General features: G+C 47.1%; 3 protein-coding genes across 5 annotated transcripts in view; 1 reads left to right on the top strand and 2 right to left on the bottom strand.

Annotated features, from left to right (window-relative positions):
- Positions 1–8,164: 8,164 nt before the first annotated feature.
- On the bottom strand, positions 8,165–211,987 carry Antxr1 (ANTXR cell adhesion molecule 1). Of its 3 annotated transcripts, XM_076567149.1 has the most exons (19): positions 211,854–211,987; positions 209,437–209,541; positions 176,148–176,219; positions 171,868–171,939; positions 152,868–152,949; positions 152,246–152,279; positions 151,000–151,079; positions 147,583–147,651; positions 146,087–146,167; positions 134,332–134,392; positions 126,583–126,681; positions 112,692–112,761; positions 111,176–111,254; positions 88,016–88,111; positions 74,467–74,508; positions 63,785–63,880; positions 63,163–63,330; positions 55,666–55,746; positions 8,165–11,707 (listed from the first exon to the last, which is right to left on the bottom strand). In XM_076567149.1, the coding sequence occupies exons 4-19, from the start codon at positions 171,924–171,926 to the stop codon at positions 11,447–11,449; spliced, it is 1,458 nt and encodes a 485-aa protein (XP_076423264.1). In that variant the 5' UTR covers positions 171,927–171,939; positions 176,148–176,219; positions 209,437–209,541; positions 211,854–211,987; the 3' UTR covers positions 8,165–11,446. The 3 variants fall into 3 exon arrangements, with proteins under 3 accessions (XP_076423264.1, XP_076423265.1, XP_076423263.1); XM_076567150.1 differs by lacking the exon at positions 209,437–209,541 and having other exon boundaries at positions 211,854–211,958; XM_076567148.1 differs by lacking the exons at positions 209,437–209,541; positions 211,854–211,987 and adding an exon at positions 204,341–204,873.
- A 6,950-nt stretch (positions 211,988–218,937) lies between these two features.
- Gkn1 (gastrokine 1) lies at positions 218,938–221,516 on the bottom strand. Its single transcript, XM_076566104.1, has 5 exons — positions 221,400–221,516; positions 221,174–221,311; positions 220,792–220,902; positions 219,750–219,891; positions 218,938–219,069 (listed from the first exon to the last, which is right to left on the bottom strand). Exons 1-5 carry the CDS (start codon positions 221,514–221,516, stop codon positions 218,972–218,974), a joined length of 606 nt encoding a protein of 201 aa, XP_076422219.1. The 3' UTR covers positions 218,938–218,971.
- Positions 221,517–241,175: 19,659 nt separating this feature from the next.
- Gkn2 (gastrokine 2) overlaps positions 241,176–243,793 on the top strand; it is a 6,454-nt gene continuing 3,836 nt past the window's right edge. The window contains exons 1-3 of the mRNA XM_006984572.3: positions 241,176–241,237; positions 243,310–243,363; positions 243,764–243,793. The exon at positions 243,764–243,793 is cut by the window's right edge and continues 108 nt beyond it. Coding sequence (XP_006984634.1) covers positions 241,226–241,237; positions 243,310–243,363; positions 243,764–243,793 — 96 coding nt within the window. The 5' untranslated portion in view covers positions 241,176–241,225. The remainder of the gene's footprint in view (positions 241,238–243,309; positions 243,364–243,763) is intronic.

Below are 243,793 nucleotides of genomic sequence, written 5' to 3'. Positions count from 1 at the left end.
ATCTACGATCTTTTTCTTTAATTTCTTTAATTTTATTTTATGTACATTGGCATGAAGGTGTCAGATCCCTTGGAACTGGAGTTACAGACAGTTGTGAGCTGCCATGTGGGTGCTAGGAATTGAACCCAGGTCCTCTGGAAGAGCAGTCAGTGCTCTTAACCACTGAGCCACCTCTCCAGTCCCCAGCTCTTAAGATCTTCAATGAGTGTTTGAAATCACAGGCTACTTCTCAATCATATTTGTGATGACAATGTTCATAAGTGTAGAAATTGTTATACTGGATAGTTTTATGTTGACTTGACACAAGCTAAAGTCATCTGAGAGGAGAGAACCTCAAATAAGAAATGTCTCCAAAGGATTGGGCTGTTAGGGCATTTTTTAAATTATCGATTGATGATGGTGTGCTCAACTCCATGTGGGTGATGCCATCCTTGGGCAGGTGGTCCTGGGTTCTATAAGAAAGCAGGCTGAACAAGCCATGAGGAGCAAGCCAGTAAGCAGCACCCCTCCGTGGTCTCTGTATCAGTTCCTGCCTCCAAGTTCCTGTCCTGCTTGAGTTCCTGTTCTGTTTAATAGTAAACAGTGCTCTGGAAGTGTAAGCCAAATAAGCCATTTTTCCCCAACTTGCTTTGGTTACAGTGTTTCATTACAGCAACAGTAACCCTAAATAGGGCAACCCAGGAGGTATTTGACACAGTCAAGATAATGAGAGAAGTCCTTACAAGTTTGGTTGAAATGCAGGCTGTCCCAATGTTGTTTACGCTTTCAACCATTTTTCAGTCATTTGGCTTCTGCAATATTTTCTCGATGTTTTTCTTTCCGCCTTTGCTTCCCTCCCTCCCCTATCCAGAGCTCAAAGGTTCTGAGTGAAGCCATGTTTTGTCTAGGGTGTGGATAACAGTATTCTCAAAGGCTTCCACCAAAGTGTAAATTAGTACAAAATCTGGAAAAAAATAGTCAGCATTGATTGATGTTGAAAAGTGTGTGTCTTATGACACTGTGTTGTGTAATGTGGTAGCTGCTGGCCACATGTGGTTCTGGAGTCTGTGAAATGCATCTAGCAGGCACTGAAACACTGTAAATATAAAACATCCAGTGGGCTGTGAGGATTTAATAGAAAATAATTACACTGTCTCTTTTAAATTTGTTTTAAAATATTGAGTATAACTGGGCGGTGGTGGCGCACGCCTTTAATCCCAGCACTCGGGAGGCAGAGCCAGGCGGATCTCTGTGAGTTCGAGGCCAGCCTGGGCTACCAAGTGAGTCCCAGGAAAGGCACAAAGCTACACAGAGAAACCCTGTCTCGAAAAACCAAAAAAAAAAAAAAAACAAACCAAAAAAAAATATTGAGTATATACTGAAATGATAAAGACTTGGCATATTCACTCAAATAAACAATTTTATTATATTTTCAGTTTTTAAAATATGGCTGGTATGTAATTTGTTAGGTTGTTGGGATGAACAAGCAGTGGGCAGTAGATGTATAATATAGGTACAAGAGGCCTTGGCTGATGCAGGGGAATTCCAGGGCTGGGAATCTTTCAGAACATTCTGAAGTTGAGGCAAGGGGGAGGTCTTTGTGGCACTCTACTGGCCAGTCTGTGGTTTTTGTCTGTCTTCCTGGATGGAATGTCACTAAGGAATTCTCTGTGGTGGGGAGGGAGTTGTCTCCGAAGGGACTCAGCTAGGAGTCATTAGCCCTGATATCCCCTGTAGCCTGGGAACAAGGTGCTGACCTTGCAGAGGGGTCCTGAGCAGATCACCCACCCGGCCACAGCTGCCTTTGGTGTCACACCTTCGAATCTGAGTATTCTATTTCTAGGTTCTAATTCGTCTCATTTCTGGGAACGTATGTGAGAAATCACTGGTGGAATGTACTCAACCATTGTGGCGGTAGCCGAAGCGGAAGCTGGTGTGGATCTTGGTCATCCTTGTCTTCGGCTAGCTTCTCACTTGAAGCTGACATCCTTGACTTGTCTAACAGCCTGATGGAGTGCTCAGATTCTTACCCCTGTAGGATCTGAGCTTTGTTCCTCAAGCCAGGGTGGCCTTTCTTGTGCATTTGCTATAGACCTGAAGCCACGAGTCTCCCTGTGTTGAAAGTGCTCCCTTTCCCCCTGGTACTCAGCAGGAGTACCCCACACTACTCAGCAGCAGTACCCCACAGGCGCCCCAGTGTTTGGACTGCAGGACTTATCACAGCCTCTCCAGGTTCTCAGACTTTTGACCTTGACCTGAGAGCTCTACCTTTGTCTTCCCTGGTTCTGAGGCCTCCACTGTGTCAGGCTCCAAAGCCTTCATGCTGATGGTGTGGTAGTTTGAATATAATTGACCCTCAAAAGCTCATAGGGAGTGTCATTATTAGGAAGTGTGGCTTTGTTGGAGTAGATAAGGCCTTGTTGGAGGAAGTGTGTGAGGCGGTTTTAAGGTTTCCTATGCTCAAGATGCCGTCCAGTGTCACGGTCCATTTCCAGTTGCCTGCCTATCAACATGTAGCAGCTCCTTCTCCAGCACCATGTCTGTCTGCATGCCATCATGCTCCCCACCATGATAATGACTGAACCTCTGAAACTGTAAGCTGCCACCACAGTGAGATGTTTCCTTTATAACAGTTTCCCTGCTCATGGTGTCCCTGAACAGCAATAGAAACCCTAAGACAGACGGATTTCTCAGTCATCATAGATCACACGAATGCAGTTCTTAAACTTCTGTCCAGAGGGAAGAAGACAATCCAGGATTTGGCATTAGGAAGGATTGTTTGTAGCAAACATATGCCTGTGGTGATATTTTATCTGTGGTGAAATGTGGTGATATTTTATTTGTATGTTAATAAATAAAGTTTGCCTGGAGATCAGCCATAAACAGAAGTCAGGTGGTGGTAGCACATGCCCTTCATCCAATCACATGGCAGGCAGAGTCTCTGTGTGTTCAAGGACACAGCCAAGTGTGGTGACACATGACTTTAATCCTAGTACCTACCATAGAGACCTGGAGGTCTGTATAGATAGGCAGTGACGAGGAAGTGAGGTGGCTGGGCTAAGAGCCAATGAGAAGACAGAACATCAAGGCAATAAAGGTGCAGGTTAGACAGGAAGAAGCTGGTTTGATTCTCTTGGGAAGCTATGGCAACGTGGTGAACTAAGGTTAGTTGGTGGCTATCACTCTCATCTCTACAGCTTTCACTCCTGTATTTGGCTGTGTTTCTTATTTAATAAAACTGTTTCGAAATTCGTCTACAATTGGCACCCAACATGGGGCTTGAACAAATTTGTCTACACATGCCTGTTTGAAATTTATCCCTGTCTGATCTCTATAGGATGCAGATTTGCATGCGTATGGATTCTGTCCCTTTGGAGAATTCTTGTACACAGGGATGAGGTTTGGAGGAGGGGAAGAAGTAAAAACAGGTGAAGCATGGGTACTGCTTAGGGCAATGCAACTATTCTATTTATCATCATATGGCTTCTGGTGGATGTGTATGCATCCCAGAGCACTCACGTGTTCCACAGAACTGTAGAAAGCAGGGCAAACTCTAACTGTGGACATTAGTATACAATAAGGCAGTGACACCAAGTCAAGGATAATAAACATACCAGGCTCGTGAAGGCTGTTGACAGTGGAGACAGTTGGGGTGATTGATGTCAGGTTCTCGATACCTCGGGCCCCAGCCTCCTCTAAATTCCCACTTTAGCACAAACAAGCCAACTCCTTTCTACCCTTTTCTTGCTCCTTCCTGGGAGGCAAGATGATGAGACTGCATCCATAGGATGGTTTGCTAATGGACACAGTTATTGCTAATTAGAAGAAATCTTCTTTTGCAGCAGCTTGAATGCAACTGGAGCTTTCGATGCAGCAGAGAGAGGGATTCTACCTTATCTCTAATCCCCATGTGATCACAGCACTGAGCCAGATGAGACGCTAGACATGGCTGAGGACTGTTCCTTGCACCAGCTCTTGTCTGGAGGGAAGAAGACAGCCCAGGGTTTGGCATTAGGAGGATTGTTTGCAGCAGACACGCCAGTTTGAAGTGAGAAAGAAAACCTCTCATGCTGGACAGAGAACTGCAGCCTGCGCTACTCCCCTGCCAGGCGATTCGTCCCCTGGGTGTCTGAGGTCTGCAGTCTTTGCAGTCGTTGGGAACCTGGGGAATGGAACACAGTGGAGCCCAGGCAGAAGCCAGTCTCCAAGGTGATGATGGATCATGGAGTGGTTTAGCTCTGTCTTCTAGATTTGGACCACTCAGGATTTGCTTGAAATCCTTATCTACATGAAAGCATGGCTGGAAACATAAGACTATCATTAATTCCTGTTCATCTTTTTTAAAAAGAGGAATTTTATTTCCAGTATATCTGTGTGTTTGACATGTGCCTGTGTGTGTGTGTGTGTGTGTGTGTGTGTGTGTGTGTGTGTGTTATGTACACGTGCATACACATGCCCAACGACTTCAGAAGCGGGTGTCAGATCCCCTGGCAGTTGTGAACTGCCTGACATGGATGCTGAGAACTAAACTCTGGTCCTCTGCAAGAGCAGGAAGCCATCATTCTAGCCCCCAGTCTTTTATAGCATTGATTGGTTCCTGTAAATAACATCAAGAATAAAGCTAAGCAAAAGCCCATAAACTGAGTCCTTCAGAGTTGGGGTGGCATCCAGAGATGGGGGTGTCAATATGTTTGCATCTAAAAGACTGTGAAGGGGGGCAGAATAGACTGTGGTTCTCTCAGGGTGAAAATTTTGGGCAGGCCTGAAGCATGAGTAATTGACAAGTCCCTCGTTTTATGACTTTCTCTATTAGAAGAAAGCACGTTTTCTGCCCTTGTGGCACACACAGCTAACAATTCCCATGCTTTTAAAATCTTTTGCAAAAATGCAAATGGGTATATGAGGGAAAACACCTTTTATGAGTCCCTCCTATTTTAATGTTTACAGTAAATTCCCCACTAAAGATGTGTTGGAAGTCCTGACTGCCTCGTTAACTGGGCAGCTTTCAAAGGAGCTTTGTTTGCCGTTCTCTACTGACAGCAAAGCCATGTGGACTGCTGCCACTGCTCTACCAGAATGCCATGGAGTGGCACTTGAGAAATGGTGAAAAATGTTGCAATTTTGACTTCCAAATATTAAAATAACATGTCCTACCAAGCAGAGAAGACAGCACCTCTAATTCTGTGGCCATATGAATGTTGAGGGGACAAGAGAGGAGTCAGGTCACATGGGATGGAAGCACACGGCTTCTTAGATGTGGTTAGCTTTGGCATGAGCTGTGGTGGTTCCAATGATCACAGTGCAATCGTCAAAATAAAAACCACATGTTTGGTGTATGCCAACCCTGCCTGTATGTCGCACGTGGTGGTTTGAGGGAGAAATGTCCATCATGGGCTCAGGGGTTTGAACACTTGTCCCCAGCTGGTGGTGCTGTCTGGGGGAGTTTTGGAACCTTTGGGAAGTGGAGCCTTGCTAGAGGAAGTGCACCACTGGGGGCAGGCTTTGAGGTTTTGTAGCCTGGCCCCCACTTCCTGTTCCGGTGTGCAGAGGAAGTGTGATCTCTCTGCTTCCTCACTTCTAGCTAGCCCATGCTTCTGCTGCCTTCCCCACCATGATGAACTGCATGGCCTCTGGAACTACAAGCCAAAATCAATTCTTTCTCTCCTACGTTGCTTTTTTATCTGGGTATTCTATCACAACAACATGAAGTATTTGTATATTTTACTTATATTATAATGTATATATTATAGTATTCTCATTGTTTTATACCTGAGCACAAATACTTCAAAAGACAGTGTGCTGGCTAATTTTTTTGTCAACTTGACACAAGCTAGAGGCAATCTCAACTGAGCGCATGCTTCCATGGTTTTGTCTGTAACAAGTCTATAGGGCATTTTCTTGATTAATGATTGATGTGAGAGGGCCCAGCATATAGGGTGCAGTGCCACCTCTGGGCAGGTAGGTATAAGCAAGCACTCTGTGCAAGCCAACTTCAGCAAGCCAGTAAGCAGTATCCCTCATGGCTTCTGCTTCAGTTCCTGCTCCCAGGTTCTTGTCCTAACTTCCTTTGATGATGGACTCTGATGAGGAAGGGTAAAATGAAATACCCTTTCCTCCCCAAGATGCTTTTGGCCATGGTGTTTAATCACAGCAAATGAAACCTTAACTAAGACAGGTTGAGATGGGATCTAGTGGTAAGCACCCATGGGACTCAGGCTCTTGTTCACAGTCAGCAGCTGGTCCACAGTCTCACTCCTGTCTTGATTCTTTGCTTGTTCAACTCGATGCATGGTGACACCACTCAGAGAATTAGAAGCGGTTTCAGGAGAAAGTTGACAGGTCATGCAAGAAGAATGTAAAATTTTAAAATTCTTTATGCCATACAGAAGACATTTTTTCCATTTAAAAAAGATTTACTTCATTGCCTTTATGTTTACACACACACACACACATACACACACACACACACACACACACACACACACATATCTGTGTATATGAGCATGTGAGTGCAGTTCTCTCAGAGGACAGAAGAGGGCATTAGATCCCACTAGAGCTGGAGTCATAGGGGCTTGTGGATCTCCTGACATGGGTGCTAAGAACTGAGCTCAGATCCTCTGGAAGAGATCTTAACTGCTGACCATCTCTCCTACCCCATTTTTCAGTATAAGACAATTAGAATCAACATTTGTGTAAGGAGTAAGATAGGACTCCAGCTTTTCTTTTTTCCTTTCAAATTTCTAGTTAATTATCTCAGATTTTGCATTAAGGATGTAATTAAAAATGCGTACATAACCCAAAACTTTAAAGTGAATATTAATGAAAACCTGGAAAAAATGGTGGCCTGGTTATGCTTACAGATGTTCTTATTCTGATTAAGATGAATTTAGGCCTACTGAAGTCATAAGAAATAAACCAAGGAACTAAGAAAGACTGTCTCCCTTAATGCAAGCAGCTACATTGGGAGGGTTGGGGGAACAGCACCAGTGGGATTGTGAGCAGAGACAGGGTAACAACCGTGACCTATTCTGTGACGGACATGGAGTCACGGCAGTGTTTCCCGGTCAGCTGCTCTGTGAGAACTCACTTCCTCTCTGCCTCAGCAAGCAAACCAGTCTTCACTGGTTACATTCATTACTTTCCCTCTGAGGCCAAGTGTCTGGCAGGAGCAAGGTGAGGGAGAGTGGGTGTAGTCATGGCGGGAGTGATCCAGCATGGCGAGGAAGGCATGTCCGAGGGAACCCACAGTGCTAGGAATGTGGTGGCTACTGCCCGAACCCTCAGTCCTTCTGGGTTCTGACTCATCTCTGCCCTTAGGCCCCACCTCCTGAAGGTCTGGGAGCCCCCCCCCAAACCTTGGAGTACTGGGTATTCAAATACAGAAGTCCAAGGGGATTATTTCAGACTCAACTCACAACACCAACACAGTATTTCTGTTTGTTTATTTTAGACAGGCGTTGACTATATAGCCCCGGCTAGTCATCAACTCACAGCAATCCTCCTGTCTCTGCCTCAGTATGTGTTTTTTGTCTGCATTTGTCTGTCTTCACTTTTTATTTTTCATTTACCAAGAATTCATTTTTTTTTTTTTTTTTTTTTTGGTTTTTCGAGACAGGGTTTCTCTGTGTAGCTTTGCGCCTTTCCTGGAGCTCACTTGGTAGCCCAGGCTGGCCTCGAACTCACAGAGATCCGCCTGACTCTGCCTCCCAAGTGCTGGGATTAAAGGCGTGCGCCACCAACGCCCGGCTTTCCCAAGAATTCATTTTTAAATTTGGAAATTATTACTAGAAATGAAGACCACTTTGAATCTTAGTGCTAAAGAAAGCAGTAAAGATTTTAGTGGATAGAAAATCATCTGAAGAAAAATGTATTTCAGTGTACAGAATGATAGCTGTCTTGTTCAAAGTATTTTACACTTATTTTGTGTCTGTGTGTGCATGCATGTGGGTGACTGTGTGCTTTAGTGTGCGTGTGGAGGTCCGAGGACAGCTTTTAGGAGTGAGTTCTCTCCTTTCACCACGTGGGGCCCGGGACTTGAACTCATGTTGTCAGGCTTGGCAGCAAGCCCCGTCACCAGCGGAGCCATCTCACGAGCCTGCTCGAGGTTTTCTTGTGACCCCAGGGTAAGCACTTGAAAAACGTGTACTTTCTTTTTACGACAAGCACACAAACAACAAGTTTGACAGCCGATTTTAGGTATTTATTATCATTATTTAAAAAAAAAAAAAAAGCAACTTCCAGGGTATACCATTGTACAGGTTCAGCCCAGTCTCCTACAGCGTGGTACAGTGATGACAGATCGTTCATAACAATGACTCAGAGATGCTGAACATCCATAACTAAATTATCATAGAAAAAGAGAAGAGTTTAATGTTACGCGCATTCAGAAATCATACTCTAATTCTTTTAAATTGGTTCTCCAAGCATGATAATGTAGCCAGACTCAGATAACTAAGACGACAGCTGACCAGAACGCTCCCTTCCCTTCCTCCTGGTGAGTATGAGCAGGCTTTATACGGCTAGGAAACAAATTCCACCCATTTTACACAGCATTAATTCCTTCTGCTCCTGAACTTACGGTCAGTATCTTACGGTTATTCTTTGATGGATTTTCCACCATCGCATTGTGTGCAGGTGGCAAGTGCAGATCATTTCTGCTCCTCCTAAGGGTTCTAGTGAGACCCCCCACCCCTGGCTAGAGAGCCAAGACTTTCCATTTGTTTATGGGTGGCTTTGTCCCTGGTGCTGGGGAAAGACAGCTCTTCTGTTTCACAGAAGTGTACACCAAGCTCCAGGCAGGACCTTGTTGCGAGCAAGCGAGCGTCAGCAGAGGGACTGACTGCAGTTCTCAGCAAGGCTGTCACTGATGTGTAAACAGGGCGTCGTCAGTTCAGTAACTATTTGTACAGTAAAGCAGTATGGTCATGGGGAACGAACAAGCACAGCTTGGTAGAGTGACCTGCCGTGAAATATCACTGGCTTTAATAATTTACTACAACTGTCCTTTTTATTCACACCTATAGGACGTGCTTCCATCTGTCACGTGGAATATGAATATATACAACACAATTTGGCTTTTATATAAAAAAAAAACTTCATAAGGACAATAACAAGGGGCCAAACAAATGACACCTGCAGTTTCCTAATTACAACCACCATCTCCTGTCGCTTACAGGGAATGACACAGGACCGATGGACTTTGGAAACCAGGTAGACTTCTCCTGCCCAGAGTAGCCTACTATGAAAGGTAGTAACCTTGTTCAGTTTCTAGAAACTTCTAACCATAATTCTGAATGACCAGGGAAGACATATTTGGGTCAATTCTAAGGTCAAACCTTGCAAATTCTTCTCAGAATCACCACGTATCAACATTCCTTATTCCTCAGACACTTCGCCACGACCTCTTGGAAAACTGCACAGGGCTCAGGGTGGCCTGCTCTTGGAGCCTGCCGCCTTCCCCGGAGCCCACTTTTGTTGAACAGCAACGCCAGCATCTTGGTTCGGACTTTCTTGTGGCCACACAACCGTGCGGCCGTGGTGGGGGGGTGGTGGCCTGTTTTGCACCGCCAGCGGTCAAAACAGTGGCCTTGGGGGCTCCTCGTCGGTCCGCACACTGTGAGTCTCAGGAGCCCATTCTCCTAGGAACGGTTTTCTGGGGCCCAGCAATGTCACCACAGGTGGCTGAGACATTCTGGCCCTTGTTAATGAGGGACTACACTAAAGAAGCTTTGTTCTAAAAGTCAACAGCGCAGGGCACAGTAGGAGGGAGGGAGGTCGCTTTCCTAAGTCCTGAAAAGCAGGGAATGGCAACCACAGGGAGGAGGTGAGGTCTGGGTACACTTGGGATATCGTGATCATGGACTTGGGCACTCCTAGGTCGATTTTCCCCAGACAGTACCTTTTATGCTGATGGCTTCCTCATTCTCCTCTGTTTTTCTAAGGTATTGGAAATAGTGTTTATCTCTGTCAATTCTAACTGATGACGGACAGGCCATTAGAGCTGTGGTTGGAAGTATTGTGGGAAAATATCATTGGGCTAAACTGAGAAGTAGTGCTGAGACTGATTAATAATGTCTGCCTTGGGAACAAGAATTGGTGCCTATGGAATGCACCACACCTGATGCCTCTGTACTAAACAAGCTGAAAGAATGAGGCTAACTTGAGTTCTTAAGGGATCTTTGTAGACCACAGCCCAATGTCCAAAGGCTTGTATTTATTTTATATCTTTTGTTCCAGGGAAGAGTTTAGAGTTTTAGGAGCCTGAGACAGGAATTTCAGGGCCCATGGAAAACCGAGGGTGGAAGCATGATTTTGGATGGGCTGTACACTGCCTTTGACAATGACCTCTGTTTTCACGGTTGGGTGACAATGTCCAGGGTTCACGTGAGGCTGTTAAAGGCAGCTTCAGAATGATGTGGAGGAATGGGGTGGGAGTTTCAGGTAGAGCTTTTCTGTGTTACACACAGGGTGTTTTTCCCCTTGCTTAACAACTGGTAATATTTGTGTGTAGATTGAAGGGCCACGGAGAAATACCTGCCTCTGTACAAAATGGCCTGTTTCAGAGGGAATCAACTGGGGATAGTTTTCCTATCAAGTCAGGACTACTGTCTCTCAGGTGGACTTGGAAATCTCTGGTGTACTGATGATGAAGGACCTTGTGATCTCATGTGGAAGGGACCATGTGATCAGCTCTGATCTATGCCAAAGCCAAACCTTGATGTTCAAGGTGAATCATTAGCAGGCTGCCTTTGACATGATAAGGCTTGGTGGTTTAGGGACTGTGCCTGGCTGAAGGCAGCCACCTCTAGAGTAACAGCTGGATGCTCCCATCGACACTCCATCAGTGCTAAGGACCGACTCCGCTAACTTCTCAGCATAGCAACACACCTTTCCCGTTGCAAATGCTGCTTCCCTCCTTCCTGGGAAATGGGGAGGTTTGGGAAGGAGAACAGAGCATGCGTTCTTTTTTAAGACAACCTGCAGATCCTGCTGGATACCTGTTTGATGTACCCTAGGGAAGCCACACCTTTCAGAGTTGCTGGGCGGTGCCCAGGTATAAGGATGGCCTGGTTCCCAGTTCAAGGGTCAGGAGTCAAGTCATGGAGGAAGGTGGCATTTAGAATCTCAGCCAGGTTAGTTCTTATCCAATGCTGCATTCCATTCTCAGAAATTACTTTCTTCCTGGTCTCCATGGGGCATGATCTGGTTGAGAGCATCTTGGCAGTGTAGCCATCTGTGGAACCTTCTTCTAGAGGTGAGAGGTCACAGGCTAGAAATGTGACTGCAATTGTCTCATTGTTTGCCTTCAGGCGGTCCAAATTTCCATTTCATTCTGTCCACCACGATTTGCTTTTAAATCGTGCCAAGCCAGTCACCGCTCACCACCTTGGGCTGGGAAGATCTTTCTGAGAGCAGAGGAGCCTCCTCCTGGAGTTTCTCAGGCAGCCCAGAGCATAGACTTTGGGTTCTAGACAGAAGGCCTTGGAGGAGGTCGGGAGGGAGGTGGTGCCCTGTTAGGGGGTGGGGCCTGAGGAGGAGGGGGGAGAGTGGATGGTGGGGAGGGGATTGGAGGAGTGGGGGCACTGGGGGCTGGGGGAGGGCAGTGGGGAGCAGGGGGTGGGGGCGTGTAGATAGGAGCAGGAGGTGGGGAGCTGGGGTGGTAGGTGTTGTTAAGGGGGTACTTGGCTGCCTGAGTATTTTTCACCCTGGTGAAGTTGATGCAGCGCCCCTGGAAGAGAATCAGAGGAGGAAAATGAATGGACACCTTAAGACAGCAGGTGCTGAATCTGTGAGGGACAAAAGACACACTGACGGGCTGCTGGGGACCCGGGGACCTGATACCATATTAGCCACTGGTCTCTTTGAATCCATTACACTTCCTGGGATGGCTGGGTCAGATTGTCACAATCTGTTTGCCTTACACAACCCATTTCACCTTCTTGGGTAGGGAGAGGGAAGATGGCTGACACTAGCTGGACCATAACATTATGGAGGGCGCCACATTTACTCTTAGCCTGGCCTGTAGAGTGTGACCAGCATTCCCTTCCCTGGAAAGATGCTGAGGTTGAGAAATAAGTCCCTTCACACCAGGCTGCCTCTCCCCTGCCACCCCACCCCCGGTCTGGTCACAGGTCTTTCTCTACACCTGTGCTTGTAAGGAATTCAACAGAGATATTTCATTGCTAAGCGGGTATGTCTCTCAAATTTGGCTTTTTTTTTTTTTTAAATGTGTGGCTTCCTAGGTACTTAATAGGACGATGCTGAGAGACCCCTGTGTCCTCTCCCCAGACTCTGGAGAGGACAGAGCCTGAAGCCAGCCTAAGTAGCTCTGCTATGCCCTCTGTCTTCTGTCACCAGGCGACCGGCCCCACACCTGCCCTGTGGCAGCCTCTTATGCATGTCACCAGCTGTGTGAACCCCTTCATGCTCCTGATGAGCTCCTCCCATGACCCCAGCAGGCCAGGCCATGGCTACCCTGGGTGCTCCTGGCCTCCCTTAGCTTCTCAGGCCATGGAGCCTCTGTGGCTGTCTACCACACGTCACAGAATCTTCTTCCCTCCAAGGAAGGCCTTGGTGGGGGTCACCTCTGAGCATGCCCTTCTTTTTCTCCTCCTGTTCATTCATCCACTGCTGGGACAGAGCACAGCCTCGATGTCTCTCCACACTGAGGCAGAGCCTGTAATTCTAGCTCGGTGGAGGCATGTCTAGAGAGGCCCCGGCTCCCCACGTCAGACCCAAGGAAGGGCCAGAAGGGGAATACAGAGGGTCAGGCTGTAGAATTTAAGGAACAAGGTGTGTGTGTGTGTGTGTGTGTGTGTGTGTGTGTGTGTGTGTGTGTGTGTGTGTGAGAGAGAGAGAGAGAGAGAGAGAGAGAGAGAGAGAGAGAGAGAGAGAGAGAGAATCCTGAGACTTGGCCTGTGATGATCCAGCAAGCCGCAAGCTTGTGGGGATGGGAGATGAGGCCAAGAGAAGCTCTTCTCTTCTGTGTGCCCCATCTTTCAGATCATATGTCCATCTTCCCAGGTGACTCTGGCCTCCACTCTTTATGTGCTTTCTTGGGTATTTTTCTACTTACTGTCTTTAGCACACATCATAACCTACACACTGCAGGTGTTTTCTCTGTAAATGCTTAACCTCTCATGACAAGAGGAGACACTGCTTGCTGGGCAGTGGTGGCACATACCTTTAATCCCAGCACTCAGGAGGCAGAGGCAGGCAGATCTCTGTGAGTTCGAGGCAGCCTGGACTACAGAGTGAGTTCCAGGAAAGCCGCAAAGCTACACAGAGAAACCCTGTCTCGAAAAACAAAACAAAACAAAACCAAAAAAAAAAAAAAAAAAAAGAAAGAAAGAAAAAAGAAAAAAGAAAAAGAGGAGACACTGCTTTTCTACAAGAAGAAACCTCCCAGGATGCTTTGAGTGGAAGGTCAGGAGAGTCACAGTCAGGATGGAGTTGTCTGAAGCCTCTTGGGAAAAGCAGAGGCTTTGGGAGCATTAGCAATGGTCTGTAAATTCCTTTCCAAGACATCATGTTTGCCAGAGTGTCTGGGTCAGAAAGGACCAGACCTGACCAGACTGTATCTGTTTGGGAACTGTGATGTCCCACACCTGAGTCAGCACCCGAGTCCTTGGTGTGGGCATGTCACAAGATGAAGCCAGGGCCAAGCTTTACTGGGTCTCCACTAACTACAGCAACTACCTGGTATCTTCTCACTTTCCCTCCCAGAGCTCCCAGCTCTGGCCAGCTTTAAGGATGAACACCACAATGATAAAGTCTTCACTGGCCAGGTAGCTCTTTTTTACAGTTGAGGGGAGCTAAGCCCTACTACAATTTTCTTAATGACGTTGTATAGGACTCTTTCCTTCCAGACGTTGTGGCTGTTTGTGATAAATTCCCACGATGACAACTCAGAGTCGGATCTCCTGAGCTACCTACTCTGCCTTCCTTCCTAGACACCTAATGTGCACTAACGGCTTCGGGAACCTTGGTCCCTTTAAAGACGGAGATTCTGGACTGCTGGAGCTGAGGTGAGGTCGCCTCTGTCTTCAGCTCTGAGAGTTGCCTCTGGACCAATTCTGAAACTGACACACAGCTTTCCCTAGAGCTTCTTCTGGCCACAGGCTCAGGAGCTCCTGGTCCTCCACAGTGTCTGCTCAGAGCCCATGCTGGGGGTGCAAATCTGTGATGTGGACTGGGGCTCTTGAGAACACCGGCCGCTTACAGGCACCTTGAGAGTCCTTTTGTCACCCTCAGGGAAGGGTCTGGAACAGTGGTGGTCTATCTACCACATTTGGGAAACAGCTGAATTTAGTGCTGCCCTCTACTGAGGGGAAAACAGATGTTGGAGGCAAGATGGCCTCGGCTGTGCTAATATGCAGCTGGAGGTGCTAGATATGCTAGATATGCACCTAGATATGCATCAGGTCTGACTCCAATAATTAGTAAACGGAATACGTGAAGCACAGAGGTGATACAGGCAGCCGCCGTGGCTCCTCCTGCCTTCCCGTTGCTACGTAACCGCCGTCACTCATTTCTTACAGGACCTCCCACAGGGCTTTGCTCATGCAGCTGACAGATGATGTATTTGTACTTATCTTACCGAGGAAATGTGCAACGCAGCACAAACGTACCCTCGGGCAATGTACAGTAAGACCGGCTCTTCAGAGAGTGGCGTGGCTCCTGAGAGTTCTAAAAAGCTGGGCCACGGGCGCCAGCACAAACCTGAGACTCTCGGGGGCATAGCTGGCCTAAAGATTACTTCACAGGGCATTTTCTTTCCCATTTCACTCTTATTTTTTGCTTGTGAGGGGATAATAGAAAGGCCAGATGTCGTTAGTGTTGTACACGCCAGCAGATCTCCAGTGTTTGGTTAAAAAGGTTGCTATGGTGACCAAAGCTTTCTCTCATGATACTGGCCCTTGCAGCTCAGTTTAATTCTCTGCAGCACTGTTTCTGGGTGGTTTGAGTCATATCCAAGGCTGGCCTTGACCTTAGTTTACCTTGCCTTCTTCATTAACAAAAGAAGAATGTCATTTTTTTCCTACACACTAGTAGCACATGCTCAGATAGAATTTTATTTTTTAACTTTATTTGTGTGCACGGGTGTTTAGCCTGCACGCATGTCTGTGCACCGTGTGTGTGCCTGGAGGTTTAGAAGTTATTAGATCTCCTAGAACTGGAGTCACAGATGGTTGTGAGCTACCATATGAGTCCTAGGAATTAAACTGAGGTCCTCTGCAAGAGCACCCATTGCTCTTAACCACTGAGCCACCTCTCCAGCCCCTTTGGTAGAATTTTAAGAAGGCCTGGGAATATACCTGAGTGGTAGAGCACTTGCCAAGCATGCATGAGATCTTGGGTTCAGTCCTCAGTACCATACACACAAAAAAGTTCAAGAGGAACTATCTTGTAAAACAATGGTATAGTTATCAGAAATCCCCCTCCCCCCACATCATCTTCATCTCTGAAGCATCCACGAGCACGTTAAAACGCCGTGAGCTAGGCATTATTACCTCCATTGAAGAGAAATGGGGGGGGGGTCTCAGGCCTATTTAAATAATTTGTTCAAAACCACCCAGGCAGCAAGGCCAGGTGGGAATAAAGCCTAGTTCTGCGTGGCTCAGGAATGCATTCTTTTTACTATTATCCTGAATATGAATAATAAGTGCAAAAAGATTCCCGAAGGACCAATGGCTAGCTTTACACAGTGCAGCGCTTGGACACAATCCACTAACTCGCTACACAGATGTGCGAGGTTGATTCAGAATGTAAGTCTGTCTGCTCAGTTCACTCTCTAGTGCCCAGTTCTTCAATGGCTCTATTTACAGTAGAATCCACAGCCTCCGATGTCATAAGGTCCTATGATGCTGGCTTCACTCGCTCTGCAGGACGTCCATCCAGTCTTGTCCTAAGCTCTGTGGATACGCTTCAATGAAACGAACAGCACAGTACTTGATGCTATTTTCAAACAGCTCCCAGGCAGCCTCAGGGTCTCTCCTTGAAGCCCGGGCTCCTACTAAGATCTCAAGGTCCAAGTTGCCACTTGACATTCCTTATATAGCTGTGGGTCTTTGAGCAGGAGGTCCTTAAAAGCTCATATAGTCCTCCTAAGTTCGTTTTTTAGAAGTTCAGGGTATGATAACAGGGCTACCTAGCCATCCTTAAGTTATCTTACTGTGGCTCTCCTCAGTTCCTGGGGAGACATCCTATGAGGATGAGGATCCTGTGTGTTCACTTTGGTCTTTCCCAGCCTCTTTCAGCATGGTTTCATGTAGCCCAGGCTAGCCTTGATCTTGCTATATTGCCAAGGATGACTCTGTTTCTATTCCCAACTGTTGGGCTTTCAAGCACGGACAGCCACATATAGTTTTTATGTCATTCTGGGAATGGAACCCAGGCCTTAATTTTTTTTTTAAAGATAATTGTCATCCCAGTAAATGCCTTTGCCCAATTATGGGATAGTTGGGATGCAAGGTCTTGTTGACCACATTCAGGTTTCCCCTTGGATTGTAGAGGGTATAGAGACAGGGAGCTAGCAGTGTAGGACTGTGGTTTTCCAGGGGCTTCGTTTGGTCCCTAACACACTCTTGCTGTGAAAGCTGGGAAAAGTCACCATCTCTGAGGCCCTCACTTCCTTGGTTTTCTGTACTGGCTAGATGTGTCCAAGGGCCTCAGCCCTGAGCTCTGTGATCCACCAGATCTGGGTGGCTGCAGAACCCTCTGCCTGCAATGTAATTGGATTCTTTCGGGCAGCCAGTTTGCACATCTTTGCATGTTGCTTAGTTTGGCTAGCTCCAGTCCTTTGTACTGCATATCTTCCAGCTGTTGGTTAGGTTTCTGAAATAATAGGAAACTGGAAATTTCAGCATTGGAGGCTTCACCTTCTGTTCTTAGGCAACTCTGTTGAGGATTCAAGCTGCGCCCCCCTGAATTTGAGCTGTGGGATGTTGGGGAGATGGGAGAAGAGCTTTGGGGGTGACTGTGTGCAAAGAATGTGCCAGGGGTGAGCTCATGTATGCTGAGTGTTAGGAAACATCTGGCTATCAGGCACGCTCAGCAGAGATGGAGTTGGCCTTCGGAGATGGTTAAAAATATGCCATGGCTCCCACAAATTAAACCAAATAGTTTCCTATGAACAGAGGTCATTCAAGGAAATTGGATTTCACAGAGAGAATACTAAAGTAATCATGGAAAAAGTGTAACATACAAGCCAAGTTTCTACAAATACCTTTTCTCTGGCCTAGTTCTCACATGCACTGTCTTGTTGGGAGGGCTATAGGTATTCCTCAAGTTACAAAAGGATTAGCCTTCCAAAGTTTGTTTGGAGCTGGCTGTTTGGGATGGGGGTTGGGAAAACAAATCTTGTAAAGAAAGTCTGGTTCTCAGGCTAGTTCACAAAGCTCACTGGCTCACTGATGTCCACTGATGTAACTTGAAGTTGGTGCTCTAGTGATGCCTCAGGAGAGATGACATCAGAGCGACATCTTCTCACCTATGCCTCTCTTCACTCTCTGTCACCGCATCCTTTCCCAAGTGGTCATATCATCTATCAATCAAAGGGGGCTTCAGAAAGCACTGAGCAAGCATCAAGATCTGGCCCTCATGAGGATACAGTCTAGAGGTGGAAACAGAGTCAATGACACGATCTATAATGTCACCACCATTGATTGGACCAGAGGTAGGCACCTAACCTGGGCTGTGTCAGTAGGATTCTCTCTCCTGGTAATCAGAACATCCAGGTAGTGAAAGGCAGGCAGATAGAACCAACCCTGAGATTAGAGGGAGTGGAAGTGAGAACTGGGGTAAGGAGGGCACCGTCTTCTGTGCATCACAGAGAAGCAGAGAGGCCATTTCAAACCCCCGACTGTCCCCCATTCTCAGTACTGCCCATCAAAACTGGGGTCAGGTAGTAGATAGGTCTCCCAGGCCCACCTTCCCTTTGATGTACTGGTTTCCACATAAATCTCCATATAGAAATACACATACATGTGTATGCACACACATATGTAGAAGCATATAAACTGTGCATGTAACAAGTGTCCACACTCGTTCCGTTTTCTTCCTGCTTAAACCCTTTAGTGTCTTCTCCCCACAGGATACCCAGGCTCTTAGCACGAGCTATGCCTGGCTCCTCTGTAGCTCTCTGGCCTACTTTCTATTCTGTCTTTGAACCCTATACTTCAGTGTTGATCCAACATCTCAAAAGAAGACACTGGCTTTTCTCGTGACAACATTCACATCACAGGTCCAGTTCCGTGACAGAGATAAACAGTACGGGTATTGCGTCAGCCCTGGGCAAGAGAAAGCGTGCTGTCGGGGGCGGGTGGGGTGGGGTGGTGGGGAGCAGGCAGTCGGCTCCCCACTCCTCCTCAGGCTCGGCTAGTCTGTGATACATTTCCTCTCCTAGCCTGCTTTTTATGTGCTGTCCGGGAAAAGCATCCAAGGTCAACTCTCTTGGTTATTTGATTCATTCTGCTGACACACGAGCTGGCGTGCTCTCTGTAATCAGGTCTTTTGATGCCAGAACTAAGGGTGAGATGAAAGCATGAAGGAAATATTTGGTAACACGAGGAAGCTAGAAAAATGAAGGGGAGGGTGGAAATACGATGGCACATCTTTAGCAAGACACATACGCTTTGTCAGTAATTACTACCGAGATAGGATTTATTTCATACGAATCCTCCTTTCACCCGGCTACAAAGTTCTGTATGTGTTCTATATTTGTTGAGAACTTGGAAAATACATGCAGGAAAGAGGAAAAAGAGGAATGGAGAAGAAACATGGGTAACAGGATTCAAAACCATCTCTGTGCTTTTCCTTTTTAGAGAGCACCAACACCCATAGAGTGCACGTATTTACGACAGCCGAATCAGGCTGTGTAAAAAATGAAATAATACGCTATGGTTCTCGCTCCCTTTATTCTGCCTCTTGCACCCAGGGCCTTGTGCATGCTTGGCAAGGGCTCCACCACTGAACTAGGTGCCAAGCCCTTCACTTCCCTCCTATTTTCTTGCTTTATAGCATAGATGCCCACCACTTACCCTAACCATATCTGCCCCTTCCTCCCCTCCTCTCCCTCATCTTTCCCCAATGTCTCTCCTTTCTTGCCCCCATCCATTGAGTCCAATTAGTACTGCCCGTGTGCATGTGGCTGTGGGGTATTCACTGGGGTATGGGGAATCGCCCAGTAGTCACCTCTCCCTCCATAGCCAATAGCTCCTCAGTGGTGGGCGTGGCTCCGGAGGCCCCACCTCCACGCTAGGATTTTTTTTTTACTCATCCTGCACAGGTCCTATGCTTCTCTGACATTTTCAACCTTCTCTCGCAGAGAAGCAACAGGTGCAGCTGTTGATGTCTTTACTGCGAGGCAGTAGGAATCCAACTCTCTGTACTACAAATGACGCTGTGCTTAAGTGACAGGTGTGTTTGCATTTACCCATCAGTCAGGAAAGCAGAGTCACCGGGTTAGCTAACGCGCATTAGAACAGGTTTTGACGCTATTATTGTCAACTTTTCGTCTAGAAACACGGATAATCACTTGCAGCCTCAGTGCTATTTTATGATGATTTCAATTACAGTTTTATGAGGGGAAGGTTTTCAGTGTAATAGTCAGAGGGGACAGAATTGTTTCTCTGGTGGTTGTTTCATACATGCAAGGTTATGTTTATATCCATCGTTAGTGACGAGCCGGTTCACGGGCTCTGCTCACTTCTCTACCGGGTTGTTGTTCCCTTACAATTTTGTAAATAACTCACTGAATCCAGCTAGTGCTGCCCACATGTGCACAGGTGTATGGTCATCTGCTGGAGCCTGGTCAGCCCAGCAGGGTTGAAGAAGACAATGCTCCTGCCCAGGAGCTGGGGGTGTAGGCTGTGTGCCCCCTCCACCTGTACTGGAATACTCACTGGCCTGATCGTATGCGGGCAACCACAGCTGCTGTGAGTTTATGAAAAGTGTCTTTTAAATCCTAGTTGGCTGAGTCTGAAAGTGTAAAAATAAAGATTATATACAAGATAATCAGATTTATAGGTATTTTTAGTCACATTAAATAATTTTCTATCCAATTGATAGTTTTAAAAGGAATCTTTAAGCCTGGTATACTGGCACATGCCTTTAATCCCAGCACTTGGGAGGCAGAGGCAGGCGGATCTCTGTGAGTTCAAGGCCAGCCTGGTCTACAGAGTGAGTTCCAGGACAGCCAGAGCTATATAGTGAGACCCTATCTTGAAACAAACAAACAACAGAGTAATATTTAAAGATTTAAACAAATATTTTTGTGATGACTCAAGTTCATATTTTTCTTTATTTTGATCTGCTAACACAATACATTTTATAATTTTTCTAATGAAAATTATCTGAATATTGAAGTAAACTGGAAGTTCTAGAATTAACCTTTGATTTTGTGTGTGTGTGTTATTTTATACACAGGAAATCTAAAAGCCTCCGTATCTGAGTTGAGACTTCTTTTGTTACTCTTAATAAAATACGGTCACGCATTGACTGTTTGTGATGTAAAGATCAGTCAATGATATTCACATTTCCAGAGAACTTACACAGAACCCTTTTTCAGTTCTACGGATCTTGTTTTGCTTTCCACTAATTTGTTCTTACACTAATCGGCTCCTGGCTTCTGATTTCTGTGGGTTTCTCATCTTCCTCCCTGAGTTTTAACCCATCTGGGTTAACTTTTTTTCTCAGCCAACATCGGAGGACTTCAAAGCTTGTAAACCATGAAGGTTTTCCCTGTGGTGCTCTGGTATCCGTTGTAGGTCCAACGGTAATTTGTGAGCGTTTTAAACTTGTAAATGTTTTCTACGAAGTAGAGTTTACTCCATCACTACTAAAATTCAGTGTGTGTGTGTGTGTGTGTGTGTGTGTGTGTGTGTGTGTGTGAATGTGTGTGTGTTATGGTGGGAAAATGTGGCTTATAAAAATTCTATTTTTCAGATTTTTTGTGTGGCTTATGCTATAGTTGATTTTAAACAGTAATGTGGATTCTCTATGTGAGAGGCACTGGCAAATGGTTCTCCCCTGGGAAACCCTCCCCACTCTGTCAGCTTGGTCTTGGCAGCCCAGGGGTGGGGAGGACTCAGTAACTTTCTCCCCTAATATTTTACACAATTACACTTGCTCAAACTTGACTTTGTCGTTCCAGTCACTGGGCCACCCAAGAACAGCAGGGAGGGACCCCTCTCAGAGCCAACTGGGCAGAGAATTCCTTTTGCTCTCTGTGGTTTCGGCTTGTCCAAGAAGACACTACCCTTAGTTTTCCCTTCCTATCCCCTGCCACTCCCTCAAGGACAGATATCACCTGTACCTCTGTCCCTCAGATCCTGATGGCCTTGGCAAACCTGAACAACAGCATGGAATGGAAAGGGTGTGCTAGCCTTGAGCCTAGAAGTTTCTTTTCCTGGTTTCAGCGCCCTGGGTTTTAGCTCTGGGCTATTACACTCCAAGGAGCCATATGAGGCCCATGGAGGCACAGAAAAGTGAAGGAAGAAACCCTGTGGGATTCCTAGAACAGGTAGTTCTGGGAACTTCAGCCCAGCCACTGTCTGGCCACAGCTTCACAAGAAATCTCAGATGACAGCTATCTAATGTTGGAACTGCTCACACCAGAGAACTGGAAGGCAAAACTGTAAGCTTCAGTTACGTCAGTACATTTTAGAATAATGAATCGTGAGCAATACTGAAGGGACAGGCCCTTATCTTTGCCTAGCAGGTGCAGGTACAGCTCAGGGAAGCTGGTGTCAGAGCTGTGGTCGGCTTCTCCTTCCCTCTGGAGTCTGAACTCAACACTTCGCAAGGCACCGCTGCCTGACTGGGTAGGACTTACACCCCTGACCACCGGGAGGAAGGCAAGGTTGTCAAACGACAGAAGGATGCAACCTTGATGGTAACCAGAAGAGGGGACTCCAGTGGTAACCAGAAAACACAATCCCAACAGTACCAGAAAATACAGCCCCAGTGGTAACCATGATGTACAACCCTGACAGAAAACAGAGCATGCACACCCGACAGCAGCAGAAGATGGGACACTGACAATACTCAGAAGGTGTGACCCGGCAGCAGCAGAGATGCAACACTGACAGTACCCAGAAGATGTGATCTGACAGCAACACTGATGGTCTCCAGAAGATGCAAATCCAATGATGAATAGAGATACAATCCTGACCATACTTGGAAGCCCCAACCAGACAGTAATCATGTTAAATTCCTCCTGCTCCCTTGATGCCACCTGTAGTACATATTTGGAAACTGAGGCTGCTGTGGCACAGAGAATGCTGACCCCAGAGAGGGCTGGGAAAGAAGCTGTAATGTTGAAATCTGCCAGTGGAAGGTCACTCTTCTAACCTGGGCCTGTGATACTCGACCACTTACTTCTGTGTCTCCTGTAGCTAGAGTTTTCCTGCCTGGCCCACAGTCAGGACAAATCTTTGTCACCCACCCGTCCCACAGTTGCTCAGACCCAACCAAGTAAACACAGAGACTTATATTGCTTACAAACTGTATGGCCATGGCAGGCTTCTTGCTAACTGTTCTTATAGCTTAAATTAATCCAGTTCCATAAATCTATACCTTGCCACGTTGCTTGTGGCTTACCGGCATCTTCACATGCTGCTTGTCATGGCAGTGGCTGGCAGTGGCTCCTTCTGCCTTCCTGTTCTTTCTTTTTTCCCTCTCTGTTAGTCCTGCCTATACTTCCTGCCTAGCCACTGGCCAATCAGTGTTTTATTTATTGACCAATCAGAGCAATTTGACATATAGACCATCCCACAGCACTTTGTATATAGTTTTGTATTAGGTTAAAACCTTCTCATTTAGACAAAAAGGGGGAGATGTAGTGGGTAGCCATTCCAGCTTTGATCTGGAAATTCCAAGCCCCATTGAGGCTTCGGCAACTGTCACGCCTACAAGGTGGGGCCAAGGGAGGCGCCAAGGAGACCTGAGATCTGGATGGGCTAATGCTCTCTGTGCCTGGACCCTAGACAGTGGAGGTTGACCGAGCAGAGCTCCAGAAAACACCGCTGGACTGCGATACACCTTCCCCAGACCCTGCGACCTACCTATCCCTTCATTTGTAAGTTACCCACTAAATAAATCTTTCTTTTAACTACATGGAGTGGCCTTAATAATTTCACCAATAGTCTCCAGTACGGCAGCTCAGGGTCAGGCTCTCAATACTTCAGTCATGTGATCTCAGGGGCTCAAAGTGCCAGTGTGACTGAAGTGGTCTTTAACTACAGTTTAACAAGTACTACAACAGAAGGGAAGGGCAGTAAGACAGGGTCATCTGCACCTCAAAGATGGTGAGTGAGCTGTCTCATGGATCTGTGAAAAGCTGGCGTATCCATGTCTGACCTATGCATAAGTTACACTAAATCACTTCTCATGTAAATCAAAGTTTTTATATGCCCAAGTTGAGAAGGACGGTGATGGACAGTCAGAACACCATTGTAAACAAGAAAGAGAAAAATGTATCAGGTGACATACAGTGGTTTTATACTCTCCAAATCTCATCAATATGCAAAACTGTGACATGTTCTGTTGTATTCTGCCCCTGCCACCGAGCCATGCGCCTTTTTAAAAAAAAATCATTTATTTAACGTCTGAACTGCAGCCTCCCATCCCTCCTCTCCTCTCACTCCTGCGGTCCCCTCCACCACCCAGTCCATCCCTTCTCCGTATTCGCCCAGGCAGGCCTCCCGTGGTCTTCAACAAAGCATGGCATATCAAGCTGCAGTAAGACCAAGCACCTCCCCCTGTATTCGGGCCGGGCAAGGCAATCCAGCATGAGGAATAGGTTCCCAAGAGCCAGTCAAAGCACTCAGTACAGCCCTGCTCCCATTGCCAGGAGTCCCACATATAGACCAAGCAACACACTGTCACATATATGCAGAGGGCCTAGGTCGGTCCCATGCGGACCTCCTGGTTGTTGGGTTCAGATTCTGTGAGTTCCCATGAGCCAGGCTGTGTACATTTTTACGTATTTATTTACTTGAGAAGTGGCCCAGAACTCGACTTGTAGGCTAGGCTGGCTGACTAGTGAGGCTTAAGGATCTGCTTGTCTCTACCCCCCTAGCCCTGGGACTTCAAGTGTGCACCAGCAGGTCTGTTTAAAAAGTTGTTTGTTTTATGTGTATAGGTGTTTTACCTACATGGATTTCTGTGCACCACTTGTGGGATTGGGTGCAGAGGTCAGAAGAGGGAACTAGATCTCCTGGAACTGGACTTAACAGACAGTTGTGAGCCACATATGTGGGTTTGGGGATTCAAATCCAGGTCCACTGGAAGAGCAGCCAGTGCTCTTAACCAATGAGTCGTCTCTTCAGCCTCTCAGACTTTTTTTTAAATGGGTATTCTGGGAACTGGACTCAAGTCTCATGCTTGCAAGGTAAATGCTCTATTAATTGAGCTATCTCTCTAGCCCTATTTATAGAACTCAGTTCTGAAAAAGTGTGTGTGTGTGTGTGTGTGAGTGCCATCAGAGAGAGGGCATCAAGGGATTGTGACCAAGAGACCAAAGTGAGACCCACTAAATAGGGATTAGGTCTAAAAATTCAGACCTTTTGGGATGAGAAGACAAGGGCTCAGGCAGATTTGTGGGCAGTATTTTGGAGGAGGGTTAGGTTGGCAACATTTGTTGGAGGAAGGAACTTGTAATGAATGGTGACCCAGCATGGTGCACCCTAAACACTGCTTAATTTTGATCTTGTAAACCCCAGGGGCTGGCACTGAACCATCATCTATTCATTGGAGACATGAAGTTCAATGTGCACTCCACGGCTCCTGCCAAGTTGCGTAGGGGTGACTTTGCCAAAGAGTCTGGTTTCAATCGTCCTTCTGGATGGGTCTCAGCAATGCCATTGCTCTAATGCACTTTTCTACGATTTAAGAAAACACCGTGGCACAGTAGACGGAGGGGAATCTGAGCCAGGGGGAATGGACTTTGCTCTGTCTTCCTGCTCTCATTTTCTGTCCTTCGCCATCAAGTTTCTCCTCTTCCTCTATGGTCCAGTTGAGGGCCTCTAAGTACAAAACCTATCATTAGTGGAGTATTTCTATGTATTATTTTATTTATGTTGTGGTATTTGCCTAAAAATGTTGGTGCCAGAGATAAACTAAGATTGCTCAGCCAAGAGCATTATTTAGCTTGGATATGAAAATGTAAAATTATAAGATTGTGATTCATTGGGTACATAGCTCAGATTGATTCCCACTCTCATGTCTGAAGGGAGTCGAGTTCTTCCTCTTCCTCCTCTTCTTCCTCCTCTTTCTTTTTCTCTTTCTTCTTCATCTTCCTCTTCTTCTTCATCATCATGAGCTCCTCCTCCTCCTCTTCTCCTCCTCCTCTTCTTCCTTCTCTTCTTCTTCCTCCTCCTCCTTTCCCTCCCTCTCCCCCTCTTCTCACAGGGTGAGCAATGGCATCTTTAGGATAGCTTCTTTCCCAATGCATGTAGGTATTTAGAATGTTTCCCCCAAAGCAGAGATAATACTGATTTAAAAAGAAAAAGAACACTTTTGCGTTTGTGGTTGCCATACTGTTGCCAGTGAATGGCTTCAGTATAGACCGTGTTTGTTCCCCTCAAATTTGCACAATGAAATCCCTAACAGGATGGCATTTGGAGACAGGGTTCCTGGGAGTCAACTAGAGTTTCACGAGGTCATGAAGGTGGGGCCCCAGGATAGATCAGTGCTCTGATAAGCAGAGGCAACAGGAAGCCTATTCTTTCTCCACATGTGACACCGTGGAAAGACCATGTCACAGCCTGCAGGGAAGCCCTCCCCAGAATCTGAGCATGCCAGCATCCTGATTGCCAGCCTCTGGAAATGGGAAGAGATAAACGTGTGTTGCTTGAGCCACCCAGCTCACAACCTTTTGTTATTGTGGACTGAGCAGGTGAGATGGGCACCTTCAGTGACTGTGTTCTGGCTAGGGTCTCAGCACGTCTCACATGTACCATTGTCCAGTCCCACACAGGGACCAGTAGCCTGGAGTGAGATCCAAAGTCACAGTCTCACTGAACCCTCCATTCACTAAGTCCTGACACTGGACCAGGCTTGGTACTCATCTCTGACTGTTGGTAAATACTGCTACCCTGACTTGAAGGGCAGGAATGTCTCCGAAGGCCTAAATAATGTGTAAGGGAGTCACACACTGAGGGGAGGAATCCAGCTCTGTCTCTCTTTTGGACTGGAATTAGGGGACAGCACAGCCTCCCTCAGCCCTCCACCGAGATTTGCTCTTGGCCCCAGTCCTCTTCGCTCCCTCTCTCCCCTTTTCATGGCACTGTTCTTCCTTAAGAACTTCAGTGCACTCCAGATACTTTTCCTGGAGCAGAGCCCTGGGCACATCCCCCATGCCTCTCCCTCACAGTCCTCTGTGCTTCCATCGCGACAAGTCTCTAAACTGGTCCCCGAGACTGATGGTGGTGGCTTCTTCATAGGTTTAATCTTTTGTTTTTTTAAGGTTTAATTTTTCTGTGGACACAAAAGATTACAAGGGCAGAGCTGGACAATTGTCTACTGTTTCTTTTCCCTTCTTTAACAGCAGAGACTGAGCTGCACTGGGCATGGGACCATGTTTCCCAGCTTGCTTTGTACAAGGTGGTTAAGAGGAAGTAAGTGATGCCAGGGAACCGACCTAGTTGGTGGTGATGGGTGTGGCCTCCTTCACAACAATGTGGATGAAAGCAGAAGAGATATATACAACTCTAGGCTATGGCTTAAAAATAAGGGGCAAAGCCTTTCCTTCCATTCTTGGGATTAGGACCACCCCTAGAGGCTGGTGGGATAGCAAGGCAGAAGGCCTCTGGGCCCCTACCCACATGGAGACACCATATTGACCATCTTGTTTGGATTTGTTAATTTGAGCTTTTGCTGGATCAGCTGACTATCAAAAATTATATAATTCAAGAAAGACACTCCTAAAGAAAATGTTCCATTGCAAATGCAAGGCCAGAGCACTAGGCATCTGGGGGCAATGGCAGTCTCTCACAGTGACATCCTGGGGCTAGGCAGAGCTTGGGGGGGGCTTCCTAATTTTGACGAGGTAGCTGGCTGTCCAGCAGGAGCCCTTGACTAGTCCATGGCTTCATCTGTTCTCAGGTGAGCTTGCTGTGATCCTGCATGCCTCCTACACTGAACGCAAAGACACAGCTCTCCGGAGCCCCGTGGGCTCACAGATGACATCTGCAATTGCATGGTCAGGGACATGGAAAATTTATAGCACCAAGAATCTGGGATTCATCTAGGAGCATTAATTTAAATTATCCAACCTCAAAATTGTTTTCAGACCTCAACTAGGTTCCAATATTCTTCTCATTATGAAACCATGTAAAGCTGGGCCTGGAGTGAACCTGCGCCCTGGTGCCGACCAGCCTCATTCTGTGGTTTGGGAGACACTTCACCAGTTCAGCATCTGTGATGACCAGGCCGAGCTGATGTTCTCCAGAAATCACTCGTTACACTCGCAGTTAGAGTCCACAAAGACTCGTTAAAAGGAAGACCTGCTTTAAACCCGTTAGAAAGGGGCAGGTTGTAAAGGACAGTAAAGTGAGTTTAAACCTGAAAAATCAAGTCTTGATAATTACTAAACAAAGCCAATTTGGGTGGTGGTGGCTGAGTGGACGGGTAGCGGAGCTTAGGGCTGCAGGCATGCTAGGTAAGGGCTCTGTTGCTGAGCTGGGTGCCCAGTCCTAATTCATCTCAGGAAGGGACTCTGCTGGTGTTTCCTGTACCACCCAAGTGACGGTTGTCTGCACTACCATACAGGCTCACTGCAGGCCCTGGCTTTACACAGCTTCATAATGAGGGAGAACACTGGAGCCCAGTGGGGGCCTGAAAACAATTTTAAGGTTGGATAATTTAAATGAATACGCCTAAATGAGTGGTATCGCCTGGTCTCTGCTGGCTGCACAAGGCCTTATGAGGAGGGCAGAAGCCAGTCCAGGTGCCTGTGTTGTGGCTCCTCCCTCTCTTACTCCAGTTTACAACATCTTCTGGTCACTGCTTTGGCTCCCACATTCTCCTCTTCCAATGAGCTGAGACATTTGGGACAGGCGTGACCTGTGTGTCCTCCCTGTCTTTATGTCCAGCTCCATGGCCTTCTTCAAATGACTGGCCATTCACTGGGCTCTGACTCACAAAGGACAGAGAGGGAGCTGGGCCTTGCAAGGCCTTCCAGAAACTAGCTGGGGAGTGAATTCAGCCAGTGAACCCAAATAACCCCGAGACTCCTGGGAGAGGAACGGTGACCTCATGCTTAGTAAGACCAAGGCTGCTCAGCCTCTGGAGACCCCACTGCGAGTGGGAGTGGTTTGGCCCACTGTCCCTGCTGAGGCTGTGGTCACTGATGACTTCCCATCTAACAAAGAAGGAAGTTCCTGAGGCCGACAGATGTGGCTGGGAAGGGAGGTCAAGGAATGAGCGCAGCTGGGGGACAGTGTGGGAAGGGCATGATGGTCCTGAACTGCTCACTGGTTCTCTGGAAGCTTTTGCTGTGAAGTAGTGAAATTCTGAATGAACAAAACAGCAGAGCTGTGGAGCTGCAGAGGGACCCCTGGGGTTCCCATCCTATCCCGTCTCTTCACGTCTCCCTGCTTAGGAGCTGTACAGCTGCCCCTGTCACATGCCCCAAAGGCCATAGTGTTCTACCCAGGCAGTGGAGCCAGCCAAATTGAGACCGAAACTTCTGAAACAGTGAGCCAACCCCAACGCTTCCTCCTGAAGATATTTTTCTCAGGTATTCTGCTGTGACAACAAAAACAGACACAGCCTCAGGTCTCTTGTCCTGAGACATCCTCTTCCCATCCCTACATGTATGATGAGTTCAGAACACCCCCGGGTTTGATAATTACAAATCGAGGAGTCCTTTGGGGACATCTAATGGAGATGCCTCTTAAGACGCCAGATGTTAGCAAGAGAAAGTCCCTAGATATAGGCATCAGGCAGTGAGGGGATTATCAGAGTAATTATCTACACCGTTGAGGCCATGCCATGGGCTTCAAGGACTATCAAATCTAGTGATGGTAGAGGTCTGTGAAAAGGGACATGGGGATGGGGCAGGCAAAGAGATCAAAGTATACAGAGAGCTGAAGGCGGGCTCAGTGGTTAGCACAGGGGCTGAGTCATCTTGCTGGCCTGAAAAGTGATGATTTCAAAGGTACCAGAAGCCCCAGGCAGACGCTTTGGAGGATGAAGAAGCAGTGTGTGGGATCTGAACTAGGTACTGCATGAGTCTAAGCACTGCCCCGTAACCGTCCAGCACATCCTGTAATCCCGCAGGCTTGTGCAGAGCGCCTGAGTGAGTGGCGGGGCCAGGGGCCCCTGGATGCAGAACAAGCCAGGGTTGCAGTCCCAGGGTCCAGCTGTCAGGGAGGAGAGTCATCAACTGTGCTTCCTCAGTAGTCAGACACAACCTGACTCCTGACGGGGGCGATACCTGTATGCACCGGGGGAAGGGGGGGGGGCAGAGGTCAGGCTCCTGACTTCCGACACCGTTCTCCGCCTTGCTTTTTGAGACAGCTTCTCACTGAACCTGGAGTTTGCCGGCTCAGCGAGGCTGACTGGCCAGTCAGCCTCAGGCGTCCGCCTGCTTCCACATCCCCAGTGCTGGGATTACAGCAGTGACAAGGTGGGGGTGACCACACTCGCTCTTCACGTGCCAGGGTTGAAAGCTCACAGGAGCACAGAGCATGGGTTTTGTTCTCTCAGTACTAACAGCTGCGAGTCTGAGCACACCTGCGTGCTCCCAGGCTGAACAAATCGGCTGTGATCTTCAGTTCCTTCCTCTGGGGCCAAGTTGTTGCTTTCTAGATGGTTTTTACTCAGCATGTCAATTTGGTTATTCCTATTTTTAAAATGCAACATGTAAAATGAAGATGAACACTTTCCACTTTAGAAAATCTTAAACATGAAGGCTATTTTTCTTTGTCATGTGCTCATTGTGATGTTTCACGAGGCCCTTGTCTAAACTGGCTTGGACAGTGACCTCCTCTCTGGAGCAGCCTAGCAGGAGGCGATCTTGAGTTATGAGTGGTGTCTTCCCTGTGTGGCTTTGCTGGCGTCTCTGTCTGTGTCGTGCTGAAGTAGCAAAAGGCAGAGCTTTGGTCTCTCTAGGTTGGTAAATTAGTAGGAAGGAAACTTCCCAGATGAAAGAGGAAAGATGTAGGGGTGTGTGGAGGGGTGCAGGGCAGAAAGGGGAGCAGCACCTTCCCCAGAGGAACCTAACGTTACTTGAATAAGAGGACCTGGCCCTGAGGAAGACATGGTGTCTCCTCTGGTTGGTTAATGTCCACATTGCTGGTCACGTAATACTGTGAACGTCTTTCCCTGATAATCCTTGCACCCTTGAAGTGACTCAGTCCTGGACCACGTCCTACTCAAGTTCTACAGGGACCAAGTGCCAGTTCACAGTGACCCTAAGTGGAAGACAGCTTTCCTCTTCTCTCTCCTGCCCCTCTCCCTCCCAGACATGCTCTTCTGCAGCTGGCCTTGAACTCATTATGTAGCTGAGGATGACCTTGAACCTCAGAACCTCCTGCCTCTACCTCTTGAGTGCTGAGATCACAGGTGTGTGCTACAAACTTTGCTTTCTGCAGTTGGTATGTAAAATGAATAGAAAATTTCTTAATAAAAATTTTATTTTAAAAAAGTGACTATAACATTGTAAGTTAAACAAAATACAACCTTATGGAAGGTGCCAGACCATGCAAAAGTGGTCCATGTCCCACTATTCTGGAGCTCAGTCTGTCCTCCTGAACAAGGATCCTGTGTCTGTGCAGGGCACTCACCCTGTTCTGAGCCCAGGGCCTGTTTCTCTTTAACCCCTTCCTCACTGCAGTGAACTCCAAGGTTATTCGTCACCGCTCCTGCTTTTGGGCATTCTGCTGGATCCAATAATCTCTGGGGGAAAAATGTGTCCTAGGGTCGTCTCTTTGTAACTGAAAAACTGTCACCATTCTTTTAGAGAACAAGAAGCCATAGACCTTGCAGTAGGGACACTTGAGGACAGTGATGGCCTGTCACACAGGAGCTAGCATCTGGGAGAACATCACCATCTATTCAAGACCACTGAAGGAATAGTGAACATGGATTCTGGCCCATCTGCCAAAAGCATTATGTCATGATGCTCTGTCACTGGGTGAGAGCAAGATCATAAACCAAATGAAGATTGAATATCACACCAAACGTCTGAGTCCCACTCCTAGGAAGCCATTCAGCAAGGAGAGTGGCCAGAGCCCAAAGAAGATGTGATTGCGTCTATGAGAACTAGCTGCAGAAGCAAGGGCAGAGGCAGATGTGGTCACTACAGAGAACTCTGTGTGTCCCCATGTGACCAGTGCCCCCATCCCCTCATTTGGTCTGGATTCTTCCATCCACCAGAGTCTAACTGAGATATCAGCTCATGGATCTAAAACCACATCTCTAAGCCTGTTTCCTCTCCCTCTGTCTCTTTAAATTACCACTTCTTTCCTCAAAGAAAAGCAATTAAGGGCATCAAACATTTATGGAAGAAAGACAAAAGAAAGCCCTGTGTTCACTACTCAGCCGTGGATAAAGCTTAGAAACCCTGTATCTTTCCTAACGTTTCTCTGGGCCCCTCATTTCCAGGTGATGGACTGGGAATAGGGATTTTCCCCGGGAGGAATTTCATTGACTGAGGATGTCTCTCTTTGGTGAGTTGATGCATAATCAGAACCAAGGACTCACTTTCATTTTAGCTGTAGATTCTTCTTTTGCTCTTACATTGAAAGTTGAATTGTGAGGGCTGGAGAGATGGCTCAGTTAAGATCACTGGCTGCTCCTCCAGAGGACACAAGGTTGATTCTCAGCACCCATGTGGTTGCTCACAACTGTCTGTAATTTCATTTCCAGGGCATCCAATGCCCTCTTTTGGCCTCTGTGGGTACCAGGCATGTACATGGTACACAGACATACATGCAGGCAATATCATAGTATATGATATTGCAATATTAATAGTCATCAGGAGGAGATGACTGCTTCACTTAGCTCTGGTCCTCTACTCAGAGGGACCCTGAACAGTCCTTGGTCCACAGGCTGTTGTTATGAGCAGGTCTAAGAGCCCACACTCTTACAAAGCATGTCTCCCCACAGGTTCCCATTTTTTGGTGACTACGTATTGCCCAAGTCTTTTCTGTGACATTCATTTATTTCTGCTCTTTTTGTGGGTACGTGTTAAGTACATGTGCATACGTGTGCATGTGGGGGCCAGAGGTCAATGTGAGGTACCTTCCCCTTTTCCTGTCCACCTTAGTTTTTGAGACAGGGTCTCTCACTGTCTCTGGAGCTTGCCAGTGCAGCTAGATTGTCGGCCCCAAAGCCCCAGATCCTCTAGCTGCCTCCACAGCACTGTATTCACACTGTGGCCATGCTTTGACATGGGCTCTGGGGTTCAGGGCCTCACGCTTGGGCAGCAGGCACTTTCCTGACCAGGCACCTCGCAGCGACATTTTATTTACTAGGCCTTCCTTTTATCAAGGCTGTGCTTATGAACCGTGCTTAGCATACAGCAAATAAAACCACACTCTACATTTGCAGGTACAGAGGTCTCCCTGTGTGGTGCAGGGGAGGAATCGTTGGTACACAGGGATCCTCAGGGGTCACCTGCTTCTTTCTTTAGTCTCACAGTTAGTTGGGACACTCCCAATAGTCCCTATTGGGAAGACAATAGAACAATGCGCTCTGACACAGCCGTACACCAGGAGAGCGACTGTGCTGCATGCATCCATTCTAAGGTGTATATTTAACTTAAGCCAAGGCGTGGAATGCACAGTTTGAAAAATCATTTTAAAGAGGTAAAGAATAAAGCATCCATGCTTGTTTCAAGAACAATGACTCTGGGCCTTTGGGATGTCTCAGTGGGTGAAGGCCCTTGCTACCAAGGCTGGTGACTAGAATCCCATCCCTGGAATCTCTGTAGTGGATGAGAAGAACTAACTTCTGCAAGCTGTCCTCTGACCTCCACAGGCTGCTATGTATTGCATGTGTGCTAGTGAACACACACACACACACACACACACACACACACACACACACACACACTAATATATGAGTGTTGAAAAAGAACAATGACCCAATATGTCATTAGCATGTACTACAAAGCGGCCTTTCATGTTCTATTTACAGCCTGCCATTTTGCTAGCGCCAGAGATTTCAAAGCAATAGTTTTCATTGAACTCACCACTCACAGGAAGACAGTTTTGTCGTCTACACCCTGCTAATCCATCACTCCACCAGGTACTGGTGGTAGTGTCTGGTTTTTGAGAAAAGACTTCCATAGGATGATGATGATGCTACAGGAGCAACTGCTTTTTTCCCCCTGGGAAACTCGAGGTCCGGCATAGCCTTGTCTCGAGACCCTCCTTTATCTATGAGTTGAGCCACTAAGAAGATAGTTTAGGCACAGCATGCAGTTTCTCTAAGGCTATAACACTACTGGGGGTTCCCGTATGAATATCTGTTAAATTTGGGTGCTTGTTTAATAGGCAAAACAAGAGCACACACATGAACCAAGAGATCTCGCATTAGTTGGCTGCACACATTTATGAGCCAAAGCTCCAACTCTAGGTTTAATAAATGCAAACAGATACTTTCTATAGTTTGAGACAACTTATCAGTAAAAATTTCCTTCTAGTGTCTGGCTTTTGTTTTTAACAAAAAGCCTATTTAGAAAAACACTCAGGGTTGGGCTGGCGAGATGGCTCAGTGGGTCAGGGCACTGGTTACAGAACACAGTGACCTGAATTGGATCCCCATGGTAGAAGCAGAGAACCAACTCCCACAAGGTGTCCTCTGGCCTCCACGCTTGCTCTGTGGCACGTGCACACCCAACTCCCAAATAAATAGCGCACACACCAGGATGCTTGTTGAGGGTCTCAAGATAGTAACCCCAGGAAAGCCTGTGGAGGAGTCTGCTGAGCTTCTGCCTGACGTGGCAGGCCTGCCTCTGCTGGACTGTAGGGCTAGCTTTAAATTCCCACGCCCATGACGTATAGCTAGAGGCACCTGCCACATGGGAGCATGGGCGAGGGCGGGACAAGAGGCTTCATTAACACAACCGTAGTTATGAACAAAAGCCAGGTCTGGCATGTAAGTAGAGAATCAGTTGAAGAAGTACCCGAGTCAACATGGGGAACCCATGCCCTGCCATGGCCTGTACTAAGAGCAGCTGTGTGATGTGAATACCCACAGAGACTCAGTGCCTTCTCTGGACACCCTGGGGGGAATCAGTGCCTCTCCCCAGGTTGGGTACCACAGTCAGGAGAGCTTTGCACAGACTATGAAGTCTCTCAGAACAGTGACCGGAGCACAAGTGACCTGGACTGCTTGCTAAAGGAACATGCCAAAGCACCTTGGTCAGGGTGAGCAAGAGAACCTGACCCTTAGAATTAGGAAAGGTGTCGAACAAGAGGCTGTCACTACGTTGGGCTCATGGTGAAGGGCCAGTGACCATACCAGAATGCTGGGACAGGAAGTCCTGCTGAGGAAAGATCTACTCTCAGCCAGCTGGCTAAGGGAACGAGATGTTTTAGTTTCTTTCCTGTGTGGGTGTTTGTGAATGAGTGTGTGCACACACTATGTGAGTGTGTGCATATGCTTGTATGGATATGTGTTATTTTCTTTAAAAAATGTATCTCTGTGTGTCTGGGTTTTGTATGTGCACCATGTGCGTGCAGTGCCATCAGAGGTCAGAAGAGTGCCGTGGTTCCCTGGAACTGGAGTTACAGGCAGTTGTGAGACACCAAGTAAGTGCCGGGAACGGAATCTGGGTCTTCTGCAAGAACAGCAAGAGCTTTTAACTGCTGAGCCATCTTGGAGAGTGCATCTTAATTGCTGAGCCATCTCCCCAATCCCTCGTCATTTTCTTTCTGGTAGATAATGGTGGATAATGGGTAGATAATGGTAGCCAGCTAGGTCCCAGGGCCTATTTTCCCTCTTAAGAGGCTACATATGTACAAAGAAGTCCTTCTAGTCATGACAAGAGCTCATGACCCATCATTATTCATGCATGTTCTGAATGAACACAGAATCGATGAGAGGATCATCAGGACCTGGTAAGAATCAGGTTCCTTCCCATTAAAAGCTGGTGGGGGAAGGTACCTGCAGTGGCCAGTGAGGAGGCTGTGCTGTTGGGTCTTACTGTGTTCTGAGTGCATGCGTATGAATGTATTTGTATTTATGTGTACAATCTCTGTACCACAGCATGAGCATACCTAAGAACAGCTTTCTGATGTCAAAACAGAGTGGCTATTAAGACTCCTGGCTTGTTTTAACTGGACTGGGGCCTTCCAGCCCCGACACCATTTATTACACACTCCTGCCTTGAGGGCCCCGGCTCCAATTAGAAGTTGAGTGTAGGTGGGGTGGGAGAGCTAACAGGCTGTGGGTTTCTGTAAGTCTTTATTAACAGTGTGTGTTACAGAGGCCAGATGCATTGGGTGGATTTCACCTCTGAGCCGGCTTCCTGGATGTTGGGGTTTTGTTTTCAGTGTGACTCCAGACTCCTGCTGGAAGTCAGTCAGGGTTAGGGCAGGGAGTGGCGCCTTTTCTAGGTCAGGCCAGGTCATCTAGCCAGGAGTAGGTACTTTAGGAAAAAGCAACCTAGTCACACCCACCCAGGTCACTGCCCAGCATTTAGCCAGGAGAGCTGAGTTCTCCAGAGTTCTCTGATGGTCTGAGACCATGGCACTCTGGGATGGTTGCTTCCAGATGACAGCGGCATTCACTTCCCTGCTGACAAATCTTTAACATGAGAATATGAGGATTCCCAACTTCCGTATATATATTAGAACTAAAAAATAAAAGAACTCCCAGGCATTCCCTCCTTCAAGAACTTTAAAAACAAATTGGCTCTGGAAATTGGCCTAGAATACTTGAAGCCCACTGCAGCTGAAATGCCTGGGATGATATTTCTGCACTTTTCACACAAGGAGCAGCTGAAGCGCCTGGGGTGATGATATTTCTGCACTTTTCACACAAGGACTATCTTTTCCACAGTCTCCTCACACCTGTTCCTTTCTCTCTGAGACAAGAGACCTCAGGGAATATGAGTTTCCTAAGGGCTAGGGACAGCCTGGAAGCCTCTGCCCATGAGACACCGGGGTGTACCTCTAGGAACCAGCAGGGGCTGCCTGCCCTCTATGACTTGTATCTGAGCCGGGGCTGCAGAGTCACAGTCCTGAAGGCTAAAGGGGGCAGATAACCTCTCAGGATTTCTCTTCCATGAGAACAGAAGCCGTCTGTCTAAGGAATAGTCTTTTCTGAATGCTTCCCAGGACTTAGAAAAGTAACCCAGTTGTGCACCCACGAGTGTCCCCCATACACGTGGGCCTCCATGCCTGCTCTGCCTTCCCCAGCTCTGGCTTCCAGGAGTGGATGGATGAGGTCACTTCCTTACAGTAACAGCCATGCGGATATGCACTAGCCACCACGTGAGTGCTTCCTGTACAGAACTGTGTCAGCTCCTTGAAGCTCTCCCATGAGCTCATCTCTCAGGATCAGAGAGGTAATTGGGGAATGGTACACAGTGAGGGGGTCGGTTTGATTGTGAAGTCTGTGCTTACACTCTTGACTGAGCCATCCTGAGCTCTGATTGGGTGTTGCCGACACAGAAATAATTACGCGGAACTGAACTCTCTGTGGAGGACTATCTCATCCCTCTGATACAACCAGAGAGGGGCAGAGATGAAGAAGCCATGTCTGGGACCTGGACACGGCCCAGCAGCAAGAGCAGGAGGTCCTGAAACCTTAAGCAATTTTGGTGGGAACTGCTGATGCAAGGCCTTGGCAAGCGCCTAGACACATTATTAAACAGATGGCTGCTAAGTCCCAAAGACAGGAAGCAGTGGTCACCCTGCGAGCAAAGGTTTGCAGAGGACGCACTGTGCCAAGCCTCATTTTCTCCTGCGGGTCTTACCGGATTCCCAGATGGGCTGACAGATGTAGTTTATCTGGACCTCAGCAAATCATTCCACACTGTTGCAAAGCACGCAGAGGAAGGACCCGGATGGGGCTGCACAATTAGCTACAACTTACAGGGCCCTGAGGAGGTCAAGGAGAAGCGCTGCCTGAGTGTTGGCTAATGTAAGGGTGGCTGATGACAGCGGGCATTTGTTCTGTGAGCTGGGTAAACAGTTGTTGGGGGCATTAAATCTACAGGGAGGCATTTAGTGGCCCTGTGAAAGGGCTCTTTCTTTGACTCAGCAAATGCTTCTAGAGTAGAGGACCTTTGGGAAGGGGAAGGCCCATCTACTCTGTGACCAAGGGGGACATTGCATTTACTGCTCTTTTTCTCCTGGGTCATGAGGATGGTGGAGGACACTCGAGACCTTCGACTTACTGTGTCTGGACAGAATATTTCCTGAGCACTCAGGGACCCTGTGAGAAAACTGTGTGTCTATATTTGTTGGTATGTACATTTGTATGTGTGGATACGTATATATGAATGTTTGTATGTATGTCTGTATATACATATGTGCCTAAGTGTGTAAGTATGCATTTGCATAGATGATATGTATATGTGTTTGTATGTGTGTTTATTATCTGCTTAGAACCAGATCAACATCATTTATCTGCTTTTCTTCCTGGCTGCCTGGTAAAGATTCATTTAAATAAGCATCTTTCTCTTTGGCTCGGATTTGTTTGAAAACCACAGAATCTGATAATATTTATGATTCCTTCTAGCTCTAAAAATCAACTGATTCTTCAGGTCATGTGTGAGGATGAAGTGCTAGCAGGAAGCTCTTAAGACATACTGACCTTACCTTGCATTTCTCTTTACCTTCTGGCCAACCTCTTAGAGTGCCCACTCTCTGCCCACTGCCTCCTTGCTTGGACCTTGCAGACCCTTAATGCCAGCCTTCTTGTCCCTTTCTTGTGCCCAGGGCAGTGGCTGATGGGTGTCTTGTACCCATCAGAGAGAGAGAGAGAGAACTCATTGTCAAGAGAAACCCATCTAGCAGAGAGGATCTGTGATTGGCAGTTTGAAACAATGTGGCCATTGAAGGTTCAGAGGAAGGACAGGAGAGATACTACCGTGTTATGGATCCTGCCTAGACTTGGGCTGGAGGCATGGCTTGATTGATAGAGTGCTTGCTTAGCATGCACAAAGCCTGGGGTTCATGCTCCAGCCTCTCATAAAACATTGACTCTGGAGGCAGAGAATCAGAAGGCCATTCTGGGTTACATGAGATCACACACACACACACACACACACACTGGCCCTTGCCTAGCCTCATTATTTTATTTACAGCCATTTTGAAAAGTACTTATTGTGGCCAGTACTCTACCACATTCCAGAGGTGCGGCAAATGTTGAATAAAAATTGTTTTGGAGATTCGGCTCAGGGGTAGAGTGCTAGCCTAGCAGTGCACGGCCCTGGGTTCCTTTCTCAGGTCTAGGGGTGGGGCTAGGGTTCATTTCCGTTCCCATGTCTAATGCTTGTAGTTTGAGGACACGGGACTTCTCTAGTTACGGTTGATTCACTAATTCAGTGATTATGCAGTGAGTGCCTACTGTATGCTGGAATGTGGAATAAATAGGTTGAAGCTAAGCCCCCACGGAGCTTATGTTTAAATGTGAATAACTAAAATCTGCGATGGGTGTCATGAATGCTAAGATGGACGTTTTGACTGATGTAAGAGGCATTAGGGAAATGCTGAACCAAGCAACTGGCCCCATAATGCGCAGCCTCTCAGGCTGTGTGAAGGCTAGAAAAGTGGGCAGGGAAGGTCGGCAGGGGCAGCAACACCAGGCTGTGCATCTCCAAGGGTTCTTCCTTCAGGGGTACAGAGGAGAGCCCTCCACGGCTTCACCTGAACTCCTGGACCCAGAGGCTATGGAAGGGGTCACATGCAACACTAGGGGGAGCCTGCGCATGCCCAGGGAACTACATGCGGAAGGATCTCAAGGCCCTACAGAGCACAGGAAAAGAGGCAGTGTGAACTGTGGCCGGCCCACAGTTCAGCTAGCTGGCCAGGGCCTTCCACCTGCCTGCCTGTCTGGAAGCAGGAGGAGCTGGGCTCACAGATCAGACAGTGTTGAGGCCGAGGACAGTACAGACAAGCCAGGAGAGCCAGCCTGCCTTCTTCATGTGGGTGTCTGGCCCAGCTAGCAGAGGAGTGAAGATTTAACACTGGGTCAAGGTTGAGGTTTTGTTTTTCTAGCGACCGAATACAGACTGTTTTTAACAGTGGTCCTCCAAGTAGGTGGTGTCTCGTCTGAGCTGATCCTGCTTATAACTAGGGGAAAAGTCTGTCTCAGTGAATTAAGTATATAAGGCACAAACAAAACTAAGTTTATATTTTTGTCTGTCCCACAAATTAACATTTTGTGTGTGTGTGTGTGTGTGTGTGTGCCTATGGTTGTAAGTGTACATGTGTATGCATATGGTTGTAAGTATACATGTGTATGCATATGGTTGTAAGTGTATGCACACAGCTGTAAGTATACGTGTGTGCACACGGCTGTAAGTGTATATGTGTGTGCATATGGCTGTAAATATACATATATGTGCATACCTGTAAAGACAGGAGATCCTCTATGCTTTTCACCTTATTTTTTGAGACAGTTTTTCACCAAATTTGGCTACTTTGACTGGCTACTGGGTTCTGGGGAACCCCCAATCTCCATGCCCTCCAGTGCTACAGTTACAGACATGTGTCACCTGGTGTGGCTTCTTCTGTGAGTGCTGGGGATATAAACTCGGGTCCCACGCTTGCACAGCAGGCCCTTTACCCATCCAGCCATCTCCCCAGGCTCTGGCCAAGCGCACACGATTGCGGGCCACTCTAGAGATGAGCAAGGAGAGTTGGAATTGAGTTGGCCTTTCTTCATGCCCTGGCCCAGCATTCAGTGCTGCTGTTCACTGCTGGCACCTGAGCTGTGGCCACTGGAGTGTTGCTTGTAAAAGTTATAGGGGATGTGGAACCAGCCCTTGACACCCAGGCCCTAGCTCTTTCCATGAACCAAATTTGGAAGACGGACTTTGGTGTTGCTCTGACACCCTGAAATGGAATTTATGCATAGGCATGAAAGAAATACATCTGGGCACTTAAGGGACTGCTGGAGCAAGGAGTCAGGGACCCACCCAGCATGTGCTTCTATAGGACCAGCTTTTCCAGGGTGGAACCCTGGCAGGGGTTCTGGCCTGTGCAGAAGGTAACCACGTCAACAGAAGTCCACTGACCTTCTACAAAGAAGAGTTCCTCTAGGGATGTCTGTTTAGTCTTGTTGACAACATGCTTTTTGTTTGTATTTTTAAAAATAAATAAACAGGAATAAAAGTCTGGCCCCTTGAGGAAACCAGGTTTGTTAGAAGGGAGGGCCATTTGTGTGTGCCTTAGAAGCATGAAGCTGGTGTGGGAACACTTCTTGTGTCTCCATTTCAGGCTGCTAGCCATCTGGCTGAGAAGGAGGCTGTAGACTGCCCAGCCAGCCCCAAGCAGCAGAGATCCAGGCAGCCACGTAGGCGCACTCTGGCCCAAATTGCTTTGGGCCTCGGCTCTGAGAAAGGCAGACCCAGGCTTTAGACTTTTGTAGTAGACGCTCTTAGTTGATTTCTTTGTATTCCTTAGGTAATTAGTTTTCACACTTAATACCACTATAAACTGCATTATTATACTGATATAAACCCACAGAAAGCCATACTTGGGCTATCCTCCTAATAGTATAAATATATATATATTTATTTAAAAGCTCTGATTATCATAAGGGTCATGGTCTTAGCATACCCAGCCCTTAGAGCTGGTGCCCTGCAAATTTGCCTGGCCCATGAGCAGAGCATGGCACAAGGCCAGCTCCATTCTGGGCAGTGGAACTGGCTGGTTCTATGAGGAGAACCTCCTGGGCCTTTTCTCTCACAAAGCCGTGGGGCCTGCTTTCCCTGGGCTCTGCCTCCCAGCTACACTCGGCAGAAGTCTGCTGTCTAAGATCCTGCCAATTCTCTTTCCTCTTGTCAGACTCGTTTCTTCTCCTCTCCCTCCTTCCTACCTCTCCCAGCTCCTTCCTTCCTCACGGCCCTCCTGCTTCTCTGCCTCACCAAGAACTTCCGGGATGATGCCATATTCCAGGTGTCCGAGTCGGAAAGGATAGAAGCCTCATCCCACCCTGGACAGGTGTGGCCATCCTGGTGCTTCAGCACCATGAGGATGGTTCGGAGGCACAAACATCTCCAGCTCCTGGACCAGGCCGGCCAAGCTCTTGAGGGCAGAGGGGACCCCAGCCAGTGTCAGCAGTAGTGGCACACAGCAGTCCAGAGTCGGGAGTACACAGGTCTGTAGGCTGAAGCAGGGCCACCGGGGACAGCCTCCCCAGAGCCAAGCTGACGGACTACCTATGGAGCCCAGCGACTGTCAGAGTGCCTTCCACAGGGCATCAGTCCCAAGTGATGCTCTGTGAGGACAGAGATGTTCCTGCTTAGGAAACACTGCCTAACTGATTTTCCTCGAAGATTCCGATGCCACATCAGCTTATAGTATTTTGGAAGGAAAGATGGGGGAGGGGGGAGAGAGAGAGAAACTATTATCCTATTAAGTGCAGCATTCCCCAAATTTATTTGACACCTGTGAGCAACTGTAAAACAGGTGTTCAAGAAAAGACCTTGCGTGGGCAGACAATGGGAGCCAGAGACAGACTCAGAGGGAGTAAGTGAAGATCGCTAATTTGAGGAGTAGAGGTTCCCTAGGGTCCACGAGAGGAGGGTGTGGAGTGGACGCAGATGTGCCTCGCACCTGCAGCCACGGCTCATCCCTTTCTTTCTTCTGGGAAGGAATGGGCCGTGTTGGCTACATGCAGAAGGGTGAGTCCTCATTCCTTAACCCTGAGCACATCGACAGCCCATTGGGTATTACCGAAGCTTAGCGCACATGCCAAGGAGCTGTTTGAGCTGGCTCAAGGAGGCCTGCAAACGCATATGCAGCACACACAGCCTCCGAAGCCTGCCTGGCAGCCTTGCGAGTGGACCCACCCTGCGTCCTTTGTTTAGCCAAAGCCTGAGCACATGCCTGCAAGGGCAAGCTTGAGCCACACCTCCCTTCAGGAACTCCTACAGCTAGGCCTTGGGCTGACCTTAGTTTTTCCTCCACCCATGGGTATCTCTGTCCTCATCTTTATGAAAAATGATTTATTTTATGTGTATGAGTGTTTGCCTGGTGTATGTATGTGCACCATGTCTGGTGCCCGTGGAGGCCAGAAGACAGCATCAGATCCCCTCGAACTGGAGTGATAGAGGGCCGTGAGCTGCCAGGTGGGTGCTGGGAACTGATCCAGGGAACTAGGCAAGAGCATCAAGTGCTTTTAACCACTGAGCCATCTCTCCAGCCCCTCTGTCCTCATCTTACTGTCAGGGCTGAGCAACCACTTTATGATTACAACATCCGGTTCTTAAATACAATTCTCTTCCATTTCGTCTGCTCAAGAGTCATAACTCAGGGTGCACTGTGCACTCTGATAACCAGCCTATGTGACACCATGATTTTGGTTTTCAAATGGGAGCTGGGTAAGTGGGCAACTGGACAGACAAACAGCCCAGCTTCCTGCCAGCAAAACTGAGGACCGAAGAACAGAACACCTTTGTTTTAACCTCTATGAAGGTGATTTTGGGTACCAGAGTACCAGGGTTCATCACAGACATCTTTCTCAAGGTCGATTAAGAAGTCATCGGCTCCAGGACAATGAGTTAACAAAACACAAGCCTTCAGCCTGGCTCCAGGCTCCTGCTTTTCAGGTGTTACTGTGGTGGACTCACTAGATGACCCTTTGTCAATATCCAGGGAAGTCTTTGCAGAACTAGAGTTAAGTTACATTTCTGCTAGCCTTCCACTCCAGACGCTTTCATGTGCCGTAGAGGAAAAACCACACAGCTGTCCCTGCCCTGCCCACCCTGGCCCCTGCACTGCCCACACTGGCCCCTGCCCTGCCCACCCTGGCCCCTGCCCTGCCCACCCTGGCCCCTGCACTGCCCACCCTGGCCCCTGCACTGCCCACCCTGGCCCCTGCACTGCCCAACCTGGCCCCTGCACTGCCCACCCTGGCCCCTGCACTGCCCACCCTGGCCCCTGCACTGCCCACACTGGCCCCTGCCCTGCCCACCCTGGCCCCTGCCCTGCCCACCCTGGCCCCTGCCTTGCCCACCCTGGCCCCTGCACTGCCCAACCTGGCCCCTGCACTGCCCACCCTGGCCCCTGCACTGCCCACCCTGGCCCCTGCCCTGCCCACCCTGGCCCCTGCACTGCCCACCCTGGCCCCTGCACTGCCCACCCTGGCCCCTGCACTGCCCACACTGGCCCCTGCCCTGCCCACCCTGGCCCCTGCCCTGCCCACCCTGGCCCCTGCCTTCACCTCTCTACCCCCTGCCTACCTTGCTCCACCACCCTTGCATTCCCTGGTAAGCCATGCTCTTTCCAGCCGCACAAGTTTTGCCCAGCCGTCCTGCTCTTGACATGGTCAGTGCCTTTCTGTCACCCGGGGCTCATCCTCAATGTTCCCTCCTTCGTGAAGTTTCCTTTGACCACATGGCTTAGACATCCACTCTCTTCCTTCCCCTCACACTATCCCAATTCTTAGTGCAGCACTTAGCAGTCGGGGGCTGAGAACCTAGGGTTGAACTTCATGGAAGATCACATGGCTCACTAATGCTGAGTGCTCTCATAAATGCACAGTGAATGAGTGAACTCTAGCGCTCTCTCTCTCTCTCTCTCTCTCTCTCTCTCTCTCTCTCTCTCTCTTTTATGGTTTTCAGAGACAGGGTTCCCCTGTATAGCCCTATCTATCCTGGAACTCACTCTGTAGCCCAGGCTGGCCTTGAACTCAGAGATCCATCTGCCTCTGCCTCCTGAGTGCCGGGATTAAAGGAGTGCACCACCACCGCCTGGCTAATTCTTCCTTTGCTTAGCCATAGGCAAAAGTTCTGGAACCTTCTATAGAGTGAGTTCCCCTCCCTGTAAGATGGGAATGAGAATACCTACATCACAGATAAAGAGAAACCGAGTTCCTGGAGAACCGTGATCTATGGCCCCCTACAAACACAGCTTTCCTGACTATTCAAGTCTTATGGATTTCCTTTTGGTGAACCTGAGATACTTGCTTTCTAGGAAAAAATTTGAAGACAAAATAGAGGACCGGCTCTGGTAGCTGTGCGGATGGGAAAAGAACAATTTTAGCATGCTACAGGCGCTTCTTGCTCTGTCACGATGGTGCAGAAGGGCTTCTGGCTGGGACCAAGGATCAGGGAGGAACTGACCAGAAAAGCAAAGTCACGGCTGACTCAGCAGAAATCTGGGAAGGGAAGATGGAACTTCTGGAATTCTCATTGTGTCCACAAAGCATAAACAGTGGAGAATTAAAATCCTGTCGTGTCACCTAGGCTGTCTGGACCCGTGTCATCCAGTGGGGACATAACGTGGGCCACTGGGTTGGCTTCCAGTACGGTCGTAGGTAACATTTGTAAAACATACAGAGAACAGGCAAAATTTGTTCACACGATATCGCACCAAACCTAATACACGCGCCCAACATATCTACCGTTGACGAGCCAGAGCGCGTTTGCATGCACGGCACGTGCCGCCTCTGACCCAACAGCCGGGATTAGGTGCTCCCAAGTGACAGGACAGTCGGACCGGTCTCTTGATGCATTCAGCCATCTCTTGTAATTTTTATATTTAGAAAACTCTGAATATGTGTATATGTGTGTATGTTTGTATGTGTTTGTGTGTGTACACGTGTGCAGTGTCTGTGAGCCGCTGAGCCATTGTTCTAGCCCCACAAGCGATTGTTCAAACATGAATCTATCTCCTTACCTACCTATGGGCCCATCTTCTGGAAGCGATGACTAGAAAGGTTGTTCACGGAAACCCAAACACTGTTTTCTTCCTGCAGCCTCAGTATTTCTGGAGAGAATTATTAAAAGTTGTTTCCCCACGGAGAAACCATTTTCTTGCCAATGGTCTACAGAGCTCAAGGATTTTAACAGTCAAACTGTTACCACTGAAACAAAGTCAGACTTGGAAATGGATGAGAAGGGAACATGCTGTCAAAGGCATGGGTTGTAGAGAGCAGGAGCATTGTCACAGAATCAAGTCCGAAGACGCTGGTCCTCCTTTGACTCATCAATCTATCGGCCGTCTGCTCCCGGACTCAGACTGGGCGAGATTTCTGAGGACAGGGCTCTCGGCCTGGTGGTGGCAACCCTCTGATGGCCAAAGCATTTGCTTCATCTCTGGTGGCCATGTTTCTGGTGAAACCACACAGCCAGTCTAGCTTATTAATGGCCCATATGGGATGCTGTGTGTGTGCTGGTTTTGGGTGTGTTGTGCTTTTGTCTGAAAGCATTGAAGGTAGCCTTGGTTCTGAAGCTGTCTTGGGCTGGGTAAGGCCCACAGCATGATGGGTACTGGGCTGCTAGACCCCTTAAGCCTTGGGGTCAGTTGTTCCTTTCCATTTCTCCCCACTCCCACACCTGAGAACCCCAACCTAGGTTGGCCAGAACTGCTTCCCAGACAGGAGGAGAAAAGAGAGCCACGGTCCGGCAGAGGAATACGCGCCCTGTGGACTGTGGACTTGCTGTACGGCCCATGTGCTTGGGGACGCCACTGAGGTTGTTTTTCCAGACTGACATTTAGAATTTCCCAGTGGGATTATGGCATATGGCAACGTTCCCACAAGAGTCACCAAGCTGCGTGCAGGTTGGAGCCCAGAGTCAGGGGCTAAAGACAGTGGCTGGTGTAGCTGGTAGAGCCACACCACCCGGCGTGGGAGGGGGGTATGGGGGGGGGAGGGCAGCTCAGCCCAGATGCTGGGTGAAACTCAGATGAAGCGCTGAAGTCTAGAGGGTGGGTGAGCACTCCCAAGGCTCACTCTCATCACTGGTGGGCTTTGGATGTGACTTTGTTCTTTGAAGTATGGGCCAAAAAAGGAAGAACACTAGATATTACAAATTCATTCTTATGATTTAAAGTGAGAACAAACTTAGATAATCCATATTAATAATGGACACTAACAAAAACGCCAGTAGTGGTTATAATGAACATTCTGTGTTTTAATAGCCTCATACCCAGACCTACTTGCCCCAGGGGACCTTGTGAGAATCTCTCCTTGGCTTGCTACAAAAATGCAGGATCCTATAAAAGGGGGTGTTACAAAAGCCTTCCCCAGAATGGGAAACAGTGTGAGTTATTTCCTCAGGGCAGTGTGGGGGAAGTGAAAAGGAAAATGAGTTGCGATCTCTTCCATCAAAAGGCGTTCAGCTATTTCAGGGAAGGACAAGTTGAGAAAACAGGCCTCTGGCCTATGCTGGAAGTACAGGAGGCAAGACAAGCCATCCAGGGCAGAGAGCAGGATGGGATCTTAGAGGTGGGGGAATTCTATGCAGTGCCGGGAAGGTCTCACGGGATGAAGGGCAGACAGCAGCGTCTGGGGTAGAGTGTGGCTGCTCTTCCTTCGCCCTGAGCGCTGTCTCTTTCAACTCCACTCCAACTCCCCACCCCCAACGCTGTTCTCCCTAGACAGAAGGCCATCCCCTCCCTCACTGTAAGTTCATCCTTTACGTCCCAGCCAGAAGGCCCTTCTCTTTGAAACTCTTTCCTGAGCCCCTGGCTTGGGTGGTTAAATTTCCTTATTCTATGGTCTCAGAGAACCCCAAACTCCCGCATACACTATTTGCCTTTTGGAACTGTGAGTCTGTGAGCTTCTCCAACTGTTCCACTGCATGCTGCACGAGGCAGGGGCTCTCCTGGCTCCTGCTACTGCATCTGCGTTGGCCTGAAGCCTGTCAGGGAGGAGGGATCCAAGAGCTGTTGTTACCTGAGAGGATATGCTCTGTCCTAGACAGTGCTGGTGGTGAGCAGAGAGGCCGGGAAGAGTGGGAACCAGGGAGAGAAAGATGGAGGGAAGCCTAGAAGCACAGCGAATGAGAACAGGTCCAAGTCTGGGGCATCAGCAGGAAGGGAGCATTAGACAGGGTATAAAGATAAGAAGGTACCAGAAGGAAGGAGGACGGGAAGGACTTCCCTCTGTCTTCCAAAATGGGTCCAGGTTTTTTCTTCTGAACATATGAACACCGATCTCCAAGCCCTTTCCTTCCCTCAGTCTGAGGGGAAGATTCCAGAAAGACTGGGCAGTGTAGGGTGGCTGGGTTCTGTTTACACCACTTTTACTAAAGCCCTCAGTGATGTGAACAGTCGCAGGGGCCTTCAGCCCCATCTAGTCTGCACGAGGCCAGAGTAAGGCAGTGCTGGGACTGTGTGAGATGCTGTACCTGAGTGACTGGGAGTCTCCCAGCACCTCTCTAGCTCTCAACATCCTCACTCCAAAATGAAGGGACTGGGACACAAGGCTTGACAGCCAGCCCCTCCTTGAGACTGTGAGGATCAGGTTGAGGTGACACATGGTCTTGAAGACAAGACAAAATGGGCTGTGTTAGCCATCCATAGCAGCCTGGCTCGCTCCATAGGGAGTTCTGGAAATTCAACTCCCAAGTTAGGGGTTGCCATCTATGATCCAACTTTTAGGCCGGAGCAGAGCTTCCTGACAGTGATTCCTGACTAAGACCCATCACAGAGGCCAGCATGTCCCTAGACAGGACTTTCAGTGACATCAGCTAAAGATACCATGAGAGCTAAGTTGCTAGAAACAAGTATGTTTGGACCAAGCATGGAACTTCCAGAATGACTATGCACTGGGGTGAAATTCTGACCCTAGAGTCAAGGCCCATTTCCCTCAAGCATGATTTGGATTGGAAGGAAAACAAACAAACAAACAAACAAACAAACAAACAAACAAACAGAAAACACATGAGGTCTGAGAACTTGAAGGTGTTTTCTGACTCAGTCTCCCATTTGCCTCTACCATTTGCTCCCTCCTCTGTTTGCTATTTGCATCCTGAAGCTAGAAATCAACCTTGTGAGGCTGCAGCTGATGGGAAGATTAAGTCCTGGGAGGAGCTGGGAGGAGGAGAGGAGGAAGAGGGTGTGAGCATCCATGTACATGCTTGTGGGAGAGGGGAGTTTTAGTAAGGGGGCTGGAAGAGAAGGAGAAGGGAGGGCCGCAGAGAGCACTCAGTGTGCAGTAGCCCTCACATTCAGAGATACTCGCTACTGTGGAAGGAAGCTGGCACAGAAAAATCCGAAGACGGAATACGTTATAGTCAACTCTGGGTTTGACTTCTCTGAAGAAAGTTAACTGCGCAGATTTTGTGCGCAGTCTGGTTTTTGCTGTGTGGAGAGAATGTTTTGATCTTGTTCTTTCTAAACTCAGGAAAGCAAGCCAAGAATTCCAAGTACTTGTCTCCCCCTCCAGTGAGACAGAAGGAAAGATTTCCAAGGGTGAGAACCCAAGCCATCCTCCTGAGAATTCAGCTTCCAGAGGACATCCCACGCCAAAGTAAATCACACCCTCTAGGAACAGTTCCCATAATTTGCATTTTTCTTTCTTTTTTCCTAAATGACCTACTTCTCACAAAAGTTTGTAAGAGTCAAGAGCCAGCCACCAACAAATTGGATTTTTGTTTCAGATCCTCGGACACCCACCGAAAATCTCAAGACGCCTGTTTAGTCATAAGCCGGTGTACACACGTTGTCTATTGGGCAAGAAAAACTTGACTTTGACATAGATAACAGATTCTTTTTGCTGTTGTTGTTTTTTGAGACAGGGTGTCACCATGTAACTCTGGCTGTCTTGGAACTCACTATAAAGACCAGGCTGGCCTCAAACTCACAGAGATCCTCCTGTCTCTGCTTCCCGAGTGCTGGGATTAAAGGTGTGCACCACGACACCTAATTTAGACAACACAATTCTTCTCATCATTATTGATTTGAAAGTAGGAAAATAATTCTCAGGAAAAGTTTTTAAATTAGTTATTTGAGAGAGAGACAGAGAGAGAGAGAAAGAGAGACATAGACAGAGAGAGAGAGAGAGAGAGAGAAAGAGAGAGAGAGAGAGAGAGAGAGAGAGAGAGAGAGAGAGAGAGAGAGGAGAGATACATGCCACCGCTTCTCCTCTGGTTCTCTCCGTGCTAGTTTCCACGACCCCTTCTCTTTCCTTTCTCCACCCCACTTAAAGGATATGTGACTGACCCTGGGGATTCCAGCTTTTACCTGTTTCTTCCCGAATCTCCCTGGCTTACCTAGTCCCTGCCCCCTACCCAGACACTAGCACCCACCTCTGCCCTCCCAACTTCCTGTCACTGGCAGCAGAGGCAGCTCTGCCACTTGGGCTGGCACCTGGAGTCCTGGCACTGGTCCTCTGTTTCCCACACAGGGTTGGTACCACACCAGTAACTCCGCCTTGGTGTCTCCTGCATCCAGAATCGGTCCTCCTCACTGTCACCCTTCTCTGCCACTGCATACATACCACAGCAGTGTGCCCTTCCTTAAACACAGTTATGAGCATAACTTGCTTACATTGGCAGGGAATCGCCACTGTCCCTGGCCGGGGCCCTGTGACCATCACCCCACATGCCTTACTGTTCTCCACGCCACTTGGCATGTCCTTGAAGTCCTACTTGAAGCTCTTTGCCTAAGTATCTCTCCCACAGCCCTTCTGAGCTCAGATGGCACCCGAAGCAGCCACTTTTGACTCCACAGCAGCCAAGATGCTTTCCTGGGAGTTTCAGCCACATCCCAGAGCCATTCACACCAGGCTGTGCTTGGGGACCTGCCTGCTTGTTCCCACTTCCTACTCAGTGCTTGTCACGGGACACTCAGCACTACCCAGGGCTCAGGTCACAGAAGGGAGGGGCTTAACTGCTGAACGAGGGGAGGAATGCAGAGGACCCAGTGTGGGGTTAAATCTAGAAGCCCTCAATTCATTCTTCCGATCCTCTTTCCAGCTGTGCCTGCAGAGAGACGACCCCCCCCTTCCCCCGCCCCCGGCCTGAGCTTGAGCTTCTGCCCTGTGAATGGCTGTCACAGGTGCTCCACATCACCACGAATGGCTTTGTGCTCCTGTGACCATTTACAGATAGAGCAGTGACCATACCCGGGACTCCAATGCCAGAATGAAGTGCTACTCCACAGGGCATCACCACTGCCCATCCCAGCAGTGGATCCTTTGTGGGAGTACAGCAGATGTTTGACTGATTTTTAGTGGAAGCATTAGAAAGTGGAAGTTAAAGAAATAATATTAAAAAGAACACGGGAAGATGAAAAAGAGGGAATGCAGGTCTCATGAAGAAGAAGAAACAGGAAGATGGAGGCAGGTAAGCTTGCCCAATGTCCGTGCACGATACTGGAGGCTTGCCTGTTTTGAAGGTAGCAGGCTGAGGAGACCCTGGGAGACAACCTACTCAGCCCATTCTATTCCCTGTGACAGCGCAGACACAGTGCCCACATGACCAACCTTGGTCCCTTGTTAAAAAACAGTTGTGCGGAAGCCAGCCCTGGAGTTGGAGCTCAGATTGCTCAACCTCCAGGGCTGGCTGTGTGCTTCAGAGGAGCGGCAGACATTGTTTACAAATGCATTTACATGTGCGTTTCCTCGGATCTATTCTGACTGCGAGGAGTTCCCAGTCTTCAAAACAAGCTCAGAGCGTGTTGTGTGCAGGGAGTAATGGAATGTACCAGCCCTCCCCTCCCCCCCAGCCCCATGCCAGATCTGAGAGCAACCAAGGAGCTGAAAACAAAACAAAGGTCTCACTCCATGGGTCATCCCGGAGCACGTGAGGAACTGGAGTTCATGCCGGGGCAGAAAGAAGGGGAGGACTTAGGCTCTGGAAAGATGCACCGACTTCCATCCAGAGAGACTTAAGGTGGGGTTGTCCTCCTTACCCAAACAACCACGACATCAGCAGCCAGAATCTAGACTTGCCATCCCTTCCTGGGAGGAAAGGGGCTGTGAGATGGACAGAGATTGTGACTCGTCCACTTCCTGGATACCTACGGCACTCTTAGAGTTTCAGAATGTGGAGACCTGCCTTAGGAAAGGATGACACCTATGGGGAACCAGTTCACTTGTTCTCAGCCCAGGATGTCTATTAGAACCGCCCAGAGAGCCCAAATCACAGCCAGAGCAAATCAACGAAATCACTGGGGTGGGACCCATGTGCCTTGGACCAGCCAGGAAATTCCCAGAACCAGAAACCCTGATCTACATGTCACCCAACCTTTCTTACCTAACAATGTGTCTGAAATTAGTGATCTAGGTACAGGACTCCCAGCTAGGGAGACTTCTGGCAGCAGATCAGGGTTTACTATTTCTTTCTTTCTCCTTTCTTTCTTTCTTTCTTTTTCTTTCTTTCTTTCTTTCTTTCTTTCTTTCTTTCTTTCTTTCTTTCTTTCTTTCTTTCTTTCTTTCTTTCCTTCCTTCCTTCCTTCCTTCCTTCCTTCCTTCCTTCCTTCCTTCCTTCCTTCCTTTCTTTCTTTCTTTCTTTCTTTCTTTCTTTCTGGTTTTTACGAGACAGGGTTTCTCTGTGTAGTTTTGGTGCCTATCCTGGATCTCCCTCTGTAGACCAGGCTGGCCTTGAACTCACAGAGATCCGCCTGCCTCTGCCTCCCGAGTGCTGGAATTAAAGGCATGCACCACCACCACCCGGCAAGCTTACTATTTCTTATTAAGCTAGATAAGGTATTTTGCAACTGGGGAAATACAGGAAGCAATGACTTGGCAGTCAGGTACATATAGAAATCTTGTTAAAATCCAAGCTCTCAGGGTTGCGGGGGCCGGGTCAGGGGTGTCTGATGGTACTGAGTTCAGTTCTTTCTCTGGCGCTAAGTGTGAACCCCAGCCTTGCAGCATTAGTGTCATCTGGGGTCACTTAGAAATGCTAATTCCCAGTCTTGCCCACAGTGACTGAGTAGGAATCTCTGAGATGGGGCCCAGCAACCTGTTAAGCTTTCAAAGTGATTCTGAAGCCCAGCTTTGAGAACCACTGGTCTGCTATAGAAACCCCCAGTTCTACTATAGGAACCCCCAGCTCTGTGGGATCTTGGCCTGCTGATGGACCTACCTTGCCTTATTCCTGTGTGCTAACCTTAGTTAACCTTACTCAAGAGAGTGTCTTTGGAAAAGTCAGCCTTGAAATACTCAGTAGGAAAGTGGGTCAATAGGGCTGAAGAGATAGCTCAATGGGTAAGAACATTCGTGCTTGCTGAGGACCCGGGTTCAGTTCCCAGCATCCATGTCCTGAGGACCCGGGTTCACTTCCCAGCATCCATGTCCTGAGGACCCGGGTTCGGTTCCCAGCATCCATGTCAGGCAGCTCACAACTTTCTGTAACTCCAGCTCTGGGAGATCTGATGCTCCTCTGTGCCCCACCCCCACATACAGATGTCCCCCATAATGCATTAATTAAAAAATAAAATGAACCTTAAAGGTGGATCAAAAAGCACGCACGATAACCGAAGAAAGAGACAATTAACATCTGCAAACTGGTCCCAGCAAATGAGCTCCTGTCAAAGAGCTGACTTTCCCGGGTCCCACGAATTCGCTGAAGATGCCGACAGGAAGGTAAATTCATGGAAACTTTTGGGGCTGTGACTTGGGAATGCCTATGACAGCTTCAGTACTCTGCATGTGACTGCTCTTGTCCAGAGCTGGACACTTAACCCAGAGGAACATTTCCCAGTTTTAGTATAATAATAATCACCTGGGAATAAATATCCTCCAAAGAAAAAAATACACCACGAAATAAGGCACAGTCTCTTTAAGATAATCTTAGGACAAACACTTAATAGTATGGAAAGCCACCCCTTGGACATAGTAAGGGGAATAAAAGCAGGTTTATAAAGTGGGAGGAAGAACACAATGACTAAGAAAATGGCCACTGAAAAGCTTTCAGGAGCCTTCCGAGTTTTTCTTTTGAGGCTAAACCTTCTGAATTCCTTCAACCATTTGTCCTTGAAAGATGAGTAAAATCCCTGAAGTTCGAGCTGCTCAGGTGTGTAGGAAGCCTTAGGGCCAATCTACAAGATGTGCGAAGGATGCTTGGTTTCATCATGCGCCACATGGGCTCTGCTTAGGTACTGCCATGTTGGAAGCATTGGCCTAGCTTTCTGTGTCGACAGGGTCACCATGGAGATGGTGAGCGGTGATGCCAAGCCAACAGAAGTTTGCTAAGTGGAGGGGCATGGAAGGTCCAGCAGGCAGAGAAACAGGACCACTGTTCAGGGCTCAGAGTGCCATGCGGCTGGAGTCTGGAGTTGGCCAGGGAATGAGAGTGAACAGCAGATGAATTAGAAAGATAGGTCAATCCAAGATGCTGGAGCTTTCTCTCTCTCTCTCCTCTCTCTCTGTCTCTCTGTCTCTCTGTCTCTCTCTCTGTCTCTCTGTCTCTGTCTCTCTCTCTCTCTCTCTCTCTCTCTCTCTCTCCTTCTCACAAGTCAGAAGTCAAGAAGAACACACTGAAAGCTTTGTTTTAGAAAGGGCACCCCAGTGCCTGTTTACTGGAAGCAGGGATTGGTGTAAGCAAGGGACCCCTGCATAGTAAACTTTTAAAATGCTAGGATCCTTTGGGTCACTGGCTTGCTATTAAAAGTCCCGTCACTTTCTCTTTTACACTAACCTAGGGATTCCCTGGTGGGATTCAAGGAACCGTGGACTGTGAGCCTCCCCAGGGCTGAAAGAGGATGTCAGGTGGGGAAGCCCTCACATCTGTCCTGTGGGGCGTGGTCAGCTCTGAGGTGATGGGCTCAAGCTTCTAAAGTGCCTGCAGTGGTGGGCTGGGCCTACATCTGTCTGTCCTTCCAGGTGTGTTGACTGGAGAAGGACCAGACAGGAGCCACGGGGAGGAGCAGCCAGGCTTAGGGAGTTTCAACACTCTGATGCAGCTCAGTGTGGCTGGGACTTTTGTTTTTGTTTTGCTTTAGAGGAAAATTCAGAACCTGTGACTCTTGTTCACAGGCACATGGCTGGTGGGAGTGACTTCGAGTTGATGGAAACTGTGGTCAGCCCCATAAATCTCTGCAGTCATCACCGCAGGTCTCTAGTGAGTGTCCTGAGGTTATGCAAAACAGAGGGAGGGAGGAGGCTGGCCACGCCACAGTGGTCTTCTCCCTTCTAGAACTCTCTTAGGTACACTGTGAGGGGTTCTTAGCCTCAGGCACACCCGTGGGGGGGTGTCTCAGCCTCAGGCACACCTGTGGGGGGTTCTCAGCCTCAGGCACCCTGTGGGGGGTGTCTCAGCCTCAGGCACACCTATGGGGGGTGTCTCAGCCTCAGGCACACCTATGGGGGGTGTCTCAGCCTCAGGCACACCTATGGGGGGTGTGTCTCAGCCTCAGGCACACCTGTGGGGGGGTCTTAGCCTCAGGCACTGTGAGGACTATGTTGAGTAGGTTAACTGAGGTTGGAGACCCACACTATAGGTGGGCAGCCCAGTTCCCTGGGTCCTGCGCAAGGAGAGGTGAGCTGAGCACCAGCATTCAGTCCTTCCCGCTTTTGGACTGTGGGAGCCATGTGACGGGCTGCTGTGATTTCTTCCGCCATGATGGACTTTAATCTCAAACTGTGAGTTAGAACACATCCTTCCCCTCCTAAGGTGCTATTCATTTATTTATTTCCGTATGTGGGGGTGTTTTGCCTGCATGTATGTATATGTACACCACATATGCGCCTGGTGTCCACAAAGGCTGGAAGAGGGCCTCCGTGTGTACAGGTGCTGTGAGCCATGCAGATTCCCTGTAAGAGCAGCCAGGGCTCGAACTGCTGAGCTTTCTCTTCAGCCCCCACACTAAGTTCCTTTTCTCGAGGTATTTTATCATAGCAACAGGAAATGCAACTCAGACAAGGGATTACCATTACCTGCCAGCTGTACCACGACATGGTTACCATTATCAAATTTATGAAGATGAAAACACTGAGGCTGGGGTTCGCCTGACATTTTTCTTCCCAGGCAGAAAGTGACTTCAAGCTCAAGTCTGCCTGACTCAAAGAAGTCCTTAATTCGACACCTTTATTCGTGTTTGGGTAAATGGGCCAGCTTCCAAGGCAGATGCAGGTGGCTGGAGCTAAGAGAGAATTTTGCTCTGAGCCTGGATGCGAAAACCCTCCTAAGAAGGAGCATTACTCACCTTTTGTCTCCATTTACAAAGAGAAGCCACTGGCTGCCTGGTTTCTAGGGTGGCTCTACCTGTGAAACTCCCCCTAGGGAGAGTCTTCATGGCCTCTGGTAGATCCTGGTCAAAGCCCAGAGCAGAAGCCCCCCAGAGTCCTGGACAGCTGGCCAACGCCCATGGACAGAGGGCTGGAGCTCTCTGCAGCCTCCACGCCCCTCCTGGAGTGCTGGCCTGTGTAGATGAGGACCACAGACCTCCTCCCTCTGGAGGCTGCCTGCAGCCTGAGCCTACCTGGAACTGTCACTCACTTCACTCTAGACCGGAAATCTCAAGTTCTAGGAAGCTAAACCCAGTGAACTGCTGTCAAAGTCCTTTTCAGAAAAGCAAATCCAAACGCAAGGTCTGCTAACAACTAGGACTTAAGAAATTAGCATCTGATTTGTCAGCACAGGAAACAATAGCTAGTGTTATACATGAGCAGTTATTCCGGCACTGCTAAAACAGAGGGAAAGAGAAGAAGGAAGTGTGTGTGTGTGTGTGTGTGTGTGTGTGTGTGTGTGTGTGTGTGTGTGAGAGAGAGAGAGAGAGAGAGAGAGAGAGAGAGAGAGAGAGAGAGAGAGAGAGAGAGAGAGAAAGAGAGAGAGAGAGAGAGAGAGGAGAGCGCATTAGCGTATCTTACTGTGTCTCCTGGCTGGGGCCTCATCACGGACACTCGGTCATATCCTTTCCTTAGCAGAACCCACAAGGCATCGAGTTTTCCCTGAAACAAAACAGATGCAAGAAGGTTACACACAAAACCAGCCTGGTGGACAGCCGCTGCAGATCCGGAGAACTCTCGGGGTTCTCCCATCGAGTCAGAAGCAGAGCTCAGGCGACACTGTGAACAGGGCTAGGGACTCTCCACTCTCAGTGCAAGGGTACACTCTAAGGGCTGAGAACAGGGCTGGAAGATGCCTTGGAGGAGACGGTGCCTGCCACGCAAGCCTGAGGACCGAAATGCAGCTGCCTCCCACAGGTAAGCCATCCCAGTGCACAGGAGGGCAAGCTGGCCAGCCCGACCAGCTGATCGGTGAGTTCTGGGTTCAGCAAGAGACTGCCTTGATAATAAGGTGGGGAGTGATTGAGGAAGACACTCAGTGTCAATGTCTGCTTACACACTCACACACACACATACACTCACACAGACACAGACACACAGACACAGACACACAGACACACACACACACACACACACGCTCTCACACACACACGCTCACACACATGCTCACACAGACACACACACGCTCACACACACACACACACTCACACACACACGCACGCATACATGCACACACGCGTGCTCACACGTGCTCACACACACACATACACGCACGCGCGTGCGTGCGTGTGCGCACACACACACACTCACACAGACACACATGCACACACACACACACACACACACACATACATACAGCCCTGCCCCCCCCACCCCCCCCCACCCCCGGAGGTGGGGCAAAGGCCAGTTTAGTTCTAAATCTTCCACAGTGAGGCTCACTCAGTCTCTTGGATTTTGCCCTCACGGCCTCCCTCCTGGGGCCATATCTCACACCACAACGGAGTCCTCTCAGTTTTCACTTGGTGGTCAGTTAAAGAAGACAATGGTGACAGCTATAGGGCAATTCCTTGTCCTCCCCACAAGGAAAAACAACCACCAGGGGCCCCTACATGGAGGTCACGGCCAGGCCCTCAGTAGCTGTAGAGTGCTCGGTTGATGATAAGAGCGCACCTCAAAGAGAACTCCCTGGAACCTCCGACTGGTACTTTATAGGACAAAAGGGGCTTCGTTGACCAACTCAAAGATGGGGATGAGAAACCAGCCTGGACCACCCAGGGTGGGCCCAAGGAGGCCACACAGGTCCTTCACCACGGGAGACAGGAGGGAGGGTCAGAGCTGGGTCTCAGGGTGACTCACTTAGAGGACTCTAACCAGGGGTACTGGCCTGAGGGAGGGAAGGAGCCCAAGCCTATTAAGTTCTGGAAGCCTTAGATCTGCACAAGGAAACAGATTTTCTTCTGGAGCCTCTGAAAGGAGAAGAGCCTGGTCCCGACTTAGGCTTTTAGCCCGGTAAGACTCGTGGGCTTCTCACCTTCAGAACTGTGAGCTAAGAAATCTGTGCTGTATGTATGTAACCTCTTGGAGTCTATCATGTATGATAACAGTGACAGGAAACCAGGCCAGCCCTGGCCACCCACTGCCGTATTCTGTGGTCACCAGCTTACCCTTTACCTCTGCCCACTGGAACACCAACTTGACCAAAGCAGAGTGTTTGGTTCTGTTCACGGCTATGTGACTGTTGCTGGGTGCCGAACCACACCACAGCCTCTCATTTATTTCTCTCATCAGTCTCCAGAGCAGTCTGGAGAAAGTGGAGACTCCGAGGGATCATATGACTCTCCCACAAACAGACACCTTGTCACCAGGAGTTGTAATCGGAGCTCGCGTATGTCTGACTCCAGAGCTCACGCACCGCGGGTCCTGCTCGTGAAGGTCTGGCTGAAGAGCTTTACCTCACAGCATGGACAGCAGGGCTGCAACCCTTTAGGCTCCCATGGGATCGATTTTAGGTGTTAGGACTAGACATTTAGAGAAATATAATGGGAAATGTTAGGGCGAAGAGCACGTGATGAGGAGAGTGTTATTTTGTGACGGCTGTGTTTTGGTTGTGTGCATACGTATCTTAGAACCCTTAGCTCTGATAGGTTGACCTTCTGAACTCTAGTTGTCACCTGCTGTATACTCCCGCGGTCTTTTGCTACCAGCAGCTCTCGGTACATGTGCTTCACTCGGGTGAACTGCTCTCTCTGGCTTAGACCACCTCACTCCACTGTCTCTTCAGTGTTCTGAACTCTGACTGCCCCACGAGCGAACCCAAAGCCCTCCATTTGTGGCGCAGGAAGGAAGGCAGATAACCACGCAGCCTCCGCCTCTTTCTGTGCCTACAGCAGGTGGCTTCCAAGGCAAGAGTTGAAGGAAGCGTTAGGGAAGAGAGCGGGCCGGTCACAGCCGGCCAAGCCAATGAAATAACTCAGCAGGTAACTGAGCTTGCAAGGCTAGCTGGTCACCTGAGTTTGATTCCCAGAACCCACGTAAAGGTGGAAGGAGAGAGCAGACTGACTCCACAAAGTTGTCCTGACCTCCACAGGTGAGCTGAGGCACAAGCTCCTCTCCCATCATGCACTCTCTCTCACACAACAATACATTTTTAAAATTAAATAATCAAAAAAGCTTTAAAGTCAGCCAAGTTTCTGACGAAGGTTCTCAGCGCCCACATTTTCTGACCACGGCAGAAGTGCCACTTGAAAGCCACAGTGCCAGGCTTATTCATGACTCCCTTTTCAAACCACAAGTGTCCCAGAGGACCAGAGGATCCCTTCCCTAAGGCCCAAGGCGGGTGGGGTGGGCACTTTCTCTGTCACATTTGGGTGTCCCATCAGGCTCAGCTTGTACACACCATAAACTTTAGACTCTGGTCTTCATTCCCTGGGCAGAATGGCAGCTGCTTCTGTGAAACTATTACGAAGACTCCACCCCAAACCTCAGAGCCCCAGCCAGGGTTTAGCTGACATTTAAAATAGCTTCTTCCATAGGAAGCTGACACAGCTTGACGATAATATGGGAAATTTACCAGGACCAGGCTCCACAACCACACCTCACTCTGCCTCAGAGGATAAGTTAAATGCATGGAGAGAGGCGAAGGCCTATGCAGCTTGGCCTGGGCTACGGTGAGACCCAGCGGACCACCATCTAAGCCCCCTGCTTGCATTACTGTTTTCTCTTTCAGTTTGTTGTCCTTGAGGGCTGTCTTAGCCAGTGGATTCGGCTGAGATGGAAACTTGAACATAGCTCCGTTTATAGCGCTGCTCTGAATAGAAAGCTAAATTTCTATACTTTGAAATACACAATAGTTTAATCCACAACCCTGTCACTCACAGTCTGCCTGTCCTGTGGGGAGCAGCCCGTCTGTCTTTCAAGGCAGGCTCTGGCTTGGCCCTTATCTGTCATTTCTCTCACTTCCTGACATGTGGAGAAGCTACTGGAAAAAAAGAGATGGATAGTTCCTCTGAAGTCTGCAGTCAGTCCTCGTTCTCATCCATCTGGTGGCCATGTATCTGGGCATGACTTAACTTGTCTGAAATGACCAGTTCTGTTTAATGAGAAGCATGGGGTGCCGTAAACCAAGGAAGCAGAAACCAAGCAAAGGAAAATGCAGTTAAATACCAGGGGAAATTGCCCCATCCTGAGCCTGGAACCAGGATGGGGAGAGTGTGGTTGGTGTGGTCAGTGTCTTAATATAGCACGGGGCACGATGGGGGGGGGCAAGAGGAGGAGCCCCCCGTAACCCTTTCCCCTCAGCTCCTGCGGGGCTGCTTGGCGAGCAGGCCCACCTGCTGCTCCGTGCTCGGGATGAAGGGAGGAGGTGGGTCCGTTGTGACCCATTTTACCCAGCAGATGATTCCAGCCACTTTTGCTGGAGAGCGAGACCTGGTCCCAGGATCTGAGAGTTTTGTGCTGGGCGCAGGGTTCTCCCTGCTCACAGTGGGAATGGAAGGTGGACTCGGGGTGGACCGGCCATTCTTCAGGAGCTGCCTGTCCTCACCTACTGTCTGCACATCTTTGCATGCTGCCTCTGCCCCAGCTAGCTTCTTCTGCTGAGGGTGAGCGGGGGTGTTCATTTCTTCTGCCCCTGTCCACTTCCCTGTCTCCCTGCGGTAACTGTATTCTTATAGGGCACAGGTCTACACACACCTTCTAGAAGGGGCCAAAGAACAAAGACTAGGCTTCAGGAAGAGGAAAACGGAGGAGGGTATGTAAGGACTTATACAATCAGTTAAAACCGTCCAAGCTGCAGTCTCTGGGGGCTCAGATGTGCACCAGACACACCAGGGCTACGACTCATACGCGCTGGCCGCACTGTGACAGCACACAGAGGACCCGCACAAGTTCAAGCCGGACAGAATTCCAGCATGGAGGACGGGAAGTGGCCACAGAGTCCCATCCCTAGCCAAGAAGCTATTTGCGGTTGATAGCCACTGGGAAAGAGAAAAATCAGAAAATTTCTCCAGTGAATGTCACTGGGTCTATCGACCACACGCCAGGGCAGGCCCCGTGTCCAGGATTGGCCAACACAAAACACACTGCATGCTTTTGGTGTGCTTTTTTTTTTTTGTTTGTCTTTTTTTGCTTATTGTTTGTTTTTAATTGAGAGAGACAGAGAGAGAGAGAGAGAGAGAAGTTGGGTGGAGGGAAGAGAAAATTATGATCAAAATAGATCTTATAACACTTTTTAAAATAAAACAAATGTCAAAGTCATCTTTAGCTCGTGGGCCATGAGAAAACAGGTGGTGGGGTAGATAAAGGTTCTGACCTCTGGTCCTCAGCCACAGCTACGGGGGGCCGTGCTCTCCTCACTGGGCCCCCCAGGCCTAGGGGTGTAATGATTCCTCTTGCTCCTGGTGGCCTCACTGTGGGGCCCCTGAGCCTGGCTCACCTTCTCTCAGCCCCGCCCTCTGCAGTGTGCCTTCTGTGTCAGGGCAGAACCATGACCAACACCACGAGGGGGTACCTACCACGCTCACGGGACTGTCTAGTTGAGGAGGTCCTGTTGATGCCCACAGGCATCTTCACTAGAAAAGGCTCAGCACGAAGTGCGCGTGTTAAACACATGAGGAAACTCTGGACTGCTGGGAGAAAACCTGCTCACCCTCTGGACTTCTCAGGTCCTTCCTGTCCTTCTGCCCTCCTTCACAAATCTTTCATCAAATGTCCTCTTCCTGGACAGAGCATGCCGATGGAACCGTGCAGTCGGATGGTATGCTAGGGAGTGGCTTCTTGGCCATGCCCCATGTGTCAGCTCTTCAGTGGGAGCTGGTGGAGTGGCTGCCTGCTCTGTGTCGGGTTCCACGCTGTTTACTGGGGCTTCAAAGCAGAGTCGGTGCCCGCAGGGGGTGAGATTCAGTGAGAAGGCTCATAAAACCCGAGATAATCTCCTTAATTGCCACCCACCCACCTCCTACCTAGCAGAGGGCATGTGTGACTGCTGGCATTAGCTGTTTCGCCAGGCAGGAGGAGCCTGTAAGCTTGCTCGTGACCAGAGTCGTGCCCAGGCTTCCTCCATCTGTCCTGTGAGGTGTCTCCAAGACTTGCATTCCAAGTCACTTAACATCAATGCAGTGGGTGTTAAAAGGGCCCTGATGTGAAATGGAGCCTGGGTTTCCTTGCTGAGGCTCCTGACATATCACAGAGAAATGGCCAAGCTCTTTGCTCTTTGCAATCACCGGGGCGCCCAGTTCCTATCCTCTGAGATCCAGCCCTGCCTCAGGCAATGCTGTCCCTGACCTCTGGTGACAACTTGTCTACTGAGCTTATTAAAACCCAGATTCTGGGCCCTTCGTTGGAGTTTCTGATGCAGCCAGTCTTAGAGGGGACCCCTCAATGTGTTTTCTGACAGGTTCATGGGCTGATGGTTTGGGGACCTCACTGTGAGAATGTGTGGTTTAATATAATGACCAAGGAAGGTCAGGAGTCAGGATCCTAGCGTGGTGACATATGCCTGTGATCCTTCTGCCGTGAGTTCCAGGCCATCCTGTGTAACTTAGGAAGACTTCTTCTCAAAGAGGAAGGGGCGAGGGGAGCACCAGCCAGCCAGAAGTCCTTGGGACAACAGAAGAGTGTTGGATTGGAAGTTTGGGTGTGGAATCTTAAGAACTGGCAGGTGGAGTAGTTTTGAGCTGGCAGCTGAAATAGGCAAGGCTTGAGGGCATCTTGGAGGCCTTTTGTGAGATTGGACCTCCAAGCCCGGGATCCCCATTCTGGCTTCCTCTCCCCACCATTACCTAGCGCAAACAGGGCTGAGAAGTCCCTCCACTCAGTACCCGTGCCCAGCACAGCAGGGACCTGACAGGACTCACTGAGCAGATGCGGACTACAGGAGGGTGCTGGCAACATTTTCAGATTTCTAAATGTATTTGTCCACATCCTGATTCATTCAGCAAAACCCAGTCTGAGGCCACTGGTTAAGAAAGGAACAACATGCCCTTCTAACCTCGACGATTCCAGATGTGAAAATTCAGCTATAACCAAGGATGCGGTGTTAGTCACAAGGTGGATTCCTGAAAATGGCAGGACAGAAAATCCCCTTTCTTCTCATCTCTGAGGATCCTCTCGGCTCCTTCCTGTCTGCACATGTCTGCACGCCACTGCACGTTCCTCACTGAGAAGAAATAGCAGCAACAGCTGCTCCTCTAGGCAGCCGGGCTTCAACAGCTCAGAGTTCAACCCTTTGCCTCGGGGAATTATCCTAAAAAAAGAATCTGAAGGCTTTAAACAAGCCCGAACGGAACCTGCATCAAAGTTCCCGGGAGCCTGAGCTCACTCTGCTGAGAAACAGCAGCTTCCAGTCCAGTCACATTCTACCCAGAAGTGTGCGCATGTGCGTGTGGAGGCCAGAGATTGACTTGTGTGTCTGTTTCAGTCACCCTCTGCTTTACTTTTTGAGATGTAGTCTCTGAACCCAGAGTGCACTGATTTGGCTAGAGTTCCAGAGGTCTTTGTTTACTGTTTGCATAGTAATCACCTTACAGACTCAACCATCTCCCCAACCCTGGCATTTCTTTTGATTTGTGTAAGGGCTGTTCTAAAGCTAAGAAATACTCAGAGAAGGGGGGAAAAATTGTCGGTGCAGCTCCCAGAAGAGGGGCAAGGCTGTGGGCACGTGTGTGGGTGGGAAAGGGACTAACTGGCTCTCACACGTTCACTAGAGGCTCAGGAGTGGGTCCAGCTGAAACCTTGGGTTGCAAACCTTGGAGAAAAGACTTTGTGGGAGTTGGGATGGCTTTTGTCCAGAGTCCTCAGCTCTAAGTTTCTAGGCTTCTGATGGTTGTCACAGTGCAGGTGTGCAGGGGCAAGGACGCAGAGAAGAGTGCTGACCCCACCCACCGATTTAAAGCCCTCTGTTCCCATGGTGACCAAAGGCCCTTGGAAGCATTCCTCACCTCCCAGGACTTAACCTCCCAAGAAGCCAGAGTCAGGGCCTGGAGCTGATGGTGGAAGGCAGGGAGAAAGATAATAGAGAAGAAAAGACCGGCTCACAGCTGGGAAGAGGGAATGTCGGAGGGACTCTGGGCAGAGACATACCTTGATGGGCGAGTACCACTTCCGGGGGGAAGAAGGCCGGCGCATGTTGTTGTTGAGATTTCGGGGCTCCGGGAACTCATACTCTTGCTCCGGCATCTTGACTCTCGCATTCTTTGCCTTTTCCAACTTAGCACCTTCTTCTGTGGAGCCCTTTTCTCCCCAGCGGACCTAACGGAAGTGAAACCCCATAAAACAAAGTCACAGGATTGCACAGTCTGCCCCTCGAGAACCAGAGTGACGGGGTGATGTGCACGCTACCGGGTCCTCTATTCCTTGAGGATCATGAGCCAGAGAAGTAGGGTGTGTGGAAAAAGGGGAAGCGGAGAGCATGAAGGTTGGCAAAAGTGGGGAGCCATGGGCTGGAAGAAGTGGGGTTTTAGTCCAATACAAACAGAAACCACTGTGGGGGGGGGGTGAGGTTTGGCAAACGAGTGACCTCTGCTGACTCATGACGGGCAAGATGCAGGCATGCAGTTAAAAGGCTGTACCATTCCACCACCCCATCTTTGTGTCTCATAAGCCACCTCTCCCCAACCCCAAGGATGGACTACCAGCATTCGCTCTGGGGTTCTATCCCCAGGCGGTTGGCACACAGACAGTTGTGTGACGGCTGAGCTCTTACCTCCATCCTCTTAATGCCTCCAACACCTCGTCCACCGTAGTAAGAGGCGTCTACCGTGGGCCATTTCTTCTTTGGCAGACCGTCATCGTCTTCTTCCTGCCGAGAGATTGTGACACATAAAGACAAAGTCCCCTAAGACTGTGTGTGTCTACTATGGTGAGGTGGACAGGAGCAAGCTGGTACAGTCAAGCCACACAGTTTCAGGGCACAGTTGAGTCGCCATGCTCACTGACTCTGGAGGTCATGCAGGCTCTCTAAGTACATTGTCCTGATCCATGAACTGGGTGTTAAACAGTCTGTGGACAGCCCCAGGAGCAGGGTGCTGTTTGAACGTGCCACGGGACTTCATGCGGTGGGAGAATAATCCCTGATACAACAGTGTTAGGAGATGATGCCTGACAAGAGCTGAGCAGGTCTCAGGGCTGCGTCTTGTCGTAAGTGAGCAGCAATGGCCGCCATTGCTAAACTTTCTTGCCCTTCTACTTCTGCTCTGGATGATGCATGAAAAGGTCTCACTAGACGCAGGCCCCTTGCCCCTGGACTTCCCGGAACTGTAAGAAATTAGTTCCTTTTCTTGGTAAATCATCCAGCCTTGGGCACTGTGTTACAGAAAGTCAGCATTAGGAGGAGATGGTTTTATGAGTGTCATCATTTGTTAATTACAGAAGTGTAAACACTGGACATCATCTACCCCAGCTGTTCTGTGAGACACAAGAGGCTGTCACATCCAGAGCAGTGGAGGTGAAGTTCTGATTTGGTGTCGTGACACCCTGTGCAGTGGATGCCCCACCCCTTAGTGGATGCCCCACCCCTTAGTGGATACCCCACCTCTTAGTGAAAGAACTTGCTTCACATCTGTGTTTGTTTTTTTCTCCCCAGATTTGGAGACACTCTGAATGCTTATGTATAGAAAACACAAAAATCCATCTTTATCTTTTTCTTGATTCCTGGCACACTCCAGGCACCCCTTTCTCGACTTCTCCACTCCCATGTGGGGGACCCTGGGAAAGGAGGGCGGGTCATCCAGAGACAGGCGCACTCCACCCCCCCCCCACCCCCCCCACCCCCGCAACGTGTAGAGTCACAACAGGAAATACTTAGACATACGCTCAGCTCCACCAAGATTCTCTTTAGTCCCTGACCTGAGCTTCCCCTCCAAACTCAAACAACAGCCACGAAAGTCAACACGGAGCCCAAGGTCTGAGCAAAGGGAGAGTCAGCCTTTCCCTGCAGTTAGCACAGCTCTGTTTATGCACCAGAGTCTGCAGAGTTGCGCAATCCCGGGAGCGGGAGAACCTTTGATGTGTCTTTTCACTTGGCCAAACGTTGATGGAGTAAACTCACGGGGCTCAGCGCATACCCTCTGACAGCCGGCAGTATTGGAGGGTGCGGAGGGTGCAGTTCTACATCTAGTTAAAGATTAAAGGCTTCTGGAAAGTGTCTTCCCCCAGTCACCTTCAGGGATATATCCAGGAGAAGGAATCATTAGCACAGATTTTTTTTTTTTTTTTTTTTTGGTAAATAAACTTTGGTGACCTCCATGGTTGCTGGAGGTAAGGATTGGCTGAACCAAACTGTTTCATAGTATCAAGTAGCAGGAGCCAGGGCCTTGCGGGAAATCAGCAGGGGGTGGTCAGAAAAGAATGGCCTGAGCCCCCATACTCTGTGAGGGTACCCACAGGAGATGGCAGGGAGAACGGATGGCAGGGTGGGAGAGGAGAGCCAGCCACACCCACAGCCGCACAGTGCTGCCCTCCAGTCCCTTACATGGGCCGTCGGACCTTCAAGGAGGAAGCCTAGCTGGGGAGAGGGGTGGGAGTGGAGACGCAGAGGTACCCAGCAAATTCAGGGGACGAAATGACATGGACACTGAGAGCTGCCAGCCGTGTGAGGAGGTGACAGCTGGGGCAGGAGTCCGCTCTCTCCTCAGGGGAAGTCATGCTTAAATCTTAGAGGATGTGGTGGCCCCAGACGTCGCTAGACTGACATCTGGGCAACATCATGGCAGCACATCGCTCAGATGGCAGAGGCCCATTCTGACGTGTTTGTCTCTAGGAAGACCGAGACCCTGTGCTGTTTTAATTCTCCCTGCTGTGCCAGGCTTTGGTACAATCCCACAATGCAATGTGCAGGGGTCTGTGTGCCGCCTCCATGTCTCCTACCCATTCTTCCAGACATTTCATGAATTACCTAACCTGTGTAGAGTCCCGGTTCCCCAGAGAATTCAAAGCTCCTTATGCTAACCTCTACTGACTCAACAAATATTTAATTATTAGTTATTAAGGAAAACTGTGGGTAGAAGGGTTGAGGTTCCAGATTTTGGGGCTCCCTGTGTTTTGAACGTATGCAGGGTGCCACTACCGGTTCAGGATGAAGGATGCCCCTGGGGCTGGGCATCGGCTGGTCTTCAAAGCACTGTGCTGTTCTTGCTTTTCTGATATCCACACACTGGAAGAGCCAGATGAACAGTGTGGACCAAGGGGAACTTCGTCCCCTAGCTCCCTGTGAGGACCCCTGGGAAACCATGGTGGAAGCAGAGTCCAGCCCATGCTTTCCAACTAACTTTAAGTATGGTGGAACCCTAGCACATCTTGAACCCATATGATAAACCCTGTCTGACCCGAACAAGAACCGCTTGAACGTCCTTTCCTCCATTCCCTCCAGCAACCGTAGCGGAGCCCCCATGCCAGCGCGGCATTAGAGGCAGACAGAGAGTAGGCAGCGGCTAGCGTTTATAGAGGAGGAAGCTTTGTGAACCTGACAAGAAGGAAGCCCAAGGCAGCAGAAATGCCCAGGCTGGAGGGCTGAGGAAGGCAGACCAGACTGCCATGTCTCCTGTGGCCTTTGGGGTAAGCATCAAAGACCCTCTCATCGGTTTGGGAGGTGGATTCATAGGCCCGAACAGTTCAGCAAGACTTCCATTTGTAAATACAAAACAACAACAACAACAGCAACAACAACAACAGAGTCCCCCCCGCCACTAGAGAAAAAAAAGAAAGAAAGAAACAAACAAACAAAAAAACCAAACGAACGAACAAACAAACACCCACAAAAGAATGAAAACTTCTGCTTTTCTGAGTTGCATTTAGCATGCCATGGCATGATCACCTCTGTCTACACACTGATGAAGGTCAGTCAACACAACGATTCTCTGTGTTCTTCGGTAATCAACAGTGTGTTTATTTTCTCAGGAGTTCCTTTTTAAAACGGCATTGAAATGTAGAGTACTGCACTCTGGTCCGTGCCGGAACTTCCGTCTGGGGTGCACATGTGTGTGAACACGGGCATGAGGCCACTAGTAAGACGTTTCCTGGTGGGAGGTTGGCCCTGACTCTGCACGTGGTGAGGTGCAGCTGGAGATGCTGCCTGCTGCAGTGGGGATCTGACTTGCTCAGGCTCCCGACAAGTTCACCCACTCTTCACGGCCTGGTTTTCCTATCTAACAAGTTCTCGCACGGTAGTGAACCTGGAAACACACTCACCATCGAAAGCCGCGTGCTGTTCACAGAGCTTGCCCACTACTAAAGCCTTTGGCAGGCTACTCTGCCTTTGGATAAGAACCACCAGCCCACAGACAGCTCCATTCTCAGTCCTCTCGGGCTCTTGCACCCCACCCCACACACATCCTGACGAGGCAGTGGTTTCTAAGGTCTCAGGGTGGGATGCGATAGAGTGGAAGTAGGAAAGAAGGGAGGCCGGTGGACTCGGGGCTGGAGACAGCAAAGGAGAACAGACGTACAAGGGGACCCAGGACAGGGCAGAGCTAGGTGGCCATCTTCACGCCAGTCTTAAGAGAGCCTGTTGTGCTGATTTCCCATGGGAGGCCTTACCTTGTCAGAGGAGGGAATGGGGAAGGGGGATGAATTGCAGTGTAGGGGGAAGGCTGGGGGGCGGGAGGAGGGAAGAGGGGGGGGAATCTGTGGTTGGTGTGTAAAATGAATAAAAAAAATTCTTAATAAAGGAGAGAGAGAGAGAGAGAGAGAGAGAGAGAGAGAGAGAGAGAGAGAGAGAGAGAGAGAGAGAGAGAGAGAGAAAGACTGTTGTGGGCCTTGTTGAAGCCTCCTGGGTCTGGGTGGGGTGACGCAGCCATTCAGGAACAGGAGCTCCCCAAGGACTGGAGGATCCAGTGTTACCAAGGGGTCACCAAACTCCTCAGGATTGGTCAAGAAAGGACTGCACTGTGCATCCCTCTCAGCTTCAAGCTCAGACCTTCGTCCTATCTTGGGTGAAATACTGCTAATAATTTGATTTGGTAAGTGCCCAAAGGCCCGTGCGTTAAAGCTGTGGTTTCCAGCCCACGGCGTGGTTAAGCGGAGGCAAATCTTTAAGACGTGAAGCCTACTGGGAGGAAGTTAGGTCATTTAGGGTGTATCCATGGAGGTGTATTGTGACCCTGATCCTTCCCTATCACTCTGCTTCCTGGCCACCTCCTTTGTGGGGAGCCTCTGAGTGTGGTGTGCCGTCAGCTCCACAGTGAAGAGCCACGGAACCACCGACCGAAACCTCGGACGCTAAACACACTTCTCTTTTTAGATTGCCTGTCTCGGGTGTCTAGTTACAGGGATGGAAATTTGGTTGACATAGCTATCTTTCCCTTACTATACCTCAGTTTTCCACTTATAAAATGGGGTTATAACAGTGCAGCTTGATTCTCAGGCTGTTGATCGACTAAATGAAACAGTACAGAAAAGGTTATTTCTGTGTACAGCTGCCTGGATAGTCCTAAAACCCTAGCAAATATTCTCTCTCCATAACTACTCTTCTGACAAATTTTAATGGGCTCAGATACACTATATACTCGGAGCCTCTTCCTTTTTTCTTGACTGGGGCCAACCTTAGGCTGCCTATCACAGTGCACCACAGTGCTTATTATGGAGTTGTTGAATGGGTAAAAATGCAAAAAGAAATTATTATTATTGTGTGTGTGTGAGCAGTGAGCACACATGTGATGCGTGTGTGTGGGTGCCCAGCTGGTATACAAAGGTCAGAGGACAATCTTGTGGAGTCACTTCTGTCCTTCAACCTTTACATGGGTTCTGGGGGTCAAACTCAGGTCACCAGGCTTGCAGGGCAAATGTCTTTACCTGCTTAGCCACCTTCCTGATCCAGAGGTTTTTTTTTTAAGATTTTTAATTAACGAATTAATTAATTAACTTATTTGTTTTATGTGTATAAGTGTTTGTTTGTATGCATATGCACCACATGTATGCCTGATACAGAGGCCAGAAGAGGGTGTTGGATCTTCTGGAACTAGAGTTACAGATGATTGTGAGCTACCATGTAAGTTCTAGGAACTGAACCCAGAACCTCTGCCAGAGCAGCCTGTGCTCTTAACCCCTGAGCCATCTCTCCAGGCCCTGACACAGAGTTTTCAGTATCTAGAAAATATGGTGGCTGTTCCCAGGTAGTTTTCCTGTATCCTGTTTGACCTTTACAATGTCCTCAAAGCAGAGCCTAATGTTTTAATTAGTTGCATGCTAAAAAGTGCAACATTTAACCTTTCACTAGTCGAAGTGTTTGGGTAGCTCCTTGGCTTATTTCTGATAGGGCATTTGATTGAGGAAGTCAGATGTTTCCCATGAAACAGGGCGAGGAGCTCCAGGCTTCAGGAGGAGCTGCTTGGTCTTCCCTTGGCAAATGAAATGGACTGCTACCCTGGGGTCTAGTCAAGGCAGCACTGAGTAGGAAAACTTCATGTGCTCGGTGATGAGCAAGAGATTCATAAACTAGGAGTCTGCCTTTTTTCCTGACTAGGGCAGATCTTGGGAGGAATGCCCGAATTTTCAGAATATTGACATGCTTGTATATCTGCATGTATCTAAGATGCGATTTCTTCCAGCTAAGCCACATCCAACCTTCCTCTCAGTCATAGGCTTTCTTGATATGGGCTGCCTTTCAAATGTGGCAGGGTCTTTGGGAACCTATATGAAAGGCAGGTGGGAAAAGAATATGATGTGTATTCCTGGTTTTGGCTTATACTTAGGTACTCAATTAGACTGAAGTATAGCTTATTATAGCACACTGTGATCTACTTCTTCAAGAGAAATTATCATCTCCATGCTCAAGGGTGCTAATTTGGTAGAGAGACAGTGCTGATTGGACCAGGAAGGGGCACCTGACCCAAGTTCATCCAGGCCATTGGCTGGCTGTGACCTGTGATTTATGATCAAGAGATGCATGCATTGGGTTAAGGACTGTCCCCTGCTGGGAACTGAGAGCTAGAGACCAAAGGACTGAGGTTGTATTTATTGGGGCAGAAGCTGAAATGAAGGCCCAGGCCATGCCATCATCTGGGGTCAAAGCAGAAAGGGTCCCCACAGACTCGAGTTATGAGATCATGGAGGAGGCCCGTGAGGAGAGAGCAGAGGGAAGCAGAGTCCTGGAGAGAAACAGAATGCAAGGAGAGAGAGGCGAGGAAGGAGGTGGATGCCTGGGGTTGCTTGCCTTGTGTATTTTGCCAACCACACTCTCCCTGGGTCCACCCATCTCCGTCTAAACAGTCAATAGTGATATGAAGTCAAACCCTTTCTCTGCCATGTATACACGATCCAGGTAAGCATTAGTTACTGAATCCTTCATGGTTGAATAACATAATGTCTTGAGGGAGCCATGTCTCCACAAGTGAACGGCACGACTCTAACTCAAATGTAGTCATGGCATCATGGAGGTGATTATACCCAGATGAGCCTCCAGACAGAGAGCACCGCTAACATACTCTCCCTGAAACTGCCAACTCTTTGGGACAGAGTCAGTGAAGATCGAGTCTCATTGTGGTGCCAGTGGGAGAAGACCTCATCCCCAGTTCCCCTCTTAGGTGTTACCCTGAGCTTCCTTCCTTTTGCTGAGGTCTGAGAAGCTCGGGTGACCTTTCTTTATGCTGGCTTAGTGATTTCACTTCCAGTGACAGGGAACCCCAGAAAGGCATACCTTTTGCCCTTTGCATTTTGTGCTTCCTATTAAAGAGGATTCTACATGAAAGAGGATCACTATACAGAGTCATTAGACTGCCTTCCTCCTAAGTTTAGTTGTTTTACACAGTGATGCTCCTCGTGCTGGATGCTTTTATGTCAACTTGACACAAGCTGGAGTCATCAGAGAGGAGGGAGCCTCAGGTGAGACAATGTCTCCATAAGATTGGGCTGTGGGCAGGCCTGTAGGGTATTTTCTTAATTAGTGATTAATGGGGGAGGGAGGGCCCAGTCCATTGCGGGTGATGCCACCCCTGGGTTGGTGGTCCTGGGCCCTATAAGAAAGCAGGCTGAGCAAGCCATGGGGCACAAGTCAGTGAGCAGCACCCTGTATTAGCTCCTGCCTGTTGTGAGATGGTCTGTATGTTAAATTGCTCTGATTGGTCAATAAATAAAACACTGATTGGCCAGTGGCCAGGCAGGAAGTATAGGCAGGACTAACAGAGAGGAGAATTGAGGGAACAGGAAGGCAGGGAGAGACACTGCTAGCTGCCACCATGACCAGCAGCATGTGAAGATACCGGTAAGCCACGAGCCACGTGGCAAGGTATAGATTTATGGAAATGGATTAATTTAAGCTATAAGAACAGTTAGCAAGAAGCCTGCCACGGCCATACAGTTTGTGAGCAATATAAGTCTCTGTGTTTACTTGGTTGGGTCTGAGCGGCTGTGGGACTGGCGGGTGACAGAGATTTGTCCTGACTGTGGGCAAGGCAGGAAAACTCTAGCTACACCTGCCCCCAGGTTCCTGCCCTCACTGCATTAGATGATGAACTGTTAAATAGAACTTTGAGTGAAATCAACCCTTTCTATCTGAAGCTGCTTTTGGTCGTGGTGTTCATCACAGCAGCAGGAACCTTGACTAGGACAGCCTTAGGATGTGATGGTTAGAGACCTGATGAAGGTCCATTAGTATTTAGCTTGTCCATATGTACAGCAGGCAAGGGGTTGCCTCCCCCCTTCTCCTCTCTTGCTTCCCCCATCACCCTCTCTCTCTCTCCTCTCTCCTTCCTTCTCCCCCGACCAGGCTCACCTCAAGCTCCTGGTCCTCTTGCTTCAGCCCCCCAGTGCTGGGATCGCTAGCACGGACCATTACTCCCAGCTTGTGTTAAGATTAACTAGAGAGTTCCCCACCTCTGAGTATCTAATGGTCTTGAGCTTTGATGCAGAGGGAGGATTTAATGGAATACCCAGAGGCCACCAAGAAGGAGACAGGAGGCATCCAGTTGAGGGCATCCAAGGAGGACGCTCAGGGCACTCTTTGAAGACAGAGAACACAAGCTGTGCTTGAGGCCTCGGTGGGATCTTCACAGGGGCCTGGACTGGAGAAGCAGTCTAGACTCCAGCTGTGATTTTTCAGAGCATTGGATAAAATACTTAGCATGGTCTAAGTGACGTTATTTCTTTCTGTGGGATTTCTCTCTTTCTTTTCTTCCTATTAGAGCGCATTAGGAAGGGGACTAGGGCCCCAGGGAGCCCCAGGGCCAATACATATGCTGAAGTAATCTTCATGGCAGAAGGAAGTTGCCTTAAGCCTCCCACAAGCCTTCAGGTCCTAAGTGTCTATGGTCATCATTATATTTCAGGAACTTTGTTTGCCTTTTTCAGTCAAAGTACGGTCTCCACAAAAAAATATGAATGAGGCTGAAAAACTCAGTTTCTTCCTTTCCCTTGCTTTTATCTATTCTTTCTTGTTTGGGCTCCTGCCTTGCATCCAACCCACATCTGTGCACCCTAGTGTCTGTGGACCTCGTACTAGGTGCTACATGTAGAGTACATCAGACCCCGCAGTACCCCCGTACCTAACATCTCCAGCATTTCACCTTCTAAAGGCCAATCCAGAGCAAGCACCAGAAAGAGCCACTCGGAACAACACTGAAGGAGGGAACATTCTCACCCCAGAGTGGACACAGTGGTCCACCAGGGAGCTTCACTCTCTTTGTTCTGGATTCCCAGACACAGATGTACCCAACACAGGCAAAGCCAGGCAGAACTGTGGGACTAGCTGTGGTTCCTGCTCTTGGAGGGTTAAGAACAGACTTGACATGGAGAGAGGAGGTTCTCCTCTCCCTCCTCTCTGCACAGTGATGCAATTTCCTCCCTTGATTTCTGGGCAGAGAGTTAACATTCCTGCAAGATGTGCTTTAATTGATGGCAGCTATTAACTCTCTTGGCGTTCCCGCAGCATTCAGCACACGAAAGACACATGGAATTTTAAACGTAGTCATCTTTCTTTCTGTGCAGGGAGGCTGAGCTGGGACAGAGGCTGAGCTGGGACAGGGAGGCTGAGCTGGGACAGGGAGGCTGAGCTGAGACAGAGGCTGAGCTGGGACAGGGAGGCTGAGCTGGGACAGGGAGGCTGAGCTGGGATAGGGAGGCTGAGCTGGGACAGGGAGGCTGAGCTGGGACAGAGGCTGAGCTGGGACAGGGAGGCTGAGCTGGGACAGGGAGGCTGAGCTGGGACAGAGGCTGAGCTGGGACAGGGAGGCTGAGCTGGGACAGAGGCTGAGCTGGGACAGGGAGGCTGAGCTGGGACAGAGGCTGAGCTGGGACAGGGACAGCTGAGAGGTGGTGTCTGAGGTGTATAACCAAACCAAACCAAACCAAACCAAACCAAACCAAACCAAACCAAACCAAACCAAACCAAACCAAACCAAACCAAACCAAACCAAACCAAACCAAACCAAACCCTATAGGGACCCAGTTAAGAACTTGAAACCTCATCTTGGTACCTCTTGGTCCCAGGAAGGTTTCAGACCTAGGGCTCCTATACTGGTAGTGTCACTCCTAAGGACCAGGGCTGCCCCAGGCTGGGAAAGCCGCTTGCCGTGAACTCCGCCCACCAGCAGCTGTTGACACCCCTGCCGGTTTATTAGAGCCCCCCCTGCACCACAGCGGCTTCCTGGCCCAGTGCATGGGAGAGTCTGGGAGTTTGTCCGAAGACCGTGAGGATTTGAGAGCGAGGCCAGGATATTAGTGTATCCTGCTCCAGCCTGGATTCATGACCACCTGGCAGGTTTGATGTAATACTGTTTTAAATTAAAGGAAAACAGGATACTTGGCTTCAGTCTTCGCGGCACTGATGATTTGCAGAGCGTGGAAAATTTGCCATAACCTGTACACGTGAAGTGTATATCTGCAGCGAGACCAGAATCCTAGTACGTTTCAGAGGAAAAATTAGACTCTTAAAACTCCAAATTATTCATTATACTGATGAAAACATCTATACGGAGTGTGTGAGACATGTCTGTGATCCCAGCATGGGGGAGGCTGAGGCAGGCACAACATGAGTTCAAGGCCAACCTGTGCTACAAGAGACCCTGTCTCAAAATAAAAAGGGGGTGGGGGGGGGCTAGGGCTGTAGCTCAGATGGAGAGCTTGGTAGCATGTGGTGTGACAGACATCCTGGATCCAAGCACAGAAAAAAGCCAACAACCAAAACACACCCCCTCGACAGAAAAATCTTCCAAAATCCTTGAAAACAAAAACAACAGGCAAATGTACGCACTTTTAAATGTGTCTTTGTGGAAAGAAACCAGCTGGCTTCTGGCTGCCTGTGGTGCTCAGTTCTTGTTCACCCTGGGTAGGAAAGGCCCAAGGGCTCCCCTTCACATGCAGCGGGCCCAGCCCTGCTCAGCCAGGGGTGGTGTACCTGGCCAATGCCGCCTCACCCTGCCACCTTCCCACCCCCTGGACCCTGCTGTGCCCACTTACCTCACTCTCCTCAACAGGGGGTGGAGGAACCTCCTTGATGATCTGTAAATGAAAAGGAGAACAGGTCAGTCTATGGAGATCCCTAGCATCCTGCTCCCTAAGATGTCTGCCACAATCACCATAGGAACAGTCCCAAGCATGGGGACTTCAGTCTGTGCCATGACCTGGCTGGACAGAGTAGCCCAATGTGCAGGAACTGGGGTGAGGCTCCATCCTCATGTTGTAGTCCTGGGTAAAAAAAATGTGTCCCACAGCTGTTTGGTCTCAGCGGGGCAGCCAGGCTCATCGCATCTGTTCACGTGATCGCTCATGACTGAAGCCACCCCTCCTTCCAACTAACTAGCTACACATTAACAAGGGATGGTGATACAGGCGAGTTAACGGTGCCGATACCAGCGAGGTTCAGACCAGGCCTGTGTGGCTGGAGGTCCTCTATCACTGACCTCAGTGGGGCGTCAGGCTGAGCAGCCCCTGAAAGAAGGCAGCAGAGGAGCAGGGCCCAGGGATCTCTCCCAGCTACAGACAATTCAGAAGCAAACCTATTTCAGTAACTATTTATAAGACTATTCCTCCACTGCCCTGTCCACTGTGTGGAGACAGACAAACAGACACAGTTCCAGTAAGCTGCTGGAAGTCCCTTCCCCAACATGGTGGCCCGATAACTACTCATAAAAGAGCAGTCTGGCAAATTAACTGGACTTGAGGTACTTTCCATGGCACTTTGGCTGTGAACTACTGTGATCCCTTACATTCCTTAGGAAACTGCTACCCTCACCCAAGCTTGCTGTTAGAATTTTGGGACCCCACATGGAACACTTCCTTTAGGTGACTTCTGGCAAATACAAAGCTTGTCCTGGAACCCTTGCTGTCTCAGCACCAGGGCTGCAGGTGGGTGTTCAGGCATCTTTTAATCTCCCCTTGGAGCACTGAGCATCCCTCATCCTCTCCTAAGTGCATGCCCCCTCTAATTTAATAATAGTACCAAACTATTATTATTATTATTATTTAATATAGTACCAAACTAGGGCTCTGGTCCCGCCTCTGTCTCCACCCTACCATAATCTGTAGACAGGCTACCAGCAGCGGCCAGGGCACCGAGGAGACTCTGAGCATCCAAGGACAGTATTCACTAACTGAAGAGGCCGGGATGAAGGCCCCCTGGGGCTTAGAACTGCTACCTCATCTGCTTTTACTTCCTGTTGCTGTGGGAAGCTGTACTTTTGCTCACCCGCTCAACTCCCTTCTGCGATTCCCTCAGAGGAACCTCTGGGAAGACTGTTACTGCCTGATGCTGGCTTGCCGTCATCCCAGAGACAGCGGATTATTTTAAAACAGGAAATGGCTGGAAGCCGGAGGAGGGGATAAGGCGGCGGGGCAACGACCTGCACGGGAGAATTCGGGGCATGGCGGGATGTTTGCAAAATTGGCAGATGCAGGGGATAAGGGACAACATCCTCAGCCCTGAAGAGGCTCAAGGCTGCTGCTCCTTGACTGCATGGAAGCTTAGCACAGTCGGCAGATGGAAATCCCAGACCTGCCTTGTCACGACTGCGAGGATTTGAGAAGCCCCTGGGTCTCCTGGAGCCTCATCAATTAAGTAGAGCAAAAACATAAACCTTGTAGGAGTTGAGTCATCCTGAGCAATTGTGTGTGCAGTGCACAGATCAGAGCGTCCTCCCCCGTCTGCTTTTTCCTTTATTGCATCTTTAATAACCCCCTGCATAAGCCAGGTGATGTATGGCTGGCTCCACAACACACGTGAGATAGGAGCCTGGTATCTGGACAGTGGCCATGGGATTCGGGGATGTCTGCGGTCTCATACAAGTCAGCACACGACAAGGCTGAGGAGATGGCTCTGCTCGTAAGCTACTTGCTGTGTAAGCAAGCAAGAATGGATGAGTTCAATCTCAACTACCAACGTAAAAGCCAGATGTGGAGTTTCGTGGCTGTAGTCCCAGTACTAGGGAGGCAGAGAGAGGACAATCCTCGGAGCTTGCTGGCCAGTCAACCCTGACTAATCCATGAGTTTCAGGTTTGTCTCAAAAATAAAGTGGGAAGCCATTGAGGAAGACACTCAAGATGTAACTTTGGTTTACACACACACACACACACACACACACACACACACACACACACACACCACTCAACACATGACAATGGCTGGGACACACAGCACAGGTAGCCTACCACTCAGAATGACTCTGATTTAGTTCACTCCACACTTATTGAATATCTACTCCACAGCCTACAGCGGGCCGGGTCTGAACGGAGCCCCAAAGACAATGCCATCATACACGATTTACCAATATTAGTTACAAGGAGCTAGGCTGTAATCTAGACTCCACATGAATGCACGATCGATACATTTGGCACCTCAGTTTCTGAAAACCAAGGCACCATGTTCAGTTAAACAGAAAGTGGTCCTCTAACCTGGCCTCCCCTGTTGAGTGGCGGGCGGGACAATGAAGGTCCTCTAGTGACTTTGAGCTGGTGAGCCCAGCCTGGCCTGGGACATGACAGCCAGAGACCATTGTCCCCATGCTAAGAGCAGCTCGGGGGCCACCCTGAGCCCTGCTCTGAGCACAGGGAAATGCCCATTCTTTTTACTCCCTACAGTGGGAGCCTCTATTCCCCCGAGAAGCTGTTATTCATAGCCTTCAGGAAAACACAACCCTTACTGCGCAATGAAAAGTTATTCAACTTTAGAGAAAAATGAAGTAATAAAATCTGGAGAAAAGTAGATGGATCTTGAAAGAATTATATTATACGAGGTGATCCAGACTCAGAAAGACAAGTAGCACATGTTCCGTCTCAGGGTGGCTCATAGCTTTTCATGTTTTTATACCCATATTAACATATATATGTAAGTGAGGGTGATTGTGGGTATTGGTTATGAAACTAAAACGGGTCTGTTAGAGGGGACAGAGGTTGAGGAAGGGGCAACAGGGCTCATGTGACATAAAATCAGAAGGAGGTCACTGAGGGTGCAGGGCACAGGGCGGGATGGAGATGGGAGAGAGGCAGGGAGGAGAATCCATGGAAACCAACTCTGTACTGCTGGGGAATCAAACCCAGGCACAGCATGCGTAGGAAGGTGCTCTACCAGTGACTCACACTCAAGCCAAGTTCTTGTGAGCACCCAAGTGGTTGCGAGGGATACAGTGAAGGTAGGCCGGACGAGACATGGTGCATGACAAGTTTGGGCTGGTTTGAGACCTGCAGTTCAGCCATTGTGGCCCATAGTTGCGTTCAGCGGCTAGGTCTCCGGAAAGCCCTCTTCCCACGGTCAAGTGAGGCGGTGTGCTGCTGGTTTTACTCTGTGCTTCCTCTTAAGCGCTCGTGGGAAGTTTTATCGCTTGCAGCTCTGCTTGGTCTTGCTGACCCAGCTGCTGGGATCCTGTGCTTTGGAATCGACACATGTGCTCGGCGGGCCACGAGTGAATGCTGGAGCCACCTTTCCTGACCCGAGAGTGTCCCCACTCACAGGACAGTGCATTTAAAGTGGAAGTCAGGTCTCCACACACATGAAGGGCAGGAGGTCCCAGGACTGGCTGTCGTCCACTACAACGTCCCACATGTTTTTAAAGCTGTATTTTATTTTTATATTTTATGTGTATAAATGTTTTGCCTACATGCATATTAAGTTAACGGAAATGCCTGGTATCCTTGGAGGCCAGAAGAGGATGTCTGGTTCCCTGGAACTGGGCTTCACAGAAGGTTGTAAGCCTTTGTGAGTTCTAGGAATCCCTATCCTCTGCAAGAACAGACAGTGCTCTTAACCTCTGAGCCATCTCCCCAGACTCCTGACTTTACATCCCCCTCCTCGACTGTCTTCTCTCCGTGACAGGAGTTGGCAGTCGGCTAAATCCCACAAGCTCCTGGGGGCCAGAAGCTTATCTCATGGTACAGGACATGGCACTAAGAGAAATACTTTTCTGGCTGCTTTCTCCACAGTCTGTGTTTACATCCCCACGTTGTTTGTGTATGAGCTGCCCTCTTAGCGCTCTGCCTGCCTCCTCTGCATCACACACCTGGCCTCTCACTGCTGAGGAATTGCTTTGCCAACACATGGGCCTCTCTACACAGGTCCAGGGCAACAGCTGAAGCTCGTGAGTTTGTTAAAATTATGAACCTGCCCTCTAATTTTAATGAGCTCGGCAGTTGCCAGTATTTTCCAGTATTAGAGTCATGTAGAGGGCTTCTTGCTACCCAGAACTCCGGGTGCACTGTGTCCTCAGCAGACTGGGGCCAGACACTTGCCTTTCTAGCAGGTTCCCAAATAATACTGACCCTGGAGGTCTGTGGACCACGTCCTGAGAACCACGCATTAGATGATTTCTAACCAGTCTGTCTGTATCAATCCGCTCTGGGCAGAGGTATGTTTTGTCTTAGGTCAGACACTCCCGCAGCTGGGCTGTGGATTTCTATGGCTGAACGGAAACATTAGTTCTAAGTCCTGTGTGGCACGGGTTTGTAATTCCAGTGCTTGGAGGACAAGGGAAGGGGATTTCAGGTTTGAGGTCAGCGTGCGTTACACTGTGACATCCAATCTCAAAACCAACTGTAATTGTTCCCTTTCTGATGCTGTAATAAAACACTGACCAAAAGCAACTTAGAGGACAGGGTGGATTTGGCTTGTACTGTCAAGTCCCAGTCCATCACCGTGGGAAGTTAGGGCCGAAACTCAATCGGGAACTTGGAGCAGAAACCGTGGACAAGCTTGGCTGGCTGGCTGTGCTCCCAGGGTTAGTGAGCATTCTTAAACAATACAGGATCACCTGTCCAAGGACTGGTGACATCCACAGTGGGCTGGGCCCTCCCACATCAACTAACCATCAAGACCAACCCACAGGCCGTCTGATGGGGCACTCCCTCAGTCCAGGCTGTCCTCTCAGACGGCCCTAGGCTGTGTCAAGTTGACAACCAAAGCTAACTAGGAGCAGGAACTAACAAATACATAAACCCAAACCCAGCAGCCTTGAAACACTTGTTTTTAACGATGACAGTGTCCTTGCCCGGCTCTCTGGTCCCTTAAGTGCCTCTACTGGCCAGGGGTGAGGACACAAGACCCTTGGCTCTGTTCCAAGGCATGCCTTTGCCTCCTCTCTTGGGCTCATCTGCATACTGAACCGTCTTAGCCTGAGACAAGCCAGCTACGTGACTTCCTGGGACTCAAGCACTGATCTTATCGTTTGTGGTCCACACTGTTGGCAGTGAACTCTGAGCTGCATTCACAACTCTTTTTGACACAGTGGACTCTGATCTTAGGAGACACAAGCACACATGGGCAGCTTTTGTCTCTGACCCGCAGCTTGGAGCATGTTGCTCAATTGCTATTTCTGGAAATCGTGAGAGTGTGCTCCCCTAAAGAAGGTTCAGGAAGCTTTTCCTCTTGCTCTCAACATTCCTGCTCTCAAGTAAACACTTGACACTTAATGCTGCAAGACTGACTTCTGGTCTCTCAATCCTCCGGCGTAATTTTCTGTGTGTGTGTGTGTGATAAAGATATTTAAAGTCTTTCCTTATACCAGAGCAGCTGGGACACTGATGTGTGGTGGGAAATCTCATAGCATCTGTGGTGGACTGAGGGCTATCTCATCCTTTTCTAGACACCACTAAGACCCATTCTGTTTCTATACTCCAGCTTCCAAGTCCATTCACTGTCCTGTGGGTTGGTATTTTGATTCTCAGCTTTGGGTCCCAAAATGATTTTCTGGACAGTGATCTGACAAACTGAACATTGCATATACAATCTGTGTTGTGACAACACAGGTCCATCACATGTGTGTTTGTTCATGTATGGTAGGCATAACAGTTCTTTAAAAATAAAAACATATCTCAAAACCGAGAAATTGTACTAGCTTGAAAGAGATAATTTCCAGAAGCCAAAGAGAAAGGAACAATTATTTTCATTGTGTGTGTAATACTGGTGGCAGAATTCATGGGATGTTCGCTATCAGATGCAGAGAAATGTGTTGCAATTCTCTTTAGTGTCACTGAGGGGATGTGATTGACTGGCCGGTGATGAGCTGGGCAGGCAACACAAAATCCACACAGGAACACACTCCTCATCTGCTTCCTGCTTCCATCTACACGTGTGCAGCCAAGCAGGGACAGCGGTTCTGAGAGTGCGCTCTTTCCTTTATGGGGAATCGCATACAACAACGTGGGATGGGGGCGCGTCCTGACAGTATGAACCAGACAGGGACTGAATGAAGAAGAAAACCTTCACCACGTGGGAAGGGAGCTTAGACAGAGGCGAAAGAAGTGGGATGCTGGGAGAGCCACAGGAGCAAAGAAGCCCCATGGGCTTCATGGGGGACCTTGCCAGGGAGAGGACAGTGGGGCTCCAGGGAGAGGACAGTGGGGCTCTGGAGCTCTTTTTGCTCTCTGTGGGCCACGGGCACGTGAGGGCACAATGCTGAGAGCAGCGTGGCTCCTGGGCCTCATGGGAACCACAAAGATTTTTTCCCCCTGAGACAGAGTTTCTCTGTGTAACAGTTCTGGCTGTCCTGGAACTCACTCTGCAGACCAGTCTGGCCTTGAACTCATAGAGATCTACCTGCCTCTGCCTCCTGAGTGCTGGGATTAAAGATATGCACTACCACACCTGGTGATTTATTTTTTTAATGGAGAGTGCAGCCAGGCAATATAACAGCAGATTTTCCATCTCAGATAGCACTGAGCCAATACCGAACAGTGAGCCGCAGCCATTAGGTCCTTCTTCCTGCCCAGTCTCTGTCTAAGGAGCCCTGCTGTGTCACCTTCACGCTCACAGCCACATGTGTGCCCACTCTTTGTTCACCAGATCAAAGATATTTTCCGTAGTATTGTTATTAGTGATTATCTAGGGCCAGCAAGATGGCTCAGTGGATGAAGGTGTTTGGTGCCAAGCCTGGTGGACTTGAATTTGGTCTCCAGGACCCATACGGTGGAAAGAGAACGGACTCTTGCAAGTTGTTAGTTAATTTACACGCACACACACTAAAAATGTAATAAAAAATTAAAAAGTTCAAGATATTGAAAAGAATGAAAATTTTATTGAGTGTAGCTTTGTTTCAGTGCGTTGTTTCCCTAAGACTGTGTGTTTAATTTTTAAGATTTATGTGTATGTATGTGTGCCTGCTTGTCTGTATGTACATTACATGTGTGCAGTACCTGAAGAGACCAGAAGAGGGTGACAGCTCTCTTTAATTGGCACTAGAAATGCACCCCTAAGGACTTTAACATTACAGAGGGGAGGGGTACTTGCTTGCCTTTTACATTCTAGGCTTCTATTTTTATCCCTAAGCCTTCAGATAAGTATTCCCACAAAAGTCAGGAACCATATAAAGATGGGGAAGTGAAAGACCTAGACAGACAGATCAACGATCCTTCCCACAATACAGACTGGCTGAGTTTAATACAAACCTCGCATCTGTGGAGTGATTACTGCTGGCCCAGCACATCCTCAGTCTACAACTTTCACATCACACAAGCTGAGCAAAGGCTAGTGCTGAGGCGTTTGGAAGGAAGTACAATAAATTTTCAAAGAGATGAGATCTTCATAGGAAATGAGACCTTCTGTGTTTCTTTCTCCATTTGGAACTCCAACCGGAAGCACTTTTGTGCCTCTTACCTGCCTGAGGCCGGGATTGTTTAAGAGGCCAATTTATCAGTATCTAAAGTGACAGCCACGGTAGGAATGCTAACGTGAGTGGATAAGGCCTAAGTGACTGACGTGGTGACTGAACAGAGTGTTTGGGCACAGTGGCCACAGCATGATGTCAGGGTCACTGCAGAACTCTGGGAAGTGGCACCGTAAAATGACCCCGTGAACTCAGAAGCCCTGGCTTGGAGGAGGAGCGTCTTTGGCCTCTGCCTGGGCTATGGGCCAGCTGTTTCCAGCTGCCAGCAGGGTCAGTGGAGTCTGAGCAAGGCCACGGAGGTCAGTGGGTTGCTGCTGCTGCAGTATTTTTAAGCTGGGAGACCCTGAGGCAGCCTCCGAGAGGGAGGGCAGAGGCCACCCTCACAGTCCTGGATTCTGCATTTTGAGCTGCTTCGGCCTTCTCTGGGACTGTATTTCTTCACTATTTCTGGTAGAATACCAGTGTCCTTGGTGTGAGCATGCCAAGGTATTGTAGATTGTGGACAGAAGGGCCAAAGGAGCGTCCCAGGGCCGGCACGTGTGGGGATTCACCACACCCATCACTCTAATAAGGCCCTGAGGGACCTGCCATGAAGACATTCTCCAGCCTAGTTGGATGGCATCTTTCAAGCTATTGCCTCAACTCCTCCTGCTTTGAGGTGTGTGTTTTCACCCGGAGGGGCATTGCTGTGTAGTGGATGCAGTTTGGAAGAGCTGTCCCTGATCACCTAATCCTCAGGTAGTTTCAGTAATGCAGCCTGATCTGAGAGCCACAAACCAGGGACTCTCCAGAGGGACTCAGGAGGCAGAATGTGAGGAGGTCAGCAGGAAACAGCACATTCCCCGTTCCTGGATATTTACATGGGGACCTGAGGTTAAAGGCTTTTCCCAGTCCTTTGACTGATGGGGAAGATGAGGCTTTGGCAGTGTGTCAGGATGGGGGAGACGAGGCTTTGGCAGTGTGTCAGGACGGGGGAGACGAGGCTTTGGCAGTGTGTCATCTCCAGTGACGGCCAGCCTCTGTCCACTTACCTGTGGCACAGGAGAAGGGTGTGTGGGTGGATTTCACGGTGAGCAATGGGGCTGGCTCAGGTGAAGGGAAGCTGGCAGAGGGTGGAGATGCAGAGGGGAGGGCAGGGGTGCAGAGGGGAGGGCAGGGGTGCAGAGGGGAGGGCAGGGGTGCAGAGGGGAGGGCAGGGGTGCAGAGGGGAGGGCAGGGGTGCAGAGGGGAGGGCAGGGGTGCAGAGGGGAGGGCAGGGGTGCAGAAGGCAGGGCAGGGATGCAGAGGAGAGAGCAGGGATACAGAGATGCAGAGGAGAATCGGGATGCAGAGGGAGAGCAGGCCCCTGCATAGTGAAAACCACTTTCCTAAGTGGCAGAGTGAGAAGACCCAGATGGGAGGTGTAGGCTAGAGAATGATCAGGGGACACACCTGCCCGGGCCCCCAGTGCTGCATGAGTCGCTGTCTGTTGCACTAGGTTGTAATCACACAGATCACTAGCAAGGTCCTTGGTGATGCTGGGAGTGGGTGTCTGGCCCTACATTTCAGTATTGTGAGAGGGATGGAGAGCAGTATCTGAAGACTTTATTCTTGTTTCAATTCAATGTATATCAAGTTCTAATTGGTCACTAGAGATGTCCAACCGGCTATTTGTTAAACTGTCCCTGAATTCAAAAAAATGAATTAAATGTGACCTTTTACAAAATTGCTCACAGGGTCCCTTGGGAACCAAAGAGAACAGATTTTTCACAGAGCACATGATGAATGAACATGCCCAACCCTGTTCTAAAAAACCACATACAGTCTTTATTCTTACCTGGACCCAAAAGTAACGATTTGCTCTGACCTCAAGGGCATGCTGGTGTAATTAGTGGGACAGCATAACAGCTGCAATTGTACGAGGGATTGTTTGTCTCTTTAAACGTGGTAAGTACCGCAAGACGTAAGATTCTCGGTTTCCCTATTTTTATGAGCGCAGTTCAGTGATTTATATACTTGTACCATTGTGCAACTCATTTCAGAATTTCTTTTTTAAAAACTGTGTGTGTGTGTGTGTGTGTGTGTGTGTGTGTGTGTGTGTGTGTGTGTGTATAGAGGTCAGAGGATAACTTGTGGGGTCAGTTCCTTCCTTTTACCACATGAGTCTTGGGGGTGGAACCCAGGTAGTCAGGCTTGGTAGTAAGTACCTTTTCTAAACGAGCCATCTCACCAGCCTGAGTTTATCTTGCAGAATACAGCAAGATCTCTCTACTTAGATTCCTGATACACCACTGACCCACCACTGTCTATTGAGTGGATTTAGAATCACCTAGGAGACACACTTCTGGGTGTGTTTCCAAAGGAGTTTAACTTAGGAGGGAAGATCTATGTGGATGTGGGCAACACCATCCCATGGGCTGGGACTGAGTAGAGTGGGTAAAGGGAGAAGTTGAGTTGAGGGCTAGTGTTCATCTCTCTCTGCTTCCTGACAGGGAACGCCATATGACGTCTCTCACGTCAGGCAGCCAAGGGCCATGGTTGACTGAGTCCTCACACTATGAGCCAAGATAAACCTGATAAACCTTTCCTCCTGTAAGCTGCTTCCTGTCGGGTATTTTGTTACAGTATCAGGAAAGTTACTATGAAAGGAACTCCCCATAAAATAAAAATTATGTCTAGGGCTTAAAGAAATGGATGCATCTTTTGTTATGACATTTGGTATATATAAATTGCCTATTACATATAGGTAAGTTATGATAATACAAACACTCAAGAAGTCACCATCTAATACAGTTCCTTTGGACTTTGAGTGGGCTCCTTCCCCCAAGATGAGTCAGCTTTTTATAGTGCGGTTTTGAAAATAGACTAATTATGTCCTGGGCACCGCTCTCCAGTTTGGAGTTGCTCTCTGTGGCTGCTTTTCTCTTCGCCCTGGTTGGATTCAGTGGGAGAGATGTGCTGAGTAAGCCCTGGCGGGACAGACACTGCAGCCCTGACATGAGAGAAGAATGGAGATGTCGCTGCAGGAACTGAACTGCAGCAGGAAATGGGTGCTTGCAACGGAGCGAACGTCACTGACCTATGTTTCCAAGACAGAGGAGCTGATGACAGCAGAGAAAGAAAATCTAAAAACCAAAATGAAAAATCTCAGCAAGAGGCGACAGGATGGTCATAGTGGTCATGGTAGGGAGGAACACCGGGGCTGGACAATGGCTCAGTCTGTAAAGCACCTGCCTTGAGGGCACAAGGACTTGAGTTCAATCCCCAGAGCCTGTGTTTAAAAAACAAATGAGGTGTTTACTTATGATTCCAGTGCTGGGGAGGCAGGGACAGGAGGAACTCACTGGCCAGTCAGCCTAGCCTAATTGCTGCATTCTGGGCCAATGAGAGACCCTGTCTCAAAGGAGAGAGATGATGTTACTGATGATGATGACACCCGAGGTTGACTTTGGTCTCCACATGCACGAGTACACATATGCACAAGTACCTGCACACTCATGTGCATGCGGACTCATACAAACACGGCAGGTAGACAATCCATCCAGATATTCTCAGGATAGGGTGTGCCTGGAGATGGCCCTCATCCACTTAGATGCTCCAGGAATTTTGAGGTTTAGCTGAGTAATGTGTTACGTTCTGGAGACCCACAGGCTCAGCTTTCAGCAGCTGCAGCTTAACAGGCAAAGGCAAATAAAAAGAAAATCATAACGGCGGCGGCGGCGTTATTAGTTCCCTGAGGAAGCTGTGCTACCTCCATACCCGGGAGGTAAGGGTGGGAGTTGAGGCTGGAGGAGAGCTGGCTTAGGAAAGGCCACCTTGGGGAAGGGACGGAATAGCTGTGAGAATCTGGGGTGGCCAGGTTATGGTGATGATCTGGGTGCTTTTTGGAGACAGGCTGTATTACTTACTTTTCTTATTATTGTGACCAAATACTTGACAAGTGGTGACATGTATGCGTGTGTGTGTGTGTGTGTGTGTGTGTGTGTGTGTGTGTGTGTGTGTGTATTTTGGCTCACAGAAGGAATACAGTCCATTATAGTGAGGAAGACTTGGCAGCAGGAATGTGGGGCTGCTGGTCACATTGGGTTGGCAGTCAGCAATCAGGAAGCAGAAAGTGGAAAGGAGGATGGGCCAGATGAGCAAACTTCAAAGCGCATTCCCAGTACCCACGTCCTCCAGCAGGGCTCCACCTCCTAAAGATTCCATGACTTTTCAAAACCAGGGCCACCAGCTGGAAACCAAATGTTCAGACACATGAGCCGACAGGGGACATGAGGGGCCCGGGCAGGCTTCAGTTTGGGCAGTTGGAGGTCATGGGCACAGTCCCTGGGGACAAGCAGGTCCAAAGATAATGTGTTGGATGAGTTTAGTTTGGACATTCTGAGCGAGAGGCCTGCAAGTGTGATGCCCAGTGGTTCCCTGGAATGGGGCCTGGCCTGGTCTTTCGCAGCTACACCAGGAATGGGTGATCACATGAAGTAGTCAGTCACTGAATTTAGTGACATTGTAGTGATATCATAGTGGATAAGATGTGGAGAGGAGGGTTGGAGGTAACCTGGAGAAAATGACACAGGATACAGGCGAGAGTGAGCAGAGACAGTGGAGGAGTGAACAGAAACCCGGGAACACAGCACTGACTCAGCAAGGTACACGCGGGAGCTGTGGGCAGGGGCTGGGACCGCAAATTCACCGGACACTGGCCAGCAGGGATGGAGGTCAGGTATGGATGAGCACATTATTTGTGTTTTCAGAAAGAGAATTTAAGGGTCTGATGTTGGTCCCACCTTGTATCCCTCCCTTGGGTATGCAGTGATTAAAAGGTTAAGATTGGCCTGTCGGGGTGGAGACCTTGCAGGCTGTTGGGCACTGTGACTCTGACTCCTAGAGAGAGGGCTGCCGTGGGGAGAGAGAGGCCTCGTGCCCACACTGTGTAAGTCCTCCGTGGCTCTAGCTGTTTCCTTAACATGGACACGCAGCAGCTCAGGAACTGGGTCAAGTGACATTTCCCACACTTGGGAGGAGGGCCAGGGAGAATGATGGAGGGAGGCTTGGGGACCATGGCTCACAAAGACAGCTTCTGTTAGTTAGAGGACTCTGGGGTGCAGACTCTCAGGGTGGAGGAACTTTCCAGAGCGCTCTGAATGGGTTTCTGTGGGGAGGCCCTCTTTCCTGCACACCACACTCCCATTCCGGAAACATATGACCTCATCCAGCCCCAGTCAGGATCCCTGAAGTGAGTGGTCGACACAGAGTTTGGAGGGCTCTTGAATGTTCAGGTCAATGTTCAGCAACAAGGGGCGAGGCAGCCAACAGCATCGCAAACAGGAGATGCTGTCTGTCTCCAGGATCTTTCCTCACACAGGAATCCTCAGACTTACAAAGCGAGACCGCATGAAGACACGCTGGCTGCCTTCCCAGGCAACAGGGACTTAAACCAGATAAATTCATTTAAAATTATTTTGAAGATTGCAAAACAATCCTGCCTTGGGTGATGCTGCTTCCTGTCATGAAAAAGTTTATTTTGGGAAACATTTCCCACCGATATAAGCCTAGCATCATACGATGTATCAATAGATCCCAACTCTAGCGAAGTGCTTTTGGATAAGGACGACATCCAGCACTGTCTGTGTGATTTTCAAATACCAAATACACGTGCTTTAATCTCTGCCTTCTACATGGTTGTACCCAAAGGCTTTGCCATTGGTGGTCTTACCCTAGCCCATGCTGACTTCTCATGCTCTTAGGTCCAAGTGACCATGCCTGTTTTATGCTGATTTTATATAATTTGTAAATAATAATAATAATAATAATAATAATAATAATAATAATAATACAAGATTGATCTACTGTTACAGTTCCCGGTCCCCACCTCGCCCCCACACTGATGTACCTGGGGTCTTCATGTGACCCTTGCCTGTGTGGCCTGAGGCTGGCCCACTTACCACTGTGCAGCAGAGGGGCCAGAACCACCAGAGCAGGGCCAGGGCCAGCAGCAGGAACAGGATCAGCAGGGCGATTGCCAGGATGGAGCCGTCTGACTGTGGGTGAAGAGAGGGCGGTCAGTGACAGGTGGAACGCTTGAGGGTATCCCCCCAACAATGGTAGATTTGAGGCCTAGATGAGATCACAGTGCAATACACATTGGAGTCAGACTCTGCCCATCATTCAAGGTCAAGGCCCCATAACATAGTCTCTTTGGCTGCTTTTCAAGAGAAATGGATTTAATGTTTCAGGGATCTTTATTTCGGGATCATTCTGAATGATCCATCTTCCGGGTGTAAAGGTGGCTAAAGACTGCCCCTTGTCTCTGAGCCCTGGCTCCGCCTTGGGGGAGAGATTTCAGCCCCCAAGGCCTGGGGTTCAGGTCACCACCTGGGATGATTCAGAGCAATCCTATTTAGGATTCAGCCCCACATCCTACACAGAAGTGTGTGCCACAGCCTCCTAGGCTGTGGGGTGAAAGTCTAGGACCGCTGATGAGAGGCCGCATAGGAAAGGGGACAGGGCCACTACGTGAACCTGCAGGTGAGGGTGGCTGAGAGACAGGCGGTCAGTGCGTGGGGCTGTGTATGGTGAGGGGGCCAGGCAGCGGAGGTCAGGTTTAACCCCTTCTGCAGGTTCCCAGACCAGGCCTGCAGATGAGCACAGCTGCATGGCCTGCGTGTAGCAAACCTAAGTCCCACTTGTCCTCAGCTGTCATGTTCCGGTCAGCTGATTCAGAAAGCACCTGGGATTATGAGTCTAAGTCTTTCCCTACCGGCTACACAGTGCCACAGCTTCCTGGGGACGTGGGACACCGCTGTGCACATCAGAAGCCGCCTGAGCGACAGCCCCAGCTTTGGTCTAAGAAAACCATCTGGGATATTTGCATAGATAATAATACAATTGAAAAGGACAGCCAGGCGATGGTGGTGCACACCTTTAATCTCAGCACTCGGGAGGCAGAGCCAGGCAGATCTCTGTGAGTTCGAGGCCAGCCTGGTCTACAGAGTGAACTCCAGAATAGGCACCAAAACTACACGGAGAAACCTTGTCTCGGGAAAAAAAAAAAAAAAAAGGATAGCTGCACAAAGTCTTATCAAGCTATAGGCTACTAATGCTGGAATGTGCTATCAAGTAACATTTAAACAAGAGAAACAATTGCTGGTACAGAGAGATTTCTGTACACTGAGTCAAGAGTGAGCAGCAGAAAGACTGTCTCTGCTATTTACTAACAATTTCACCAGTAGCTTTTTGTTTGTTTTGAGACAGGGTCTCATGTGGCTCAGCCTGGCCTTGAACTCAGTATTGGGCTGAGGCTGGTCTTGAACTCCTGCTCCTTTCATCTCCATCTCCTAAATGCTAGAGTGCTAAGGTTATAGGTGTCTGCTCCACACTGGGCATTTTCACTGACAGTTTATTGGTATGTACTGAAATGATAAAGTGTCTTCACTGGTAGGGCAATTTGCTTCTTTTTAAAACCTGTATTTTCTCTTTCCTTTAAAATTTTTTTCATAACGAGAAATATCCCAAGAGGCTTCTTTAGAATATCCATGTGGGTGTCTCCTCTGGGACACGAGAGTGTGAGCACGTGGAAGGTTATTCAGTCAGTGATCTGTGGGACCCACAGATAGGCTCAGGAGGATGGAGGCTTGCAACCCAACTGTATCACCACCATGATCTTTAGGGAGACTGTTCACAGCTCTACCAGGCTCTCAAGGCTGTCCCCCCCCCCCCCCGCCCCCACAGTTACGCTGGAGGGAGGCTGGGTGGCCTGTCCAGGGCGACCCCACAAACTAATGGCAGAGCCAGGATATGAGTCACTCCCACTTCGAGAGCTCAGTAGGGCTCTGGAAGAGGTTTAAAGGCAACTCTCAGTCCCTGGAACTCTCTGGAATGTCTTTGACCAGAAAGCCAGGGAACTAAACACCCTTGGCTTCAGCCAAGAAGCCAAGGTTTGGGAATGTGGGATTGCCCTCAAGGGAGCCAGGCCTCAGGCTCAGGTGCAAGGCTGGGCAGCCAGAGCGTGGGGTGGGGAAAGCGAGGGTCCAACAGCAGACAAGGCCATGGCAGGAGGACCCACTGGACCTGCATACAGAAGTCTGGAACAGAGCATACAGTTAGTGGTATCTGCGAGAAGTCACGTGTTAGTGAAGGGCGAGTCTCGTGGCTTGTCTGTCTGTATTCTAGGCAACAGAGAGAGTAAGAAGGCCTCTGTGTCACCAGACAACAGAAGGACGTGGGATGGGAGTGGAGAGGAGAGAGCCAGGCTATCCCATATAAGCGATCCCTTTTAACTCAGAGCTGGAACCTTCCTCTGTTTCCCCATAGTAACCAACACAGTGAATATTTCAGATCGTAAACCTGTCTGCACTTGGAATAATAAGTGCTTTGGTCACCAAGAGGCTTGCAAAACTGCAGCCTTCCATAAAGACTGCAGGCTACAGCTATTCACATTATACACAACAGCCTTCCATAAAGACTGCAGGCTACAGCTATTCACATTATACACAACAGTCTTCCATAAAGACTGCAGGCTACAGCTATTCACATTATACACGGCAGCCTTCCATAAAGACTGCAGGCTACAGCTATTCCCATTATACACGACAGCCTCCTTCGTTATTGTTTCTGCCTCAGATCAACTGAAGCAGAGGCTGAGATCCTGAAGCATGCTTCTGTATGCCCATGGAAGATGGGGGCAGTTTCTGTGGGCAGCAAGGGTGAAGGACTGGCTTATGGTGGGGGAGAATCTTCTAAGACATCGGAGTGGACATTGATGGCTGGTTCTGTAATACCTGGCTGTAGTGGAGGAAGAAGAGGGGGTCCAGCAAGATGCCCTCTCCACATGCTAAGGCGCAGGGTGGAGCATTAAAACATTTTCTTGTGCCTGGGTCTCAAGTGCTTCCTGAAGTCATCGATGTCACATTCATAAATGTCACTCTCAAATAAGAAAGTACTCACTTTGTTTTCTAGAAACAGACATGGAGCTAATAGTTCATCAGGAACTAACATGCACAGCAAGTGTGTATTGTGCCTCTACTTAATGCTTAGTAGGCGGAGCTGAGGGTCACGGGACCAACCAACTAGTCAGGCCCAAAGTGCTCACAGTGTGTGATCTAAACCACAGTCAGGAGGACACGGCTACTCGGTGCCTGCACACCGGGCACCGAACAAAACACTTTTTCTCTTTTTACATTCTGATGGGAGGTTGAGGATGATAACGGTGATAAAATAATTACTAACATAGCTAATATTTATTGAGCACTTATGTGCAGGGATTATCTTTATTCTTTCCATGTACGAGGCTACCACATTTCATTCTTATCAATAATTTGATGAACTCTAAACTTTAATTTTTATTTCCCCCACCTTATAGTTAAACATTCTGAGGCAAGGAGATCCAGAGAAACTTTGAAGGCTTACAGAAAGACCAGGGTTTTGCTTGTTTTATTTTGTTTTTAAATAGAGTCTCCGAGTCTCTCTGTAGCTCAGGCTGACCTAAGTATCCTAAGTATCCACTTTTCGCACCTCAGAATTAGAGCAGTCAGAATTCAAGTGTGGGCAGCCTGGCTCCCAGCTGGAAGCAGCAGGCTCTTGCCCTTAGCAAGCTGCCCTGTGCCGGGGAAGAGTGCCTGGGAACCAGCTCTTCACACAGGTGATTCTTGGGTGGGTAGCCACCATGCAAGGGGAGACCGGCACTCCTGCTCAGCGGCAAACACGGAGTTTGGCTCAGGAGGGTGTGAGTGGGGATCCACACAGTGGAAACTGAGTGTGAGTGGAGTCATGACACACAACCTGACTCTGGACCAGCGTGTTCTGGGCCTCTTCCCTGCCTGTCCACCAGGCCTACGAGGATGAAGCCTGGGGTCCAGCGGGGCCATTTGGTAACTGTGTCTGCCGGGTCCCATCCTGGCTGTCTGTTAAGGCAGGTTATGCCTTACTGTAAGTTATCATATATTGCATGGAACTGTACTTGTCAAAAGGCTGCGCACTAGTCTAGAAGACTCCATTTTACAAGTATCTTCTGACGCCATCTTGAGGAAGAAGGGGGAATGCACCCCCTGGGTGGACCAGGAGCTGCCCCATCAGTCAGGCACCACCACCCCACCCAGCACAAACTGGTGCAGGACCTCTTCCTGGGATGGAGCCACCCTGTAGGTTCACTGGGAGTGAAATGCAACTGCAGGGGCACATGGACATATTAAATCATACCACAGAAACCAGGCCCAGGAAGTTGTTAGATACATCAGACCCAGGAAAGGATGTAACTCCTTCACTTGTACCCATAAAGTGATGAACACATGATACTTCAATGGTACATCAGACCCAGGAAAGGGTGTAACTCCTTCACTTGTACCCATAAAGTGATGCACACATGATACTTCAATGGTACATCAGACCCAGGAAAGGGTGTAACTCCTTCATCTGGACCCCATAAAGTGACATAATACTTGGACGGTACGGCTCCACACCAACCTATTATCTAATACCTGTTGAGTGCATCACAGGCCGGCAAGTGAAGAAACCCCTGACTGTCCCTGGAGCGTCAGCTTGTTTGGGTTCCCTGTTGTTGACGTGTCTACGTGACTGCCTGTCCATCCACCTGTTCACCCATCTGGTCCTGGACCTAAACCCACTATTTCCAGCTCTGGACGCGTACTCAGTCTTCCACTCACAACGGCAACACTGTTGCGCCCACACCCTGATGCCAGCAGCAACCCCTTCCTGGCTGGCACTAACCCAGTTCTTCAACAGACTCTCTTGGCCCACTCCTGACACCTCCTCAACTCTGTGCAGGCTCTTTAACTTGTATTTATTCTGTAAACCACATATATACGTGTAGATAAGTGGATTGTGTGCTATGTGATATGAGAGTTAATATTAATCATTAAAATTGGCATAAAAGAACCCGCGTTTATCTCAGCCAGGCTACCGGGGTAGGCGGATGAGAAGACAAATTGTGAAACCGCTAAAGCGTGTGAATTATTGTTATTCCACAAACGCTGACATTGTGGCAAGACACAAAGCTGTTTGCCCAGGTTTCTGGCACAGTGTGCTCAGGACGCCAGTGCCAAAGCGCAGCAGGTGTGAAGGCCCCAGCCCGTGGGGGGTACCTTCCAGCTGGGGAGGGCTGAGGCTTTTCAATGGGCAACTTCAAGCCTGTCCCCACCTCACACTCACAGAGCTGCCACCGAACATGCAGACAGGTGGCATTAAATCGGAAGGGGAGAGGTGCTGGACCCTGCTCCCTTCTCCGAGGAGCTCAGTGACTGAGGTGGCATTCTCTGAACATCAGATTCACCTGGCTTCTCCAGGCTCACAAACAAAATAAGGGCATCCTCTCTCTTTAAGACAAGGGGGGCTTTGTACTCAAAGGTAAAGATTTGCAAACACACACACACACACACACACACACACACACACACACACACACACACACACACACACACACACCAACCCTGAAACCTTGTCTCGGTGGATGGAGTCTAGGTTTTTTTTCGGATTTCTTATACACAGCATGGCGTGGGGGAGGGGTGTGGGATCATGCCTGGGCTTGTTTGCTGTAGGAGACAGAGGCCTCTGGATGATACAAAACCCAACACCAAGGCCCTTTACTGTTTTGTTTTGGGGGTTGCCATAGTGAAGGGAGGAGGAATTAGCAGGAGGCTGGGTTTGTTCAATGTAAAGAAAGCTGGGCTTGTGCCGGGAATCTGCCTGGTCTGGGGTGCAGCCCAGAAAGCATCTTCTTGCAGGGCCTGGGGCTATGCCAGCTAAGGCGGGACCTGTTCCTTCCCTACTCCTGAGGGTTCCTCCTGTGTTGGGGCAGAAAGTGTGAGCGACTCCAGGTCTGTCCTCGCTTCCTCTCACTCACTCAGCAAATAGGCAAGAGCACAGGGCACACGGGGACCTGCCCTGCCTTGCTTGTCTCTTGGGTGTGTGCTGCCCCAGGGTGGATTGCCCTCAGTGTCCTACTCCAGCAGGTTTGGCGAGGCCCCACGCCTCCACGATTGAGGAGGGGCTCTCTAGAACAAGGGAAGGAAAGTCTTCCCGGGCCTTAGAAAGCAAGGGGCTCCCAATTCTAACTAAACAGTTTCGGGTAACCCTGAGTAATGTCTTCTCTGGCCAGGCCCATGTCCAGCATAGGTGGATAAACCTGCTCAACACAGTTCCAGCCCATTTTTGGCCACATCCATCTAGGTTTTGTCCCACAGTCCTAAAGACAACATTGAGATTCTCCTATGTCAGTTCACTCACAATTGAGGCAGGGGGAAGGCATGCTTTATTGTCCCAACTGTGTAGCCCCTAACATCTTTTTTTAAAGAGTTTTAATTTATTTATTTATTTATTTTATGTGAATTGGTGTTTTGCCTGCATGTATGTCTGTGTGAGGGTTTTGGAGTTATAGCAGTTGTAAGCTGCCATGTGGGTGTTGGGAATTGAACCGGGGTTGCCTGGGTCCTCTGGAAGATCAGCCAGTGCTTTTAACCCCCGAGCCATCTCTCCAGCCCCCGGCCCTAATATCTTTAACCCTAGCATCAGTCCTGGGGATTGCAGCAATGGTGTCTGGAGAAGCATGTGCTCTAGGAGAGCTGAGGTAACAGGAGCCTGCACTCGTGGGCAGAGGTTTGCAGCCGCTCCGTGGTCTCTGCTAAGTCTCAATGCTCAGAATTACTGAAGTCACTTGTGTTTCCAGAGGGCTGGGCTGTCTGGCAGACACTTAGCATTTAACAATCGATAAGATTCTTATCAGTCTCTGCTGGTGACCCCCGAGTGTTTGACTGATTAAAGGATATCCAGCTGATCTCCCGGCTCTCCACAGGGCACCTGGGGACAGGCTGATGACATGGGACCCCGATGTTCCTCTCTTCTCTTCCTTCCCATAGCCCCCCTTTCTCTGCTACCAAGCTGGTGGTCTCTGAAACACACTGGCAGGGAAAGAGACCTCCCCTCCCCTGCCCCCCCCCCCCCAGCCAAGGGTAGCTCTGGCCACCCACCTGTGATGTCACAGCTGGTGAGAGGAGCATGCTCAGTCAGGGACTATGGGCATGTCAGCTTATCCCTGCTTCAAGGGGAGGGCCGCAGGGTAGAGGGGTGCAGGAGGGCTCTATCCTGATCTCCTCTCCCTCTGGCTAGGGCCTTGCTCTGGCAGTCACATTCCAGGGCTCTGAGGAGTGTAGATCCTTTCTAGCTGGCTGCTCAGAGCCTGTTTCCTGCCCAGACAGAACCAGTGAAGCATGGGCAAGTTTGATTTTGAAAGATGGAATTTAAGTCATTTTATTGCTGCTGAGAAGTTCTGGATGGGCAAGGCTGGAGAGCAAAATCCTCTCTCCTAGAGCTTGTGTCTTCTCATGTTATTTCTGGCTGATCTGCCATACCTGTCTCTTCACTTCACTGAAACTCTATTCCCCTGCACCGGTGTCCGGTGGCCCCGCCCCTTCTCCCATCTCTGACCATTCCTTCCCAGCCTCTTCACAGGCTTCTGCTGGCATGTTGCTTTGGAAAAGCCAGAACACCCCATGGAGCCATCCTTCCCACCCTCCCCACCATTAAAACAAACAAACAAACAAACAAACAAACAAACAACTCTTTAATTTCCTTAACTATTAGCTTAACCATTCTCACGTCTTCATTCGGTGGCGTTAGGTTGACATGAGTCTGGTTATAGTGTCGTGTGACTCATGGACCCAGCCTTGGTCTGTTGCTTTCTTTCTCGCCCTCTCCAGAAGTGGCTCATTTGATTTCCTGGTTCAAACTCTCACCTACATAGAGACACACACGTCTTTGTCTTGAGCCCGGACTGGCCCCCTGTTCTTCCCACTGACATCTTAGTCACAGTGGTCCAGGCTGAGTTTGCATTTCCCCTTAAACTTGCTTGCTCTCCTCCTGCAAAGCCAGCTGGGAACCTGACATTGAGTGAATCTTCTTTTTCTACCCTTTTCTCTTCCCACGATCATAGCCTCTGCCAGTGTATCCTGTCTCTCTGCCCCACACCCTAGTTCAGTCTGCCTCTGCCCCTTCACCGCCAGGTGAGGTTCAGAATCTCCAAGTGCCCTTCCTTACAGGCACAGCATCCACCCCAGGCTTTCGGCATTCTGCTCTTTACTCAGCACCCTGACACCTAACCTGTCCTCTTCAGGCTCTTGTCAATGCTTACAAATGTTCGTAACGTTGGAGAATTTAGAGAAAATGGCACATCCCTTTCTTCAGAAAAGGACAGCAACATGTACATACAAGCTCACAAGTTTCTTATTAAAGTTTCAGGGAATCCATCAAATCCTTAGGACCCAGCCCTGGACGTTCTGGGTGCACGGTTCTGACTACTTGTCACCAGCCCTTTGTCATTTCTCTGCTGTCCCCCAGCTCCCTCCTTACTTGGTGCTTTGACAGTGCTCAGTGGCACGTGGCACGTGGCACGTGGTACTGTGTCCACTTTGCTTTTCTCCCAGTTTCTTCCTGAAATACCCTTTCTAACCTTCATTGCTTGGGTAACTGATTTCCGGTGCCAGCTGAGACATGAATCTTTTATACCCAACACATATGAAGCACCTACTGTGTGCCTGGCTTTCTCCAGGTACTCTAAAGACACAAAGGTGGATATAGTTGCAACCACAAACCATTTGCTGGGCGGGGAAGACAGAGCTGTGGGTGTCTGTGCTTACCTTAACTCTATGTGAACACTTCCTGTGTCTCACAGGGATTCTCTCCAGTCTTCCCTCACCCACTGGCTTTAAGCTCCCAGAGCACACATCTGATTTAGTCACTCTTCTACTTTGAAGCATACATAGTACAGTGTTTCAAATGGAAGGACTCATCAAAAGGAAAGACTCAAGATGGTCACTTAACTATTGGTTCGCTAGGAGAAAATGAGAACTCAGCAGGTTAACATCTGCTACAGCATCTCCTGAAGCCGCGCCCCTGCTGCAGACCCTCTCCGGGAACAGCTGTACCAGCCTCACCATCCTGCTATCCCCTCAAATGAGTATGGGGGGTTTGGCAGGCCACCCAGCCCCTTCTACCTCCTCTGCAAACATAAAACCGAGACAACCACTCCTTCCCAGGCCTGACTGATGACCTGAGACAAGTCTGTAAGTGCCCGCAGCTGACCTTTAGGCCCCTTGACTCGCCTTCCTGTTCTCTCCTCGCTTCCACGCCCCAGTGGGTTTCCAGTGCTGTGCCCGGGCTTGGCTCAGGAGGATGAGTTTGATTCCTGTGAACAACCTCATGCTAACTATGACTAGAACTACAATGGGCGTGCGCCCGTGTGTGTGTGTGTGTGTGTGTGTGTGTGTGTGTGTGTGTGTTTGCGCGTGCGCGTGTGCATGTGTATGTGGGGGCAGGCAGTCCTCAGTTACATCTTTGAGAAACCCAAATCCCTAGCTTGCCACCCTAGTGTCCATGAAAACACAACCCAAGGGGATTTCTAATGGTAAACCTCAGGGCTCCCACCGAGGCTGACCGAACACCAGTGAGGGCGACATAACTGAACACGAAGATTCCTTCTTGCCACCTGAGAGGCAATGATGACTGTGAGGTTGACAGCACCGGAGACATTACAGCCCTCAACTGGAAAAGTGGGCAAGATGGAAACCCTCTGGATGTGAGTCACCTCAGCCTTTGTGGGGTTCCTTCAAAAATAGGTCTGGGAAACAGGAGGCTGATCCTGTGGGGAATGTAAGAGAACACCCACATCTGGACGAATTGAATGCCCTGCAAGCTAGCCGCTTTGGAAGCAGAGACTCCCTCTAGGATACAGCCACAGCGTCTCTGAAGCCCACCGACACGTCTCTCCTCCTGTGCTTTCCACCAGGCAATTCCGGCTTGAAAGCCCACCATCTGTTTTCCCAACTGACCGAGTTTAAAACATTGAACGTTGATGACATCTCTGCTGTCCTTACTGAGGATATGCAAATACTGTGCCTTTAAATTCCAGCAGTTTCTAAGCGAAGCACAGGAACCAGTTGGATATATAGTGACAATATTTTGGAGAAGTCTGTGCCTTTCTAAGTACTCAGAAATCGTGCAGATGTGTGTAGATATTCCAGTCCTGAAATGAATCCTAGCCCCCTAGGAAGGCAGGCCAGAGGCAAAGGGCTGGCTCAGAGAGAAACACAGGTTACAGGCAGTTCAGTTCTAGAGGATGAGGTAACACACAGAGCCAGAGCTCACAGCACAGTGCGGATAAGACACGAGCCGAGGCCAGGGCACAGTCTGTGGCTCATCCAGACAGCCCTTGGCTGGCCTCGGGGGCACAGCAAAACTGGGTGGGTGGACAGAGAGGAGGGCATTGCAGAAGGAAGACGAACCATAATCGACGGTCCAGGTAGGACAGTGGGGGTGGGGATGCAGGAGCTCACCACACACAGTATCCGTGGAAACTGCACTCGCTGTAAAGTTTTAAGGGCCACCGCGTCTTCTACTTGAGGACGCACTGATGTGTGCTTAGGTTGGGGTTGGACTTCTGTGAATGACCTTAAGAACTTCAAGGGTTACGGGTGCCTTTCCTAAGTCCATGAGTTTGGGCGGTACAGGCAAAACGACACTGCTTTCATGCTTTCCTGGTGTTGGGTGGTGTTTAAAAGAATCCTAGGAAATATTTTGGTTGTCACTCACTCAAGTGCTTTTTAATCTTGGCAGAAACTGAACAGAGCATTAAGCTCACTGCTCTGGGCACCGAGTAAATGAACATCTGCTTTAGCAGCCACGGGGTAGGCGAAGGAATGCTGGCTGGGGTCCTGCCACTGTGGCACTGGGTTTGGGGAGAAATAAACTCTCAGTTTCTGAGTCTCCTTGGTGTTATAGTAAATATGGTGAGACAATTGTTCCTTGAACGGTGTTCATTTACCCTGTGAGACCTGGCTATTCTATAGGGAGAGGGGAGAGTTCACTCGCTTTGGAGGAATAGGATGATGTGACTAGTGTCAGTCCCAAATAAGATCATTTTTACAATTAAAAAATTACACTCATTTGTGTGTGTGTGTGTATGTGTGTGTGTGTGTGTGTAGTGTGTGTAGTGTGGTGTGTGTGTAGTGTGATGTGTATAGTGGGGTGTGTGTGTGTGTGTGGTGTGTATAGTGTGGTGTGTATAATGTGGTGTGTGTATGTGTGGTGTGTGTATGTGTGGTGTGTGTATGTGTGGTGTGTGTGGTATGTATAATGTAGTATGTATGTGTGTGTATGTGTGTGTAGTGTGACTGTGGTATGTGTAGTGTGGTGTGTGTGTGTAGTGTGATATGTGTGTGGTATATATAATGTAGTGTGTGTGTGTGTGTGTGTGTGTGCAGTGTGCAGTGTGGTGTGCATGTGTGCATGCACACATGCATGTGTTTATGTGTATAGAGGTCAAGAGCAATTTTGAGGAGCTGGATCTTTCCTTCTACCATGATGGCTCTTGGGATGGAACTCTGGGCATCAGGCTCGGTGGCAAGCACCTTTACCACCGAGTCACCTCACCAGCCTCTGAATGAGATCACTTTTACTGCAGTGTGACTGTAAATTGCCAATATGGTGTGAGTTGGGCTTGGCTCCTTCCATTCTGTCATGGCCTAGTCTACCGACTGTGTGTTTAAATGCTAGTCAGTTAGCTTAGTGTTGGGGGAGGAGATCTCAGGCTCCCTCCACTTCTGATCCCATTTCCCACACTGTTAATCTCTCCTCTCTCCCCTTCTCCTGCTTTCTTTTGATGTTTCTTCCCACTGATCCAGCTTTTGAACCCTCTATAAATTGTACATCCCATGTAACCAACTCTCTTTTGCAGCTGGCCACTGATCCAGCATGCTCAACCTAAGACTCAATCCCCTGGCTTAGCCTGGGCCACCCAGGAGCAGGTATGAATGGACACACTGGTCACTCACGAAGGCCTGTGTACTTGCGGCATGCACACTCCCCTCAGGCTCTTCCTCAGAGACTGGGCTTATCAAATACACAACTTAAACAAGCTTGGTTATCTGATATTGGGACACCTAAAAGCTTATATGCCAAAGTAGAAAAGGGAAGAGACCAAGAAACAAAACACTAGGAAAACTGAAGCTAAAGTAGAGCAGAGGCTAAGGCTTAGCAGGAAAGCCCAGGCCTAGCGTGCAGAAGGCCCTGGCTTGGGACCCTCCAACGCTAAGGCAAGCAAATCCTAACAAAACACAGTGGCCAGAAACTGCCTTAGGATTCTATAGCCTCACCACTCCAGGGACTCAGAGCAATGTGACAAATTTTAGCTGGGGATGAAAACAGGAGATGAAATGTAAACTACGATATTTCATAACATACCCTGTGAGAAAGGAGGAAACTGAGAGGGGGAGGGGTGATCCCAGTGTGCATTGCTCTCTCAGTCCGCTGTGTTAGTGACCTCATCCCAGCCCAGCCTGTGACAGCACTAGGTTTGGCTCATCTTCCCACTGAACCTCTGCTGCAAGAACACAGTTCTGAGGATACATGCCTGTTTCTCTTTTCCTATCTGCTATGCTCAGCTAATAGCTACCTTGTTCTCTCCACCATTCTTGTCTTTTTATTTTTGCCTTGCTTCTTTTAAAGACTTATTTTGTTATTTATTTATGTGCATACATGTGTGTGTGTGTGTGTGTGCACATGCTTTTGGGTGCCCATGGAGGACAAAAGAGGGTATCAGATTTCCTGGTGCTGGAGTTATAAGTGGTTGTGAGCTGCCTGACATGGGTGACGGGAACTGAACTCTGGGCCTCAGAAAGAGCAGCAGCTGCTCTCAACAGCTGGGCTATCTTCCTAGCTCCTGCCCTTTAAAAAATGTCATTTCTAGGTTTTTACTATTTTGCTCTTTGATCTCTCATGTTCTACATGGAGATGACCTATAACTATTTTTTTGTTTCTTATACAAACACATAAGACTATGAATTTCCCTCTGAGAGCCTCTTTGGCTACACTCTAAGTTTTGGTATGTGGTGTCTCTGTAATTGTTCAGTTCCAAGTTTCTTAACTCACACTGGCTCATAAATTACTCAGATGTGGGTTTTGAATTTTGAAGCACACAAGATTTAAAAAATTTGTTGGTAACTTCATTAGGTATTGATATTTACTTTTTTTTCATTCTAGAACATGAATGTATTCTGTATGATGTCAGTTCTCAGGTGGGTGGCAGAGAGGAAGTGACTGAGCAGAATTTTTTTAAAGTATAATTCATTTTTTAAACTTTTGCTTTTACAATACAGATGAATGGAAAATATTCTACCAGATTCCAGTCATTCACTCTAGAATGCCTCATTACTTTATGGACCACTAAAGAAAACATTTGCCCATTAATTAATGATGCTTTATTGATTAACAGAATCATCTTAATTTCAGAGATGTTAAAATATGGGGAAAATAGTGTGTGGGAATCTCCTAACCAAAGCAAGACATTTCTAACTATTTAACTTCTCATATTATACAGCCCTAAAATTCTAATCACTATTTAGGACTTTGTTCTGGATCCATAATCTGCCCAGCAGCTATTTTTTACTGCATTATTTAAATCATTTATATTTTACTAATTTTTTGATGGCTGGCCCATTAATTACTGAGAGATGCATATAAATCTCCTCTGAATAGAAGGTGGTGGGTCCATAAACTTCTCTTTGCCATTTTCTCAGATTTACTTTCTACGTGGCATGGGTGTGTCATTACATGAAGACCAGAATCATGGGAACTTCCTGGTGAACCACTACATCATGTGTGGTCATCATAACAGTAATAGGTTATCACGGTCTTCTCCTTCTTTTTGCTATACAGTTTAATCTGCCATTCATTAGATAGCCACACTAGTTTTCTTTTTCTTTTTGCTTAATATAACTGTTCTCATATTTTCATTTCAACCTTTATCTTTGTTTTATGGAATGTGGTCTTACTGCAAACAGCAGAGAGCTGGGTGGTTTGACCATACAAGCCATCATTCTGTGTTTACTAATGGCTGAGTCTGTCCCACCACATCCATTTTGTTTATAGACTATTGGATTTAACTTGTATTTCTACCATTCACTATGTGGGTATCTCAGAGTTTTCCAAAGCATAGTTTCAGAAAAACATTTTTTTTCCCCTCTCTCATCAACTCTCAAAACAAGGCAAACATTCTTTAAAATACGTAGAGATAAAATATTGAAGAGTCAATCACTCAAGTGTCCAAGAAAAACAAATCAACTTGAGTCTTCCCAAACATCTGAAAATATATTTCTATGCATCTGAGGGTTATCAAAACAGAGGTACTGGCAAACTCCTTCTATTTCAGTTTGTAAGCAGTATTTGAGACCTGAGCTTGGCACTCTTGTATTCCTGCGGTCCTCTGCCCTCTCTTGATGATGATGCAGCGGACCACAGGTATATTATTAAAGTGGCTTAAAAAAAAAACCAGGACATCGCTTAACCAAACAAAGCTTTGAGTTTTGGGTGGCTCTCAGGAGACTGCTGAGTAAACAGGAGCGCTGCCTTGCGGGTGGCATATCTTGAAAACAAGGAGGTGTGCTTGGCGCACTGTGCCTGAAACACGACCTCACTCGTGCGAGGTGCAGGCTGGCTGACCTGCATCTCACAGGGGAACCCTCTCCAACAGCAACAGCAAAGGTCTCTCAAATTTATTTCCTAAACGTAAAAGCCAGGCTCATCGGTTACACTCTGGAGGGCTGTGTTTACCCTTCTCGGCTCACGTGCGCTTAGATCCACAATCGCAGACTCGCGGCCATGGCAGGCATCTGTTGGTTTTGCCAGCCCAGTCACTGATCTGATGCCAAATGGCCTTTACAGAACTCTGCCAAGCTGCCAGTTACCTGCGCTTGGAGAGAACCATGACAGAGAGCTCACTCCCACCTGAGACAGACATCTCCACATCTGCTTTAGAATGGTCTTTTCTCTCTGTGGCAGATGTGTTTCCAGATCAAGCTCCAATTCCATATTCTGCACAATATAATAGATTCTGTGATGTTTCTCTCCCATCCAGTTTCTCTGGGCTCATTCTGAAGAGCACTCTTGACACTGAACACCAGACTCAAATGGAGAGTTCACTTTTGTCAGGTTCTAGAGGCCCATCACCTCCTTCATTTTAGGAAGGCAACAGATTCATCTGGTCCAAGGCTGCTCTTAATTTTATTGTCCTCTCCAAGCAAGTCTTTCCCCTGTTTTCTCAACTCACACCACCTATAATAGAGTGATCCAAAGTGTGTAACTGGCCATCCTTTGTCAAGGCTGAGGATGAAGGTCTAGGATCCACACATTCGTGCCTCAGGGCTGCAGACCGGTCACCCTTGGCACTGAGCTCCTTAGGCTAAATAATGGAAAGTAAACGAGGGCTTACTTTGGCTGACCAAGTGCACGAAGCCATGGTCTCCACATTAACACCCCCTGGTTACAGTCGGCACGTCTGCAGCATGCAAGGTTAGGGCAAGCTTCCACAGCAATGCCTTGGGCTCCTTTTCTGTGGCTTCACTTTGCCTAAACTCTACATTCTGTCACAGAGTCCCTCTCAAGGCCCCTTTCTACCTCTCCTCCTGTGCAGAATTCTCTTACTCTTCCAGGTGATGTGACGTTTAAGGAAGTTGGAGCTTGAGTCTTGGTCCCGCCTCTCTTTGGCATTTAGAAGGGCCCCCATCTTCCAGAGGTATCGATTTGGGAGAACCTCTTATTGAGGTGAAAGGCACTCATAGGCAAGCTGCATATGTGTTCTGGCACATTCTCCCAGTGTTTCTGAAAGAGCTGTTGGCTTTGTTTTGCAGGGAGGCCACTGAGAGGCCGACTGGAAAGTAACCCCAGATGTGGTGTGTCTGTGCTAATTCATCATTCCTCTAAAGACACACAGACGTGGAAGGGTCTAGTCTCTAGAACTAGTGGGGGAATTTTGCGGGCCCTATGTCTTACTGCACCCCAGACTGCACAATGTGTACCTCTAGGATGTCTTCCCACCAGAGCATTTGTGTCATAGCTTCTGGAGGTCAGGGGCTGGCTGCTGTTCCCAGACTCTCTTTCCCTCAATCCACAGTACTGGTTGTACACACACTGGCCCTAATAGGCTATCTCTTCCCTGGACTCGGTTCCTTCACGGGGAGGCCCCTGTGCTGCTAGCTGCAGTGTGGATGATCCATCACAAAGGCAGACTTTGATGGATGTTTTGATGGATGGACTGTTTACTTGACCTTGGAAAACAGAAGGGAAAATGCCTTCTCTCATTTATTCTCTAAAGAGTGCACAGTCTTTTTTTATTATGTTGGAAGATGAGCTTGCCACTCAGTCCAGGCTACTGGACTCCATCCCTACCCGGCTGGTGAAACTGAAGAAGCTTTGGAATGGTGGCTATGCCAGGCATCTGTTTACCTAGAGAGCTGACCATAAAACCAAGCTGAATCTGTGTCTGCCCAAGTCTTTTTAAAGCTATTGGTCACAGATCTGAATTAACATGGGAAATGGGCCTGCCTGGTTGCCTTGGACAGAACTCTTCAGACAGTGCTGGGTGGTGGACCCTGTCCTTTCTGTAGTCACACCTGCAGCCACGGTGGCCTCTGTCTGGTGGTGGACCCTGTCCTTTCTGTAGTCACACCTGCAGCCACGGTGGCCTTTGTCTGGTGGTGGACCCTGTCCTTTCTGTAGTCACACCTGCAGCCACGGTGGCCTCTGTCTGGTGGTAGACCCTGTCCTTTCTGTAGTCACACCTGCAGCCACGGTGGTTTCTGTCTGGCACATCCCTTTCTGATCAGCCTCAGCAAGGCAGATTGTCCTCGTGGGCAAATACCTATATTTATATCAGATAGAGGACTCTAAAAGGAACATACAGAATAGGCTTTGAATGGAAGGCCATGGGACTCATACATGAATGGAAGGCCGTGGGACTCTTACGTGAATGGAAGGCCATGAAACTCTTACATGAATGGAAGGCCGGGGGACTCATACATGAATGGACTAGGCTTGAGTCAAGAGAAGAACTACTATTTCTTAAATGGATTTTAGTGGCTTTTCTTTTTTTAAACTTTGGATGACAAAGTAAGAATTAGGTGGATATGAAGGTAGAGTCTTGTTGACTGGCTTGTTAAAAATGTAGACTCCTGGGCTAATTCTGATTCTTAGAGTTTTCTAACCATTGTACTATGGACACTTTGAGCCAGACTATTCTTTATAGTGGAGGAGGCATTGAAGATCTCTTTCTCAGTCTCTGTTGTATACACACACACACACACACATACACACACACACACACACACACTCGGATATATATTTATAGAAAAATACCACCCATTGTGAAGAATCAGATCCTGTTATAGGTGGTTGTGAACCACCATGTGGGTGCTGGGAATTGAACTCAGGACCTCTGCAAGAGCAGTCAGTATTCTTAACCACTGAGCCATCTCTATGAGCTCCAGCATGTTATTTTTTTATATTTATTTATTTATTTATTTATTTATTTATTTATTTATTTATTTATTTATTTATTTATTTTGAGTCTGGGTTGCTCCCTGGGCCTGGAGTTGGTTGTGAAGATCTTCACAGTCTGGATTCAGGATAAAATGATTAAAATTGGGGTGGGGGTGGGGATGCCAGCAGAATGTCTCTGCTGGTTAAGGGCCTTGTCACCAAGCCTAGATGCATGAGTTCGATCTTGGGACTGACATGGTGGAAGGAGAGAAGCGTCTCTTAAAAGCCATCATCATATGCCCCTCACATTAATAAGTGACTCTAATACAAATTAATGAATAAGTCTCTTAGGGAACAAGCTGGAAGCTGGAGCGTATCCACAGAAAGGGAAGAGTGGCAGGGATTTCCGAGGTGAGGGAAGCAGGGCTGCCCTAGTGAACACGGCTTCTCCTGCTTCCAGCGGCTTGACTGTTGCCCTAAGGCTACTGCTTACTTTATTCCTGCACCGAGGAAACATTTTTAGACCAAAGTAGCAAAAGGAAGACTGCAGCCCTGCCTTGTTTGACTTATCAGTAAACCGGATTTATTGGTTTCCTGCCCCTAGTTATCTTGTAAACAACATCTTCAAAGGTTTTTCCTCCGGATCCTAAAATCCAGGCTCATTATACCCTAAGAGAGGGAGCGTGCCTCTTTATCAGGGAGGGAAAAGGCTGCCATGGGGCACGTGCCCCAGATCTTGCAAGGGGGTAGGGAGACATGTCAACGGACTAATGAAGGCATCATTCTTTCCAGTCCCTTAAACAGGTTGCCATTATCCCAATCACAGCCATGCAATATGGGGTCTGAGAACAGTTAGATCGCCTGCCATGATCACGCTCCAGAGTGGTGGGGCTGGGTTTTTTGCTTTGTTTTACCTTAAACACGTTTTCATATAGCTCAGAATGGTCTTGAATGCACTATGTAGCTGAGGTTGATCTTGAACTCCTGATCCTCCTGCCTCAGTCTCATCAGGGCTGGGCTGACAGGTGTGTATCACCACGCCCGACTTTGGAGATGGGGGGTGGAGCTTCTGATCAATAGTGTGAATGAATCCCTTCCTTATTCTGTAAGCACAGTACATCATGCTATACCCACAACACCCAGGGTTTCTTGCTTTGATGTCTGAAGCTGGAGATCATTGTATTTTTATCTTCATTTGAAAAAAAAGGCGGGGGGGCTTATCTGACCAGTGACACCACATGGGGTTTCCTGAATTATTAATTACTGTTTTTAGCTAGGTTCTTTTTCAGATAAACTAGGGAGAGAATGGAAGAGTATTCTCCGTTTATTTAGTGGTTAATCAGACTTAGAGCCTTAGGTATAGTTTTATGTTTCCCACTTTTCCTTGGAGATTGTGACTTTTACAACCCTGGCAAGAAATGCAAAGAAACCCTCACAGTGAGCCAGCAGTGAGTCTGACCTTGTGTCACTTACTAGGTGACAAGACCAAGGGTGGGCACGTGTCCTGGGAAAGGGGCAGCTGTAAAGCTGAGAAATGGCCCCAGTGAAAAGGCAGCGGTCATGGAAACAAGTCAGGGGGGACAAACACAGTCACAGCTCTGCCAGGGGCCCTGGCCCTTGCAAAGGCCATCTTTCCCCGGGGCAGAGCCTCTGCCCAGGCTTCCCCTGTAATCATCATTCCTAAGATCACCACTTGGCATCACCTCCTCCAGGGACATTCCATGACTCTTTTCGGTCCCCTTCTTTCGTCCTTTCAGAAATCCTACAGCATTTACACCTGACTCATGCAACCCTGTCCTCTCTGTGTATACGTATGTGTGCGGGTATGTACACACACATGTGTGGGTATGTAGAGAGCCCAGAGGACACCCCCTGGGGCCGTTTCTCAGGTGCTGTCCACTGCATTCTTTTTGAAAGTGCCTCTCATTGACCCGGAACTTGCAAAGGAGGCCAAGCTGACTGGTGAGTAATCCTGAGGGGTCCGCCTGTGTCCACCTCACCAAGCTGGGATCACAAGTGTGCACTATTATACCTAGCTTTTTAAAGGTGGATGTAGGGATCCAACGCAAGCACTGACCATTGAGCTGTCTTCCAGTCCCCCCACTTCCTTTCTTCATGACACACAAGTCTGGTGGACTCCTTCCTCCAAGAGTAACTTTGTGGACTGGTCTCGGGATACCGGATATTCAGTAGCCATTTAAGATGCTGGTCGAACAGCATCCTGAATTCTGTCCTCTTTGGGTAAAACATGATGGACTTGCAAAATATTTATTGAAAAGGAGATAATCTTCAAGGAAAGCTCCTTGAAGTCCCAAAACTTGCTTTGTACTGTACCAAATCAGTGATTTTTTTTTCTCAGCCTCAGGCTACAGTTTGGGGAGGAAAGAGTATCTGGCTAGACCACTCAATTGAGGTGTGCTGGAAATGTGGGGAAGGGGACCGAATGCTGACGCTTTCTACAGCCGGGCAACTCTGCCAAGTTTACCCTGAGTGGAGAATCTTCTAGTGTTTAAGTGGAAAAAAATCTCTAGCCTGTAAAACTGCATGGAATTTCTGCTTCTAGCCAGGGCACTAGTTATTCACGGTGGCTCTTGAAATGCTGGGACACACTTGTCCAAATGGGCACCAAATAAAGCGAGACAAATCTTAGCTTCATATTTTAAAATGAGTTTTGCCTCCAGGTGATGGGCTGGGCAGGCTGTGACGGGCATGGGCAGGGCTAACCCTTTGCTCAGGCCCCAGGGATCATTCTGATCTAAAAACCATGTCCTCTAGACAAACACTAGCCTGACTTTGTCACCCCTGGATGACCACGTCTTCCACCTTGGGCAGTTTTAGTGTTTACTCTGAGCTTCTGCTTAGGCCTGGTGGGGACTGGAGCTCCATGTTTGAACTGGGAGAGTTCTGCCATCTTGTCTGCCTCCTTCACATCACTTTGGTGTAGGTGAGTGTCAAGTGTGTACATCATCATGGACATGTCATCTCCAAAGAGTCCCTCTGTTACCATGGGACCCAGGATAGGGGAACCATTTCTCTAGAGAGAATCAGTTAGTCAGACTGCATGTGTGGCTTCGGTTGACTCTGAACTCAAGATCCTCCTGACTAAGTCTCAGGAGAGCTGGGGTTACAGGCATGTACCACCCCACCCAGCTAGCTCAGTTTTGTTTAAGCTTCCATGACAAAACACTGAGTGCTGACTAACTGGCTGCCCTCTGCACGTCACAGAGACCTTTTATGTAACACTAGCAACAGCGTCAGTGTGTAAACTCTTACCATCTTCTTTCTCTTGGTTAGGAAACAGAAGTACCAGAGGCATAAACAGCCTAGTCAAGGCTACACAATGAGTCACCAGCAAAAATGGACGTCCCGATTTCCCCTCACCCTCAGGTCTCCTGCTCTGCTTTCTGCCTGCCTGCCAGTGGTCACGCCATCCTTTTAGATACAAGGTCTGGCTCTTGGGGACATCCTGGTCCTTCTTTTCTAAAGTTCCACATTTGATATTTCAGGAAACCCATCATCTTCCCTCCCATGCCACTGACTCAATACAGAACCATCCTCAACAGCCATGCTGCTCCTACCGGTCCCAGTCTGCCCGCGGGCTCGCTCCACAGAGTGAGCTTTCAAATGCAAGTCATTTCTGGCAGCTCCTCTCCTCCAAAGCCCAAGTTCTCACAAGGCCCCACATCCTATGTCCCCGGTCACCTCACTGACTGTTGCTGCCTTCATCTAATCCCTTGCAGAGAACTACTGCTCGCCTTCTCACTTGGCCTCAGATGCCAGAGGTCTCTGGCCTCAGGGTCTTGACATTAGGCCTCTTGGTTTGAAGCTTTGCACCCTCCTGAAGCCTCCTGTGGCCTCATAGTTAGCTTCCTCACTATCCGGGGCTCTCCTCAAGTGCCATCTTCTCAGTATGCCCCTCTAGTGTTTGCACTGGAGCCCACTCAACGAGGCAGTACCCAGCCCTCTTATTTAGTTTTTCCCTGTCACGTATATTATGTTATATATATGTTTAGCATGGGATCATTTCTTCTCTTTACTGTTTATTGTGTATCTCCCACTCTCTGTCTACTGATGTATTCTAAGTACCTAGGAGGGAGCATCTTATAACCAATGACTGTTTGTTGATTAGTCAACGAATGGACTTGTATCTCAAGTACTAGGGTGGTGATAATTTTCTTATAGGCTAACAGAACAATCTGAAGGAGAAGGAAATGATGCACAATATATTGGAACGTGATTTTTTAATCAAAAGTCCATTGAACAGGAAACTTGGTGATGTAATGGAGAAAGGCATTTGAGATGTAGACGGAGGTTGGAGTGAATTGAGACCATGCGGTGGACCTTGCCTGGGGATTATTTAAACTTTTCAACCCACTGGTAAGGCTGCCCTTTCTTCTTCAGAGGCTCAAATTTAAATTAGCAGTCTTGTATTTTCATACCACAAGCTAGGCCAGGCCTAAGGCTTTCGCTTTCCAATTTCCCTTGTCCTTGTGGTCTCAACTATCTGTCTGTGGTGTGGTCAGACATAATAAATAATTATTAGCTCCACAGGGTGGAGAATGCTTCTAAGCAAGAATTGGGAAGGACCGTCATGTCCATCCTGAAACTCGGCTTCCTGTGCATTTACAAGGTAAATCATTTTTGCCTCATTTGGCTTCATGGCTCAGCTGTCACCACTAAGGACACAACACCAATTACTAAAGCGTTCCATCGACATGTTTTCCAATGGTTAACCAGGCATGACCTTTGTAAATATCCTCACTGACTTCCTTCATTGCTAGAAAGATCAAATGGCGAGCATGTACTTAGTGAAAGAACGGATATTTAAATGGAAGTGGTGCTAGAAACATTCCCATTAGGAGGTGGCTTCTTAAGATGAGTGAACTGAGTCCCAACTGCCCAGGTAGGCTGAGCTTTGAGACAGTGACCCTGGTCAGAAGGGACTTCATAGGCCCAAGTGTTCTCTGTCAAGTGCCCCCTCCCCACATTACCTCCTTAGAGGACCTTGGGATCACTAACACCAGGGTGCATGCTCAGTCAGTGTAGCATGAGGTGAAGGTGTCACACACACTGTCCCTCTCTTTTAAACACATATTTTTGATTTATTGGGTATCACATTAAAAAAAAAAACAGTTCCTCTGGTGATTTTAGGGGTAGCCAGAATGAAAACGGCCAGACAAGAGGGATCTGTGCTGTAGGAGCCAACAGCCAATACTTTGTGTCCCTAATGCAAGACCCAGTCAGTCTCTCTCCCTGGCTTCATCACTTTTCCATTTCCCCCTAGATTATCCCCACAACCACATAAACAAGTCCCCGTTTTTCCCATCCTTAAATAACAGGTCCTCTATAAATTCTATACCTTTCTTTAGCTGGTACCCATTTCCTGCTCCTTAAAATGAAAGAAAATAAAACACCCAAATTCTTTAAGATACATTTTCTGTGTTGCCCAGTTCCTTCCTATCGCCCCGGTCACAAGTGTGTCTGACCCAGGGGCCCACCCTCACTATGGCCAATCGTGTCGCCTGTGCAGGCCGGTACACCTGTGCAGGCTGGTACAACCAGGGCTCCTCCTCAGTCCCAGAGACAGAGAACCCGAGGGACGGACACTTGCATCACTGATCCACAGTAAACCACACCCTGACCCAGCTGGCATCAGGGCTCGTCGGACAGAACAAGACTCAGAAAACGTTTCATGTTTGATGTTGGGGAAGGCTGGGCTTTGGGAAGAGCAGTTCTCAAACTGAGAGAGAGAAAAGATAATGGCAATGAGGTGGGAGGTTCTGACTTACGCAGTGTGTGGTGGTGATGATGACGGAACTGGAGATGAAGGACAGGCCATCATTCATGCTGACCTGCAGGGCCGCTTTCCTGCAAGGACGAGAGAACCAGATGCACTTAGGACAGCGTGCTGTGGAGCAGCAGCTCCAGAGCCAGACAGAGCTCAGTTCCTTCCCTGTGGGGCCTGAGAGTCTTCCTTGTAGCATGCAGCGGACAGTCTCTCAGGGCCACACACCTGTGACATCCAAAGGATGCTGGGATGGGCTCAGCTGATGTGTCAAGGCGGGATGGTAACTTTGCGTTGCAGTAAACTGCAATGGACAAGGAAAGGCTGTCTATTCGATCTGTTTGCTATAGTTCTTCCTTCCTTCTTGTCTTTCTTTCTCTGAGACAAGGTTCCTCCACAAAGCCCTGGTTGTCCTGGAACGCAGCACTGGAGACCAGGCTAACCTTGAACTTAGAGATCCACTTGCCTCTGCCTCCTGAGTGCTGGTATTAAAGTTGTGTGCTACCACATCCTGCTAGATAAAACATTCTTAAGAGCCACCCAGGTCAATAGGGATAATCGGACAAACTGTAGGCTGCATGCTCAGCTCTTGTTAATGTGGACTCAGTGGTCTTATGGGGCAGTTTTGTGGATCCCTGTAAGACTCATGGAATTACAGCTGTGGACAGATTGGTTTGTCTTCTCCAGGCTTCTATCCATAAAGTCTCACCGAGATAAGAAACCAGGTCATGCTATGTGATTGTGGGCTGGGTAGCAGGGCCCCAGTGTCACAGGCTGACTGCAGACACTCAGTCGGAGGTCTCAGTTGAAACAAATGATGAAAGGAGAATGTAATGTTTTCCTTGGAAGCCATCTCCAGACTGGTAGGCATGGTTTGGAGAGGCTCTTTTCTGGTCTCTGAAATGGTCTGGGCTCTCTGCTGGGCTCCATAGTCCTATTCTAGCTCAGGGTGTTGAGTCTCTTGTATGGACATCTCACCAGCACTTGTTTTAATGGCACCATGCGATGTTTGCTGTATGTGAGTTCAGGGAGTGTAGGTGAACACCTGAGCCTCTGTGGAGGATGGAGAGCAGTGATCATGAACCAGCCAGGATACACTTACTCGCCTTTCTGAGCTTCCTTGTCTTGAGGGGACAGAGAACAGCCACTTTTCAGGGCACACATGATGACAGAGTGAGGTAATGCATGTGAGGACTTTCTAGAAATGTGGTTGGGCTTGAGTCAGCAGACCCAGGCTTGAGCCCAGACTCTTCCACCGGTTGCTGTGGGACCCTGAGCAAGTTATTCAAACCCTTCTAGCTAGCCTGAATGGGAGTGTGTCATTGTTGTGAACTACAGAGGATGAAGGAGATACTCAATCACCCTCCTGCTGGCTGGTTTGCCATAACTTTGGCACCATCCTCATTGGAAGAATCTAGAGAAAGATTCCACTATGACAGTGACAAAAGAGATCGCTGTCCCTCTATCCCCTCTGCCTCCTCTTCCCTGGCTGTAGAACTCTGTGGCCGATGGAAACTTACATGCCAACTTCTTTTAAGATGGGTGCTGGGCACAGCAAGTAAGTGTCTTCCACAGCAAAGGGCTTCTCATCTGCAAAAGGAAATCGCAAGGTCATGTTTTCCAACTCGGTGTCTTTGGAGGTCACCAACCAAGTCCAGAGGGACCTGGTGAAAACAGAGAACTGTGTGAAATAAAAACTCCTCTTGCACTGAGTTATGGTTGGAATATAAAATGTCCCCCGGGGGGCTTACTGTTGAAACCAAGTACCACGCTGGTGGGGAGTGGAGCCTAGCTGGTAGCTCTCTCTCTCTCTCTCTCTCTCTCTCTCTCTCTCTCTCTCTCTCTCTCTCTCTCTCTCTCTCCTCTTTCTGGCAGTGTACTCTCTGTCTCTGTATATCTATCTATCATCTATCTATCTATCTATCTATCTATCTATCTATCTATCTATCTATCTATCTATCTATCTATCTATCATCTATACCAATCTATAGATGATATAGATATAGATGTAGATGCCATGAGGTGAGGAACTTTCTTCCTTCACTCCCTTCCAACTCAATGGACTGAAACTTCTAAGAATTGGTTTCTCTTCTTGTTTACCTTGGGTATTTGTCAGAGCAGCAGAAAGCTGACATATGTGCTAGACCCCCCCCCACACACACAGTAGCACCCCAACATGTGTGGTAGCATCCACTAGATGAGAACTCAAGGCCTCCTTCCTGATGCTGGTCTCCTGGCTCCATGTCCAGCTGAGATAGCTCTCTTACAACATAGTTTGAGTTTCCTTTTCTCTTAGGGATAGCTGAGGGGTTCTAAGGAGATTCACATCTCCGACCAGTTTGAGGGAGGCCATCTTCATGGAGAAGATGCGCTGGCAAACACAAGCGGGTACACCAAAGTATCCCTGAGTTTTAGAAGGCGGGCAGCTTCCATGAGTCTATGGTCAGGTTTCAGGAAAACCCAAATAGGAGTTGTGTTTAATTGGGGAACCGGGAAGAGATGGGGTTTGGCATGAGCTAGGGCTCAGCCCTAGGGTAGTGTGTCCTCAGGTCGAAGGTCAGTGTGAATTGCAGAGCCTGTAGGGGAAAGTCATTCAATGCACTCATCTTTAATACAAAGTATAGCCTTTGCGGAGACAGCTAGCTGATAAAGTACTTTTGTGCATGAGGTCCCAAGTTCAGATCCTGAGCATCCATATAAAAGCCAGGCAGGGCGGCAGGCACTTGAAATCCCAGCACTGAGGAGGCAGAGACAGGCAGATCCCTGGAGTCTGCTGACTCACCCGGCTAGCTGAATCACTGCTTCTTCTCAGATGGCTTGCGGGCAGACGGCTGCAAGGTCTGGATGCCTAGCCCATAAGCGGCTTGCCGCCTTGATAGCACTCAGCTCCTAACAGCCTTGGGAGCTAAGGCAAGAAGGGGTCTTAGGTTTTCTCCCCCACCTCGAGTGTGTGTGTGTGTGTGTGTGTGTGTGTGTGCTTCCTCTATGGCTCTCCATCTTAGTTTTTGAGATGGGTTTTCTCAGCGAACCTGGGTCTTCCTGATTCAGTAAGGCCATCCGGTCAGCAAGCCCTGGTTATCCTCCTGGCTCTACCTCCCCAGTGTTGGGATTGACGATAGGCACACATTGCTGTGCCCGGCTATTTATTTCTTTTTCATATGCAGGTGTTTAGGGATTCAAACTCGGGTCCTTGTGCTTCTGCGGAGCACCGTACCAACTGAGCCACCTCCCCATCCCGGGATCGTTTTTCAGATGCAGAAATGGAGGTTCAGAAAGACAGGGGACCATCTTGGCTGCATGGCGATAAGAAGCAAAGCCAAGCTCAGACCTCAAACTCTGCAGCACCCTGTCCTCACGGAGAGACTTCTGGCTCCCGGGAAGTCTGTATGAAGGACTAAGCCAAACTACCAGACATGGCTGACTAGAACTTGTCCTTACTTCCCTGGGGCTGTGGTTTATCCACAGCTTTCGCACACAGTACCTGTGGTGCACCCCCCCCCCCACACACACACAGAGAGCAGCCACAGGGGAGCCCCAGAAGGCCTTGTGACTCTTGGCTGCATGCTGTGGTTAGATCTGGAGGGCTACTGAGGCAGTCAGGGCCCTGCAAGGCTACACGCACGAGTCCTGTGAGCTCCTGCCCTAGCTAATGAGGGGCGGGAGGCCGACAGTGGCCTTGGCAGCAGGACGGTTCTAATTCTCCTCCTCTTTTCATCTTCCTTTCCTGTTTGGGAGACCAAATATTTCTGGGGCTAAGCAGACGGGGGCGGGGGGGGGGCATGGAGGGCTGTGGCTGCTTGGGGTACAGCTCCGATGTCCCTGAGGTTGAACCCAGTCTGGGAGGCTTGTGGGCTAGCTCCGTAGAGCTGGCATTTTCTGCTCTAAGAGGGACTGTTTGGTTTGGAGCCTGTTTTCACTTTACCACAAAAATGAGTGGCTTTTTTTCCCTCTCTCTCTAAACAAAGGAGGGCCATTTGGTTTCCATAACTCAAGTCATCTGACTCCTTCCTGGAATGGCCACTTGGGGAGCAGGGCATAGACTTCCTCCTCTGCCACAGAGGGGCCCGTGCCTGGTTTGGGGGTAGTGCCAGCCCCACGGCAGCCTCTGCCAACGCCAGTGTGTTGTGCTGTTTATGGGGCCATAATCCATTCCGAGGACAATGCAGGCCCTGCTTCTCCGCACACTGGGTGGCCATTTCGCTTCACCGCTCACTGGCACCAAGTAAAAAACAGTAATGGAGACCAGGAGCCTGGGGCACTCTGCATGGTTTTGTTTGCAACCAGGGAGAAAATTAGAGAGGGGTGGGAGTTGGAGACTAGAGGTTTTATTTGATGAATTTGAAGTACAGGTATTTCAGAATTCTAAACATACCTATGACATAGTAGCCTAAATCTTCTGTTGCAGGAGTCTGATCTCAGGCAGAAGTTTAACTTAAATCAGGATTTAAGAATCAATGAATGTCATTACACTGAACTGCTGAATGCAATCTGGGAGGCGTGCATCCCGGAAGCTGGGCACGGGTGTGAAGAGAACAGAAGAGATGCTGGCCTGACAGATTCAGGTTCAAAGCCCAGGTTTTCCTTTGGCTAGTGTGTAACTAGGGTCAGGTTCATCTATGGATGGTGACTATGACATCATTGTGCTGTTGTGTGCAAATAAATAAGAATGAATTAAAGCACAAAGTATGGTACTTGAGACTCAATAAGGACTCGAGAAGCTTCCCTCCACCTTATTACATGGTACCCAAGCCTTGAAAATCCACTGCAAATGTGAAGACCACAACTTTCAAAATGCCGAACTGCTTATTCACATTGTCCAACCATACTAACGTCATTTAGATGTTAGTTTTGGAGAAATTGTGTGTGTGTGTGTGTGTGTGTGTGTGTGTGTGTGTGTGTGTGTGTGTGTAGCTAAATAAATATGCATAAGGGTTCACCCACCCTTGTATACACACAAACCAATTTATGATGATTTTGCTCAACACTGAACAGCTGAAGTCTTACGTTTCCACACTCATCCAGAAGGCAGATACTAGTACTACAGTTTGGGGCTCACAAATGCTAACTATCCCAAATGCTATTTAATTGAGTTAGTGCTACAATTCTAGAAGGGTCAGAGCTGGAATTCAAATTTCTGTTTTGTTGAAATGATTAAGACCTTGAATAGGCAGAGCTGGCTCCCAGCAGTGAGCACACCTTTCAGGGCAGAGGACGAGGTGTCTCAGAGCTACAGGGAGCCTCAGGAGTCTCCCTGGAGGTCCCAATTTAACAGCAGTGAACTAAGAATCTGGATCCACCCAGAAATGAGCCTAGTTCCAGGGTCTCATTTAACAATCTAACATTCTTCAGGTTGGGGGAGAAGGTCTCAGTATTCTTCCCTACAATTTGGTGACTATCTATGGATTTGGGATAAAACCAAGATTAAAATTCATTAGCCAATCCAAACACCAATCAGTGGGTTCTTTTTAAGGTTGATAAAATAATTCAAATACTTCCCAAGTCCTGGCAACCTTTTCTTGCTATAAATATGTATTCTGGCAAAAATAAACAGAAAAATAGTCCCTAGTCTTATCTAACCCTCTGAGAATTGATGTAAGCGCCCAAAGGAGTCTACATTCCCGCTGTGCTATTTGCATGAGGTAGGAGGGCTGTCTGGGCCGCCAGCTGTTGCTGCCAGGGCCCCCGGGGTCTAGGGTGCATTTTCAGTTTCTCGGAGCCAATGTAAAGGTTCAGGACCAAATTATCAGCTGGTTTGTCAACACCGGTCCAAATGAAGGGAGAGCAGAAGCTAGAGTCTGGCTGAATACCCCCTTGTTCCCCGCCTTCATGAGCTAACAGCTTTGAGGAAAAGTAGAGTCAGGGGCGCCCTAAGGTGGTGAAATTCAAAGCATCTGGGTGGAGCTTTATGGAGCCACAGGCTGGAAGGAGGTGGCCAAGTGTCTTGCTTCCTCAGTTGTCATTTATGAACTCAGTGGGACCCACTGCTGAGAAGAGAGAGAGGTCCACTACTGGGCAGTGGTGAGTGTGGGGCCCTATGCTGAAAGCTTTTCATAGATGGGGGGATAACATCTCAGGATTCCAACAGAAGACATCAGTCCTGCTTTATGGGACAAAGCAGGGACTGTGAAAGCAGAACATGACTTCTACTAAGAAAGGCTGAGCAGTAGTGGTGAAGTCAAGGGGAAGAGGAAGAGGAGTCAAAATCTAATGTGGAGAGACAGTAACTGCATGTGGGTGAAGACTTCAGAAGCTGCTATGTGTGCCTCAATGTCCTGTGCTCAGCAGGAACGGGGAGATGCCTTCTAAGTGGTAGAGCTGGGGGCCAACCTGGTGCTTACACATGACCCAGAGCTATCTAATCCTCCTGGCCTGGAGCTGGAGGGTTTCATGGAGCCCTCAATAGCCAGAAGCTGTAAGACCAGAAGACGAGTTTGGCCACAGGTTTGAGGCAAGTGTCCTGGGTCAGTGCACTGGTAAGTCAGTCATTCTGGCACATGGGTCGCCAGGGTATGGCTGTGCGCTCTTTCTCCCCATCCTGTTCCGTGGGGCAGGCTGGAGCAGGATAGAGTCATAAGCACATGAAGAGCTGAGTTGCAGAGGTCTATCACAGCTCTGCCACTCATGGAGATATAACCCTGGGCAATGTCTTTTACTCTGCTCACAACTTAAAGTTCTCATCTAGAAGATGGCAGCAATACTCAGCTCTTGTTTTATAAATCTGAATGAGGATCATTATTAAAAGTTTACCATTTGATAAACACTCAACACATTATCTGCAGTAATAAGGTGGACTGCTGCCAGGTCCACCATCTGGGAAGCCCAGATGCTTCTAAACTGAGGGGCTCTTGCAACTTGCCCACCAAGTTCTATCAGGATTATAGTGTGTGTGTGTGTGTGTGTGTGTGTGTGTGTGTGTGTGTGTGTGTGTGTGTACACATATATGAGACCCACATGTCCAAATAGGATAATTAGAACACACATATATGGTACAGTAGTTCTCAAATGTGTGTGTGGGGAGGTTGCCCCATAAGGGGACAGTTGGTAACATTCGAGACAAGATGAGAAATGGCATGGACATCTCCACAAGAATTATCAGCTTCAAACCTCAGTACTGCCCTTAAATTCACGATGTAGCCTAGACTGGCCTTCCTGTGTTAGCCTCCTGAGTGCTAGGATTATTAAGGTTGTGAACCACCACACCCAGCTGATAAACATCATGGAAGCCTTTGGGCATAATATTTCATTCTCTATGTAGTATTTTTATAGAATTAAGATCATACTACACATAACTTTGTGGGATTTGGCACACACCTCTCTCTGAAGTTATTAGAGCAGCTTTGGGTATTGCAAGAAAACTAAATGAAGGGATGGACCCAGTGTTCTCACAAAGCATTTTCTCCTCTCTATAAATCCACACCAAAAAATTCTTGACTGTTGACATTTGTAAAACATACAAATTATCTTCTCAGCAAAGAATCAGCCTTTTAAAATGTTGTAATCCGAGGTCAGGATCATTGCTGCACTCATGACAGCTGTAATTTGCTAAGAATAAATATACTTTAAAAACCTTGTTTTTCCCCCATAAAGGACAATTGAGGATTCACACACAAGGCATGTGCCTTGTGACACACAAACTCTTCTGGCTGCGCACAATTAGATTTGGAAAATGTTTACCTTTGGAGATTAAGAGGCAAGCCCACCCCAAAGGCCTGAAGCCACGACCACAGGTCACAGCAAGAGTTTGAAGGATGAAATCTTCACCGAAACCCAGGGCAGAGGAGGGAAGGAGGGCCCTGGTCCACACCTGAGCTGTGTGGCACGTGCATGGCATGTGCTGTCGTGGTACACAAGTTGTTGCCCAAACTGAAATACACAGGGAGTGAGCCACGAGCATACTTGCCACCTTCTCCTCAGCAGAGCCAGCCCAACCTCTCCAAATGAGTGCTGAATAAACACTTAACACAGACGAACAGCCTGCCTGGGCTCCCAGGATCTAGCTGTTTCTGTGCTCAGGATCTTCTCATGGATCATTCTATGGAAATGACAAAGAGCAGGGCTGCACCGAGTCCCCATGCATCACTGTGACATATGGACCGTGTCCATGATGGTTCAGCCACCTGGTGCAGAAGTGGAGGAGGATGCCAACTTCTCACATTGAGCAGGAGGGTAAGGGCAAAGGCAGGTTTCAAGGGAACTCATAAACAAAGTTTGCCTCAACAATGCCTACAAATAGTGTTTTGTGCCTGAGTCCACGCAGGGCTTACCATTTTCTGTTGCGGCCACTGAGCACTTGGTAGCCCCACATCAAGTCTGACTGCAGGAAGGCACTTGTGGGCGTCTCGGTCACCCTGCCTCTGTGAAAGTCTCTGTGGTGGCAAACCTCACAGATCCTCATTCCCATGGTAGATTGCAACCTGTCTACTGTGTGTCTGGGTTTGAATGATGTGAACATGTAGTGACATACTGTCTCAGGAACCACTTCAAAGCTAGGATAAAAGCCAAGCTCCATCTGAAAGCAGGGGTGATGGAGATGAACAAGCCATAAAGGGGAGGCTTCCCTGAAGCAACAGGGAAGCAGTGTGACCTTGCCATGGTCACACTGCCAGCTACGGAAAATGATGCTCTACACCCCGGGATCTGCCTTCTCTGGATTGAGGTTCAAATCTCAGCTCTCCTATGCGTGATATCAGATAAGCAATTTAATCCCTCTGAGTCACTTGAGCATTGGAGTTGGGGCTTTGGGATTTGGGGGACTCTGTGTTTCATGGCAAAGCAGAGAAGTGGTCCAGAGCCTTGGAGTGAGATGGCCCATGTTGAAGTTGTTAGCCTGGCCATCTAGTGGCCTCTGGCACTTCATTTATCTGACGTTGTTTCCACAGCAGCAAACATGAGGCCCCAGATAACTCTTCCCTCCCAGCATGGCTGTGATATTGAAAATGAGATGACGTGGGGAAGAGAGTCACAGAGGGCATGTGGACAGCACAGAGACCTGCTAGGTGGACAGCACAGAGACCTGCTAGGTGGACAGCACAGGGACCTGCTAGGTGGACAGCACAGAGACCTGCTAGGTGGACAGCACAGAGACCTGCTAGGCTCTCAGCAGTCAGTTTTTTAGATGAAGCTTCCTGGGGGAAGAATCAAGACCCCAGAGGGTCCTTATGTCTCTGAGTGACAGAGGGACGTTCTCATGGGACATCAGCTCCTCAGGAACTCACCCAAATTGCATGCGGTGCCTTTGACCGGCACATGCAATGCTCTGACACACAGCGAAGGCTTTTGTTGGGAAGTTTAAGGGTTTTTCTTCCTCTTCCTCTCCCTTTCCCTCTGTCTGCTGTCACAGAAACACTGATGATTGCCTCTGAGTGTCTGCAACAGCCCTGGCTCCCAGATGTCTTCTGAGATGAAATATAGTTTCTGGATAGTAAGACGAAGGTTAAAAAGCGTCTACATTCAAATAAGGGTCTTTTTCTTTGGGGGAGCTGAGCCTCTTTAGAGGAACTTACAAATTGCCTGTTTGAGAAAGTATCTTCAAAGGGACAGAGCCCTGTTCTTGGGGAGTGTACAAAAAGTAAGCCACGGCTAGGCCTGTTAAATAAAATATCAAGCTGAGAAGTAACATTTTATATAAAAAATAAAGCATGGCTGTGAAGCCATACAGCGAGCCTTGTAAACTGCAGCGAGTCTGTAAAATGCCAATGTCTTTGTTTCTAGCCGCTGCCACACAGCACAAGGACAGGCTAGCAGGCGTTTTATTATTGCATTAGTAAGCTGTCCATTTTTTATTTACCATGCATAAAATGGGTTGTTTCTCAGCTTATACCCCAGTGTCTCCATTTCAGCATTTTAATCTCTATGCAAGTGGGTTTCCAATTGGAAGCAGAACTTCTCTGGGCACAGCACACTAAATACTGAAGTAGGAGAATGTGCAGCCAGGGTAAACTGATAACATTTGTGGTCTTTCCGAGGTATGCTCTTGGCCAGGAGGGACTTTAGCCTGGTGACTGGAAAGCCAACAAAATGCTAAGTTTAACATGTATGCTATGCCTAAATAATTATTTAAAAAAAATTAAATTAGCCTTAAAAATAACCTTAATGAGTTCTTTTCAAATTGCAGAGGGAGTGTGGTTGTGTAGCAATCTTAGAAAACAGACAGGGGGAAGAAAATATAAATTTACTATAGTCCTATTCAGGGGTGGCTGCTGCTAACATTTCAAGGTGTATCTTCCAAGTTTGCACGTGAATGTGTGTGAAGAAAAACAGATCCAAGCCTAGCTTCTATGCATGGCTTGTAACTTGGTTTTAACATAGGATGTAACATTCCCGGGGCATTAGTCACTCCCCTACAGGATTAGCTAATTAGGAAGGGTGATTTGTAATTTACACACAGCTCATCTACCACAAAACACTTACGCTGATATTTAAGTGTTCCCTTCCCCATTTCCTCTCTTCCTTTGCTCTCATGAGCAGGAGCAGGACAAAGAGCCACGTCACCCATGTCTCTGTAGACCAGTGCTTTTCAACCTTCCTAAGGCTCCGACCCTTTGACCCAGTTCCTCATGGTGGGGTGACCCCACACAACATTATTATTTTTTTTTTTTTGCTACTTCATTGTCATTGCTACTTCATAACTGTAATTTTGCTACTGTTGTGAACTGTAATGTAAATACCTGTGTTTTCCAATGGTCTTAGGCGACCCCTGTGAAAGGGTCGTTGGACCCTAAAGGGGTTGTGACTCATAGGTGGAGGACCTGCTGCCACAGGCATCCCCAACCATTTCCTTTGAAGGACGTGGGGATTAAAATGTGGGTCAAGAATGTATAGAAGGCAACTCTCTCATAAGGAGCCCATCCACACCCACACTTGGGTGGGTCTCGCTTTCTGAGACTCTCCTTTGAGAAGCCCACCTCCACACTTGCGGGTGCAGCTTACTTTCCTCTTAGCACCCCTCTTTCTCTTAACCCTCCTGCTTATGTATGTACGAAGATGTTTTTGTTAAATCTCAACTCTGCTTCATAAAAACAAGTGTGTAAAAATTCTCATTTTAAGAATTGCCTGCTAAGATTTCTGTTGGTGTTTCACTGACCATGCGTGAAAGCCCCGTTCATTTGCATCTCGGCCAGTTCTGGGCACTGAGTTTTGTTACTCTTCTGGGTTCTCTAGAGCAGCATCAACGATTGAAGCTGGATGTGGTGGCATGTGCCTGTAATCCCAGTACTTGGGAGGCTGAATGATTAAGAGTTCAAGGCACTCCTCGGCTACATGGTATGCTGAAGGCCAGCTTGAGCTTCATGGGAACTTGTGTCAAGAACAAAACCAAAGGAAAATCCAAGATAGCCTCCTCTTGCACGCCCATGCTCACACTGAGCACTCTCCATGTGATTATGGACCACAGCTTTTCACATAGTTCACCTGTTTTTATTTTTTTCTTTGATTTTTGTAAACAATTTTATTATTTGTGTGCACATGTGTGGAAGTCAGAGGAGATCTCCGAGGAGCAGTTTTCTGTCTCTCCATGTGGAATCCAGGGACTGAACTTGGGTATCAGGCTTGCAATTTTACCTGCTGAGACATCACAGCGGCCCCATTTCTTTACCTTTCCCACCCTACATGCCTGACTTCAGTAGATATCTTTATACTAAGCTTTTTGGCCCTGTATTATATGTATTATAAATAATTTTCCTTTATTTCCTTTTCCTTTTGATTTTTGTTGGCGCTGGTAACAGAATTTAAAAACAAGTGCTTACACTATCAAATTTTCCCTTTGAGCTCAGTCCCTTTCTGCTCAACATCTTTATACCCTGGGTAATTATGCAAACATTGACTTTTCTAGAAATTTTATATGTTCATGTTCACATTAAGGTTTTCAGGTCATCTGGAATTTGTTTAACTGTAAAGTGCAAGATAAAAATCAAACTCCACCGTGCCTCAACTGGCGGTCAGCCAGTTGTCCCAGCACCATGATCTGCACGGCCGTTTAACTTAACACTAAGTTCATACCGGAGCGTGGCTGTGTGCGGCTCCATTTCATTACTGTTTGGCGGTCACACCAGCCACACACTGTTTGAACGATCATGGCGTTTTTGTTCATCCCAGAGTCAGCTCAGGCAGTTTCTGCATTTTACTTGGCTAGTCTTATAGTTTATTCTTCCATAGAAAGTTTAAAATTATTTTGTTAACTTAAAAAGCTCCATGGGAATTTTCACTGGGATTGTACTAAAAGTAAATGTTAAATTTAAACCGAGTGGTATCTTTACAATGCTCATTAACTTCTCTGTTTAGTAGCGGTGACGGGGTCACTGGTAATAATGAAGGAGCACCAGTAGCCGAGACTGGGCAGCTGTCCATGGCCGTGTCTGTTATGAGTCCCACCTGCCACACTAAGCCTCTTAACCACCTGTGACATAGGTGCTATTGTCACAAGCATTTCACAGAGGAAACCAAGGCACAGAGTGTTGAATAACCGGTTACAGTAACAGCTGGGGGTGACTGAGCCAGGACTCTTCCCTGGTGTCTGTCTCCAGATACCGCACTGTGCTTGGAGTCTAGACCACATCTCTATTCTCATTTTCTTTATATTCCTCACGAAGTTTTCTTACATGTCTCTCATATGTCGTTGTATATGTCTGTACAAATTACTCTCAATAGATTCTGTCTTGTACCTTTTCCCTGAATATTTTTATTTTAAAAAAGGTTTTATTTACTTATTTTTACATGTGTATGTGCCTGTGTGTGTGGAATGGGGTGGGGGTTGGTGTCCTGGAGCTGGAGTTACAGATGGTTGTGAGCCACCTGGTATGGGTGCTGGGGACAACACTCAGGTCCTCTGGAAGAGCAGACAGTGCTCTTAACTGCTGAGCCATCCCCCAACTCCCTGGAATAGTTTCTAATGGCTGCCCTTGGACTCTGGACAGAGGTATCAGTAAAAGTAAAGGTGGCCGGGCGGTGGTGGCGCACGCCTTTAATCCCAGCACTCGGGAGGCAGAGCCAGGCGGATCTCTGTGAGTTCGAGGCCAGCCTGGTCTACCAAGTGAGTTCCAGGAAAGGCGCAAAGCTACGCAGAGAAACCCTGTCTCGAAAAACCAAAAAAAAAAAAAAAAAAAAAAAAAAAAAAAAAAAAAAAAAAAAAAAAGTAAAGGTGTTTTTAGCTGGGGACAGTGGTAGGGGTGAACACAAGCAGTGAACAATGATAAACAGGTATGAAAATGTCACAAAAACTCATTATTTTGTATGTTAACTAACCAAACTAATTGAAAATTAGAAAAAAATAAGGGAGGTGCTAATTCCGAAACATTCAGTTTAATAACCCCCTTATTGCCTAGCAATACTGTCTAGCAATGAACTAACACTCTAGTTTCTTAGGAATGCAAGACCATTTCAAAGTATGATGCTGTCATTAGTTCCCCTGAGTCTTTAATGACGTCATGGCATCGTCTAATGTGGCAGAGACTGGCCATGTGCAGCTATGAACACTTAAACAAAACCAAGTGAAATTAAAATCAAATTTCTCAACCCCACTAGCCAGGATTCAAGTACCAACAGCCACCTTCTGCATGTGGGAACCGCGTGGGCTAGCTCTCTAGAACATTCCCATTACAGAGGACCGAGATGGGATGGCCTACTATTTCCTTTCCAACTTTACAGTGAATACCTCTTCAGAGTGATTTAGTATTACAGTGATGTCACTGTGTCATGGAGATGTGTCAAAGAAGTCCTATCCATTGTGTCAAAGAAGTCCTATCCGGCTTTTTGCTTTCTAGGTAAATTTAAACATTTGAATTGAGAGTGAATTCAACACCTTCCGCATCCAGTGTTGCTATGTAACAGGCAAAGCCTCTCTCCAGGGCTCAATTCTCTGCCTTCCGCAGCCCCCAAGTGCTGGAGTGGGATGAAGTTTGCAGTTCAAGCTGCTTCCCGACTCCAATGGCCTGTATTTGTCTGTGAGCGAGTGGACGGCAGGACACAGGTGGTGAGTGCTTACCGGGAAAGGAGAGAATAAAGGGATGAGAAGCCAGAGGTCAGGGATCAACTGGCAAGTGTTGGCTACAGGGTGGGTCTGACCCATGTGTTGTCTGCCCCCTCTGCCCACCACGGTTTGCCCCCATAGAGTCCAGTTCAAAAGCTCCGAAAGTCAAATCTTCAGGGCTTTTGACTTTGTGGGGGTTGGAGCTCCGGAGGGAAAGTGGGATTTATGGCAGCTTGGGAAGTAGCTTCCACATTGTGCCTGCTCAGGGACACTGAAAAATGGTTTCAAACAGCACACACATTTTAGACCTAGGAGAGCATTCCAAATTTTTTAATAAAACTAACTGAATGTTTTCAATGTTTGATATTATCCCAAGCCAGAAATTCCAGATGTCTGTACGGAAGCCACCGCTTGTGTTTAAACTATCAGGAGGGCTTTAAGGTGTCAAGGAGAGAAAAAGAGGTGTGTTCTTCAGTTTTCCTAATTTAAAAACAGGTTCAGACCCCCTCTCTTCTGGGGCTATAAGGAGAAAACCCAGAGTGAGCAGTGAGCGGGTGGGGGTCTGTCTGCTTCCTCCCCTCCTAATTCTCTGGGCTTCAGAGCAGAAAGGATGAAGCCTGGAATCGCACAGCGTGATGGAAAATGTAGCACAGTGTGGCTGTTGTTTATCACTGCAGACAAGGAGCCAGTAATTGTCCGTGTGATGGACGCCAGATGCAAATAATAACCAGGCTCCCTGCATCTGCCTTTCTGGAACCAGACCTCCCATCTCTCCTGGACAGCCACTGAGTCACACGTCTTTAAATTCAGATCTTGCCTGCTGCAAATGTCTCCCGGAGGTTCCACTGTTATGACAGTTCATTTTCCCTCATGAAACACACTTAGTTTTTTACTTCCACTGTCCTGATTTCATGTAAAATATTCACCACAATGAGGGTTTCTTGGCTTCTCTAATCAAGAACCTTCCAGACCGAAAAAAGTCCCAGAATCCACACATGCAAGTCCAGTATTCTGGTTTTTGCTTTATTCAGGATTAATCAATTTAGACCATCTTGTTTTCATTCTTACTCTAGAATCTCCAGTGCTTTGCTGCGAAGCCTTAAGTTCCACAGGCCCTCATGAAGCAGGGCCTGCTCGGCCAATGGGGAGTGAGGGGCTTGGTAGACCATAGGAAGGACACAGGCACTCCTCCCTGCCTCCTTAGGGCTGGTTCTCTTCTGTGGGGGGCACGGAAAGCTCTTGTCCAGCTTTGTCCTGATTCCCAAGCTGGGTACCCCTGGTCTGTTCCTACCTAGTGGGGTCTAGACTCTACTCAGAACCAAGAGCATCAACGGGACCAATTGTTCCTCACTGGAGGCCTCATTAGCACTGAACAGTTCTCTGAAGGCCACTTTACGAGTGGCTGTGCTGGCAATGTCTCCCCCACCCCCAGCGTCACCAAGACTTACTGAGTGTGACCGAGTCATTGATCTTGAAGCTGCAGAGGACCCTGTCCACATTGCGGGCATGTCGGAAGCCGTTTCCTCGTACGACCACTTGAAAGGACTCTGAAATGAGGAACAACAGCACTCATTACTTGACCATCTCCTGTGAGCTTGCTTTCTGTCCACCACAGAGCCTCTGGCTGCCATTTCCACAGGCTTCAGAACCCCAGGGATCAGGTCAGGTAGGGAACAAGAGCAACAGGAGAACTCCTTTCCACTCACTGACCCCTGCTCTCCCATGTTCTCAAGGATGACGAGGCTTCCTGCTCAGAAGGGCCAGTCCGCACATCAGCTCCTGCCTGCAATGCCTTCCTGCCCCCTCTATTCAAACCGCTTTTCAAGTCTAGACAGTTCCAAAACAAGCAGGGGGGACCCAGGGAAGGGTCCTCCATTTCCTCCCAACATCCCTCCTTGAGTCTGATTTACATTTTGGAATCTCCTGAAAGGTTTCTTCGGAGCCAAGATACCTCATAAGCTTTAGGAGCCCTGGTCCACGGCACTCCAAGCCTATGGTGGGGCACTGCTGGGCATGCAGCTGTGCAGTGTGTGGTAGTGTCCTTCTGTCTCTTCCTCCCCCACCTAGGAAAGTATTCCTGTAGTTCAGCAGCAGTGCGACATTTTTGCAGCTTCCTCTCTCCCGGGTGCAAGGCTGTAACGTGGCGCACACATCACTGTACTCAGCTACGAACTCCGTGGAGGTCAAATGTCAAGCATGACCTGCTTGAACTGACCCTGGGCCTCCAGTGAAGGGCCATTTCTCTATGACTAGAAGAGACCTCATGGGCTTGCATATCAGTTGCACACCGGTAGAATGTATGTCCAATTATAAGTATGTATGACTGGCATTGTTATAGGCTTAAAAATTCTTTATAGCATTGTCCTACCAAGGAAAAAAGCCAGGTAGCGAAATGCGTAAGAACACCTGCTTGTGTCTGATGATATCAATAGATCCATTCTGTTTCTTCATTTACTTATTTATTTCTGCGAGCCTGTGCACCTGCAGGGAGCAACCAGAGGACAACCTTAGTGGTTGGTTCTCAGGAGCTCTCTACTTTGATTTTCGAAGCAGGGTCTCCTCTGACTATAGGCTTGCTGAGTAGGCTAGGCTGGCCAGCGAGCCCCACCTGCCTCTGCCTTCCTAATGCTAAAATTAAAAGCGTCTGCCACCATACTGGCTTGAAAGGTTCTTCTTTTCTTCAACCTGTGCCCTGGGGACTGAACTCTAATCCGGAAGAAAAATGGCAGGGTTTGTGAAAGTGGATCTAAAGTAAATTGCGACCCAAATAGAGACTTTGTTTGAGGAAGAATGGAGTCAAGGAGCTAGCATATGGGACTCTTTGAAAGTTAAATAAATGTCATGAGTTGATGTCACTTTCATTCCCATGGAATTCAGAGATCTTGTTTGCCAAGGCAATAACTGATAGTTAATGGCCCCTCGCTGTGCCAGCCCAGTGGTGAGCGCTGTGTGGATCTGATGTAATTTCCATCTCTCTGCAGGCCAGGGAGTGTGGCTGAGAAAGTGATCTCAGAGAGGTTATGTAATTGCTCAAGATCACACCGATAAAACCCCCAGACACGATCTGGAGCCCAGGGAAGTCAGGCACCAGGATCACTAGCTTAGCTGCCGCACACTGTCCTCTTCTGACCAGCTGGCTGAAAGCGAAATCGGATGCTCCTGTGTTGGGACCTTGGAGTAATTTAGGAGTTGGGCTGTGATTTCTTTAAAGCTCATCATATCCTAATTTTGGACAGGTGTGCTCACTTGTCAGTCGTGTTGGGCTGAACTACACATGAAACAAAAACTAGCTGTGAAACCACAGCGGCCTTGTGGGTTGAGAGTACAAATAAGAAGGAAGGCTTTCAGAAGAACTGGGACCCGAAGAGAAAGGGAATCAAGATTCTGACCTTCTGATGACTTGCCCAGAACCAGCAAAGCTGGACTCATATCCTCAGAGTCAGAACCTTGGTTGGGAACTTTATTAATCAATGTGGTTTTTCAGGGCTGCAGTCACGAGCAGTGAGGGTTTATATATGCATGCTGATACTTGCACACAATTGCTAAGTTTAGAAACGTGGATTAAAAACTTAGCTGCTTCCCACCCTGGCACATCTGGGATCACCAGCTGGTTCAATGGATGGAAGGCTCTAACTGCATCATCTTTCTTTCCTCAATGAAGCTTGGGGAAACCTATCTCGTGTTTCTAGTTTGAATGCCAGACATATAGACATCTGGTTGACACTTCTGCCGATCCCACATGTTCCCTGCCTTGCCTTTGGCCTCCCTCTTGTTTCCTCACGGATCAGCAAAGGGAGAGGAGATGCTGGAAACAGGCTGCACTCCAAGCTCTCTTCACTAACACCATGTTCAGCACTGGCAGTCCAGCTGTCGAACCCTCTATATAAGCAGCACCCCACATGTCTGGTTGGCCCAGCCTCGGGGAGTTGAGGAAGGAAGACAGCAGGGACCCATGATGGGAACCAAACCATGCAACCACTTAGGCCTGGGGAGAAGATGCTGGAGTGAGAGGCAGGCTCCTACCCTGCCTGGCACAATTTCCATGTCAGCATACACATTTGGTTTCCAGAACAGCTCAAACATCTGACCCAGCAGCCTCACTGGAATACCAGAGCCTTGTACAAAGAAGTTATGTAACAGTGCTGTGTAATGAATCTGTAGCACGGAGGAACCAGGCGACACCCCATTCAGTACACCCCACTCTAATGTTCTTTATCCCCAGAACAATCTACCCTTCACAGTCTACACAGTTCAGTGCTTAAAGAAAATGTGAGCACAGGATCTTCTGTAGGATCCCAGCTCCTTTGGGAAGGTTTGGGATGGACTGTGAGCCTTCAGGGAAAACTGTCCATGTGCAGTGGTCTTTGATTTAATCTTTTGTGATATTTATCTTTTAAGGTATGTATCCTCAAGACATGAGTTCATTAGGACCCTTGTGTGATTCTTGTCCTTGATGATAATCTTGGTGGCAGGAGTTAGCATTTCTATTTCTTCTAAATGCTTGCCTGTGCTAACCTGGGGAGGGCTTATCTCCATGGAAGCTCACTGGATGGATGAAAGAACAAAATGGGGAAAGGCAAGGTGTTCATGTGTTCAGGTCCCAGCCAGTCTAACCTGGGGACCTTCTGAGGTCAACAAATGAAAATATGTTCAGTATCATTAGTCATTACGGAAATGCAAATAAAAACTGCAATACTATTTCATAGCTGATATGACAGCTATACTGAAAGAGACGGGCAGGAAGGAATTGGTGAAGAAACAAAAATCCATGTGCATTGTTAGTGGGATTGTAAAAAGGTGTAACCTCTTTGGCAATAGTCTGGCAGTTCCTGAAATTTTAAATATAATTAATCCATGAACCAAACTTTCTGCTCCTGGATATATGTCCGAGAGAAATGAATACTGCCTGTCCACACAAAACTTGCACAAATACTCACCATAGCACTGTTCTAAGAGCCTACAATAGGAACAACTGATGCCCATTAACTGACGAATAAGATTTCCCTACGTAACAGAATATTACCTAAGCATAAGCACAGACCAAGTTCTGATGCATGCTGTGACACAGGAGCCTTAGAAACACTGTGCTAAATGAAAGAAGTCAGACTGAAAAGGCTGCTCAGGGCAGGATTCCATCCTTGTGAACCGCCCAAGTTAGCAAAGCGGAGACAGGAAGCAGATTAGCGGCGGCCGGCCGTGGTGGGGGTGGAAGCGGCCGCTCACTAGGTAGGTACCCTTTCTTTCTGGACGAGGAAGCACTGTGGAATCAGGTGGCTGCTGTGATCACACAACACTAAGATAAATAAAAAACTGTGCTTTACAAGGACGAATTCTATAGTTTGTGAATTAAAAAGAGCAAAAAATAAGGGGGTTGGCAAACCTACTCTATTCTCTACGCTTTCCTTTTCTTCAGTTTTCTTTCTTTCTTTCTTTCTTTCTTTCTTTCTTTCTTTCTTTCTTTCTTTCTTTCTTTCTTTCTTTCTTCCTTCCTTCCTTCCTTCCTTCCTTCCTTCCCCTCTCTCTCTCTCTCTCTCTCTCTCTCTCTCTCTCTCTCTCTCTCTCTCTCTCTCTCCCTCCCTCCCTCCCTTCCTCCCCCTCCCTCTCTTAAAACACATAGTTTTGGGATGGTTTCCTATCATTCATTGGACTGGAAATAGAGACATTTGCATGTTTTTCCCTTGCTACGCTGTCAGTTTGGATTTTCCTTCCTAATAAATGCTTATTGCTCCATCTAAGAGACCTCAGACCATTCTGATTTTGTAACAAGGTCTGATGTAACTGGCGTTCGCTAGCGTGGTCGGGAAGGGTGGGACTGAATGTGAGATTCACACATGAGAGCAGACAGGATGGCGACCTCTTTACCACCATCAACGCTCTGCTCTGTTGCACATAACATGTCTTGCTGTTCCTCCTTCTGTCTCAGGAACCACTGCTCCGTTTTCTAAGAAAGCAGCAGTTCGAATTTTCTAGAAATTCATGCGAATGGAGTCACACAACAAGCTCTTTTGCTTGGTTCTTCCATCAGTGTGATTAAGACTCACCTGTAATTACTTTGGGGTTTACACAGGGTTTGTTTCAGGGATGAGTAATATTCCAACATAAAGAAAAATTAATTTTTTTGTCCATTCACTTGCTCATGAATATGTGCGTGGTTTACAGCGCTGGGTCTATTAAAAATAGAGCTAGTATGAGCCAACAGTCTATTAATTTTGGCTGGTCATAGATTTCATTTTCCCTTTTATTTTGGGCAAATGTCTAGGGATGGCAAGGCTGGGTCATTCAGTTAGTGTACATTTAATTTTTTAAGAAACTGTTTTTCACTGTGGCTTCCCATTTTGCATTTTCTTCGACAGTATGAGAGTTCTTCTTCCAATCAGAAATATCTTAAATTAAGGTGTGTGTGTGTGTGTGTGTGTGTGTGTGTGTGTGTGTGTGTGTGTCTAGAAGACCAGGAACCATTCCATTCAGAAGAGGGTCTAGCATCAGGCACAAGTGCTTTGCAAAACAACTGAGAAGATCAAGAAATGAAAACACTGCCTGACTTTGCCTGAATGAGTCTATTTCAAGCACCTGAATTTCAACAGCGAATGTGAAGGTGAAAATGATTTGCTTTTGTATGGACCTTCCCTAACCCATCAGAAGCAATGGTAAACAGTGCGCTATCTCAACTGCCTCTGAAACGTCGGGTGAGGGACTGAGTCTTGTAAGTCCTTGTAAGGACTTTAAATGGCCGACCAGATGTGATCCCAGTCAGTGCTTGCCCGGAGTCCTTGCTTATGGAGTACATGGTGAACTCTGAGCCCGGGGCCCGCTGAGCTCAGCACAGTGTGTGTTTCCTAAACAGGAGTTCAGTTAGGTGGAGCCAGCCTATGGATGGGCCAACTTTCCTATGACACAGAGCCTGCCTGACATGCAAGAATGTTTAATAAGAACATTTAAAGGCATCTGTGTTGGAAGGGGGCAAAGTGATTTAAGCGAGGGTGGCGTCAAAGCTGCCACACAGCAGGGGACTACTGTGTGCCTTGGAACAGGGACTGAGTCAGGACAAAGCAGCATGCTGAATGGCCACCGTATATCGGTCTGAGTGGGGGCGATAACAGAGAATGAAGAAGGACTACTGAATGGGAGGAATGCGTGCACCTCTTACGGAAGTCACTCATTCCCAACCACGGTTATCCTGAGCAAATACAGCTCCACTGTCACTAGATGTGATTTTCCAAGATAGTGTGAACATTGGAATCTTTAAGTGTTTCAGCATATTAACAATGACTGTATTTTAAAAACTGCAGTGTGGATAAAAGAGAGCATGTAACTGTCACTCCAAGCCTGCGACTGGCAGCTTTCATCCTCGGAGCCTGCAGGCATTCTGCAAAGGCTCTGCTCCCTAGGTGCTTTGACTAGTGGCACATCCTTTAGTGACATGTCCTTTTATCCCCCTGCATCAATGAAATCAGGTTTTCCCTAACCCTGCTTGTATATGCAGCTGGCTATTTGAGGCCACATTCTACCATTAATACTTACCCTGTAAGGACCTTATTCTTCTCTGTACCCTGCTGCCTCACACAGTACTTGACACTGGACAACCCACCTAGAGAATCTGGCAGATCTCGTGGGCCCTACTACTTCTGTACCATATGCATTAAGTTTATGTATACAATTTCTAAAATTGTCTCAAACACCTTGATAGTGTGTGAGGGAGACTTGGAATAATTTGTGGAATCTAGAATTATTGAGGAGGGCCTTTTTTCTATTGTATAAATGGCTATTGATTTTTAATTGTGTTTCATTCTAACTAAAAAGAACCTTTTATGGTTGTACGGAAGGAGTTAAAAAGGATCAAATAGAGAAAAGTCAATGGTATTGTGTTTTGGTGTTTTGAAGGAACACATAAATGAAGATACTCATCAAATTTTATTGATGGCCTATTTAGTGCCAGGTACTTTGCTAGGCAGGGGACCATGGAGAGAAATAAGATGCTTAGGGGAAGGAGCTAATGATTCTTGAGAATTAGAAACTGCCATCTGATGTATCACAAGGTTGTCACACATCCAAGATTGCAAAGCTAAAGCCTGGGTTTTCCTCATGCAGAAGATAATTGCACAATCAAGGGAATTCCTTGTCTTCTAATTAATTAAGTTCAGAATTATGAAAAACATATTGTATTCACACACAATGCACCAAGTTCAAGTACTCTGAATAGCCCACTCCTTTATGGGAAGCTCACAAAGCTCAGCGGTGACTGGCCTTGAAGTCAATGCAGTCTGATCCAGTTCAGGCTCTGCCCTGCACAGGCCCTTTACAAGGCCCCGGCATGAGTTCATGTGGTCATATCTCGACAAATTTCCTTCCCCTGTGCTTTTGATTTATTCATTTTATGTGTGTGTGTTTTGCCTGCATGTATGTGTGTGCACCATCTGTGTGTTGAGAGAGGCTAGAGACTCACAGTAGTGAATGACAAAAGATTCAGGGGGACAGCGACCCAAAGAGTCTGTCCTTGGATCTCTAGCACCCAGCAATGTGCCTGGTCTGAAGCACGTTAAAAAGACTATTAATGAATGAAACAAGACTGATGCCTATGTATGTGAGGAGTGCATTCTTGAAGCTGTAGGCAGCCCATTACAATACAAATCTGGGCAAAGCCCCAATTTTCATCACTGGGAGATGATACTGTGACTCAAAGAAAAGGCTGCTCTCTAGAGATTTCCTCCATTGATGATAAACTGTAACAGACTTTACAGTGATGTCTGGAGTTCTAGACCACCATTTTATAAGTCCCGGCAGATGAAACAATTAAGACAAATAAATATATCAAGTACACAGAATACTTAAGAGCAACATGTCAGGGGAGGCCCAGGGTTCACTGTGGCCCTCTGGTGTGATCTGTAGGGCTGTCACAGGCAGAGTGACATTGGGATCAGCCTTGCATCAAGGTGAGAATCCAGCATCTCTATACTTTCCTTGTGCTCATGTCCCAAGAGAAGGGGATTCTGACAGCTGATCTCAGGCTCTCCAGCAACTGACATGTTTCTCCTTTCTTTTCCTTTCTTTTTTTTTCCCCACAGCAGATTTAATGAGCAATTTCTGATTGTTTTAAACACATCTGCACTTGTCCCACTTCTACCCCTTTACCCAATATAGATTGGAGCTGAAAATACCACCAATTCAATGAAAGCGATTAGCACTTAATTTCAATTTACCTCCTGCGCATATGGTAGACGGTTCAGCCGCTAGAATTTCGATGCAGGATTTCTTTAAAATCTAGGTGGAGAGGAAACAAAACAATCAATGATGGGCTTGTTTTACTAAAAGAATTAAGACAGTGCTCTCAGGTACGAGAAAGAGAAGTTCAAGGGCATTGGAGTACAGGAGAAACCGTGGGTGACACATCACTGTCAATGCCACACATTGATGAGCCCAGCTGTGCCAGGTGCTGCTGAGTGTCCAAACTGACACAAGACCCCTTCATTCACTTGATCCTTCAGTATTTGTTTTAGTTTTTTTTATTGAACCTATTAGACAGGAGTCCTGTTTTGAACCAAGAGATCCAACATGGCATTACAAATGTTATCTCTACAATTCCTTCCCTGGGGGAGATGTGAACATGTCAACAGTTGGTAGCCCACCCCCCCCCACACACACAAGAGGAAATCTCGAAAGAGGCCTAGCTGACGTTGGGAAGATGGCAGCAGTTGGGCTTGCAGGACAGTGCCTCCCAACAAAATGTGACTTTTATGTGACAGCGGCAGCTGGCGGGGGCTAAGCCAGAGGGTTTGTGGGGAGCCAGCTGTGGGGAGCTATGCTAAGGGCTCCCTAGGAAAGGCAGCTGCGAATGGGACTGTAGCAGAGCACTGGGTCACCTGGGGTACAGCTGGGAAAGGAGGGGGCACAGTGGACGTGCAGGGCACAGGAAGGGTGAACGGCAGAGAGGAGGTTCGAGCACGCGTATGGCTGGAGAGAGATGGAGTGGCCCCCTCACCACGGCCTTGGTGGTCGCACTGCTCAGAGTTCTTTCATGGACAAAGTCTGGAAAATTGCCCTGGTGTGCTTCGCAGGTTACACGCTTGCCTCACTCTTCAGGCGGACTCCTTGCCCTTGTTCAGATGGAGGGAACGTGTCCTCTAGCTGAGGTATGCTTCTCTCCACCATCTATGCATTCTACCCCTTGTTGAGTACTGACTAACATTTCAACCAAGCATTTTAAACAAGTAGGGGGCACTGAACTAATCTGCTAACCACACGTGGTTGGGGCTTACTTACTATGAAATTTGAGAAGGCTCGGAGAGCTGAAATGCACATTTCTGAACTTGTCAAAGGGTATTTGTTAAATCAGCTAATGATGTAATTAATAGAATTCAGCTTATAAAAGATGGACGTGTCTTTTAGAACTGGGAAATGCCCATTCATCTGCATGGATGCTTACTTAGGTAAACTTCTTGTTCCAGCTCACACTTAGACAATCCACCCGTCCCAATGTATGATCAAATGAAAAGGGCAATAAATTACAGTTCAGAGAATGGATTCAAGGGAAAATGGAAGAAAGATGGGGTGAGGAGTGAGTCAGGAAAGATGGCCAGGGAGGGACTTATCTCCTGTGAGCAGTGGAGGTAGCGCCAAGCCTGCCGGTAGTTAAGTGCAGAAGAAGTACTGAAGAACATCTCAATCCATGGAATGAAAGCACATGAGTTTCTCAAGAAAGACAATATTTACCATTCCAGAGAGAACTCTGGGCGTCCTCAGAGAGCAGCAGGGTAAAAGGAAATGAACAGACAAGCTTAAGAAAAAATTGTTATCTGGAGAGCAGATGATGAAACAGCATAAGTTACTTAAATGTGTTAGCAGTCACCAGTGTGACTTTTAACAGTAAAAGTCACTTAGACGTGTTAGTAGTTACCAGTGTGACTTTTAACAGCAAAAGTTACTTAGATCAGTTAGTAGTTACCAGTGTGACTTTTAGGAAACCCTAAAAGTTATGAAAAACAGCATTCTTTCTTTGTCAATTTTATTTTCATTCATTCATTCATTCATTCATTCATTCATTCATTCATTCATTTTCTCTTGTGTGTGTGTGTTCATGTGTGCACATTGGAGTTGTGAAGGGCCACGGGACAACACTGGGGTTGTTCCTTGGGCTCTGTCCACCTTCCTTTTGAGAGTCCCTCCTTTAGGCTGGCTAGCCAGTGACCTGCTTGTCTCTGCCCCTCCCGCCCCCCACACCTAGGGCTGAGATTATTTACTTCTTTTTTTAAACTTGTGTTCTCAGGCTGGAACACAGGTCTTCAGGATGCAGAGCAGGCAAGCACTTTACCAAATGAGCCCTCTCCCAGCCCCTCAGCTTTAAAAATGCACATTTTCTAGGCTCTTCTCCTAGTGCACCTTCGCAGAATTTTGGTAATTTGCCTTCCCATGACCTTATTTGTTTTCAGCTTCCTCTTGATTCTGCACCTGGGGGGTGGTCCCCTCAGCTTTAGCTTAATCAGATCCCTTCCCACCCCACACTGGTGTGGCCTCAGTGTCTCCCTCCTGCTAACCTGTCCCCACTACAACGACCACGGAATGTTCTGGATGTCACATCTCTCTCTTGTGCATCTCTGTTGGAGTTGAAGTCCCTACGTCCATGGCTCTGGACACTTTGTCTCAATGCTGAGTTCTGAATTCCCCTTTGTCCTCAGTCTGACTTGACATCAGGGACAACCCCAGTGACACATCTGGGGAACAGGCATGTGGCTTCTCCAAGTTTCCCCAGCCTATGGTCCCTCTATCTTAGGCCTTTAGTAGTATCCTAGAACAAAACACTGTCTTCCTCAGGTGGCACCCTACCTGAATGTGATGACTACCCCACTGTAGACTGCTTGTAGGCTCTCCTGCCTCCTGGGTCACTTTACAAGTCCCCAGGGACAGATCTCCAAAGAGACCACATTTAAGGAAATGGACCGAACTCATACGGAGTGCCTCAGTCAACAGTGGCATCAGAACAGCAGAGCTGTGTTTCCATGTTTTGCAAAAATTCCTCAGATTTCCTCTAGAAAGTCGAATAAATCATTTAATCATTCACAACTGAAGATTTCAAAACAGTGTAAGAATAAAGCCGAGCTATTGGGTCTGTCTTTTTTTCCATTTCCCAAAACAAGCACATGACATGTCTGCTCATGTAAGTTCCTGAGTTTCCATTGATATTTCTGAATCAATCCTAACATGTGACCAGGATTTGGTAAAAGAAATTTCCATGAATCTTTGACTATAGACACACTAACAGGGTCTGTCATAATATACACATGCTGTATTATTTTCTCGAAGTGTCTGCAATTAGCTGATAACTCTGAGGAGTGTATTAAAGGCCAAAAAATGTCAGCCAAGTGCTGTGATTCAATCACGTAAAAACACAGCTTTCCCAACCTTAATTTAAAACATCTGGAAGGGACCATAACAGCCAGCAGAGTAAAATTCATCAGTGGGGATGGGTAGGGTTTGTCCAGGACCCTAGTTCCTGCTAGCTTGAACTCTCTGGCTTCAAAAGGTAGGAAAATCTTAATGGTACCGGTGGGTCTTGGGGGTGGGGTGGCCCCTTGATTACAAGCAGCCCAGACTATATTGTCATCAGTCTGCCTGAACTGAAGCCAACCGCAGCTCAGTTCAGAGACTGGGGACTCGGAAGGTGAGCAGCCAGAGGGCTCCCCTCCTGCACAGGCAGTGGTAGCCATGAAGGATGTATGGATATATGGTTAGGTCGAAACTCCCCAAAATGGCAGTGTCGCTAACTATGACCATCTGGGTTCAGCTCAGGCTGGACACAGGGGGATTGTTGGAGGATAGATAGAAGTTCACATGCAGCATTCTTCAGAAACCAGTCAAACGGTTTGTGCCAAGAAGACCCACTTCCTTTATCCCTTCTGACCTGGACAAATGGGGCATCTGGGCCCCTATTTACAAGTACCCATTATGCATACCAAAGGCGCCTAGCTAGCTTCCTGGCTCTTCTTTCCTCCCCGACTCCTCCACTATGCTAGCTCCCAGGCCGTTGCAGTTTATGGGCTTCCCAAATGCTTTCCTTTATAACCTGCAAGGCTTTTCCCTGATTTGTTTTTTTCTCTGTTCCTGGGAGACAGGCACGGCAGCTATAGGCTCCTCTAGATGCTCCTGGCTACTCTCTCTCTACCGCCAGGCCGATAGCCATGCAGCTATCATATTTACAATAAACCTTTCTTTCTTTCTCCCATGGAGCCGTCCAGTTTGGTGGATCTGCAGCAGGGTAACTTCCCATTGGCTAGCTGAATCTGTCCAGTTCTCTAACACCAAAACTTAGCAATTTTCCTTAAGCTGTTTGCCTGGCTACTCTCCAGAAACAGTAGAATCCCTGCCAGCGAGTCCGGGTGACCGGAGCATGAAGAAATCTGTGTCTACCCACAATTCAGATCAGCTGCTCTCCTTCAAGGACTATCACACTTTATAAGTACGCTGGTTTCTAACGGGCCGCTGCCCTTCCGACTGTATGCTCTACATGAGTGAAGACTGGATCTGTTCTTACCCACCACTGTATTCACAAAGACTAACCTGACACACAGTAGGGACTAAGTATTTATTAGACTGAAAAAGTGAATTCAAGAAACACTTTCTGTGTGCCCTGAATACAGCACCCTAGTCCTGTGCTCTGCTTTCTTTATCTGTATAATTCCTGGGCCTTCTGAATACAAGGCCATTGTCTACACCATGGCTTACTAAGCACCTCCCAGTCTGGGACTGCCTTCCCAGGAGGACTGCTTTGCCATCTCCATCTCTTTAATGGATAATCTTCAAATCATAATGTTGTAGGTGGTTCAATCTAGGGTAGCTTGCTTTTGAAAGACCTTGCCGTCTTTGCTTGGGAAAACCCACAGAGGTCTATGTTTAGAGGGTGGGACTCCGGCTTCCCTAGAAGGGCCATACAATGTCACAGCTGATGGCAGAAGGCATGTTGGATAAGCCTGGGACCCTTTGCTTTTAGAAAGATCCCGACAGCCTGGGCCATGCAACTGGTTCACTCATGTTTTCTAGATCATCCTGTGAGCTCAGACGATTCAATCTGTAATTTACAGTTAAATAGTAACAAAGTCAGACACTATTCCTTGCCAAATTCCGCCTCACACTTTAAACCAATGGCCACACATCTGTTAACAACAGAAAGGGGACGGGCGGTGGTGGCACACGTCTTTAATCCCAGCACTCGGGAGGCAGAGCCAGGTGGATCTCCGTGAGTTCGAGGCCAGCCTGGGCTACAGAGAGTTCCAGGAAAGGCACAAAGCTACACAGAGAAACACCCTGTCTTGAAAAAGAAAGAGAGAGAGAGAGAGAGAGAGAGAGAGAGAGAGAGAGAGAGAGAGAGAGAGAGAGAAAGAAACAACAACAACCCCTCCAAATGGAAATGGGCCAAGGTCCATGTCAGCCTTTAAAATAAATGCTGAGTATTTCACATGCATCTTTCTGGGACACAGTGATTTTATTTGCTCTGATACTATATTCCAAATAAAGAAAGCATAAACTTTGACATGTGAAAGTTTTGGGACATATCCCCAGCCTGCATAAGCATGTCATTCTTTATAATTTGCATGGCCGGTGGTTGTCTGGTCTGAAGGCAGACAGGGCAAGCTTGGGAAACTGAGGACACTGCTTTCCCACTAAACCATGTTCCCACCATGTTTTCAGGAGGAAAGCGCAGAGAGCTGTGACCACTGGATTCTGGTTTGCTCAGTAGGAGAACATTTTTACCCCCCACCCGCGCCCCTTGGAGCACCACACTAGTATAACAAGCTTGCTTTTCAGAAGCCATTTTTCTATGAAATCACAGCTGCTGTTTCCTAGAGAGAGGGAACTGCAGGGCCAGGGAGGGAGCTGCAACTTTTTGAGAAGGCTCCGGTAGCCTCTGCAGCTGTGGGAATCTGTGACTTGGGGCTTTTTAATAAGCAGAATCAGAACAATAGCAGGAGTAATGCCTGGCCCCAAAGTCCACAGAGCCTCACTGTAATTAGTGACTGCTGAGGCACGTGATTTTTTTTAAAAAGACTTTCTGCTCTACTCCAGCAACTACAGTTTGACTCTATTTTTACTTCGTATTCCAGCCTGCCAGTATGAACAGAGCCGAGAATGCTCTTGTCTCTTGTCTCTTGTCTCTTACAGCTGCAGTATTGGAAGTGAGGGTAGGGGAAGGGCTGAGGGTATTTTGCTCAGCTACAAAATGTCCATCTGTGGGTCAGTGTGGGTCTCCCATGGGTCACGAATGCCGCGCAGTCCTCTGGGCAGCTTTATAATGGGTAAATATGTAAGACCAGAAAGATGGGCAGCCTCTGGGCCCCACAATTCCGCATCTGTGGAGGGAGGGGCTGCTTTATGGTAGGGAAAAGATCCAAGAGAGGCTCTCAGAATGGCTGCTACTGGGGTTCCGGGAGGGGCGATCTCAGGCTGCAGGAGACACCTGGACAGTCTCCAGGAAGGGACTCCACAGTGCCTTGGGGTTGAGACGGGAGCTGGATGGGGCCCCACAAGGGAGGTGGTTCTGAAGATGAGAAACGAGCTGGCTTAAGGAAAGGCTACTGCTGTGGAGATGCTTGCTCTGGAAAGTGGTCTGAGCTCTGTGAAGCAGGACATGGGGACTGCAGGGCTGCACTGTGGACTCTGAGAGAAACCCTTAGTTCCTGGTCAGGGCTTGGAAGGCAAACTCTTCCTCTTGTCATGGTTTGCTAGGCTCCAGGCCAGAACTTGGGGGGTGCGGGGCGGGGGGGAGTTAACATCTCTTCTGCCTTCCTATGAACAGAAGGGAGAAATCAGCACAGGGTCTGGTTGCCATAAATAAAAATAAGTTTAAATATACTTATGGGGCAGATGTGTCCCCGGTTTGCTGATCCTACAGATTTCCCAAGAGGAGGTTCCTGCCAACATTTGCTCAACACTCGTTTACTGTTGATCAAACACACACAGGCCATATGCGCTGACTCAAGTGCCCATTAATAGGAAGTCAGGCACACTCTTAAACATCGATTGGAGGGGAACCTCTGGGGTGCAGATGGCAAGGAACCAGTGGCTGGGCTCCCATTCCCATAACCAGACACTGCCCTCAACCGCAGTAAGTGGGGACAGCTGGGGACAAGAGAGCACGGTAATTGGGCCAAGCGTCAGGAATCAAAGCTGCCAGCCCATTTCAGTGTTATCTGAATCCAGCCCTCACGCACCTTCCGGTGTCACTGCCCACAGAATTTCTGCAAAGGCAAACTGAGCATGGTCAGATCATTGCATCACAGTTTCATTGGAAAGTCAGGATAAATTCAAGCGGTGGTCAGTGGAAATTCCCCAACGAACCACAGCGAGAGAAGAGCATGGAGTGGGCGCTTCCTTTAGAATGTACCGTCATCTTCTGAAATAGCAAGCGGGAACAGTGTGAAGGTGGGTCTTGCCTAGGCGTGAGGCTTCCTCTCCACCTGAACGGCCCCGCTCTGCCATCTTCAGGACATGGGAATCTTATTACTTTGGGACTTTTAAACACACTGAATAGAAGTAATAGCTCATGTCTTTAGCCGTGTCATCCAAATGTGCCTGACCTCAGAAGCTACGCAGAGTTGCGGCTGTCTAAAACCCACGGAAGAAATAATAGCTTCGGAGGAATGCCTGCCTGAAGGACCCCAAAGTCTAATTGTCAAACTGTCCCCTTCTCATGAGCCACCGAATACCAGTTGACCTTATGGAGGTACTTCTAACCCAGTGGTACAAGGCAAAGGACTCCCCACCCAACCAGTGTGCTCCAAGATTGGGACACGTGGATTTTGTTACCTTTGTGTAACCATGTGAGTTGTGTTGAGACATTTCCTGTGTTTGGTCTTCAAAGTCTCCCTCTCTGAAATGGAGCTGTTTCTGGCTTACACAGCTCAGCAGAGCTGGGGGATCATTCTCCTGAGTAGACACCAGCAGCATCTCCTGAATTGCTCCTCACTTGCTGATATGTGTGGTCCTGGTCAATTTACCAAACCTTTTCAACCACACAACATCCAATTTATTGAATGGTTCCAGTGAGGGTCGAATGACATGATCAGCCCGGTGACTGCACAGAGTGGCTTTTATTTTTACTTTCTTAAAGTCACAGAGAGAGGAAGAGCTGTGTGCTCCCCCTGCCCACGAGCTCTGTCACTGTGGGAATATTACCTGGGCATCAGCTTCCTCATCTGCAAATGGCAACCAAGCTTGTTCTGTATGGCAATGGTAGGATTTTAAAATGGAGTAAGTGGGGAAAAGAGGCATTTGTTAAAGTATGTTTACTCCAACTGCTGACCTCCACCTGCCCTTTCTCTCCCCCAGACGGACCCAACAGAGTCTGCAACTTGGGCAGGTAAGTACTTCCTGTAAGTATTAGGAAGCTTGAAGGGTGTTGAAATGACCAAATTGGGCATCAGAGGACCTGGGGATGACTGTCACCTGGGCAAAGAGCTCCTGGGCATCCAGTGTCTACTCTGCTTCCCTAGATGGGGAAGGCGGGGCTTCTGGAGACACCGCTGGGTTCAAGTTCCCTGGCCCGCTATATGAGCACCAGGTATGGCAGTTTGTCCAATCTGCCTGTGGATCCCTGGCCTGGCCTGTAACTCAGGATAAGAGGTGATTCTCCAGAGAGAATAAAGGCCCCCGGGGAGCTCAACAGCCAGTGACATCTCTTCTTCCTCATCCAGGCACAGACCTTGTCGTCTGAGTAGTCATCTCCCAGGGGATTGTGGGTAAGATGCCACCATGACTTCCTTTCCTGAGCCTTGGGAAATGGCTGCTCTATTTCCAGCCTCTGCACATGGCTATCTTAGAGCAAGCATCATGGCCTTCAAGGCTGCCTGCTGCTTCATCTCATCCGACAACCTCTACCTTACACATCGCCCGGGCCCCATCTCAGGACCGTGTGCTTGGCAGTTCCAAGCCTGCACGTCAAGAACAGCTACATTTCACCTTCCAGGTTACCTTCTTAAAGGAGCCTGGATCACTGCCGCCCACTTCAATCTTCACCTGAGGCATATGCTATTTCTTCATTACCATTTGTTACAACTTAGCTTCATATATTATTTGTTTTTTATGGGTCTCTCCCATCAATTTCCTGCCTTGTTGGGACAGGGTCACTTTCTGCTTCATGTATAACTAAATGGTCAATATCTACAATAAGAGGTTTCCAAGCAGCATTTTCTTTTCTTTTTTTGGTAGGGGACAATGCTCCAGGGCTTCACAAATGCCAGGCTGGCACTTGTGAGCCCCCCCCTCCCCCCGCCTCCGTGGCCTCTCAGTGAGCATTTGATTGATGAATCAGTATTAGCCCTTGCACCTTTATTTGGGGCTCAAAAATGCAGAAACCTTTGTGACCTGTTTGAGCCATCAGAAGCTTCTCTGAAATCTTATTTTAGATAATTAAGTCCAGTCAGTCCTATTTTATTACAAGAAGAGATCTAGCCACAGGCTGGCAATGGGAATGAGCGGGAGTGGATGCCTCGGGTCGGGGAAATGATGGCTTTTGTTTCTGATACTGGCAAAGGAACAGAACCCACCTCTTAAAAGCAGGCAGCCAGCTCTTAGGCCGTAATTATTTCTGTCTGACTTGAGAAGGATGAGCCCCGCCATACTTGTCTCTTTCTCTGTCTAAGCAAACCAGTTCACAACAGCCATAAACATGGGTTTCCAGTCCTGGCAAGATCAAAACTGACTTAACTCCCAGATAAAAGCGTCTAAGAACGCCGCCATGCAGTTCAAGTTCATGGAGACTGAGGTCTGCAATGGGGACACTGTCCTGCTAGAACTTGTAACACACTCTTGGAACTATTTCAGTTTGGGGCTGGGGGCAGTTTTACAAACACCCTGGCTCACATTGTGTTCGGGTGAGCTGTTAATGCTGAAATATTCAAGGACAAGACTGATTCACACAGATAAAAGTACCAATTATTTGTGTAAGAACTGACTCTTGAAGGACCCTGGGCATGGGTCTTTCTCAAAGCCTCCTGAGAGGTTTAACAGGGAAAGGAATGCCGCCCTGTCCAGAAGCTGTCCTGGTGTGGGTCTCTGATTGGGCCACTGTCTCTGGTGTCTCCATGCTCCTACGTACATGCATGGACAGAGAGGAGCTCAAAGACCCCAACACGAAGAACTGATGTGGTAACGGGGATGCTAATTACCTGTTTGATCAGTGCACATTGTGTGTCTGTACTGAGACATCACGTGTCTACAGTTGTGTGTCTGTACTGAGACATCACGTGTCTACAGTTGTGTGTCTGTACTGAGACATCACATGTCTACAGTTGTGTGTCTGTACTGAGACATCCCGTGTCTACAGTTGTGTGTCTGTACTGAGATATCACATGTCTACAGTTGTGTGTCTGTACTGAGACACCGCATCTCTGTGGCCATCCCACACGGAGTGTGCCTGGTCTCCTGTGATATCAGAAACCAAGCAGGGCTGGGCTTGGTTAGAACTCAGCAAATAGATCGGGCCATCTTACCTTAGACCCCAGAAATGTACAATTATTACATGCTAATTTAAACTAAAATAAAAAGTGTTTCGGTGACCCCACCCACTGCCTACAAGTGCAGTTAAAACCCTTTGAGGCTTTCGCAGATTTGGTCCAGGCCAATGTGCTGGCGTATCATCCATCACCCTGGAAACTACCCACAGTCAGCTCTGTCATCAACACCCCCTGGATATCTCCCCTCTTCTCCAGCCTCTGGGAAAGAGGTTGAAATCAAGCTACTTCTCTTCTGTGTCACCCACCTCCTTCAGGGTTTTTCAGCAATCCAGGCCAACCCACCTCCTCAAGAACCGCCCCCTCCCGCACAGCTCCCACAGCATCCAGCTCAACCCGAATTCTGCTGCTAATGTCTTGTGGTGCTAGGCTGCTGTTTGATGTGGTGCTTTAGCTCTGGTCTTATATTACCAAGCGTGCCACAGTGACCCCAGAAATGTTTACACACATGCACAGAGTTGACAGGACAGTTAGAAGGAACTGGTTCTGCTTCCACCATGTGAGTTCTCTGGGGATTGAACTCAGGTAGTCAGGTTTGGCAGCAACCACCTTTACCTACTGAGCCATCCTGCTGGCCCATCCCGACATGCAGGAAGTCCCTCCCTCGTGGATTAATAGCTGTGTCCGACATCCCTTCATTTTCCTAATTCTTCCTACTTTTTCAGTAGAGTAGATCTACACATATTTAAGACAGGCATTCCCAGCCTGTTTTTATAATTTTTTATAATTCTCAAAACTTCTGCTTATAGACATCAATGTTCTGAAAGCATTCCTGGTGCACAGGGTTTGGGATCCACCTTGGCTGACTATAGTGGAGTGTTTGGGAATGATCTCAGAGCTGACTGGAACCTCAAGTGGAACTCTTACCTGACTTTTGCTTTGTAAGTGTTTAATCTGTAATTTATGAGTTAGATGCTTTTTACAAAACAGGGTGTCATGTCTCTGGGAGCCGTTCTGTTTAGTCATGGCTGGGTAGGCTGGGAATCAGCCAAGTGCAGACTCTGAGAGCAGAGACTGCCTGTGGTTTGGCTTGCTACCAGGGCAGGGTCCTCTTCAACTTGTAGGATGGAGTTGGCAAAAGAGAAAGAAAAGAAATGTATTTGAAAGGCTGCAGGCAGACCTAGGACATAGCAGACAAAAAGATATGTGAAGGAATGTTCTTTCAAGCAGAGAAACAACAGACCCTGCGTGGCGGGGGAGGGCAGAAGGTTCAGGGAGAGAGAGGAGGGGGAGGAGAGGGGAGGGGGGGAGGAGAGGGGAGAGCGGGGAGGAGAGGGGAGAGGAGGGAGGGAGAGGGAGAGAGGGAAGGAGAGGGAGAGGGAGAGAGGGAAGGAGAGGGAGAGGGAGAGAGAGAGAGAGAGAGAGAGAGAGAGAGAGAGAGAGAGAGAGAGAGAGAGAGAGAGAGAGAGATCATTCTTAACTGCAGATTGGCCTTTCAGAAGAAGCCTGTACTCACTGAGTGGATGATGCCTTGAAGGGCCTGGAAGCCATCATTCACAGGAAACACATGGTCCTTACTGTCTGCAATCCGAGCCAGCTGAGAACAGACAGACACACAAACACGTACAGAGATGTGTCAGGCATGGACGTGGGAGACTCAGGGAAGTCACTATTGTACTGCATGGGGCTGGGGTACCTCTGTCAGAACCCAGAGGAATCTGGAGCCTTCACCAGGCTCAGGGCCTCCTCACTGACGGCCCTCAGCAGTGACAGGCTGGCCAGGGACCCCCTGCAGCAGGCTGAGGGTGGCAGCAGCACAGCATTTGTTTGAATTTTTTCATTCTTGGGAGCAGAGGCAAGACTGTTCAGCTGGATGAACACTCGGATTGTGGGGGGTGATGTATTTGTAGATTTGGGGGCCACCGGCTTGTTTCCCACCCAAATATCTGCTGGTGATTTTATCTAAATCAAACAGACTTGAATCCTCTCAAAGCAACTTCAGAACCAAATTCAGACATTCTTGTGGCAGCAGGCTGGTGAAAGGGGTCCCACCTTTCACCCCAAATGCCACAAGGGATGGGCCCATTGCTTTCTCTGCTTCAGGAAGCAGGAGACGGAAGACAAGGAGCACTGACCAGGGACCCTCAACATTCACAGTTCTGGGACTGCCACAGAGGCCATGCCAGTGTTAAAATAGTTTTTCATTGTTTTTAGTGACTGCAAAAGTAACATACTCATTATAAAAAACTTAGGAAAAATATAAAAGTTAAAATGAACGAAAAACAAGGTCTGTTCATGAGAGATCTCGACCTATGTATCTGTAGTTTGTTCTTATTGACAATTGGGTATGCATAGACTGTTGGGTGTGTGTAGACTGTTGGGTATGTGTAGACTGTTGGGTGTGTATAGACTGTTGTACTTTTTCAATGCAAATACTTGTGCATTTGTTCTAAAAGTGGGCAGGTACTGTTCTCACTGCTTTGCAATCCTATTTTATTCACTCAGTAACTTATTAAGAATACTGTGCCACTGTAACAAAAGCAACAATGAGCCACATGGATGAAGTCTTATTTAGGATGTTAGCAGGTTTCTACTTCTGGACACACTTCTCCAACTATTCCTACATTTTTATACTGAAAAGACGTATTACATTTTTAATAAGCAAAAAAGAACATCTGTCACTTGAAAAAGAAGATTGTACTTGTCAAATTAAAAATTTTAGAAAGTTTTCTAAATGAATTGAGACCCGTGTTGACACCTTGGTGACTTACTGTTACCTAGAAAGTTAAACAAAAGAGATGTGTCCTGGATGGTCTATGCTAGGACCCCAGAAACCTCAAAAGATGATGTCAAATTCTCCATACAGCTCAGTTTCTTCTTGCTTAGCTTCCCAGAGAAACATCCTATTGAGGAGTATGCATTCCACAGATGCCCCTCTACGCTGAATGAACTTCTTGTCCATCACTCCTGAGCTCAGCACATTTCCAAACAGGAGGAGATCCAGGCTCATACCTGAGTTTCATTGAAATCTTTCACACCAACACAGTAAACAATGGCACCAAGGTCTCGGGATCTGTTAGCCTGTGTGAGGAGACAAAGGAGATTAAAGAGAGAGGGAGAAGCAAGTATCTCCCTCTTGATTTCAAGACTGCTGTCAACCATGAAGTGTTTCCTGAGCACCTGCTTTGTGGCAGATGACATGGTGAAGGAGCAGTCTCGAGCCCAAACCCTAGTGACCCTCAAAGGCTTATGTAAAGTGTGTGGACCAGAGGGCAGTGGTTAGCTTAGGGGACACCCACCAAAGCAGACTTCAGTGACAGACAGCTCTGGAAGGATGTGGGAGGAAGGAGAATGACAGGGGCAGATAAACCTCATGACACACCCAGAAAAAAAATGTCCACCTTTGCTATAAGTAGGATTTATCGGCATACTTTCTTTTGGGGTGGGTGACAACACAGTATGACAAAAGCATGTGGCCTTTGGCATCAGATATCCCTGGGTGGATGCTTGGCTTCACTGTAAAGTGTCTGGGGAATTAACTATGGTCATCTGTGCAGAGCTCACTGGTACTGTGATGCTCCTATACTCAGCATCTTTATGAATCAGACCTTTCTACTGCCATGGAGCAAAGCAGCTTGATGGTGGGTAAGTCCATATTTGAATAGGTTGCCAGGATCTTTTCTACACTGAGAAGGCAACATACAGAGAAATACCCAGGTTTGGGCTTAATGTTACATTTGACTTATTAAAGGTATTTTGATTTGCTTTGGTATTTGTTTTCCAGATTTCCTGTGTTTCAGGCTAGAACACAGGAACTCCTCGGCACATGGAGCAGGCGCTCAACAAATAACAAACAATACGAACAAAGTGCCCAATATAGGCATCCTGATTTGAGTTGTAATTCCTCCCTTTAGGAGAAGTCAAACCTACTTGTTGCCCACACTGACTTGAGAAGGGACAGCACAGATCTTTTCCTCTTTGTGTTGGAAATATTTCCTGCTGCGTTCAGAATACAATGAACCTAGAGACACAGTTGTGGTGGTAATCTAATTGTACTGAATTATTATTTTGATTGTATGTTAATAAATAAAGTTGTCTGGGGGTCAGAGCTATTAGAGCCATAGCAAGAGTGTGGCGGTGGTGGCACATGCCTTTAATCCCATAAGATCTCTGTGTGTTCAGGGATATAGCCAGCATTGGAGACATATGCCTTTAAGACCTAGGGGGCTGTACATTCAGACAGTGACGAGGCAGTCATGTGTTTGGGTTTACAACCAATGAGAAGGCAGAACAACATACTATAAAAAAACGAACCGACAGGAAGTAGGTCTCTTTTTCGCGAAGCTGGGACAGCAGGAGGAAGGGTGAGATTTTAGCTCTGAGCTCTGACTTCTCGGCTCTCTCTTTTACATTGTTTCTGTGTTTCTTATTTAATAAGACGGTTGGTTACATCTACACACAGTCTAGCCCTCACCTCATCTCCATCAACTCCAGGATGCCTCTCCTCCAGCAGGGCCTTCTGGGGAGTCATGGAGAAGGGAGGGTTCATGGTCTTTGTATCTTCTCTGGGAATGCTTTCTTCTGTTGGCATCGGGGCGCTGAGCGCTTTCCAAGTCTGTATGTGCCATACCTAAAATTGCTTCCAGCTAACGTCTGCTCTAAGCTCCTCATGCTCATCATTCGTTTTATTTCAATTCTTTCCTTATTAGGGCTTTTACTTTATTTGACAGTTATTCTGTGCCTAAATAAGCCGCTTCACATTCCATCACATAGTGTTAACTTTAGATACAGAAACGTATCCCTCCCCAGATTCTCAGGGCCGCTGTCATGTTAGCTTGCGTTTCCCATGCCAAGCCTGCGCTCATGGGAGAAGCGAGAAAGGAAAGCGTTTCATGGAAGAGCCCAGCAACTGTGCCGCGTCTCTCGTGTGTCTCTAGAGCGTAGCCAAGTCCAAGCTCAGAATGAGCAAACACACTACTTCACACTTGTGGATGGAGTTCAATTTAAACTAAACAGTGGTCAAAAGATCCAGGGAATTGCCATGCTGCCATTTATGTCTCCAGCTTCTGCCCCACCCCCACTTTGTATCTCTGTCCTTCCTTGTGAATTTCTGCCTCGGCCTGAGCGAGCCTGTGTCTGTAGTAAGACTTCAGTCTATCTGTGGGCTCATCCACCAGGACCTAGGCCACCTACCAGTGACCACACCTCTGAAGAAAAATAACTTCCTCTCCAAACAGCCATCAACCACCAATGGCTCCTGAGCTAGGGGGTGAGGCCTTGGGAGTCCCTCCTCTTGGGGAATGATTTTTGAAAGCATAAAGAAATGGAAAGGAAGTTTGGAAAGATGGCTCACCAGTTAAGAGTGTGCTATGCTCTTCCAGAGGATCCCGATCTGATTCCCAACACCCACATCAGACAGCTCACAACCAGTTGGGACTCCAGCTCCAAGGGCATTCAATGTCTTTGGCCTCTGAGGGCACCCACACTCACATGGTGGTTCACAACCTTTCTAACTCCAGTTCCAGAGGATCTGGCATCCTGTTTGGATTTCCACAGGCACCAGGCACAAACACAGTGCATATACATACATGCAGACAAAATACTCATCCACAGAAAATAAATGTTTTTTAAAATCCTTTTAAAGATACAGTAAAGACAAACCTTAGAAAAGGGAAGGGAAGGAGAACTAAAGGAGACTAGAAAGAGTGCTCCCCGCCTCTGCACAGCTCCGTTTCCTGGACCGAGAATCTGTTTTGTTTTGCTTTTGTTGTTGTTGTTGCTTGTTTGTTTGTTTGTTTGTTTGTTTGTTTGTTTGTTTGTTTTTCAAGACAGGGTTTCTCTTTGTAGCACTGGCTGTCCAGAATCTCACTCTGTAGACCAGGCTGGCCTCGAACTCACAGAGAACTGCCTGCCTCTGCCTCCCAACTGCTAGGATTAAAGGCGTGCACCACCACTGCTCGGCTCGACTGAGAATCTGAATGTCACCCTGGTTGACTGGCTCTTATGTACCTCAAGAAGCCCTTTCTCCTCTATTATTTTAGTAGGACATATGAAGGAAAAAGGAAGAAAATTGGTACCAAAGACCATGATCTTGTTTAAAACTGATATATGACACTTTTTAAGCTGCTAAAGTAATACAGTACCTTCAATAAAGGCACAGTAGATGTTTTTTGAAAGGAGGAAAACATTTGCCATGTGTGAGACATGAAAATTCACTTTAAAATGAATTATTATGATTATTTTTACATATGAAACACTCCCATTCAGGTTTTACCAAGAATGACTATTGTTTTGCCTGAATACAGAGCGGGGTCAGGTCAGAGAAAGGCCCTGGCCTCCTCGCACATGTCAGGTACACACTACACACTCTAGCTCTGAGCTGCATGCCCGGTTCCCTTTCCACACCGAGACACAGTGGCTGCTGCTCACCTCCCTCTCTGAGTAGAAGAAGAGATCTTCATGCAGTTCTCCATCCGTCAGTGCTATGATGACACTCGCTGTCCTGTATCCTGTTCAAAAACAGCAGAGACCCCTCACTTGTACTGTACCCCAGGGCATCCCCACAGAGACCTCCTCACTTGTCCTGTACCCCAGGACACCCCCACTCATCCCTAAGATTTTATTTTTTATAAGTTCGATCACTGAACATGAACACAGTGAGAATTGCCGATCTTGTTTTGGGATGTGGAAGTGACTCCAGCATGAGTTTTGTGGGGTCAGACTTCAGGATTTCTCAGCCTCATCTCAACACATAGGCCGACCTAGTGCCATGGCTGCTGAACCAGTCAGTCACGGCAAACAGCTCCAATGACCAACAGTCACCAGGCCTGGGGCAAATTCCGCACTTGGACTGCACTGGTCCTTCTTGAATGCCATAGCTGACCACATACACCACACTTGGAAGACAGTTTGCCAAAACATAATATTTATCAGAATTTACTAGCTGCCCAGAAGTGTTACAGCTGTTGGCAAAATCGTTTGGAATTCTTCCAATGTTATTTAGATTTCCAGTAATAGCACTTATAATTGATTTTGCTCGGCAAGTTTGGGCCTACCCTATTTGTAGCGGTTTAATTACAATCAAACAGGAAGTGGTTATTAGGAGGAAAGTCCCTACAGTTATAGGGAATCTCATCGAAGAGACAAGTGTGACATACTGGAATGCTCTCCATGAAGGAGACAAATAGTAACCAGAATATGATAATTATTATATTTCTCTTTCTGAGGACTTTATTAAGCATATTTCATGCATTTATAGTTAAGTGAAGGGACATTTAAGTCACACTTGATCTAAATATCAGATTCAACCACAGGAGCTCAGAGAGAGACAGGACAATTAAATCTGACACAAAAATCCAAGACTTTACTAGTCCATCCAAGTATTTATAAATTTAATGAATTCATCATGCAAAACTATTCATGTAAATTATAGATTGCAGCCATAATGGGATCTTAATTGTTTTTATATAATGTTTCCTGGCACAGCATGGTAGAATTTGACTTGATATAAGCCACTTTTCTAGGCTCGCCTCCATATTCCTTCTTTGTGATAAAATGAATGTACAGGATTTATGGACCATGTCACACATGTACTTTGAAGTATAAAAAGTCTCTTTCAGAAACAAACATGGAGAGATGAGACCCTTCATAGTGTGGCTTTATGTGACAATCTTACCTTGACTGTTTTCATAGTAAATCTGCTCACTGGCCTGAAAAACACACGGAGAAGTCATTAGACCATTAGCCACACAGCACCGCTTGCCAGTCTAGCAGCATGCATGGAGGTCTGAGGAGCTGCGGCTCGTCCCCAGCCAGGGCTGTCTCTAGTCTTCATGTGACTTGCCCAGGGCTCACTCAAAATGCCAGTGCTGATATTCAGGTAAAGTGATTCTCACGCTTGAGTCAGCTAACTGTTGACATGGGTGGAGATCTTCTCAGAGTCTTGGAAAGATTTCCCTTAAAGCCAAAGGTACTGAAATTCCATCTCGGCCATTGCGGCTGCCAGCCACGAAGGACATTTTAGGAACTGAGGGGACTTGTGTGTGTGGCACAGTTCCCGAGTAACATCTAAGTACCGGCTAACATACCCTTTGGGGGTATCAGTTAAGGAGGAAAATGCATTCCCTTAGTGCATTTGAAGGTAGTTATCAGTGAGCTTATGGGGGGAAACTGTGCTCTCTTATCACTGGGCATTATTAGTCCCCTTAACACACACGCTTCATCTCACCAGCCATCTCTACGCTGATATTCCAATGCGATGCTTTACACTAGAGAGTTTAAAACTGTCTTGAAATTACCCTTTCAAATCCTTCATGCATGTAAGTGTCTCCTCCTGGCAGAACTTTCTGGAGTTCTTCTAGGCCTTGCCGGATCTGTTCCCTGAAACACAAAAGTATCTTGTTAGCCTCATGAGAATATTTTCACCTTGCTGGTAACAGTTATACGCACCAGTTTGCTTTCCATGTGTGTGCTGTGTTGCTCCAATAGCTCCCCAAATCCACAGTGGGCAAGTCTTTGTGTTACATTATCCACCCGGGGTCATCCACAGCTAGAGTAGGATCTCCACTTGCTTTTAAGATTTCCCTCTTTGGTAATGTGGACAAAGCTTTCTTTCTACATTGGAAACGAGCCTTAAAACGTTCCTGCTCCTAATGGGACACACAGCCACACAGGTGAAGACGCAAATGGCTTATGTGAGCCAGAGAGTGATGAGCACCAAGGAACCGGTAGAAAGCAGGGAAAGGCCACCCTAGGGATGAAGCTGGGAGGAATCCAAGCAAACGATGCCAAAGGAAACCGTGCCAAAGGAAACAGCGCAGTCAGCTTCGAAAGCAAAAAAACACATGGGATCCATACTTTCCATACAAGCAGGATCCGTTGGTGGCTGACGCCTGTGTGCTGTTCCTCTGTTTGGGCAAGGAGAAGGTGGGGCCAGGAAGAGGAAGTGGGACAGAGGATGGGAGAGAGCTGGAGTGGCATCTGGAGCCATGTGGACTCTTGCAGACTACTCTCTCTGGAGGGTGAGATGCCCACATATATGTTCCTAGCTCTGCAGTAGCACTATGCAGGAGAAAGAGCCTTCAAGTCGGAAGAGACTAACATTCCTGGGGAACATGGTACACCAAGCCCATCTCAAAGATGCTGATTTTGCCTCCCGATAACCTCTCAATGTGGGTGCTCTTGTCCCTGTATCAGAGAGATAAAACTTGGGCAAGAGAGAGAGATGCTGCCTCTGCACACACCGGCTAGGAGCTCTCCACAGACAGGCTCTGCTGAGTCCTGAAGACATGATGTCCCCAGGCACTCAAGCCTTGTGATGGCCCTTCAGTTCCACAGCTAAGGACACTGAATCCACAAAAGCCCCAGCCCCGGGAACCTGTCCAAGGTCTCCTAACTAGCCAGTGGCAGGGATGAGACTGGATCCTAGAGGTCCTATTGTTAGCCGCGCTGACAAGCTGTTTCTTGAAAGGCTGAGCCAATGAATGAAACACCACCTGTTTATCCCAGCAGCTGTTTGGGTCGAAATTCTAATGAAAAACACTAATCCTGCATGAAAATCGGTGTGACAGGAGGCCTGGTTGGGATTGGGCGGGGGACACCAGGCTGTTGGAACACTTTGATGGCATGGGTCCCCGCTCTTACCGCTTTCAGGTGGACTACTCAACACCATGTCACTTACACACTGGGAAAGGTGCAGACTTTTGATAGTTGCCCCATCAGAACCCAGCAGCCCACGGTGGCCTCAAGAACTGGAGGCCTCCCTGGATCACTGCCTGCCTCATCGGCCAACTGTGCTGGTTTACCTCCCCAAATATCTGGAAACGGATCCACACCCAACCCAGAGAGCAGCAGAGGCTGCACCACCATCTGACCTCGCAAAGTCCTCTGGGATAGCACCTGCCCCTCAACCTCCACTTCCACTCACTCTGGGGGAGGCTGCCAGAGTCTTAAACTAAGATCAAATCATACCATTCTTGCCTCTGCTCAAGATCCTCCCATAACAAGTCACTGTACACGAGGTACCTCCCCGTGGCTTTGAGACAGCTTCAGGGATGGCCACTGCCTCCCTGGCCAACCTCACCTTTCACTGTCTGCCCCCACTGGCCCAGTCTTAGCTGCACTGGTCTTCTCGGGCTCCTGGCTTTGAGAGCTCCTCGGCGTCAACAACCCCTATAGTCTGACCCTTTCATGGGCTAGGTCTCTTTGAGTCCCTGCTCTGTCTTCTAGGATCTTGTGACTGGAACTGAAGAGACTTTCAGGAGACTCTTGTGAAGTGCGTGAGGAACAGGCACCACCTCCTTCAGTCATCCCAGGAAGACAGGAGCCTCACTTGGCCATGTGGAGGAAGGCCAGGCTGAGGTGGGCCCGGTCACCGGCCCTAGGACAGGTCTGGGCCCTTGCAGTGGATGGAAGCCGTTCTGAAGCTGCGGTTCTTCCACCACCTCCAATATGTCTACATTCTATCAAAAGGCACAATTCCAACTGTGTTGTTTGATGAGAAAGAAAATAATAATAATACGTGCTTTGGTAAAAGAGATAAAGACAAGAATGGTATGCCCCAACAAGGCCACAGGAGGTGCAGGGATGGAGCAGGTACCAGTCACCACCTGGCAGAACTCTGTCCTGTGGATTGGCAGTTCATGAGTTCCCAGCAGTGGAGGTGGGGATGGGAAATCAGAGTTTGTTCCTGAGCATACAGAGATAGCAGCCCCAGGGTCCTTCAGAATAGCTGGGAGGAGGGGCATCCTTGGGGACGAAGACTATTCTCTGAAAATTAGATTGGGTGTTGAAATCTAAATATACAATCCTAAAATACACAAACAGAAAATATCCTGGGAGTCTAAAGCAATGTTGGGTAAACAAAGCAATGCTGGAGGACCTATAATAACGAGAACTGGCTAATGGGGTTGTATCAAACTAAAAATCTTCACAGCAAAGGAAATGACCGAACAAAGAGAAAGCCTAAGAGTGGGAGAAGAGATTAATATCTAGAATCTGTGAAGAAAAGAAACAAGAAAACACCAAAGAATGAATAATTCATTCAACAAACAGGCAAACGACCTTTACAAATGAAGAAATATGGAAGACCAAGACATACTCAAAAAAATGTCCAACATCCCCAGCCACTGGGAAGGCACAAATGACATTACATTGAGATTCCACCTCACCACAGCTAGAATAGTTATGTCCCAAGAAAATCACCAATGCCAGTGAGCACGTGGGGAAAGAGGAGCCATTCTCCACCGCAGTGGGACTTTAACTGCTGAAGCCGCCATGGAAGTCAGTACAAAGTTCCCCCCAAACCTGACAAGAGCTGCCAATGATGCCAGTGACAAAGCTACCCCACTCCTGGGTAACACCCGAAGGGATCCAGTCAGCCTGCAAAGGGATACGTGCACAGCCATGCCTATGGCTGCCCCATTCATGATATGCAGGAGAGGGAACCAGTCCAGACGTCCACCAAGAGATGGATGTGCACAGAAGATGTGGTACATACATGCAACTACGTAAAGAACAGCTATCATGACCGAGAAAATGGGCAGAAATAGACATTATAATGGTAAGTGAAATAAGATAAATATTGCATGTGTTCCCTCCTATGTGGAAGCTGGAGGAGGAGAAAGTTGGACACAGTACAATGTGGGGGTGTTAGGGCTGTGGAAGAGGGTAAAGGGGGGTAGGAAAATCAGAAAGCACAATAGAGGGGACATAATGACTAAGGCATGTTACATGCAAGTAAGAAAATGTCCTGACGAAACTCGTTACTTTAAACTTAAAATTAAATGTGATCTTGTTCCTTGGTCATGGACTAGGAAAGCCTGGAATATTCTTGGTAGCACTAAAACTGGAATAGTATGTTAACACCGAGCTTTAAAAAGAAAGCTTAAAAAATAGCATGTTGGGGGTGTGGAGAAGGTTCCTTGGCTTTACCGTGTTTCTCTTCTGCCAAATAAAGTATGGGAACAGGGGAAATTTTCTTCTAAGCCCATTTCTTTTCCTTTACAAAGATTTTCTGGAGCTAGTTCTCTGTCTGTCTCTCTCTGTCTGTCTCTCTCTGTCTGTCTCTCTGTCTCTGTCTCTGTCTCTGTCTCTCTCTCTCTCCTTCCCTCCCTTTGTCTCTAGGAACTTCCCTGATATACCAGCTTTTTAGCTGGTCACCTGTTTCGTTATCTACCTCACCGCTCTGTGCCCCTTCTCTAAGTACCCACAACATCTAGAAATCTGAAAAGAGTCAGTGGCCTGGGAATGGTGGGCCTGTTCTGACACTGGGAGAGCTGGCACTAAGGGGCCGAGTCCTTATGTCTTCTGGGAAACCTAAGGAGTAGGGAGCCAGACCTTTATAGGATGATGAGCTCTCTGGAAATTCAATTATCAGTGCAACATTAACTTCCTGGGAAACGAGAGGCTGGGACTCCTACATAAGAGGCTGTTATTAAAATGTCCTGTTTCCCTCGGTGGTTTCTCTGTCTGCCAGTGTTCCCACTTAGAAGCTGGGGATTTTCGAGCCACACATCTCGTGTTCCTTTTGCAACACATAACACTTGATGATGGGTGTAGCACGGACAGCTGTGAGATGAGTGAGTCCAACTTCTGTGCATCACCCATCCACACATCGACGTGTTGGTGTTGATGCCTAGCAAATCCATGCATGCAGCAGAATGGTGATCTGCAGGGTGGTGCTGGGAAGAATCAGTCACAGGGCCCCGTGGACTTGGGGATGACTTTCTGAGGTCGTAGTCATGCTGCAGCATTTTGATAATGTTTGCTGACGAAAGCATTGAAGGAACAGCACACATAAGCACATCAGGACGCACTTCCCATGTCGCCCCTGGGAAATTCTCCCCAGGGTTATGCTATGTCCATCATATTTTTTTGTCCTGTAAAAATAACCTCCAGCACACAGAGACAACCCAACATGAGGTCTGCACTGTCAATGTCGTGGCTCCCTATGAAGGAGCGTCTGTAGAACTGGACTTTTCCCAAATGCTCCACAGCTGTTGGCTCTGGGACCTCACTTACCCAGCACTGCTCTCAACACTTCCGGGGCCTGTGGCTGCAGCATGGCAAAGAGACCCACACAGGTCAGGACATTCTGCAGTTACTCTGCACCATCGAGTTCTAAAGTGAATGGTAATAACTTGCCTATAATGCACAAGATCATGGCTTCTTCAGGCATCTATGGAGGGTTGGTCAAGATGATGAGTGATGAAGAGCTTGCTCGAGAAAGGCTTTTCCAGTCTATTACTGAGCTCGTTTCTAGAAAGGACAGTATCCCTTTTGTTTTCTCTTATCTCCAAAGCAAGATCCTCTTTTCATTACTGATAATAACTGTAAGTTATATTTTCTCTCCACTCTCAAAATCCAGTCTCATCAAACGTTTATCAGTTCATTCTTTTAAAATTCTCAACTCAGAATGTTTACTTTTCCCCCTATTTACTTTGATGTTGGCAAGTATTTGCCTTTTAGCTTTATAGAACAGAAAGGGTAGCTTACTGTTGTTAAACCCTTTATACTGCTCTCCTAACAGACACCTTGGCTGTTTCCCATCTCCTCCCACACACTGACCTTGCCTGTCCCCTAACTGCTGATTCCTGGGGATCACTGTGGTTCAGCTGGCAACACCGTCTAACTTCCTCTCTGCTTTCTTCTTCATTGATAGCTTGCCTTTGACATAATGGTCTTCAGACTTTGCCTAGTAAACAGTTTTTGTTTGGGAGTCTACTTTGTGGAATATTAATATTGCTATCCCAAGTTTTATGATTAATGTTTGTACAACGCACATTTTCTATTCTTTCCCTTAGCTTGTTGCTATTATGTATTCCGTGCATCTCTTGTGAGCCATATGGACTCGTGTGTAGACGGCTGGTCTAACAATGTCCTCAACCTCCGGGTACCCCTGCTCTCGTGTCCCTCACCACACTGCTTTGCACTTGGCTCTGAGACTCGCTTTACCTGGGAGGCATCAGCAAACACAATACCCAGGCTCTGTTCTCTGGGTTTGCCATCTTCAGATGCTGCAGCCTCGGAGGGCAGCATGTAGTCTCCCAGCCTTCAGAGAATGTCCCAGATCCTGGTTGGTTTTTCATTTTTATTTTTATACCTAGAGTTATTTGGGAAGCGTAGCCTCAATGCCTCAATAGAGAAAAATGCCTCCACCCTGGAGGCAAGTATGTAGGGCATTTTCTTGATTAATGTCAGGAGGCCCAGTCCACTGGGGACAGTGCCACCCCTGAGCAGGTGGTCCTGAGGCTGAGCAAGTCATCAGAAGCTTTCTTCCATAGCCTCTGCTTCAGTTCCTGCCGCAGCCTCCTCCTTGAGTTCCTGCTGTGAGGAATCACAGGAATCCCCCAAGACCTGAGAGTGCTCAGAGGAAATTAACCCTTTCCTCCCCGAGGTGCTTTTGTGCCAAGGTGTTTTACCACCACAACGGAAACCCTAACTAAAACACAGATGTCCTACCCTTTGCAACTGAGGCCATTCCTCAGTTCATCCTCTAGAGAAACGCAGCTGCATGGACAGCCAGGGAAACTCGGCATGGTTATTGATAGGCTGCCTCTTGCTGCTTTTTCTAGCTCGGCATTCTCGGACTTGTGGTTGAAATACGCTGGTCACTTCCTGTTTAATGTAGATATCGGCACAGTTGGGATGAAGTCTGCTGTCTTGTTATTTTTCTGCAATGTTCAGTTCTTTTGTTTCTCTTCTTCATTCTTTTGTTTGATCAAGTATCTCCTGATACTTCACCAAACACCATTCACCTTTAGAAACACAGCTATCTGTTGTCGGTGTCTCTTTCTCCATTATCTGCCTTTTTCCCCCCAGCTGATGATCACTGGATTTCAATACACATCCTTATTTTATTAATCTTATGCCTTTCCCCATATAATGAAATACTTTACATGAGTATCATTCACTCTCATCTTTTGCTACTATTGTAATATATTTCATTTATATATTTATGAAACTCCAAACTACAGCAGATGCCTTACTTCTGTTGAGAAACGTCACAACCCCCAAGAGACGCCTGAAACCTCAGACAGCTCCGAGCCCTCTGTGCATGCCATTTCCTGTGTGTGCAGGCCCATCCCCTCCCATGATGTTTACAGTTGCAGTCCAGTCTCTAACATCATCCTTACTTTCAGTGAGGTGTCTCTGGCCCCAGGAGAGCTCTTGCTGAAGTCGTCATAGAGGCTTGGTGCTTTCTGGCATAGCACATCCTTATTGTTTGGAGCATCTTTTCAGTTCCAGTTGGCCACCCTCAAAGTCACCGCCCTCCCATGTCAGTGCATGGTGAGCAGGACTGTAACTTTTGAAGTCTGGGGTGTGATACGAAAACTAGCAACATTTTCTTTTTGTCTTCACAACTCACTGATGAATTTGTTCTTGTCTTTGATCTTCTCTTTGGAATAGTCAGATAGCCAGCACCACCATTCCAGTCCATTGGGGCCACAGTAAAGAAGAACTATTTTAATAAAAGTGAGATGGTCCCACTCCAGCCGTCTCATGACAGAGACAGCTGCTAGCTAGGTGGCCAACGGAGGGGTAATGTACACAGCACGGACGCACTGGGTAAACAGTGACTCATGGGGACAAGAGAGGGCTGCTGTCAGACCTCATCACAGTGCTGAGAAATGGGCACAACTTAAGACCTGCACATTGTTCCTAGAAATTTCACCTCGACAGTTAGGGCTATAGTTCTCGACCACACATAGTACCTTTCTGTCCACATTCGGTAGCAGGGCTGAGCTGGAGGGAGTGTGGGGAGAAGTATGCTAGATCTGTACTGGATAATCCAACACCCAAGGCACGTGTGGGCAGGAAGGATTTGTGAAGACAGAATTAGAGGGATGTGGGGCATTGAGAACTCAAATCACAGTGGGAGTGCAACTCACACACCATACTACCTCTGAAGATCAACGAGTAAGGCCAAAGATACGCCCTGGCTGAGCAACCCACTCCCTCCCTCCCTCCCCCATCACAGAGCGTAAAAAGTCCCTGCTTCTGTCCAGCCCTCACACGAGAAAAGCACGCCAGTTAATTAAGGGCTTGCTACACAGGTAAGGATGCACAGAGTTTGATGCCCAGAACACAAGGAAAAAGCCAGGCATGGCAGCATATGTGTGTAATCCAAATGTTGGGGATATGGAAATGGATGGATCCTTGGGGTACACTGGCTAGAGTTCCAGATACCAGTGAGAGACGCCCCCCCCCAAGGTTGACCTCTGGTGTGGACCCACATACACATGTGTATCCTGCTTGCCACCCCCACAACATACAACACACACACACACACACACACACACACACACACACACACACACAAACACACAAACACACATTTATTTATTATTCAATAAGTAGTCAATATGGAAGTATAGTTTGTGGGGATATAAAAGTACATACATCCACGGAGATGGTAAACTCTAAATTCAAGGCAGCAATTCTTCCTGTGGACGGAGACAGAGACTGTGTCCCCAGGAACTGTCCCCTGCCACATTCCATTTTACAAGCCTGGAGGTATGACATGGGTGTTGATGATCCTTTTCTCTATACATTTCATATCCCGAATGCTCACCCATTTAAACACTTGCTGGAATGAGCAGCAGAAGAGGGACCTGGGATTGTGTTCAGGGCCTCTCAGAGGTTCAGCAGGTCCCCACCGCAGCAAGAGTGACAGCTCAGAGGACAGTGTCACCGCCTGGTGTCACCAGGATTTTATGGGGAGGGGGGTGGTGTGGGGCAGAGAAATTCCTTGCTTCAGCTTCCGTCCCTAGGCATGAGAATGTAGCCACAGCCGAGGCCAGTGACACATGGCTAACGCATCTGACTATGGAAGATTTGGGGCGCAGTCATTCACAGGTTCCTCTGACTATGTGGACGCGGTCTTCCTGCCTCCAGCAGACATCAGAAATGTTCCTGTCCTCTTTTGTCCTTTATGCATTTACAGCATGAGGGACAAGTGGCATTTCCCGAGTACCTGCCGTGTGTTAGAATCTCTGATGGGCATTTTCCGCACTATCAATTCATATTAGCTTCATAGCTGCATCCTATGGTGGGCGCAGGAGAAAGCAGACACCGGCAAGTCCACACTAGAGCCTAGAGAGGAGGCTCTGGGCAGAGTCATTCTCCCGATTTCATTTGCAGTACCCAAATCGGGCGCACACCAGAGCATTGCAGCCAAGACATGGCGGCCATACTACAGCTCCCGTCCCAAAGTATGGTTTGCCAAACTTTGAAAAACCATCCACTATAACTTTTATATAAATGCAAACATTGGCATATTCCATTTTTTAGGTGAAAAACTTGAAAGAAATCTCTTGCTTTTGGCGATGTCTTGCTATATCAATGACAACTTGGGGCTCAAGAGGGCGATCTTACTCTCTCCTATTGACACGATTCCAGAAGGACAGCGGGAAACACTGGCCCACAGCACTCACAAAGGCATGTCTGAGCATCTGTCTCAGGGCTCCAAGGTGGACTCTGTCCACTCAGCATTACTGTGACTCAGGCTGGGAGATTGTAGACAAATACGTTGTGAAGACAAGGCCTGTGCATACTTCTCAGGAAGAACTCTCGCTAAAACCATCAGGCAAGGAAACAATGGCGTTTGTCTTGCCTTACACTGAAGAAGTATTTTTCACCTATATCCCCCATGCAGGGATAGACCTGCCAATGTTCAATGCTTCAGAAAAGGATGAGCCAGAGAGATCCGGGACTCACTGTGAACTTGCTGTTGGACACGCTGTGATGAGGTGAAGTGGGGTTTGCCGGGGAGGATTTGAGATGACCCTTAGCTGTTGATCAAAACTCCCAGCAACAACCACGATAGTAACCACTGTTCACCGGGCACTCACGATAGTAACCACTGTTCACCGAGCACTCACGATAGTAACCACTGTTCACTGGGCACTCGAGATAGTAACCACTGTTCACTGAGCACTCTCGATAGTAACCACAGTTCACCGGGCACTCACGATAGTAACCACTGTTCACCGAGCACTCATGATAGTAACCACTGTTCACCAAGGACTCACAATAGTAACTACTGTTCACCGAGCACTCGAGATGGTAACCACTGTTCACTGAGCACTCAAGATAGTAACCACTGTTCACTGAGCACTCTCAATAGTAACCACTGTTCACCAAACACTCTCGATAGTAACCACTGTTCACCGAGCACTCATGATAGTAACCACTGTTCACTGAGCACTCTCAATAGTAACCACTGTTCACCAAACACTCTCGATAGTAACCACTGTTCACCGGGCACTCACGATAGTAACCACTGTTCACTGAGCACTCTCGATAGTAACCACAGCTCACTGAGCACTCTCGATAGTAACCACAGCTCACTGAGCACTCTCGATAGTAACCACTGTTCACTGAGCACTCGAGATAGTAACCACAGTTCACTGAGCATCGATGGCACGTCTGCATCATGAATCCTCCCAGCATTTTACAGACAGAGAAAAGGAGGTATATTCAAGTTCTTCCCAACACTAAATTCCCAAGACTCCCCTCCCCTCTTATTTTAAAATTTAAAATTAGATTTAGAGCCAGGTCTCTCAGTAATAGCAACATGGAATCATTCTGCTCCAGAACCAAGAGGTGTTTCCAGAGCACGGCCAAGTTAGGTGCTACAGCCAGCTGAAGTACTGGAGAGGGACACAGGAAGGGTCTAGATTTCCACCCACACTGCACACTGCTGTGTGTTCTTAGCATCCCTTCTGTTTGCTGAAGCAACAACAAGACCTCCCGCCTGCCCTCCTCACACCGCCACCGACTCTCCCTCTCAGGACCACGAGGAAACGTGTGCACAGGCTTCAGGGAACTGTGTCCCCGAGGAAGGCGGGGGTCGGGGGTGGTGAACTGTGTAAGTCTCTTTCCTTGAATTTCAGACTGTACGTAACAGTAAAATCGTGGGGCATTCTCAAGTATGGCCGTCAAACACAGGACACAGGGGCCATGGTTCCTGGGCTCCAATCCAGGTTCCCACAGCTACACAGCAGAGTGGTCTTGAGTCTTTTCCGCCTGGGTATCCCCACTTATAACATGACATAATAAAGAATGCAGTTCTAAAGAGAGCCCCACAGGTAGTCATTATTTTCCCTTGCAATAGCTGAAGAAAGTCTATTTATTTATTTAAGCCCTTATTAGAGAATATATGTAGGCACCCCCTACATATTTGTATGTATACACATATGTGGTTCCATGTGAGCGTCTCATAGACAACACACCAGAAGGCAACACACAGTAGATACAGGTAGACTGAGAAGGCTATATGCAGCAGGGGAAAAAATAAATGAGTTCAAATCTTGAATTTGTGAATAAAGTCTGATGCCAAGTAAATGGATGGATCAGCACAAACAACCAAGTCCTTCTGGGACTCCTTTTCCTCACTAGTAAAACAAGATCAGTGGGCTGAATGAGATATGATAATCCTTTGACCCACAGCTACTTTGTTGGCCCTGTGTTTGAATCTTGCGAAGTCTGGAAGAAAGGTGAAATTTCCAGTACAAACCAGTCCTTTGGGAGAATGCATCTAACCCTCACCGCCCTTCCCAAACCATCACAGATGCAGCTAAACTACCAGGATCAAGCAAATGGGCTTCACTGCCTGAAGGTAAGTGAGCAGGGTGGCAAGCCCCAGTCTTGGAATCCCTGCAGGAAACAGCTGCTGAGACAGAGGAAGGCACACCCTCTCACTCCAGGTCACAAGGAGACTGGCCTGAGCTTCAACGGGTGAGGGATCCAGTGAGGGGCCAGGAGAGGATTCCTAACCCAGCTACCCCGTGGTGGGCCACAGGCTAGATTCAACTCAGTCACCCAGTGGTGGGTGGGGCGGGAAACCCTACCCAGCCACCCTGCAGTGTATGGCAGGGAACCCTAACTCAGTGACCTGCCGGTGGCACCAGACCCTCTGCTTCTGGCATCTGCTTCGTCCTTCTTCGGAATGACTGCGGCGTCTCTACTCAAGGGGCAGGGCGTGTGCATTTTAAAACATTACTTCTCTATTCACAAATTTCTTTATCTTGTGATCTTAACATTTTCAGTGATGAAAACTCAGTTGATTCCAATCCCTTCTCTCCCTCTCTGGGCACAGAGGAAATCTCAGCAGCCAGGAAGATAAGAGCCAGTTTTAGGGATTGGTGACATAAACTCACAGGAAAAAACGGAGGTACACATGTGTAATATCCCAGTCCCTACTGACGATAAAGGTACCATGTCTCTAAAATGGAAGATTTAGGGATAGAAAAGCATTCACAGAGATGAAAAAATGCAAAGGAAAAAGTGCACACAAAGCTGAGTGCTGTAGACAGCCATAAAAAAATCAAACAATGCCGTGGTGACTACAGGACCAGGCTGAAACATGCTCAGAGAGCGTCAATAAAACCATAGACTGGGACTGGAGGGACTGAGGTGTGCAAGTGCCCTCCATATAAGCATCAGGACCCAAGTTCAAACCCCAGCAAGCACAAAGCCAGGCATGTTGCCATGCACCTGCAATCCCAGTGCTGTGAAGGCAGAGACAGATGGGGCTGCCTGGGGCTCTTGGCTAGTCAGACTAGCTGAATCAATCAGCTCCAGGTTTAATGAAAGGGCCTGTCTCAAACCCATACACATAAAAACAAAAAGAATCTCAACAAATTGAAATAAAAAGTGCTGGAGCAAAATGGACAAAGACTCCCAGTGTCTCTCCCTGATCTTTACATTCATATGCGTGCACACACAAATGCACACATACACACATACACACAATGAAAAACAAAAAGACAGACTAAACACATACTTAGATCATAAAAGAGAGCTTGAGCAGGTCAGAATGCCAATTAGCAAATCAAAGGAGTGTAATGATAAATAATAGGAGAAAAAGGTGTTAAGTTGGAGAAGTTCAAGTTTCAGATAGAATGGCTTAGATACTATACAAAGTCACTTACAGAATCAATGAGTTGACTCATACCCAGATATATCATGTTAATAATTTTTTAAAAATATTTGAGATAAAGAAAAATGTCCCAAAAACTTCTGGGGAAGAACATCCCAGGGTTTTTGGGGGGAGGAGGGTATAGCACATGGGTTGCATGGCATTCCATCAGCAACACTACTAAAACCAGAAACTAGCTCCCCGAAGTAAATTATCCTAATTGTTTTCTTTGAAAAAAACATTGATTCTGAAAACTGAGGGAAGGGTAAACAACAATCACGTGGGAAACACCTTCCCGAATCATTACCTAGCAAGACTAAAGTTATGCCTACAAATAAATGAGTCAGAAGTTAGCATTCAGAACAAGACATCAGTGAGGAGCATCAACTTCAACAGATCTGAAGTTCGATTTACATCAACAACAGCTTTTATTATTAAGAAAAGATACTAAAAAAAACAAAAAAACAAAAAAAAAAAAACTCCCCTTCATCTCAAGATGACAGAAAAGGGTGAAAGAGAGGGAATGAGAACTCATAATGGTAATATAAAATAATGAATCATAAAATTTTAAAAACGTATAAAACATAAGTATTTATAAATTTAAGAAATAAACCATTAGGTAACTGAGAAAGTTAGAACTAATAAAAGATTTCATTAAAATGTGTGTGTGTGTGTGTGTGTGTGTGTGTGTGTGTGTGTGTGTGTGTGTGTGAACAACTGTACAGGGCTGGGCATGTGGCTCAGTGATAGAACAGTTAGCTAGCATGTCCAAGCCCTGGGTTTCATCCCCAATACCCAAGAGAAGGAGAGAGGCAGAGTGGGGGTGGGGGTGGGGCAGAGAGAGACAGAGACAGAGAAGACAGAAGAAACATTCTGTAAAAACTAGTAACCCCCCACACACACACCGCCCCAAACGTTATTTCTTAAGCTACTTCTGGAGTCATGGGCTGAACTACTGATTGTCCATGTTGAAGTCCCATGGATGCCCCTACAAGCATTTTACGTGAACACTAACAACCGAAGTGATGTAAGAGGAGATGTTCCGCTCACAGTGGGTAAAGCATTAACACTGAATACAACTGAGGAAAAGAACAAAACCTTCCTAGAGGACACAACACAGAAGTGATAAGCACCCGTAAATAACACCGAGTGCTGCAAAGTAAGAACTCAGCACCATCGGTGCCAGGGCCAGGCCTTTCAGACGACTCAGACGAAAACCCCAAGGATACTTGGAACACTAGAAAAAAGAAATCTAAAAGCACATGGTTGGAAAAATCCACCAAAGACCAAGGAGATTTTTGCTCAATATTAGAAATGAGGAAAGACCGGCCCTCCAGATGTTGAAACTAATTAAAACAATGTGGTTTGAGTGTAGAACTGGAGGAAAACAAAATGGAACCATAGCAGAGCAGAAAGCAGTGCCCAAATCCACGCAGGCCACTTTTACGTGGCTGGTTAAAAGGCTGGAAAAAGTGGTTCCCAGCACAGGGGAAATGTCAGATGTTGGCCCCATACCTTACACAGTAATAACTTGTGGAAAACTTAAAGTAAAACATGCAAATTGCCATAAGCAAAAGTAGTAATAACGGAACAATTATGAATAAGAATGCTAACTTTCTGAATAATATACAGAAAACAGAATTCCCCTTCACATGAAAAGAACACACCATAACCAAATACAACCAGAAATATGAACATCAGCCAGCATTTTAAAATCTTTTTAATGGCTTCTACTCCCATGGTGTGTAAAGACAAAGAAAAGATATACGACCATGTTAACAGACCTGGTTAAACCCATCAACTCTCTGGATTTCTGTTAAAGTGCTAGTTAGACTCCTGGGACAGGAGCTCACAGATAGACAATAAAACATTTGAAGTGTTTCAGGTCATGTCATGATTAAGACTGGGAGTTTCCAGGGACTCATCTGCAGTAGTTCACACAGCACTGCTGTATTATAACAATACTTTGGTCAGCGTTCTACACTCTGCTATGCTAATGAAGTAGCCCACAGATCTGGCTTGTTTAAACTGGGCAAGCCGAGAAACCATGGAAGGGGTCATGATCTGACACAGGCTCTGACTCAACCAGGTTCAGAATCCAGAGGTCAGAAACGAGTTCTGCCATTGGCCTGTTACTGGACCTCACCGGAACTTCCGGAACCTCAGTGTCCTCATTTGTGAAAGGGAAGGAAAGCCTAAGCCTTCTGCACCCTGCCACAGCCTGCCACGGCCTGCCACAGCCTGCCACAGCCTGCCACGACCCGCCACGGCCTGCCACAGAACAGCATATGGGAAGGCCTAGAAAGTGAACAAAGCTGTGGGGAGTCGAAACCCCAAAGGTGGCCCACACAAGTGAGTTCCATATTTTTACTTCCTCTTTTCTTTTAACCTGAGGACAAGTTTCATGGTGTGGTGGTGGCTGAGGTGTCTGGGAATCCTGGGGAGAGGGTCCCCCTACTCTGGCTTTGCCTCAGAAGTGGGCTACCTCTTGGCAGTCTATCTGACCCAAATGCCAACAGACACCCCCTTTTTTGCTAGATTCTTGGGGTGATTCTGGAGAGGCTGCAGAAGGAGGCTCCCAATTGAGTGCCCGAAGCTGGAGGTCTCAGGTCACTCCTGTGCCGCACAGGGCTTGATCCAAACCAGCCTGGGTAAGTGTTCATTAACTGAGAGGACATCGAAACTTCTATCCACACTAGAGATACAGGAATGGCCTGAACCCTGATTACAGTGAACTGAAGCAAAGAAAACAAGAAAAAACCAAAAAACCCCAAGGCTTAAGCAACATAAAAGTAAAGCTACACTCTAAAAACTTACTTAACAAATTGAATGCACCTAAAAATGTGTGCTCAGCTCTCATGGGGAGCGGTAATTGTAACGCCAATCCCGAGAGTCTAGAACCATGACAGACCTGACAGCAGTTACAGTGACCACCCTGTGAAGGTCAACCAGACACTGGGGATGAAGATGAAACAATATTTGACTGAGTCATGAAAGTTTCACGGGGAACCAAATGGAAATTTTAGAATGGAGAAAGTAAGTATCTGTAATTAAGAATTAAACAGGAAAGCTCAATGGCTGAAGGAAGATGATGGAGGGAGGGACCAGTGACCCAGGAGATGGAACAGCAGAAATCATCCACTGAGAACAGAGAGAAGGACTGGGACAGATCTGACCCAACTTCAGGGCCGTGTGGAGGGACATGAGATGTCTTCACCTGCACCGTGGGATTCCCGGAAAAAGGAGAAAGTGAATGTCACAGACAACTTGTGCAGCCGTGGTTGTAACCTTGCCAATTCTAGTGAAAGACAAGAATTTACAGACTCAATGAGCGCTGCCCAGACCCCCACACATCGTAACCAAACTGCTGAGAACTGAAGATGAGAACCCTTAGCAGTGGTTAGAAGGAACCACTGCTGCAGCTACACACAGAGTACGAACTTAAATGACACACCACGAGGAACCAGAGAAGAACATGTCATTGTTCTTGTTCTGGCTCCTTTACTGTGCCTCAGCACACTGTACTTTATTTTATGTCTTCAATCTCACCCTAGTTTTCCCTGTATGCATTTTGGATCCCGAGAACATATCAGAATACATTGTAAATATTTCTTTAATATTATGTTTTTCAATTAACACATTTTTTCAGCTTGTTAAAATGAGAATCTTTCCTGACTGATGCCCTGTTATTTTGTGTGGGAGTGTGTTCAAGTGTAGGCATGGGTGTGCATGTACGCAGTATGTGTGCGAGTGTGTGTGAGTGTGTGTCCACCCTCAGGTTGCTTCCTGAGAATGCATCTCACAGGTTTATAACTTTGCTGAGCCGGCTGGCTAGCTGGGTGCTGAACTTCCAGGTAATCTGCCTGTTCCCTCATCCCGTCCCACCGTGGCTGGGATAAGAGGCACATTCAGCCAGTCTGCCTTGTTAACATGGAGCTCCAAACTCAGGTCCTCACATCTGCAAACTGAGCATTTTACATCCTTTTATTTTAACAAGTTTCTTTTAAAACTCTATAAACTTCCTCAGATACACATAGGATATAACAATGCATCCTTTACTGTTTCAGAGGGATGTCGTAAAGAAGAAAAAGATGGAGATTCCCGTACCCAACAAATCACTGTAAGACAAGTCGGAAACGGATCAAAAAATCCGATTTACAGCCTGCCTCCCTAGGGCGTCTGAGAGTGATCACTTGTCTCCTCTGTACATGGTAAGACTGGGTGAATATTGGACCCATGCTTAGCCAGGCAATGCAGTCACCACAGGAGACTCACAGCCTTCAGCACTAAAGGCTGCCTGGAGCAGAGTAGGGGTGCTAAAGAAACCAGAGGTAACGAAGTTAAGGCACAATTAGAATCCAAGTAGACTGAGAGGAACGCTGTCAGCTTGGCGCTCTGATGGTGTTTATCCATCCCTCACCTGCCCTGGCCCGCTGCCCAGCGGCCATGGCAACAGCTTACAGTGTCTACAGGAACTGCGTGCACTTGACCTCTTGGTCACACAGACACATCCAAAGGGTAACTGCGTGAAGCGACACCAGGATGCCATAGTTCCCACAGGATGTGAAGGACAGGTGAGATCTGGTTCTCATTTGGGACTGATGATGCAGGCACCCCCTACAAGGATGCTTAGCACCCACAGAACTTGCATTAGCTCCAGAGTTTCTTCTTATCCATGTAAGGAGCCGAGCCAGTGACCAAAGAAACCATGGCTGACTCTGTGAGCCACGTCACTGTCTTAGCCGTGTGCCTCGGCACCTGGCCTAGTGTTGAAGACAGGGGTGTGGCAGGATCAGCTAGACTTTTTGTTCATTGCCCCTTGTCTGAGCAGAAGCCAGACCTGCTGAAGGGTGGCATATAAAGACCAAGCAGGGTCACGGCTCGCACACAAGGCCAGGTCCTTCCTCAGAGCTTCTTAAAGTGCCTGGTCAACCCTGAAGGAGGCTTCTTGGACTTCAGGGTTCTCACTTTAGAGAGAAGATGCAAGGAGAAGGGGAACAATGGAGCCTGGGCCTAAGCTGGGTTCTGTTTGGTGTCCATGGGAAGAAGGCATGGTCTTCCTTCTTCTGTGAAGAAGGAATGATATCCACTTTTAAAATGGGGTTTCTGGGCATCTCAGCAGTATGCATGCTGAGAGAGGAAGACTTGAAAGTGGAGTTATAGATGGGAAACACAGGTATGGAGAGTCATGGGCACTGGCTTAGACTTGCTGGTCTGAGATAGAAAGCTTGTTAATTCTAATCTCTATAAAAGGGTGTTACCAGCTGAAGTCTTCCAGCCCTTCCTACACTTACTATGGTCTGGCTTGGGGACTGTGAACTGGACACATGATCCTCAGTGTGGCCCACTGAGAGCCAGCAGCTAGGAGGTAGGGCCAGGGGGAAGTAGCTGTGTCACTGGAGGATGGCCCTTGAGGTTAAAGTAGCTGTTGCAGGGCCCAGACTCTTTACCACCTGAACTGTATGAGGAGTGGGCCTAGCCCTTGACTCTCTGGGTCCCATCTCACCATGCGGTCTCTGCTGCTGTGATGCCATGTGTCACATCGGATGCTGGCATATACTCCTGACTCTCTAGAAATGTGAGCTAAATAAACCTCCTCTCTTTATAAAGAACCAAGTCTGTGGTATTTTGTTAGAGCAACACAAAGATGGCTCAACCCTTGTCCCTCCTCCATATCTTTGCCCAATACACCTGTATTAAGTCATTAGGAATCGCATGTCCCTACAGTGCTTCCCTCGTGTGAACCATACCATGGTTTTCAGAAAAAGTACTCAGTGATACGAATGCAAGAAGTTATCCTTTGCCCTTCCCATGCCTCATGATAACTATGAATAAATGGCTTGTGTCCGTCACCAATGGTCTTCATGTGTGGAGTGGAATATGGTTAAATCCCAGAGAATATTTGTAAAAGCTGACATTTTCCCATACTTGACTAAAATTTATTTAGTGCCACAACTTTCCTTTACTATTCCCATCCCTGGTAATCACACAGGGATACATTTCCGGCTCTTACCTCCCCGGTGGAGGGTTTACTGCATTTCTGAAACTCTAGTTTACAAAAGAAATCCAATTCAAATGGGCAAAAACACAATCCCCATAGAACCTCATTTGCCAACAACATTCTGTTCCAACTCAGCAGATGGAGTTAACGTTCAAAGGCAAGGTTCATCTCAACATGGTCTAGTCATTTAAACATTTCCCCAATGTCAGGAAATGTCATCAGAAGTCACTGCCGAGTGAGCCCGCAGAATGTCCAGATGCAAAGGTCAAGGCTCCAATTAAGAGAGTGATGGACCACCGAGACACCAGGCGGCACAAGTCTCAGGGCTATCGGGAAGACAGACTTTGAAACGACATAAGTGAAGTCTCGTTACCTGTCCTCAGTTAGCTTCATTAAGGTTGTCCCTCGAGTGGAGAAGACAATGAAGGACATCCTTAGCTGCGGGCTGGAAAGGAGAGAAACCGTTAGGTCAGACAGAACATCTGGAGCATGCTGGTCCCTTCCCGGCTTCCTTCCTGTTTTTATCTTTGTGTCTCAGCTCCCAGAGCTGAGGAACCACCTTAATCGGAGTCCCAGAGGATGCAGCAAGAGTTTAGCCAATGGCCAACTTGAAGCTCTGAACTGAAGGTGCCTGCTGTGTCTCCCTCTGACTGGAAACTGTCACAGAGTGGATACGTTACAGTAAGAAAGATGAACTCCATCCCAATCCAGGGCTTCCCAAAAGGGGGTCTTGTCTACAGTGTGTCTATGAAATGGGGAATCCTGTGATTTAAGTCTGACAGCATCTCTCGGAAAGATCACTGTTCACTTAGTTCCTTCTTGAGGGAGGAGGGCCTGCTGGGCCACAGAGAGTCTCTTCTGCTCAGTGGCTACATGACTTATTCAGTACACAAACGCTTCCAGTGTAAAATTCACTCTCTGGGTAACAGGCAGTCTCACCTGAGGAATGGCAAGAAGCACTGGCAATCTGCACAGGGCTTGGCAACTAGCTGCTGCCTGCAGGGCTCTCATGGGAAGGCCAACTGGTCAACCAGTGGGGCACCAACCTGTGTCTTCACAGAAGGCTCTGACTTCCTTCAAGGCTCTGAGTGACCAGGAAATGGGGCTATTTTCTGAGAGTGATAGATATGAAGTGTAGGTCTGGAGTTCAAGGAAAGGGTAAAGAGTAAGAACTGTGGGAGTCAGAATAAAGGGAGATAAAAGGATTTCAGCTCAGAAGGATCCTCTTCAGCCACAGTGACATATTTATGCTAGTATCAACCATCATTGTTGCATGGGTTCCCTCTGTCCCACAGTATTCTATTTAAGGAATAAATAAAATCACCCGTTCAGCTTTTTGAGAAACTCCCACTGATTTCCACACTAGCTGCATCAGTTTACATTCCCACAACAGTATATGAGGATTCTCCCTTCCACACATCCTCACCAGCATTTGTTTTCTTGGTAATGGCCACTCTAACTAGAATGACGTGGAGTTTCAAAGTAGTTTTGATTTGTATTTCCCTGATGTCATTTTTTTTTTTTTGAGAACTCTTTTTCTTTCTTTTTTTTTTTTTTTTTTTTTGGTTTTTCGAGACAGGGTTTCTCTGTGTAGCTTTGCGCCTTTCCCCTCGAACTCACAGAGATCCTCCTGCCTCTGCCTCCCGAGTGCTGGGATTAAAGGCGTGCGCCACCACCGCCCGGCGAGAACTCTTTTTCTTGTTGATTAAATTTTGAGTTATTTCTAGGCTTTGGATGTTACTTCTCCTTCAGACCTGTAGCTGGCAAAGGCTTTATCTGATTCTACTGATTGCTTCTTAACTTGATTGACAGTTTCCTTTGCTGTTCAAAAGCTTTTACATTTCACAAGGCCCCATTGGTTAATTATCTGTCTTATCTCCTGAGTAACTAGAGTCTTGTGCAGAAAGTCCTTGCCTATACCTGTATCTTGCAGTGATTTCAGAGTTTCAAGTCTTCAGTTGAGGTCCTTAATCCATTTGGAGTTTATTTTTATTCAGGGTGAGAGATATGGATCTAGTTTCATTCTTCAACACGTAGCTATCCAGTTTTCCCAGCATCATTGGTTGACAATTTTTTCCTCCACTTATTCAAGAGTGTACTTGGCACTGCCAACAGCCCTTGGGCTATTGCAGAAACAAAACTCAGTGACAACTTGGCCCCTGCACACGAGGAGTCTGCTATGGTCTTGTTTTGAAGCTGATGCAAGCAATGTTCTGAGGTGGGGCTTCAGAGAAGTGATTAGATTGGATCATGAGACTCTACCTTCATTGATGGCTCAGTAGATTAATGGATTCAACATTTGGACAGTCTGTTAAGAGATAAGGAAACTGAGGTAGGTGGAACCTAGGTAGAGGAAGAGGGTAACTGGGGGTGCTCCCTTGAAGTTCTACCAGGTCTCCAGTCCTTGCCTGATGCTGCCTCTGCTTCCTGTCCACGATAAGGCAAGCAGTGTTGCTACACCACACGCTTGGGCCAGGAAGCTCTACCTCACCATGTTGCACGAATCCTAATTGGTCTTACAATAAAAACTTGGAGCCAGATATTGGGGTAAATGCTGAAAGATCAGAGAGACAAAGGAACAAGCCACCAGAGAAACATCTCACCACTACCAAATCCTCAAGCTGAATGGAAGGCCAGATCCTATCTCTATGAATCCTCTGACTGAAAGCCTCTGAGTCCTCAGTTGAAAAGGGCTCTTGTTCCTGTATCCTCACACCTTATATACCTTTCTCTACCCAGCCATTTCACTTCCTTCCTAGTGCTGGGATTAAGGGCTTATGCGCTTCCAAATACTGGCAGCAAAGGCATGAGATCTCAAGTGCTGGGATTAAAGGTGTGTAACTCTCCAGTACTGGGATTAAAGGTGTGTGCCACCACTGCCTGGCCCTGTTTCTCTCCTAGACTAAATCAATCTCATGTAGTCCAGGGTGGCTTTGAATTCCCAGAGATCCAGACAGATCTCTGCCTCCCAGGTGCTAGGATTAAAGGTATGTGCCACCACTGTCTGTCCTCTGTGTTTAATCTAATGGCTGGCTCCGTCCTCTGTTCCTCAGGCAAGCTTATGTAATACACAATATATCACCACGTCACCACAGTCTGGGGACAGTGGAGGTAGCACGGCACGAGACCACTGCAACTGTGAGCCCGAGTAAACTTCCCTCCTTCTAGGTTGTTCTCCGAGGGGTTTGTCACAGTAGACAAGAAGTGTGACTGACACAAAGTCCACAGGAAAGAATCCAGAGGAAGGAGGCCATAGGGAAGCACCTTGAGGTCTATGGGTAAGCCAAGGAGATGGCCCTCGTTGCTTTCTTTCTTCATCTATGAAGCAGGAGACTGGCATAAGTGTTTGCTCAGTGGCTCCACCTGCGTCTTTGAGTCTAATAGAGTGAAGAGTATGCAACTGCTGATGGGCCTGGCAGACAGTGCTGGAGACCCTCTTCCACACAGATGCTGGGTGAGTGAGTGAGCGTGCGCGCGCGCGCGCACACACACACACACACACACACACACACACACACACACACGTCCGCTTTGTATGTTCCTTTTCTGGACCTCAGGTTCAGCCAAGGTTAAGCCAATTGCTTGGGGTTGCACAGGGAACTTGGATTCAAAACTCATCCAGCCCAGCTGGATCCTTTTCCACTGGGCTCCTGTGCTCAGAGGAGAGATGAGGACAGCAAGTAGAGACAGAACAGGAGCTGTCAAGGACTTGGACGTAGATGTGCTTTATGTCACTTGAAAGGGTCACTGGGTGAGAGTGCAGGAGAGGATGCTTGGCTCCATAACAAAAAAGACTTTAAACTGAAATGATCCAAGAGGCAGAAGTTTCTCACCAAAGCTTTTCAACATGAGGCTCCCGAACGGCTCTCAGGCTAGACTGGGAAGTCTCTTCTATCACTCTGAAGTTCAATGATTTGTCTAAATGCTTGTTAACATCACACACACACCGTCTCTCTCCTTGCCTGTACTTCCTCTCCATGCAGTCCTCTCAGCACCTACTTTCCTAAGTCACCTGGGTTTAGGTGATTCCTGCTGCAGATTCAAGGCCACCTGCTGCCCTTGCTTTCCTGTTAGGGAGGTAAGAGCATGTTGCTTGGTAACTAGGTATGGGAGGAGACTGTGCCATTGCCCTGGCCTCAGAGGATCCTGTGCTATAAAAATGGACTGAAGAGTTTTGTGCTCACTCACATTGGTCTCCATGGAGACCATCTACCACCAGGGGGATTGCATCATCACTCACGATGCTCACACCAGCTGCACCAAAGACCTTGACGACGTGATGCAGTCGCATCCATGAAAGCTGTGTGAGCCCACAGAGGATGTCCCCTCCTTTACTAGTGGATGTCCTTAAGTAGCACCTCCACAGTTCATAGTGACTATGCTCAAACCTGTCTGGGAAGACGAGGTCAAGCCCACAGGGAGAGGATGCAGGGGTCATGTGACCAATCATGACTTGTTTGGGGCTGTGGTGTGTTCATATTAAAATCAGAAGGGGTGTAAGCAAACTGACATGAGCTGGTCACCTAGCAATTTGTGACACCTTACCCACAAGTCCACTCAGTGTACATTCCCACAGTGTCTGGGAGCTACTGGAGCAGTAAGTGGGCAGGACTCGCCATCAGCCACGAGAGATGTGACTAGAGCAACACTCACCTGATGAATCTGTGAGCCAGCTGCTCCACGAAGTAGTAGATTTCATTCCAGTGGTGGAGCACGCTTCCTGACCTACGGGACAGAGCGACATGCCGTTAGCACTCTGTGCCATGTTCTCTGTCTACTATTCTATGCAGATCCAGCCCATTAACTGGGTTCATTCATTACCTGGAATTGGTATAAATTTGGAAATTATCTATAAGGCTGTTTCCAAATGTTTGAAGAATTCCTCCAACTCCATCTCCCCTTGCCACCCCGCCCTCCACTCCAAACTCTTACAAGGAAGTAAGCAGACCAACAAAAAACCCAGGGCTCGGATCACAAGCTGGCTCCAGATCTCCATGGCACTGTTATTTATGCGCTCCTGTAAGAGACTCTATTCCAATTCTGTCGAATAAAATCAGCAAACTGACTGTGGTGGATTAAATGAAAGTGGCCCCCATGAGGCACTATTGGGAGCTGTGGTTTGTTGGAGGAAGTGTGTCACTGGGGGTGGGCTTTGAGGTTTCAGATGCTCAAGCCAGGCTCAATGTCACACTCTCTTCCTGCTGCCTGAAGATCCAGATGTAGAACTCTCAGGTCCTTCTCCAGCACCATGTCTGCCTGTGTGCTGCCATACTTCCTGCTGTGACAATAACGACTAAACCTCTGAACTGTAATCCAGCACTATTAGATGTCTTCTTCTATAAGAGCTGCCGTGGTCACCATGTCTCTTCACAACAATAGAAGCCTGACTACGACATTGGCTAGACAAATGATACACCAAGTCTTAGACTTATGAATATCTGCAGAATTTTTAAGTAAATTATTAGAGAAATGAATTCAGCAGGTTTCCTAAATAATAATCGATCAATTGGTGGAATTTATTTTAAGAAAGCACTGGGAGTTAGATACGCAGGAAAACCTTTTGAATCTACTGTGGTTATTCAGATTAATGAACAGGAGAAGAAAATGGCTCCACCTCTCACTATATCAAAAGGGGATGAGCTTACAGAAGAGAGGGAAATCAGTTCTCTGAAAATATGCAATTGTGGGATTTTAGACTTGGAAAGTTTGTTTTTTTTAATCTCCTGAATCTGATATTGTTTTATGATCTTGTTCCCATCACCTTGATTCTGCCTGTTTTCCCCACAGTGCTCATGCGCAGGCTCTCACAGTGGGACTATCTTGGCCCTTGTTTACTCAAATCTGTTATGCCTTTCCCTTTCATAAGCGGATCTGCCCAGCAGAGCCCCAGCCTGCCTGCCCTTCTGATAGATGAGGCTGTAGTTTGCTTTCTGTTCTGACACTTTGTATTGCAAACGTTTTCCACCAGTGTCTGATTACATTTATTTATTTATTCCTGTGTGTTATGTGGGTACATGTGTGTGCAGACATGCGTGTACATGTTTGTGTGCGTGTGTGTGTGTGTGTGTGTGCGTGTGTGTGTGTGTGTGTGTGTGTGTGTGTGTGTGTGTGTGTGTGTGTGATATGTGTGTGGTGTATACACATGCATGCAGGGCAAACTGGGACCAAGAGAGGGCATCAGATCCCCTGGATCTGAGCTGGACTTACAGGAGGTGGTGAGTTCACGGAAGAGGGTCCTGGGAGCTGACCCGGGGTCCTCTAGAAGAAAGCTGAGCACCTTTAACCCCTGAGCTGAGCCATCTTTCCAGCCCCCTCGTTACAGAAGATTCTTTTAAAAAAAAGAATTATTTGTTTTTATTTTATGTGTATAAGTGTTTGCCTGCATGTATGTTAAGTTCACCACATGTGTGCTATATACCTACGGAAGCCAGAAGAGGGCAGTAGATCCCCTGGAGCTGGAGTTGTGAGCCATCATGTGGGTGCTGGGAACTGAGTCCTGGTCCTCTACAAGAGCAGCCAGTTCTCCTGACTAAGGACTCTCATTTCAGTTGGTGTGTCCCATCTCTTTAAAGAGAATTTGTTTTTCTGTTCCATTTCATTGCACTCAGAAACACTCAGTTTGTCTCACTTAAATGAGAGTGATACAGTACACCACAGATCTGTACTTAAAGACCACATACCGGTAACAAGGTGTCCCAAAGGACATAGGTGTATACTGTACACAAGACACAAAAGCAGAAAAAAGGGGGTACCACTATTCTCAGGGTCTGGGCTGTCCCCACAGTCAGGTGTTAAAAGCTTGCTCAGCTAGGCACTGAGGGAGGAATGGACCCTGTCTAACAGGCTTAGTCACTGAGGACAGGACTCTAAAAGGGACCTTGGGATGCTGGTCTTGCCCTCAAGCTGTGTGTGTACCAACCCTATGCTATGAAGGGGAGTGTTTTCTTTCCCTTTCTTTTTCTTGGTTTTGGTGATTATTATTCTAGGCCTTTTATTTTTTTTTTAATTTAGTTCCTTAATTATGTGAAAATTTCATACACATACGTATTTTTGTTCATTTTTTACACCAGCTACCCTTTTCTGTTCCCCTCCCACTGAGCCCGTCTTCTAGACAAAACGCTTTCTCCACCACTTCTCAAGCCTCCGGACAGGAATGACCACTAAACCATGGACCCCAGGGAGTCTTTCCAGTGTGTCACCTTAACACAAACCTCTGTGAGGAACTCGATGGTAGCATGAATCTTAAAAGTTCTTATTAATAAGATCAAACTTGAGGCCAGTTTTTGGGGTGAAGCTGGAAGATCAGAGAGACAGAACAAGCCACAGCTACCTCACCTCGCCAGATCCTCAGCTGGTCTTGTTTCCTCAGACTGGAGGTCTCTGAGTCCTCATCCAGAATGGGTCTCAGCTGAATTGCTGCTCAAAAGCCTGAATGCTTAACCAGCCAAATGCTTAACCAGACAAATGCCTAACCAGCCAAATGCTTCTAGTTTCTGGTCCTCACACCTTACATACCTTTATGCTTTCTACCACCACTTCCTGGGATTAAAGGCTGGTTTTCTGGGATTAAAGGCATGTGTCACCATGCCTGGCTGTTTCCAATGTGGCCTTGAACTCACAGAGATCCAGAGGGATTTTTACCTCTGGAGTGCTAGGATTAAAGGTGTGAGTGCCATCATTTTCTAGCCTTTGTATCTAGTGGCTGTTCTGTCTCTGACCCCAGATAAGTTTATTAGGGTGCACAATATTTTGGGGAACACAGTACCACCACACTTGGCCACAGTGAGGGTAAAGATTCAGGCTCCAGAGAAAGGAGCCCTTTAGCGCACTGTGTAACAACGGGTTTCACACCTAACAACCCTAGCTGAACCCAAGCTCCCATTCAGGAGGCTGGCCTGCCTGGTGCCACAGCCTCCCTACCTCGCCACCCACCCAAGTGCTCATAGCTTAGCATTCTGTCCTTCCTCCTCCCTTCTTCTGGAAAATACTCAGGAGGACCCAGGAGTGGGAGGGAGGTGGGACGGACTCCTGCCTCTCCAGTAGCAGAAAATGCAGATTCTTTGACCTTACAGGCTGCCTGCTGGACATCTGCCCTTGGTCTTTTGACGGATTTTCCAGTTTGAAACTGCCACAGAGGCTGGCCACTTCTGGCATAACTGACCCCTGGTAGCTCAGACGTGGCCACTCTCACTCTGAGCTCAGAAGCAGATTCCTGATCCCAACAAGGAGAAGCCAAGTGTTTGCTGGGAAAATGGCAGCATGTATTCACGTTTGGCTTTTCTCCACCCAACTGGGTGCTGTTAATCTCATATGATATCTCAGGTCACGTCTGTCTGTTTAAGAGTTAGTACCTGAACTTAGCTGTGCTGGACTAACCTTGCCATTGCTACCCATGCTACAAGGTAGAAACAAAAACTTCCTCCTAAACCCAAATGTAAACAGTACCAAAAGATGTTCTTCCACCAAACTTGGTGGGTTTGAGTGGTATCGGAACTAATGAAGGGTCTCTTCTGGGTATTTTGTGTCTTTTCATTCTACAAGTACAAACTTCATCAAAAGTTGGAATTAAAATAACTGTCCAGGAATTCTGCTTGGAGTCAGAATTACAGAATGAACTCTCTGTTTGAAGATTCACTTGGTACACTTGGGATCCAATCAGAGCTAAGATCAGTGCCCTCCCTCTTCCAGTAACTACTGGGGTGGGTTTCTCAGGGAGGGAATGCCCCTGATGTCCAATCTAAGTCCCTAACAGTGATCACTGCTGAGGGCAGTTCCAAGGCACCTTACTTAGTTTTGTTTCTAGTTTGTCTCCGGCATTTGAAATATGATCAGAAGTCAAGAAATATTTGACATCACTCTGTGAGGGATTCTGTAAGGAACAGCCTGACATTGCCCTCAGGTGACAGCCAGTCACTTCCAAGGCTTAATATGCAGAGAGGAGGGGCAAAAGCAGAGTCCCGAATCTTACCCACTTGTTTTCTGAACAACTGCATTCTTTTCTGTTTCTGAGAGTGTCTAAGCCCCCGGTTAAATGCCTTAGAAAACACATTTTCTATACAAGCAACCAGAGTATAATGAAAAAAGCAGGCAAGCAAGCATGTGGCTGGATCCACCACCACTGACCTCTGACTCTGGGAGAGCAGAGTACCTAAGATAGAGATTACAAGATGGTCAGGCCTCATCCATCCTTAGCCCCACCTGGTTTGAGTCATTGATGCCAGTGACCCTCTTGGGTCCCCAGACAGTCCTGGGTGGGTATGGATATGTTCAGTAGCTTCAGGGACATTGGGTGGACCCAAAATTAGTGCCAAAGTCCACTTGCCACTGTGTACTCTCTCCCGATCTCTCTCCACCCTCTTCTCTCTCCTCTTTGTAAACCCTAGGACGCTGGAGCCCATTGCGGCCCAGGCCTTCTCTGCTGTTTTCTGAGCCCTCAGCCCAGTCTCCTTCTGGATCTTGCTGACTCGAGCTTCTATTCCAACTTCTGCAGACACCAGTTCAGATCCAAACCACGCCACTGAGCACCTGCCTTTGTCCTTTGTCTCGGGACGCCCATCCTGCTCCATCTGGTGCTGCGAAGCCTCTACCAGCCATGATGCTCAGCTTCTCCCTACTGCCACGTGACTTCCCCTCAGTCCAGCTGGCTTTGAAAATAATGACGCTAAGCCTGCTGAATGCAGTTAGGGAGTTGGGAAATCAGCTATTGGGACACTGTCTACCTTTTTTTTTTCCCCTCAAAGAAATGAAACAAAATAAGACTAAAAAACCAGAATGTGCTGTTGAGAGCAATGCTGTAGGGAACTGGTCAATGGCAAGTACCGTACTGGTGCTGTGTCGGGATATCAGGATTTTTCTGTGGATCATGATTCAGAAGACATCTGAACCAGAGAGGTACTTCCCTCTCCTCCACTCTGCCTTTCCAACATACACACATGCATATTCACAGGCACACATAAGCACACACACACATATACGCACACCACACATGAACACTCACATCACACACGTACTCACACTCACACATGCATGCACACATAAGCACACTCACATACATAACACTTAGACATGCATGCATACACACCATACACCCACACAGACCACACACATACACCACACACTCACACAGACCACATACACACATGCTACACAGTCACATATACACACCACACAAATACATGCACACACAACACACAGCACACACAAATACATACACACAACACACACACACACTAAAGTGATGGGCGATGTCATTCTGTATGCTGTGAAAATGTATTGCTCTGATTGGTTGATAAAAAGCTTTTGGCCAATGGTGAGGCAGAATAAGGTTAGGCAGAACATTCTAAAGAGGAAGGAAGAAGACAGAGCAGGGGAGATGCTGCCAGACGCTGCCAGAAGAAGCAAGATGTAAGGATACTGGTAAGCCACAAACTGTGTGGCAAAGTATAGAGTTATAGAAATGGGTTAATTTAAGATATAAGAACTATGGCCATGGCCATAGTTTCAAAATAATATTAGCCTGTGTGTGTTTATTTGGGTCTGAGCACCTGCAGGACCAGTGGGTGAGGGAGATTTGTCCTGACCACGGGCCAGGTGAGACACAGGAAAACTGACTACAAATGGCGCCCAACATGGTACAGGAGTTTCCACCTAAAACCTGAGAGAGCTTAAGAAGAGATTATAAATGTAGCTAAGAGCACCTTCCTAATTCATGTCGCTCATGGTAGGCCTTGGTACAATGGTGTGTCCCCTGGCTGTGGCGGGTTCATGGCATGCAGGCTAGAGCTACAGAATGGTGGATTCCCAATGAGTTACATACACAGAGGTTTCTTCAAGCCATGCAACATGGTAGGTGATGGATATAGCTTTTGCTACTTAAAAAAAAAAAGGAAAAAAAGAGGTTTCTGGGCTATATGCTGCTGGATAGAAGCATAGGCCCACTACTTCCCAGAGTCTGCAGTGAGCATGGTTCCCAGACCTGGCTATAAATGTAGTTCCTTCATGTTGGGAAGCTGAGGTGGGCAGAGCCAGCAGCCAAAGCTGCTCATTCTATAGTTTAAAGCAATAGATTCACAGTAAGTCAGATTCAGACTTAATAAACCTCTAAATGGTTTATGATGTATGTAAAAATGTACGTAGGCTTGGAAGAGAGAGGAAAAGAAACATAAACAGTTATATAAAGAAATAGTTTTTTTTAAAAAAAAAAAACAAAAGTCTTTAAAAAGACAATAAAGGGAGGCAGAGCCAGGCAGATCTCTGTGAGTTCTAGGCCATTCTAGTCTACAGAGCAAGATCCAGGACAGATACCAAAATTACACAGAGAAACCCTGTCTTGGAAACAAACAAACAAACAAAAAATAAGCCACATAAAGATGGATATTACACAGAGAATCTGGATTATTTTGTCTTTGGGACTTTAACTGCAGAGAGACATTTGATTTTAAAAGCTGCTGAGTTAAATCAATATGTAATATTTTAAAGATATCTTGATTTCAAAATCTATGTCTAAGGATATGTTGCTTTGGAAAAGAGGTTTTGTTTTTGTTTCCACAGAAGATGAGAACATATGGATTGCTTCCAAGAGAATATGGTTTGACCAGCCAAGACCCCCTGAAAGGTCTCCAGTGACACCATGGTTCAGATCATCCAACATCCAAAATCAACTTCAAGGCAACTGGCTCAAAAAATACAGCCTCACAGACTAATCCAGTCAGGACTTCCCATAATCCTAAAATTTTCTTTGTGTCCCCATAAGATTAACAGTGCCCCAATTCAGCAGGAAGTAGCCTAGAAAACTATGCCCACATTCCCCCCAAAAATGGATTATGGGTGTTTGTCTTTCTTTAGGTTGTTGGTTACAAATTGTTATTGTTCATAGTGAATATCTTTCTAAAAGAAGAAAGGGGTATATGATATGGAAATATAGGATATAGATATGATAGGATAAAAGGGTGGATTATTGAACCTACTTTTAAAGAGCAACTTGCTTAAAATGTTTTACATTGGTATAGATTTTAGTTTATTGATACAAATTTAAAGTTAATTTTGTTATGCTGTATGTATATTTCTACTCTTGTTTAAGGTATTATGTTTATGTAACTCATTTAAATTGTAATGGATAATTTAAAAATACAGATTAACAATTAGTCTTCTATGATAGTCAAACTTATAGTCATGTTAAGTTTTCTAGGTATACATAGACATAATTCAATTAGGTAGATAATCTTCAAACACTTCAAAGACCTACAAAATATGACACTTAAAATGTTTTAAAAACTTAGACTTTCCTGGACATTGAGACACGTCTGTTCCTGGCAGCACTGATTTACTTCAAGAGAGGAAAATGGGCATCAAAGACACTCCACATGGAGTTCATCTTCTTTATGACAAAAGTTAGCCATTTGGGCAAGAAACTGGTCTTGCCTGGACTGTTTGAAAAAATGTTGTATAAACTGGACATACAGGACCCATAGGAAGGTGACCACTGAACTTTACAAGGCAAAATGGTCTTTCAGGTTCCTGCTTTACAGAAAAAACTGCAAGATATTCTACAGGACACAGAGAAAAGTGACTGAGAGACTTTAGGCCTATGGGCTGAATATGGATGCTCCAATGTTGCAGAGGAACTTTGGATAACTGTTCAGGCAGAAAGCTTTCTCTGTCATTCTAGATTTTTTGGAAGTTGCTTATAATGCTCTTCCTGTTTACTTAGATAATATTCTATCCTTCTGGGGTCTTTGATGTAGTTGAAGACTAGATAGTTATAGTTATGGTTTTCCTTGGTTATGATAAGAGATAAGGTAGATATGAAACCTTAAACTCACAAATATAGGATAGATGCAATATCTTCTTTAATTTTGCCAAGTACAAACAGACTAGATATTATAATTATAATTTTTGCTTGTTAACTGTTTTGTTGTACATAATTTTGCTATATTAAGTTAAAACCTTCCTTTTAAATAGAAAGAAAAGGGGAAATGAGGGGTGATATCATTCTGTATGCTGTGAAAAATGATTTGCTCTGATTGGTTGATAAATAAAGCTGTTTGTCCAATGGTGAGGCAGAATAAGGTTAGGCAGGGCATTCTAATTGGAGAGATAGGAGGGGAGAGACTGCCAGCCACTGCCAAAAGAAGCAAGATGTAAAGGTACCAGTAAGCCATGAGCCATGTGGCAAAATATAGATTTATAAAAATGGGTTAATTTAAGGTATAAAAATTAGATAACAAGAAGCCTGCCATGGCCATAGTTTAAAAATAATATAAGCCTCTGTGTGTTTTCTTGGGTCCAAGCAGCTATGGGGCTGGTAAGAGAGATTTGTTCTGACCGCATGCCAGGCAGGACACAGGAAAACTTCCAGCTACACTAAAGTGCATGTACACACAATCACACATGTATGCACACACATTCTGACACACATGAGCATGCACCACATCACATGCACCCACCCATGAATGTACACACACATGCACACAACCAAAAAAAGCTAACACACAGTTTTTATATGAACTACTGGTAGTTTGAGCACAAATTTAACACAAAAGTCACATTCTTAGAAAGTCTTAAATTGTGTTAAAAGGTGCTTCAGTGGCTGAACTTCATGACCTTGGATCCATTTCTCATGCTCAACAGGTTCAGAGATGATTCCATGAGAGCTGCAATGCATTCCCTAGGAGGCTAAGAAGGGATGGACCCATGTCACCCAAGAGATTGCTGCTATGGACCGTTGTCACTTGGGGGGAAGTGACATACACTGAGGGTCCACAGACAGGATTTTAAATACAGCATCATCAAAGCAACTTGTTCACTGTCAGAAATGCAGGCATGGAAGATAAGCAAAAGGTAGACCGTTGTGAGGCTCCACCTCCCCCCACAGCCAGACACGGGCACTGCCCACCACACATCTCCCCCCACAGTCAGACATGGGCACTGCCCATCACACATCTTCCCCCACAGCCAGACACAGGCACTGCCCACCACACATCTCCCCCCACAGTCAGACATGGGCACTACCCACCACACACCTCCCCCACAGTCAGACGTGAGCACTGCCCACCCACACCTCCCCCACAGTCAGACGTGGGCATTGCCCACCCTGCAGCAAACTGCTTCCAGGCATGAACACTAAGGCCAGGTACCCTGCTCTCTTCGCTTCTGACCACTTTTTCATTTCCTTAAATAACATTGCCTACACCATCTGTCATGTCTGCTTCTTCTCTATGCTCCAGAAGCATCAGACAGTAGTAGGAAGTCGTTGCTTTGCACACCGGCTGGTTTCCATTCCTTTTCATTTTTACAGCACTGAGAAGTCGAGCACTTTTGTACAGAGGCTTTTACACATAGTAGAGAAGTTGTGAATTTCTGCAGTGCATTTCTTTCTGGCAATTGCACAGAAAGTGATCCTCTCTCCATCACTTGCTTAAGAAATGGGCACCCGAGAGAAGCAGTTTGATTGAACCTCCTCCTTGCTCCCTGAGAACCTCAGAATAAAGGAGAGCAGATGCTAAGAAGCAGGAGTCATATGGGGTCTAAAGGGGGCAAGTGCCCCACCCCTTACCGGGCACCCACCTCACAGAACTGTGTCAGGTAGAGTGTGGGAAGTGGGAGGACCCAAGATTTCATTACAGTTTTATGTTTTTAGTAATAAACCACAGAACTCAGAAACACTTATTGTTCCTTTGGTTTCCTTTGTTAGCAGTTGGGATAGTGCAGAACGAAAACTCAGGGCCCTTGTGGGAAAGTTATTAAGAATTTCAAGATGGTAATAGCAGACAGAGCATGTGGTCAAATGCCAGCCCCTCTCACCGAGGGCACGGGCCCCAACCACACAGGCAAACACCCAGAAAGCCACCTCAGTAAGGATACTCTTTGCACATTCCTACTGGGTTTCAAATGTTTCTTAGTTCAAGGGTCAGTTAATCTCTTCTGTGAAGAGCCAGACAGTAACTATTTTAGGCCCCCTGCGGGGTGACATACGGTCTCCATGTCAACAACTCATTTTTTTTTTTTTTTTAGCATAAACGTAACCAAATTGAGTCCTAACAAATGAATGTGATTGTGCTACAACAAAATTTTATTTAGAAAAACAGGGACTGGGCCATCAATTGCCAACCTCTGTTCTAGACAGCCACTTTCTTCCATCCTGGATCTTTCTTTTCTTTTCTGTTTTTTTACTTATTGTCTTGTCTTCCCCACGACATGATGATATAAAAATCATAAATATCTTCCTCACAGCTGAAGTTCTGAGGTGCTTTGCTGTTCATTTCCTGTTCTTTGTTGCTGAGACTGTGGATGGGGAACCTTGTGCCTTGGGATCCGTGAGGCAATCTCTGCGACCTAATACATATTTCATGGGCATTTGAAAGGAAAGTGTATTCTCTGTGGGGTATAGGGTTTAGAATACATTTATTAAAACAACCTCATTAATTATTATTCATATCCTGTCTTCAGAATGTGTAAGTATTCAGAGATGTCTTTCAGATTCAGACAAGAAGATGCCATGGTTTCCATCTTCACACAAGCAGGAGCCATCTTGGCACATTCTGTAAAAGTCAACACAATGTGCAACCTGTGACTTCATCAGGGTTAAGGATCCTAATGTTAGACTAACTACACTGTTATCTCGTTGATATTTTAAATTTAGGATTCAAGATTTTTATTCAAAATTGGTAGGAAGTGTTGTCCCTGGTCACACTATCTTCAGTAGATGCCCACTTCCTAAACAAACTGAAAAGATACCCATCCTCACCTGTGTCATCCGTGAGAGTTCCACACAGAAATCTCTTAGTCCTTGAGGACATGACAAACTTCGTACGAGCCAATGTGTCCAAAACCAAAGGACCCCACTCGCCTGGTCTCCCTCGAGGAAATGCACTTATGAAAGGTAGAGCATCTCAGTTGAAAGGGTCTTGGGGGGGGGGGAAACCAACCTATAACACGGGGTAATTATCATCAAAACGTCGGGTGTTCTCTCTCTGACCCAAGCAGGTGGCGGAGGATGGGAGCAAGAAGCCAACAACACTTCTTAGCTTATGTAAATGCAGTAAGAGGAATTCTGGTTATTTTAGATAAAAAAAAAAATGTGTATTTTCTCCTTTGAAAATGAACCAAGTCTTGCATTTTGCTCCATAATCTCATTGATAACATTGTTAGGGCTGTTCTATACTTCTGTTACTTAGGATTGTGGTTTTTTTACATCTTATTTTAAATATAAAAATATATTTTCATTTTGATACCAATTTCTTCAAGTAATCTTTTCAGTGGGGACCCATGCATGGCACATATTTTGAAAACTACATGTCTGACAAGGCTAGCTGAGGAATTTAAAAACCACATTCACTCAAGAGCTATAATTACTGAGATTTTTAGAGCAATTGATGTTGTAGAGCAAAAAAAAAAATTGTCAATCTAAGTCTTACTTTTTTGGAGGAGTAGGGAAATCTGTTGTCTTCTCTTTTCATAAGTTGTAGACTCTTTCTACTTATTTATATGCTTTAAGAATTTGTCTAAGATCAAGTAATCTGAGGACCATTTAAAAATTAATTTGGCAGAGTGCTTGGTGAATCATAGACAGAAGAAACCAATCTCTCGGGAAAATTGTCTTCTATTATGTTTATTTGGTTATTTGTTGTACTATTCATAAATAGGTTCTCTTCCTAGGAATCAATGTCAGATATACATGTGCTCACTTACACACATACACACACACACACACACACACACACACACACACACACACACATACACTCATCATATACTTCACCACCATTAATATTCTAAGCTCCTCCCTCACAATTTTAGTCTGGGAATACTTTCTGCTTACGTTCTTGGGAAAGTTTCTCAAACCGTCTTTAGATGAACTGCCCCTGCTTTGGGCACTTTTCAGCGAGGTGGTCATTATCTCCAAGTATTTTAAATTTAGATGTGGTGTCAGCTTTCCCCCCAAAGACTCACATTTTCTTTCTCATGATAGACTTCTTTTGTTAGTTGATGCGGTTATCAACTCAACATTGAAAATATCTGTGAGACTCGTTTCCTTAAAAGGCTTCCATGGTCATGGCTATTTAATTATTAGTTAGCTCAATAGTTAGGTCTAGCTGTACAGCCCTGACCAGCCTTGAGTTCTCAATTCTCCTGGCACAGCCTTCTGAGAGGGGCAATCACAGGTGCACCCCCCCCCCCCCACAGCATCATTTCTTTTATGCAACGACATTACAGTTTAAATGTTTCTGTAAATCTTGATTCATTTTTAGGATTTTCATTAAAACAAAACAGAACAAAACAACCCCCCTTTCTAGAACAATCTATATCTGAAAAATATTTTCATGTTTTCTTCACTTGCAAATGACACCAAAAAAATAATTTTATCCATTATAAGAGATGAATTTTAGCAATCACAATTCTTTGCATTTAGTGTTCGAGAGCCCTTGTGGGTAGCCTGTGTTTTCTTTCTTCTTTTGTCTTGAAAATTAATTTCTAACCAGAAAAATGTCTACATATTAGTCTCTTCCAATAAATCACTAAGTTTGATTCTTAGTTGAAGGACCTATCCAATCTGTATTTTCAGCCTTTCCTTAAGTCAGAAATGTCATCTTCCATTAAGTCTTTAAACGGTTTTTCCAGAATGTACTTCAGCAACTAGAAATATCTGGCTCTGGGTGTCTCTGCCTGTCACTTGTTATCGTCTCCCCCTCGTGGCTTCCATCTGACTACATTTCCTCTCAGTCATGCCTCCTCAAGTACGCCTTGGCAACTTCACTTTCTGCATGGCCAGTTCTGCTCTGCATTGCTTCTTGGGTACCTTCAACTATCTCCTCGCTGTTTCATACTTCATTAATTGTCCTTGGTCCCTTGCTTCCCACTTCATAGTTTATCTTTTGCTTCACAAATTCTTGTTTTATTGACTTCACTAAAGCCACCTGGTGCTAACCGACCTTCTGTGAACTAGTTTCACCCCAACAAGTGCATTCAATCATTTATTTCAAGGTGTTAAAATCTTTAGACTCCATCTTCATCCTTGAATGTGCAGTGTAATGAACTTTCAAATACAGCCAATGACCGTATGTTAGTTCCGCTGTTTGTGTCCTCTTACAGCTGTCAGCTCCTCAGAGCACTTCATCAGGTAATGCAGCTGGAGGGCTGAAGTGAGCAGCCTTCATCAGCGAGAAAGAGTGGGGATGGACTTGACCCTTGACCTTGTACTGACATAAGGAGACATTGTCCTTGTAGGGTCTGTTGGTTGGTTCTGGGCACGTTGATAGCTGTGGGAGACCTTTTCTCTTGTCTTCTTGCTCTCCACCAGAGGTTCTCTCACTCCGGACCTGGCCTCATTTCTGGATCCTATTGCAGGCACATAATCAAAGACAGAAGCCTCCCGTTTCCCTGGAACCCACGCTGGATAGAATCATTGTCTCAAGGATACCCAGGCCATTTCCTGTGTAGCATGAGGGCCCCTCGACTCTCCCACACAGCTGCTCTGTGCAGCGACAGCACACAGTGGCATCTGGGCTCCAAGGGATAGTTTGTCCCACTCAAGGTCCCATTTTTTTAAAATTTGAGTTGAATATTTAATTGAAATTAAAATATAGAACTTTATATAAATATAAAAATATATTTATATAAGTATAAAAATAAAACTTTAGACCATAAATGCAGTCCATAGATGGACTAGGAATTTTGCAAAACAATAAGTATAGCCAAAGAAAGATTGGGAACATTATTTTCTCAATTCTTTTATAGTGCAACTTCTTACCATATTGCAGTTTTTGTATGGCTCAGTTTATCCAAATAGATAAAGGATAACAAAGTTAGCAAAGACAGTCTAGAGATACATCTTTAAGTCAGTTATTGTTAACACGAGTAGAATTTAGGAATTTATAAACCATACCTATCAAATATATTCTATTTATTAAACCTGTATTATTTGTTATTTATAATGTTTATATTTTAGGACAAAACTCATCATACAAACATCCATGCTATCAGGTTCCATTCTTTACTATTCCTTACTCCAATTTTATTTCCAGCTTTGGTACTGTTCAAGAAACTCCTTGAAAGTATTTCTATTTTTTTTTTTAAACTTGGCCATAGGGTTGAAAGAGATCTTGGCTGACCTCTTTCAAACTCAGCTCATCTTTTTCTTCTTCTTCTTCTTCTTCTTTTTTTTTTTTTTTTTTTTTTTTTTTTTTTTTTTTTTTTGGTTTTTCGAGACAGGGTTTCTATGTGTAGCTTTGCGCCTTTCCTGGAACTCGCTTGGTAGCCCAGGCTGGCCTCGAACTCACAGAGATCCGCCTGGCTCTGCCTCCCGAGTGCTGGGATTAAAGGCGTGCGCCGCCTCCGCCGCCGCCGCCGCCGCCGCCGCCGCCGCCGCCGCCGCCACCACCACCACCCGGCTTCAGCTCATCTTCTTTGTTTCTCACATTAATCCTACAAGCTTTGTGTGCCACCATGCCCCGGATGTGATGTAGGCTCCCCTAGTCACCTCCCAAGACCTCTGTCGAGGGAATGGGGCATATCTAGGTGAGGGCAAGAGAGGGGCGAAGCTGTCTGTCTAGCTTCCTGCCCTGAAGTCACAAACGTTCTTCCCTTTCTCCCTTTCATCAAACGCCTCAGATCATTACGTTTCAGCTTTTGCACTTATGGTGTTCCCAAATAACACTTCTAAGAGCCATTAACGTCTTCATTTTTAAAAGCTTGTTACATTTACTTATTTGTGGGAGGACATGCATGCCATAGTGCATGAGTGGAGGTCAGTGGACAACTTGCTGGAGTCAGTTCTATCCTGCTGTGAGTCCCAAGGAATGAACTCAGACTCAGGTTGTCAGGCCCGACAGTGAGCACCACTGAATCTTCCCCTGGTCCCAATGCCTTGATTTCTGCTAAGACATCTTCTCTGTCTTCATCTTCTTGAGGCTCTTTACAGAATACATTCACTCATTCATTCATTCATTCATTCAGCCAGTCACACATGCCTAATATGTTCTTTGGAATCAACAGAGGTAAATAACTAAGACTCCTTGTGTTCTGAGCACTTACAAACAGCAGGCACTGTGCTGAGCACTTGGCATTCACTGCCGTTTAGTAATGGCAGTTGGCACTTTGGGTGTGGCCAGCTCTGCTCTCTGCCCTACTCCGTGATCCATACCTTTCCCTGATTACAGGTCAGGCATCTGAGTTCACAGAGAAGCCAAGTAACTTCTTCAAGGATGCACAGCCAGTAAGTGGTAGACTTGGGATTTGATCAAGTTAGTCTAGCCTTACAATCCGTAATTTTGCTTCAAACCCTAAGTCTTCAGCATTTAACCCTGTGCTCATGACCACTATGCAATACTGCCTCCCCATGGTGGGGTTAGGAAATGTGCAACTGCAGTTCACTGTGAAGATAGAGAATTTCCATACATTGATATGGGACTGTGGGAGCAGGGTTTAAAACTGTGGGGGAAAGGCTTAAAACTGGGGCCTTTAAATGGCTGACTGTTGCCCACATTAACAGAACAAAGGTGGAGGACTAATTACAGGTTTGCCTTCAATCTGCTCCCTCTTTGATGACCAATCACCATATAATTGAAAACCCAAATGGAGCCAGTTTTGAGAGACAAAGAGGAAGCTATTAATTACACCAGGTCAACAAAAACACACCAGGCCTTTCCTGGGCAGGTCAGGATGTTTGGTCACCTAGGTAACATGGATTCCTCACATCCCAGATGTACTCAACGATGCCCTTGTATCTCACTCTGCCCTGCTGGTCATTGGGCTGTCGGAGTGCTAGAGCTCTAAGTGGGATGCCTTACTATTTTCTCACTTACTTCACAGCTTCTGCAGCTCTGCACTTGTTTTTTTATGGGCAGGGTGACAACAGCAAGCTGATCAGGATGCTGCTTATAAATTTTGGCCATCCCCAGAAGTCCTCTGGACACTAATGGGGGTCCTACATCAGCGAACAGAGGACAGTGGAAGAGATAAGGTCTGGATGAGATGTTGCGTGATAAACACTAAGCATTTTTCTCTCCTCAGTATTGGACCACCTCACTGCTGTCAGGGGGTATGAGTTGTTTGGGGTTGGGAGATTCTGAACAAGAAAAGGATTTTAAGTAAAGATGCAATGCAGAGGGGTGATTGTTGTTAATTATTTGGGGGCCATAAGAAGCCCAAAGCTCATGTGTCTTAAAGACAAGTGGGCATCACTTAGGTGGAGATGGGGTGGGGAGGACTGTGCCGCAGCTAAAGGTGTGGCTTAGTTATAGCGCTCACACGTGTGGGATGTGGTACGAGATGAACTTGGGAACTACATGGTGAGCACAGCAATAAAAGCCCTGAGTGTTTTACCAAGGCATTCATACTTGGTCCTGAAATAGCTTTAACTGTGTTCAGAGTATGTATGAGGGGTGGAAGTTGGTGTCAAGATTAGATTTGTGGGTCTTGTTGTTGTTGTTGGGTTTTGTTTTGCTTTGTTTTTCACTGATTTGGTACTAGAGTTCCAGAAGACAAGGTATGAGGTATAAAAAGAGATCAATTTGGGGAGTTCACTGAACTGGTAAACACGGTGGAGACCCGAGCTAAAATGATGGCCAGGAGAAAGGGGCAGACCCATCACAGATGTGGGTGCATACACACAAGGCGTTGCAGTGTGAGGAAGGTTGGCTACCAGGTCTTTAGCTGACGTGCCCCGCTTACCGAAGCATCATCCTTTGAGATCAGAGCCACAGGAGGAGATGACTTCAGAGGCAAATTTCCAGATCATCACCCTTCCCCTGGCTTGCTCCCTCTCCTTCCCCAGTGCTACAGCCCTGCACTGCCCCTCTCCCCACCGCCCTGCTTGGCTCTGCCGAGCGCAGTTTCTTCTTTTGCCAACAACTTCTATCGGCAATTCCTCTGGGTTGGACCTTGGCCATCTTCCTCTTCAAACTCCACCTCTTCATGACATTTTAAAATCCTTATATCACTATCTTTATATTCACTATTAGCCATGCCTTCATTCTCAACTGCTGCCCTGGGGCTAACAATATTCAAGGCTTTATTTTCAGTTCCAAGGCTCTAATGAAGCCGCCTACTCAGTGTTTCCACCCAAATGCCCAGCATGCTCAGACTCTCCCCATCCCTGACAAGGTTCTCTAGCGTTAGTTCGGAAACCTGCTTCCTCCTGAGGCAGCTTCCCTCCCACACACTCAGCCTACTGCTCAGTTCTTGCGCTCACTTACTCTTTCGTCTCCATCTCCACCGCAAGAACAGGTGACCAATATCCAGCCACTAACGTAAGCTCACCACCACTGCTCTCAGAAATTCCTAATCCTAAAAAAGCAAGAAATTACTGATCTCCAAACCTATTGGAGGGATAAAATTCAAATTCTTCCTAAGGTCTTTCCCTGTCACACTCACATGGCAGATAATGTCACTCGGCCTTCCTGTACATTGCTGTTTTATCATTTGACAAAATGTTACTCAATTTCCAAGTTCCTGGTCCAAAGTCACCTCCTCTTCAAAGCCTGCAAAAATCCCTCCCCTATCAACCCAAACTATTTCACTAGCATTGTCTTGTTTTGTCTCTTCCACGGAACCTTGAGTTCCTTGGGAAGTGGACATGATCTTTATAATTCCTAAATCTTAGCATAGTTTCATGAATACTGAATTGAGCCAGGCATCATGGCACACGCCTACAATCCCAGTTCTTGAGTGACAGAAGTAGGCATGCCAGGAGGAGCTGAAGGCCAGCTTGGGTTGCATGAGATCCTGCCAACACACACACACACACACACACACACACACACACACACACACACACACACACGGGGGGGGGGGGGGGGAGGAGGAAAAGCAGGGGGAGGAGGAGGAGGAGAAATAAACAGATATGATATGTACCCTACCCTGGCCAGATCATTGCTTTGAAGACAGGGAGGCATCACTTGTTAGAGGACCACAGCATTTTTCTAGGGGTAGTTATCACCACCAGCACCATGACCACTGATGTTGTCATCACTGCTATGTCCACCATGACCATCATCTTTGTTACCATCATCGCTATTATCATCACCCATCACTGTCAGCATCAGGACCATCATCATCTCTTTCACCCTCACCACTATTATGATCATCTCAGCCACCATCAAGCACCATGACAATTATCCCTGTTATCATCATCACCATCTCTATAACCATCCCTCTATCATGGACTCTCTATCATGACCACTATCCCCATCGTCCTTGTCACTATCATCACCATCCTCATCTCTGCCACCATCACCCCGTCACTATCACTGTATCACCACCATCATCCTTATTATCATCATCAGTATCAGCACCACCATCTTTAACACTACCACCACTCATTGTCTGGTATGCACTTGCCAAATGCTGGTTAAAGATTTTAATCCTTGGAACATTTCTGTGAGCATAAATTTTAATGCCTATTTTGTTAACAAGAAGTAACCAAGTATCAGAGAAGTTAACTGTTTTAAAAATCATTTCCCCAAGTTCATAGTGCTTGGTCAGAGATTGAGCTGAGGTTTCAAACGAGAGCTGTTTAAGCCCAAAGTTGGCATTCATAGCTCCCGTGAATTGATTGAGGCCTGGTTTATCCCTATGCAGGACTGAAGCACAGTTCATTCTGGAGTCTTGATGGAAACGGAGCAAAGATCTGTTCTAGTTGGTGAGCATCATGGCTTGTATGTGTGTGTACAAGATAGGATTTGTCATCACTGGTAGACAACTAACAAAAGCCTTTAAGGAGCCAGCCTCAAAAGCTTTCTCCAAGAGTCTGAAGAAGACTCTACAACCAGCTACAGATCTAATCTGAGGGATGAGGAATGAGTCTATGCACCATGCTCTTTCAGTCCATGTCTCTTTATTGTTCTAAGTTAGCTTCTCTAAAGCTACAGCTTCTTTTCAGCTCTCATTCTTAGCTCCTCTCTTGCCTGACTATCCATACATTTCTAACAGGACACTCCTTGCAATCCTGAGAAAAGTTTCAAAACCCTCAAGGTCATAGCACATTCCTAGAATAGACGATAAGGAGCAGAACCATTACCATAGTAACGCAAGGTTCCAAGGTCTCAGGACCAGAGGGAGGGGGTGCATTGCCCAGTGCAGCAAACTCTGAGACAGCTTTTTATCAGCAGACTTGGCTAGCGAAGAATTGACAGGCTTTTCTTAGGGTATTTTGTGTTAGTAACCTTGGTAGACACCTGCTGCTCTGACCTCATGCATAACTGTAAAGTTTTAAATTTATGATCTATTTACAAAGGCCTTTAGTATAATTTGAACTTGCTCTGAAGTAAATATGAGCTAAATTCGTGCAGTTTGTGTTAGACTGGGGAGAGATTATTATTTTTTGTGTTAGTCTGAGCAGAAGGAACAAAGCAGGCTCTAAGTGTCTACAGTCTCGTGGGACAATGGATCTGGCTATGAAGCATATCCCAATATATTTTCTATATATGAAAATCACACAGCTAAGTGAAAAGCATCTTCCTGACCACCCACAGATATATGTGCCCATAAGACTGAGATGTAATCATGAGATTACATACACACATTTTATGAAAATGCATGGTCATGGGGAGATATCATAGCTGTAATTGCACAAGAAATCTACAACGAGAAACAATTCATTCAAGAGGCAATAATTCCAAAGTGCCCCGCATTTTGGTTTAAACCTCCATCAGAATCCTTGACTCTGGTGGGTTGACCTTTTGAACACTAGTTGTCACCTGCTGTATACTCCCATGGCCTTTTGCTACCAGCAGCTCTCAATAGACAAGTAGCAGCCTGCCTGCTCTGCCAGCTCTCCATCCTCCACAGCATGTTAGCTTCCTCGTCACCAAACAAGGACTCTCCCCAGAGTTCGGTTTTTCAGGAGCATGCTGCCTCAGCTACCGTTGGTTCTCCTGGGAGGGGGAAGGCCATTGTCTTGGAGTGGCAGCTGTTCTTGTCTTCCCGCTCAGCCTCACAGCTTACTGTGAGACTAAGGGAACTACACCACAATCATCTGATTTGTAAAATGTAAGGCCTGTCCCAGTGAAGCCTGGACCCAGCCTGGGCAGACATGTTCACTTCCAAGGTCAGCACTGGTCACTGGTTCTCTATCACTCCCACCTCCACCCATGACCACTTCTGCTGGGATGGATCCTTGGGTAATAGGAGTAAACAAACCTTTTAAAAATGTTTAATGAATTTGTTCAGTTGGGGGTGTGCTTCTGCCTGGATGTCTGTGCCTCATGTGTAGTGCCTGCAGAAGCCAGAAGAGGGCATCGGAAGCTCTGGGGTTTGAGTTGGAGATGACTGTGAGCCACCCTGTGGGTGCTGGAAGTGAAACCCAGATCCCCTGGAAGAGCAGCAAGTGCTCTTCACCACAAGGCCATCTCTCCAGCCCCGGAAGCAACAAGCTTAGCATGTGCTGCTCTAGTCCACCACCTTTATCAGGGATTCTCAACAAAGTGGAACCAACCCTAGGTGGCTCTTAAAAATAAATGTAATGGCGTCTATTAATTTTTGGTTATCACAATGATCAGGAAGAATTATGATATTTAGATAGCAAGAATTAGGAATGCTAAGTACCCCTCACTCCTTCATAATGAAAAGCTGTCTCACTGGATATGACAATCTCCTCTCCCTCAAGAAACACCGGTGGCAGTCAAAACCCCCAAAGTCACACTCGGAATCCACCTCTGTGTGGGAACCCCTACCTCAGCTGCCTCAGTGTCCTAGGGCTGTATTTGCTGTCCAGCCTGTCAAATTCCCTTTGATCCCACCAACTACACAAAGAGAAATTCTTGTCTTTCAAATATATTCCTGTGACACTCTGGTGGCAGAGAGCCATGTCTGAAGTCTCGCTCCTCTTCCCACACTATCAAGTTTATTCCTAGCCATGGCATTGAAGGTTTCCTCTGGAGTATGGAGGGAATGGGGAAGGGAAGAAAGGAGATGTAACCCCACCTCCCAGGTTGATCTGAAATGCTATGCCTCGTAGTAACTTCTGATTGATTAACATGCCCCAGATCAGCTCCAAACTGACCCCTTCCAGACGTGTTGGCTTCTTATCCTACTTAGCTGCTGTTCTTGCTTACGCAGGCCAGTGGAGTGTATAATTATGTTTACAGTCGAGGTAGTAAGTACCCACTCATATCTGGTGTTTCTTTCCTCTGGCATACATTTCTTCAGTCCCTTTCCACAAGGTGAGGGCACATGACCAGTGTGGGCCAGTGGGCTGTGAGTGGCAGGATCTGAGCCAGTTCCCTTCTCCAGCATTTGCTTCCCCGGGGGCTGTGACGGAGAAGGGACTCTCCAGCAACCCTAGCTCCCAGGACAGCCCTGAGTGTAGCCTGCCGCTGAGACCTGAAGGTTGCTTATCATCATCACAGCATAATGCAGCTCACCCTGACTGATTGGATGGTCTCTTGACTGCTCAGTCTTGTGTCTTTCCAGTAAATCGTGGGTTTGAGGCTGGCTTTACTGCTTAAAGTGGTCTCGGCCAGCCTCTCTCCACTTCAGTTTCCCCACTCGTAAAATGGTGATGGTGACTGTATAGATGTTACGGGGACTGCAAAGGCTAAACAGGCTTGGACAGGCGCCATGTATACCACAGTGCCTGGCAGGCAGCCAGGGCTGTGACAGCCACTTCTTATTTTTCCTGCTGATCTAAACTTGACTTTGCCCGCCCTGCCCCAAATCCTCACTGGAGCCTTCAGCTTTGGCTTTCCAGAGGCCTTCTGATGTCCTCTGCCTAAAAGGCCACCAGTCCAGACCGCTTCCGGCTTTGGCCTTCTTTGCACCTCCTGGGACAGGACATGGCTTGCTGTAGGCACTGTGCTATCCGGGTTTTCATTGTGGGGTCAAGTGCCTCAATCACTTTCATCACTATTGAGGACACATCTACGCCAAGTACAGGAAAAGAATAGGCCAAGTGTAATGGGGGAAACTGAATGACTTTTTCAATGAGAACTTGGCATGTCTGAAAAACATGTCAAAATGTCCAAATATCCTTTGTCTTGTGTTAGGGAATAGTTAAATTAGTACAAGTGCTAGATCTGGTCTCTTGTTCTGACACCCAAAACAGACACCCATTTAAATTGGCATAAAGTGGGTCTAATTTGCATTTATGTGTCAGCCCTCTCTGTCCAAGGGCTGCCAGAGTTTGTCCCTAGACACTCGGAGATAATTACAGGTTATAATTATAGGACAGATGCCTTTATCCAGCACCTCCCCCCCCACACCGCCAACTCTATTCTCAGGGAAATACCGAGTTTTCCCAGGTCTCCAGAGTTAGGAAAAGTAGAGGTCATTTACTTGGTAAAAGTAGAGGTAGATTACTCACTCACCCAGAGAGAAACACACAACAAACGCTTGCGTCTCACTTAGTTCTTGTCCTACTACTCACCAAGTCCTTCTGTTTGTAGACAGTCCTGCCTACTATCACCTGGCCTGGCAGGCCCTCTTCAAACCTGGCAGCAAACTGCTGGAACCCTTGAACAAAATAAAGTCCTGGCCGCGGAGAAGTGTTTGTCCTGGTGTCTTTTGAGGTTACTGTTGCAGCTTGTTGGAGGGATGCTCTAACACTCTCTGCTCCCCTCGCTCGGCGCCAGCTTTGCATTCTCCTTACCCTAAATGACTTTCCAAGGCCTTGCAGAAAACGGGCTCCATCCGTGCGCCCTGACACATCTGCACGCCTGAATTCCCCCTTTCCATCAGATTCAATCTGAACAAACCACTGACTTATTGGACCTTTAAAGGACAGAACACTCTGAGGCACTGATCACACCCCAGAGTGTGAATCACTAGGCCCAGATCTCTGGGAGGTGGTGGGGGCGGGGGGAGGCAGGAGCATGCGAATTTCCCACTAGTGGCAGCTGATGCACAGTGGTCCAGCAGCTGCTCCGTAATTAAGCAGTCTTAACTGCTTGGGCTCCATGATTTATTGAATCATGGTGCAGGGATTTTCAGTCTCTGGAGCCTACTGGATCTTGCTGGCTCCACCGCCATGTGCTTCTCATTACAGCCCAAGAGCACAGAGTAGAGAGGAGCAGAACGGGCCAGGCTGGGAGGCCGGAGCAGACAAGATCCTGCTCTGCTGCTCTGTCAAGATCTAGTCCTGATTGTAGTGGTGGTGAACTAAAGTTTCTCCCATCTACAATATAGGGACCCTCCTGTCTACCTCCTAGACAAGGCTGTCTCGGACCCTGGTGAGAGCACATGAGGCTGGGAAGCTCACCTGATTTTGGACTTTCAAAATTTCCTTTGTAAGTTAATCGTTGGGAACCCAGGTCATTTCCCAAAAAAAAAAAACAAAAAAACAAAAAAAAACAATACTCTACCTAGGGAGGTTCCAGCCTAGGATGACAAATATCTGTCCGTATCCATTACTTGCGTGTCCATGTCCCTGGGGTGCCACACTCCCCCACAGCCCTGCAGATTAGCACACCTCAGAACACCAGATGGAAGTCTGGGAAAGTGGCAAGATGGGCTTCCTTTGTTTGGGGAAAGGAGACAGAAACATCGGTGGAGCGAAAAGTAAGTCTCCCCTGTAGGCCCACCCCTCACCCCTGCTCTCTTCTCGGGTGTTCTATTTTTGAAGTCTTTATGGCACACGTATCATGGCCAGCACTTCCCTGAGACTGGAGATGGAAAAATCCGCCTTCTCCCTCTACATGAAGAAGATGACTACGTGGCATAGAAATGCACATTGCCGTGACAGAGCCCCCCCCCCCCCCCCCCCCCCCCCCCGCCAGAAGGCCAAGTCCATCCGTGTCCACGGTGGGTCCTGAAGACTTCAAAGAAGCTCTGTTGGTCTCTGAGCAGCGGCCTTCCAAATCGGACTTTTCAAATCCCTGATTGAATTCCCAGCAAATTACTCTTCCCAACTCTAACCAGAAAAGCATGTTTATATAAACATGAAATTCCATCAGTGTAAAGCCTTGTGCAGCCCCGCTGCCAGAGCCCCTAATAACGCCCTATTGTGTTACTGTGGTGTTCTGGGTTATCATTATACAGTCTTTGCTCCTGGTTGCGAAAACATGACGTTCCATTAACTATATAATCTGGGCTCCCTCCAGGCCAGAGATGCATCCTGCTCAAAGCTGAAGTGAGCCGAGCTGTAATGCCACAGAAAAGTGAACTGACTGAAGGAGGGAAGGGAATCGCAGGGGAGGGGAGAGTGGCCGCAGACTCCATTCCCTGTGACCCACGGTTCTGCCTGTAGCTAGCACCCCAGCAGCCAAGGGGCTCAGAAGCACAAACCCAGTCAGCATTCTTTCCCTTCCCACTCTGCTGCGGTCTGGTGATGCACAGAAGTGTCTGGGGAGTTCCTTTCCAGGACACAGGACTTGGTCTGCAGGGACTACCCTGTGGCCCGTCTGCCATGCCTGCCTGCTGGCCCGTCCTCCAACTCTGGACTTGAAAATCACATCAATTTCCCTGGTCGTGGGTGACAAGCTGGAGGCGTATATACAATGTAGAAGTTCTAGCAAGCTTTTCATTCAGCACAAAAATACCCCAGAAAGACAGTGATGGGAAGCCAGAGGCCTAGACTTAAATGTGAAAGGGATGGCTTCCTTCTTACTAGCGAGGGGCTGGGAGCTCAGTTCACTGGCCAGAGCCCCTCTCCATACATTCCTTAAGAATTCACAGTGGCCAGGTGTGGTGGCGCACACCTTTAGTCCCAGCACTCAGGAGGCAGAGGCAGGCGGATCTCTGCGAGTTCCAGGCCAGCCTGGTCTACAAAGCAAGTTCCAGAACAACCAAGGCTACACAGAAAAAACCCACCTCGAAAAACAGACAGAAACAAACAGACAAAGGATTCAAAATCATTGGTAGGTTTATTATAGAGAAATTTGAAAATTTAGAAGTTAAAACTCTTATCTTCTAGAGAGGAACTCTATCATAATAATAAGTCCAGACTTGCACAGGCAGGGGGTAGCTCTGTTCTGAGGTGGGAATCTAGTTACTTAGCCTAGGTTGGCCTTGGTCTCCCAAGTGTTGGCATCAAGCCTGGGCTCACTTCTTACAAAGGCGAAATGCACAGAATGTTTGGAAACATAATAGTATAAGTATTACATATTTCTCCTAAAATATCTTGCAAACACGCACAATCTGCAATGGATATACAGTACTCTGCATATTTCATATCTTACTTAAATCTCATTGTTAGACATTTAGGTAATTCTCAGCTTTTTACTATAAACCGCACTACCATAGACACACAGTAAGGGCTCCTTTTTGGCAGGGTTTCTTTTCTTTCTTTCTTTCTTTTTTTTTGAAGACAAGGACTTGGATGGAAAAGAAGATCTTTAGCTGTGTTAAAAGCATGCCATACTTCCTGCCAAAGCATTGTCTCACTCACATCACTCACACAGCAGCCTCATGTGACTATTTAATTTAAACAAAATTAGAAGTTCACGTCCTCATTTGCATGGCGACCACATATGGCAAGTAGCTACTGTTTTGGACAGCAGGAACACAGAACACTCCTGACCTTCTAGAAAATTCTATCACGCAGTTCAAGTCCACAAAGATCATCAGTTTACACCATCCCTAGCAAGACAAGACACAGGTGGCCAATACTAGACACTATAATGCTTTAAAAACCTCTGCCAACCTAGTAAGCACAGTATCTTGTTTGATCTTTTTCATTTTTTTAATTGCTAGGGAAACAGAATGTTTTTGTCCGTGTATTAACTTTCACATATATTTTTCTTGAGAAATTATGACATAAGGCTATTTTCTAATTAGCTTTTCCACACTAAGACCAGACTTCAGAGAGTTAAATTAGATCACAAAAAAACTTTTCAGCTTCTATACTTCACTTATGCTGTTTTCACCCCCTGAAGAGCACAGTGCTTATATATTCAAATCTCCTTCTATTCTTCTTCATGGCTTCTGTGTTCCTGTCATTCTCCATAAGGAGAATGTAACCTGAGGTTACACAGATTTTCGTCACCATTTGCCAAAGAATATTTTTTAAAAATAATGAACTCATTGCCCACTTATTTGAAATTCCACTAAGAATTCATAGGTACTTATATATTTTTCTATTTTTGTTCACATATGCTTTGAACTTTACCAAACTGTTTTCATTAATTTTCCTGCTAATATATTTCAATGTTTGCTGAGAAATTGTCTTCATTATTATTTTCCAAAAATGTTTTATACCTTTTGACTTGGTTGTCCCCTCTCAGAAATAATTTTAAGATAATTCTGCTAAATTTTTTCATCATCTCAATAAAATAATTTATACATCAGATCAAAAGCTCAGTTCAAATTATAGACTTAGGAACACCTGGTTATGTTCACAGCATCCAGACAGTAGTCCTCTGTGGGAATGGTGATTTTGTTGTGGATGTTGTTATTCAAGTTTCAAGTTTCCCTATGAGTTCCTTGGAACCTGTGATGCTATGATTTTTATTGTTATTGTTTGCTTGTTTGTCTTTTGAGACAGAGTCTTAGGTAACCTGGGTTGGCCTCAAACTCACTATGTAGCCCAGGAGTCCAGGATCACTGTGAACTCCTGGTCCCTCTTGTGTCTTCCTCCCTACTGCCAAGTATTACAGGCATGCGCCGTGGCTACCACCGCAGCCGCCGCCGCCGCCACCACCACCACCACCACCACCACCACCACCACCACCACCACCACCACCTTGAGTTTATTGGTTTCTGTGGTGCTGAGGAACAAATCCAGAGCTTGGGCATTCTAGGCAAGCATCCTACTGAGATGCATCCCCCGCCCCGAAATCTTCCTAAAAGAGCACAATGCAGCACCTTTGGTTTCAGACAGAGTCCCAGAGTTTCTCTGACCCAGGAGCTCCAGCTCCCACCTGCTAAAAGCAACAAAAGATTTTCCATTTCTTAGCCCGGGCCTGAATTTTAAGTATCCACCTTCTCTCGTAAATCTGTAAGGAAGAGACCTCACTTTTTATCCAAAGAATCTGGAGTTGAAAACAGCCTCTACGGAAAAACCAAACCCCAGCAACTGCGAAGCACATTTGGTGTCCAGCGGCCAGCTTATTTTTCAGGACTCTCGTTCCAACTCCCAAATACTTTCCAGTCTGTGAAACTCATCTCCCCACCACTGTACTGCAAGCGCCTCTCCTGGCATTGGCGCAGATCTGAGGAGCCCGGATCTTGAGGGACCTTTTATTGTTGTAGCTGCTTTTCAGCAGAGCGCATGAAGCTGACTTGAGTGACTGCGGCTTGGCAACCCTGTGGGGATCTGGAAAGTGTTGAACTGGTCGTAACTCAGTTCTCCCTTAAGCAAAGTCCATTTTAGTCAGGAGGCCAATCATGCTGGCTTCCCTGGCAGCCCATCAGTCAAAAAGCCAACAGCCCAAATTTACCTACATCTCAGCTCTGAAGGCAAAGGACGCTGAGGACATTTGCCAGTATCTGAAAGCATTTTAGGATGACTCCACTCAGGCGGAAGGGGGCAGAGTGCCTGGCATCCGTCTATAGGGTAGGGGGCAGGGATGGTACTTAGCCCCCTACAAGGCTGGGGTCCCCACGAAGGACCAGTTGGAATCCCAGAGGTAGAGAATACGTGACTTGGACTTCCACTGAGTACCCAGGGTCATCAGGCATCAAGCCAGGAGAACAAAGACTGTATTTTGTGGCCGGACATTTGTAAAAGGAGATGGCTGGCTTTCAAGAGTACCCTTGCCTCTTTGGAAGTATCTGCAAGTTCTACTTCGGGTTGCAATCCCTTATCACCAAGGTGAGAAGCCAGACAAATAGAGTCAACTGCATCCTTCTTGGGGCCAGGGACAGCAAGAAAAGTAGGCAAAGCAGACCGGACAGCCCGCAGTTGGGGACCAGAGTCCAGCAGTGGCGCACCCTGGGGACCACCCGCTGGAGAGCAGCATCCTCCAGGCACTTACTTGTCCAGGATGAAGTAGAGGTCGAATCCCCCATAGCAAGCTGGTCCCCCATCCTCGCGACGTCCTCCGTGTCCGGCGCACACGAGCACGAGCGCAGCCACACAGAGTCCCCGCAGGCCCGCGCCCAGGCGCCCCGCGCGGTCCATGCTACAGCTGGAGCGCTGGCCTCTCTTGCGTCCGCGGGACCTCAGGGGCTAGCCATACGCGGCCCGGGGCTCCCGTCGGGTCCCTTGGCTCCCTGGAAACGCCCGGAAGCAATTGTCCAGAAAAGTTCAAGGGTTTCGCTCTGGTTTCCGCCGGTTCTGCGCCGGGGTTTCGGGTTTCAGGGACCCCAGGGCGCTCTGCTCAGTGGAGCTGCTGGGTTCGGGCCGTCAGGCCGCTCCCAGGCTAAGCTTGAAGCTTTGCAGTCGAAGCAGTTCCGTCCCGACGGCTCTTTGTCCTAGATTTTAAGTATGATGGGGTGGGTTTTCAAATTGTTCTTGGTTGGGGCAGTGCGGTGTCTTTGCTCCCTCCCTTCTCCCCTCCTTCTTAGTGTTTTTTTTTTTTTTTGGTAGGGGAAGAAAGTCCAAAGAGTGCCACCTTGTGGCCAAGGGCGGCGAAAGTGTTGTTGGGGGTCTGCTTGGCCATCGCTGGGCAGGAATGGATGGGGGCTTTTGGTGACCAGGGATGATAAACCTCAAAGCTTTCAGGAGATCTGTAAGCCTTTAATTAATCCTTCCTTTTTGTCTTGCTGCTTGCCTTTCCCACAGCCACCTCTCCGTTCTCTCTAGCCTTTCCAAGCTTGCTTTCTTTTTTTCCTCTCCTGCATCTGCGGATACAGTCACTGTAAACATTTGATGAAAACTCATTTCCTTCAAGCAGGGTGGCTCCAACCCCAGGCCAGGGTTTTTCAAACACGAGCCTTTGTGCAAATGAAGCAGGGAAGAACAAGGCCTTTGTGATCTGAGCCATCGAGCGACCTCACATAGTTTTATTTCAGATCATGAAGGGCTCTGGGTGAACTTGGCCCACACAATGCCACCAAATGTGAGGCTTGCCTTGAGGCTGCTGCGGGCTTGGGACGGGCAAGGTCTCTGGATCATCTCTGCCTCCACGTTTCAGGTTTTCCTTTCTGCCTGTAAGCTTCGTCCTCACTCCCCATCTTTGATGACGCACCGCGGAAATACACAGGTTTCAAGGCTGTCTACGGTGCAAGCCATTAGGCACCGTCCAGAAAGGCTTGTGCTTGCCTCTCTAGACTGGTGGGTCTTCCTTAGTTTGAGTCCCAGTTCCCACAGGACACATGGTCTAGCTTCCCCACCACTCTGGAAGTCAATGCACACTCTTGTCCCAGTTTCAAGTCTGTTTTCGTAGGCACACTCCTTGCCCTCCACTCCAGAGCTTCTGAGGCCTTTACTCCTCACCATGGCCATCCTGGTAGTTTTCCTCCAAAGCATATTCCAGTATCTTGGAAGGCTTTAGTAGTCACGGATTGGTTTTTCAAATAAGCACATTATTAGCGAATCACACTAGCTCCCCTCTGAGGCAATCTCCATGGCGGCCCAGCCTCAGTTCACACACCTTCCGCATAGAGGAACGTGTAAGTGACTTATTTGATAGTGCAGATTTGATGGTGTCTGATTTAAGGCACACGTATGAGATATTGTGGCTTCCCCTCTTCTTGGTTCACTTACCCCGAGGAGGCTCAGTGGCTGTGATGGCTATTCTTGGTTGTCAACCTGGCTACAGCTGGAACAAATTACAATCCAGAAATGGAGGCCACACCTGTGATTCAGAGCTTGAGGCAGGAAGACAAACAAGCCTTAATTCCAGACCTTGAGGCTGGAAGACACCTTCAATCTGGGCCACCCCTTCTGCTGGAAGCCTGGATAAGGACAATGGAAGGAGGAAGGGTTTGTTCCTGCCCACACCTGTCAGCACACCCATTCCTTCACTGGCATTGGAGCCTACTTCTTCGGGATCAGCACATACAGAAGATCAGATGAGGCACCCAGCCTCATGGGACTGAGCAGTTACTAGATTCTTGGACTTTCCATTTACAGCTAGACATTGTTGGGTTAGTCAGGATGCAGCCTGCAAGTCATTCCAATACGTTCCATATACATACATACATATATATATATATATATATATATATATATATATATACACACACACACATATATATATATATGTGTGTGTGTGTGTGTGTGTGTGTGTGTGTGTGTGTGTGTGTGTGAATGAATCTCTCTCCCCATATATATATTCCACAAGTTCTCTGTGACTCTAGAGAACCTGTCTAATACAGTGGTGTATTATGAGAAACCCCAGGCCCCAGCACCTCCACCTGATGTGGCTGGACACTGCCTTGCCCACTGACAACCAATATCAATCACCAGCCTGGTGACTTGGGAGCTGATTCTCCAGGGCCAGCCTTGAGACCCTCTTGCAGCCTCTGAGACCCAAGCAAACACCTGAACTGGCCCTCCCCTGAATCTGACCCATGGAAGCAGGAGACAGTGTTGGCTACATTCTCGGCTGCTGATTTGGGGGGCGACTTGTTATGTAATGACAGGTAACTAACAAATGCCTGCCATCACTTTAACCCTTGGAGAATTTCTGTAGGACAAAAGTGATTTGACAGTTTCCCAGACTTGCTTGTCTATGAAGCTGTTTCCAGGTAACATCTACTGGCACCCACATTTTGGGAATTACTGTTTGCAAGAAAAACAATAATTAGGGGAAGTAAAAATCCTCCAGTTGGTCCAAGTTTGCTTTTTTCTGTACTTTCTCCAGCCTCAAAAGAGGAAAGCCCATCTTGGCCCCATCAAGCTCTGTGATAAGAGATGAGAAGTCTACAGGAACCAGCTGGACCACTGCAGGCTGGAAAACCAGGGAGCACTGGTCCAGAAAGAGAAGGACTTAAGGGCAGAGTAATAAAGAACATGTTTGTATGATTGTCAGGGACAGAGCTTGAATGTCCCTGCAGGGAACTGAGGGACATGAGGAACCAGGGAGGTTTTAGGAACATCTTCTCTCATCTGCATGCCCTCAGGATCCTCTGAGCTATTTAAGCATTTGGGTGGCAGAGGAATGCCTTGAGAATATTATTGGGAGAGTGGTTCAGAAAGTCAGCTGGGAGAGAGCACTGGGTCGCTGATGGAGCCCCCTAAAGCCAAAGACACCATTACAGAGGACAGGCAGAGACATAGACTCCAGGGCAGGAGGAGAGCCTATTCAAAACAAGCTTAGAGAGGAGCACCGAGGGTAGAAGATAAAAGATTTACCCCACCCCCAGGATAAATATGGCCCTCAGGAGCACAGGCAAGTAGCTGGAGGAACTCAGGCATTGGAGTGTACTAGTGGCCCCCACCTTTCTTCCAGGATTTTGCCAAGAGGGCTTTTGGTACAAGCTGACCATCTTTAGCTTGCTGCCGCCTCAGCCACTGCAGCTGCCTCCCCTTCCTCCTCCTCCCCTTCCTCTTCTTCCCTCTCCCCTCTTCCTCCTTCCCTTCCTCGTCCTCCTCCCCCAGGTATGCAGGTAGAAGCCAGGGTGTGAAGGAGTCTAACCAGCACCACATGCTGCGGAAGTCAGGAGAATAAGCCCTGGGAACCCCCCACCAACTGGACAAGTGTCAGTTTCACTAAGGAGTGTTCCAGTGGAGAAGAGCAGAGGGATGCGATCCTGGGCTCTGCCACTAGGAAGGGGACATCTTCCTTTCCAGGAGACTAAAGAATAAGGAGGCAGTTTGTGACAATTCAGATGTTTTATCTGCAATAGGAAAAGCACCAAGATATTTAAAGATTCCATAAACCTCAAACCCTTTGTCTTCGAAGAGATTAGAGAATTTGCCACCAGACTGAGGTGCCACGGCTTCAGTCTGGCACAGCACTTGCCATACCAGAGGGGACTGAATTTCCCCCATTGAGACAGTAGTTATTAAATATGATGTGCCTACCTGCCAGCTTCTTACTGACTCACTCACTTGTTGACACCTCCCTCCCATGATCCAGGTCCTTCAGTCAAGCTTCAGACAGTTGATAGGTGCTGTATCACACTATCTATCACACTACTACCAGAATCTCATTGGGCACCAAAGTGCTCCTTGGGCTATTGACAAAGGCTTGGAAAAAGGCTCCAGACAATGCAGACTGAATAAAATTCAAGTTGTTTCCCTAACAAATAGTTGCCACCAATATGGACACATCTGGTACATTCTAGCACATTTTGTGTCAATCGGGTAAACACACTATTTGTAGGCTCTTGGATGTCTCACTGGTTGCTGGGACCACACACCATGTGTAAAAAGGTCGGGAGTATTTACCAGAAGCAGTTTATCTTGAACAATAGAATTTCTGAGGAATCTGAGCCATATTGACTTTGGTGATGGGATAAACAAAAGTGCCAGTAATCAAGTAAAGCCCAGTCCGTAGGAAGATGTCATGAGGGTATCCCAGAGGCCAGGCCATCCGCAATTTCAGCCCAGAAGTGGCCAGAGCTGTTCAACTCAGGAGCATTAATACAACCACCAAAGCCAAACTGTGTCTAGCTTCAAGTAGGCTCAGTACAAAAGCCTGGACTCATTCCAAAGCACCAGCCCAAAGTCCCGCTAACAACCCTTGCCATGAAGGGATGAAACCCACTCAAGATGGAATGTAACCCAACACTGGCTGATCCAGAGCCCTCCAAAAAATTAGCGCCTACAGCAGATGGGTCAGTTATCAGCCCACGACAGATCCTATTTAATCTTGTTCACAAGCCAGCTCTTCTAGGGCCACACACCATCTATATTAGCCACGTTTCTCACGATTGGGACAAGAAAGCAACAAGGGGGACTTTAAATAGGAAGGGATACAGTCTCCAATGGTGGCAAGAACTTGAGGTGGCAGGTCACATTGCATCTAAGGTCTGGAAGTAGAAGGCAGTGAATGCCAGGGCTCAGCTGGGGCCCCGGCCTGTGGAATGGACTTACCCACAGTCGGGGTGGGTCTTCCTACTTCAAATGACCCAATACAAAAACTCCCTCACAGATCTGCTGCAAGGCTTAGCTACCAGGTAATTCTGTAATGTTGACAGTTGTTACGAACCCAGCCTTCTGAAGAGCTCATTCTCCTACCCTTGCTGAACAAACGGTTCATTTCATGTAGAGCAGTGAGTAGGCCAGCTATACTCAAAACTCAAAAGCCGAAGTGGGTCAGTACAGTCCAGGGTCCTGAAGAGCCTGGAACGATGGAAAGCTATCTTAGATAAGCTGAAGCCAACACAAAGCTAATCACAAACCAGTTCAGTGCCAATTCTGCTCAACTCCGTCATATTTAAGGGTTTTACTCACAGATTCCAGACCAATTCACACTGATGAGAGCAGGGAAATAAATCTCTCGAGGCCTGTCAAGCCCATAATCGTTTTGATCCTTCTAACGGCCATTGTTGTGAGGTCTCCACCAAAGATGACTACTTGGACATGGGTTCAAGTCAATAGAAAGTCTTTATTAGCCAGCCAGTGACTACACTGGGTGCCCAGGACCCCAGTGTAGCCCAGAGCCTTTCTCAGGGTGAGCTTTTAAGCACAGAAGCCACATCCTGGGTTGACACACCTCAGTTAGCAAGAACAGTTAGCGGGAATTAGAACTATAGAAGCCAGAGAGCAAGGGTGGTACCTTTAGAGACTTTCCCAGAACTGTGGACTTGCATCGATTAGGTCTTTGCTCTTGCTTTGGCAGGTGTTGCTGCCTGTGTGCTGGGTTTCAAGGCCTGAATGGTACTTCCATCACGGCGTCAGTTGTGCTAAGGTCTGGAGGGCTTGTTACATTACCTTCTAAATTCCATGCATGTGGCCCTCAGAGTGTATGGTCATGTGGTCCATGTGTGGATGGGTGCTGTGATGGAGGCTTGCTCATTGTGGAACAATCCCTTGGAGCCCTTCAAGGTACAAATATCTGTAGAACACCAGAAATGGGTTTAGTGGTGTGAGGAATACAAATAGTGGTGGCCCGTTTGTTTCCTTCCTTTTCTGATATCCCCTTCCTCCCTGATGAAAGCTATCAAAACATGCAGAATTAATGTCCATTCTCCAGAACTAGTCGGGATGACCCACAGTGAAGAGAGGAGTCTCAAACTAAGCTGTTCAGGAGAAGCAATTCTGCCCATGCTGGCTGTACAAGTTCCTTGGCCTACCCTCAGCTCAATTCCCAACTGCATAATAGAGAATAATATTGCCTACCTCACTGGGTTGTTCAGCAGTTCAACAAGACAATATATCATCCACAGCTTCAGGAAGAACTCAATAGATTTTGGGTTTTATTGCTATTGGGAGACTCTGAAAAAAGCACTTGCACTTCTCCTGGAACCACTTGCAGATCATGTGATTTTTCTAACAATGAATCAAAGCTCACTTTGTATGTAGGCTATTCACATTATCAACTTGTGAAAATGCAAAGATGAAGACTTTAGCTCATCTAGCAACAACTGGGAATTGGTGGTTTCCTAGGATACATGTAAGAAACAAATGGAAAACAGACTTAGGCTATCAATAATAACCCATTGGCTAACGTCCTATTTCCACCAGCCAAGAATGTTCAATAGCTAAGCTCCAGTGAGATGTCTGAGTGCAATTAACAACCAGTGACGTTTCTGTAACTTTTTTATTATTACTATGTGTGGGGTGCGTGCATGAGTGTGTGTGTGTGTGTGTGGTGTGATGTGTGTATTGTTAAATGTGTGTGTTATGTGTGATGTGTGTGGGGTGTATGTAGGAGTGAGGGTGTGTGTGTGTGTGTGTGTGTGTGTGTGTGTGTGTGTGTGTGTGGTGTATGTGTGGTGTCTGTATGGTGTGTTTGTGTGTTGTATATGTGTGGCGTGTGTATGGTGTGTAGGGATTGTGGTGTGTTGTGAATAGTGTATTGTGTGGTGTATGTGCACGTGTGTGTATGTATGGTATGTGTATAGTGTGTGATATGTGTGTTTGGTGGTGGTGGTGGTGTGTGTGTGTGGTGTGGTGTGTGTGGTGTGGTGTGGTGTGGTGTGGGTGTATGGTGTGTGATGTGGGTGTATGGTGTATGATGTGTGTGTTTGGTGTGGTGTGGTGTGTGTGGTATGTGTGGTGTGGTGTGGTGTGGGTGTATGGTGTATGATGTGTGTGTTTGGTGCGGTGTGGTATGTGTGGTGGTGGTGGTGGTGGTGTGTGTGTGTGTGTGTGTGTGTGTGTGTGTGCACATGGGGTGGGGACATGCATGCTAGAATATGTGCACTGAAGGTCAGAGGACAGTCTTGTAGAGTCTGTTCTCTTTTTTCACTTTTTGAGAGTTCTGGGATCCAGTTCAGGTCTTCAAGCCTGCTTGGCAAGTGCCTTTATTCACTGAGCCATCTTGGCCCTTGTTCTAGTTTTTGAGATGTATAGATCCATTTAAAAAGCACAGATTGGGGGTGGATCTAGATGGAGTTGGGGGAGGAGTGGAAGGTGAATATGATCAAAATATATTGTATGTCTATATGAAATTCCCAAATACTCAATAAATTAATAATAAGTACACTTACTATTCATTTTTATTAACTTGCTTGTTGATTCAAATACTTTGCAGATATCTACTGTGATGGCTCATCTTCATGGTCAGCTTGACTAGATTTGGAAACCCCTGGGAGGTACATTTGGAGGTGACTATGAGGGTTTCTAGAGAGTTAACTGAGGGGAGATCAACCCTAAACATGGGCTGGGTGCCAAGACTGAATAAGACAGGGAGAAAGGAGCTGGAAAGCCTGATGGGTACCAGCGTTTGTAGTGGGTAGCTGTTCTGACTATGACCTTGAAGCACTGCCCCTAGTGAGGTAGCAGGTAACTGTTATAACTGTCTATGACCTTGAAGTACACGCCCCTTGGGTGTGGCTGCTTGGGACCCTTAAGACCTGGGATGCATGCACATGGCTCTCTTCTCTTCCTTGTGGTATTGGATACTGAGATCTTGGACCAGGCAAATCAGCATGGGACATAGCTTAGCTTTCCTGGACCCTATGATACATCTCCCATGGTAGTGAGTTAACCCCCAAATAAATTCCTTTGCTCATCATTAAATGGACTCCATGGATTTCTCCCATTAGGCATTCATGTCTTTGCCTCCTGATTGGGTGCAATGTAACCAGCAGCCTCACATTTGTGCCTTCATCCTTTCTCCGCCAAGATGACTTGTATCCTCAAACCGTGAGCCACAGGAGATACTTTCCTTCCTCAAGTTGCTTTTTCGGTATTTTTTGTTATGAAAAATGAGAAGAAGTAATATACTTATGTGTGAGTCCCTGTGCTTTGAATGGGAGATACATTACAATAGCTTGGACTTTCACAGAGATTATCGAGTAGGTAGAAATGTAGAACCAGTATTGACACAAATGATTTTTATTCTCTCTTTGAGAGAAAACTCAACAGGTTCCTTCCACCCCATCATGACAAGTCGAAGAGAATAATAGCATCCCTGGTGATACATTCATGAGGACAACTTGTTCCAGAGGTGAATGAACTAGAAGAACACAAATGTTTCTTTTCTAATGAGCTCCCTTTAACGAAGAGACCTAAAAGCGATCATGGAGAAGCCCATGGCATTAAGACTTAACTCTGGGCTGCACAAACTGCCTCCAGCTTATGTGAGAGATCCAGGATGCTCGTGCTCACTCCTAACCCATCAGAACTCACCAGAGCACAGGGGTGTGCGAACAGAGATGTAGCTAACGGAATGTACATTTATCTGATGTGTTTGCTCAGAGCGTTGAGCCCCTTGCAAATTGCTTGAGAGCTGTAAGAACTGGGGCAGATTTTCAGAGATAAGTAAATGTGTGTCCAACCAAGATGGGTATCTAAGAGGTCATCCTGGATCCTCATATTTGAAAGCATCTGCTCTTTCCAGTGGCCGAAGTAAAAACCGAGAAATCACATGTCACCTATTATGCATGAGGGGCAATACGTTTCCAGAGTAGGGACCAATTTTGAAGCCAGAGCACACATCAAAATTGAGAACTCAAGGCATGGAGGGTGCTGTGATTCCAGCCTTTTTTCTCCGTTTTATTTCTCATCATGGACAATTGCTGTGCAATCTTGATCGTTTTTTATAAATTTAGGCACGTTAACTTGTGTCTTAAACCCAAAGAAAACAGTGGAGTCAATGAATAAACATATAAAGAAGGCCAAGGGGAATTATTATCGTTGGGTTGAAATAGACAAAACACTCAATGGAATTATTACAAATCTGAGAGCCAAGAAGGAAGAAATAAAGACCCATAGTCAGAAAACTGTCCCTTAGCAGTCAGGTCTGCCCAGAGGCAGAAGGAAAACCTTGGGTGGTAGATAAGGAGGGGCCATGATTTAATGTTGGAACAGAAACTTACAAAGCAGAAACAGCATGGGAATTCATTACATACTTCCCAAGTAATGGGGTCAGTTTAAAACACAATTCTAGATCGTGCATTCAATTGAGGAACTGTGGGAAAGAGGAGGGAAGGAATAACATCAAACTCAGCGAGGGAGCAGCGCTTTCGGCACACGCAGTAGATATTGTTGAGTGATTTCCCCACATGTTGATAGTTCCCCATAAATCAGGTTTCCTATTGTAGAACTGTTACAATTGCATTTTCTATTCTTCATTGCTCTTGAATCTAGTTACATGATCTGCCACATAGCTATGCCTCCCTGGTTGGATTGACTTGGCCTTGCTCTGAGATGTCCCTCCGTATATCTTCTTTTCAAAGTCTTCAACACATTCTCCATCCTTCTTAATTAGTACCACTGCTTTATATTTAGTTACAAAATTATAATTCAGAAAGTAGCTCTGTGCACTTTATATTCAGGAGCGTGGAAGAGCTTTGGAATTTGTGACTTATGGGAGCTGGAGCCATGTGTGTGCTTAAATACTACCCTGGGTGATGAAGAGGGGTAGGAAATGAGGGGTTGGGGGAGGAACCCAGGAGAACACCAATGTTTTTTAAAGAGCTTGGAATAGAAAGAAAAGGAATATCTAGGAGAAAACACTCATGTGTGTCAGCTGGAGCACAGAGGCGGAGCATTGTAAGGTCTTCATTAGACTTAGCAACTGGAAGCTCTTTGGTGATTTTTATGAATAAATGTAACGAGAAAAACCCACGGTGCATCGGATGTAAACCAACATGCAGCATCGGGTAAAGGTGGCTGGTTTTAAATATCTTGCCACAGGGGTCCTGGGCTGAAGGATGTCCGTATCAGGTTGGTCTGTGGGAGGGTCTATGGGGAACTGACTTGATTGTTAATTGATGGGGAAGGTCCAGCCCGCTGTGGGCAGCATTAATCTTTGGGCAGGTGCTCCTGAGCTGCATAAGAAAGTTAGCTAATCGTGAACCTGAGCCATTCAGGAAGCAGTGTTCCTTCAGGGTTTCTGCTTGAGATCCTGCCCTGATGTCCCCCAGTGTTAACCAGTGGCCTGGAAGTAGAAACCAAACAGACCCATTCCTCTCACGTTATTTTTGTGAGTTTTATTGTTTTTTCTGTCCTCTCTTGGATTTTAGTGAGATTCTGAGAATGAAGTTATAGGAGTTCTCACCATCTGTTCCAGTGAACTCTGACCATATTGTTCAGTGCCTCTCACCTGAGAAGGGCACAGAGAGTCACTTCCCTTGTCTTTACTTTAGCTGGACCACATGGCTTCAGTCTAGCTCCTGGCTAGCTGACCCCAGGCAGGTATAAAATGCTTACTCATGAATGCTGCTGATCTTCCATGATGGCTTCAGTAGTTGACTGGTACTGTTGGTTGGTACTGTTCTGCTCCTGAGCAGTTAGGAACCAGTTTTTGACTCCAGCTTGGCTTAATGCTCCAAGTGACACCATCTGCAGGAGGTACTATAAGAGATAGGCTATGCCAGCTGCGCCCAAACTCTGAAGACCCCTTCTCTTTATTTCTTCTCTAGGAGATTCTCAGCAAATTGCTGGAGGGATGTCTGTGCTGAATTTCACCTTTTGAGCAATTTCCACGGAATGAATTAACGGAGGAGGGAGGAGCCATTTGCTTCCTGGAGTGTGAAAGGCAGTATTGTGGATTTGACTTCCCTATGTGGCTAGCTAAAGGATTCAGAGGCTCTGGGGCAGGCATAGATCTTAATGAGATCGTGTGTGTGTGTGTGTGTGTGTGTGTGTGTGTGTGTGTGTGTGTGTGTGTGTGTGTGTGTGTGTCCGTGTGTTCTAAGACTCTGGCCTCTGATGAACCTCACAATAAGCATAAACAACACAGCCCTCATCTAAGGCTTAGTTTGTGAAACTGATGCAGGTCACAGCACTGTCTTCCAAAAGCTATGCACGCTCTGTCAATGAATGGTATTAAATAAATTTGTGTGGGAAGAAACCCTGGACTCATATTAACTAGGCTAACCAACTGAAGTGGAACTAAACAAGGCTCTGTCTGACCCCTCAGTATTGTATATTTATTTCCTATTTTAGTGATTTGTGATATTAGTAAATATCTTTATTTTTACATTCATAAAAGAAACACTACTAAAGCTTAAAACGCACATCAAACCCCACACATTAGTAGTGGGAGATTTCAACACACCACTCTCACCAAAAAACAGATCTACCAGACTGAAACTTAACAAAGAAATAAAGGACCTAACAGATGTTATGACTCAAATTGACTTAATAGATATCTACAGAACATTCCATCCTAACACAAAAGAATATACCTTCTTCTCAGCACCCTATGGGACCGTCTCAAAAATTGACCACATGCTTGGACACAAAACAAATCTCAACAGATACAAAAACATTGGAATAACCTCCTGTATCTTATCAGACCACCATGCATTAAAGTTAGACTTCAGCCGGGTGGTGGCGGTGCATGCTTTTAATCCCAGCACTCGGGAGGCAGAGCCAGGTGGATCTCTGTGAGTTCGAGGCCAGCCTGGGCTACCAAGTGAGCTCCAGGAAAGGCGCAAAGCTACGCAGAGAAACCCTGTCTCGAAACCCGCCCCCCCCCAAAAAATAAATAAAGTTAGACTTCAACAACAACAACAAAAATTATAGAAAGTCTACAATCTTATGGAAACTGAATAATACCCACCTGAAACATCAATGGGTCAAGGAAGAAATAAAGAAACTAAAGATTTCCTAGAATTCAATGAAAATGAAAGTACAACATACTCAAACTTATGGGACACTATGAAAGCAGTGCTAAGAGGAAAATTCATGGCTCTAAATGCACACATAAAGAAGATGGAGAAATCTCACACCAATGAATTAACAGCACAACTGAAAGCTTTAGAACAAAAAGAAACAAACTCACCCAGGAGAAATAGATGCCAGGAAATAATCAAATTGAGGGCTGAGGTCTACTTTAGATATAGTATATTTTCCCTCATTAAAATTATTATTTATTTTTAGTGTGTGTGGGTATTTTGCCTGTATGAACGTCATGAACCACATGTATTAGTGTAGGCAGATGCCAGAAGAAGATGTGGACTCTCTTGGAACCTGAGCTATGGATGCTGTGAGCTGCCACAGAGGCACTGGGATTGGGCCTGGATACTTAGGAAGAGCAGCAAGTGCTCTTACCTGCCTCACTTTCTCTCATTTTAATGGTGGAGGCCTAGCTCTATGTTCAGCCTTCTCTCTTGTACAAAATGAAGGTTCAAAGCTCTAGGTTTCCTCTTTACATGGCTATGGACTCTACTCACGTGGTTTTCTGTGCAGGGCTTTCGTTATTTCATGTTATAATGTATGTTTTACTTGTAATCATTCACTTTTCTTCAGTTCTTGTCTTATTTAGAAACATACCACCTAATTTCAGGACAAGTGAAATTATTTTGTTTCATTTGGGGAAGGACTTGGTGTCTCAACTACATGAAGACTAGAAAAATGTGTCACATATGACGCTAAGGATTTGAGTAAATCAGTCTGAGTTATGTCTTAGCACATAGTATTTACATAGCTTCTATGTGTACTTACAGGAAGTACGTATTTTGTGGTATTCTGTATATGCTTATTAAAATAATGTATCTACATATTGATGCCTTTATACATCAGCAATTAAGATAAGTATATAAAATATTCAACTAGGAGAGTAAAATTGTTTTCCTTTGAAGTTCTTAAACTTTTTCTTTGTATATTTTGATAAGTTTATATAATCTAGAAGTTTTACCTTCCCAGTAGGTTTTGTTTTTAATCCTAAAATAGATACTAGATGATTCTCCTATATACCATTGACTTCACCACTTCCCAAAGTCAGGTGTATGACACTGAACACACTTTCTGGGACTTAGTTTTCTTTCTTTGATGCCCTCATCAGGCAACATTTACAACTGTGGTCTTTCAAAAAATCAGATTTACTTTATTTATTTTATGTGTATGTATTTTTGTCTGCATACCGTGTGTGTGCCTGGTGCACACAGAAGTCATAAGAGGGCATTGGATTCCCAGGAGCCTGAGGTACAGCTGACTGTGAGCTGCCATCTGGGTGCTGAGAATTGGGCCTGGGTTATCTGGGAGAGCAGCAAGTGCTCTTGACCACTGAAGCCATCTCTCCAGTCCGCTAGGTACAATTGTGATATTTGACTTATTTGACTTTTTTTTTTGCCTTTATGGGCTTCAGGATATTTCAGAAGTAACACTGATTTGCAAAAAGTGATGAAATTACAGCACAATGAAGATAATTACTATAACTTCCTCCCTGTAAGCACCGACAAATATAGATAATATTTAAGTGGTGGGAATCAATATCTCGCTTAGTTTTATTAGGTTTACATAGGGATATCTCATGCACAGATAAAGGAATAGAGCAAGAAATCTCTAATGACTTCCAGGAACTAAACAAAAATATATGGGAGCAACTTTTAAAATGGAGTGCAGGTTCCTATTATGATACACAATGCTGGGAGATTATTTTCTTCCAGATCTTTCTCCTTTGATGGAGACCCTAGTGCTTGGGTACCATGTGATCTCACTTCTGGCCTGTCAAGGAATGGAGGTTGCAGACCATTGAATCAAATGTGGTCAAGGGAATATGGAAGTGGGATTCAACATTAGGTAATGCTTCTTGAACTGGGAAGGCAAATGAACGTGAAGAATGAGGCTGACTTTCTGGTCTAGCTATCCTGTCCTATGAGAAAAGCAACAGCCATTTTCAGATGAAAGAAGGGGGCAGAGTTTACAGAGGTGGAATGTGCCATTCTGGGGAGAGAGGCAATCTGAGGTTCTCAGTATTGGCAGGAATATGCTTCTGGTCAGCCATTCCCAGTGTCTCTTTGGGTTATTACAGATACTCCTGGGCCCTTGAAGGAGACTCCCCTTTCTGATTATGGTCACTTTGAGCAGGTTTTTGTCCTTGCTGGTCTAAAATGCCATTTCATACATCAGCAAGATAGCAGTGGCATAGTCTGAGCCCATCCCCAGGCTGTGGTTTGTAGTATCTGAAGCCTTTGAAGGGGTCCTGTCTAGGGAGAGGCCTTAAATACTGGCCGACAGGTGGGTTTAACACATACCATGCTGTACCCCCATAAAAATCATGAGGAATGTCAGTACAAATTGTATGGGTGCTGGACGGGTTTATTGAGTCTTCAGGAGGCTAATCAACTCTCAGAGAACATTCTCATAGTTAGGTATAGCAATGGTCGGAGCCCACATTTTATTTATGTGATGATCAAATCCACAGGGAATTCTAATATGTTTCCTCTGATGTTCCACAGAAGGATAGCTGTATAATCCAGAGTATGTTAGCACTGTAGCACTTCCGGGAGTAGAAAGGCTGGCTTGGTCCTGGTGTAAACAAAAGTCTGGATCAGTGGCTATCCTGGGACTCTTTGGGGACTATGCAGGAGTGTCACATAATTTCCAAGGTACATACTAACTTCAAGATCTCTCTCTCTTTTTCTCCTCTCTCCTCTTACTGTCTCTTTGTCTGTGTCTGTCTGTCTGTCTCTGTCTCTCTCTCTTTCTCCACTTCAGAGGTCTGGAAACTTACAGTTACATTAGGTTCTTACCTTGTGGATACTATTCTTTGAATGCTAAGAAGTAAGTATTTGAGCGACAGGGAATCAATAGGTGTGATTGGCAGTCTCCTTTCATTTAGCCGTCCATGATTTTTGTGCTTTCTTTTGAACATGTGGAGTTTATTCTACACCCAACTGGCCCAAGAAAGACAGGATTCTATGTTTAAACATAGAACCTGAGCCAAATGCTTGGATTAACCCAGACAAAGGCTTTGGGACCTTTCTCCGTGTCTCAGTTTCCAAAAGTAGGACTCAGAGTAGAGCCTGGAGATTCTACTAAGATTGCTTCCAGGAATTTATGAACTAATACATCTGAAGCATTCGCTATCAAGTGTCCGCTGTGATGAACAACCCACCATGATTGGTACCATCTGTGGTCATACTTTAGAGATTCCTGTTAGATTCCTCAGCACTGACTTGGGGTGAACAGCATCAAGGGGTACACACCTGGAATCTCCTCAGCTACATAGGTTGGGATGCCCCGGCACATGCCAGCAATCTTTGTCCCAAATGTACTCAGGTCCTCCACTCTGGTAGGGTTGATAGAGAACATCAATTCCTTGGGAGATGCTCCTTCAGGCCCTTTACCCTAAAGTCGAGTGTGCCGAGGAAAGAAAGAAAATTAATGAGTCCTAAGTCCGGGGGCTTGCTGATCTAAAGGGGTACAAGGGCAGTCGGGCATTTCTTGGCTGCCATTTTTTTTCTAACCAAAGTGAAGAGACAATTCTAGCTTTGAATGTCTTGGTATTTTTGAAGTGTCCCAAGGCACTTAGATGGTTTGAAATCTCAGTTGCTCATAGAAACAAATGTCTGAGGCAAAATTTATCCTGAAATGTGGAGCACAACTGCTCTCTTAGATCCTGGGGTAGGGCTAGTGATAACTTCTGAGACTGGAGCTTATTTGCATTCTCTACCTTGTTGGTTATAGATACCAATTTATCACTCAGAAGACTAACTCAGGCATCTGACTGTGAAAAGCATGGATTCCCTCTTCACATCTCCTACAGCTACGGTTGACAGGATACAGGACACTTGATTACATTGGATTTTCAAGCAAGCAACAAATCCTTTTAATGTTAAAAATATCTCAAACCTTGTCTAGGACATACTTAGACTTTAAAAATGATTTCTTCTTATCTTAAAATCCATCTTAACTAGGCAGCCTCTGTGTTTGCTAGTTTTGATAACCTTAACTATGGAAGGAATGTGTCCTTGAGGTACTGGGGGCTTGCACTGAGGTGTGCGGACCTCTGGGCCTGGCACTCAGGGAGGGCAGTGTTTTGCTCCTCCCCACAGAGGCAGCTGTGAGCCACAGAATCTGGTAGAGTGGAAGCTGCCCCGACTCAGGCAGTCACCTAGCATTCTCTACCCCGTGCCATTTACCACGACAAACATGCTGGCGTGCTGTGCAAAGAAGGAATGGGTATGACTTCGTTATTTACTGGAGACAGGAAGACCTCTCACTCCAAATGAAAAGGCTCGCCTTTACCTTTTGCTCCTTGACCAGTGCTTCGAGATCTTGCAGGGAGGGCATGACGTCCTTGTTCATTTTGTGCACAATGCATGATTTCTTGGCAAAGAGTCTGGTTGCAGCAAAACTCTGTTAAAGAAGAGAGAAGGCAGTGAGGCACAGGGAAGTGGAACTCTAAGATCCTAAGGAGCTGGGATGAGTGCTCTGGATCTGGCTGTCCTGCAGTTGTGCCTGTGGTTAACATTTATCACCAATAGTTAGGTGTGAGAAGTAAAATCGCCTGAGCAACATGGTTGTTGTTACTGGTACTTATGATGCTCATAGACAGCTAGAATTTACATTAAAGGTTTTAATGGCTGGCGAGTACGCCACATGCTAGTACTGTGAGTCTAATACCTACACTGCCATAATCCCATATGGAATTCCAGGAGTCCCAGCCATTATTGTTGTCCACATTGGCCACATTGTGCTGGTTGTTGATGCTCACTGACTGCTGACCACTTCCGGCCACGTTGCCATTATCGTTGATGTTGATATTCTAAAGTGGATAAGAAATGGAAGCTGATTTAAGATCACATTTCTTTGTAAATGCACTTTGGTAACTGATTTCAGAAAATGAGACTTACGTAAGCAAACCCAGGTGCCGCGAAGAGCCCGAGCAGGCTGACGAGAACCATCTGAAAACAGAGAACAGGGACGGTGGTCGCACTGTTGACAGCATCTGCTCCCCCCCTCAAGCTCATCAGAAATGTTTACTAACTTTACCAATGTGCCAAACCATCCGTGTTTTTTCCTTCCACCTTGCATTTTTTAACTACAGAAGAATTTAATAATAATATACAACTGTTGATTTATTATAATTATATTAATATATAGTTTTAGAATTTTGATCTAGACACTGAAAACTGATGAATAAAGCATAAAAATTGATGCATACACCGTGTAATGGAAGCTCTGAAAACCACATCTTTCAGATGGTTTTCAACTGTGTTTTTTTTTTTTATTTTTATTTTTATTTGATCTGGGATGCTTTTGTCCCAACAAAGCAAATCTCTTATCATTTTCTTAGTAGATTAAGCATTTCTATTATTTTTGTTTTCAGCTTAAGAAAGAGTTAAAATTTGTCTCTTAAAAAAGTACATGTAGAAGAAGTGTCCCAGCACAAAGTTATCTCCTGTAAGCAAGGCAGCTACTGAGGAGCACAGGGCCCTAGATCAGTGGTTCTCATCCTGTGGGGTGTAACCCCTTTGGGGGTTGAACAACCCTTCTGTAGGGGTCGCCTGAGACCATCCGAAAACACAGATATTTACATTACGGTTCATAACAGTAGCAGGATTGCAGTTATGAAGTAGCAATGAGATTAATTTTATGGCCGGGGGTCACCACACCATGAGGAACTGTATTTAAGGGCCGCAGCATCAGGAAGGTTGAGAAATGCTACCCTAGACAAAGGCACACCCCTGCGCAGGGCAGAGCTAGAAGAGAGGTCCAACCCTCTAGCCTGTGTTTGGAGCTCTCCCTGCCTCTATCCAGCCTGTTCTGGGGAGGACACTTCAGAGTTTACATTTATGGTCCCATCATAAGGAGGAGCCCATGGAGTGTGCTGCAATAGGAAGTGTCCGTGTGACTTCAGCCCCCTGCATCCTAGCACTTCAGAGGAAAAACGGAGCTTGCTCCATCCTCAGACACTTCCTCACAGACATGCCTGGACAGGGCCTGAGGATGCTTATTTCTTGTCGGGCCAGTTGACAGCCAAGTGTTGGAGACTGGTTTTGACAACAGGGACCTTCCGGTCTGACCAGAATAGGCCCAGGACTCTTGATAAAGCAGAATCAAAGATCAGACACCTTCTGGAGCCCAGAGACTGCTTGTCCTGAGTAGAATCCCTGAGCAGGTGCTGTGGAAGGCAATTCTACTGCAATTAGCTTGTGCTGGACCCTCCCAGTGCAATTATTCTTCTTTATGGACATAATTGTTAAACGCCATGATTCCATGAGAAGGAAAGAATTATTTCCATTAGGGTAACAGCGCCGTAAGAATCAGACCCTTCTTTCGCCCCTATTAATGGTTTCCAGTTGTATTGAGTTTTAGAGGAAGATAGGACTTACTGTGAACTTCATGTTGTCAGCCGTGTGGTGGAGTGGAGAACAGGCAGGCATGCTTGCAGACATGCAGCCTTCTGGTATTTGTACCTGACCAGCTTTGCTCAAGCTAGGTGTGCTCAGGTGGAGCCCACAGCTTATCTCCCACCCCTTCCTGTATCTGCACAGCAGCTGAGTCCCGGAAGCCTTTAGTTGCCTGGTCAGCACGGTGCTTGGACCGGAGGCAACCTGACTCATCACCTGCTGAAGGTACCTCAGTAAACTCAATGTGATCCGTGATAAGTTCTGCTCCAATCAAAGCCATGGGTGTGGGTATTTTATGCATTGCCACTGTTCAGATTCAAGAAAAGAGTAATCCCTAAAACCAAACACCACACAGATGAGATCTGTGTGCATATCTGCCCTTCCAGATACTGGCTCCTATGGGAATGTGTGAACAGTTTCTCTTCTTTCCCTTGACCTGATCCTATTGTGAGCTTTTCCCAGATCTTTCCTTCCTTACCTCCCCTTTCCTAAGACCCCTAAGCATGCTCAAGTCACATTGGAAGCTTATTATCAAAACCCACGGGTGAGAGGTGGTGGTCTTGGCTGTGAAAAGGACCTCCAAATCAGAAAACTGGTCCTTGTGCCCTGGACAGGTATTTCTTTGAGGAACTGTCTGGCCAGTGCAGCTTTCCACCCAGGTCGGTCACGAGTGGCTTGCACCAAAGCCATCTGGCACCATTCACCCGGGGCTCTCAATGGTTACACCAGCCACTGGGTTAGAGCTCTGGGGGCTGCTGGCAGCGCTTTCTTCCCATCTTCACAGCCAGCAGCTAATCCTTGCTGGTACCTCTCTCCAAGGCCTCTCCACTCCGGCCTTGGCCAGGGCACTCCTTAACTGACTTTTACCAGAGCTGCAGGACCAGCTGGCCTCATCCCAGGCCTCTGATACTACAGTGTGTGCCCTTCATTTTCCCCAGGGTTCTTTTCCCAGAGCATGGGAAGTAAATAGACATTAATCTCCAGAGCTTAGAAACTTTCACTGGCAGATCTTAAGAAAAAGTTCAAGTTTGTTGGAATGGCATCCATGGGAATTCCTAAAGGGGTTCCCAGTTCCCTCAGCTGCCTGTGTCCTGGGTGCCTGGCATACACCAAGGTTCCCACACTGTCATACCATCCAAGGCATCCCATGGGCACTCGGCCTTTTCACACCCTGCTTCTTCTCCTGGACTGTCACTCGGCAAATGCTTTTGTTTTTTAAGCTCCACACCGCTGCTTCTACCAGACCTTCCTCATTTTCTGACTGGAAACTTCCTTCATCGTCTGTGGGTGCTCTCAGAGAACTCTGTCTTCTTATTTGCTTCTAGACAATGACATTTTCACACATTATATTAAAATAAGGGAAGATTGCTCTGAGGAGAGGGGGCAGGGACTGTCACCTGGGAAATTGAGGAAATGCTCAAAGTAGTTTTGAAGGTGAATTAACACTTGATTTTTCCCCCTGTTCTCTTCTACAACTGAAGCTGGTGGTTCAAATTTGATAAAGGGAAAAGTGTGTTCATTAGTACGGATCACAGATTTCTACTGAAAACCTTCTTGTGCCCACAACCTTCCTCTCCTACAAGAGCCAGAGCTTAAGGGTCTGCCTGGTTCCAAATCCTGGCTCACTGTCAATGTCTTCCAGAATGCTGGAATGCCTAGATTAGGACCATCGGGGTGAAAGCGAGCCTGCAGTTTTAATTCATCCTCAAAAGAGTTCAAGTTCATTCTTTAACTGTACAAGGTCAAGAAGCCTGGGGCTGGATGTGGGGAGCTGTGGAGAGGTCTTCCTCTGCCTCAGAGACCGTCACAGCTCTGTGGAGGTCAGGGTGGCTGTGTTGGCCCTGCTTGTAGATTTGGCCTCTGATGGTGATTTGGGGGTACCTGTTCAATTCCCAGCACACATTTTGTGTGTCATGATTTACTAAGGACTCAAGGTGACATGTGGATCAGTGAAATGCTGGTGTGGTAGATGCTCATTATAGGTAATAAACTGATAGTTGATAGAGAGACAGATGGACAAGGATGTTCAGGGTCTCTCTTTTGGATAAGAACAATTTCTATTCACATGACAAATGAGCTAAAAGACCTCTATGTATACATTTTGCACTACATCACGATGTCCTAGATACAAATGGGAATGGAATCTCATTGCATTCATTATTATTCATTATTTTCCAGGCTCACTTTAGCCTCTGTAAGGATTCATTTCTTGAGGGAAATGCTGCCCTTAGGTTGTACCTTGGATTTGAAAATCTGTGTGGAGAGCTGCTGGTTGGAGCTAAAAGCCAGGAGGCCCAGATCTGCTCCCTCCTCCCAGGCTTTCATTTTCCCATGGGGAGAAGAGAAGGAATTCCTCTCACATACAGTATTGTTACTCAACTAGCTTCAAAGCCAGGAGATGTTCTTCCTGTGGTGTGAGTGTAAGGCCACCCAGGGAGATGTCAAATTGGTATCTACCTCCCAACCAGAATGGCACCAGCAACTTAGCAACTCATACAAGTTCATCCCAATGAGCAAAATGGATTAATCAGGAGTTACTTATGGGCAGTGGACGGCAATGCACAAGCACGATCTCCAGAAGTCACCTCTGTAACCATGCTCCTACTTTACATCTGCGTCAGAGTCAGCATAAGTCTGGGCTTGGAGTGCTACCCTATGTTGGGACACCAGAGGTGACAGCAGACTCAGACAACACAAGCCGTGGACAAAGCCAGACTCTGGGAAAGTTGTGTGTTTTAGGGTACTCTAGTATAGCCCTTACTGGGGACTCTCGAGGTCTCAGAAAACACTGTCCCACTGTGGTAAAGATAGTCTGTCTTGTTGCAGTCCAGCATGTAGAACACATAAATGGTAGTTTACTGCATGATGGCATTCCTTTGGTTAGGATTTGGAAGACTGGTCTCACCATTTTCTTTTCTTTTCCTGTATGCACGTGCATGTGCATGTGCATATGCGTGTGCGTGTGCGTGTGCGTGTGCGTGTGCGTGTGTGTGTGTGTACACATGTAAATATGTGCATGTGCTCCCCTCAATTCTGGTCTCCTTTAAGACCTAAATCCACAGGAGCAAGGCTCTTGTTTCTTGTCAGCCTGAGAGCTACACTTTGTGTGGCTTGCATCTCCTCAAGGGAGGAAGGCATGGCAATGCTTTTTGTCACCTCCATGGGCCTTAGACTGACACATACATGATGTTTACAAGGTGCCTTTAAATTCTTTGAGTAGCCGGAGATGGCCAAGCTAGAAACTACAGTGTACATCACATCCATCCATCTCTGGTTTGGGGTATAATCTGGAGAACAGCTGCTGTGTGCTGGCCATGGCGACACAGTGGGGGAGTCTTGGGTGATAGTATGACCTCAGTACCCTAGGGTTAGTGTGAGCAAGTCAGGTCATGGGTAAATAGAGTCTGCCCTGCCTGTGGAGGTTAATGCTGGGCTTTCCCCCAAGCAAGGCCCTATCCTCACTTATCATCCAGTGCACACACACCCATGGCTTCATTTCAGCCCACACCCTGCCACGTGAGACTGAGTGAAAACTCTCTTTGTCTGGAACAATCCAGATGCATTCTGTGTACAGCATGCTCACACATGGAGGAAGAGTTGGAGTTTCACACAGACTCAGGCTTATTGCATGTATTTTTCCCTTCTCTTCGAGGGGAATGTTTACCACCAGGACACATTTCCATTCTTAAATATTCAAGGCTCCCCCTGCTGTGTGAACCAGCTGGTGTTACTAGCAGCCCTGAAGCCTGTAGCTGTCATGTTCTTATTTTCTGGTACTTAGGACGTGTTGCCCAAAATGACAATCCTGTTACGTATTAACTGGGTGAGGAATGGCCCTCATGTAGAAATTCTATCTCTGTCTCCTTGCTCTGATTGTGTCTCTGTGAAGCTGGCTATCAGTCTGATGGATCCTGTTACAGCCCCAAGTTAGCTGTTATTTGAAATCTGCGCACATTTCTTTCTTTAGAAAGAGCTATACTGTGCCTTTGTTTACCCTCTTGTTGCTAAAATTGTAACAGAAGCTCCAGTGCCAACCGCCTTTGTGTTGTAGGATGGTCTACACTCATTGCTCACCCCATTTGTACTTCTGACCAAGAATAACACACCCAGAAAACAGCAACAGGGAAGTATAAAATAATGTTTGAATAATTATTGCTAGAAAGCTTCCAATTCCAGAAGATCCAAACTTATGACATAGTTGTTTTTGTACAGGAGGGAAATTCTTTCCAAATTACAGCAGCGTTGAGGCGGTCTTTCTCGAGCATCTTGAGCTGTTTCCCTCGGGACTGTCACCTTCCAAATACCCACGTCCTGCCTCTCAACTGCCGCTTGTTTAAGTCCATCCAGATGCGTTTGCCAAACCGCCTGCATCCCTGGAAACCTTGAGGCATGTCTCAAGGTAATTGTTACCTGGAGTGTTGGAATGCTGTACACAGGATTTTGGGGCGGGGGGGGGGGAATGCTAAAGAAAGGTCTTCTGAGTAATTTCATCATCTGTATAAAGATAAAGAGAATGTTGGTCAACAGCCTTGTTTTTCACCATTGTGAAAACCAGCCAAAGCTGGCCATGCACTTAATGATTCTGAAAAGAAGTTTCTAGAAAACATGAGATGCCCATGTGAAGAACAGATACTGCAGTGATGAGGGTGTTGTTTGTAACTATCTCTTGGACATTTAGAAACAATATCATGTGGCTCCCTAATCATTCATATTGAAACAGTTTAATGATGACATGTAAAAGAATTCATGAATAAAGTGTGTTCAGTCTTAGCCATCAGGCCTAGAGGAATGAGCTTCTCATTGAAAGATGAGTATCCATTAGGTCTAGAGTACCAGAGCTAGCAGAGCCACAGCCAGAGCCAGGTGCCCCACAGAAATCCACCTTCTACAGTTCCCTAGTGGAGAGTACAAAGTAAAGGACCACAGCCCTTCATGAACAGTGAGACCTGACTCTGTAAGTCAAGGACAGCCCTTCATGAACAGTGAGGCATGACTCTGTAAGTCAAGGACAGCCCTTCATGAACAGTGAGACCTGACTCTGTAAGTCAAGGACAGCCCTTCATGAACAGTGAGGCATGACTCTGTAAGTCAAGGACAGCCCTTCATGAACAGTGAGACCTGACTCTGTAAGTCAAGGACAGCCCTTCATGAACAGTGAGGCATGACTCTGTAAGTCAAGGACAGCCCTTCATGAACAGTGAGACCTGACTCTGTAAGTCAAGGACAGCCCTTCATGAACAGTGAGACCTGACTCTGTAAGTCAAGGACAGCCCTTCATGAACAGTGAGACCTGACTCTGTAAGTCAAGGACAGCCCTTCATGAACAGTGAGGCATGACTGTAAGTCAAGGACAGCCCTTCATGAACAGTGAGGCATGACTCTGTAAGTCAAGGACAGCTCTTCATGAACAGTGAGACCTGACTCTGTAAGTCAAGGACAGCCCTTCATGAACAGTGAGACCTGACTCTGTAAGTCAAGGACAGCCCTTCATGAACAGTGAGACCTGACTCTGTAAGTCAAGGACAGCCCTTCATGAACAGTGAGACCTGACTCTGTAAGTCAAGGACAGCCCTTCATGAACAGTGAGGCATGACTCTGTAAGTCAGTTTTCTGCAGGATGACCGGTTAGCATTGCTTCCCTTCTCTTCGTCTCCACTAGACTGTGCATCTCTATATGTGCCTTCTTCACTTCTGGAGGAATCAATCCTATGCTCAGAGCCTCAGGGAATCTTGACATTTAGTTATTCACCAATGTTCTCCTCCTACCTCTACCCCACACCCCGTAGTCTCCAGTTCCTGAAAGTGCTTAGTGAAACAGGTCCGTATTGTGGGGTGTTTCTCCCTCACAGTTTCCACTGGATTTGATTAAAAAGCAACTCCCTTCATCTAGTTCCAGGAAACAATCCCGTTTACTGCCCTCACGATGGGCTGCTGGGTTAGTAACTTCATGCTTGTGCTGGAAGCCACTAAATAGTGATTCACTGCGCTCTAGTGGGGCCAAGCCCTGTGCATGCCTAAGTGCTGTAAGAGATTTCAAGTTGTAAAGCAACCCGTGCTCACATCACAAGGCACTGAGATGTGCCTGAAAGTGTGTGCTGTGTTAACATTATAGGACCAGGGTGGTCCTCCAGGGCCCATGTTCTAGTGCAGGAAGTGGCAATGCATGCATACAACTCCAACACCAGAGAAGCACAAACAGGAAACGCTCTAGCCAATCAGTGAGCTCAGGAAATGCTTAGCCAATCAGTGAGCTCAGGCTCAACAAGAAACTCTGTCTCACAAAAACAAAATGGAGAGCAATTGAGGAAGACACTTGACATTGACCTCTAACCTTCAGGTACAGATATGCACACACACACACACACACACACACACACACACACACACACGCACACACACACACACACACACACACACACACACATGTACACTCACAAGAAAAAAGGTGGGTAGAAGAAAAAGCTACCCCCTTGAACAAAGCATCCCTTATTCCCATCAAGCACTGGCCTCTGATTGGCCCTGAGGAGAGGCCAGGCTTGTGCATAGGGTGGATACTGAAGAGTAAGAACAAGGAGAGGTCCTGAGAGCCCTTCTGCCCTACATCAGACACACGGCAGGTGGTAGCGGAATGAACCTTTCACAAAACCCTAGAGCCCATGCTTTCCCTACATGCTTCAGAGCTCCCTCACATGAGCTGTAAGACAAATGCTCACGGGGATGCAGCCTCCCTGTGCTGTGTGGGTAGAGAGCTCCAGCCAGCAGACAAACCTGTGGTTGAGCCTGTGGAAGAGCGCCATGGAATAACAACAGAGCCAGTGCTGTGAACTGGGCTCAGTGGTCCTAAGGAGACCTTGTAACATCACATCGGTGACGCTCTCAGACTCAACTTTATAACCTTTAACTATTTCACTCAATCTGTGTGTGTGTGTGTGTGTGTGTGTGTGTGTGTGTGTGTGTGTGAGAGAGAGAGAGAGAGAGAGAGAGAGAGAGAGAGAGAGAGAGAGAGAGAGAGAGAGAGAGAGAAATGGAGTCAGAACTATTCAACTTGCCAAGAACCTACAGTTCCCTACACAGTGAACCAGAGACATTACGGGATGGAAGTTTTGCCAGCATCCCGCCCTTTCTGTCAGCCCAGCACCACCCCATGTGTCCCTCTGTCCTTCCTCTTCTCCACACCCTTGTTCTGACAGGCTGCAGCTCCTCCCACTAAATTAATATTTTATTTTGTTCATGACCATGGGTGTTCCCTCTAAAAGAAGCAATCTCGCTTAACCTTTTCATAATTGACACACCCTTAAATGCCAGAAGGGGCTGTCAGGATTGAATAAAGGGAAGTCTGTTTCTCACATCTACCTTAGTGAGGAACATGTATGTAGATGCTGTCTGCAGTATCTGTGGGCTGAGGGTCTCTGTTGCTTGACTTGTAGCCTACACCTGCTGTTGCATGATTAGAACTCAATAAAGGATCACCTCATCAAAAATTCAGAAATAAAATGGGCCCATAGCATTAATCTCTTTACCCACATCTACAATAGGCCAAATAATTTCCCAGAAAGCTCTTCTCTCTTCTTGGGTAGGGGCTAAAATAGAAAAGAAAAAGTAAACTTAAGACTGGCAACTGTACCAGAATGCATCCTTCCTCACCTATAGCTCAGGTCTCCTATCTTCATTTCATGACTGGTGGGGCTTCTCAGTCCATCTGTTCCCCACCCCCAGCCCAGTCCCCACTGCCTCAAGGTAATAGAAGGCATCAGACTTGAGCTGCTACCTCTCCAGCTTCCTCATTCGGCTAGTCTCCATGACAACTCCTCCAGGAGATATATTCTTATATCATTGCTGGACCAGTATCTCCATCTTTGACTTGACTTTCTCCACGCAATAACTTCCCTTGCTTTCAAACCTCCATCTCTTTCTGTGGGTATGTGGTCAAAGTGCTCCAACTCTAAGAAAACAAAATGAACAGAGAAACCATCCCTTAACTCTGCCTTCCTCATAGATGGATAACCTCCCCACCCCCAGCACACACATACATATACTCTACAACTTTAGAAAGAATCATGCTTTTTGGTTCCTCCTCCTCCTCACTCCATCTACTGCAGTGCGGCATCAGGGTGAGTGGAGAAGCTGCAGTGGGGGACTCAGCCCTGGAATCTCTGATAAGGGGGTGATGTTTCTGTCCCCCTCCTCACTATCTTCTTAGGTTGAGATTCCTTTGACTTTTGAGGTTTCCTTCCTTCAGCTGCTGCTTCTACTCCCCATCAACCACTTACCTCTTTTCTTCTGTGGGTATCTTCAGTGCTACCACTGGGTTCTGTCATTGGTCTTTCTTTTCACATGTTGTCTTCTCCCTGTGTGAGCCACACTCAAGCCGTCCGAACACACTCAAGACATCCCAACACACTCAAGCCGTCCCAACACACTCAACCTGTCCCAACACACTCAAGCCGTCCCAACACACTCAAGCCATCCCAACACACTCAAGCCATCCAAACACACTAGAGCCATCCCAACACACTAGAGCCATCCCAACACACTAGAGCCATCCCCAACACACTCAAGCCGTCCCAACACACTCAAGCCATCCCAACACACTCAACCTGTCCCAACACACTCAAGCCATCCCAACACACTAGAGCCATCCCAACACACTAAAGAAACAGATTCCACTACCACTCCTCAGGCTTCAAACCAAACCATCATCATTAGCTCTCAAACATGCTGAATTTTCTGCAGTTTCTATTGATTTTTAAACTGTGAATCAATCACAAAAGATACTTCAGCCAACCCAAAACTCGAAGTCTTCACATTCAACTCTAGCACAGCCTTCAATTCTACCTTTTAAATATCACTTGTAAAGAGCAATATAATGCTTGTTTTCTGGTCAAAAAATGAAATCATAGAAAGTTGTAGAAAACATGAGAAACTTTGATATGTAGTATTCTACTACACAAAAATATTTACAGTAACTTCTGAGTTTATTTCTTTATAATTTCTCTTAAGGCTTCTTTAATCTATGTGTTATGTAGAAAAATATTGTGAAGTTCCCCAAATGCTTTGTTAGGGTTTCTATTGCTGTGAAGAGACACCATTGGGGCTAGAGAGATGGCTCACAGGTTAAGAGCACTAGCTGATCTTCCAGAGGTCCTGAATTCAATTCCCACCAACCACACGGTGGCTCACAACCATCTGTAATGAGATCTGGTGCCCTCTTCTGGCTTTCAGGCATACATGTAGGCAGAACACTATACATAATAAATAAATAGATCTAAGAGAGAGAGAGAGAGAGAGAGAGAGAGAGAGAGAGACAGAGAGACAGAGAGACAGAGAGACAGAGAGACAGAGAGACAGAGACAGAGAGAGAGAGAGAGACAGAGAGAGAGAGAGAGAGAGAGAGAGAGAGAGAGAGAGAGAGAGAGAGAGAGAGACCATGACCATAGCAACTCTTATAAAGGAAAACATTTAACTGGGTGGCTTACAGTTTCAGAGGTTTAGTCCATTATCATCATAGCAGGACATGGTGGCATGGAGGCAGACATGGTGCTGGAGAAGGAGCTGCGAGTTCTACATCTTGATCCATAGGCAACAAGAAGTGAACTGTGTCACTGGGTGTAGCTTGAGCATAGAAGACCTCAAAGGCCACCCCCATAGCAACACACTTCTTCCAACAAAGCCATAACTACTCCAACAAAGCCACACCTCTTTTTTTTTTTTTTTTTTTTTTCCGAGACAGGGTTTCTCCATGTAGTTTTGGTACCTGTCCTGGATCTCACTCTGTAGACCAGGCTGGCCTTTAACTCACAGAGATCTGCCTGGTTCTGCCTTCTGAGTGCTGGCGCTAAAGGCGTGCGCCGCCGCCGCCGCCGCCGCCACCGCCGCTGCCGCCGCTGCCGCCGCCACCACCACCACCTGGCAAAAGCCATACCTCTTAATAGTGCCACTCCCTCTGGGGGCTTTTTCTTTCAAACCACAGCAATCTATGCCCTGGCCCCAATAGGCTTGTAGTAATATCATAATATAAAAAATGCATTCAGTTCAACTTCAAAAGTCCTCATAATCTATAACAGTCTCAAGCTTATTTAAAACCTAAAGTTCAAAGGCTCTTCTCAGATTCATGTAATCTCTTAACTGTAATCCCCTGTAAAATCAAAATCAAACAGAAGATCACATATTTCCAATATATTGTTGTACCCAGAGTCCCCCAAAGCCACCAAGAGACCAAATCCAATGCAAAAGCAGAGTCTTTTTACTATTGTGAGTTAACCTGGCCTCTCCATCTGTCTGATGTAGCAGCAGAGCAGGAGAGACCCCAAGTAGCAAAGGGGCAGGGTGTTTATAGGGAGTGAAGCAAGGGGGGTGAAGCAAGGAGGTGTGGGGTCTACAGACTACATAGGAGTAGACTCAGGATTGATCTCCCAACTGGAGGTGCTATCCTTGGTTAGTTTGCAGCTGCAAGAAAGCTATGATCTCTTTCAGCGGTTGCTGTGGCTACTACATGTGGCTTTCTTTATCATGAACCTGTTAGCTGTAACTTTTAATTGACTTCTTTTACTGTATGGGGACATCTGGTAGGGTTTTCCTGTACACAGAGCTAGGCCCAAGGTCGGGGGCTCAAGGGCACATCATGCTGTGCCAGGGGCCTACATCCTGTTGGGTCTTTTCACAGCCTGTCATGGCTGCAGAACAGTCAAGGTAGGGGTCCAGGCAGGGGCCTGGGTTCCTCAATATAATGGCACAGGATATATATTACTGTTCTAAAACATAGGATAGGGAACATAGTGAGGAAATACTGGACCAAAGCAAGATCAAAAACCAGTTGGGCAAACTTCATACTCTGCATCTTTATGTCTGATGTGAAAACACTCTTCAAATCTCCAACTTCTTTCAGCTTTGTTGACTGTAACATACTTCTCTCTCTTGGTCTGGTTCAGCCCCCTGTTAGCAGCTCTCCTCAGGAGGTATCCCACAGCTCTGGCATCTCCAATATCTTGGGGTCTCCAAGACAATCCAGGTTATACCTTTATAGCTTCTCACAATGGCCTCTCTAGGCCTCCATTCAGGGAAACCCCTGACACATGCCTGGCCTCAGTGGTTTTCCTTAGTGGTTTTTCTTGACTCTAAAGCCAGAACCACATGGCTAAAGCTGTCAAGTTCTGCTGCTTGCTAGGGATGGAACATGAACCTCTCCCCTAATTTGTGTCTCTTATGTGCCATGGTGAATTCTTTCTTACAGTGTTGTTCTTTTTCCTTTTATGTTACATAATGGTCCTTAGTTCATCTACTCATTCAGCAACTGAAATGACTAAGAGATGGCTCAGTTGGTAGAGTGTTTGTCTTGCAAGAAGGATAGCCCAAGTTCAATCCCCAGAACCCATGTTAAAAAGGCTAGGCATGGTGCATGTAATCCTTGGGAGGCAAAGACAGGTGGACTCCCTGGAGCTCAGTGGTCAGACGGCTTAGCCTGTTTGGGAAACTTCAGGATGGTAAGGGATTCTGTCTCAAAAAATGGTGGATGGATGGTTCCTGGGGAACAACACCTGAGATTGTCCTCTGGTCTACCATCAATTCATGATTATTTAAGTTCTTCCACTCTTAGATGACACTTGAACTTCTCAAATATTTTTCCTCATCCCATAGGCTCATATATTTGCTTAACCACTAGGGAGTGGAACTCTTTGAAAGGATTAGAAGGATTAGGAGGCATGGCCTTGTTGAAGGAAGTATGTCACTGGGGATGGGCTTTGAGGTTTTGAAAGTCCATGCCAGGACCAGTCTCTCTCTCTCTCTCTCTCTCTCTCTCTCTCTCTCTCTCTCTCTCTCTCTCTCTCTCTCTCTCTCCCCCTCAGTTTGTTGGTCTCAGCCACTGCTCCAGCACCATGATCCCTACCATGATGACAATGGACTAAGCCTCTGGAACTGCAAACGAGCCCCCAATTAAATGATTTTCTTTCATAATAGTTGCCTTGGTCATGATGTCTTTTCACAGCAATAATACAGTGACTAAGACAATGTTTACGTAACAACAATTAAAGAAATAGAGGCCAAGAGTTTGAAAGTGTCCAGTGGGGGAGTACATGGGAAAGGTTTTTGAGAGCAAGGAAAGGGAAGGGGGAAATTATGTAATTAATCTATGTATCACCACATGTTCCATGGCTTTTCCTGTATCCCACTACATGTTGCTCCTTGGGCGGCTAGCTGGTGTCTCTCCCCACATCCTTCCTGGCTCTCTCTTTGAATTTCCTGCCTGCCTCTAAGCTGCCTTGCCATAGGCCAAAAGGCTTTATTTATCAACCAATCAGAGCAAAACATATTTGCAACATACTGAAAGACATCCCCCCATCAAGCCATGGTCCCTTTTTACTTTGCTGGTTTCTGCAGCTACTCCAGGTAAACTACTGAAGACTTGGAGACAGGAACCACAGATGAGAGGAGAGCATGTGATGTTTGTCATTCTGGGTCCGGGTCCCCTCTCTCAGTGTGATATTTCCTAGTTCAGTCCTCAGCATATGCTCAAAGGACTCATCGTCTCACTGCACAGACACTTGCTCAGCAATGCTCACGCTGCCCAGTTCACATAGCTGGAAAATGGAAACAACCTAAATGCTCTTCAGTTGGCAAATGGGGAATGAAAATGTACACATACACTATGGAATATAATTCAGCTGTAAATAAAAATGAAATCATGAACTTTGCAGGCAAATGAACAGACTTTTCGATTCTTCAAACATTTGTTTGCTTGTTTTCTGCCACCCCAGGGGGTTTGTAATGGTGCCATATTGTGTTAGTTACTTGTCTCTTCACTGAGACAGGACACCTGATGGGAACAGCCTAAGGAAGACAGGGTTCACTTAGACTTGTAGTTCCGGGTTATCCCGGCCATCAGCAGGGGCGGGGGGAGGAGAGAAGCTTGAGGCAGCTGGTTGCATCGCATCCACAGTGCGGAAGCAGACAGTGATAAAGGCCCTCGCCCACTTCCCTTTCTCTTTATTCAGTCTGGGATCTCAGTCTGTGAAATGGTCCCACCCACCTTTAGGGAGTCTTCACACCTTAATTCTCTTAATCTGGACCATCAAACCCCTCAGACTTGCTCTGAAATTTGTTTCCATGGTGATTTTAAATTGACAACCAAGATTACTATATAGATGTAACCAACCGTCTTATTAAATAAGAAACACAGAAACAATGCAAAAGAGAAAGCCGAGAGGTCAGAGCTCAGAGCTGAAATCTCACCCTTCCGCCTGCGGTGTCCCAGCTTCCCGAATCAGGGCTCTATTTCCTGTCTGTTAGTCTATTTAAAGAGACAGAACAAGCCACAGCTATCTCAACTCACCAGTTCCTCAGCTGGTCCTGTTTCCTCAGACTGGAAGCTTCTGTGTCCTCATCCCAATAGCTCTCAGCTGAACTGTGTTGCTCCAAAGCCTGAAAGCTTAACCAGCCAAATGCTTCTAGTTTCTGGTCCTCACGCCTTATATATCTTTTTGCTTTCTACCACCACTCCCTGGGATTAAAGGCTGGCTTTCTGGGATTAAAGGCGTGTGCCACCACCGCCACACTCTTGCTATGGCTCTAATAGCTCTGACCCCCGGGCAACTTTATTTATTAACATACAATCAAAATCACATTTCAGTATAATTAGATTACCACCACATTACTCTGACACGCATCATAGGTTTAATTTCCATTTTGCAAACCTCCAATGAATCTTCCTTAAACATGTGCCTCATATCTGTGTACATTTTTTGTAAGTAATTTTCAAATCTTTTGTTTGAGATTTCTTTACATATTCTAGAAATCTGCTCCTTATCAGATATATGTTTACAAAATTTTCTCCCAATCTATCTTTTATTTTCATAGTCTCATCATCATCTTTAGAAAAGCAAAACCTTTTAAATTTATTGAAATTTTTAAATTAATTATAATTAATTATTGAGTTAATTATAATTTGTGAAATTTAATGCAGGCTGTTACCCAGAGCCTCTTTATAGGTGGCCTTTGTCAGGTTTAAAAAACATTCCTGGTTTTGTGACAGTTGTCAATGGATGTTAAATTTTGCAGATTACTTTCTGTATTCATGAGAAACATCGTATACCATTTCCTTTGTGTCTTTCCTGGATTTGAGTGTACTGCTGACTGATTTTCAAATGTTGAACAGATCTTCCATCCTAGAAAATAGCTTCACTTGGCCGCAGTGTATTGTTTTCCAATACTTCTGCTTTCAGTAAGGCCAGCATTCTTTAAGATTCTGTCTGTCTGTCCTCTGGTGGGCTCTAGGTCCAATGGTTCTGTTGTTTTCTAGCATCTCTGTCTATCTTCCTACAAGCATAACATTGGACTCAACACTGACTTGGGACGTGTTCTCTCCTTTCTCGTTTTGTGGAAGAGTTTACACAGAATCAGAACTATCTCCTCTGTGTGTGTCTGATGGAACCTGTGTGGCGCCATCTGAATGTGGAGCTTCTCTTGCAAGGTTTCTAGCTAAGAATTCAATGTAAAAAGAAAAGAATATTTAGAAACACTGAGGCAATTTGTTTCTTCTTGGCTCAGTTTGGTAGTTGTTTGGTGGGAACTTGGGTCGTTTCCTCTGGGTGGTTGGGTTTGTGGATACAAAGACCCTGACACTGTTTCGTTACTGTGTGTCAGTGGGTGTAAGGTGTGCAGCAGTGACCCCCTTACCCCTTTCTGGAGGGAAGAGTCAGTACCTTCCCCTTCTGTTCTCTTATTCTGTTGGCTCCAGGGTCTCAGCCTCACTGACAATTTTAACACGACACTGGAGTTTCATCCTCTTCCTTCCATTTCAGCCATACCGGCTTCCATTCTTCTCTTTATTGTTTCCCCCTTACCTTTCTGCTTGAGGTTCTTTTGGGGTAACTGTGGTATTTTTTCCACATTTTTTCATTCCTGGTATTTATTAACCCAACACATTACATGGCTGTACCCAGAAGTGAAAAGAGCTAGGTATCAGAGAACCAGTCTCCTGTTTAGCACTCTGTTTGTGAGAGTCTGAAAGCTGGGAGAAGACACCAGGATTCACAGTTGTGAGCCTCCTAGGAAACCAGCAAAAACTCTCAGAGAAAGCAGCTTCTAGCTGTCCTGACCTTGACCTTGCACCTCACTTACCCAGAAGATCCCATGGAACTGGAGTTTTAGACAGTTGTGAGCCACCATGTGGGTGCTGGGAATCAAACTTGGGTCCTCTGGAAAAGCAGACAGTTTGTGCTCTTAACCCCTGAGCCATCTTTCTGGCCTTCCTTTTTTCAAATTTCTTAAGGCAAATATCCTAACATAAGTATTTAACATCATATTATAAGTGCATTTAATTAAAAATATTCTTTAATTTCTATATGGCTTCCTCTTTAACCTATAGCTTATTTAAAAGTGACTTCTAAAGTTAATATGCTTGGAGATTTTCCCAGATATATTGCTTTTGTTTTAAGTTAATAATTCTGCCTGGGGCCCCAATTCTCTAATGAATTCTGAGGTTACTTTATCTATAGTAATAACAATGATTTTAGGGAGGCCCCGTTCTGAGCTTACTGTGTGGGCTGCTGCTCTTAGTGCATTTTGTTGGCCATCCTGTCAATGTCTGAAGGTGAGGTGAGCAATTATCTGCTCTTTCTCTCCAGATGAGGGTCATGAGAGAAACTTTATGGTCGTCATAGGAAACGAGTTATTATGTTCATGGAAAACAATGAACGCTATAAATGTGATCTTTCTTGTTTCTAGTTGAGATATCTGGCCAGTACAGTTTATGCTTTGGATTCTTGTGTAATTCTAATTCCATATATTCACATTTGCTGTTTTTAATAGTTATTTATGTTTTCTGGTAGGCAGCAAATTCTCAGAGGTCCTTGGTTGGGGCATCAGACTATTTCTCCAGTGATTATCACTAGGCAGACAGTGGTCAGGAGTAGGAGAAAGAGAAGAAATAGATGCCAGAAAATGGAGAGAGGGCTGGAGAGATAGATAGATAGATAGATAGATAGATAGATAGATAGATAGATAGATAGATAGAAAACGAAATTGAAAAACACCTTAATAACTGGGTTAAAGAAAAAAATCACAGCAAGAATTAAGAAGATTTTTAAAAGGTAAAATAGTTATATGATGAAAATAAAATGTACTTAGTGGTAAGTATAATATTTCTCGATTCCATTTAAAATAGCAAGAGAGACTCAATGTAGCAGAACAATGTTCAGCTCAAGATGTTAGACAAAGAGCACAGTGATTCTGTAAGAACCAAGGTAGAGATCAGCAGGAAGGAAAGCAAGTGGGTGCTCGAGGAAACTCACAGACAGACAGGAAGACTCAGAAGAGCAACACTGGGGATTTGCTCTTCTGGGTGCTCTCAGCACCCATCTGTAGATCTGGGAGTCATCATTCTTGGGTAATAAATGAACCAATGAGGCATGGAGGCAGCAAGCAGGAGGCGATTTCCATGGAAACTGCCTGGCTTTAGAAGTTAGTGGCAAAGAGCTCCACTATTTACTAACAGATGTAGGAACTACTGGATGTCCAAGTGGAAAAAAGAATGTGTTGAAACCTCACGCCACACTCAGAAGTAGTAGTCAATTTAAGTGTGAAAAGCAGGTCTTTAAGAAAATGTGGGAAAATGCATTAAGGACATTGGAAACATTTTGAAAGCAAGACTAAAAGCAAAAATGATAAAGAACAACACCTGTGGGAATTTAAACGGCTCTGTAGGTGGGTGCTTCGGAGGTCCACACCCACACGGCCTCACAGACCTGTCCTGCTGCAGCAGATCGGAGGTGTGGACGTGCTGGGCACAGGTCCCTCTGTGCCTGTGACTTTATTCCCTCTGAAAATGGGAAGCACAGGCAGGGGTGTTGTTCTTAGCAATGTTTATCAATGCAGCTAGCTTCACATTCCCCCAGTGAATTTTCACTTGAGTCATGGCCAAGCCTCACAATTTCCAAGGCTGTCTTTGAGGTGGGCGAAGGCTAGACTCTGAAGCCTGCTCATGCCCTACCCCAGCAAGGTGAGGACTTGTGCTGGTCTCGCACGGTCTGAGAGGACTTGTGATTAAAAGGGTGGACTCTGGCATCAGACCATGCTCGAGCCTCAGCTCCCACCTTTACAAGTTGCGTGGTCCCAAGGAGTTAGTTCCTTAAGTTCCCTGCACCTTGGCATTCCTCCCGGGAAATGGGACCAGAACCAGAAGGACTACTGAATTAATATGCACAAAGTGTCTAGAAAGCCCTGGGACATGACCCGTAAATGCTAACAGTGTCATCGTTAGGCCTATGGACCTGGAGCTCCTGGGGACGGGTAAAACAAGGCAGAGGGTACCCACACATTTGAAAGCAATCCTGTCAAGAGCCCCGGCCTTCTTACTACTCTGTATCACTTGAGTCAGGGATGGGAGAGCATTGGCAGATGTACTACAAAACTTTATCATTCCTGCCACAGTGAGCTCAGAAAAAAGACACACCCTTTGCCTCATCCCAGCTGGGCAGCCAAGGCAGCAGGGTTCTACAGAACCAGGGAACCCCTACATGTCCACTACTAAAAACTCTCTTCTTTAAAACATTGATTGTACATTTTAGCTCCTTGCTCAGTCTTTCATAAGTTATAGTTGTGTTAAAAACAAAACCTCCCTTCCCTTATAACTTCATCACCTCCCCAATCTAATTAGCAATTTCTAACTGAAGTGGTAAAAATTACTCAAACTAAGCTCTGCTTTGCTCTCTTTTTAAAAATTTGAAAACTTCTTAAGGTAAATGGAGATGTGTCACCCACTGTTCATGGTGCCCTGGACAAACATTTGGTTAGTGCTGGTAGACTCCCAAATCTTGGTCCTCATGAATCTCTGCAGACTGCCACCGGCTCTAAAGGAAGGAAAGACAGCCATGGGGCTAAGCGAAACTCTCCAGACGCTATCCTCACCTCTGTTTTCATGTATGACGCTGAAGCAAGGGCAGTGTTGAAGAGACCGGCAGTGGGGACCGGAAGTCTCAAGGACTTTACATTCGGGAAGGGAGCTAGCATGCTCCTGCAGTGTCTATGCGTGAAGAGCAAGTGTCTGCAGTATTGTTACAGGGCGGGAGCTCAACCTGGACAGATAAGCTAGGAGTGTTTGCAGAGTGACCAATGGGGAGTTGTCAGTACTGACTAACAAACTTCACTGATACCTGGGATGTGGTTAGGTCTCCGTCCTGATAAGGGAGTTTGCTGGGGTGTGTCAGAGATATAGACTTGATCTTTCCTGACATGACCACTCAGGAAAGAGATTTCCAGTTCTTAAAACCGGTATAAAGGCTGGACGCTGCACAGGCATCCACACTCACTCCAGCTCCTTCTCTGCCGGCAAAATGAAAACCCCTGTGAGTATGCATGCATGCACGTTCTCTGAGCACTTGCTGCTGCTCATGGTGCTTGTAGCCAATGTGCTGTGGGTTTCAAGGGTCTTAGACAAACACTGTGCAGGTCTATGCTTCTGGGATTGAATTAACAGTGTTTGGGGAGGGAATAATGTTGAATTTTTTGTGTGTCCGTTGCCTGTATTTCTTGGGTTTACTCAAAATGTACAAAGAAAAAAATAGAGACATGTAGAGATTTTATTTGGAGGATGTTTACTAATAATCCCTTCTCTTCACTTTGTGAGGGGTGTAGGCATTTGAGAGCAATTGCATTTATCATCTGAAAGAGAAGCGGTACTTTAAAAGCAATGTCTGTAATAAGAATGAGAGCAGCTACCCCCAAACTGTGCCGAGCCCCAGCTTTTCCCACAGACAATCACCTCTGCTTGCTGTGCCCACAGTGCACACCGGTACTGCTGCCCTCATTGTGAAGTTGAGGAGACTGAGGCAGAGGAGACTGAATTCTCCAAATCTGTAAACATGGGACTCAGGACGTAGTTTTTCTGGCTTGGGCCCTGTGCTCAGTAGCAGCTAGGTGAACTTACAGCAACCAGAGTGCTCTCTTGTCCAAACTCTTTATTAGGGAAAATGACTCCCTTTTCCTGTCTGATACCAGATTCCAAGGCTCCACCCCAAGTGCTCAGATATAGGATGGAAGCCCTCCCCCAGCCTCTGCCTCCTGTTTTCACTGAGCCACTAACAGAGTAAGCTGCACACTAAGTGTCAGCGCTCTCTCTCGGCATCCACTGAGATGATTAGTTGATTCATTTGTTCACACTTCCAGTCTAGACCCACAGAACATACAGGAGTGTCTGAGGCTCCGGAGCTACCGGAGGTGGGGTGGGGGAGCCCCATGCAAGTGGCCTGCAGGGCGTCTGCATGGATGTTGTTGTTAGAGCCTTCACCCCGGGCCCCAGGAGATAGATGTGAGGAAAGGTTTGTACAGGAGGGCAGCAGCCCCACAGGCAGGTCTTGGAAGCGTGTGCTCTCCCCCACGGTTTTCCTTCTACCCACCGGTACCTTAACTGGCAGTAGAGTTCATTGTGCTGATCAGAAGAGAGAAGACACCTGCTGCCGATGTCAGCACAGACCTGGAAAGGACCCTAGCACAGCATCAGTGCTGCTTTTGGGTAGGCCTAATGGCTCGCTGGCCCTGCTGAGTCCATAGCACCCCTGAGATGCAGGCCGTGGCAGCAGATGGATGCTTTCTTTGAGGTCAAAGGTTAACTGTGCTCCCAGTATCCTCCTTCCATAGCTGTTCTCAAAAACCCACTGTGACCATGTCACTCATGGATTCCTTTCAAATGGTTTGTTACCTCAGTCTCAAGATGTAACTAGAGTTTTCCTGCCTGACCCACAGTCAGGACAAATCTCTGTCACCCGCCAGTCCCACAGCCACTCAGACCCAACCAAGTAAACACAGAGACTTATATTACTTACAAACTGTATGGCTGTGGCAGGTTTCTTGCTAACTGTTCTTATATCTTAAATTAATCCATTTCTATAAATCTATACCTTGTCACATGGCTTGTGGCTTACCGGCATCTTTACATGCTGCTTGTCATGGCGGTGGCTGGCAGTGTCTCCCTCCACCTTCCTGTTCTCTCAATTCTCCTCTCTGTTAGTCCTGCCTATACTTCCTGCCTGGCCACTGGCCAATCAGTGTTTTATTTATTGACCAACCAGAGCAACAGATTTGACATACAGACCATCCCACAGCATCAAGAAACTGACATTTTCCCTTTAGATTAGAGGATTTAACTTATCCACTAATCCCAATGTGGTTGTGGCTCAGGCCAGGTTTCCTCCTGGTGATTCAGTCCTTCTCTGCTCACCTGCCCACCGTGTGTCTAACAAATAACATGAACTCTACAAGTGCCTGCTGAGTGGGCAAATGTGTGTTTTCTACTTTTCAAAGTAGAAAAAACAGACTGCTGGCCACCTATAAAGGCTGGCTGCCGTCCCTAGGTGCCCACTGTCTCCTCCTGACCCCCTCATTGAGGGATTACCCCACAGAGAATTGATGTGTTTTTCAGGTGGCATTTCTGGTGGTGCTGTCCATCTTTGGAATACAATCTCAGGCAGATGAGGTGAGTTGGCTTCTTGGAGCTGTGGGAGAAGGTAAGAGCTATGAGAGACCAGGCCATGCGAGGACTGGGCAGTTCACATGTCTTTGCTGAGATGGTATCCCAGTAATGGGAAGGATGAAGTGGTTATCTATTTCTGCCTACAATGCCTTCACAGCGTAACCCACTGCACAGCGTAACCCACCACGCTAAAACGTGCTAAGTCCTGTTTCTCTTGCAATGACATCACTTTTGTTCTCTCACACGTAACATAATAAATCAGTGGGCAAAGCTTTCCACTCTGACTCAGCACGAGCCTCAATGGCTTTCCAGCTGTCCAGTGGAGGTTTATCCTGGTGAATGAGCTACTTTTTCAGTGCACACTGTTTATAGAAAACTTACACTGTCTCTGTTGTCCATCTAGGTTTTTAACATCTTCACCCCAAGCACCAAT

This window comes from Peromyscus maniculatus, chromosome 3, assembly GCF_049852395.1.
Source record: "Peromyscus maniculatus bairdii isolate BWxNUB_F1_BW_parent chromosome 3, HU_Pman_BW_mat_3.1, whole genome shotgun sequence".
NCBI classification, from domain to species: domain Eukaryota; kingdom Metazoa; phylum Chordata; class Mammalia; order Rodentia; family Cricetidae; genus Peromyscus; species Peromyscus maniculatus.
Note: the sequence above shows the minus strand (reverse complement) of the source record. Positions and strands in the feature narration are given on the sequence as shown.

What these genes read in the sequence shown, in the direction of transcription:
- Antxr1 (XM_076567148.1), bottom strand. Translation starts at nt 204,486, where the DNA reads ATGGACCGCGCGGGGCGCCTGGGCGCGGGCCTGCGGGGACTCTGTGTG. An exon ending in TGCATGAAGGATTTGAAAGG is followed by an intron (nt 152,280 to 152,867) that starts GTAATTTCAAGA and finishes TGTGTTTTTCAG; the next exon opens with GCCAGTGAGCAGATTTACTA. An exon ending in ATCTTAAAAGAAGTTGGCAT is followed by an intron (nt 111,255 to 112,691) that starts GTAAGTTTCCAT and finishes TCGTCCTTGCAG; the next exon opens with GAAAGCGGCCCTGCAGGTCA.
- Gkn1 (XM_076566104.1), bottom strand. Translation starts at nt 221,516, where the DNA reads ATGAGCTTGAGGGGGGGAGCAGATGCTGTCAACAGTGCGACCACCGTC. An exon ending in CACTGGTCAAGGAGCAAAAG is followed by an intron (nt 219,892 to 220,791) that starts GTAAAGGCGAGC and finishes ACTCGACTTTAG; the next exon opens with GGTAAAGGGCCTGAAGGAGC. An exon ending in TGTAGCTGAGGAGATTCCAG is followed by an intron (nt 219,070 to 219,749) that starts GTGTGTACCCCT and finishes TGTTTACACCAG; the next exon opens with GACCAAGCCAGCCTTTCTAC.